We start from the raw sequence: 268,495 nt of genomic DNA on the forward strand, positions 1-268,495 counted from the left end.
TAGATTCAAGTTTGTTGTATCTAATCCAATGTTATGTTATCGTCTTGAATTATTAACTCAACTCTGTGCTTGTGCACACCTGATTTTGACAGGCCCATGTATTCTTTGATCTATCACTCCCTTTCAACACCTTACATATAAATAGTGCCTTTAACATAGTAAAATGTCCTAACATGCTTCAAAGGAGTGTAATTAAACAGAATTTGACAACAAGGCACATGAAAAGCTAGTAGGGCTGGAGTGTGGCAAAAGCGATAGGTTTTAAGGAGAGGCTTAAATGAGGAGAGATAGAGAGGCGAGGAGGTTTAAGGAGGGAATTCCGGAGCCTGGGGCCTAGGTGGTTGCAAGCCCAGCAGCCAATGGTGTCACATTGAATATCAGGGCTGCGCAAGAGGCCAGAATTGGAGGAGTGGAGATAGCTCGAAGGGTTGGAGGGCTGGAGGAGATTAAAGAGATAGGGAGAGGTGAGGCCATGAAGGGATTTAAAAACAAGGATGATCATTTTAAAATCAAGAAATTGCCATAAAGGTTTGCACATTTTCAATTGATTAAATTTGCTGGGAATTTCCTCTGGGATTCTCCTGATCACTCACCATAGCTTTAGCAGAATAGGTAGAAACCCAGTTTACACAGTTTATCCAGCATTTCTGAATAGTGGTGTAGTGGTTAGCACCACAGCCTCACAGCTCCAGCGACCCATGTTCAGTTCCACGTACTGCCTGTGCAGAGTTTGTAAGTTCTCCCTGTGACCGTGTGGGTTTCCGTCGGGTGCTCCGGTTTCCTCCCACAGCCAAAGACTTGCAGGTGGATAGGTAAATTGGCTATTGTAAATTTCCCCTAGTGTAGGCAGGTGGTAGGAGAATGGTGGGGATGTGGTAGGGAATATGGGGATTAATGTAGGATTAGTATAAATGGGTCGTTGGTGGTTGGCACAGACTCGGTGGGCCGAAGGGCCTGTTTCAGTGCTGTATCTCTCTATGACTCTATAATGTGGAAAAAGGTGTCAGATTTGATGAGAACTGTAAATGTAAGACAACCCACATTGCCCAATGCCAGGTATCTGGACCCAGTATGCATGCCACCTTCTGTTTCTTCTCTATCTGTCACACCTGTACTGTGACCCCATGCAAGGCACTCAGACAACAAAACAGCTTCTTCAATGCTTAACGTGCATAGCCACACCAGGATAGTTGTTCAAATTTTTATGTACCACTCCCACTGTTCACATTCACTTCTCCAAAGGCCCTCACACTAAACGCTCTTGCAACATTACAAAGCTACATGATGCTTTGTCATTGGTGCACACACACAGACACACACACTTGGATAACACTGTATATGATTTTCTTTCTTTCAATCTATCAGCACTGCTTTTTGTTTGCAGGCCAAAGTGACCCACAACAAGGTGGAATAAACCTGAGAAGGGCACCAGTGAAGCACCCACTAATCTTACACCACCAATACCTTTTCAACAGGTTATATTGGGTACAATTGTACACATTGATTTTCTGGCACACTCCCACTATAATTGTGGCAGAAGCGCAACAAAAGATCTGAGAAATAGGCTGGGACCTATTGGAGTGAATGCCCACAGATCCCTGAAGGTAGCAGGACAGGTCCATAAGGTGGTTAAAAAAGCTTATAGAATCCTTTCCTTTATTAGCCGAGGTATAGAATATAAGAGCAGGGAGGTTATGCTGGAACTGTATAACTCATTGGTTAGGCCCCAACTTGAGTACTGTGTGCAGTTCTGGTCACCTCATTACAGATGTAATTGCACTAGAGAGGGTACAGAGAAGATTTACGAGGATGTTGCCAGGACTGGAAAAATGCAGCTATGAGGAAAGGTTGGATAGGTTGGGGTTGTTCTTCTTGGAACAGAGAAGGCTGAGGGGAGATCTGATTGAAATGTACAAAATTTTGAGGGGCCTGGATAGAGTGGAGGTGGAGGGCCTATTCACCTTAGCAGAGAGGTCAGTGACTAGGGGGCATAGATTTAAAGTGATTGGTAGAACAATTAGAGGGGAGATGAGGCAAAACTTTTTCACCCAGAGGGTGGTGAGGGTCTGGAACCCACTACCTGAAAGGGTAGTAGAGGCAGAAACCCTCAACTCATTCAAAAGGAGTCTGGATATGCACCTCAAGTGCCGTAATCTGCACGACTATGGACCAAATGCTGGAAGGTGGGATTAGAATGGGTGGCTCATTTTCCGGCTGGCACAGACACGATGGGCCAACTTGTGGTCAGGCATGAGTTGGGAGTTCTATTTAAGCACTGCATTTAAATTTATATAATGAGACACAGCCAATTTTCCTTGTTTCTCCACCTCCACTCTATCCAGGCCAAGTGGCCTCTTGCTGTGCCTTAAACATTCTATGATTTCTATGATTCTATGACCTGGCATACCCAAGCCCACCTGGCATTATTAGTTTCCAGGCAGCCTTGCATGGATGGATCCTCCATCAGCTACAAGCATGGTTCCTCATGTCACAGGGGCCAGGGCAGGTGGAGTCCCCAGCAAAGTGTTTTCATTAGTATCCCTATCAAGGGGCAGGGTATTTATGTCAGGTACAACCCGTGAGAAAAGGAGTCATTTATTTCCCTAGTAGAAGTGGGGGTTCTTGGGAGTCTACACCAGGGATAGAGTCTGGACCGTTGAGGATATTAACAAGGTTAGTAGTTTCATAGGGAACCAGCTGGCCCAATGCTAATTAGCTGCCCATCCCTGAATCTTTCAGAGTCTAGTAAGATCAGCTCTGAATGACACCAATGGGTGCGATTGGACAAAGTGCCGGGATCACAAGTCCACATGTTTTCAGGGTCAATTGGCTACAAGTTCATAGAAGAAGCAGGGTGAGGTAAAGCTGGAGGCCTCCCCCAGGTAACACTTGTTTATGTCCTTCATTCCTTACTCTCTCACTTGCTGTCACACAGGCACACACTTGAGCACAAATCTAATAAAGTGGTGCCAAAAGAAACTGCAAGTTAAATCCCACCAACAATAAGCGTAAACTGCAGGCTCATAAATTATAAACCTAAAATGTTGCTACAGCTTTAAATTGTTGTCACTTTCAGGAGGGAGCCTAGCAACTCTGAACACCTCCTTTATGTGGGCATGGTGAAGCGACATCGCATTCCTGGGAAGAAACATGCAAAATTGGGTGTGTCTCATTATAATGTATGTAAATTTAAATGCAATGCTTAAATAGAACTCCCAACTCATACCTGACCACAAGTTGTCCAAGCCTACATTATAGATGGGGTTTGGCACAATCTCGATCTTAACCTCCCCCTTTCTGGGTGTAAGTCTCTGCCGTAAACTATCAGAAAAAATCATCCTAGTCTGCATTTGATGCTCCATCAAAAGCTCAAGTTGTACTTGTGGAATGGCCAATAGCCGAGTTACCTGTTTTTCCACTGGAAATGTCAATAAGTGTCCCTATGTTCTTTAACATTATATGATTACAGTGTTCTGGAGGAGTCTGTGCAGGTTACTATGACCTGCGCATGGCTGTCGCTGTTATTGAAAGTTGATTGCTAAATACTACTTTCCTGATGAATGCTTGATAATTTTCATACGCCAGATTGTCAGGTTAACGGTCAAATGTACCCTGTTAAATATTTCTGAGTAACGGAGCTACTACAGATTAGGGCCTTACACAGCTGCATCACATGACCCTGCATTCCATTGCCTAGTTAACATGTAATTTGTAATGCGGCAATCTACAGATGATGGCATCCGAATATATATGTTACTTCCAGTGCCACTCTAACACTGCATATCTCTAGTTTCTTTATTTCCACTGGGTTATTTTGACCACTTTGGGCATGATAAAGGGAAATTTTTCTGATTATTTTCAAGGAAAGTTAGTTGATTATTAATTTGGAAGAATACATGAACTGGTTCAACATGGATAGATTGTACCTTGTGCAAATAATGGAAAATGTCACTGTCTTTTTCAAAGGAAAAGATTGCACATAAAGTTCCATCCAAAATAAAAAAAAGTTTATTATAGCAGTTTTGGAAAATCACAAAATGACGGAATACTCATGATCGACCAGTAGATTGCCCATGGAAGGTGTTAGGGATCTGCAGTATGGCTTCTGATATTCCTAGAGCCCTATTACAGCCTAACGTTAACTTCCATACACCTTGTGACTGGCTTAAGGTAACATTGGCCTGGATTTTCCACTGGCTTCAGGACCCCGCCATTGGGAACAAACGGGGGCTGCAGCATACCCAACAGCACAATCTTCCCGGGAGCGGCCTCCTAATTAGCCGCCTCTGCTTTCGCCATTCTGTTAAGGACGGCAGGCAGGCTCTCAATGCTGCGGGGCCAGAGGGCTGGCAGCTCTGAAGCCTCGGCAGCCCCACCAGGGGAGGTGAATGTTGCTGAAGCAGGTCAGGGACTGGGAGGGCACCTGAACATGGAGGCACTCTGAGAGGCGTGGGTAAAAATGAAAAATTAAGAGGGCTGAAGCCATTAGGCCCCTCAGAGAGGAGGGAAAACCCCTTCGGCGGCAGCATTTGGGCTGTGGGTGCAGACTTTCCTGCTGGTGGCCCAGCCTTTGGGGCATGCAGCCTCTAGCTCTGATGGCCCCCGCAGCCTACCACATAGAGGCCACCTCCACTGAGCTGGCAGCCTCCGCATGCGGCAGTGGGGCCGCCCTGCTGGCAGCACAATGGCGGAGAAGCTGAAAATTAGGCCTAATTGGGGCTTTAAACATCTCAATTGCCTCTGGAGCGGGCAGCCAATCCTACTCCCAGCCCACCCCTGGGAAAGCTCCCCGGCAGCAGAAATGCATGAGGGAGCCATCCCGGCGTAGCCCTCCCCTATTTTCCTGGCCCTGCTACCTCCAAGTCTGTCATCACAGGGCCAGGAAAATTCAGCCCATTATTACTACTAAAAAAATACAGGCCTCATAGATAGAATAGTTGTAATAATATTTACTCAGCGCTTTTCAAATCTAGCTTAAGATGCAAGTATATTTGATTGTTCTTCTCTCTCCAAAGCCTATTATTCACAGTTAAAACCTCCATTGACTTTTAAGTTATTTGCAGGATTATAAAAGCTTTTTTTCTGCCACTTATCTCCTGCAGTGGCTCTGGCAGTTCTCATACCAGAACCAATTTAGAAGCAGTGCAGCATAAACAATCAGGACGTATGGCATTACACTTTTTATCTTCTCCCTAGTCCATTCTCATACATGTTTTGCTGGATGGCTACAGAATGATATTGACAGAGTCTTCCAGGAGGTGTGGTGAGAAGGAGTGGAAACTCATTCACTCATTGTTTATACTGCACTGGATCTGGTATAAAAACTGCCAAAGAGGTGGGTGTCCTCTAAGCTAGAACTGACTTGAAGCACACAATTCACATGGATTACATTATGCCCCAAACTTTGTCAGATATTGGGTCTAATCTACCCCCACTTCAACCTGGTCTGAAAAGTGATTCAGATTGGTCAGTAGAAAAGCACATTGTCACATCAGCCAATGGAGCAGCTGGGGCAGGAAAGGGACATCGCTTTTACAGACCAAAGTATTCTTTCAGAGATAGCGGGAGTGCTTTGGACAAAAATGTGCTCCCTCTAGACATTCCCTTTAAATAAGCATTGCATATGGAGTATTAGAAGTAGCCAATAGGTCAAAATTCATATTTTCTTTTCTTCTTATGATTTCCTCAGTAAGGAGATGTTCAACCAGTTCCCAATGTATCTTAATCCACCCTACCAAACTACTCATGTCTCAGATTTGATATGGTAAACTCGCTCTTTACATATTATAAAGATAAACAGACAAGGCTCAGTTGGCTGGATGACTCGAGTGTGGTACAGAATAATGCCAACAGCATGGGTTCAATCCCCACACTATCTGAGGTGGTTCTTTAGTCCTGCTTCCTCACCTTGCCCCATGGTGATATGATGGCATACGCCATGATTAGCAACCCTCGGGAAACAAGGACACTACAAAGACAGAAAGCTGCACAGAATTGCAGCATTATGCTGGCATAACAGATGATTCTATTTAAGGTTAGGTCTTAAGTGCATTTAACAGAGGCAGTAGTAATGTGCTTATAATTATAATGAGTTCTTCAGTAATTCCTTCCAGTAGGCATCAGCAGACTGTTCTAGCAGCAGGGACCATTAGAGTTAAGTTGAGTTGCATTCTCAGCTGGCAGTCACAAAAATAAACTTTTAGCACAGACCACTGGAGATTGGGGTTTAGTGGGGAGATTTCCTTTATTCGCTATTTGTAAGGAAACCGGAAATATGTGTATAAGGAATGTATTTAAGATTTCAGCACAAATAGCAAACAGAATGGTTATTTGCCCCAGAAGAGACAGCATTGACTGGTGTTTCCCCTGCACAGTCTGAGGATACTGAAGCTACAAGTGCCCTTTTCTCTTTGTTACTCTGAAGAACTTAGTGCAAACCAGAGATTCCCAGTCAGTATGGCTGAGGGTCATGCTATGTAATATATGTACTATTGGGAAGGCTCACACTTCTTAATTGCTGATCTGACATTGTCACATATCCAGGAGCAACCCTTTGAAGCAAAAAGAGGAAATAGCATAACTAGTACACCTTTCAAATTTATATCCAATGTTCCAAGAGGTACATCCAGGTCCACAGCAAAGATTGTAATCAATCTATGCTTTAAGAATGTATGCCTTAGAAATTGGATTGTGCCTGAGTCACGGCATGATCCCAGTGCAGCAATACTGGCTAGGCTCAAAAATACTGGAGGGGTACTATTGCCTGTGGAATGGTATCACAGTATGAATCAACACCTCCAGGACAGAAGGACCAAGAAGAGGAAATTATACTTCAATTAGTGATACTGGGAAAGATATTCCATGAAATAAAGGAAGGAATTACTGTTATTAGAGCATTACTACTGCCTCTGTTAAGTACACTTAAGACCTAACCTTAAATAGAATTCTCTTTATGCCAGCATAATGCTTCAATTCTTTGCATCTTTTTCCTTTGCCCAAGGATTGCTAATCACGGTTCATGCCATCATATCACTATGGGGCAAGGCAAGGAGGCACGACCAAAGAACTACTTCAGCTAGTATTGGGATTGAACCAGTGCTGCTGGCATTATTCTGTATCACACTCTTGCCAACTGAGCCCTGTCTGTTCATCTTTATAATATGTAAAGAGTGAGATTACCAAATCAAATCTGAGTCATGCATAGTTTGAGGACTTCGAACAACATTGGACTGTAAATTTGCAAGGACTCTAATATTTTCTATTTTAAATGTTGTTTATATCTTCATAGTGTTTAAGAATTTAGTTCTTATAATTAAAGAGTTAATTTGTTGATTTAAAGACACTTGGTTTGGTTAGCCTCATTCGGGGGTTAATTTACAGTCCAACGTTGCTCGAAGTCCTCACAGGATGTTGCTCGAAGTCCTCGCAACCGTCCGATGGGGAAAAAGTTCTTCCACATAGAGCAGTCCGTAGTTCAACTTCAGCAGTAGATGATGCTTCCTACTTCGGCAATGAATTTCAACAATTAACAACTTGCGAACACTTTCGATAGAATCAATCTGACTTTAATTTTTGAGGGATAAAAGATTGTCACAGTCTAACTTCCCTTTCTTCAATTTAAATTACCAGAGATCTCTGTTTTTGGCTTGATGTTTTAGAATTTTGAGAGATAATAAATAAAACAGACTAAAATCCTATTCCTTCAGTTTAAATGGTAGAGAGCTCTTTTCAGGTGTGCTCATCACAGCTGTGTCCTCTGTGTCTGTGTGTGTGTGTGTTCAAACTGTCTTAGTAACTACCAGTTCAAACTGAATTGTAACAAATGTATCGCATCAGGCTCACTCCCAGTGGCTGTTTCCATGGTATCGAGAATGCACCCTTTGAATCGTAGTCTCCAAATGGCTGTTTCTAAGGCAATGAAAATGCACCTTCCTATAACTCCTAAGGCTTGCCAGCTCTTAAAGCAATACTGATCCCTTGTAAGCCTTAAAGGCAAACCAAATATTCCGGAAAAAAAAGCTACAGGACCATGACTTTATTGTATCTAATATTTCACACTCCTCTTTTACTACAATGTCTTCATCATCCCTCTCCTTTGTGAAGACAGAGACAAAAAAAATCACTAAGAACCCTGCCCACATCTTATGCATCCACGCAAAAGTTTCCTTGTACATCCTTGATAGGCCCTACCCTTTCCTTAGTTATCCTCTTGCTCTTAATGTACTAATAAAACATCTTTGGGTTTTCCTTGATTTTACCTGCCAATAATTTTTCATGCCCTCTCTTTGCTTTCCTAATTTCCTTTTTTACTTCACCCCTGCACTTTCTATACTCCTCTAGGCTTTCTAAAGTAGTAAGCTTTTTGTGACCATCATAAGTTTTCTTTTATAATAAAAACAAGAAATGCTGGAACCACTCAGCAGGTCTGGCAGCATCTGTGGAAAGAGAAGCAGAGTTAACGTTTCGGGTCAGTGACCCTTTATCTTTCCCTGTATACTTCTAGATAACCCTGGGGCTCTAGATTTGGCCATAATACCCTTTTCCTTTGTGGGGACATGTCTACACGGTGCCCATAGAATCTCACTTTTGAATGCCTGCCATTGGTTTGCCACTGATTTCCCTTCAAGTAGCTGTATCCAGTCCACTTTCGCCAGATCACCTCTCAGATTTGTAAAATTTGTCTTCCCCAAATTTAGAACTTTTACTCCTGTTCTATCTTTGCCCTTTTCCATGATTATGCTAAAACTAACTGTATTATGGTCACTATCTCCAAAATGGTCACCCACTGTTACTTCATCCACTTGTCCAGCTTCATTACTGAAGACTAAATCTAGAATTGCGTCCCCCCCCCCCTCTCGTTGGGCTTGTTGTGTGCTGGCTAAAAAATGTCTCTTGAATGTTATTCAAGAATTTTGTGCCCTCTGTGCCCTTCACACTGTTTGTATCCCAGTTGCTATTGGGGTAGTTGAAATCCCCAACTATTATTGCCTTATTGTTTTTGGAACTCAGAAAATTGCATGACATATTTGTTCTTCTATCTCACTCTCACTATTTGGGGGTCTATAGTACACTCCTAGTGGCTGCCCCTTTTTTATCTCTGAGCTCAACCCATATGGCCTCATTTGATAATTCATTTAGCATATCATCCCTCCTCACAGCTGTTATTGATTATTTAACCAATAATGCTACGCTGCTTCACAAACCACTGACCACCTCCAAGCGCTTACCCATTGTCTCACGAGACAAGGAGGCCAAAGAAGAATGCTACACCCCCTCCTTTTTTATCCCCCTTTCTATCCTGCCTGAAAACTCTATATCTAGGGATGTTGAGCTGCCATTTTTGTCCCTCTTTAAGCCAAGTTTCCATTATAGCAATGATATCATGTTGCCATGTGTTTATCTGTGCCCTCAGCTCAAAGGCTTTATTTACTATGCTCCTTGTATTTAAATAATTACCTTTTTACACTGTCAAATTCCTGTGCTGCACACTTTTTAACCTTTGCTTCTTCTGTCTTTCAGAGTCACTCGCTAATTTTCTGCCTCCTGTTCCCCGCCCTGAATTTGTCCTATCTGAAACTGCCCTCATTTTCCTATTCCCCTGCCAATCTAGTTTAAACCATCCCCAACAGCACTAGCAAACCTTCGTGCAAGGATATTCATCCTGGTTCTGTTCAGGTGTAGACCGTCCAGCTTGTACATGTCCAACTTTCCCCAGAACCGATCCCAATGTCCCAGAAATCTGAAGCCCTCCCTCCTGCACCATCTCTCCAGCCATGCATTCATCTGGTGTATTCTCCTATTTCTATACTCACCAGCACGTGGCCTTGGGAGTAACCTGGAGATTACTACCTTTGAGGTCCTGCTTGCTAATTTATTTCCTAACTCCCTAAACTCAGCCTGCAGGACCTCATCTCTTTTTCTACCTATGTCATTGGTGCCAATGTGGACCACGACCTCTGGCTGTGCACCCTCGTCCTCCAGAATGCTCTGTAGCTGCTCAGTGACATCCATGACCCTTGCATAAGGGAGGCAACATACCATCCTGGATTCACGCCTGCGACCACAGAAATGCCTGTCTTTTCCCCTAACTATAGAATCCCCTACCACTATTGCTCTTCTGCCTTTTCTCCTCCCTCCCTGCACAGCTGAGCATGACTCTCGCTGTACTCTCCAGAGGAATCCTCTTTCCCATCGATACTCAGAACTGAATACCGGTTAGAAAGTGGGATGCCACTGGGGTCTCCTGCACTATCTGCCTTGTACTTCTTGTCTGTCTGGCAGCCACCCAGTCCCTCTCTGCCTGTGCTCTCTTAAGCTGTGGAGTGACTACCTCTTGAAATGTGCTATCCATGTATCTCTCATCCTCGCGAATGCACCTCAGTGACACCAGCTGCTCCTCGCGTTGCAAGATTCGGCACTCGAGTTTTTGCATTTTGTGGCACTTCATGCACATGTAGTTGTCCAGGACATGGATAGGATCCTGGAGTCCCCACATGGCATAGGATATGCATTCAACAGGTGTGAGCAGCCCTGCCATGCATCAAATTATTTCTTTCCTGAACTAAAAATTGGAAGTTAAATAAACACAATAAATGGTTATAAATAGAATGGGTAACCATCTACTGACTACTGTTATTTTAGCATCTACTTAGCAGATAGACCCAGTCTTTTACAGCATCATAGTCTTGTGCTCTGGCCTCCAAACTTCTTCTGATAACCTCCAGTGTAAACTGAGGGACAGGTGCCACAGAGTACACTGCATACCATACCATACTCTGGCATTGCTGGGCTGGATCTTTGACCCAAGTATCTACAATTCGCAAAGAAACTGAACTGGAACAGTCACATAAATGCTGTGGCTACAGGAGCAGGTCAGAGGCTGGGAATTCTGTGGTGAGTAACTTACCTCCTGTCTCACCAATGCCTGTAATCTAAAAGGCAGAAGTCAGGAGTGTGATGGAATATTCTCCACTTGCCTGGATGAGTGCCGCTGCAACAACACTCAAGAAGCACAACACCATCCAGGACAAAGCACCACGCTTGATTGGCACTCCATCCATCACCTTCAACATTCACTCCCTTCACCACTGATGCACAGTGGCAGCAGTGTGTACCATCTATAGGATTTATTGTAGCAACTCACCAGGGCACTTTCAACAGCACCTTCCAAACTCATGACACCTACCATCTAGAAGGACAAGGGCAGCAGATGCATGGGAACACCACCACCTGCAAGTTCCCCTCCAAGCCACACACTATTGTGACTTGGAACTGTATCGTCTTTCCTTCACTGTCACTGGGTCAAAATCCTGGAACTCCCTTCCTAACAGCGCTGTTGGTCTACCTACACCCCAAGGACTGCAACGGTTCAAGAAGTCAGCTCACCACCACCTTCTCAAGGGCAATTAGGGTTGGGAAAATAAATGCTGGCCTAGCCAGCAACGGCCACATCCCATGATCAAATAAAAAAAGTTCATCTTCATGCCAATCTCCCCGAGGATATGGGTAACTTATTTTGAAGCAATGCTTTTCATTTAATATGGCAGTAATTATTCACTTTATTGTCCACACGTTTGCATTTCAGAACAAAAAATTATGTTCATGAATTAATTTAGATTTTACCAGGTGCCATGTGCCCAATGAATAAACAGAATATTTCAGGTGTGCTTTAGTTCCAGTCCCTCTTTCATCTATTCAAAACTTTAGACACACATGGAAACTTTATGAATTATGGGGTTCTCATGCATTTAGAAGGACTTCTCTGAATTGTACAAATCGATATGATGAATACACCAGTGATACAATGTATTGATATGTTTTTGTTAGCGTAGATCAAAATTTACAGAATTTATCTATTTTACTGTGTGTCGACTGTCATTCATATCTAAGTGAAACGGAACCCTCTCGAGGCCGTCATTTTGTTTATGATGGGTAGCAGGACAGAAATCTTTTATAAACACTGTGTGGCATAGTAGAGGACTGTACACCTGTGTTTTTGTGGCAAAATAATTTGCTGTTCTTTGCAAATATTGCTTTGATATCCAGTCTAGATGAATTACTTTAAAGGAGAACATTGTGTGGGGGGGGGGGGGGGGCGGGGGGTAGTAATAAACAAAATATTGATGTCAAAGGAATTCGGTCAACTGCCGGTCATTCACTTCAGTGAACTATACTCACTGCAGTGAGGTACCATTGACATTCTGCCGAGGAGGTGAAGGTTTATGGTGTCTCATTCTAACCCAGCACTATCTTTTAGAATCACTTTTCATGTAGCACATTAAGAAATAGTGGAACTCTTCAAGAATAGTCTTATTGGAAAGACTGGTAAAGGATAGTATTGGGGTTTACCTCAGCAATTAATCCTTGCAATGCCAAAATTAATTTCCACTTAATGCTGGTTTCAGTAACCAAATGATGAACGTGTCCCATTCAGCAGCATATAATTAGCTACCAAAGATGTCAAATTCGTTTGCATTTGCCCTCGTTAAATGGGGCACAAAATATTTCCTAGAACCATGGTGAAGCAATCAATATTCCTTGTATAGAATATCAAATAGCGTCATAGAGTCGTACAGCATAGAAACAAATAGATCATCTAGAAATTAAAAGATTTTTGGAGCAGATGAAAATATAGTAGGGAAACCCACAGGGTAAAGGGCGTTTCCTTTTATTCGCGTGTGTGTGTGTGTTGTAAGATCTTTTTAAGCCCAGCAATGTTGCGTCTGGGAGCAGTGTCTCTTTAAGAAGTTTCTGCGGCTGAGCTGATAAGCGTGGGTCGCGTTGTGACAGATTCTGTCTGGCAGGCAAAGGACTGAGCGCTGGAATCACTGAGCCAAGCCATGTGGAGTGTGAGAAGCAGATTTCTAATAATTCTGCTTCTCTCGACTGCTTTTACAGTCGACCTGCTCTTCAACATCTTACCAAAGTTACACCAGCGATCCATCCGAAACCAGTGCCCGTGTGAGGAGCTCCCCAACCGAAGCGCCGCTCTGCGGATCTCCCCCTCACACGGCAGCGGAGCTCCGGCAGACACTGGGCACTGGTCACCGAACTCAACTCTCTCCAAACTCCGGCAACTCTTCTCGCATCCTTTCTACCAAGTGCAGTCCCGACCCCGGGGACTCGGGGACCACCTCTTCGAAAAGGACGATGCTGTGAAATATTACAATTACAAAGCTAAACGGGCGAATAGGTAAGTTGTCGGAAAACAACTTCTACTGGGATTATAACTGTGATCATTTGTTTTGCTTGAAGATCATGAGAAACTGTAGGTGGAAGGAAATGAAGTTCAGGGGCTCCATCTCACCGTCAGCTGTGTTTCAGATCTGGTGCTGTGTGTTTATGTTGAAAATGTAAACTGTCACGATAAAAAATGATCTCTGTTTAAATAGTGTTTCTGTAATAGGAAGTGTAATAGCACCCAGTATGTTCGTAATCTGCTGCAGTTCAAATCATAGAAATAGTTTTGCATTGTACAAAAATAGGTCCATCTGGTCCATTGATGCAGTTCCCACTGCTCCCATTCCCATGGAGGTTGAGGCTGACATCTCACCCACACCATGTAGTACACACACAGGTATAAATGTAGACTGAAAGCAATGGGCCTTTCAATGTTCCTTTGCACCCAGCTTGTGTATAAGAAGCTCACTGTCCATTGTACTACTAACTTTCAGATGGCCTAATTACCAAAATGCTGCTCTGCTCTTGCAGCAATACGCTGTTGAGTCAGTGGGGATCCTTTTGATTTCTGGATGCTGATCTGAAGCTGTCAATCATCCCCGAAAAGTATCCTGGTGGAGTACTTCTGTGCCCATGGACTGAGCTCATAGCTGATGTTAGCTGAGTGTCTCCCCAGCTGCTTTTGCAGCTTGAAATGTCCAGGGTGGGCCATTGAATAAAACCAGAATCATTGTATTAGGAGGTGAGAGATACTTTTAAAACAGTCCTGCCCTGGGTAACTCACATTGCCTACCAGCAAGGCCAGAGGAAAGCCTTGTTTCATGCAGTGATCAACCAGCTTCTTTAATAATCATAATCAATGCAGGGTCAATGTTAATTGGAAGCTTGGAAAAATACCTGTACACAGCATTTTTGGAACAATAAAACTTAACTAATTCTTCAATTTTCCACACATTTGGCTGAACTGAAAAGATACATAAATTCCATAGATAATCTGGAGCTTGTGGAGGTGGAAATGATTAATTCCATTTGGTGTTTTCCCAAATATGACTGATGGATTGGGTTTAACTCAGTGCCCATCCCATCATGTGGCAAGTTCAAATGCTTTTTGCACAATGTACTATTAGAACTTGGAAAACCAGTTTGAAGTGCCAAAAAAATTATACAACACAGTTGGAAGTGCTCCACAAGTGTATTCAACTCCTGGTTCACTTCACAGTTAACTGAAAAGCACAGTTTAAGAGTGCTTCCCGAATTTGTATTCAGACCCCTGCCAGAATCTGTATAGTGTTTTCTACAGCTCTCAGCAGTTTTTTTTTATTTCCAAAATATACTTTATTCATAAAAATCTGTAAAAAATTACATTCCCAAACAGTTTAAAACAGCATCAAGTCAAAAAATACGAACAGTGCAAAGGTGATCAGTTTCCTTCTATTGAATCATGAGTTGCCTCACAACTCTTCCATTTCATTGTCATGCCATATACATTTTTACATTATACAGGAGACAGAAATTTTCCCGATACAGTTCAAGGGGTTTCCCATGGATCCAGCCCCTCAGTTCAGCTTGGTGGGGGGACCTTACACTGTGGTCTTTCCCCATTGAGCCTTTGCTGCGGCTGCCCCAAGCTTTAGTGCGTCCCTCAGCGCGTAGTCCTGGACCTTGGAATGTGCCAGTCTGCAACATTCGGTGGTGGACAACTCTTTGCGCTGAAAGACCAGCAAGTTTCGGGCAGACCAAAGGGCGTCTTTCACCGAATTGATAGTCCTCCAGCAGCAGTTGATGTTTGTCTCGGTGTGCGTCCCTGGGAACTGCCCGTAGAGCACAGACTCCTGTGTTACAGAGCTGCTTGGGATGAACCTCGACAAAAACCACTGCATCTCTTTCCACACCTGCTTTGCGAAGACACATTCCAGGAGGAGGTGGGCAACCGTCTCTTTCCCACCACAGCCACCGCGGGGGCATTGTGCGGAGGGGGCGAGACTTCGGGTGTGCATGAAGGATCTGACGGGGAGGGCCCTGCTCACCACCAGCCAAGCTACGTCTTGGTGCTTGTTTGAAAGTTCTGGTGATGAGGCATTCCGCCAAATGACTTTGGCGGTCTGCTCAGGGAACCATCCGACAGGATCCACTGTCTCTTTTTCCCGTAGGGCCTTGAGGAAATTCCGTGCAGACCACTGCCTGATGGACCAGTGGTCAAAGGTGTTTTCCCGCAGAAACTGCTCCACGAAGGATAGGTGGTATGGCACGGCCCAAATGGATGGAGCGTTCCGCGGCAATGTGACCAGGCCCATCCTTCGCAACACCGGGGACAGATAGAACCTCAGCACGTAGTGACACTTGGAGTTTGCGTACTGGAGGTCTACACACAGCATGTTGCAGCCGCACACGAAGGTGGTCATCAGGATGAGGGCCATGTTGGGTACATTTTTCCCGCCCTTATCCAGAGGTTTGAACATCGTGTCTCTCCGGACCCGGTCCATTTTGGATCCCCAGATGAAGCGGAAAATGGCTCGGGTGACCGCCACAGCGCAGGAGTGGGGTCTGGGCCAGACCTGCACCACGTACAGCAACAACGTGAGCGCCTCGCACCTGATGACCAGGTTCTTACCCACAATGGAGAGAGATCGCTACCCCCACATGCTCAACTTTTGTTGTACCTTGGCTACTCGCTCCTCCCAGGTTTTGGTGCACGCCCCGGCCCTTCCGAACCATATCCCCAGCACCTTCAGGTAATCTGACCTGACGGTGAAGGGGACAAGGGATCGGTCAGCCCAGTTCCCAAAGAACATGGCCTCGCTCTTGTCGTGGTTAACTTTGGCTCCCGAGGCCAGTTCGAACTGGTCGCAGATGCTCATCAGTCTGTGCACAGACAGCGGATCCGAGCAGAAGACGGCGACGTCATCCATGTACAGGGAGGTTTTAACCTGAGTGCCCCCACTGCCTGGGATTCACCCCTCTTATGCTCGCATCCTTCCTAATAGACTCAGCAAAGGGTTTAATACAGCAAACAGAGCTCTCAGCAGTTAATACTGTGAAAATCAAATCCACCATGGGCTAGAATGGAAGGGGTAGATTTTCCATCTGTCAGGAATGTTCCTACTGCAGGTTTTAGTACATGTGGGCCGGAGAATTACATTGGGATTCATTTTAATGGCCCCACACACCACTTGCACCTGGCATAATTTCCTTGGAGCCTTTAACATTGTGGAACAGTTTAATTTACAAGTACAGTCTCATACAAATGAGGTCATGTGGAATTTCATGGTGCTAATGCTTCATTTGCATAGTGTATTCATCCTGTCCTTAGAACATTGAGACTAGCCATTATAATAAAAGCAAAATACTGCGGATGCTGGAAATCTGAAATAAAAACAAGAAATGCTGGAACCACTCAGCAGGTCTGGCAGCATCTGTGAAAAGAGAAGCATAGTTAACGTTTCGGGTCAGTGACCCTTCTTCGGAACTGACAAATATTAGAAAAGTCACAGGTTATAAGCAAGTGAGGTGAGGGTGGGGCAAGAGATAACAAAGGAGGTCTAGATTGGACCAGGCCACATAGCTGACCAAAAGGTCATGGAGCAAAGGCAAAGAATATGTTAATGGTGTGTTGAAAGACAAAGCATTAGTACAGATTAGGTGTTAATACACTGAATATTGAACAGCAGCAAGTGCAAACCTAAAGAAATAAATGCAAAAAAAAAGATTGTAAAAAATGTAAAAAAAAGAATGTGAAAAAAAGGAAGAAAAAATAACTAAAAATGAAAGTAAAATGGGGGGCTGTCATGCTCTGAAATTATTGAACTCAATGTTCAGTCCGGCAGGCTGTAGCGTGCCTAATCAATAAATGAGATGCTGTTCCTCGAGCTTGCGTTGATGTTCACTGGAACACTGCAGCAATCCCAGGACAGACATGTGAGCATGAGAGCAGGGGGGAGTGTTGAAATGGCAAGCAACCGGAAGCTCAGGGTCCTGCTTGCTGACTGAGCGGACTGAGACTAGCCATTATCTCTCCTTTCTGTAAATTCTTTTTTTTTTAAAAGGAGAACTGTTTGAATTTGGATTGCTACATTCAGAACTGTCCAAATGGTTATAGCATTCTGTGATCTGTGATGAAGATTACTGTATGAATGGATGCCAGGAATGCCCTTCTGCACAGGTTCTGCCTCACCCAACATTATCCACAAAGATTACAGACGCAGGCACATCTACCATTTCTGCCAGAGAGAGCTGGCTTCACAGGCTCTGATTTACCAGGGAGGTGGTGGCAGATTTGAATTGCAGTCAACATCATAGCAATCCTCAACTTCAATGCTTCCAGGTCTTTCCAGTTAATCAGCAGCGCACAGATGTATCAATTAAATCACTGATATTTGGTTCATCATACTTGGTGCAAAAATCAAGGCTGACACTCCAATGCAGTAACAAGGGAGGGCTGACACTCCAATGCAGTAACAAGGGAGTGCTGCACTGTCGGAGGTGTCATCTTTCGGATGAGACATTAAACCGAGGCCCCATCTGCCTGCTTGGGTGATTGTAAAAGACCCCATTGCACTATTTCAAAGAACAGTAGGAAAGTTATCCACGGTATCCTGGCCAACATTTACTCCTTAGTCAATATCACAGAACAGATTATCTGGTCATTATCACATTGCTATTTGTGGGAGTTTGTTGTGCACAAATGGCTGCCACGTTTCCTACATTACAACAGTGACTACACTTCCGAAGCACTTTATTGACTGTAAACTGCTTTGAGACATCCAGTAGCCTTGAAAGGCACTATATGCATGCAAGTCTTTCTTTGCATTTGTGTAAAGACCATTATAACTGTGCCCCGGGGGGTTGGGGGAGGTGGGGTGTGGTGGTGGACAGAAACAGCTCAAGGATAGAGCAGTTGAGTTCTTCAACATCGCCACATGAAGCCCAATGGCACTCATTGGCCATCCAGACCACCAATCACAATGCCATGGCACACATGATCTGTATGACTTACAAGAACTTCTGCTCTAACAATGTCCGGATGGGTCAGTCCCTAGCGGCACAGAATGATGCAGTTCATTGCCTCTCCCCAGGCAGTAGTCATCATTAGTTTACTTAAGGCAATCCTTTATGCCCTCATTATTTGAAGTAAAAGGTAGACTTGAAGGATGGCTCCTTGAAGACAAGGACTTTCCTCTACAGCCTGTCTAAAGACACCTTTTGGGGCTCATGGTCAGGAAGTAAACAGTGCCACGTATCCACTAGTGAGTGTCAGCCTTGCCTCTGAGTTAACAAGTCACAGGTTATGCCCCATTCCAGAGACTTGAACACATAATCCAGGTGGTACTTTGGTGAAATACTGAGAGAGTGCTGCGCTGTCAGAGATGCCACCCTGATCCAAAAAACTGAAATAAATCTTTTCTCCATTCATCGCCATTCTGTATCTTCCATATCATGACACTCATGAGGTTTTGAATGAGATATTACCTCGAGACACTGTCTGCTCTCTCAATTGTACCTTAAAAGGTACCATGGCACTACTTGAAGAACAAGGAAGTTCTGCTTGTGACCTGGCCAACATTGGTCTCATGACCAACATCACTAAGAACATTATTTGGTCATTTATTTTTGTGTGACTGTGGAGGATGCCAATTTTTTACTGCATTTCCCTAATTTGCAACAGTGATAACTCTTCAAATGTACTTAATTGGCTTTGAAATGCTTCAGGATGTCCTGAGAACAGGAAAGGTGCTATAACATTGCAAGTTATTTCTGCTTCTTTTCTTGTTCTTCCTAGGAATATCATAAAACAAACTTGCCATCTTGAAATAGCACTTCAGATACCTAGACAAGTTAGGAAGGTAATGCATTCCAGGCCTGCAGGTATTTCCAGTATCATTGTTGTCTGCAGTATATTTAATGATTTTGCCATTTTAAAGAGGCCTAACTGTGTAGGATTCCTATCGATAGATAACACCAGAGGAAAATAACCCTGAGGATGTTGACAGAAACAGATTTGTAGCCAGGAAGAGTAATATTCCAGGTCTCGTTGTGGAGTTATTCAGCTGCTTGACCAGCACATCCATTTCGCTAATTGGCAAGTCTATATGTACACTACACAGGGCCAAAAACACCATTCCCAATACTCTCTCTGGAACCTGGATGGGTAAACCTGTTGTTAGGGACCACAATCTTCCCACTTGGCTCCAGCTAACATTGGAAGCTTAAATGGATAGGATAGCCCAAACAGTGGAAGCATATTTACAAACTTTGCAGTTTTAGCTGGTTAAACTCCAGCAACAGCTTTGCACATATTGGATATTAGCCTTGGACCTTGAAACCTTCCCCTATGTGGTCTGGACTTAGTTAAGTGGGTGGAATCCCTACAGCGGAAAAGTGTTTATACTCCATATTGGGATAAACAGAAATCTACATATATAAATTTCCAATTAGTTGGTTTAGAGACTCTTAAACATGGGGTTGGTTTTGACATCTGCCAGGCACCCACCTGATCCAAAAAATTGAAATAAATCTATTCTCCATTTTTCTCCATTCCGTATCCTCCATAACTAACACTTATGAGGTTGTCCATAACTCACTACTAACTTTGTCGCTCTGGTCAGCTCTACTCCTGCAGATATATATCATATAAAAGATGAAAGAACTTGTGTTTAGACAGTGGCTTAAGACCACCCCCCTCCTCTCCTCCATATGTTCCAAAGCATTTCACATTGAATAATCACTTTTTGAAGTACAGTCACTGATGTTAAATGGGTAAATGTGACAACCAACTCATATCACAAACAGCAAAATAAATGACTGACCAATTAATCTATTTTTGGTTGTGTTGGTTGAGGGAGAAATGTTAGGCAGGACGCTGGAAGGATTCTTTACTCTGAATAATGCCATAAGATATTTTATGTTCACTTGAACTGGAACAAGCAGATGGGCCTCACTTTAACACTTCATCTGAAAGACAGTAGTCTGACAATGCAGCATTTCTCAGTACTGTACTAAAGTCTGCACTTAATTTTTGCTGGAGTAAATATCTCTCTCGTAGTCACAACACTGCAACTTACTCACTTGCTTCTGAATTCTGCAAATCATCCATTTCCCCAAGAAATAAATTATATTTATTGCATTTGCAAAGACTGTGTTTCATACTATTTCTATTTTATTAGCAGATTTCATGTGATATTGCTCACAGTAATTTAAAAATGTGCTGGTTTGTAACACTAGGGGTATTATTAACAAAGCGGATGGGGAAAATGTTATAGGAAGTAAATGTGATACTTACAGGAAGTGTGCATCATTTTTAATCTACTAAATATAGATATTGCAGCATGAGCTTAGTCGCTATAATTTTCAAGACTGAGATCAAGATTTTGTTACATTATCAAAGCATATGGATTAAATGCAGTTGAGTTACAGATCAGCCATAATCTAATTCAATGGCAGACCAGGGTTGAGGGGTTGAATAGCCTACTCCTGTTCTTGTCCTATGTACAAAGTACAATTTTCAGCAGGTAGCATCCAAGTTATACAAAAGCAAAGTACTGCAGATGCTGGAAATTTGAAATAAAAGCAAAAAATTCTGGAAATACTTAGCAGGTCTGGCAGCTTCTGTGGAGAGAGAAACAGAGTTAACATTTCAGGCCTGTGACCTTTCATCCGTTATGCTGAAGGCTTCTAAACGTACACTGGGAGACTGCTTACAACCTGTACATTTCTAATGTTTTAAGAACCTGCTGAGGAGCATTCTCTTAAAACATTAAAAAAAAGCTCTGCTTTAATGCACAAAATGCCATAGAGTCCCATTCACATCTTATATCCAATTGATGGTCCATTGGGATTATACTCCATGTAGTGTCAAACCAGAGTGATGTGAACTGGCTTCCCTGAGGGGTCTGTGCACTGCTGCATTGTAGGGGTTTGATTAGGACCAGAGACTGTCACTACACCTTTACTTTGGAGCAATACTAAAGTGGCAATTTTACAGCACCCTTGGTGAGCGAGACATAAATAATGTGTGTTATATTAAAGGAAATGGTGTCACATGTTATTTTGAGGATGCAAAGTGTTGCAATTTTATATCCTGGAGGTAGGGTCGAGAATAGGAACAACTTTAGTGTTTCCTATGAAGTTCTGCATGGTGAAGCTCTTGTATTCTTTGAACCATTGAACATGGACAAGTGCCAATTAGTCACCTGTATAAAAATATATATATATAAAATATGAGAGGGAGAGAGAGAGAGAGAGGGAGGATAAATTTAAACAGGAGTCTTATTTATGTATTGACTTTGACATGAGCAGCTTTCGCATCGAGAATATTCTGACCCCCTTCCCCAACTAAATCTTTGCGTATAATAGTTAAGCCTTAGTCAGTTGCCAGCGTTCGCCAGAGCTGGCGGGCAGCCATAAAGACGGGGCTAAAGTGTGGCGAGTCGAAGAGACTTAGTAGTTGGCAAGAAAAAAGACAGAGGCGCAAGGGGAGAGCCAACTGTGTAACAGCCCCAACAAACAAATTTCTCTGCAGCACCTGTGGAAGAGCCTGTCACTCTAGAATTGGCCTTTATAGCCACTCCAGGCGCTGCTTCACAAACCACTGACCACCTCCAGGCGCTTATCCATTGTCTCTCGAGATAAGGAGGCCAAAGAGACTCAGGAAAAGTAACCAAGCTATAATTCTCCTCAATCATTAGGAAAAGTCCGTTTGTTCTCCACAATATATCACTAACCTATGTACAATTCAAAAATCATAACTAATTTCTCTTCCTAAATTCTTAACATGAAAAGAAAGCTAATTTAGACTCACTTACCCTGTTCAACTCAACAGCTAGTTATTTTCCCTCCAAGTACTCCAATTAAAAGTCAATGTTTATGGCTGCAAATTTGGTTGACAGCAATAAGTATTGACCTGAGGTTTACCAAGATCACTGACAGTGTATTTTGAAGCTGAGGGCATTATTGTATATATATTTTGTAACCAATTATAGTTGGAAGCAAACTGCAGCCAAAATTTGTTTTATTATACCCTTAAGCTAGGTTATTTTTAAAACAGGAAACATTTTTACCTTTCCTGCACAAGCCTGTACTTTCTGATGGCAACCATAGTCTCTGTTCTAGTGTGTGAGTTCATTCACAGGAAGCTGTTGGCCACTAATGTCTATCACATATGGTGGTTCTTCAACCAACTGTATTTTAGCCTTTCAGACCATTGATATAAGTGGCAAAGTAATCATCAGAAGGAATTACAAGCCAATAGCACAGTTAAGAGTTAAGAAGTTCAAGTGACATCATAAATTGTCAGATTGAAGCTTATCTGCTTTATATATAAAGACTTGCACTTATAAAGCTCCTTTCACAACCTCAGGGCTTCCCAGAGTGTTTTACAACCAATGAAGTACTTTTCAATAGTAGTCACTGTTGTAATGTAGGAAGGGTAGCAGCCAATTTGAGCACAACAAGGTCCCACAAACATCAATGAGATAAATAACCAGATAATCTGTTTAAGGTTTTGGTTGGTTGGTTGGTTAAATATTGGCCAGGAGAACTTTGCTCGGTTACTTTGAATAGTGTCAGTGATCTGAACCCTGAAATACCTTTTCAATCCTTGTCCAGATATTTTATAATCAATTTTGCTTTGTTTCTTAAGCAAATCTGTGAGAGAGGATCGGTCATTATAAAAGTTACCTCTAAATGTTATTAAGCATCTTGGGCTCCTCATATTTCACATCTACATGCTGTCCTTCGGCGACATCATCCAAAAGCACAGCATTAGTTTTCACATGTACGCTGAGAACACCCAGCTCTACCTCACCACCACCTCTCTCAACTCCACTGTCAATAAATGATCAGACTGTTTATCTGACATTCAAACTGGATGAGTAGGAATTTCCTCAATTAAGTATTAGGAAGACCGAAGCCATTGTCTTCAGTCCCCGTTCCAAACTCTGTTCCCTAGCTACCAACTCCATCCCTCTCCCTGGCAACTGTCTGAGACTAAAACAGACTGTTCACAACCTCGGTTTCATATTTGACCCCAAGATGAACTTTCAACCATATATATGCGCCATCACTAAGAGGGCCTATTTCCAATTCCGTAACATCGCCGACTTCGCCCCTGGCCTCAGCTCATCGTGCCTTTGTTACCTCTAGATTTGACTATTGCAACACACTCCTGCCTGGTTTCCCACATTCTACTCTCCATAAACTGTCATTCAAAGATCTGTTGTCCAAGTCCTTACTCACACCATGACACATTCACTTATCACTCCTGTGCTCAATGACCTATATTGGCTCCTCTCAAGCAACGTCTTGATTTTAAAATTCTCCTCCTTGTTTTTAAATCCCTCCATGGCCTGGCCCCTCCCTACCCCTGTAATCTCCTCCAGCCCCACAACCCTTAGCCCCACTCCCCTAATTCTGGCCTCATGAGAATCCTCGATTTTAATCACTCCACCATTTATCGACGTGCCTTCAGCTGCCTAGACCCTAAACTCTGGAATTCCCTCCCTACACCTCTCCGCCTCTCTACCTCGCTTTTTTCTCCTTTGACACTTCTTAAAACCTATTTAACCAAGCTTTTGGTCATCTAGCTTTATGTCTCCTTTAGTGGCTCGGTGTCATTTTTTTTTTTTTATAATGCTTTTGTGAAGCATTTTGAGATGTTCTATTACGTTATATGTGCTGTATAAATACAAGTAGATTAGATTATTAGATTAGAGATACAGCACTGAAACAGGCCCTTCGTCCCACCGAGTCTGTGCCGAACATCAACCACCCATTTATACTAATCCTACACTAATCCCCTATTCCTACCAAACATCCCCACCTGTCCCTATATTTCCCTACCACCTACCTATACTAGTGACAATTTATAATGGCCAATTTACCTAACAACCTGCAAGTCTTTTGGCTTGTGGGAGGAAACCGGAGCACCCGGAGAAAACCCACGCAGACACAGGGAGAACTTGCAAACTCCCCACAGGCAGTACCCGGAATCGAACCCGGGTCCCTGGAGCTGTGAGGCTGCAGTGCCAACCACTGCGCCACTGTGCCGCCCTGTTGTTGTAGTTGTTGTTCCATGCACAAGCTTGCTCTGAATAACACAATGGTATAAAAACAACAATCAGAAGAATTAAATAGTCCTTGCTAGGACACAGATAGTCTTTGATGCTTAGTAATTGAGCTTTTCAGTTTGAGGTGCTTTAGTTATACATTTCCATCGATTCTCACCATATGAAAAATTCAAGCCATCACTAGAGTCTCTAAGCTGTCACTTCACAATGTGAAAATGGGGAAGACAGAGACAGAGAGAAGCTAGCTTTCAATACTAAATAAATCAGATGGATTGACAATTTATGCAACTAATTATAAATTGGCAGCCAAGGGTTTACTACTTGTTTTTAACAGATTGACTTACCAAGATTATTTTTTAAATCAGGCAGAGTGATGAGCTCTTTGTTTTGCTTTTCTCGAGTAATCAGCTATAGACATGTGTTTTTATCTGTTAACTGATTGCAACCTCATAGCAAAAACAGCAACATAAATATATAGATTGGTAGGGAAAACCTCAAAGAAGGAAAAAAATTGTCTTAAAATATAGATTTTTTATCATTTTATAAAACAGCATGGGGAGAAACACTATAATGCTATGAATTACATTCAGAATAGAATGGGATTGTCATATTCATCTCATCTTAAATTTATTTTGCAGCAATAACAAAACATTAAAAATTCTTTAGCTGGAAATCTACAGCTGCAGTGGACTTTGATCAAGGATCACTTGTTTTATTATACCTAACCCCTCAGGTGGGGAGACATTAAACCTGTTTGCTTGGTCAGGTAACTAGATCTCTACCTGCCCCAGATTGAAGAAGGAGCAAGATCCAGGATATAAAATTGTGACAAAGTGAAACCAAGAGGAAAGAAGCAAAAGACTGGGAGAAAAATATGTTAAAACACTTCTTCTTCTTCTTTGGCCTCCTAGTCTCGAGACACAATGGGTAAGCACCTAGAGGTGGTCAGTGGTTTGTGGAGCAGCGCCTGCAGTGGCTATAAAGGCCAATTCTAGAGTGGCAGACTCTTCCACAGGCACTGCAGATAAAATTGGTTGTCGGGGCTATTACACAGTTGACTCTTTCCTTGCACTTCTGTCTTTTTTCCTGCCAACTGCTAAGTCTCTTTGACTCGCCACTCTTTAGCCCCGCCTTTATGGCTGTCTGCCAGCTCTGGTGATCACTAGCAACTGGCTCCCACGACTTGTGGTCAATGTCACAGGACTTCATGTCGCGTTTGCAGACGTCTTTAAAGCGGAGACGTGGACGGCCGGTGGATCTGATACCAGTGACGAGCTCGCTGTACAATGTGTCCTTGGGGATCCTGCCATCTTCCATGCAGCTCACATGGCCAAGACATCTCAAGCGCCGTTGGCTCAGTAGGGTGTATATGCTGGGGATGTTGGCTGCCTCAAGGAGTGCAGTGGAGATACGGTCCTGCCACCTGATGCCAAGGATTCTCTGGAGGCAATGAAGATGGAATGAATTGAGACATCGCTCTTGGCTGACATACATTGTCCAGGCCTCGCTGCCGTAGAGCAAGGTACTGAGGACCCAGGCTTGAAACACAGGGAAAGAAGCAAAAGACTGGGAGAAAAATATGTTAAAACACTATACATCAGGAAACACAGTAATCCATCAATATCTCTCTTTCCTTTTCCAAATATCTCCTTATTACAACAACTTACATTTATATATAACACCTTTAACATAGTAAAATGTGCTGAGACAATTCATAAGAGCGTTACCAAACAAAATTTGACACTGAGCCACATAAGGAGTTATTAGGACAGGTGACCAAAAGCTTGGTCAAAGGGGTAAGTTTTAAGGAGAATTTTAGAAGAGGAATGCAAAGTAGAGAGCCAGAGAAGTTTAGGGAGGGAATTCCAGAGCTTAGGGCCTAGGCAGCTGAAGGTACAGCCATTAATGGTGGAGCAATTACAATTAGGGCGTGCGAAAAGGGGAGAATTGGAGTGTTGTTGGGCTGGAGGAGGTTACAGAGATAGGGAGGGCAAGGTCCATGTAGGTATTAGTTGTTTTAGATTAACTTTGATATATTTTGTACTGATTTATATGATTTGTTTGATCTTTGACTAGGCTGGATGTTTTATAGCCCTACAAATAGGAAGACATTGTACTTGTGTGAAATATACTGGTTTTCTGGCCAATGCTACAGATTAATTTACGTCACTTTATGCTTTTCTTTATTGCTGATGTGAATCTATGGATTGGTCATGGAAGTAAATTGTTTTCAAATGCATTTATAGATATGAATATCATTTATGAGGACAGGTTGGTGTGGAACTTGGATTGAACCTATTCTGGATAATGGGTGTAAATCAGCTTCCTTCTTGATGTCTATAAGGGTCCTAATGAAATGAATTCATGTAAACGCACCCCAGTTCCACAAGTCACAGTACAAAATCACTCACAATTCAAAAAATTGGTCATTTCAAGCAGGGACGCCATAAAGACGGAAAATGGAGCACAAGAGCAGGGGTAGGGCATTCAGCACCCCTGAGCCAGCACTGCCTTTCAATTAGTTCATGGCTGATCTGAACCTCAGCTACATTTACCTGTCTTAGCTCCATATCCTTTGATACCTTACCAACAGAAATCATGCATTGAATCGGCATATTTCCATCTGAAGTTGATCTCAACTGTTGCTTAGTGGTAGAACTCTCATCAGAGTCATTTGGTTGTGAGTTCAAGCTCTGGATCAAGTCCCACTGCAGATACTTGAGTTCATAGTCTAGGCTGACACGTCAGTGCAGTGCTGAGGGTGTGCAGCACTGTCAGAGGTGTTGTTTTTTTGGATGAGATACTAAACCAATGTCTACTCTCCCAGGTGGGTGTAAAGGATCCCATGGAACTATTCAAAGAGCAAGGGAATTCTATCCCATGTCCAGGCCAATATTTATCCTTCAACCAACACCACTAAATCTGATTATCTGATCATTATCTGATTGATGTTTGTGGGACTTCAATGCATATAAATTGGCTGCCACATTTCCTTTAAACAATGACTACACTTCAAAAAATACTTCAATTTGCTGCAAAGTGCTATGGTTTAAAAGGTGCTATATAAATGCAAATTCTTTCTTTATTTCTTCCTTTTTCTTTAAGACGAATAGAGGGAGCTTAATAACTCTGGCCAGTTTTACCTTTTTCCCCAGGAAACCAAAGCCAAAATTGGTGAAGTTTGTGCTGCTAGCTCTGTTGAGTTCATCCCTCTGCTAGGGAGCCAGCTGCAATCCATAAAATTCACGTGACTCCTATTTTGTTTAAAAATCAAAACATTCCCAACTAGTGTCAGTGGAAACTGATTTGATGACTAATTAATCACATGCACAAATTCCAGAGCTGCTTGTCACGCAAAGCTTTTAGCCATAGTTATCTGGAGAAAAGGAAAAGGCTGAAAATGGTAATATTAAATATGGAGAGCTACTTTTAACTGTGACAAGTCATTATGAAATCAATATAGCTGCCATATATGTTTATGCCACAAGTCGCCCAATGGTAAACCCTAGGAAGATTATTGCATTTTGACACACTGGTTATAGAGATTAATAGATTACTTGATCTTTATGGTAATTAAAAGGGAAAGCTATCAAGTTGGGAAGGGCAGCCTTCAGTATGTCCGTCATAAGTAGGTTTAGGATTTCAAAATCCATTTAATTTCTTTCACTTGTCCTTTTTAACAAAGGAAATTATTGTGGAATTCAGAAACAAACCTCTACTAGAGTAATAACACTGAAGATGAAGACCCTCTTGCTGTGCCCTTCCTGTTAACCGTTCCTCCATTTTTAGCTTCTGGATCTTCATGGGAAGTGAAGTTCATTTATTTGAATACCTGCTTATACCAAAACACTGGTCCTTGGCTCATCCTGTGTGGGGTAGTGTTATTTCACAATTACTGTTGATTACCACTGGCGAGAATGCAAACCCTCCACAATAATGATGGCTGCTCCTAATTTTCCAAGTACCATTCAATCAGTTTCAACAAGGAACACACATTGATTAAAACATCAATTTAAAATGAGTAAGAGTGGATTGCAATGATTTTGAATGAAACAGATTTAAATCTTTGCACTTTTTCAATGCTAACCATTTGGTATTAAAAACAAATCAGAAGCAAGGTCAATAGTTATAATAGTCTTACCCTAATACTTGCTCACAGATATGCTGTGTATTTTGCATATACATAAAGCTGCTATGAGTCATGAAACTATTGGGCTTCATTAGTTGCTCCTGTGAAGCAACAGTTGTTGAATTTTAAGTACTTTAATCAACTGGTTAATCTTACAGTATATAATTATATACAATATATAATTTAAAACAGCACAAGAAATATTCACATAATTTCACTTTCCATGCTATGCAGCACTTTATAAAAAGTCAAGCCAGCTTCTACAAATATCAGTTATGGAAATCAGGACCCAAAGGATATAATAGGATCTGATAGCACAACATGTTCCAGAACATTTCAGAAACTCAAAATACTGAACATGAGAGAGAGAGAGAGAGAGAGAGAGAGAGAGACAATAAAATAAAGCGATTTACCCTGTGAGAAACAACTACTGACAATGGGGGTAATTTTGATGTTGTGCACTAGTGTAAAACTGGTGATAACGAATGGGCTGCTGATTTGCTATCATCTGTTTAACATGAGCATACAAAGTCACAATTCCCCCAATGTCTTTTGATATGAAAATGGAACAAAATGCTTCCATCAAGGTAAAAAGGTTTTGGGGGGAAAAGGGTGTCAAACTACTGACCCTGAATTTCCTTGCTATCTTTAACATTTGCACTGTTATTGTGCTAAAAAAGATAGACGAAACTCATGTTTAGTGAATTATGATGCTTTGTGCGTGGTTAATACACTAAGCACGAGTTTCCCCAATCTTTTTGGAGTCTTTGAACCTGCCAGTCCAAGCTTCGCAGGGCTTATTTGCATAGGAGCAAGATGGTGTGATGGCTGGGAATTTCCTACTTTCGCTACACTTAGGGAAAGCTACACTCATGTAAAAAAAAAGGAACAGCTACTTCCCCAGTCCTCTGATTCAGCTGCAAGTGAAGATTTTGAGAGCTTTGAAGAGTCCCTAAACTTGAATTGGTGATTGCTGCTTTTTCAGCTGTATGTTTTTCACAGCTTTGCCCACTGAGATTTGTACTTGACTCCAAATGTGCTACAGTCCCATTCCATCCCAAACATTCCTTGCCACCCCACACATATAATCAGAACAACTCTGGGGAAGTATGGCATTCCCCATGAGAACATCTCGCTATACCATCCATATGGAGGAGCAGGGGGAATAGTAGCAGGTAGAGGTGAGGAGAATAAGGTAGTGTGGCAGAAGACATTAGTACTGAGTGCCAGAGCAGCCTTCCTCCAAGTAGTTGGCTAACACTCCTGCATGGCTTGCTGCCTGATGCATCTAGCAGATCTTCCATCATTTTCAGAAGGGTTAGCAGGTCTTCCTGTGAAAACTTCACAGCCCTTCAGTGAAATGCTGCCCTATCATAATAACCTGAGTGCACAGCTGGCCTGAGACTGATCATGGTTCTGGCAAAAGGCATTTTCCATGGGGGTAGGAGATGCACTGAGTGAATCCAATACAAAAAAGATTGAGGAAAGAATTACTGTAGCCTCATCTTGCAGTCTCTGAGTACTCTAATAAAAACTATAGTCTTTACAGAGGCTGCACTGAAGTTTCCAAAAACCTAAACTGCTCACTGTGTTTTTATTACACAATTATGCCAGAACTTACACCACTTCATATGCAAATTACTTACCCAAGTTACTTACATACAACTCCCTCTGCTGGTGAACAGTTTATTTTTCAGCACAACAGACATTGAGGAAATTATATTTGGTAAGCCTTCATTGAAAGGGAAGCAAATAAACTGCAGTTTATGCATAAACCTGACCAGATTCATTGCCACAAAATTAAAAGATGAACAGAATGTAATTAATATCAAAAAATCATTGGAAGGAAACTTACAAATTCAGTTTCAAAGTTAAGGGGTCCCCATCACACAATGGCTCTTGAAGCTGTTCCTCCAGTGGGACCAAACTGGCCACCAGGAACCTTGATTGGATCCTTCCCTGAGCTGTAGGCAACAGGACAACTGATTCCAGACCAGTGTAGTCAATAGATTGATTATTGAATGTACTTGCTTCACCAACTGCCTCCAACCTTGTTTCATTCAGAAATGCAAATTAATGATGTAATTAGGGATGGGCCATAAATGCTAGCCTAGCCAGCGATGCCCACATCCCATGAGTAAAAAATAAAATTCTGCAGTTGTTGCAAAGCACAGAAACATCTATTTCTAAATGTTCCAAGATCTTTGGACACTCCTGTCTCTGGTGTGGGTAGGTGAATTAAACTAAGTTTAGACTTTTGACAACCTAGCTGATGTTTGAATTCCTTTCTAGCAGTTCAATTTTCAAGTATCCTTCACTTTGATTTGTGAAGATACCTTCACTTGGAGGAATCTACAATACATTCATCTGGGCTCAGCTGTGTTCTGAAGATGTTGGTTTACTAAGTCTTTCAGGATTTACTCCTGCCTATTCCTTCATCGTCTAGGCCATTTTGCTCTGAGAAAAAAACAATACATGCTTCAGCAGCATAGTTATCTGCTGGGATGCAAATGGATGATAGTAGTGTGAAGGGTATGTAGGTAGTTTGATCCTAGAGTAGGTTAAAGGTTCGGCACAACATCGTGGGCCGAAGGGCCTGTACTGTGCTGTACTGTTCTATGTTCTAATGCAACAATAGAAATTACGAAATGTCTTCCTGGTCATTATCACATTACTGTTTGTGGGAGTTTGCTGTGTGCAAATTGGCTCCAATAGTAACTACACTTCAAAAGTACTTCATTGGCTGTAAAGCACTTTGGAAGGTCCTGTGATTGTGAAAGGTGCTATATAAATGCAAGTTTTTTGATGCTAGGTGCTGTCCAGTTTGACATTGCTGTTAATTTCACAATAACTTGCATGTTTTATGTCTATATATTGTGAGTTATATAATATTATGTATATAGTGTCATTGAAATAATCAGAGTAAGCATCAGTGGAATTTGTCTGCTCTTTCCTCAGAACTGGGAAATGGATGGCTACCCACAATTTTGGGGCATTGGGCTTTGTTTTGGGAAGGAGGCAGCATTTCACTCGTTGCCACTAATCCCCTCAGTTTATTTCAGCTACCCTGAGCTGTGGCATCTTTTACCTGGTCTTGGCTCTTTCAGCCTAAGTATTCTGATAGTCTGGAATTATAGGCAGCTCTGTTGGAGATCTTATATTGTCCTATCTTTTGATAAACATTTACCAAACCTTCTAATTCTGTCTTCTTGAAGCATGTCTTCCTGGTGTGCACTGCAGACAAGGTAATCCATCCTACAAGGTTGTGGGTTCACAGTCCCACTCCAGGGACTTAGAGTCAAAAAGTCACTTACAGCACAAAAGGAGGCTAGTTGGCCCATTAAATCCATGCTGGCTCTCCATGGAGCTATTCAGTCAGTTCTCCTCCCCCACTAGGAGGACATAATCTAGGCTGACAATTCAGTACAGCACTGAGGGAGCACTGCGTCTTCAGAGATGCCCTCCTTCAGATGAGAAGTTAAACCAACACCCAGTTTGCCCTCTTGGATGGATATAAAAGATCCCATGGCATTATTTTGAAGGAGAACAGGATAGTTCTTCCCAGTGTCCTGGCCCTACATTTATGACTCAACCAGCACCTAAAGAAAACAGATAATCTGGTCGTTATCACATTGCTGTTTATTGCTGAAAAAAAAAGACAAGTATTGAAGCTTTTCGTCTTGCACTCATCAGGACAGAGGCCAGAATGCCAAATTTCCAAGAGAGTAACAATTTATACTGCATGAGAAAACAGTGCTAATTGGTTGGCTCGTCAACTCTGGTTATTCCAGTTGAGCTGGAAACTCATCCATGCAGTCATACCCTGGAGAGGCCGTTCACCAGCTCCGAGTGTGGGAAAGTATACGATCCGCCCGCCAGTCATTGCGACATACAGCTTATGTACCTTATGTCCCAACAACTGGCAGATGATATCAAGCAGCACATCCCTTCGACTGTTTGCAATAGGTAGAGTCCTGACCGTACTCAACCAGTTGGTACTTGCAAAATTCAGAACACAATGTCTGACGTTGATGTGATTCCACAATTGGGCAGCACTTGCTGAACAATCCTGAGTGTGCTAAGAATTACACCAACAACTAATTTAAGATTATCAGTCAGGCTTGCAGTATGGCTAACTTATGCTTGCCACAAACTACATATATTCATACGCAGGGACCTGTCCTCTGTAGGCAAACGGAACATGTCCAGGCATTGCGCCTTTTATGAATGAAACAAAAGCATAGGGACAATAGTTCCCCTGGTGCATTCTGCATGACAATGCCCCGACCAGAATTGACTTGCCAACCAATCAGCGCCCTTTTCTCATGCAGTATAAATTGTTGCTCCCTTTGAAATTTGGCATTCTTGCATCTGTCCTGATGAGTGCAAGATGAAAAGCTTCAACAGCATGACTCTTTTTTCAGCAATACTCAAGTTCTGTATTACACTGCTGTTTGTGGGACGTTTGCATGTGCAAATTGGCCACTGCTTTTCCTACATTTCAATAGTGGCTACATTTCAAAAGTACTTCATTGGCTGTAAAGTGTTTTGGAATGTCTTGAGGTCATGAAAAGCGCTATATAAATGCAAGTTGTTTCTTTGTAATAATAGTTGTGTTTTCAGGATTATGATGTGTAAATTGAAAACTTAAAAAGGTATAGGCAGCCTACAGAGGTTGAAATTACCAGGACTTGCTGGCAACTAACGGATTGAATTATCACTGTTGATAAAGTACCATGTGAGATTGTGAAGGGCATCTTCCTTACAAATCAATATTCAACATATGCTGTTCCCAATTAGGTCTGATAACGGTCAGTGCAGTAAAACTTTTCCTTTATTAGTAATGAGAAATCTGATGATGAAAAAAATTTTTTGGCTGTCCAAACATGATGCATATTTTAGGTTATAGAAATATTATCCAAATGTACTGGAATATTTTATGTTGGAAGTGTTCATAATGAAACAGAAGCGCTTTCTATAAAAGTTGTTCATTTATGTGTGTGCAATAACCTGTTCTCACATGAATTTGAGTACCATGCTTATTGGGCCATAAAGGTAATTGAGCTTATCATAGCTTGACAATAATCCTCACATGTTCATTTATTAGTAATTGGGACCTTTGCCTAGAAATTACAATTGGCATCAAGACAACAATTTTTCTTTTAACAAAGCAGCAGTAAAATCCAAAATGTGCATTTCAAAATTGCTCTACACTTCCATCTATGGTCACACAATTGGAATTCTGTACACCTAAGTGCACAAACAGTAATGAGCAATATTAAAATCAGCATAATTGCTAATTAAGCGTGGGTGCAAACCATATTTGTGACTTCTGCATCGTACCTGCCATTTGTTTTTTGCATTCATGTAAATTTGACTGTTAAGGCTGAGGCAGCATCTCTTGTAGTGGAGTTTCCCCAGGAAACAGCTCATTTTCCAATTATGTCATTCTGAGTGCACAACACAATGGGGACCATTCAGTGCTCACCTGGTAGTCAACTTGACTGAGAATATGAGCAAGAGCAGGGCTGCCAGGATGTATAGTGGCATAAAGGTGTACTATTTGTACCTGCCAGTATGCAACCCAGCAATTCTTTCATATCTGGGGCTTCTAAAGTCAGATGTCATGCTAGGCCCCCACCTGCCAAGAATGAGGCACATTAATTTTGTCATGAACAATGATTTTAAACTGTTATTAAAGTGAGGGGAGGATTTGTTGAACAGATCAGCCGTGGCTGGAAAAGACATTTGCATATTAACAGACAGTGTTTGGAAGGACAAAGGACCATTCCCTGACATTCAACCCACAATGAACCTTTGATCACCAGACATTGAAGATGGGGGAGCTCGCATTCCAGGTTGATTGTTAAGATGGCCGAATGCACAAACGGACATGGTCAAACCAGCTAGTCACATTACTAACCTGCTGGGTAACCTGAGTTTTTTGAATTTGTACAACAGTTTGGGCAGAAATCTGGACTGAGAAGATCTCTCCTGTCAGCTCCCATCTCTTTCTCACAAGCCTCTGAATCCACTGAAGACACATGAACCCCAAGAGAGAAATGTCTCCAACAGCGAACAAGGTTTAAGAAGAATACTGGGCCCCAACGAAAAGCAAGATTTACCTACAATCAAGGACTCTACAGTGAGCTTGAAGAACCGTAACAAAAACTCTTCAGATATTGTCTCAAACCTGTCAACTGTATTTTTCTTCTGTTCTTTTCTGTCTCTAATTGTGTGTGTGTATCGCATGCTATGCATGCTAGCATGGGGTGCGGCATGTATCCATAGGCGTTAACTCATTTAGAGGTTAAGTTTAATAAATTTCAACTTTTATGCTTTAAACCTGAGAAAGCCTGTTTGTGCTTGTTTCTTTGCCTTATAATTGGAAAGCGGTGAACAAGGATTCACCAAGGGGGAGCTAAAAACACAGTGTATTTAAAATTTAACCCTGTTACAGTAAGACCAGGTGAAGGCTGAAAGAAACCCTAGAATTCTTTCTCACCTGGTCGTAACACAGAATATTCATGTCCCTGCAGACGCGTCTATGCCCGTCTTGAAGTACAAGGCTTCCATCCCATCAATTGACAGTCGGTCAATGACATCAGTCATGCTACCTTCATCTGAAGACAATTCTCTGTGCTTTAAACATCTGTGGGAAAGACAGACAGCAAGGACAACTTCTGGAGCTCCACTACCATTTTCAGCCCTATGTGTGTCCTTGGCAATAGTTTATGTTTTTGGTATGTAGTTAGTAATCTTGCACTCCTTGTTCCCATTAGCAGTGACATAGCTGTTTTCTGAATGTCAGTGGGAGGCTGTTGGAATGAAATGCTGCATATTCCTTGGCTGAGTCAAAAGTCAGCCATATATCTGATGCAACTGTTGAGGTGACTGGCTGATCCACCCACTTTTTGGCATATCTTTTATCATTTGCAGAGAGATGGGGGTGGGATGCACTTAATGTGGCAATGCCCAAAATGCAGCAACCTTATCTGTGCCTAGTCCATCTATACTTCTGCTCTTGGGCACACTCTCAGCATGTCCATTGATCTGTTGGGAGCAAACCTCCGATGCCCTGCATAGTGGCTTTCTCCATCCAATCACTAACCTGTTGGCAAAGAGGTTGTTGTCCATTTGGATCCAAGCATCTATAACTGCAGGCTGAGCATCCACGGCAGGTACTTTGTCTAGGTTTAGGTCTTCTGTCACTGACAGCTCTGCTGTGGAGTTAACATATGCTCCATTGTGAACTGCAGTTCTGTTAAGTGGTCATGCACGATTGCCGAGGTGCCAGTAGTGAACTCCTCACAGTTGCAGTCAAATCCTACAGGTTGCTTGTAGTACCTCTACTGACAAAAAAACTGGTGCCCAGGTAACATCCTTTTTTAAAAATTGAAGGCTGCTGAGGTCTAAGCCCCTTGTGCTCCACAGCTGAGAAAAGCCTTTATGAGCTGCAGCTGTGTATTATTCTCTTCCCCCAGACTGACAGTGAATTCCTGCTGACAGACTCAATTCAGGCCAGGAACATTTTGTACATACATAGTGAGGCCAACATTGAGTTATCCCGTGAGCTTGGCCCAGTGGAATGGCTGCAAGCTCTGACCTCAGTGTGTTCCAGAGCTTCAGTCCTTAGGACTGGAAGATTAAGTCTCATATTTTCTGCTATTTGATTTTAGCAAAACAAAAAGGCACACCTAAATGTTGGTTCAAAATCTGTAGAAAGCCCAAAGAGATTATTCCTCCTGGCTTAGCCCTAATCTGAGGATTTGTATTCCTTGATAAATGGATGACTGGCATAAATTTCGGTTACGTTCTTACTCAAGGTCATTACCGAGCAACTCGTTTAGTATTCCACGGCTGCAGAACCAAGATGAGAAGTGGCTATTTTACTCCACGTCAGACCGAGTATTAGAGAGTTTAAAGAATGGGAAGATTTGAATGTATCATAGCAATGATGAAAGTGAACAGTACAATATTGTACAAACCCCAGGAGGAAACAATGTTGTTGTTGCCCCTGCACCTGTGGGAAATCTAGGCCAAAGAATTTCTTGTTGTGATATTAAATTTTTTATTTACTCCTCTTTCAAAAACTCCTGTGAAGGCCTTAATTTTTACTTTATTTTCCCTGCTGCTTTTTAGTCATAGTTTTACCTTAAAGAAAATACCTTTCCACCAATATTAATATTTTTCAGCAAGAAATCTGTGAACATCTCTGTGATGCTGGTCTTTATTACATTTTGATCCTCCTATTGCTGATCTCTGATGTAAGTTTGTTTACGTGGCAAAGTGCAACCAGTGCTTAAAATAAAGAAAACAAAAAAAAATTTACGCAAGTGTTTAATTTTATTTTAGCTTTTAAGCCCTTGCCCTAAGAGTTGCGTCATCAAGTAGTTCACTAACTTATTGTGTTTTCTTTTATATGTTCCATACAAAGGAAAAGAGCACGAACAGGGAACCTAACAGGTGCACGTTACAGCTCCCGGGTTTACCTGGCTTCTAATTGGCTGAAGTTTCACTTAGCAATTGATCGCTATGCACTGTACCCTCGATCAGATCCCTTTATTGATCGTCTGCTTGAAGACTTGGCTGTTCTTGGCATCACTGAAGCCGGTAAGGAACCACAGTTCTGTTACAGATGGACAAAGGCATCTCTGGCTGCAGTTGTATTGCACTGGTGCAAACTCACATGATGGCTGTCAGTGCATTGGGTGTATAACATCCATTCAGCCTAGTTGGTTTGTGCCAGCGTTTATGCTCCACATGAGCCTCCTCCCACCCTACACTAGTCTCCTTAGTTACATTGCCAATATGAAAGTGGCGCTATAAACTTCAGCTTTGGGGGAAGAGGGAACAAATCTTTTTGTTGTACCAGTTTTGGCTTTAGCCCATTAGAGGTCGGAGTGGCTGCTCAGACCTTCCATCAAAGACTCAGGGTGGGCACCTCGTCTGCAGCACTGATCAGTGTAAAGAAAACTGCCAGCAGAACAGGAAAATCTGGCTGCGCTCAATCACTGCCCTCTCATGGGATTAACAGTCCTAATCCACAACTTTTAATAGGGATTGCTTCCACACATAATCACCGTCCAGGGGATATTAAATCATGTTATAAATAGCAATAAAAGTGCTGAAAGAAATCACAGGGTTTTTTAAAATGAATTAATCCCAGCTCATTCACACATCAGCAGCACTCGGTGCTAATCCATAATTGTGTGATAGTAGTCTGCAGGGAACAGTGGAAATGAACTGTGATTCGATGATTATGTATGTAACAGATGTGTTGTTGGAATGCTCATACCTCCGGTCAAAAGTAATTACTGTTGTTGGAGTAAGTAAAATGATCGATGCATGCAGACCTAAAAGAAAGGTACGAGCTGAGTTCAGCCAAAATAAACAAAAACAAACTGCTCATGAACTATAGATCACATAAATCCCAGTGTTTCTGTTGTATGCAATTTGATATAGAAAAGTTCTGAATAGCTTTCATCAAATTGTATCAATATTTTAACATTTGTGCAATGTCTTGCTTAATAACTAATGAGTTCATTAAGTACTGTTCATTCAAATTTGTAATTGATTATTCCACTAACTATAAAGTAACAGATCTTCAGAGGATGAATGAAATAGATATCCTGTGCAGAGTGGAGAAATTGGGCTGTACAAAGTTTTAACACACTGTCCTGTAACTTCTAGGGCCTGGCATAAATCAGGCCCAGACTGACAGGTTGGACCTTTCCTCTGTAGGGGTTCTACATGAAATATGGGTGAGTTGAAGGGTTAATGAATTGTACCGGGTTATTAAAGGTTATTGCCAGTAACATAGGGGTCAGTGATCAGATGTGAAGACTGGTAGTGGCAGCTGTGCAAACCCAGACGTTGATTTTCTATTTCAGGCTATTTATTTATTGGGAACAGAAGCTGCTTTCACTGAATATTTTACTACACTGCCACAGATTAGAATAGGTTTTATTCAAAAGTCTTATTGCATCTGTAAAATAAAACATTTTCAAAAATTATCCTTATTTCAGAGTGATTTTATACATTCTAGAGTTGGTCCATTTTAAACAAAAACTTTTGAAAACTTAAGATAGCAGTTATACTGTAGTTAGCAATCTTAGCCCTTCAGCTATGACATATATTCATATATTCATAGCTGGTAGCACTTTAATCGTATTGCTTGTTCGTGAATCTAACTGGCATGGCCAAGAGAGAGTTCTGCTTAAGTGCACTTACATGTGGATTGCAGATCGGAGCGCCTGCTTGCTTCAAACATTTAAATAAGCTCTGCTTAAGTTTACAAAGTGTCCAGGAGGTCAAACTGACCCACTGAGCACTTTTTAAGCCTGGTTTGGCACAGCTCTGGAGTTACACGCTGTCAGATCCAAGTGGTGCTATGGTAACAGTCTTGAGTTGTACTCTGAAGTTGCACTGTCATTTTTGTGATCACTCCAAAGTGTAAACTGCTTCAGAGGGACCCAAAAATGGCAGTCTAACTGCTTCTGAGATTATTAATCTTTCATCTTTGCTATTTTATAATTAAAATATTGTTTTACATATTTCATAGATTACACGTACGATGAAAAGGCTTTGAATGGGAGATGCAATTGTAAAGAAGGTATGAGAAATATTTAACCTTCTCTATCCTGAACAATTTTCGTTGGTTCCCAGTAAAAACACTAATCTCGGTGCAGCCTCACATTCTTGTTTGATATCAGGTATAGCAGAAGACCCAAAAGCATCAAATTTTAATCTACATTAATAATGTTTTTTTAACATTGTTACGACCTGGTGAGAGAGGTGTCTAGGGGTCCCTCTCAGCCTTTACCGTAACAGGGTGTAATTTTAAACACACTGTGTTTTTAGCTCCCCCTTGGTGAATCCTTGTTCACTGCTTTCCAATTATAAGGCAAAGAAACCAACACAAAAAAGGTTTTCTTAGGGTTAAATAAGAAAAGTTGATATTTATTAAACTTGAACTTAAACTCTAATTCAGTTGACCTTATGGATACACGACGTACCCATAGCATGCGATACACACAGGCAAATAGAGACAGAAAAGAACAGAAGAAAAATAAAGTGGAAAGGTTTGAGACAATATCTGAAGAGTTTTTCTTATGGTTCTTCGAGCTCACTGTAGAGTCCTTGATTGTAGGTAGATCTTGCTTTTTATTGGGGCTCAGTATTCTTCTTAAACCTTGTTCGCTGTAGGAGACTTTTCTCTCTTGGGGTTCATGTCTCTTCAATGGATTCAGAGGCTTGTGAGAAAGAGATGGGAACAGACAGGAGAGATCTTCTCAGTCTAGGAGCAAACAGACACTCTCAGTTCAAACTGTTTGTACAATTCAGAAAAACCCAGGTTGCCAAGCAGGTTAGTCATGTGACTAACTGGTCTGACCACATCTTGGATTATATCACTTTAGCAGTCTCTGGAATGCTCCTCTGACACACAATACCTGGTGATCAAGGTCCATTGTGGGTTGAATGTGCCAGGGAATGGCTTCTTTGTCCTTCCAATCACTGTCTGTTAATATGAAAATGTATTTTCCAGCTACGGATGATCTGTGAAACAAGTCCTTTCTTCACTCCAGTTTTTAAATCAATGTTCATGACAAAATTAATGTACCTCATTCTTGGCAGGTGGGGGCCTAGCGTGACAACATTGATGGACAAAATGAAACGTCTTTTCAATTAGTTTCAAACCTCAAAACTATGTGATGTAACTGAGAAAATAGTTAATGATGTTTTTAGAATTCGGATATTTTTGGCTATTTTAAGTCACTTTTTATTTGTGTAGTGCCTGCACTGTTTGAGCTGGTTTAAAGTAAACTTTGCGTCTGCTCACACTGCAGGAAGGGGATGTATGAGTCAACAGAAGTGGGGGAAAAAAAGCAACTTGATTTTTCTACTTTGTGTTACTTGTGGTTGCAGTTCACTGTTACTATTAGCACATCAGCAACCTTTCACACTCAGTTATGGTTAGGAACAAGGAAATCTGCTGACAATTTGTTCAACTAGCACCTTGTTATGAATGGGTATTTGTTTTTAAACATTTAACGTCACTCTTGATCACTGCTGGCATTGCTGTTTGCATTAAAATCTGTTTAACTTTAGTCTATAGTATAAATGATTAGTATAAATACGTACCTTTTTTTATGCCTACACAAGCATGATTTTTTTCCTTGGCAGCAGGACATAAACACAGTTTGGAGCTGATAAAGTGGTGTTTGTATCTGAGGTAAGTAGAGAAGTGGACCTTGTGTCCAAATGTGCCCATATCAGATACTTGATTCAACATTGGGCAGAAGGATAAAGACTGAAGCCAAAATCACCTGTGTGGATCCTGTGTATTACCTGGAATGGGGCGAATTAAATAAACTAAATGGGCCGTTGTCTTGCCCACTATCGGATGTTTAACCAGTAGGAAGCTAGCAGCGTGGCTCTATCTTACAGTGCAACAGCTTGCAGTAGTGCAGATTACTGCTCTAATGAGGCCTGGTATGCTATTTTCTTTTACTTTAACAAAGAATCTTACCAAACTGCACAACATTAATTTCCTACATGAGAAATAGTTTAAATTCAAACTAAAAATTCATCCTTTTGAAACACGAAGTTTTACAATATTGTTGAAGCCATCTAGAAAATGTATCCATTCGGAAAAAAGGGCATGACTGGCACTCTGTTGCCAGTCCTCCTGGATTTAAAGGTCAAAGTGGCAAAGGTCAAAGTAGCAGAGCAACTGTGCCGTATGCTAATTTAAAACTCATTGTACTAAATGTCATAAAGCAACTCAACTGCAATTTAGTAGGGTTACTTTTTATTTCAAGATTGCAGTTGTACCAGCACAAAATAAAATCACGGCAGTGTGTTTAATTTTCCGCTATGCTCAGTGCTGTGAACATAAAGGAACTGATAATGTGATCCAGGCTACACACACCAGAATTTCTGCTCCAGAGGTGCTTCACGCATCCATCCAAAAGCGAGCAGACCTCACCCCATTATGCAAGATCTGCTCATTACAATATTTATATTTGGCTCCCAGTGTGCTACTGGCTGAGAGTCTCAGTGCATTGAAGACCTTAGACCTCAGCACCTGATAATATGGTGTATTCACCATTACTGATTGCCCCCATTGTGCACAGTACTTCCAATAATGATGGAAAGTTAATTTTAGAACTGAAAACCCTGCCTTGGCATTCTTGCTACCTCAATCTGGTACTGGTGTGCAGATAGGGCAATTATTTTAGGGCAGTATGTAGCATGTGTATAAAAGTTCAATATATAGTGGATAAGAAGTATGAGCTAATCCAGCATTGATGTCGTACCCTGAAATGAAAGGTCATGACATAAATTTTACAGCTATCTGTAAATTGGTTTACATGGCGCCAGCAATGGTTTTTTCATTCTAAAATGCACAAGAAAAGCTACACTTAGCTTAATTGTTTGGGACTTTGTGCATCATTCTGCAGAAGGCAGCACTTTTCCCTAAACCATGAGAATTACAGTTTATAACTAAATGATGACAGATGTGGGCAGAGATGTAGATTTCCCACTTAAAAATATGAGTACGTGTTCAGTCTGCCCTCATTATAAAACCCAAAGTGGTCACTCTGTTATAAAGCCACTGAACCTTTGCTCTCAAGTTTTTCGCACTGTCACTTCGATAGCATGTAGTATCTGAAGGCAACATTCCAATGAAAGTAGCAGCATATATTATATGGAACACTATTTTATGTCTTATAACCTTCGATTTTCTTGTTTTTTTTTCTCTCCACAAGTTGTGAAGCCAAGTGGGGTCCATCTGAAACTACTTCTAAAATTTCAGAACTTTGGAAAAGCAATGTTCAAGCCTATGAAGTAAGTTAATTCACCAGCACCTACCACTAACTCACTGCATACCCTGGGAATTAAATATCTTCTTTGTACTGGAGTGAATAACCAAATTTTGTGATTGTTCATCATTGTAACAAACATATAAATGAGAAAGGACAAAAGAGAGTATTGAGCATGCCCCATAAGTTCTTGATGACTACATGCTTAAACAAAACTCCAGAAATACTGCTGAGAGACAAAGTATTCAATTCATATCTTGGGATTTTGTGCTCTGATTATTATACAGTTATTTTGAAAAGAACAATCAGAATTTGGGTTTTTTCTCACCAATTTTCTCTCCTCGCTACTATCCTTAAAAGCATTGTTTTTACTGTGAATGATTCTAAAAGTACTGGGTATCCTCTATACATCACTCATTTGGACGCCATTCCAGTGTGAGCCTTTGCATCAAGTCTTGCCACACTATTTGACCACTGGGATCATCATTACTGACCCTGGTCTTGTCCTCATCCAACGTCTGCAAACACGGGCACACTTCCAGCCACTGTCGCTAGATATCTATGAGAAGTCGGAAGCCTGGCTGACTTCCCTTGCCCAAACCAGTCCCATTGAGGCTGTTTGAACGGTCCCTATGGCTAGCTCAGCAGAGATCAGCTAATGGGGCACCAATTAGATACCGAATCTAGGACCATCCTAGCTTGCAAAGCTCAGCTATTCACTGGATAAACCCACCGAGCTATCAGGGAACACTATCACTATCTAATGTCCTTAAGGGAAGGAAATCTGCAGTCCTTACTCAGTCTGGCCTAGATGTGACTCCAGACCCACAGAAATGTGGTTGGCTCTTAATGGCCTAGAAAGACACAGTTGTATTCAAGAAGGTGGCTCACCACCACCTTCAAGGGAAAAATAGATGGGCAATAAATGTTGGTCTTCCATCTATACCCACATCCCATAAATGAATTTGATAAAAGAGTTACCTCATTTTGCTGTTTGTTGCAAAACTGGAAATGTGAATATAAGGAAAATTATTATAATTTTGCCACAAATGGCAAACAGGGGAAACCTAACCCATTCTTTCAAAGGCATTCAAATTAATTATATATTCCATCTTCAAACACATTGGAGACAGTTCAATTCAATTGAAAATACACTCATATGCCACTAACCAGTCAATCCTTTAATGGCAATATAGACTTCTGCAATACAGTCTGAACTAAGTAACAGTTTCTAAAAATTATAAACAGCCAGAAAAACAAAGTACAAACTTGAACAAAAGAAAATGGGATTCACTGGTAGAATTGAACTTTGCCTCTCTGTAGCAGAAATTGGAGGGTACTGGCTAGCTGAAAGGACGTGACTTACAACCTTGTCCTGTCAGTCTTCAGTTCTCAGATAATGTAAAGAAATCTATTATTCCACTGCATGCCACACTGAGAGCAGGCTGCTTCACCCACAAACCTGGCTGAAATAATCAGCAGAAAAATTAATGCCTTACTTTCCTTTTGAGAGAAACCTGTCACTTATTCTACAATAAGTGATCAAATTCCCAAGGGGAATAGCCCGAGATCCTGGTGTAGCATTGACAGAAACCCCGGAGAAATAGCATACATGATTGTTCATGCAGTTTCTTAGCAATTTCTGCTGAAATTAAAGCATAGAAATTCTACCCTTACAGACCCCCAACTCTCACTGTCAGTAACGTTCGGGTGTCGCTCGATTTCAATGGCACCTGATGCAATAAACTTTCAATCTTTCATCCTATTCTGAGATATGCTTTCAGCTGTCATGTGATTCCATGGCTGCAGCAGACTTTGCAACACTACCACCACTGTTGAGATTAAAAAAAAACCACAACCTCTATATAATGCGGAAGTTAGCAATTGTGATGGAGTGAGTTGCACGTACTGCAACACTGGCTCAAGGTTCAGAAGGTGATCACAAACCACAGGGTGATTCATATCAGTTGAGCATCTTGAGTATGTTGCAGCATGTAACTCAAGCCCAATTGCTATTCCAGATGTGGCTCTCAGCTATTAAACTCATAACTCTGGGCATTAAAAACTATTGTGTCAGCTCAGTTGGTAGCACTCTCACCACTGAGGCAAAACCTTGTGACTTCAAGTCCCACTCCAGAGACTTGAGCACAAAATTCTAGGCTGACACTCTAATGCAGTACTGAAGGAGTCCTACACTGTCAGAGGTGCCATATTTTGGATGAGATATGTTAAACCAAGGCCTCATCTGCCCTCTCAAGTAGACATAAAAGATCCTATGAAACTATTTTGAAGAAAATCAGGAAAGTTATCCCCAGTATCCTGGCCAATAGTTATTCCTCAATCAACATCACAAAAACAATTTATTTGGTTATTATCACATTGCTATTTGCAGGAGCTTGCTGTGCACAAACTGGCTGTCACATTTCCGACATTACAAACGTGACTGCACTTCAAAAGTATTTAATTGGCTGTAAAGCACTATGGGATGTCCTGAGGTCATGAAAGATGCTAAAGAAAAGCAAATCTTTATTTTTTATTTCATATTGTTACGTGATACCAGAAATGGACCCACAGGATAAATTGGCTAAATCCCAATTTTACTTGGATGCTGATCACAGTCCTTTCAAAATCTCAGCCCCATTTCAGTTTGGGATTTCGTAACAGGACAATCCAACTCATTAGCAGCTTCTTGTATCACCTAAACAAGCAGTGACGTCACTTTCATAGACCAGCCAGAGGTGAAATTCAAAATTCAGATTGATCCAGTTCAGATTCTGATAAAGACCCTGGTGAGCCTAGGGAAATGTACATTGTAAAACTTGTAAAGATAGTTCATTATAAAATGATTAAATGCCTGCACTGGGCTAAACATTGCACAGAAATGCACAGCTCTTATCATGTTGATGTATAAATTGGCCATGTTCTAGGGAGACCCAGGGGCATGCTGACTTTGAATAGGTTTGATTTTAAAACAGCCAAATATGCTTTTTACTTCCAATTTTGGAAATCCAATTTTAAAGTGAGTACAATTTCAGGTCTTCAGGGAATATGTTATTAATATAACCCAGTACCTCTTTTCTACTTTGACTCTTTCATATAGTTTTAATTCTCCATAGATTAGAAATATTAGAACAATTTCTGCTTAAAATGAAAAACAAAAAAAATGCTGTGGATTCTGAAAATCTGAAATAAAAACAAAAAAAAATGGAAATACTCTGTTGGTCAAGTAGCATCTGCCAAGAGAGAAACAAATTTACATGTTTCAGCTTGATAAACTTGCATCAGAACTGGAAAAAATTAGAGATCTGAACAGTTATAAGCAAGTACAGAGGTAGGGAAGGAGCAGAGGAGAAGAAAGAACAAAAGTGAAGATATGTAATTGGCTGGAAGGTAGAAGAGATAAAATTACAATAAAGGATGATAATGCAAGGCAAAAGTGGGTGGTAATGGGCGAGTCCTTAAAATGGGTGGGTGTTTTTGACAGTTCTGGGTGCTTCTCTCTTTTTCTCTCTTTCTTTCATAATCATATTCTCAATCCATTACCAAGAAACATTGTAAGGGGATTTAGTATCAGTAGCATTTTCTTCTGTTCTACAATATCAGTGCTGTGTATTGAGGCCACCCAGCCAGAAGGATAAAGAATTCCCGCAATTCTTCCATGGTCTTTCTTCCAGATTGTAACTATGACCATCTAATATCACTTCTTTGGTGGTGGGGGGGTGGGGGTTTATGAAAGTACATATCTCTTATGTTCAGAGCACCCTGGTTCCAGGACTGTCACTGTATTAGTCCAGCAGTTAAGAGAAGATATTCTCAACACCTAGGTAAGCACTGTCTGGCAGCTGGCTACGCAGCAGACTGCAGGAAGTGAGTGGGTAACTGAGAGGAATCATGTGGGAAGAACCAATAACAGGAGAATTAAAGAAATATTTCAAGACGGTAGCATTGTGTGTGTGTGTAACTGACTGTAGATGTCACCCTTTCCTTTGTTGCATGGCGAATGACCCACATGACTATCAAAAATGTTCCATTCATTTTCTCAGGCAGAAACGAGAAGAGGAGACTCCAGCAGACGTTTTTTACTTTGTTGACTTTCAAAGGCATAACGCTGAAATAGCTGCTTTTCACCTAGACAGGTATGGTTTTATCTAGTGTAAAGAATCCAATGTCGTATGAATATATGAAAAATTCTTAACATTATTAAGTTGGCAATTAGGTGAATTATGTGCTGAATTTCTATAATTCTACAAACTTCAGTAGTAAGAGCTTCCTGAGACTGGTTATCCCACATAATGAAGTTGTACAATAATTCACTTCATTGTGTAGATTAACATAATCATCTTTCATTCTTGTTAGCCTGTAATGCTCTGTATGTGAATTTTTGATGCAAGCTTTTTAAAAATATATATATTTGAACGATGTGAGTGCCACTGGCAAGGCCACCTTTATTGGCTATTCATAGTTGCTCTTATTTTATAATTGAATGTCTAACTAGGCCACTTCAGAGGACATTAAGAGTCAGCCTCATAGTGTTGTACTCAGGTCCTGTGTGGGCCAGACTAAGTAGGCATGGCAGGACTTTCGTGAACCACTGGGTTTTCACAACAATCCAGCTGCCATCTTGGTTATTTTTTCTGGTGGCGATCCACAAATGACCAGATTTATAGAAGAACCAAAAGCACATGCGGTGTGAGCTGTGAAATCTTGAGAGTAACATTTCTGCCAATCATAATCTTTGTGGAAAAAGCCAGTGAGAATATAAAACAGGATTTTATGTTTCCCCAGACAGTTGAAATTCAACCAATTGTGACTATCCCTTTAAAAAAAAAAATCACAGCCTTATGATTATTGGGAACAGAGAGAGATGTCCGGAACTTAACTTCTCCATCGGCTCAGCACCTGTTGAGAGGAAGCTATGTGAACACAAATAGATTCGTTGACACTTAATGGTTGAGCCATCATGTGTTTTGATTAAATTTTGTAATTTGTGTTCTCACCCCATACAATTGAGTAAAAAAAATTTTAAAGTTACCACCTGCATAAATGCACATCTGGACAGAATGATATTGCCTACACTACCCTCAACACAACTGTTTGTAAAATGAATAACATCATTGACACTGACAGGAGATCAAAGTCCATTTCTCATTAGAACAAAGGGAAATTCCTAGATTTTAAAATATAAATAAACTATCCAACTCAGATAAGGCATTGTGATAAGTCCATGCTGTTTCTGAGGAGCACAGAAAGTGCAGGCTTTGTAAGAAAGTTTCTTTGTCAAGGTTGTACTCCTTGGGATCCTTTGTAAATATTGTTATTGTAAAGATTACAGATGGTTCACATTCCACCTAAAGCTTAAGCCAAAATACTATAATTATGTCAACCACTTAAACCATTCCGAGCCAATATAATCATATACAGTTTCTCCGTAGGGTGACATATTTATGAAAACAATTGGGTGGAGAAGGGATTTTATGTTTAATTCACATTTATTCCTAAAACTTATCTGTGGAGTGGAAAATGTTGTAAGTGAACTAGTTCACTAAAACTCTCATTTCACTTTATTCCTCCTCCCATGTTATCTGTTCACAGGAGCAATATATTGCGATCCCTTTTACATTCCTCTATTCCCCTACTAAGCTGGAAAGCTGGTGTAATTGAGGCTGAGTTCTTCTCTGTTTGGGCATGTGCTTGGAGGAAGAAAGCTGGCCTTTCATTTTCTTCATCCAAGTTGGGGAATCCACTGTAAGAGCTGCTCCATCTAGCAGTCTGGTTGATATCTGATACATCACACATTCAGCTGAAACATATGACCATTTGCTCTTAGTTAACAACAGCACAGTCCTTCTACCCCAGGACCTGGAACTGAATTTATCCCAGAGACGTAGGGATAACATTCAACTTCAGTGGGAGAGCTGGAAAAATAAAATCAGGCAGTGTGTAAAACAGGTGGCTGATCTGCTACTTCCTGTTTTGTGTCCGTGCTGAAGTTACATTTTACCCATTGTAAAGTCGATGCAATTCCTAGAGAATCCACAGCATCAAAATGCCTTTAAATTTGACACAAGTTGTCACTGATTTAGAAGTCACCCTCAGATTGTCCACAAACATAGACTGTATGAGAAATGGTGCAGTGAAGGAACAGAGGTTGGGGCCTTTTTTTGAGGTTTGAGTTAAGACAATAATCTGGGTAATAATGGAGAGTCAGAAAGGGGATTTCCACATTCAGTCATTGCCATTAGCTGATCTAAAAGCAGACAGGGCAGGCAGAGAGTAGGGATAATAGGCTGATTGTCTGGATGTGAGTAGTGGTGTCCCACAGGATCTGTGTTGGGGCCGCAACTATTTGCCATATTCATTAACAACTCAGATGATGGGATAGAACGCCACATATCCAAGTTTTCCGATGACCGTAAAAAACATGCAGCATTGTAAGCAGTGTAGATGGAAGCATAAAATTACAAAGAGATACTAAGAGGATTACTAGGATTACTTAGGTGGCTAGTGTGTGGTTCAGAACAATGTCAACAGTGCGGGTTCAATTTCTGTTCTGGTCTGAGGAAGACAGTGGGAAACCACCGCCATGGCACGGCACTAATAGATTAAGCAAATAGGCAAAACTGTGGCAAATGGATTGCAATGTAAGCAAATGTAAAGTCATCCACTTTGGACCTAAAAAGGATAGAACAGGGTACTTGCTAAATGATGAAATGCTAGAAAAAAAATGGAGGCCCAAAGGGACTTGGGGATCCATGTAAATAGATTAACAGGTAACAAAATAATCAAAAAAGGATAATGGATTGCTGGACTTTATATCTTGAGGAGTTGGAAAAAAGGGAGTAGGAGTCGTGCTGCAGCTGTACAAAACCCTGGTTGGACCACATCTGGAGTACCGAAAGTGGTTGTGGACACCACACCTTAGGATGGATTTATTGGCCCTGGAGGGAGTGTAATGCAGATTTATTTACCAGAATGATACCTGGACTCCAAGGGTTAAATTATGAGGAGAGATTACAGAAACTAGAGTTGTATTCCCTGGAATTTAGAAGATTTTGCAGCGATTTGATTGAAGTTTTCAAGATATTAAGGGGAATTGATAGGGAGAAACTATTTCCCTGCTTGAGATGTCTAGGACTGGAGCCATAGACTTTTGAGGAATGAAATTAGGAAAGACTTCTACGCACAAGGGTGGTAGAAGTTAGGAACTCTCTGAGATGGATAGATTTTTGTTAACCAAAGATATTAACAAATATGGAGTTCGGTTACAGGACAGCCATGAGCTCATTGAATGGTGGAACAGGCCCGAGGGCTAAGTGGCCTCTTCTTGTTCCTATATATAAAGAAATTCAGTATTATACACAGTTAATAGTTCCTTTCAGTTATTTATAACAAATGACACTGGGACTGTTAGAAACTCTTGTTTTTTCAGAACAGAATTTTTTTTTTTATTTGTTCATGGGATGTGGGCATCGCCGGCTAGGACAGCATCTATTGCCCATCCCTAATTGCCCTTGAAAAGGTGGTGGTGAGCTGCCTTCTTGAACCACTGCGGTCCATGTGGGGTAGGTACACCCACAATGCTGTTAGGAAGAGAATTCCTGGATTTTGACCCAGCGGCAGTGAAGGAACGGCGATATAGTTCCAACTCAGGATGGTGTGTGGCTTGGAGGGGAACTTGCAGGTGGTGGTGTTCCCATGCATCTGCTGCCCTTGTCCTTCTAGGTGGTAGAGGTCGCGGGTTTGGACAGTGCTGTCTAAGGAGCCTTGGTGCGTTGCTGCAGTACATCTTGTAGATGGTACACACTGCTGCCACTGTGCATCAGTGGTGGAGAGAGTGAATGTTTGTGGATGGGGTGCCAGTCAAGTGGGTGGCTTTTTCCTGGATGGTGTCAAGTTTCTTGAGTGTTGTTGGAGCTGCATCCATCCAGGCAAGTGGAGAGTATTCCATCACACTCCTGACTTGTGCCTTATAGATGGTGGACAGGCTTTGGGGAGTCAGGAAGTGAGTTGCTTGCTGCAAGAATCCTAGCCTCTGACCTGCTCTTGTAGCATTGGTATTTATATGGTTATTCCAGTTCAGTTTCTGGTCAATGGTAACCCCCAGGATGTGGATAGTGGGGGATTCAGCGATTGTAATGCCATTGAATGTCAAGGGCAGATGGTTAGATTCTCTCTTGTTTGAGATGGTCATTGCCTGCACTTGTGTGGTGTGAATATTACTTGCCACTTATCAGCCCAAGTCTGAAGAGGTATAAAATCAGCAGTTGGTCAGGAATTTAAACCCCTGACCCAAAAACATTCACACAGACTTGTATCTGAAAATATGTCAAATATATTATTGTATTTGTTAATAAACATATACTTTCTATTAAAGAATGCTTGATTTCCGGCGTGTTCCACCAGTGGCTGGCCGAAAGCTTAACCTAAGTAAGGAAATCCGAGACCTGACTAGAAATGAAGATTTGAAAGGCACTTTTTTCATTTCACCAGGTAATGAGAAAAGGAGCTGAATTCTACGGAAGCCTGTGTCGTTCAAAGCGGAATATTTATGTACTGCATGGCAGCTCAAAAGCAGCTTAGTTTTCTTTCTACTAATAGAAGTTAAAAACATTTTAGTCATCTTAGCTTTGATTATAGGACTCCATTTTGAGGGCAGACCTTTATGAGAAATTTCAGCCTGGGTCGGAGTGCAATTATTCAACATTGTAAACTCAATGAGTAACTCCTTTGTAAAATGAATAGGAAGACTCAGTCTGAGATATTTGGAAAGATAGGCTTAGAAATAGGTTTGCACTGTCCTGCATTTAATGTAATGCACGATATTCAGTCCTCTGCTCTCACACTGTCCAAATTCAGTAACAATTTTTGCAGTATAAAAAAAGGTAGCCAATTTCCATCTGTTTTTTTTACCATAAATATGCTTTATTACTGTTTAATTTGCTGTTCACTTGATAAACCCATGACACATTTCATCATCTCTGTTCTGATGAGGCATTCATTCTCAGAGAGGATTTTCACTTGCCAAAAATTGGTAGCCGGGCAACATTCCATTTTAAATTTGGCAATTCAACTATTTAGGTAATATAAGCTACTGTAGTTTTTGATCCTTGATTCTATTGATATTGATAGCTTACAGAAGTGTGAAACAAGAATGTTATTTGGCCTGCCAAGCTGCTGCTTTCACATGCCATGTACAATCTTTCCTAATATAAACTGTGCCCCACCTTACTTAACCTCCTGAGGGAAACTTCTACATAAGTACTTCCTGATCCTCAAAGATAACCAAACAAAGCTCCAAACTGTCTATAGGGATAGCCCTGTGCTATTCAAAGCTGGCCAGTGCCAATGGAAAGATTCTGTCATAACCTATCTGGTGTCAGATTATTTTGTAAGTGTTTTATTCAGATCAAAACAAGACATGTTGTGAAAGAGATATGGTAAAGAAATACTCCAGAACTTTCCTGGGATGTGCCACACGTCTGTCCACAGAAGTGATGGAACATTTTTAAGTTCTTTTTCTCCCCTGATGCCAAAAGCAGTTTTATTAGTTTCAATGGAAGTTGCTGAAGTGACAAAATGCGCACCTCCCTTTGTAGGTCTGCCAACCCTCCAGGATTGTCCTGGAAACTCCAGGAATCTGAGATTAATCTCCTGAACACCACTGCCAGCAACCCAGGAGAAACATCATAGGGGCATTTAAAAAATGGTGTGTTTCTCTCATTTTCTTTAAACACTTTGTTAGTTATAAAAAATATTGGAAATGGGCAAAAAAAGACTGGGTGGGTGGGATGATTGGAGGAAAGGTCATGTGATGAAGCCTCCAGGAACATGTCCGACCAGAGCTGGCAACCCTAATTATGTCAATTTTAAATTATAAGGTCTGTATGTGGTCACAACAGAATTAATAAGATTTGGTATGTATCTATTCTTTTACAGAGAACAATGTATGTTTCTTTTCAAGATGCCTGTACTCATGTAAGACAGAGTATGCCGTCTGTGGGAGACCTCACGTGCTGGAAGGGTCAGTGTCTGCCTTCCTGCCGGACCTCCACATTGCGCAGCGAGAACTTATCAAGAACCCATGGAGCAGGTCCTACACATTTGCTGATAGAGAAGAGTAAGCGCTAAGGATTTATTGTTGTTCATGTTTCAGCTTCAGGCAGCTACAACATTTTTTCTTTGCTAATAATAGCAACTGAAGTGAAGCAGGTTTCTTTAGTGCCAGCAATTGGAGGACCAGGAGAAAAACAAACCAGCCAGGATTTGTATTCAACAATTTTCCATTCCTTCATTGAGTTTCTTTGTTCATTGGTCCTGGATTGCATGCTTTCGATTTAATTTTATTAATTAAAGGTTTAAGGTTAACAGTTGCTATGTGGGTCTCCCAGGGCTTGGGAAACGCAGCAGTGAAAGGGAGGTGGGAGCCGTAAGTGCCTTTTACAGAATTCCTTAAGGGACAGGAGGAGCAGGAGTGCTTCCTGTCGCCCCTCAAGGAAGCCTTTAGCACCCTCACCCCACCCTTCCTGCTACGATCTCTGGCTTTCCCCCACATCCAGCCTTGATCTCTAGTTCCCATTATGGCCTCTCTTCTCCCTCCAGCAAGCCCTGATCTATCTCTCTCTCCCCCAATCCCATCCCTCCCCAAAGCCATAATCTAATTCCTTGCTTCTGCAATGACAGCTTTCTGCCCCTCTCTCCCCCCAATCATTCATTCCCTTCCACGATGGCCTCTCTTTTTCTGCCCCTTACTCCAAGCCCTGATCTCTTGATGTCTCCTTCCCATTTATTTTTCGGAACTGCCAATGTTCCTGCCTGAAAGCAGGATAGACTGTTGATTTGGGCATGTTGCCAGGCAGGGAATGGAAAAAAAATTATATTTAAGTCCTGCTGTTAAATTCAGCTGGACCTTCCTGTACCCTGCCTAGCTGGGTTTTCCCTGTGCTACTGTGCTCCCCCCGCACCCTCCCAGTCAATGTGGGGGCCACAGTGCCTGAGTTCTGAGACAGTAGATCCATTTACCTGGGAGTGACAGGAGTACACCACTAGAATTGCCATGTGTAATTTCCTGATTTCAACTGGTAGTTGAGGAGGAGTTTATGGTGAAGATATGTGACACTTCCTTAATGAGATGCGAGGACAGTCACAGTACAGATAAATCCAGAACATTCACACACAATCTAATATCTGGATAGTCGCATTGGGAGCACCTTGGCAGGAGATTCTTGGTTGTGGTCTCAGTTGTGGAAAGGTATATAGCATGGGGAAGCTAAAACAACTGATAACGGGAGGAACAGAGAAGAGTAATGGGAATTCTGAAGTATTTGTCAAAACAGTCTTGGTCGGTCTACTAATATAATTGATGAGGAAGGAAACAAAATATATTAGCAATTAGAAAAGTCCGAACAATTTAGCCACTTGTCAAAGATCCTATTTAGTCAAAATGGTAAATATTAGACAAAATTGAACTGTCTTGAGGCAACATTTACTCGGGTAAGCAATGTTTAATGCACTAATAGGTATGTTGACATTATGATGCGCTGTTAATGTTATCATGATTCGGAGTTTCAACACTTTTTTAATCTTCTGCAGTTTTGTTTTCTTGTAGGTGGGAAACCAATCCAAACTACTGTGAAAAGATCAAGCGTACTCGTCCATACAACACAGGCAGCAGATTACTGAATGTTATCGATATGGCCATATTTGACTTTTTAACAGGTAAAAATTCAAAGGAAAATAACATTCTCATCACCTTCCAACTGTTTCAACCACAAAAACAACTTGTATTTATAGAACATCTATAACGTAGTAAAATATCTCAAGGTGCTTCATAGGAGCGTTATCAACCAAAATTTGATGCCAAGCCACATAAGGAGATATTAGGGCATATGGCCAAAAACCTGGTCGGAGAGGTAGATTTTATGCAACATCTTAAAGGGAAAAAGAAAAAGAGACAGAGAGATGAAGAGATTTCCACTAATATAGCACCATTTGGCTTTAATTCCTGTGGAGAATTGGCCAGCCAATCCTTGGTGCCTCAACTTGATAAAACTGATGTTGGGAACTGTCTGTGTATAGATTTGTAGGATTAGCCCACCCTCCACCAAATCTGCCACCCCATCACACCTCAGAAGTCACAGCATGAAACTGAGCCAGGAAGGTCCTTTTGTGCATTCCCCAGTCTGTGGTGAATTAGCTCAGGGATTGCTACAATTGACCATAGCGCCCTTGGATTGAGAAGGTGAAAGTTGGCCTGAAGTCTGATTCTTAATAGTATCCAGTCACTTCTGTTGATATTGCTTAAAGGCAGGATCATCTCAGCTGCAATGCCATTATGGTCGATTAACCTGATAATACGCAAACATTAAGATTGGCCAAGATTGACCAGAGGGCAGCTGGCATCGATAGGAATGTTTCCCAGCATGATTCAGGAGTGGATAAGAGAAAGGTAAAGGAAAAACAAAGTGCAAAGTCGTTATCTCCATATAGCAAATAGAAACCACATTTCAACACAAATGAAAGTTACTTTAAAATAAGCAATAAATCAATCATATACCATAGAACAGGCAGACATCACATTTTAATGCAGTAAATAATGACTGCAACACAAGAAGATTTCCAAAACCAGCCAGGAGAAACAGCAGACTCTACCAGAGGGAGCACAGTGCAGGGAAGTCTGTATGTCTGTGGTACGCTAGCCAGGTACAGGGATCAGCTCTGAAATGGAACCATGTTTCTTGTTAAGATGTAAAGATGTTTCCTTTGGGTCATCTCCATTTTTGTTGCAGTGATTGGAAATAAGTTGAATGATGTTTTGGTTCTGCACACATCACACAGCGTCTCAAATCCCAAACTCCTTGTTTAGTTTTGTCAGGAAGAGAAAAGTATTTGAGAGATCAGAGCAGGCCTTCTGAGCGGCTCCAGCTTCTAGTGATCATATTTTATCGATGGAGTCAATTCAGCAGCTTTCGTAAGCCAAGATAAATGTCACCTGGAACCAAAATTAATTCTGTCCCTTGAGGTTCGTCCTTTCAAGGTTAGTCCTTTCAGTCCCAGTTGGAATAAACTGTATGCTCAGCAGTAGTAACAGTTTGAAAGATTTTCCAATTGCAAGCAACAAGAATAATTGAAAGAATCAATATAAATAGAAAAATGTACATAATCAAGGAATGTTACTTCAATTTGAAATAATGTTAGAATAAAATAGAAAAGCATAAATTCATACAATATTCAGAGGATTGACTCATTGCTTAACTTTATAACTTCCTTCTGTATTCAAATTATATCAGAAAAAGAAATGCTTGCTGCAATTGCGTGTAGCCCTTACTTCAAACTTGCCTTCATCACCCTTACCCCACTCCACCATTCTTAGCCGTTATCTCTGGAACTCTCCTCAAATCGCTCTATCTTACTATTTCTGATCACACATTTAAAGCCCCCTCAAAACATATCTTTTCAATTATGCTTTATCTCTCTGTCTTTGGTATCTGTTTCTCTTGTGTGAAGTATTTTGAGACATTATCTTTGTTAAAAGCATTCTTTTTGGTGACTGTAAATGAGGCAACCTGCTGAAGGATTTAAAGGCATTTTACGATATCGCCAGACAAAACTCCATAGGGAGGATCCAGCAAAGATTCAGTCATTAATATTTATAATTAATTTTACCTTACTTGGATCATGAATAGTCAAGCCCATTAAGGACTATAACAGCCAACTGACTTGTAGTAAAAGTGAATTTTTAAAAAAAGAATCTCTCAATGTGAAGCCAGTTCTGGTGAAATTTTCTGCTGCTAATTTAGTTAATGTGTCTAAATTTGTTTACAGGAAATATGGATCGACATCACTTTGAGGTCTTCACCAAGTTTGGAAAGGATGGCTACATCATCCATTTTGACAATGCCAGAGGGTAACAGCTTTGTACAGTTTATATATACAGTGCTATTAACATAATGGGCTGAATTTACAGTTCTTGTTGCAGGACCCGGTGGCAGACCCAGAAGCGGGTGTCGTTGCCGCCTGTGACATGTGCTGTCGGCCAACTGCGATTATGGGTCAGGCAGCCAATTTACATAATGGAGGCGCGGGGCCTGTCATATTGCATGATGGGGGCAGGCTCCACTGTGCTGATTGCGGCGCACCCAAGATATAGCGCACCAAACATTGCAACCAATACAATATCCAGCCATGTAGAGTGGCCCCATACTATGTCCACTGGACCCTCTCACCCAAGACTAAGCCCACCTGTGCAGAGTTCACAGCACATTGCATGCCGACAATGACCTGCGTTCCCCCTCTTCCTCTATCCAGTGCTAGTCATGGCGGCCTTCCCGCTGCAGCACTGAGGCTTTGCCTCGTGCCACCACCTTTCAACAGTTGGGGATCCGAAGGCACTCAAGGGTCGCCCATTGTCCACATAATTTCAAGCCCCCCATTGAATTGCTAGCAATTGCAAGCAAATATATTATAACTATTTGTTCTACAATTTAAATTGCATTCCCGTCATGTTGGGGCAGCGACATGCCTTGGTGCTTTCCTGCTGCTGATTAAATCTGGACCCAACACCACGACATCGGATTTCCAGGCAGGCACATCCGACGCTGTTCTCCGGCTCCCCACGCCTCCATTCCCGTTCCCAATAGCCTCACTAAATTCAACCCATGAGTGCAGAACCCAAAGAGAGCAAGTAAAAAAAAAGTTATTTTTAAAAAAAAATCCATTTTAGAATTCGATTTCTTAGATGGTATAAACCGGCACAGAACAGGATGAGAGAGTAAGACGACTTCCTCTTTGGCCTCCTTGTCTCGAGAGACAATGGGTAAGCGCCTAGAGGTGGTCAGTGGTTTGTGGAGCAGCGCCTGGAGTGGCTATAAAGTGTGAGACTACAACAATACTTATTGTGTCACCTCGTCCTCTTGCATTGTGATTTGTTCCTTTGTTTAATGGATATTCCCGTTTACCTGCTGCTCACGGAAGAGAATTCTGAACCCATGGAATTATCCGCATTTGCACCCACTGAACTCAGTAAGCTTCCTGTAACTCTTGATCATAGGTCATATCAACAATCCAAATCCAAAATCAAAACAGAAAAGTGTGTGTTTAAGAAGACAAGTGCAAAATTCTGCTGATAGGAAATCAGAAATAAAAACAGAAAATGCTGGAAATACTTAGCATGTCAGGCAGCATCTGTGGAGCAAGAAACAGTTAACGTTTCAGGTCGATGACCCTTCATTAGAACTGGAAAAAGTTGGAGATGTAACAGGTTTTAAGCAAGTACAGAGGCAGGGAAAGGGGTAAGGGGGAGTGGGAGATGTGGTGATGCAAGAATTAAAGGGAATGTCTGTGATAGGGTGGAAGACAGGAGAGATTAAACAAAAGGATGATGGTGCAAAGCAAAAGGAGATGGTAATGGGACAAGTAAATAAACAACAGATGGGTGGAAAGGAGGTGTAAATGGGAAACAGCACAATCTTCACCAACAGCTGCCATCTGAAAACATTATGATATGAAATTGTTGAACTCAATTTTGAGTCTGAAGGCTGTAAAGTTCCTAATTGGAAGATGAGGTGCCATTCTTCGAGCTTACATAGAGCTACACTGGAACAGTGCAAGAGGCCGAGGACAGAGTTCAGAGCAGCGTTGTGGGGGGAGTGGGGGGTGAAGAAAGGTGTAAATGGATAAAAACGGCCACTTACATCGTTTCTCCAGAGATTCTGCCAGAGTTACAGTAGAAAACTGGGAGATCCCCAACAAAAATTCTCCCCCATTCTGTTTTACATTTGCTGTCACTATTTCCTTTTAATTCCCATTGCACTGTGTCCTACTCAAAAGTGAACTGTTTTTAGAATTGTTAAGGTACTGTGAGGAAACCACAACTGCCAAATGGAAACATATCAATTTTGTCATATGGACATTGAACATAACTTGTTTAAAAAGACAACAGAGCTGAATGGCTGAAAACATGGCTGCACATTTGCATTCTATGAGACAGTTGCATAGAGACATAATGGGAGTGCTCCCTGATTCAATTAGCCAGATGGGTTTTGTCAATAGTGATGATCAAAAGACATTGAGCGTCATTGTCTGTGTATGAGCCAGCACTCCATCTCCCCTCCCCTCCACCCCACCAAGTGTGAGCTTTGAAGAATCAACAATCCTTGCAGGCTGTATCAAACAAACAGCTGGTCACACGACTAACCTGCTGGCCAACCTGGGAATTGATTGAATTGTGCCTCACAAGGGTTTGGGGCAGAATGCAATTGAACTTCAAGAAGAAAGCACCGCTCTCTCCCGGTCTCTCTCTCTCATGCAAAGTTCCAGGGACCCACGGAAGCAACTTAAGCCTCAAGGCAGAGGACCCATGCAACCTTCTTGTACCAGCGAAGCAAGTTTGAAAGTGTGCACTGGGCCCCGAGAACTGCAAGACTTAACTTCAATCAAGATCTTTACATCCAATCAAAACAGTAACTGAATTCTATCTACCACTCCAAACCCTCCCCCTTTAATTCTTTCTCCTCCACTGTATCTATTTGTGTGTTTATCTTGTCATGCAGGCCCCCACCTGCAAAGAATGAGGCATATTAATTTCACCACATCGACATTAAATTTCAAACTGTTGTTGAAGTAAAAAAAAAGGATTTGCTTTAAAAAAAAATGCCAGCCCTTGGCTGGAAAGACATTTGCATATTAACAGACAGTGCTTGGAAAGGACAAAGGACCATTCCCTGACACATTCAACCCACAATGGACTTTTGATCACCAGACGTTGAAGGTCGGGGAGCTTGCATTCCAGGTTGACTGTTAAGATGGCCAAATACACAAACGGACGTGGTCAAACCAGCTAGTCACATGATTATCCTGCTGGGCAACCTGAGTTTTTTGAATTTGTACAAACAGTTTGGGCATAAAGCAGAATGCTCCTGGACTGAGAAGAACTCTCCTGGTTGGCTCATCACAGCCTCTCCTGCTGTCTGCTCCCATCTCTTTCTCACAAGCCTCTGAATCCACTGAAGACACATGAACCCCAAGAGAGAAAAGTCTCCTATAGCAAACAAGGTTTAAGAATAATACTGGGCCCCAACAAAAAGCAAGATCTACTGACAATTAAGGACACCACAGTGAGTTCGAAGAACCATAACAAAAACTCTTCAGATATTGCCTCAAACTTTTCCACTTTATTTTTCTTCTGTTCTTTTCTGCCTCTATTTGCATATGTGTATCGTTTTTGCATGCTAGTGTGGGCCCGTCGTGTATCTGTCAGCGTTAACTGAATTAGAGTTTAAATTTAATAAATTTCAACTTTTCTTCTTTAAACCTAAGAAAACCTGTTTGTGCTGGTTTCTTTGCCTTATAATCGGAAAGCGGTGAACAAGGATTCACCAAGGGGGGAGCTAAAAACATGATGTGTTTAAAATTAAACCCTGTTAGAGTAAGACCAGGTGAAGGCTGAGAGGGACCCCTTGACATCTTTCTCACCTGGTCGTAACAATCTCGTATGCGTGCTAGGCTGTTGCGTCGCATATTTTAGTAATTTTAAACTGAGTTAAAGTGTTAAGGTTAACAAACTTACCTACTTCTTGTTTAAACCTAAGAAAGCCTGTCTGATTGGTCATTTACAATTATAATTAGAGAGCTGTGAGCAAGGACTCACTGAGGTGAAGCTAAAAACACGGTTTTAAAAGTTAAACCCTGTTACGGCCAAACCAGGAGAAGGCTGAGAGGGGAACCGGAGACCCCTTCCACACTCGATTGTAACAGTACTTTCTTTAAATTCTGTGGGGACTCCATAATAATAGCGCATGTGGACCAAGAGAAGAAATGTTCCGATTCGTGTGTCATGGCAACTAACCATCAGTCGAGATGAGCCACGCTTTCCGCTCCTCTTATCTTTGGATTCAGATTCTGAAGGAATGATTTCAATTGTTTGATTTCCTACCAGATGCAGCAAAGTTCGGGAGATTATCTGGAACATCTGGCCCAGCTGTGAACTGCAGATTAGCAATGGAGAATTTTTTAAAAATCTTGAAGACCATCCAAGTGCTGAGCAAGCACAAAGCTGGAGTCCTGCCAATCAAGAATGCAACTCCAACTGTGCTGAAAGAAACATTTTAAAAATGTTATTGGCCAGTGCACTGTTAAAGACAGCTTCCTTGTTTTGGCCCTTATATGGCACCAGTTCTTTTCTCAAGTGGAAAATGGGCTTTCACTGCTGATTTCTGACAGTTTGCCTCTGGTGTAGAGGACCATTGGAATCTGACAGACTTGGCAAGGAGCTGGTAACAGTCATTTTGCTGCTGCACTTTGCAAGTGGCTTTCTCAAAAATATTAAAAGTTGTCAGCATGTAAAGACTATTAGTGATTGGGATTGCAAACTACAATCAGACAATGAATGCAGAGGCATCTCAGAATCTCAGTCCAGGTAACTGCAGTGCAGTCTGAACTGAAAACACCCCTGCAGCTTTAGTGGTTGAAAGCAAGTCTGCTTACTAATAGGGTGATGGAAAATCAGCAGTACATTGTCACTATTTCCAAAAGATGTGTATGAAATGAGAAGGCAGCCAGTCTGGACTTATTGTAACTAGTCCAGGCTAGCTTTTCGATTTACCTAGAAGTGAATTATCTGGTAAGATTCCAGTTCCTTTAAATATTTCTGATGCATGTAGGAGCACAGAGACAAAACTAATTTCAGACTCCTGTGAAAAACACATTACTTGGAGTAGCAAAGATGGCTGAGCTTTGCAGATTGCTGTCGTCTCGCTGAGCTGGTTCTTACCGGGTTATGGCTTATGTTTCTGATGACAGAACAGCCAATTTAACAACAACAAGCATTTTAAACAAGTTTAGAAAATGTCAGAATTTATTTCTGATCAGAAAATGTGACACGCTCAAATTTTTCTGGCCCTGCCCAGAACACAAAGCGATTGCTCAGCAAAGCTGAATATTGTTCTCGATACCAGAATTAGAATGTGGCACTATCCCAGCATTGAGTTTCAGTCATTGGTTTACCATTTTGGTAATTTCTTGGTTTTGCTCATATTAACAGATTATTTGTTAAATCACTGTAATCCCAATCCCAAACCGCCTTAGTCATTTATAGTGGAAATTAAAGATATTTTTCTGGAATTCTGCCCTGTTGCAGGCAGACATTACAGTTGTTGCTCCTATGCTGTCGCAATCCTATTCTTTCATTATCTGTATAACAACAACTTGCATTTATATAACACCTTTAATATAGTGAAATGTCCCAAGGCACTTCACAGGAGCATTATCAAACAAAATTTGACCCCAAGTCACATATGGCAGTATTCGGACAGATGAACAAAAGCTTGGGCAAAAAGTTTTTAGGCGAATCTTCAAGGAGGAGAGTGAGGTAGAGAGACAGAGAGGTTTATGGAGGGAATTCTAGAGCTCAGGGCCAGGCAGCTGAAGGTATGGCCGCCAATGTTGGAGTGATTAAAGTCGGGGATGCACAAGAGACCAGAATTGAAGGAACGCAACGTAGGTTGTGGAGCTGGAGGAGGTTATAGAGATAGGAAGGGGCAAGGCCATGGAGGAATTTGAAAACCAGGATGAGAATTTTAAAATAGAGGCATTGCCGGACCAGGAGCCAATGTAAGTTAGCGAGCACAGGGGTGATGGGCGAATGGGCCTTAGTGCGAGTTAGGACACAGGCACCAAAGTTTCAGATGAGCTCAAGTTTATGTAGGGTGGAAGATGGGCGGAGTGGGGGGTGGGGAGTGCGACCAGGAGAGCACTGGAATAGTAAAGTCTAGAGGTAACAAAAGCATGGATGATGGTTTCAGCAGCAGATGAGCTAAGCCAGAGACAGTCATATAATCAATTAACCATGATGTGATATTTCATATTTTTCATGATCAGAAAAATTAAAAAGTGTGATTATTGGGCAAAATAACAAATAGTTGAAAGATGCATTACAGACTTGTATGGGAGCCCAATACTGACAGCAAACCAACCTGAGATTACATTTCAGTTTGTACTTCATCCTGACCAGCACAGCTGAATGATAATGCTTTCTTGTTAACTTTGTCAAACCAGTTTTCAGCCCATTTCTTTCTTTTCCTTAGGTTTGGGAAACACTCACATGATGAGCTCTCCATCCTTGCCCCTCTGACTCAGTGCTGCAGGTAATCCCACACTGTTAGCATGACATCATGTAAATGAGGACAAATGGTTTCAAAACTGGCACCTGCTATGCCTGTGTTTTGGTTGTAAAACAGACGCGAAGCATACCAGTTTAGAACTGAGACCATCTGTATCCAATCTGTGCAGACATTATTCCCGCTGCTAATTTTTTTGCCGTTAGTATGCTGATGAAGCCCAAGGACTGATTTTTATTTTAAATCTCCAGCAATAATTAAAATCTGAAGGAGTGAGACTCCACTCTTTTAAAAGTTAATTTTCAGTATCAGAGAGGTTGTTTGGCAGTAATTAAGACTCGTCATGGTGTTAAAAATTCATTTACACTTGAATGGACAAGCTCTAACTTTTTCTGGCATGTTTAGTGGGTAAGTGCAGCAACTTCATGTTCTTTATGTGTTTATTGCTGAATCTCTTAGCAAGGTACCAGTATAAAAAAGCTTCTGCATCCAAGGGTCTTAAAGGAAGTGAATGCAGAGATTGTGGATGCATTGGTTGTAATCTTCCAAAATTCCCTAGGTTCTGGAAAGGTCCCAGCAGATTGGAAAACTGCAAATGTAGGGAGAGAGAAAGCAGGAAGCTAAAGGCCAATTAACTTCACGTCTGTCGTTGGGAAAATGCTAGAATCCATTATTAAAGAGGCAGTAGCAGGACATCTAGAAAATCACAATACAATCAGGCAGAGTCGACATGATTTTGTAAAAGGGATATAATGTTTGACAAACTTAGAGTTCTTTGAGGATGTAACAAGCAGGGTGGATAAAGGGGAAAAACAGCAGATGTAGTGTATTTGGGTTTTCAAAAGGCATTCGATAAGGTGCCACATAAAAAGGTTACTACAAAAGACGAGCTCATGGTGTTGGGGGTGATATATTAGCATGGATAGAGGACTGGCTAACAGGAAACGGAGAGTTGGGAATGTGAGCCATTTTCAGGATGGCAAACTGTAACTGGTGGAGTGCCACAGGGTTCAGTGCTGGGGCCTCAACTATTTACAATATATATTAATGACTTGGATGAAGGGACCAACTGTATTGCAGCCAGATTTGCTGACAATATGAAGATATGTTAGAAAGCAAGTTGTGAGGAGGATACAAAGAGTCTGTGAATGGATATAGATAGGTTAAGAGTGGGCAAAAATTTGGCAGATGGAGTATAATGTGGGAAAATGTGAGGTTGTCCACTTTGGCAGGAAGAATAGAAAAGCTGAATATTATTTAAACGGGGAGAGGCTGCAGTACAGAGGGACCTGGGTGTCCTTGTACATGAATCACAAAAGGTCGCCATGCAGGTACAAGAAGTAATTAGGAAGGCAAATGGAATGTTGGCCTTTATTGCAAGGGTGATGGAGTGTAAAAGTAGGGAAGTCTTGCTACAACTGTACAGGGCATTGGTGAGACCGCACCTAGAGTACTGGTCACGTATGAGTTTTGGTCACGTTATTTAAGGAGGGACATACGTGCATTGGAAGCAGTTCAAAGAAGGTTCACCAGGCTGATTCCTGGGATGACGGGTTTGTCTTTATGAGGAAAGATTGAGCAGGTTGGGCCTATGCTCATTGGAGTTTAGAAAATTGAGAGGTGATTGAAATGTATAAGATTCTGAGCTGGCTTGAGAGGATAGATGCTGAGAGGATGTTTCCCCTCATGGGGGAATCTAGAACAAGAGGGCACAGTTTCAAATTAAGGGGTCTCCCATTTAAGACAGATGAGGAGGAATTCCTTCTCTGAGGGTTGTTAGTGTTTGGAATTCTCTTTCCCAATGAGCAGTGGAGGCTGGGTCATTGAATATGTTCAAGGCTGAGTTAGAAGGATTCTTGACTGACAATGGAGTCAAGAGTTATGGGGGAAAGGCAGGAAGGTGGTGTTAAGGCCACAATCAGATTAGTCATGATCTTATTGAATGACGGCGCAGGCTCAAGGTGCGGAATGGCCTACTCCTGCTCCTATTTCTTATGTTCTCATGTGCAAGAGAAGGACAACTCGGACATCAACTTTCAGATTTCCACATCTAACATGCATGTACAGAAGCCGGAAGTTGCTGTCCGATTTAGCCTTTAACTGTGAGAGCAGATAACCTCACAGCTAATTTTTATTACAAAATCCAGTCCTATATGTATCCAACTGAAGACCCTAATTGTTGTACTGTCACTTTATAGAATAAAGAAGTCAACACTGTTACGTTTGGAGCTGTTGTCACAGCCGGATTATCGATTGAGTGACGTCATGCGGGAGTCCTTGCTTCATGATGCTCTCAGTCCAGTTTTGACAGAGCCTCACTTGCTTGCACTTGACAGGCGGCTGCAAGCAATACTGAAGGCCATTCAGAAATGTTTGCACGAACACGGAGATGCCAATGTAATCAAGGACGATGTGGGAGATGCATTTGACTTCAAGGGCCTTAACAGCAGCGTGCTGGCCAGGTAATTGGCCACTCGCTTCCTGTCACTAGGAAAGAGAACCACAAAAAGACAAGGACAGAAACTCCAATGAGAATAGAATTCTCCCCGTATTTAAAAAGGAAACTCTCTGTTGATGTGTTAGATTTTGGTTTGATTGTCAACTATTTCTGAAGATGTACTACTGTTGATTGACTCATAGTAATGTTTAAAATGGTGCAATTTTGTCCATCTCAGTAGTCTAGCTCCCTGCCTGATAGCTCAGAGTACGAGGTGTGGAGCTTTTAGAAATTACTCGATTTTGCTGCTCGAGTTTGATGGGTTCATTTCTTGTCTGAACCATTAGATGGAGCACCAGCTCATAAGTTGAATACTGCACTAAGATGAGCGAAGGAATCACACTGTGCATCTCGTTCTGCTACGAGAGCTTCCCATGTTCCAGGTGGGCACTGGCACTTCAACAAGGAAGTCCACACCTGGGTTGCAGTGCTGCCCCGTACTCCCAGTATAAATACTATCTATAAGGCTGCCACACTTTGCGAATTACAAACCTATAAATGGGGAAAATGGGATCATGGCTGGAGTTTTGTTGTTTGTTTGCTTTGCGCTGATGAAAATTTATTGGAACTTGGTATCCTTAGAAAGTAACAGGGTCAAATTTAACTATCAAGCCAGAGCGTGCGAGGCTTGACAGATGCTGTTCATGTGACAGGCAAACAATCCCTCTGGTGGGAGGCCCAGTGCATTTTGATGGCAGTCTTCAGTAAAGTGCTGCCAGTGAGCTGTTTGCTCTAAAAGGTGTCCCACCTAATGTCAGCGCAATAGTGAGCACTAGTGACCACCGGTTTACGGAATAGAGTGTCTGTGGTGCACGCTCCGCCTGGTAATCCCTCAGCATTTCACTGGGATCCTATGTACATCATGGGACCCTGATTTGCCCAATCAGTGAAGCACTCACCTGACAGTCAGGTGCTCTGGCCACCCTAGGAGGTACAAGTTAAAATGGCAGTGGAGCAGGAATGGGCGGTTAATTGGCACCCTCCACTCTGCTACCGTCCCTCTGCCATCACATGGAGGCGTTAAACACACCCCTAATGACTCCACATCAGAACACACAGAAGCGAGTGGGTAAGTCAGAGTTTCAAAATATAGTTTGCATTCTAGAAATTTCCAGACACGCAGAACAAAAATGGCCTGTCCCATAAATAACCAGCTGGGTGACATCACCTATTTTATTTTTTTTTATCTATATTTATTTCTATCTATAGAGAAGTTTTGTGTCACATGAGCAGCTGTCACAACTTAGACACCACACAAGTGACAAAAAGTAGTTGTCTCTGTTTAATGGAATGCTCGCTGACAATTCAAATTTTCTGTCACTAAATTCTCAGTTTGCTGTGTTATTTCTGTTACTTCATTCAAATTGTTGGATAATAAAATTTTGCTTAGCACATAAATGATATAGAATTGTAAAGGAGTGGATCATAGCCAGGAATTCCCTAAAAGCTGCTCCCGCTTGACAGTGGGCAAATTGACTGGAGGTGAGACTGAGAGGTTGGAACAGTTCTGAGGAAATTCCGAGCTAATATTTTATTAAAGGAGGGAAAGGAAGCCATTCCCTTATGTTTTTTGTGATTTTGATAACTTGCCCTACTCTCATGGGCGCAGAATTCACAAGCACATTCCAACCCACAGAAATGTTCTTCAGCAAATAACCTGTAACAGACCTCAATGTATACCTAATCTCACAAAGAACTTCTGAGCAGCAGCTTTCAATGGACAGGCCGTGTTCAAATAAAAGCAAAATACTGCGGATGCTGGAAATCTGAAATAAAAACAAGAAATGCTGGATCCACTCAGCAGGTCTGGCAGCATCTGTGGAAAGAGAAGCAGAGTTAACGTTTCGGGTCAGTGACCCTTCTTCGGAACAGGCCATGTTCAAATGCAGATCCAACTTCACAGCTCCACGTGTCAACCATGTCCCAAATGCACACTATGGCCAGGATTTTACAGGCCCTCCACCCCACGAGGCGGGATTGGAGGTGGTGGAGGGTTGGGGGGGTGGGGGGTAGAAGGCCTGTCGCCTCCCCATCACCCAGCGATCTTCCCAGGGGCCAGGATAAGCCAATGACAAGGTTCCCACCCAGAGGCCAATGAAGGCCCTTAAGTTGCCTATTAACAGCCAATTAACAGCCTCTGCAATACCAGCAGTGGACACTGCTCCTGGTGGCGCTGCCGATACTACTGACCTGCCAGCCCTCTGATTGGCTGGCAGCTCTTGGAGGCAGGATCACCATCCTAAAACTTCGAATCAAAAAAATTGGAGGATCACTGCCGGGGGGGTGGGGGGCACAAAAGGGCAGAGGCGGGTTTCTCCCTGCTTTTTTAGTCCGGCACCGGGACCCCCGCCTCCAGCATAAAATCCAACCTATGACTGATGACAATGGGAGCTCCACTGGTAATAATAAAAGTCTTGTGTAGTAGCCACACACACTTTAAATGTGCCCTTGGCACAATAAAAATCTGTCATGCTTTTCTGATTAGATCAAAAACAAACATTTTAATCTTTTCTTCACAGTCTCCAAGCAAACCTTTCTCAAATGTGTTTTGGAATCCTTCCAGCACCAATATTGTTTTCACACTCACCTTACTTACTTATTCCCACCATAAGTACAAATTACAGCATAGCAAATGTCTCAAAATCCTCTCAAAACAAACCACAAAATTTACTCATCCATCCAACTTTCCAACATGTATTTTATAATATAAATCAACTCACATTCACAAACCTTCACTCTGTCAGCGACCTTGCGCTCATTTTTCCTTCTCATCTCAAAATTTGCAAAGGACCCCCAAGTCCTGATATTTTGTGAGACTCCTTACATACACCAATCTGATTACCTCTCTCCTACCTGGCTGGCAGTCTCCTAATGTACGACATGCAGGCACAGGATTGCCAACTCTGATTGGAAGCATTCCTGGAGGTATGGTCATGTGATGTTCTGATCATATGACATCTACAACTGTTGTTGCATTTATGTTAGAATGATTGGGTCCCTGGAGAGGGAACATGTGGTTCCACCAGTATGCTTGAGGCCTGGGAATGTGATTTTACTTTGATTTAAGTTTGGTGCTTTCTTTGTTACAGTAGATTTGTGGTGCTCATTTGTGAAGGGGCAATTATTACCTCTTTTAAATATTTGATTTAAAACCTATCAAAAGTTAAAATAAAAGAGCTAGAACGATTGGGTCGCCTGTGCTTTGCTTGTGATTTTGCGGGAGCAGCTGTTGTATGAGAAGTTGCAAGAGCCAGGTGTGCATTCATAAATAGATGAAGAGGGGAAACCAAAAGTACAGCAATGATGAGCGGAACAGCCTCCTTCTGTGCTGTAAATGACTCTATGGCAATGATTCGTAGAGGGGAAACCAGAGCTATGAGGAACTGATTCCACCAGCAACTAATGGTCATTCACTAAAATTGTAAGATGACTAATAGTAATATTGGTGACATTCAGATTTCCCTCATATCCAATAGTAATACAATAACTCATTGATAGTCAATATGTAACTGGTAATAGTAGGTTTAATTCTCCTGTAAACTAACTGCAAATAATAGTAATCCTATAACCCACTGATATTCACCCTGTAACTATAGCCAGAAATCCCTGCAATGCATAAGGTATGGTCAGTTGATTTATTAGGCCCCATTTTTCTCTCTAGTTCTTTGGATTCCAGTTCCATGTGAAGGTGACAACTGGGAATTGGGAACCTCAGTCAGAGCTGCTCTGTATTTGGACTTTCAGACATCCAAACTGGCCAATACAGACCAACCTGAACCAAAGCGAGAGATCACACGAATGGCAGGCTCAGCATCAACACTTCTAAACTGCTGCCTGGGCATGGCCTCGATAAAAGGAAACTTTTCATAGAATGGCAGAAACAACAGAACAGGAGGTGGCCATTCAGCCCCGGTGCCTCTTATACTCTTGTGTAACCCCATTTCCCTCCTTTGCAAGTATTTATCCCATTCTGCTTTAAGTTTTATGCTCGATCTCAATAGCCATATGATGAAAGATCCCATGGTCTAACATCCCTCATTTCAAGAATCTTCTTCCTCCAATCCCTCTTCGTTCTTCCAATGGAAATCCTCAGTCCTCTTATTCCCCATTCACCCACCAATGGAAGTGGAAACAATCTTTTATGATTTGCCCACAGTAAATGTCCCAGATTTCACTTTACTGGTTGCTCCTGCCTCAGTGCCACCCTACCCACCACATTGCTGCTGCAGCTCCCAGTGCTGCAGGAAATGGTGGTTCCCCACCCTCCTGCTTGCACCCCTGACCCCCAGTCTCCTCCTCTCCCCAACTTCTCATCCCGATCCCTCATCATGCCTACCTACCATTCTCCCCAAGCTCCCATTCCCCAGTCTCCTCCTCTCCTGACCCCATGTTTCTCAGTCTCAACCTTCACGAGCCCCATTCCTCAGACTTTGGCTCTGTCCCCAAACACTCTCAAGCACCAACCGTGCCAATTGCCAAGCCAAGCTTCTAGAGGCAGAAGTCAGGAGAACCAGGCCCCAGCTCATGCTCCTCTGATCCACAGTAGCTCCACCACATGCTGGACCTGCCCCTGGCACACACACTCAGAAAGCAACTCCCTCCAACTCAAACTTCCAGAAGTGGGGCAAGCAGCAGTGAGCTGGGAGGACGAACAGTTGATTTGCTGTAGCACCAACATACAAGTGCGAATTAATATTACCACAAATTTTTCTCCCAATTGCAAACACCAGAGTACAGGAGACGAATCACTGATTTCAGTAGACTCATGCTGAAATCGGGAGAGTTGGTGAACACTTAGGCAGGTCGCTGCCTGAATAATGAACTGCTCTGCACGTCATTTTCACAACTACTCCATTTCTCTCTGGCTCAAGTTTAATGGCTCAAAACCCTATGCACCAAATTCACACACTGGCAGGACACACTCATTGAACTGGGGTAGACAGCGGGCAAAAAAGTAAGTTAAGGTCTTTCCTATTTCACCATCAATACCCTCCCTTTGTCTCCATCAAGCTAAGCATTCCCATCTCCTTTGACTCACCATGAGCAATTCCAGGGGAGCCAAACTCATATATAATTTGTAATAGTATATAATGTCAATATTTGTACTGAAGTTGTAATATTTATTTTTAGAGTGAATAAAGTGTTTTTGTTTATATGAAGGTAACAATCTCCTGAGAAGGAATTAAAATCTATCTTTTATCCAACGATTTTGATACTGATGTCTCTGGGATCTATTTTGCTAATTTGGACTCCATTCAACATTTAATCAGACATTTGAAAGCTCTCATGAATGAAGATATCAGGCTAATTATTCCTGCCTCCAATGAAATACAATTGTTAATGTTCTACACTTAACACTGTCCTTACTTGATGCATGAGGTATGGAGGGTTCAGGTTCGTGAAATATGTTCAATTTGCATCATAGAGAAATCTGATGGAAATCTCTATCACAACCCCAGTGAACATTCTTTCCCGAGTTGGAAGTTTCTGATCCAAACTTTGATGGTTCACAATAACTGTAACCTTGATTGAGCCCAATGCCACTGCAAATTTGTAACATATGCAGAAGTGCTGCTGCATTGTAAATACAGACCTTAGCTTCAAAATCGACAGTTACAGTCCTGGATATAAACCCTGACATTGGCTTATCTATTATAGAGGAAATTCATGTTTTTTGCAAAGCAGCTGAAGAACGTTTATCGAGATGAAAGACAAATTAAATTAACAAATGTGCACAGTCCCATACTGTTCTAATGACTGGAAGACTCTGGGGCTTGTTGTTATACATAGGAATGAGAAGATTGTTATCACCGAGCTGTCAGATTTAGGATTCTTGTATGCGTGCCGCACCAACGATATTGTTATGCAGCACTGTGTGTTTGTTGGTAACCTGATTTGTAACAGCACTTTCTCCGACACTCATCTACCTGGATTCGCAATAAAAAAAAGACCATTTCCATAAAGAGACCCACTTCTCCTATAGTCAGGAACTTCTGGCCTTGTGTGTGTCATATATGGCAGGGGTTCTCAAGCCTTAGTTTCTGAAGCCCCACCACCACCACCCCCCCCCCCCATGTTATAAAAATTCAACAGACCCTCTGTAACATAACGCAAGTTTTTTTTCCGTATAAAGATATTATACAATTAAACATACATATTTATTATTTTTGTTTTATTTATGTAATGTAAAACTTGTTACTGGTGCTAAGCAACAATTCTGTCAAGACATTTTCAACAAACACACATGCATGTCATGGTCAATGGTCATCCTGGCTCAGTACTTTGATTTCATTGATATCATTGCTGAAAATCCTGCTTTCAATAAGTAGGTTGCACTAAATGGGACCAACACTTGCAGTGCTGCAGAAGAAGCAGTGCTGTGTTCATCAAAGTATTCACACCTGGAGCCCTCACGGTCTCCAATAGAATAGAATCATAGTATAGGAACATAGGAACAGGAGTAGGCCATTTAGCCCCTCGAGCTTTTTCCACCATTCAATGAGATCATAGCTGATCTGTGACCAAACTCCATATATATGCCTTTGCTCCATATCGCTAAATAACTTTGGATAACAAAAATTTTTCAATCTTGGTTAAAACTTATAACTGATTCAGCATCAATTGCCATTTGCAATATACAACACAGAAAAGTTCCATTTGACCCATTGAATCTGCGTTGGCTGTTGCGAAGAGCAATCCAGTAAATTCTACTCCTGGTTCTTGCCCCATATCTGTGATTTCTCCTTTAATTATTTATCCAATTCTCTTTTGAAAGCTATTAAATTTGTTTCCATCACCCTATCAGTCATTGTGAAGCTATCTGTCACCAGGCACCCAGTTGGAAACCATAAGCTGCAAATCCTCATACCTGTACTTACAGCAGCACTATTCAAACAGCCTCACAATTCGAGGACACCACCAATATTCCTCAACTCTCTCCAGCACAACAACAGGTGTGGAACAACTAATCACCATTTTCCTCCTCTTGCTTCAGTTTCCCCTCTTTCCATGTAAATGATTTTTTTTGCAGACTTATTCTGTGGGCTTTTCCTGCCACCTCCCCCAAAATATTTCTGTCCATTTATAGCAACTCCAGTCGAAAGCATGTACTACACACAGAGTTAACAGGGCCCATTCCCCCAACCCACCAGTAGTATGATGGAATATAGGTATAATAGGCTTAATTAGGTAGCATTTAGATATAGTTAATATATTATACCTTTTAGAATTAAAGATTGAATAAATGGTCAGTTTTCAAGACTCACTGACATTCCTCTTTAAGAGGGTAGAGTTAAAAAAATTTCAAGGTCCCTGTTATGAACCAGAACCAAATTTTCAAGTTGGGAAATCCACTTCAGTGTCTTTGTTGACAGGGACTTGAAAGATAAACACACACTTGAAATATCCTGTGCAACATCAGTAAGAGATAGCAATAACTTAATTACTTTATGGGGTTGTTGATGCAGACAGATTGGCTCAAAAGGTTACTTTAAGGTACCATACAAAAGGCAATTATAGATAATAAAACAATAAATGAAAATGGACTTACAGGAACAAGAGGTCAAGTAAACACAATTATAAATATTTTGACCAGATAAATGCTCACAACCTCAATAACAGGGGAATTCCAGTAATACATTAAGTAGAGAGTTAGTTAATGATACTACCAAATATGGATCTTTAAAGCAAGAAAAACACACACAGAAAGGTAACACCTATATACTAAGAGGTCATATGACACCTTAGAAACAGTATAAACATGAGAGACTCTGAAGCAAAAAATTAGAAGTGTTGAATTCCTCAAACAATATTTCTCACCCTATGCCTTACTCAGGGAATTTATGGTAAAAGTTTACTTTAAATTTTGATGGATATTCTAAGATATATTGCTGTAATATTAGCAAGGTTAGCAATAAGAATATGTGTTACATCTCTTAGTAATATTTGATATTGTGATATACTTATTCACTTCGAAGTATATTGCATGTTAAATTCTTTAATAAATATATAAAAGTTAATAAATTGTCTCATGTAGCATTCTGTATACAACTACAAGAACCCCCTCTCTGTGTCTCTTTATGTTGAGAGATTTGTACTGAAGAGAGTTTCCCAGATCCTTATAATATCTGGGATATTTATGACTTAACCATAATTATTTTAAAATAGACTATCCAAAGATGTTAATATTCTCTGTTCATTTTCTTTCTTTGAGGGAAAGCAATTCTTTGGACCCAAATTAATATAAAAATGTGTCTGGTTTGAACGTAATTAAAGGAGATTCACAGGGATGTACTCCTGATTTGGTTTAGTCCCTATAAGGGGTTAAAGTCATAAATCACTTCAGTAGCTTCCAGCCACCTTTACTTTTCTGACTTTTTGGGTCCTATTACTACTGGGTTTTTCTCTGGAGATTCAGCAGACTCTTCTCACTGTTTGCTTTCCTCTCTCCAGGGCTTCCTGCTGCCTCTGACTGGGGCCGAAATAGTTCCCATTCAATTGTTTTACTCAGCTAGAAGCTCTGAGTTTGTTGCTTTGCGGTTTCAATACCCGGAGACCTCTCTCTATTGAAACTTCTATCCCTGTGCATGCCAATAATTCAAACAGGTAGGCCAGTTCGCACCATCCAGAGGCACAGTGGATCGTGGGAGGAGCATTGGGAGGGAATGGGAACAAATCAAACATCACACAATCATGACATTTTATTTTTGGATCTAAACAGTAAAAAGAGTATTCAGAATATAGTCCGCAGTTTAGTTTTAATGTATACCTTAAATGAATTGCTGGCTCACGAGGCAGGTGAGGCAAGTCACATGGCTGATAAAGCTGCTGACTATGATGGCTACTGATCAGCAGGTGGCAAGGGCTGAACCAATCCAGGGGCTAGATTTATGGTGGCGGGAGAAGCCATGGGGCAACGATCCCTTTGAAAACATCTCATGGGCATCTAGTAGGTGCAGACCCCCGGTTGAGAACCCTGATGTATGGGAAAGCACTCTGCAAATAACAATGATTCTTTTTCTACTAGGTTAAGCATCAAAGAGGCATTTGGGACTGTCCACCTGTCCACCCAAAAGACCACACTGCCTGACCATATATTTACACTGAACTAGCAGTTAAATTTATTTTAACTGCATATAAACAAAAGAATACAGCAAACAATTCAGAAAATAAGATGACTTACGAAATAATTTAGACTGTCCCAAAAATGATACAAAGTCCAAATTCTTAAGAGGGAATTGGAACTTTTCCCCGATTGGTGGGACAAGAATTGGTGGCAGTTGAAATAAAGCAATTCCACTTCTCTGCCTGTTCCTGCCAATTTGTGGTTTTACCACCATTGGTTTAGTCAGCCTCCATAATAAATGCAAATGAGGGTCCCATGAAATGTATGTGACTCTGATGGAATTTGAACTGGTTCCTGTGACTGGCATCGACTGGAGCTGTTCCTTAAACTGCTAGGAGGCCACTAAGATAAGCGCAAAAAAAAAACCTTCTTAGTGGGGCTCCAGAAAGAAAGACCATGTCTCTGCTGTGCTCTCCACCGTGCCCTCGCTACAACACGAGATTTTGCAAACACTCCCCCCCCGCCCCCCCCACTCCAGGACTTCACATTCTGCTGGCGACCTTCTTCCAATGCCTCCCAGCTACCATTTCTAATTGCAATCAACCAAGCCGCTGACTGTCCAGATTCAAATGAGGCTTCCGACTCGCACTTACAAATTCCCGCTGGGAGTTAAAATTAGCCATTTAGTATCTTTTTACAGACTCTTATAACTGGGTCTTTGATGAAGATAATGTTGTAATGGCAACAGGTAAGCAAAGAGGGAAGTGGAAAGTGAAGATGCAGGACACCAGTAGTACTTAAACCATTGACAAAAGAGTTTCAATACCCCAGATCACAGTCATCCTTTTCAATTAGGTTTGTAAATATTGTTAGTATGCAAGTTTACTATTGATAATCATACTCCATGAACAGAAACGTGTTATCATGCAGAGTACAGAGCAAAAATCGTGAAGATTTGCAGAGGATCATGTCATCGGTCTTTAAGGAACCAACAACAATTTGTATTAATATAGCATCTTTAATGTAATAAAATGTCCCAAGGTGTTTCCCTGGAGCCTTATAAAATTTGACAGAGAATACATAAGGAAATATTAGGGCAGATGACCAAAAGCTTAGTCAAAGAGGTAGGTTTGAAGGAGTGTCTTAAAAGAGGAAAGAGATAGAGAGACAGATAAGTTTAGGGAGGGAATTCCAGAGCTTAGAGCCTTGGCAGCTGAAGGCATGACCACTAATGATTAAAATCAGGGATATTAAAGAGGCCAGAATTGTGGAAGCAACTCACCAAGGCTCCTTCGACAGCACCTTCCAAACCCGCTACCTCTGCCACCTAGAAGGACAAGGGCAGCAAATGCATGGGAACACCACCACTTGCATGTTACCCTCCAAGCCACACACCATCCTGACTTGGAACTATATCGTCGTTCCTTCACTGTCACTGGGTCAAAATCCTAGAACTCCCTTCCCAAATGTACTGTGGGTGTACCTACACCATATAGACTGCAGTGGTTCAAGAAGACAGTTCACCACCACCTTCTCAAGGGCAATTAGGGATGGGCAATAAAATACTGGCCTACCCAGCAATGCCCATATTCTGTGAAGGAATATAAAAAAATATATTGGAGGGTTGCAGGACTGGAGGTGATTTCAGAGATAGGGAGAAAGTGAGGACATGGAGGGATTTGAAAAGAAGGATGAGAATTTTTAAATCAAGACATTGCTTAACCACAGGGTGATGGATGAATGGGATTTTATGCAAGTTAGGACACAGGCAGTAGAAATTTGAATGGCCTCAAATTTACAGATGGCAGAATGTGAGAAGTCAGCCAGGACAGCATTGGAATAGTCAAGTCTGGATATAACACAGGCATTGATGAGCGTTTCAGCAGCAGATGAGCCAGGGCAAGGCAGAGTTGGGCCACATTACAGAGGTGGAAATAAGCGGTCTTAGCGATGCTGCAAATATGTGGTTGGAAGACCATCTGGGGGTCAATTAAGATATCAAGGCTTCGAACTATCTGTTTCAATCTCAGATAGTTGCCAAGGAGAGGGATGGAATTGGTGGCTGGGGAACAGAGTTTGTCCTGGGGACTGAAGACAATGACTTTGGTCTTCCAAATACTTAATTGGAGAAAATTTCTGGGGACAGGAAGGAAAGTTGGTTGGGTTGGACGCCCACCAGAAGGCCAATTGAGCTATTTAAGTGGTCAATTAAGGACCACTTCCTGCCTCTGCAGGCATTTGCCTGTATCGGGAGGGCCCGCCGTCGTGTGGGGAGACCACCTGGTGAACTCTGGCAGCCTCCCAGTGGGCTCTGGGGATTGTGGTGGGGGGGCCTTCTTTATGGGCATTCCATGGCCCAGAGAGGGGGCCCCAGGCACCAATGGCCCCACCCACCCCTGATCACCAGGCCCTGTCTGCCTGGTCCTGATATTCCTCCTCGTGGGTGTCAATTGATCTTCAAAATATTTCCTGTTACCTCTGTGGTAGGTTAGGTTATTGTAGTTACTTGGGTGGTAAAAAGCTAACAGCTGTTGATACATCAAAACTATTTGGGGAATTAAACTTTTCAAATCATCTCAAATAATCCCATTCTTCCAGATTTAAAAAGGTGCGTTCAAGTTACCTGAATAATTCCAAATTTATATCTTGGGAGTTGCCGGATTCCTTTGTCAGTGGAGCTGATGAGATTCCTGTCATCACTTGCCTCCATGTATTTATTTCATAATAATGGAGCAAAATTGTATTTACACTTGGTTTGCAGAAATGAAGACCAAACTAAAAATATTTTTTTGTTTTATTATTTTACTGTTATAAAGTTTTGTTATAAATCTTCAGTGTGTATCCTAACCCTCTTATCAGCAAAATGAAAGTTTAGAAATTAAACAAAACATCTTCTTGATCCAAAGTTCCCAGTTTGAGGATCAATCACTTAATACTGCAGAACTGCTGCAAGTCACTGGTACCGTGGAGATGTATAGAAAAGATGAGGAAGCTCTTCTCAGTTATTGCACATCACAAGCGGACCGGGCAGAGTCCCCAGTGATGGTGAACCCATAGCACAAAACACCCCTATAGCCTCAGCTCCGAGTTGTCTTCATTAGGCCACCTAAGGGGAAGGATGTCTGTACAGTCCAATAGGAGAGAAAGAATACTGCCTCTTTAATGCATGCAATATATTAGTTGTTTTTCATTTATGTCCTTTTGGTGTTGTATGCTGGTTGTGAGATTACACCTCAATTGTCAGTTGATTGTCGGTAATATTTTGGGGGGAACCTGGAAAAGAAACAATATGCTAAGATACTTTGTAACACAATTGGCACTATGTCCAAACTGCTGATGGTTTCACTCTTTGGTTCAGATTTACAGCTTGGTCAGGGGGTTGAGTGGCAAAATGGCTTTGAATGCTGGCCTTTCACTTTTGGAAAGCAAGTTTGACTCCAGCTGAGGTTGATAACATCCAAGTCTTTTCTCTCAGTTGACCATAACAGCCATAAAGTGAAATGTGTTCGGGCAGTCCCAACCATATATTTTAAGCACAAAACTTTTTTTGTCAGTATTCTCATTTCGAAAGGCTATGGGTTTGGCTGGTGTGAGAGATGCCACAACTCACACAGACACAGTAGGTGGTGCTCTCCACAGGTTGAGGTTCTGGTGTCCTGTTGGGGCACTGCACAGGAACCTTGCTCTGCAACTAACTTTTTTATTTCAATCAAGAAGTGATAGATGCTGACAAAGGTGCCCAAAGTGAAAAAGTGTTCCCTCATCCTGATGAACACAGAAAGTATAAAATTGAAATGTTTTATTAGCTCTTTTCCAGTGACTGAAAACATGGGATTGATTAGAAAATAATGGAAAATAATGGGAAAAAAACAAATAAGGACCTGTTCTAGAATAATAGCAACTTAACAGGATCTCAAAATAATTACACAGCAATTTTTACCTATGCCAAGAGTTCAAACAATGCAACTTGGAACAAAATGCCTGGTTTCTCAATCAGGATGTATTCACATGTCAGCTTGAGCTATATGTCCCATGTGCTGCTGTAGGGCAACTAGCTTCTTATGTGTGGAATCTCCCATCACTGCTTTTTAAATAATCAAGTACAAGTCCTCAATGATATTTTTAAAAAACAGAAATTAAAACTTTGATCATTTCTCATCCAGAACCTCACTTCCCACAGTCTGCACTATAATCTCTGGCTGGCTGTTTTCTGCTTTAAACTGCTGGTCAGAGGAGAGGACAACTATTTTGTACTAACCGCCTCCCAATCCTGATTGGAGAATTAATTTCCAACATCCACTTTCGTGATTCAGTCAGGCTGCCATTTCCCCCGTTAGCTTTTATCTGTCTTGTATTCTTCCTTTTTTAAATTACATTTGAAATAGTAGTTACATGTAAACATTTAAGTAATGAGCCTACTCACGTTCACAAAAGCATATTTATTAGTAGATACTGTTTGAGTAGTTGTTCCTACTGTTGCCAATAGGTGGAGTGCTGCTACTTCCCAGGATGAGTGCTGCTATTAGTATTTGTTTAGATACCATGCATTCCTCTGCAATGTTAAGCAAGTTAAACATACTATGGTTCTTCCAAATTGTATGGGATTATAAAATACTTCAAATTCTCAAAGTATTTACATAAACAACTAAACTCCAAAATCCCATCATTTCATTACAAATGGCGGGAGATACTTTTTAAAAATTAAGACTTCCATTTATATAGTGCCTTTCATTACCACAGGATTCCCCAAAGCACTTTATAGCTAATGAAATACCTGTGAAGTGTAGCCACTGATGTAACATAGGAAAGCCAATTTGCACACAGCAAGCTCCCAAAAACAGCAATGTGATAATGACCAGATAAACAGCTTTTGTGATGTTTATTGAGGGATAAATATTGGCCAGGAAACCAGGGATAACTCCCCTACTCTTCTTCGAAATTGTGACATGGGATCTTTTACATTCACTCTAAAGGGTAGACAGGGCCTTGGTTTAATGTCTCATCCTAAAGACGGCACCTCTGACAGTGCAGCACTCCCTCTACTTCAATGGAAATATCAGCTTTGATTTTTGTCCTCAAGTCCTGGAGTGAGACTTGAACCCACAACCTTCTGACTCAGAGGTCAGAGTGCTACCAAGTGAGCCACAGCCAACACCAAAATGATATTAAAATGAAACACAGAATTATAGATAAACCTGGAAATAATGACACAGGAAATGGACTTGGAAAATTATTATTGGTGGGGTGGGTGATGGGTGAATGGAATGCAGGGGCATAAGAAGATAAAATCGGATACCAGAAATGACTGATCATAGAGGTAATCAACAGGAACCAGATACCAGGTTCAAGCAGACACATGGGACTAAAACAGAAGGCAAATCTACAATAAAATCTATAGGCATGAATTCTAAAAACCGTTAAGATGCTGGCAGATGGAGGCTGGTGTGTCATTATGGAAACACGATATAGTAAAAATATCAGTAACTTGACTGCCCTTAGAAAATGGCAACAAGTAAAATATGCAGGGGTGCTCAGCAAAATTACAGCAGGTGAGAGAGGAGGCGGTGTAACCTTATATGTCAAGGTCACCTGAGAGGTTACTGATGTCGAGCCTGTGGGAGTTGGATAGTAACAAACTGAATTACTCTTTCATGTGAAATAGATAAAGGTAACACCAGGAGTGTCCTACACCACCGGTCAGAACAAGGAGGATGGATACGTGCAAACAGAAAAATTATTTTAGTGATTGACTTCAATAAAGTATAAATTGGGAATAGCCAAGTGGTCAAGAGTCCGTGTGCATAAATGTAATGCATGACTGCTTCATGACCCAGTATTCAGGGAAGCCATAAAAGAAAGTGCCTGTCGTGACTAGGTGATGGTAAAGAACACAGACAGCATGCAGGAAACAGAATTTACAAGCACAGAACTGCCAAGTTTGACATGATCTCAGATTCAGAAACCTGGAGGACCAGGAGCTATTTAATTGATAAGGCTAGCTTCGGAGAAATGAGGAAACATCTAAAGCAAATTGGCAGTGTTCAACAACACTTCAGTGGTATGAAAGTGGAACATCTATAAAGGCATAATTTGGTGTGTGCAAGATAAACTCATGCTAGACACAATAAGTTTACTCTAAACAACATGGCCCTAAATTGAATAGAAAATTCAGAAGTAAAATAAGGGGAAAGAATAACCTGAACAAATCATTCAGGAAGACAGGTGATGTGGGTAACTGGGATAAATGTAGGAACTTGTAGAACCACATTAGAAAGGTGATCAGAAGGGCTAAGAGAGACTTAGAATAAAGCATAACAGCTGCCACAAATATAATTGTAAGAAATGTTACATTACTTTAGCAGTCAGAGGTTAGTCAGAGATGAGGTGAAGTTCAAAAATTCAAAGACAATTGGTCAAATTTACAGTTGAAACCAAACTATGAGAGCAGAGGAGTGTTGATTTTGAGGAGGCAGCTTGGGAAATGTAAAACAAGTTGAACAAATTATATGGATGAGCAGAACAATGGTAGTTGAAATTTAATACAGGCAAATGTAAGATCATGTTAAGGAACAAAAAAAGGGGTGACATGCCTACTCTATGAATGGTATTGAAATAAAGCTCACAAACTTTTAACACAGTTATGCCTTTGACTGCTGTCAATGTCCAATCTACAGCAGTAAGAGCATTCACTCTCCATTTTATAGGGGCAATAAAAAGTGAATTCCAATCTCAAATTGGAATTTGAGCTAAAATTTGTGCCAAAGATATGGCTGTAAATTCACGATGTGACATTTGCTGAGCCACAGACACCAGAATGATCATCTATTCGTTTGTTCTTGTCTATTATGAGCAAGCTGACTTCAGAGAAGTGGAGGGACATTACAACTGACCTCAATATTCCTGGGTTAAGGAAAGATTCCTGCTTCCGATTGCCAGCCAATCATTCCCACTGGGAAGTGTGCGTTGTGTGGACAAGGTGGGGCTCAGCTGTGATACCTTCTGCATTCAAATAGTATGTTGACACTCACTATCCAGGTTCCTATATTAAGACTGAACATTAGGGCGAGGTATACGATAGCTCTCAACACCCATGGGACTGTACTTCCACATTGACTCACTGGGTTCAGAAGAGGAGGAAAATGAGAGTGATTTCTGTTTAGAAAAGTGACAGCACTATCCTGGAGCTTGCAACAAAAAATTCCCCCTCAAGTTTTATAAACGGATCTGCTCTGCGGATATCCATATACTATTGGATTCTGAATTCAGTCAGGAATTCCTGCAGAATCAAAGCCAGAGAGATAATTTTATTTGCACGCCACCATCCTGAGTGGCGCACTTTCAACTCGGCGGCCTTTCAACATGGAAGCGTCGCCGAGGAGCCCCCCGTGATATAACGCGCGGGGGCTCATTTAAATAGTGGGGGCGGAGCGGCTGCCCCCGATGATATGTAGGGGGCGGCCGCCATGTCCCTGGCAACGGTGTTCTGTGCCACCGTGCCGGCGCCGGCACCATTTTTAAAGGGCTTTAAGCCCTTCGCAGAGATTTTAATTTTTAAAGGGACCAGAACTTTAACTTTTAATAAAAACAGTAAATTTTACATCAAAGCACCACTTCCACCCTCCCCCCCAAACAATCACACAATAAATTTATTTCCCTCTCCCCTCAAAAATCATTCTTGACAGTCCCAACCTTTAAACCCCAAACTTTGCTCTCTTTGCCCTTCAACCCCTTCCCACCATCCCCACAGCCAACGAAAAATGCTTTCCCCATTCCATCACCCCTCTCGCCCTGAAAATCTTATTCCTCTCCCCTCCTCCCTCCCCACCAGGTTCTCGCCTCGGAATTCCGTACAGAGTTCCAAAGGTGCGTGAGCTGCGTTCGGAGTCGGTAAAATCGGAGGGGGAGGCAGTGGCATACTGGTATTGTCACTGGACTAGTAACTCAGAGACCCAGGTATTGCTCTGGGGGCATGGGTTCAAATCCCACCACAGCAGAAGGTGGAATTTGAATTCAATTAATAAATCTGGAATTTAAAGCTAGTCTAATGATGGCCATGAAACCATTGCTGTAAAAACCCATCTGGTTCACTACTGTCCTTTAGGGAAGGAAATCTGCTGTCCTTACCTGGTCTGGCCTACATGTGACTCCAGATCCACAGCAATGTGGTTGACTCTTACATGCCTTCGAAATGGCCTAGCAAGCCATTCAGTTCAAGGGCAATTAGGGATGGGCAATAAATGCTGGCCTGGCCTGCGACGCCCACATCCCATGAAATAATTTTTTTTAAAGCGGCATGGGACGTCCGCCGCTAGCAGGTAAGTTTATTTGCATCTCATTTAGTGTAATTTTCATATGTATATGATGGGCCCTCCATCAGGTGGCGGGGGGGTCCACGCCGAGGTTTCCCCACCACCAGTAATATGCGGCGGGCTCTTCTCGACGTCGCGGGTCGAGGCAGGCCTCTCCCCACAAAATTTTACCAACCCCCGCACCGCGACCCGCAGCATCGACGGGCTGGGTAAAATTCAGCCCAGGATAATTAATTTATAATCAAGACACATAAACTCTAATTGTGAACTGTAAACTCGTCCTGACCATAAGGGAACTGATTGCATCTTTTAATGTTTTGATTTATGTATCAGAAACAGATGATTTTCATGCGCAGCTTGTTTTTTGTGTGCCAGCTTTTTTTGATCCCTGCTTCTGGAGCTTTCTCTGAAAGCTGCCAAAGATGATACAATCACACTACTGGTAAACAAGGCAGAATTAGCCACGACTGCCAGAAAAATAGCAAAAGAATTCTGGACAAAACAACATTTTTGTGCTCCTGATTAAACACGCTGTGATTTCCTAAAGTCAATCGGGCTAATGCGGGGAGAAACTGAAATTAGCTTCAGACAAAGCCTTTTATCCTCAGAAGCAGGAAGGGAAAATTAGATGGTGCATGAAACAAGCACTCACACACCTCCTAGTGTTTGAGAGATGGAAAAACTAATGGCAATTGTGGGGGTCTATACAAAGAGAGAAAACAATTACTAAGTTGAGAGGAGATAGATATCTATCTTAATCTATCCATATCTATATATGTAATTGCTCTTTTAAATGGGTTTCCACACGTTGTTTTGGGTGAAGTACACATTTACTTTAGAACTTTGAATTGACACATCCTTGTTTATGGTGGAAGTTGAAACCCTCATCCGTACCTTTGTTAGCGCCAGACTCAATTATTCCAATGCCAGCCTCACTAGCTCTACCCTTGGCAAACTTGAAGCCAATCAAAACTCTACTGCCTGTGTCCTAACTTGCACCAAATCCCACTCACCAATCTCCCCCTGTGTTCCCTGGCCAACAATGGCACCTGGTTAAGCCTCAATTTTAAAATTCTCACCCTTGTTTTCAAATCCCTCCATAGTCTCGCTCTCTCCCTATCTCTGTGATCTCCTCCGGCCCTAGAACCCTCTGAGATAGCTGCGTTCTGCCCATTCTGGCCTCTTGAGCATCCCCGATTTTAATCATTCCGCCATTGGCGGCTACGCCTTCAGCTGTCAAGGCCCTAAGCACTGAAATCCCCTCCCTAAATATTTCCGCCTCTCTATCCTCCTTTAAGATGCTTCTTAAAACCTATCTCTTTGACCAAGCTTTTGGTCATCTGGTCTAATATCTCCTTCTGTGGCTTGGTATCATACTTTGTTTGATAATGCTTGTAAAGAGCCTTTGGACATTTTATTACATTAAAAGTACTGTCTAAATGGAAGTTATTGTTGTTAACGAACTCCAACCTAATTTTTTTCCACAATCTGGGACAATAATAATTACAAATCTATCATTGCCCTCAACATAAGGCAGTACAGTCACTACCCATTGAACTGCACTTTGGCCATTTTTGCTGCCAAATTAGGCAACAAGATTGGCTCGAAGTTCAAATGTCACCTCATTAAAATATACTAATTGGATGTATCCCAGCTGTTCTCAGTTCATATAAACACCAATTTCATCCTTCACAGCCCAGATACATGGAAAACCAAATAAACTCCATCTTTTCAAAGATAAATTTTGTAAACAATAGAAATATCTGCACGTCTCCATATACTTAATTCATTGCGAACAAATAACTTTAGGGGTCAGCCTTGGTTCATTGGTAGCACTCTCACCTCAGTGTATTACCGAGGGACTGCTGCACTGTTGGAGGTGCCATCCTTTGGATGAGATGTTAAACCGAGGCCCCATTTACCCTCTCAGGTGGGCATAAAAGATCCCACAACAGTATTTAAAGAAGAGCAGGTGAGTTCTCTCAGTGTCCTGGCCATTGTGATGTACGTTGGGGCATTGGAAGGTTGCGAAAGGCATTATATAAAGTCTTTTTTTTTCTACTAATGCACTTAAGGTATCCAGTGTTATGAAACTGCACACACAAGCTGAAAAGCAATGATATGCCATGTGCACTTTACTTATTTCCTAACTTCTTTTTTGCCTAAAACATACAGGTTTGGCAAGATATTTGCTTAAAATTGCTGGTATTATAACCATTCTAGTATCATCCTATATGATGAAGAATATTATACATATGGTATCAGATTGGTAACAACATAGGAATATTAAATGGACCTTTTGATTTCTGCAATGGCTGTTTTTAGAACAGTGACACACAGTGCCCTGTGAAGACACAGGAGTATAGGGTGCATTGCCTTATCTCCTGAAGACACTTTCTAGTGACCTCTTACCTTGGTTGATGGAATCTTGCTAGCTCTGTACAGTTACAGCTTAGATGTTCTCTGATTGTTACAGTATGTTTGGTGAGCTCTTGCCTACCATATCGATAAGTCAGCTTCGCTATCTGTGCAAGTGAAAAAACAGATAACAATACCACTCAATCCAAGAGGCTTCCGTCAATATTCCATTTTAAGTGTTTATATAAAGAAACAAACAACATGCAATGAAATAAATATTGAGTATTGCTGAAAATAGAGACATTTTGTCAAAGCTTTTAGTCTTGCACGCCTCGGGACAACTCCACAGAATACCAATGTAAGGGTAACAACAAATTTCAAACAAAGCTTGGCAGTTAACTCTCAGTCACCATAAACTGGCGCATTCTCCATGACAATGCCTCGACCAGAGTTCACTTGCCAACCAATCAGCACCCTCTTCTCATACGGTATAAATTTGTTGTTTTCCCTTACATTGGTATTCTTGCGAGTTGTCCTGAAGAGTGCAAGACGAAAAGCTTCAACAAAATGTCTCTATTTTCAGCAATACTCAAGTTCTGTACAACCAAATGACTACTTGAAATAAATATTCTTATACTGAAACAAACCTTTGAAGAAATGCAGATATCAAATTCCCTTCTGAAGGTTATTATTGAATCTGCTCCCACCAACCTTTCAGGCAGTGTATTCCGGATCACTGCAACTCACTGCAGAAAAAAAAATTCTCTTCATCTCCCCTCTGGTTCTTCTGCCAATTATCTTACAATTGGTCAAGGAAGATAATATGATGAACAGCATGCATAATGTACGTGGGCTGGTTTGAGAAGTAAGTCTTGTCTCCTTTATTCAGCTACAGCATAGAACAAAACAGAGTGAGTGCTAAACAGAGTGAAGACGGGGATATGGTGAGAGTGGGGATTTGATGAGAGTGGGAATTAGGTGCTAAGTAACTTAACTAAGAGGCAGCAGTAAATAAGTAAATATATAAATAAATATTCAGAGTCATTAATTAGATCTAAGGGAATAAAATTATAATTAACAAGGCAGAGGATACCAACATTAAATGGATTTGTATTGCATTATATAAAATTCTGGTATACAAAAATAGGAGGTTATTTTTATTTGTTCAGGGAGATACTAAACTAAAACATATATATAGCATAATCTATATATATCTAACATAAGTAGATAGAATTTTAAATAAAATGATGGGACAGTGAAGACCCTGCAATTCTTGTGCCCTGTGTCCTATATAATCACATGTGCAGGGAATGGATCCAGCTGGGCAAATTCAAGCTCAGGGTTTCAAAGCTTGAGGAACAGCTGGAGTCATTACATGGCATACAGGAGGCTGAGAATTTCCCACAACACACATTCCAGGAAGTGGTTCCCCCCACAGCCACAGAGATTTCAGAGGATAGTAAGTGGGTAAAAGGCAGCCAGTACAAGAATCCTTCAGGAGTGTGGCACTCCCAAACCGATTTTCATTATTTAATATCAGTGAGGTTGATGGCTCCTTGGGTGAAGTGCAGTGAAGTGGGGTAAAGAATTGCACAGGGGGGCACAGCAAATTGTACAAATGCAGTTGTCATAGGGGATTCGATAGTCGGGGGATAGATAGGCATTTCTGCAACCAGTGACGCAAGTCTCACATGGTGTGTTACTCCCTCCCCGCTGCCAGGGTAAAGGACATCACTGAACGGATGCAGAACATTTTGTAAGGGGAAGAGGAAGTTGTGGTTAGTGCTGGAACCAATAGCATAGGTAGGAAAAGAGTCGAGATCCTACAGGCAGAGTTTCAGGAGCTAGGAAGGAAGTTAAAGAGCAGGACTTCAAAGGTAGTAATCTCTGGATCATTCACAGTGCCACGTGCTAGTGAGTATAGGAAGAGGAAGCTATGACAAGTTAACTCACGGTTGGGGAAGTGGTGCAGGAGTGAGGACTTCAGATTCCTTGGGCATTGGAACCTGTTCAAGATGGATGGGCTGAGACCAATGTCCTCGCAGGAAGGTTAACTAGTGCTGTTGGGGATGCTTTAATCTAATTTAAGGTTGTAGAGGGGCACCAGGATGAAACATTACAGTGGAGATACAAACAGCATTAGAATAAAAGTTGTTCAAAAATAAGAGGGATCAGACACAGGAAACGCCAGGCAAGCTAAGATGGGTTGGTGTGCATGTGCATAAATTCAGAGTGTGGTAAATAAGGTTGGTGAGCTGCAGCTTCAAAGTAGCCACATGTGATTATGATATAGTGGCAATAACGAAGACCTGGCTCAACAAGGGGAGGAAAGGGCACTCAATATTCCTTTCTATAATATATTCAGGAAAGGTGGGGAAGGGGAAAAAAGGAAAAGGGTGACAGTATTGATTGAAGGGACTGTTACTACATTAGAAAGGGATGATGCACTTAGTCATAGAGTCATAGAGTTATACAGCACAGAAACAGGCCCTTCGGCCCATTGTGTCTATGTCGGCCATCAAGCACCTATCTATTCTAATCCCATTTTCCAGCACGGCCCAATCCTTTGTATGCTATGGCATTTCAAGTACTCATCTAAATACTTCTTAAATGTTGTGAGGGTTACTGCCTCTACCACCCCTTCAGGCAGTGTGTTCCAGATTCCAACCACTCTCTGGGTGAAAAATTTTTCCTCAAATCCCGTCTAAACCTCCTGCCCCTTACTTTAAATCTATGCCCCCTCATTATTGACCCCTCCGCTAAGGAAAAAAGTTTCTTACTATCTATGCTATCATTACCCCTCAAAATTTTGTATACCTCAATCAGGTACCCCTCCGCCTTCTCTGCTCTAGGATAACAACCTTAGCCTATCCATTCTCTCTTCATAGCTGAAATGCTCCAGCCCAGGCAACATCCTGGTGAATCTCCTCTGCACCCTCTCCAATGCAATCACATCCTTCCTATAGTGTGGTGACCAGAACTGTACACAGTACTCCAGTTGTGGCCTAACTAGTGTTTTATACAGCTCCATCATAACCTCCCTGCTCTTCTATGCCTCAGCTAATAAAGGCAAGTATCCGATATGCCCTCCTAACTACCTTATCTACCTGTGCTGCTGCCTTCAGTGATCGATGGACAAGCATACCAAGGTCCCTCTGACCTTCTGTACTTCCTAGGGTCCTACCATCCATTGTATATTCCATTGCCTTGTTAGTCCTCCCAAAATGCATCACCTCACACTTCTCAGGATTAAATTCCATTTGCCACTGCTCTGCCCATCTTACCAGCCCATCTGTATTGTCCTGTAATTTAAGGCTTTCCTCTTCACTATTTATGACACCACCAATTTTCATGTCATCTGTAAACTTACTGATCATACCTCCTATATTCACCTCTAAATCATTAATGTACACTACAAACAGCAAGGGTCCCAGCACCGATCCCTGTGGTACACCACTGGTCACAGCCTTCCACTCACAAAAACAACCCTCGACCATCACCCTCTGCCTCCTGCTACTAAACCAATTTTGGATCCAATTTGCCAAATTGCCCTGGATCCCATGGGCTCTTACCGTCTTAACCAATCTCCCATGCGGGACCTTATCAAAAGCCTTACTGAAGTCCATGTAGACAACATCAACTGCTTTACCCTCATCTACACATCTAGTCTCCGCCTCAAAATTCAATCAAGTTTGTTTGCCACGATCACCCCCTGACAAAGCCATGCTGACGATCCCTGATTAATCCCTGCCTCTCTAAGTGGAGATTAATCCTGTCCCTCAGAACTTTTTCCAATAGTTTCTCTACCACTGATGTTAGACTCACTGGCCTGTAATTACCTGGTTTATCCCTGCTACCCTTCTTGAATAATGATACCACATTCGCTGTCCTCCAATCCTCTGGTACTTTGCTGTGGCCAGAGAGGATTTGAAAATTTGTGTCAGAGCCCCTGCTATCTCCTCCCTTGCCTCACATAACAGCCTGGGATACATCTCATCTGGGCCTGGGGATTTATCCACTTTTAAGCCCACTAAAATGGCTAATACTTGCTCCCTTTCAATGCTAATTTGTTCAAGTATATCACAATCCCCCTCCCTGATCTCTACACCTACATCATCCTTCTCTATAATGAACACAGATGTCAAGTAATCATTTAAAACCTCACCTATGTCCTCTGGCTCTTGCCACTTTGGTCCCTAATGGGCCCTACTCTTTCCCTGGTTATCCTCTTGCCCTTAATATACTTATAAAACGCCTTAGGATTTTCCTTTATCTTGCTTGCCAGTGTTTTTTCATGTCCCCTCTTCGCTCTCCTAATTACTTTTTTAAGTACCCCCCTACACTTTCGATACTCCTCTAGTGCCTCCACTGTTTTCAGCACTCTGAATCTGCCATCAGCCTCCTTTTGTCTCCTGATCCAATCCTCTATATCCCTTGACATCCAGGGTTCCGTGGATTTGTTGGTCCTACCCTTCACCTTTATGGGAACATGTTGGCCCTGAACTCTCACTATTTCCTTTTTGAATGACTCCCACTGGTCTGATGTAGACTTTCCTACAAGTAGCTGCTCCCAGTCCACTTCGGCCAGATCCTGTTTTATCATATTGAAATCACCTTCCCCCAAATTCAGTACCTTTATTTCTGGTCCCTCTTTGTCCTTTTCCTTAACTACCTTAAATCTTATAGAGTTATGGTCACTATCCCCGAAATGCTCACCCACAGACACTTCTACCACTTGTCCGGCTTCATTCCCCACGATTAGGTCCAGTACCGCCCCTTCTCTTGTAGAACTTTCGATGTGCTGGCTCAAAAAGCTCTCCTGTATGCACTTGAAGAATTCTGCCATCTTTAAGCCTTTTGCACTAAGGCTATCTCAGATGATATTGGGGAAGCTGAAATCCCCTAATATTATTACCCTATTATTTTTTACACCTCTCTGAGATTTGCCTACATATCCGCTCCTCTATCTCTCCCTGACTGTTTGGCGGCCTGTAGTACACTCCGAGCCAAGTGATTGCCCCCTTTTTGTTTTAAAGTTCTACCCATATGGCCTCATTTGTGGAACCTTCTAAGATATTATCCCTCCTTACTGCACTAATTGACTCCTTGATCATCAGTGCAATGCCACCTCCTATTACATTGTTGGGTATATAATGCAGGTCACCAAATAGTGGGAAGAAGATAGAGTATAAAATTTGCAGGCAAATTGCAGAATGATGCCAGAACTATAGAGTTGTGATAATGGGCGGACTTCAATTATTCTAATATAGACTGGAAAAATAACAGTTTAACAGGCAAAGAGGAGAAGTAATCCTGAAATGTGTACAAGAGAACAACTTTGATCAGTTATGTTTCCAGCTCAATGAGGAAGGAAGCAGTGTTGGACCTAGTTCCGGGGAATGAAGTAGGGCAAGTGGAGAATGTTTCAGTGGGGAAGCATTTGGGAAAGTGGTCATAATATCATTAGATTGAAAGTAGTTCTGGAAAAGGACAAGGAAAAATCAAATGTGAAAATACTTAAATGGAGGAGGGAAAATTTCAGTGAATTATAAAGGGATCAGGCCCAGGTGGATTGGAATCAGGTAAAACAGGAAATAAGCAATAGGAGGCCTTCAAAGAGGAGCTAGATCAGGTACAGACTAGACACATTCCCACAAGGGAAAGGAAAAGGAGCCAAAGCTAAAACTCACTGGATGACTAAAGATATAGAGATTGAAATCATAGAATGGTTACAGCAAAGAAGGAGGTGATTCAATCTATCATGTCTGTGTCAGCTCTCAGCAAGAGCAACTCAACCAGTCCCATTCCCCCGCCTTTTCCCCATAGCCCTGCAAACTTTTCCTCTTCAGATAATTATCCAAATTCCTTTTGAAAGCCAAGATTGAATCTGCCTCCACCACACTTTCAGGTAGTGCATTCCAGATCCTGGCTGTGTATAAAGGTTTTTCCTCATGTCGTATTTGGCTCTTCTAGCATTCACTTTAAATTGGTGTCCTCTGGTTCTCAGTTTCTCTCCATCTACTTTGTCTGCCCTCATGATTTTGAACACTTCTATCAAATCTCCTCTCAACTTACTTTTCGCTAAGGACAACAACCCCAGTTTTTCCAGTATATCCACATAAATTAAGTTCCTTATCCCTGGAACCATTCTTCTAAATCTTTTCTGCACCCTCTCTAATGCCTTCACTTCCTTCTAAAATGTGGTGCCCAGAATTGGACACAATATTCCAATTGAGGCCGTACCGGTGTTTTATAAAGGTTTACCTTAGCTTCCTTGCTTTTGTACTCTACGCCCCTATTTATAAAGCCCAGGATCCCAGATGCCTTTTTCAACCTGCCCTGCCACCTTCAATGATTTGTGCACATGAACCCCCAGTCCCTCTGCTCCTGAACCCCCTTTTAGATTGTAATACTATATTTTATATTACCTCCCCTCGATCTTTCAACCAAAATGTAGCACTTCACACTTCTCTACATTAAATTTCATCTGTCATGTGTCCGTCTATTCTATCAGCCTGTCCGTGTCCTCTTGAAGTTTATCTCTATCCTCCTTACAATTCACAATACTTCCAAGTTTTGTATCATCTGCAAATTTTGAAATTGTGCCCTGCACACCCAAGACCAAGTCATCGATATAGAGTAAGAAAAGTGGAAGTCCTCGTACCGACCCCTGGGAAACCCCACTGTGTACCTTCCTCCAGTCCGAGAAACAACCCTTCGCCACTCAGCCAACTTTGTATCCATGCTGGAACTGTCCCTTTGACTCCCTGTGCTTTAATTTTACTGACAAGCCTGTTATGTGACACTTTATCAAACGCTTTTTGGAAGTCCAAAATGAAATAGAAAAAGGAAGATTATCGTAAATCTCAAGTTCATAATTCATTAGAGAAACAATACAAAAAGTATAGAGGAGAACTGAAATAGGAAATGAGGCAAAGGGAGTGTATGAGAATAGGTTGGTGGCTAACATAAAGGGGAACCCAAAAGTTTTTTGATAAACATATAAATAGTAACAGGTTAGTCAAACAAAGGGCAGAAAGAAAGAAAAGACTTGCATTTAGATAGCACCTTTCTTTTCTTTCTTTTGGGCCTCCTTATCTCGAGAGACAATGGATACGCGCCTGGAGGTGGTCAGTGGTTTGTGAAGCAGCGCCTGGAGTGGCTATAAAGGCCAATTCTGGAGTGACAGGCTCTTCCACAGGTGCTGCAGAGAAATTTGTTTGTTGGGGCTGTTGCACAGTTGGCTCTCCCCTTGCGCCTCTGTCTTTTTTCCTGCCAACTACTAAGTCTCTTCGACTCGCCACAATTTAGCCCTGTCTTTATGGCTGCCCGCCAGCTCTGGCGAATGCTGGCAACTGACTCCCACGACTTGTGATCAATGTCACACGATTTCATGTCGCGTTTGCAGACGTCTTTATAACGGAGACATGGACGGCCGGTGGGTCTGATACCAGTGGCGAGCTCGCTGTACAATGTGTCTTTGGGGATCCTGCCATCTTCCATGCGGCTCACATGGCCAAGCCATCTCAAGCGCCGCTGACTCAGTAGTGTGTATAAGCTGGGGATGTTGGCCGCTTCAAGGACTTCTGTGTTGGAGATATAGTCCTGCCACCTGATGCCAAGTATTCTCCGAAGGCAGCGAAGATGGAATGAATTGAGACGTCGCTCTTGGCTGGCATACGTTGTCCAGGCCTCGCTGCCGTAGAGCAAGGTACTGAGGACACAGGCCTGATACACTCGGACTTTTGTGTTCCGTGTCAGTGCGCCATTTTCCCACACTCTCTTGGCCAGTCTGAACATAGCAGTGGAAGCCTTACCCATGCGCTTGTTGATTTCTGCATCTAGAGACAGGTTACTGGTGATAGTTGAGCCTAGGTAGGTGAACTCTTGAACCACTTCCAGAGCGTGGTCGCCAATATTGATGGATGGAGCATTTCTGACATCCTGCCCCATGATGTTCGTTTTCTTGAGGCTGATGGTTAGGCCAAATTCATTGCAGGCAGACGCAAACCTGTCGATGAGACTCTGCAGGCATTCTTCAGTGTGAGATGTTAAAGCAGCATCGTCAGCAAAGAGGAGTTCTCTGATGAGGACTTTCTGTACTTTGGACTTCGCTCTTAGACGGGCAAGGTTGAACAACCTGCCCCCTGATCTTGTGTGGAGGAATATTCCTTCTTCAGAGGATTTGAACGCATGTGAAAGCAGCAGGGAGAAGAAAATCCCAAAAAGTGTGGGTGCGAGAACACAGCCCTGTTTCACACCACTCAGGATAGGAAAGGGCTCTGATGAGGAGCCACCATGTTGAATTGTGCCTTTCATATTGTCATGGAATGAGGTGATGATACTTAGTAGCTTTGGTGGACATCCGATCTTTTCTAGTAGTCTGAAGAGACCACGTCTGCTGACGAGGTCAAAGGCTTTGGTGAGATCAATGAAAGCAATGTAGAGGGGCATCTGTTGTTCACGGCATTTCTCCTGTATCTGACGAAGGGAGAACAGCATGTCAATAGTCGATCTCTCTGCACGAAAGCCACACTGTGCCTCAGGGTAGACGCGCTCGGCCAGCTTCTGGAGCCTGTTCAGAGCGACTCGAGCAAAGACTTTCCCCACTATGCTGAGCAGGGAGATTCCACGGTAGTTGTTGCAGTCACCGCGGTCACCTTTGTTTTTATAGAGGGTGATGATGTTGGCATCGCGCATGTCCTGGGGTACTGCTCCCTCGTCCCAGCACAGGCATAGCAGTTCATGTAGTGCTGAGAGTATAGCAGGCTTGGCACTCTTGATTATTTCAGGGGTAATGCTGTCCTTCCCAGGGGCTTTTCCGCTGGCTAGGGAATCAATGGCATCACTGAGTTCCGATTTGGTTGGCTGTATGTCCAGCTCATCCATGACTGGTAGAGGCTGGGCTGCATTGAGGGCAGTCTCAGTGACAGCATTCTCCCTGGAGTACAGTTCTAGGTAGTGCTCAACCCAGCGGTCCATCTGTTTGCGTTGGTCAGTGATTATGTCCCCCGATTTAGATTTGAGGGGGGTGATCTTCTTGATGGTTGGCCCAAGAGCTCTCTTCATGCCATCATACATTCCTCTGATGTTTCCGGTGTCTGAGGCCAGCTGAATATGACTGCATAGGTGTTGCCAGTAGTCGTTTGCGCAACGCCTAGCTGTTCTTTGTGCAGTACTTCTGGCTGCTTTAAGTGCTGCGGATGTTAAATCGCTGGGGGCTTTCTTGTAGTTCAAAAGTGCAATGCGCTTAGCGGCTATGACAGGTTCCAGCTCTTCATTATGAGATTGAAACCAGTCTGCATTTCTCTTCGCACTTTTGCCGTAGGTGGTCAAAGCTGACTCATAGATGGCGTCTCTGATGTGGGCCCACTTGGTCTCAGCATCCCCTGTGGGAGTGTTTTGAAGGGCTGTTACAAGTGAATTTAGAAATTTTTGTAACAGCTGTGGGTGAGAAATTCTGCTCGTGTTGATGCGCGGGTGGCCCTTCTGCTTGGAATGATGCAACTTCTTTGGTCTGAGTCTAACCTTGCTGCACACCAGGGAGTGGTCGGTGTCGCAGTCCGCACTGTGGAAGCTGCGTGTGATTTGAACACTGTTTAAGGCGGCTCGCCTTGTGACAATGAGGTCTAGCTGGTGCCAACGACGTGATCTTGGGTGCCTCCATGAAACCTGGTGACAGGGTTTAGTGTGAAAGAACGAGTTGGTGATGCAGAGGTTATGATAGGTACACAACTCAAGCAGTCTCTGCCCGTTCTCATTCATCCTTCCAACGCCATAGCGCCCAAGGCAGGAGGGCCATGAGTCATGGTCGGCCCCAACCCTGGCATTAAAGTCCCCCAGCAGGAATAGGTGTTCGGTGTTGGGGATGCTGCTAATGATGTTATGGAGTTGTTCATAGAACTGGTCTTTAGCTTCAGGTGCGGAACAGAGTGTTGGAGCATAGATGCTGAGTAGGTGTACTGGACCAGAGGTGGTGAGCAGTCGGATGGACAGTATGCGTTCCGAGCCATTTGAGGGAGGCTCTATCATGCTGAGCAAGGAGTTTCTGATGGCGAAGCCCACTCCATGCTGTCTTGGTTCTTCAGGATCCCTGCCCTGCCAGAAGAAGGTGTAGTCTTGCTCTGCTAGAGAGCCACTCGCGGGGAGGCGAGTCTCCTGAAGTGCTGCAATGTCCACATTGAGTCTACTGAGCTCGTTGTTAATGATGGCGGTCTTCCGAGAATCGTTGATTTGTGTAAGGTCTTCCGACAGGCCAGGACACATAGTTCTGACGTTCCAGCTTGCAAAGCGAAGGGCTGGTACCTTCTTTCCTTTTTTCATGTTGTTTGGTGCGGTGTATCAGTCCACCTTTCGGGCAATGACCCTGAGCTCCAAGCACCCATTGAAGCAGGCAGACTGTGGCGGGACAGAACCTTATTGACCGGGGGCTGCCCGGTTTGAGGCGGGCGGTAGCTGTCCAGTGAGGTGCAATGACCTCTCCCACCGACAAAGGCAACCCGTGGCGCCCAGTTTCTACGCCAATTTATCTGGACTTATAACCCGTAACTGCTGCCTTCCGTGTTGTTTCAGTCGCTGTGAGGCAACTATGGAGTGACCTCTCCATGGCGCATGCCTGGGCAAATTTATGGAGGTTGAGAGTTGCCCAGTCGTCAAAACCCCCCTCTCGGCCTTTCTGGTGGGGTCCAAAGGAGTGCAGGACACGACGTTTGGCACCAGTATGGCTGCAGGAACTGCCGGAAACATGCCAAAGGTGACACATGACCGCCTACGGGGTTCCGCTCCGGATTTTCTGTTAGGGTTTACTCCCTTAGCCTTGGTCTCTCCCGAGACGCCCACAAGGCAGTGGGGTTGTTGGGGCCCCTACACAGGTGTAGGATGGTGCCGGTGGGAGGAGGGGATGCAAGGGGGAGGGGTAGAGGGAGGGGGTGGGGGGGGGTGCAGGGGAAGGGGGTGCGGGGTGAAGATGGTGCGAGGGGGGGGCGGGCTGGGACGGGGTTGTGAGGGGGTGAGCTGAGAGGGTGGAGCAGGGAAGGGGACGGGGGTGGGGGGGGGGGGGTGGAAGGGGGGTAAAGGGGGGGGGAGGGGGGGTGGAATCTGGTGCAGGTAATAAGCCATTTCCTCAGTGCCCACCATCGACGTCCGGAAAGCTCATCCACGTCCTTCGGGAGGTGAAGCATCATTTGGCAGACTTAGAGGTGATTACATTTGTTAAGGGTTTTTTTTTTGCAGTGGTTTAAATAAAGGCATGCAGCATTGCCGACAGTGCGCTGCAGATGCTCTCCGAGCCATCTCCCGCGGGCGCTTTGAAGTTGCGGCCGGGGGGGCCGTTCGTGGATGTTTTGGGTGTTCGGGGCACCTTTTCACAGGACTTCTCTCGGGTCCCGCAGCTCCTTCTTCACCTCAATGGACTTACCGCATGCCGTGGCTGCAGACACTCTGGACTGTGAAGACAGCAGGATCGGAGATTAAAGTATCGGCAGCTGTTCTCGTCAGTTTCATCCGGATCAATTTCATTGAGAAAACAAAGAGCAGGTGTGGCTGGGGGAGGGCAGTGGGCCCAGGTAACATACACTAAACTAACTGTTAACTTTTAGATAGGGCTAAAATGAACTGATTTAAAGAGCCAGGGGAATTTAAACAGTTTAAGAGGGCAGATTGGGGGAGAAAACGTTAGGGATGGGAGCAGATGGCCATGGATAGAGGTGAACAGCAAGGGAGCTTCCTAGGGAGCTTCCAGCCCAGGAGCCATCTTGAAAGCCTTAAAAAAGAAAAGACTTGCATTTAGATAGCACCTTTCACAACCACAGAATGTCCCAAAGCACCTTTCAGCCAATGAAGCACTTTAGAAGTGTAGTCACTATTGTAATGTAGGAAATATGGCAGCCAGTTTGTGCACAGCAAGGTCCCACAAACAGCAATGTGATAATTACCAAATAACTTGTTTTTGTGACATTGATTGAAGGACAAATATTGGCTGAGGTATCAGGGATAACTCCCCTGTTCTTCGTCGAAATAATACCATCAGATCCTTTAAGTCCACCCGAGAGACCAGATGGGGCCTCAGTTTGACATTGCATCTGAAAGACGGCATCCCCAACAGTGTATCATTCCCTCAGTACTAGCACTGGAGTGTCAGCCTAGATTTTTGCACTCAAGTTTCTAGAGTGGAACTTGACCCAACAACCTTCGGACTCATAAGCAAGAGCCACAGCTAACTCGGGCTGATTAAGGACCAAATGGGGTAGAAAAATTGGATGTCATAAAATTAGATAATGAGGAGGTGCTTAAAAAGTGGACAACACTCAAGGTAGAAAAGTCACCTGGTCTGGATATGATCAATCATATGTTGCTGAGGGAAGTAAATGTGGAAATTATGGAGACTGGTAACAATCTTCCAGTCCTCCTTAGATATGGAAGTGATGTCAAAGGTTTGGGGAAATGCAAATAACACACCCACGTTCACAAAAGGGGAAAGTGAGAAACCCAGCAACTACAGGCCAATCAGCTTAAAGTCGGTGGTGGGGAAAATTTAAGAGCCCAGTAATCAGGAAAAAAATATTTGGCATGTGGAAACGTATATGGTTAATAACTGAAAGCCAGCACTGATTTGTTAAAGGCAAATTGTGTTTGACTAACTTGATTGATGCAGTAACAGAGAGGGTTGCTGTGTATATGGAGTTTCAATAGGCGTTTGATAAAGTACCATATAATAGATTTGTTAGCAAATGTTAAACCCATGTTAAAGGGACAGGGCCAGTGTGAATACAAAATTGGCTAAGGGACAGAAGGCAAAGAGTAGTAGTGAATGATTGTTTTTCAGACTGAAGGGAAGTGTGCAGTGGTGACTCCCAGGGGTCGATGTTGGGACCACTGCTCTTTCTGATTATATGAATGACCTGGACTTGGGGGGGGTACAGAGTGTAATTTCAAAGTTCGCAGAATACACAAAGCTCAGCAATGTTGTAAACAGTGAATAAGGATAGTACAGACTTCAGGAGAACATAAGCATACTGGTGGAATGGGCAGATACATGGCAGATGAAATTTAATGCAAAGAATTGTGAAGTGATTCATTTAGGTAGGAAGTGTGAGGAAAAGTAATATAAACTAAATGGTACAATTTTCAAAGGAGTGCAGGAACAGAGATCTGGGGGTGTATGTACACAAGCCTTTGAAGGTAACAGGATAATTTGAAAAGACTGTTGAAAAGGCATATGGGATACTTGGCATTATAAACAAAGGCATAGACTACAAAAGCAAGGAAGCTATGATAAACCTTTATAAAACACTGGTTAGGTCCCAGATAGACATGTGGCCTATTCTGGGCACTACACTTTAGACAAGATGTCAAAGCCTTAAAGAGGGTGTAGGGGAGATTTACATGAATGGCACCAGAGATGAGAGACTTCAGTTATCGGGAGATACTAGAGAAACTGGGGTTGTTCTCCTTGGAACAGGGAAGCTTGAGAGGAAATTTGTTGGAGATGTTCACATTCATGAAGGGTTTTAATGGAACAAATAAAGAGAAACTGTTTCCAGTAGCAGCTTATAAGAGCTTTTACAAGTATATAAAAAGGAGGAAAGTAGCTAAAGTAAACATTGGTCCCTTAGAGGCAGAGACAGGAGAAATTATCATGAGGAATGAGGAAATGGTAGAGACGATGAACAAATATTTTGGTCCGGATTTTCAAAGCGGGGTCAGAACCCAACATCCTGATGCAGTCCGGGTCCCACGTTTCAGCTATGTCGCTCTCGCAACACGATCTTTGAACGTTAATACCTCAATTATGCAGGAGGTGAGCTCAGCGCCCAACTAGAGGCATTGAGCGCCTCCAGGTGGCGGGAGCTACCTACCTGGCACCAGCAGCAAAGGCAGGAGGCAGCCATGTTGGGGGCTGCTGCTGCCTTGCCAAGGAGAGCAGGCCGCTGCCTTGCCAAGGAGAGCAGCCAGCTCATGAAAAGGCCAGGACGAAAAAGACAGCGGAAAATAGCCATGGATATCAAGTGGAGGTACAGTGCTCAACCTGGTGCTACTTGGCCCCTCAAATTTCATTTCAATGAATATAGAAACAAACCTTCTTCTGCCCCATGGTGATCCCAACAGCTGTGCACTAACATGCACCAGGCTAGTCAGAATCACCGTAATCAGATTTTTAAATTGCCTTTCGGAACGCCCCAGCCCCTTAACAAGCTTCGAAAGGAACTTAATGGGCCGTTACTTGGCAGCGTGCATGTTCCCCATTCCCCATTCCCTCAACCCCATCGGCATTTGAAAATTTAATACTGTCCTGGAAGCTTTGGGATCCTGAGAGAACCTCCAGGACTGCAATTTTCAAATGGCGCTTGCACTGGGTCCCAGCCCCATGGTCCTTTGAAAACCCAAACCTTTGCGTCTGACTTCATTGTAGAAGACACAAATTACATACCAGAAACAGAGGGTAATAAGTGTGAGGAATTTAAGATAATTTATCAGCAGAGAAAAAATATCAGAGAAACTTAAAAGACTAAAAGCCAACAAGTCCCCAGGACCTTATGGTCTACATCCTAGGGTTCTAAAAGAGTTAGCTGCAGAAATAGTGGATGTATCTGTTCTGATTTTCCAAAATTCCCTGGATTCAACAACAGTCCCAGTGGATTGGAAGTTAGTAAATGTAACACCGCTATTCAAGAAAGGAGGGAGAGAGAAAACAGGGAACTACAGACTATCCGAATTAGGAGCAGAAGTAGGCCATTCGGCCCCCTAGCATGTTCTGCCATTCAATAAGATCATGGCTGATCTGTTTATGTCTCGAATTCCACACTCCCACCTACCCCCAATAACCCTCGATTGCCTTGTCTAACAAGAAACTATCTACCTCCACCTTAAAAATATTCAACGACCCCGCCTCCACCACCTTCTGAGTCAGAGAGTTCCAAAGTCACACAACCCTCAGAGAAAAAAATTCTCCTTATCTCTGTCCTAAAAGGGCGACCCGAATTTTAAAACAGTGTCCCCTAGTTCTGGACTCACAAGAGGAAACATCCTTTCCACATCCACCTTGTCAAGGCCGTTCAGGATCTTATATACTTCAATCAAGTCACCCCTCACTCTTCTAAACTCCAGGCTGTCAAACCTTTCCTCATAAGACAACCCGCTCATACCAGGTATCAATCTAGTAAACCTCCTCTGAACCGCCTCCAGCCTCGTCATCAGGAAAATGCTGGAATCTGTTACGAACATATGAATTAGGAGCAGGAGTAGGCCACTCGGCCTCTCGAGCCTGCTCCGCCATTCAACAAGATCATGGCTGATCTGATTGTAACCTCAACACCACATTCCCACCTACCCCCAATAAACTTTCACCCCCTTGCTTATCAAGAATCTATCCACCTCTGCCTTAAAAATATTCAAAGAATCTGCTTCCACTGCCTTTTGAGGAAGAGAGTTCCAAAGACTCTCAACCCTCTGAGAGAAACAAATTCTCCTCATCTCTGTCTAAAATGGGAGACCCCTTATTTTTAGATTCTCCTACAAGAGGAAACATCCTTTTCACATCCACCTTGTCAACACCTCTCAGAATCTTATATGTTTCAATCAAGTTGCCTCTTACTCTTCTAAACTCCAGCAGATACAAGCCTAGCCAGTCCAACCTTTCCTCATATGACAACCCACCCATTCCAGGTATTAGTCTAGTAAACCTTCTCTGAACTGCTTCCAACGCATTTATTATTAAGGAAGTCTCAACAATGCAAAATCATGGTAGATCAGACAAAGTCAACATGGTTTTATGAAAGGGAAATTATGTTTGACAAATTTATTAAAGTTTTTTGAGGATGTAACTAGTAGGTAGACAAAGGGGAACCAGTAGGTGTAGTATACTTGGATTTCCAAAAGGCATTCTATAAGGTGCCACATACAAGGCTACTACGCAAGATAAGGAGTCATGGAGTTGGGGGTAATAGCATGGAAAGAGGATTGGTCAACAGACAGGAAGCAAAGAGTAGGAATAAATGGTGCATTTTCAAGTTGACAGCCTGTAAATGGTGGAATGCTGCAAGCATCAGTGCTGGATCCTCAGCTATTTACAATCTATATTAATGACTTAGACAAAGAGACCAAGAGTAATGTATCTTAGTTTGCTGACAATGCTGGGAATATAAGCTATGAGGAGGACACAAAGAAGCTGCAAAGAGATATAGACAGGTTTAATGAATGGGCAACAAGGTGGCAGATGGGGTACAATGTGGGGAAGTTTGAGGTTATTCACTTTGGTAGTAAGAATAGAAAAACAATATTTTTTCAAATGCATGAGACTTTTAAATGTTGATGTTGAGAGAGACTTGGTTACATTCGTACAAGGAAAACAAAAATTTAGCACGCAGGTACAGCAAGCAATTGGGAAGGCAATGGCATGTTGGCCTCTATTGCAAGGTGTTTGGAGTACAAGAATAAGGAAGTCTTGCTTAGGTGAGACCACACCTGCAGTACTGTGCACAGTTTTGGTCTCCATATCTAAGGAAGGATATACTTGCCTTGGAAAAGTACAGAGAAGGTTCATTAGGTTGGTTCCTGGGATGAGAGGGTTAACATAGAAACATAGAAAATAGGAGCAGGAGTAGGCCATTTGGCCCTTCGAGCCTGCTCTGCCATTCATTATGATCATGGCTAATCATTCAACTCAGTAACCTGTTCCCGCTTTCCCCCCATATCCTTTGATCCCTTTTGCCCCAAGAGCGACATCTAATTCCTTCTTGAAAACATACAATGTTTTGGCCTCAACTGCTTTCTGTGGTAGCGAATTCCAGAGGCTTCACCACTCTCTGGGTGAAGAAATTTCTCCTCATCTCAGTCCTGAAAGGTTTACCCCGTATCCTTAGACTATGATGAGAGGCTGAGTAAATTGGGCTATACTCTCTGGAGTTTCGAAGAATGGAGGTGATCTCACTGAAAATTACAAGACTCTGAAGACGTTTTACAGGGTAGACACTGAGGTTATTTCCCCTGGCTGGGGAATCTTGAACATGGGGGCACAGCCTCGGGATAAGGGATCAATCATTTGGGACTGAGATGAGGAGAAATTTCTGCATTCAGAGAGTTGTGAATCTTTGAATTGTGTACCCCAGAGGGTTATGGATGTTCCATCGTTGATTATATTCAAGACTGAGATCAATAAATTGCTGATCTCTCAGGGAATCAAGGGATATGGGGAGTGGGCAGGAAAGTGGAGTTGAGATAGATCAGCCATGATCGTATTGAATTGTGGAACAGACTTGAGGGGTCAAATGGTCGACTCCTGCTCTATTTCTAATGTTCTTATGTTCTTAGCAGAAGGGTCAGTAACCAGAGGAATTGTACTGATCTGGAATACACTGCCTGAAAGGCTGGTGGAAGCAGATTCAATAGTAACTTTCAAATGGGAACTGGATAAATACTTGAAGTGGAAAAACTTGTAGGACTATGGTGAAAGAGGAGAGGAGTGTGACTAATTGCATAGCTCTTTCAGAGAGCTGGCATAGGCACATTGGGCCAAATGGCCTCCTTCTGCGCTGTATCATTCTCTGCTTCTGTGATTTGCTGCAGTGACAATCTGGGATTCAAGTTGTCGGAACAGGTGAGACTTTAGACTTCAGTAATAGGAAAGAACTAACAAACAAAATCAATTCAAAGTGGAAGTCAGTTGAAAAAAAGTCTGGAGTTCATTGGAACAGCAGATACTGTACATGTTAAAGAGAAGGAGAAATTCAAGCACATAGAACAAAATAGAATATTGAAAGAAACTGCAACTGCACTGCAGAAGAAACAATGAAGGAGAGCTCATACATGTTTAAACATTTTAAACAGTGCTTTGAATAAAAGCAAAGCTGAGACAGTCCAATTTCTCATGTTTATTTTATTGTGGGCAACATTCTGAAGAAAGGTTTCCATAAAGCACAGCCTGCAGCCTCTTAAATAACAGTGGCTCTTTATTATTTGCTAGTTCTATGTGCTGAAGGAAATGTAATTCCAGCAAATGTATAAAAATCTTTTTTTAAAGCTGGTCAGTTAATACCATCCAAATTATGAAAGTGAAATCTCCCTTTATGCACATCCAAAGTAAGAACATTCATTAAAAGGAAGTTTTTACTAAGCGCCAGATTACTTCAGCTTAGTCAATACTGAGTAGGTGTTGTGTACAAGTAAGGTTATGAACAGTTCCTTTCTTGTTTTTTGTTCCATATCCTGTAAAACTAATGGACTCAACTGCCCAAATACACATTTATGTTCTGGAAGAAACAAGCTTGATCAGTTGTTCCGTTGACTTCTTTACATTCTACCCTTCAGATTCTGTTTAATTTTTTGCCCCATTCTTCTATTTTAGGTTCTCCACCATTGATGTCCCAGCCACTAAGACCCTGTGGCAGTTGGCCACAACCTTGCAACGCAATCCCTATTGCACAAGGCTGAGATTTCAATTCACTATACTAATCACCTTTGTGGCTTCTCTGAGAGCAACTGCCAGTTCTTTATTACTTTTTTAACCTCTATCCATTAAATCCTGACTTGAGACTGTCCAAACTTGTTTTGCATATAACTTGGACAGTCATCAAAGCAACTTTCAACAGACCTGGTTGTGCTATATTCAATTCTAGGCTGGAGAGGTTGAAAGGACAAATGCTGTAACTTACTGTATTATTAGTCATCACCCATAGTGCATTTAATCAAAGTGGTGGCGTCAGTCAGCTCAGTTGGTGCTACTCTCACCTCAAAGACAGAAGACTATGGCTTCAGGCCCTACTCCAGGACTTAATGTTCTGACACTTCAATGGAGTGCCACATTCAGGTGCCATCATTCAAGTGAAATATTCAGGTAGATGTAAAACGTCTATTTGAAGAAAAGCAGAGAGTTGTCCTCTCTCAGCCAACACCATTAAAAACAGATTAACTGGTCATTGATCTAAATTACTGTTTGTGAGGTCTTGCAGTGTATAAAATGGCTGCCAAGTTTGCCTACTGAACAACAGTGGCTGCATTTTTAAAAATTGGTTGTGAATCACTTTGGGATACCATGAAGCTAAGGCAATGTACTATATAAATGTAAGTTCGCCCTCTCTCTAATCCGGTTTAATTTATAATAGAAGCAAGGTAATTTTTTTTTAATACATTCACAGAGTATGGGCATTGCTGGTAAGGCCAGCATTTATTATCTATCCCTAATTGACCTAGAGAAAGCGGTGGTGAGTCACCTTCTTGAAATGCTAGGCCATTTCAGAGGTCAGTTATGAGTCAACCACATGGCTATGAGTCTTGAGGCACATGTAGGCCAGACTGGATAAGGATGGCAGATTTCCTTCCCTAAAGGACAGTAGTGAACCACATGGGGTTTTTGCGACAATCCATAGTTTCGTGGTCACCATTACTGATACTAGGTTTTATTTAATTAATTGAATTTAAATTCTCCAGCTGCTGTGGTGGGATTTGAACCCATGTCTCCAAATCATTAGTTTATAATTTATATGTAATATAAATGAAGGGTTGACATATTTAACATGAATTTGGGATTTCAGGTTTTTGAGACTTTTTCTGTGCTGATATATAATTTAGATATAGTCAAGCAGAAGTTGGGCAGTTTTGATTTTATCTAATCATGCCCTATTTAAAAGCAAGATTTTAATAGCACAAAGCTACATTCAAAGTGATACTGATAACAAAATGGTCATGTGTGTCAAGGACAACAGCAGACAGCCATTGACTTTCCATAGACCTGCAGAGATGGTGCTGTCTTCGGAGATAAGATGCAGTGCATTAACCAGCCTGCAAAGTTTCAAAAAAAACACACAAGATGTCCCAGTTACAGAATATGTAAAACAACATTTCACTACATACCTGAAAGGGCTTGTATTTTGCAAGAGAAGGAATGCATTTATAGGTTTTGGTGTTACAACAGCCAGAGCAGCGCTGTATTTCAACACACGATGGCCACAGAAAGAAGCCCACTGAAGTGGGGTCCACTTTGTACCGAGGTACCTCTACCGAAACTACTCTTGGTTTGCATCCAGCTGGTTTTGGACTAGCATATCCTTTGGTTATGAGAAAAGAAAATGGTACAATTATTGTTTCCACATTGCAATTTCACCTATCTATGTTAAAATCCTAATTCCCACTCCCCAGTGCACCAGTCTATTGAAATCCCATGTGGCAATGGAAATGCTAACCGTTGCTGTTCTTATTTCCTCTAAAGGATGGCCCTGCTACCTCCAAACAAAAATTCCAAGACTGCCTGTTATTCCTGCCTGCTCCAGAGATGGTGCTGTAACATCTCTCAACCTGTTATAACAAACAATGCCATGGACGATTAATATTCCCAGCCTTATAAAACAACAAGTCCTTCAATGAAACCACAGGAGGTCTGCTGTAAAACAAGTTATGTCCTACTCTTATAAAACAAAATAAATGTGTTGAAAGAAATAAAATCACTGAATTTTTTTTGAAATTAAGTTGAATTTTGTACGTTACTTATAGGGGTAGCCAGTGCAAAGACTAAAACCCCAGCAGAAATTTGGGTGCACTCTGCACACAATTTTCCAACAATTAAGTACAATATTTTCCACTCATACAAATTTGAGAACATAAGAAAAGCTTGGTAATTTAACACATCCGTCAAGGAGACCATGCAGCTCACTGGTGACTACAACATACATTTACTTACAAAAGATAAACTTTGCCTCACAATTAGAAATTGTTTTTGAATCTGTTTCTATTAATGATGAACAGCACTTTAACATTTAAAAGAAAAGAATTCCTCAGGTGGTCTATAAGACCTCACACTGTAGCCTCCCTTATGATGCACACTGTATGACCAATTCTGTTGTTCCCTCCTACTCTTACCCTCTTGCCACTCTGGATTTTGAACATTGCATTCAGCTGTTTCTGCTGATGACATGGGCTGACTTTCACTAGATCATTTTGTCCAAACCTGAAATTACCCAATTTGAACAAAAATTGAATCGTCAGGAACACTCCTGATTCAAACAAATTTGGAGCTCTTGCAAGTTTTAGTTTGGGGTGCTCCTCATCCTAACTGTCATTCTCTTTCATGAAAATCATGGCAGTGCTACTTTTAACTGTTAGCATTCTTCTGAGAACAATCTGCACAGGTGCACTGTCAAAACACTGGACCTTATCAATTACATTGTTGAACTCGAAAAATGTAAGGAGCATAACAGCTGTTGAGGAGGGAGCTAGAGGCTCTTGATCTTGCTGACATTTCTAACTGTTTGAGCTGCATTTGTGTGCCTTAGCAGTCAAATGAATTACAGCCCTTTAAATCCATTTGTCCTATTCATTATTCTATCTATAATCAGTACACTGTTTTTAACTCAGTAGGTCATTTTAATAATGTAATATTTTTAACTGGTATCATATTGTAGCTTTGTATTTTAAGACATTAATTTGTCTTAAACTATTTCTCTTTGCAAGTTGAGCCTCAGTCATGTTAACCGGAATAATATTTGTTGATAGCTTGAGTGGATTTTTTTTCCAATCCAATAAACCATAATGCTTTATGGACAGAGTCTTTTGACTCTAACTTTGGTCTTGTTTGTGAAAATAGGAAGACCTTCCGCAGAGATGTATAGGAAATTGGTTATGGCCCATTTTCAGGCACATAATCAACTACCCATATGGATCCACTATAACCAGGAGGCCCAAGGCTTTCTGTAAACCAGACCGTATTTGATAATTTGGGTAAGCTGCTTGGACCTGTCATAACTCCACGTACAGCTTGCACATTTTGCCTGCATGAAAGTCAGGCCACCCAAGGGTAAGTCCAGAACAGAGCTGGGTAGTGCCAACTGGAGGGGAGGGGGTGGGGGGGGGGGGGGGGGGGTGCAGGAGAAGTGGTGGGACAGCAAACATGAATACTGTGGAAGAAAGGGAATACATCTGTTCCTCTAAACTTAAACAAACCTTAGCCTTTGTTGGCAGATGCCTAGAATGCAGTGGCTGCTGAAAAATCCTGAGTGGCACAGACCTGATGCCTGCATTACTCAATGCAGACCAACTTCTGTTAGGGGGGCATAACACCCTTCATTTGCATATGAATGGGACCTAATGCCTCTTTTAGGTGCCTTACAGGAATGCCTGAAAAATAGCTCAACACGAAATTGGGCACAATGACATCCAATGTCTATTCCAGGGAATCATGGTGCCAGCTATGAAAGCCCCTGCAAATTCAATAAATTATTGGAACTTGTTCCAATCAAACAAGTTCTTTATGTAGTTCTGTTCACATCAAGTTTATTCTTAATATTTGGAGCTTCAAAAATGGTGGATCATGCACATTACTGGGGAAATTCAGTTATCCTGCAAAGTGACTGTCACACAGGGTCTGTGAAACAGTTCACAAATCAGCTTGAACAATTGCTTGAAGTATATTTTGATGTTGAGCGCATGTCAACTCCTGATCACATTCGTAGTGGACTAGAGTCCCTAAAAGGTATATAATTTTCTGCATTTCAATTACAAAATAAGATGCTTCCAGCATAACCTAGACAGTGTCCAAGACCTGGGAAGTAGGAGTGATGAATCTGATACCATATAAAACCAGAAGTAGTCATGTAACACATTGTTCTTTTGTGAATGGTGCTACATTGATTTGCAACTTTGTCAACCTCTCTAATCCCACCCTATTCTCCCAAAGATAGAACATACACTGACATCCATATTGCTACACCCACTATCCCATATATGTGTTCTAATCAGAGTAACTTAAAAATTTACATCTCAAAGGATGTCCATTGATGAGGATACAAGGGCTCGTCCTTGCAAGGAGGCAATTCTAAGACAAGCATTTGCTACCATGGGCAACACTCCTGCTAGTAATGAAAAGAAAGCTATTAAATCATAGCCAAGGCCACCGATTTGTGGACAGAATGCAACTGTAAAAGTTCAGTTAGAATCCCCAAATTATATGTATTAAAGATGGGATTTGCTTTATCCTGTCAGTGGCTCTGATAATTGCCCATATTGCTTCTCAGAGGTCCTTTTATTTCCGCTCTCCAAAGTCTGCTCCTCATTCACCTCTTGAACTACGTTGTCTAGATTTGCACTCAGATATACTTTGAGTGGATTCAGGAATGAGATAAGTTCCTGGAAAGCAGTTGTAAACGGATGAGAATAACATTAATTTCCACTTCTGGAATCAGAAACATAAAAATTGCTTCAGAAATCAAACCATCATGTACCTTAAGATCTTCGCAAACGAGAAAGTCCAGCTTCTGAATAAAATGGTTAATTGCGTGGAAGCGTTTATGACAATGCTGTACGCCAGTGTGTTTGTAATTGCAAGCACATGTAAAAAGTTGAAAGGAAAACAGAATGAGGCCCAAGCAAGTTGAAGGAGTACCCAACAGTACTTGAGGAGACAGGTGCTCCAGATGATGAGTAGGATCTCGCTGTCAAACAGGAAATGGAAGCTGAGCATGAACTGGTAGTAATACTAGCAGACCTGCTATAAATGATCGGTGTTGGCTCTGTGGTTGTGGTTCTTGCGTTACTGTTAGGTGAAGCGGTGGGGATGAGCGTCCTTCATTGCTTGCCTTTTGTCCAGGGTGTTCATTAGTACCTTTGTGTCTCCCCAGCCAAAGTGGCACACCTTAAAAAACACAAAGCACAAAAACCCTGCTCAGTTCAACAAGCATGCAATGCCAAGTCCAAATTTGCCACGAGACATCATGTGGTTGTGAAAATTACTCAGCTGGCGACATGATAGGCCTGGGCCTGCAATCATAGTCAGTGATGAAGTCAGGAGATTCCAGAGATTGTTGAATTTGATGCAACTTGAATAGGCAATAACATCAAGGAACTACTTTCCATGAAGCAATATTCCACAAAACTACAAAAGCATCAAAACGAGGAGTTCTGGTTTCAACAGGATAGTGTTCTCTATTTTGTATATAAGACAGTTGATCAGTTCGTATAAAAAGCACTTCAGCTATTGCATGTTGGATCATTCTCCACACATTAGCTACCTTGGTGATTATTGAAGGACATTGAAATATAATTGTTAGAGTCGGTCATCTATGAACATCCAGCTAATGGTGCCAGTTACTGCTGGATTGAGTAAATCATTCCACATTACTTAATAGCAGAGATGATAGTCATCAACAAGGTAAGATGAACATTTATGAAGCTTAATGCACATTGTACCTCACATAATTTAACCCCTATTCAGCTGGACAACAATGAGATGACCAATAACATCAAAATGGTAACATTTGTGACCATTTCTATCGCTGCTTGAAAGTCTCAAGGAACTAGTAATGCAAACTGATATCAGAACTGCTAGTCAGCGTACAACAATCATTGGAATATTTAGTGGAGTAAAAACAAGGCCTTGAAATTATACAGTACAAGTATTAGTGTAAAAACACATAGGGCTGCATTTTAAGAGACCTCCGCCGAAGTAGGCGGCGGACATAAGAAAATGCACGGGCGCCACGTCACAGAGCCGCCGCGATTTCAAACGCAGCGGCTCACTTGCATGCCATTTGCAATGGTGGCGCCATTTTTAAAGGGTATAAACCCTCAATGGAGATTTTAAAATTAAAGGGCCAGGTCAGTTCAATGGCCAAAAAAAAGACTTAAATTACCATTAAATTCATTATCCCTCAACCCCCACACCCCCCATTGACATTTCAAAACATTCCTGCTCTTCTCCTCCCCCCCACCACCCCCCCAGAATTTGTTTATTAAGAAGATGACTTTTCCTCCCACAAAGTTTGACACCTTTTCCCGTTACCTCTTCCCATCACCACCACCCCCCGCCCGACCAATCGCAGCAATGTCACCCCACTCCCGCCAGGAGAAACAATCCTCCTCCCCACTCCCCACAGGTATCGCGCCACGTTTCCCTAAACGGGGATTCGAAGGCACGGCATTGATGGCTGCTCAAATGAAGATTGGTGCAGTGATCAAGGAGGCAGCGGGACCCTCATTAAATCGGGTATATAAATTACTTTACATATTAAAATGGGGGTCCCGTCATCAAGAGGCGGGCTGGCCGCCATGTGGCCTCGCCACTAAGAATAGCTCGGGGCCTGTCGTCGTCATAGTTGGTGGTGGCCCTCTGCCGCACTGATCTTCATTGCCCCCTCCCCCACGGCCAGCATTCCCAATGGCAGAGGGGCTCCAAAATCTAGCCCATACTGCGCTCTTATTGAATTGTTTTGTTGGCTATTTTAACTGAGATAGTAAACCATTTATTTTAAGTGGGTTAATGCCTCTGTTAAAATAAAGGAATTTCATATGAGCCCATTAAGTGCTTATCAACTATTATTTGCAGGCTCTAATGTTGACCAAATAGAATATCAGTGAAAACCTTTTATTACAGATCACGGTGGAAACAGGGAACCTCATTATAACCTTTTTTAAAAAAACAGTTCCCAAGTCTTAAAGAGAACTTTCAAATGGCTGAATTATGCTAATTCAGCTAATGCAAACGCCTTCTTCATGGAACATGTTTTTTTTTTCAATCATGGGATGTGGGTGTCGCTGGCCAGGCCAGCATTTATTGCCCATGCCTAATTGCCCTTGAGAAGGTGATGGTGAGCTGCCTTCTTGAACCGCTGCAGTCCATATGGGGTTGGTAGACCCACAGTGCTGTTAGGAAGGGAGTTCCAGGATTTTAACCCAGCGGCAGTGAAGGAAAGGCGATATAGTTCCAAGTCAGGATGGTGTGTGACTTGGAGGGGAACTTGCAGGTGGTGGTGTTCCCAGGTATTTGATGCCCTTGTCCTTCTAGTTGGTAGAGGTCGTGGGTTTGGAAGGTGCTGTCTAATGAGCCTTGGTGTGTTGCTGCAGTGCATCTTGTAGATGGTACACACTGCTGCCACTGTGCGTCGGTGGTGGAGAGAGTGAATGTTTGTGGATGGAGTGCCAATCAAGCGGGCTGCTTTGTCCTGGATGGTATCGAGCTTCTTGAGTGCTGTTGGAGCTGCATGCATCCAGGCAAGTGGAGAGTATTCCGACACACTCCTGACTTGTGCCTTGTAGATGGTGGACAGGCTTTGGGGAGTCAGGAGGTGAGTTACTCGCAGCAGGATTCCTAGCCTCTGACCTGCTCTTGTAGCCACGGTATTTATATGGCTACTTCAGTTCAGTTTCTGGTCAATGGTAGCCCTTAGGACGTTGATAGTGGGGGATTCAGAGATGGTAATGCCATTGAATATCAAGGGGAGATGGTTAGATTTCTCTTGTTGGTGATGTTCATTGCCTGGCACTTGTGTGGCGCGAATGTTAGTTGCCACTTATCAGCCCAAGCCTGGATACTGTCCAGGTCTTGCTGCATTTCTACATGGACTGCTTCAGTATTTGAGGAGTCACGAATGGTGAACACTGTGATATCATCAGCGAACATCCCCACTTCTGACTTTATGATTGAAGGAAGGTCATTGATGAAGCAGCTGAAGATGGTTGGGCCTAGGACACTACACTGAGGAACTCCTGCAGTGATGTCCTGGAGCTCAGGTGATTGACCTCCACCAACCACAACCATCTTCCTTTGCGCTAGGTATGACTCCAGCCAACGGAGGATTTTCCCCAGATTCCCATTGACCTCAGTATTGCTAGGGCTCCTTGATGCCATACTCAGTCAAATGCTGCCTTGATGTCAAGGGCGGTCACTCTCACCTCACCTCAAGTTCAGCTCTTTTGTCCATATTTGAACCATGGTTGTAATGAGGTCGGGAGCTGAGTGGCCCTGGCGGAACCCAAACTGAGCGTCACTGAGCAGGTTATTGCTAAGCAAGTGCTGCTTGATGGCACTGTTGATGACACTTTCCATCACTTTACTGATGATTGAGAGTAGGCTGATGGGGCGGTAATTGGCCGGGTTGGACTTGTCCTGCTTTTTGTGTACAGGATATACCTGGGCAATTTTCCACATTGCAGGGTAGATGCCAGTGTTGTAGCTGTACTGGAACAGCTTGGCTAGGGGTGCAGCAAGTTCTGGAGCACAGGTCTTCAGTACTATTGCTGGAATATTGTCAGGGCCCATAGCCTTTGCAGTATCCAGTGCCTTCAGTCATTTCTTGATATCACGCAGAGTGAATCGAATTGGCTGAAGTCTGGCATCTGTGATGCTGGGGACTTCAGGAGGAAGCCGAGATGGATCATCAACCCGGCACTTCTGGCTGAAGATTGTTGCAAATGCTTCAGCCTTATCTTTCGCACTGATGGTGAGGAGTACGGACAGGCGGTTCTGTGGGCGCAGGCGAGACGCACGGATGGCTTGTTGCCTCCCTGGTGCCAGGGTCCGTGATGTTTGTGATCGCGTCTTCAGGATCCTTAAAGGGGAGGGGGAGCAGCCAGAGGTCGTGGTGCACATTGGCACCAACGACGTAGGAAGGAAGGGTGGCACAGATGTTAGAAGTGAGTTTAGGGAGTTAGGCTGGAAGCTGAAAGCTCGGACGGACAGAGTTGTTATCTCTGGTTTGTTGCCGGCGCCACGTGATAGAGAGGCTAGGAATAGGGAGAGAGCACAGCTGAACACGTGGCTGCAGGAATGGTGTAGGAGGGAGGGCTTCCAGTTCTTGGATAATTGGACTGCATTCTGGGGAAGATGGGACCTGTTCAAACAGGACGGGCTGCATCTGAACCAGAGGGGCACCAATATCCTGGGAGGGAGGTTTGCTAGTACTGTTCGGGAGGGTTTAAACTAGTTTGGGAGGGGGATGGGAACCGGACTTGTAATCCAGGGACCAGTGGGTCCACTCAGAAAGACAAAGAGTGTAGTGAGGTATTGGGGAAGGTAGCACTGTCACAGAGGACAGATGGGCACGGAGAAGGGTTAAAGTGCGTATACTTCAACGCAAGAAGCATCAGGAATAAGGTGAGTGAATTGAAGGCGTGGATGGGCACTTGGGACTACGATGTTGTGGCCATCACTGAAACGTGGATAGGTGAGGGGGAGGAATGGTTTTTGGAGGTACCTGGTTATAGATGTTTTCATAAGATTAGGAATGGTGGTAAAAGAGGTGGGGGGGTGGCATTGTTAGTTAGAAATAGTGTAACAACTGCTGAAAGAATTTTCGAGGAGGATCTGCCGACTGAGGCACTGTGGGTTGAGGTCAGGAACAGGAAAGGAGCAGTCACCTTGATGGGAGTTTTCTATAGGCCCCCCAATAGCAGCAGGGAGGTGGAAGAGCAGATTGGGAAACAGATTTTGGAAAGGAGCAGAAGTCACAGGGTAGTAATTATGGGGGATTTCAACTTCCCAAATATTGATTGGCAACTCTTTAGATCGAATAGTTTGGATGGGGTAGTGTTTGTGCAGTATGTCCAGGAAGCTTTTCTGACTCAGTATGTAGACTGCCCGACCAGAGGGGAGGCAATATTGGATTTGGTACTAGGTAATGAACCAGGGCAAGTGATAGAGCTGTTGGTGGGCGAGCACTTTGGAGATAGTGATCACAATTCTGTAGCATTCACTGTGGTAATGGAGAGGGATAGGTATGTGCAACAGGGCAAGGTTTACAATTGGGGGAAGGGTAGATATGATGCTGTCAGGCAGGAACTGAGGAGCATAAGTTGGGAGCATATGCTGGCAGGGAAGGGCACGGTCGAAATGTGGAACTTTTTCAAGGAGCAGATAGTAGGGGCCATTGATAAGCATGTCCCTGTCAGACAGGGAAGGGATGGTCATGTGAGGGAACCGTGGTTGACAAGAGAGGTTGAGAGTCTTGTTAGGAAGAAGAAGGATGCGTATATAAAGTTGAGGAAAAAGGGCACAGGCATAGCTCTGGAGGGATACAAGATGGCCAGGAAGGATCTGAAGAAAGGGATTAGGAGAGCTAAGAGAGGGCATGAAAAATGCTTGGCGGGTAGGATAAAAGAAAACCCCAAGGCCTTTTACGCGTATGTCAGAAATATGAGGATGACCAGGGGGACCATAGGTCCGGTCAAGGACAATAGCGGGAGACTGTGTGTTGAGCCGGAAGAGATAAGTGAGGTTTTGAATGAGTACTTCTCTTCGGTATTTACGAATGAGAAGGGGTGTATTACTGAAGAGGACGGTGTGAAACAGACTGGTAAGCTCGAGGAAGTGCTCGTTAGGAGGGAAGATGTGTTGGGGTTTTTGAATAACTTGAAGATAGACAAGTCTCCCGGGCCTGACGGGGTATATCCAAGGATGTTATGGGAAGCAAGGGATGAAATTGCAGAGCCGCTGGCAATGATCTTTTCATCTTCTCTGCTGACGGGGGTGGTACCAGGTGATTGGAGGGTGGCAAATGTTGTGCCCCTGTTCAAGAAAGGGAATAGGAACAACCCTGGGAATTACAGGCCAGTTAGTCTTACTTCGGTGGTAGGCAAGTTGATGGAAAAGGTGCTGAGGGATAGGATTTCTGAGCATCTGGAAAGACACTGCTTGATTCGGGACAGTCAGCACGGTTTTGTGAGGGGTAGGTCTTGCCTCACAAGCCTGATTGAATTCTTTGAGCAGGTGACCAAGCAAGTGGATGAGGGTAAACCAGTGGATGTGGTGTACATGGATTTTAGTAAGGCATTTGATAAGGTCCCCCATGGTAGACTTATGGAGAAAGTCAGGAGGCATGGGATAGTGGGGAATGTGGCCAGTTGGATTAAGAATTGGCTAACTGATAGAAGGCAGAGAGTGGTCTTAGATGGTAAATACTCAGCCTGGAGCCCAGTTACCAGTGGCGTGCCGCAGGGATCAGTTCTGGGTCCTCTCCTGTTTGTGATTTTTATTAACGACTTGGATGAGGAAGTCGAAGGGTGGGTCAGTAAATTTGCAGATGATACAAAGGTTGGTGGAGTTGTGGATACCGAGGAGGGCTATTGTCGTCTGCAAAGGGACTTGGATAGGTTGCAGTGCTGGGCTGAAAAGTGGCAGATGGAGTTTAACCCTGAAAAGTGTGAGGTCGTCCATTTTGGAAGGACAAACATGAATGCAAAATACTGGGTTAACGGTAGGGTTCTTGGGCATGTGGAGGAGCAGAGAGACCTTGGGGTCTATGTGCATAGATCATTGAAAGTTGCAACTCAAGTGGATAGGGCTGTGAAGAAGGCATATGGGGTGTTAGCGTTCATTAGCAGAGGGATTGAATTTAAGAGCCGTGAGGTGATGATGCAGCTGTACAGGACCTTGGTAAGGCCTCATTTGGAGTACTGTGTGCAGTTCTGGTCGCCTCATTTTAGGAAGGATGTGGAAGCCTTGGAGAGGGTGCAGAGGAGATTTACCAGGATGTTGCCTGGAATGGAGAATAAGTCTTACGAGGAAAGGCTGAACATTCTAGGCCTCTTCTCATTAGAAAGGAGAAGGATGAGGGGTGACATGATAGAGGTTTATAAGATGATCAGGGGAATAGATAGGGTAGACAGTCAGAAACTTTTTCCCCGGGTGGAGCAAAGCGTTACAAGGGGTCATAAATTTAAGGTGAAGGGTGGGAGATATAAGGGGGATGTCAGGGGAAGGTTCTTTACCCAGAGAGTGGTCGAGGCATGGAATGCCTTGCCCGGGGAATTTGTTGAGTCAGAAACTTTAGGGACTTTCAAAAGGCTTTTGGATAGGTATATGGATAAAGGAGAATGATGGGGTATAGATTAAATTGTCCTTGACAGAGGACAAAGGATCGGCACAACATTGTGGGCCGAAGGGCCTGTTCTGTGCTGTATGTTCTATGTTCTATGTTCTATGATGTGCTGCACTCCCCCATCATTGAGGGTGGGGATATTTGTGGAGTTACCTCCTCCAGTTGTTGTTTAATTGTCCACCACCATTCACAGCTGGATGTGGCAGGACTGCACACCTTAGATCTGATCCGTTGGTTATGGGATTGCTTAGCTCTGTCGATCGCATGCTGCCTACGCAGTTTGGCATGCAGATAGTCCTGTGTTGTAGCTTCACCAGGTTGACACCTCATTTTGAGATATGCCTGGTGCTGCTCCTGGCATCCCCTCCTGCACTCTTCATTGAACCAGGGTTGGTCTCCTGGCTGGATGGTAATGGGAGTGGGGGATATGCTGGGCCATGAGGTTACAGATTGTGGCTGAGTACAATTCTGTTGTTGCTGATGGCCCACAGCGCCTCATGGATGCCCAGTTTTGCATTGCTCGATCTGTTTGAAATTTAGCACGGTGGTTGCCATGCAACACGAAGGAGGGTATCCTCAATGAGAAGGCGGGACTTCGTCTCCACAACGACTCTGTAGTGGTCACTCCTACCAATACTGTCATGGACAGATGCATCTGCGGCAAGCAGATTGGTGAGGACGAGGTCAGGTATGTTTTCCCCTCTTGATAGTTCCCTCAGCACCTGCCGCATACCCAGTCTAGCAGATATGTCCTTTAGGACTCGGCCAGCTCAGTCAGTTGTGGTGCTACCGAGACACTCTTGGTGTTGAACATTGAAGACCCCCACCCAGTGTACATTCTGCGCCCATGCCACCCTCAGTGCTTCCTCCAAGTGCTGTTCAACATGGAGGGGTACTGACTCATCAGCTGAGGGAGGGCGGTAGGTGGTAATCAGCAGGAGGTTTCCTTGTCCATGTTTGACCTGATACCATGAGACTTCCTGGGGTCCAGAGTCGATGTTGAGGACTCCCAGGGCAACTCACTCCCTACTGTATGCCACTGTGCCGCCACCTCTGCTGGGTCTGTCCTGCCGGTGGGACAGGACATACCCGGGGATGGTGATGGCAGTGTCTGGGACACTGTCTGTAAGGCATGATTCCGTGAGTATGACTATGTCAGGCTGTTGCTTGACTATTCTGTGGGATAGCTCTCCCAACTTTGGCACAAGCCAAAGGGTCGACAGGGCTGTGTTTGCCATTGTCGTTTCTGGTGCCTAGGTCGATGCTGGGTGGTCCATCCGGTTTCATTCCTTTTTATTGACCGTAGCGGTTAGATACAACTGAGTGGCTTGCTGGACCATTTCAGAGGGCACGTAAGAGTCAACCACATTTCTGTGGGTCCAGAGTCACATGTAAGCCCGACCAGGTAAGGACAGCACATTTCCTTCCCTGGACGGCGCAGTGGTTAGCACCGCAGCCTCACAGCTCCAGCGACCCAGGTTCAGTTCTGGGTACTGCCTGTGCGGAGTTTGCAAATTCTCCCCGTGACTGCGTGGGTTTCTGCCGGGTGCTCCAGTATCCTCCCACAGCCAAAGACCTGCAGGCTGATCGGTAAGGTGTCCATTGTAAATTGCCCCTAGTGTAGGTAGGTGGTAGGAGAATGGTGGGGATGTGGTAGGGAATATGGGATTAATGTAGTATTAGTGTAAATAGATGGTTGTTGGTCGGCACAGACTCGGTGGGCTGAAGGGCCAGTTTCAGTGCTGTATCTCTAAATTTCAAAAAAGGACATTAGTGAAGCAGATGTTTTTTTTTACAATAATCGACAGTTAAATGGGAATCAACTATACTTAACCTAATACTTAGCAGTGAAGTGAGATGGTGAAAAATTTAGAGACTGGGGAACATTTGTCGCCAGTGATCATATATGACAGGATTGTGATTAAGGGAAAATAAAATGAATAAAACAGATTTTAACAGTTGTTTTTGGCCTCGAAGGTCAAAATGAATAAAAATTAGAAGGGCAAAGCACCAAATAAATTGGAATGCTTTTAAGAATATAATCAAGGAAGAGCGAAATGCTATATAGTGTATTCAAATTAAACAAAAAGAAAAATACCAAAATCAGATTTCTTTGGTGTTGAGTTGGCTTCGGCAATCTTCTGAGGCAGTCTAGTCATCTGATACTGGAGCCAAGAATATTCACAGGCCATTAGTGCACTAGTGATAGTTGGCCTGCCATCCTAGCTCATTGGTTGGAGCTGCACAGACAGGCTTGTCAATGGGACTGAGATTCTTCTCGCTTGGTACCATATCATCCTGCAATTTAAAGCTTCAACTAGCAGGGTGATCCTAGTTAGTCAACCAGTGAAAAATTTACCAGTGCGCTGCACCAGTAAACTGCAGAGTTTTAACTGTGCTTTACACGTATTTCAGGATTTTTTAAATTATTCATTCATGGAATGTGGGCATCACTGGCAAGGCCAGCATATATTGCTCATCCCAAACTGCCATTGAGAAGGTGGTGGTGGTGAACCGCCTTCTTGAACTACTGTAGTCTGTGTGTGGTGAAGGTACTCCCATAGCACTGTTAGGTAGGGAGTTCCAGGATTTTGATTCAGAGGTGAAGGAACAGCGATATCTTTCCAAGTCAGGATGGTGTGTGACTTGGAGCGGAACATGCAGTGGTGTTCCCATGCACCTGTTGCCCTTGTTCTCCTAGGTGGTAGAGGTCCCAGGTTTTGGAGATGCTGTCAAAGCCATGGTTCCTGTCAAGCTGCACCTAAATTTTCTGGGCCGGCAACTGGACTGTGTCCCAACAGATAAAGAGTACACACTCCATATCAAGCAAATCTGAATTTCTCCTTTATGTGATTTTGACACCCTCAAGCATAGTGATGGGTTCTTGTGTATTTCAGACTCTCAGTTGACCATAGATAAAAAAATCAGGTGCTTAAATATTCAGTAGGCAACAAGACAAGTTAAGACTTCACTGAGCAGTGCTTAAAGCGAGGGCAGAATTATAGGATGCTATGCCAGAACTTTCTTTGCATTTCACTGGATGCCTAACATAGTGTCAGTAGGCAAATAGTTAATGTTATTGCAAAATATAGAAAGGTCAAGAGGACTTTGTAAACTCGTTTGCTTGGCATCAACAGTTGGAAAATATTTGCATCTGTAAAAAAAGAAGCAAGCCAAGTGCGTTTTATGTTTGGTATCATGTACCTTTGTCTGAACTCTTGATATTTGGTTGCTTTTCTCAAGCAAACTTTTAGAATATTACTTGGAGTTTTCTGTTAGTTTTTTTGCAGCTTTTATTTTCTGCTCTTTTTATATCCCTTTGCTACTTAAAATCTTTTGTCCTTTTTCTTTTCTTTTAATCTTGCTCATTCCATTCCCCATCATCTCTCCTGTCAGCCATTTTCTCTCTTTATCGAGTTTTTCATTTGCTTTCATTTGCTTCCCACTAGCAGTGTCACTGCTAGTGGGAAGATTGAGCAAGATCAGGCAGGGACAGCAGTCTGCATGGAAAGGCCTAAGCAAGTTTGGGCAAGAAGCACAGACCTAGCTTGAGAAAGGACAGAACCAGTCTGGGTAGAAAGGGGAATAAGCACAACAATTAATCAGCTAAAAAAAAGACTCCAAAAGCATTCTAATAACTTTGGAGGTGAATGTGAATTGTTGCAAAGCTAATGCTCAAACTAACCTTACTTTGACATAGATCTTTTTCACAACATGTTTTGGTTCTGCAAAGTGCAGACACAAAGAATAAAAGAAACTGGCACACTGTAGCTGTTGAAAGACTGAAGGAACAGCAGCTTCAGAAGGCTGTAAAGCTGTCTTTATAGCTGATAATGCCAGTAAATTAATTAGATTCCTTGGTGCAACAGCTTGTTAAAGTCTGAAATTGCCACCTGAGAGTTCAAGATCATTTTGGCCATTATCAGTCAAATGAACCAAACTACAAAGCCACCAACAATAAAATGATCCATTGAAACTTTTGCAGAGAAAATAGCTATGCCGAAAGTTATGAAGAATTAAAGAGGCACTTCAATCTAGTTTTTAGGAAGAGCAGATATGTTTTAGCACCTTTCTTGGACACTTGGTGCAGGGCCTCTGTCCTAGAACTGGTGGTTTTTGTATTTCACTGATGACTTTGTTAAGAATTTCAAGACTGTTCAGGATGTCTCAGACACAACCGGGAAGCTGGTGTGGAAGAAGGGATAATAATGAGGAAGGAAGGATGATAATGGAGCAGCAGTTTGCACAACATAGTCCACACAAGAAGACCCATAGAGTTTTAAAAATCATAGTAACACAAGCACTTTTGAACACTATTTTGATTTTTACACAGTTGGCCTGCTTTTGTAGTGGATTTTTAAGAAGCACTGTGGATGGCACTCACTGAAATGACAAGTAGCTGGGCTATCCTCATACTTCTGTACCTTCCAAGAGTTTTAGACTGTATTTCTTCACTGCATCCAAAGAACACTTAGTACTTCATATTCGTTAAGTCAACTTGCCTCTGCTCAGTTATGTCCATGAGACAATTGGCTGTTGATTGATAATCAATTGAGAAAAGCTTCAACGCTGTTGACAAGGAAATACATACAAGCATATGAAAATAACAGGCAGGAAAAAACCAAGCTGCTCCATTCTCATGATGGCTGGAGCATGATGACTAGACGTTTCCTACCCACACTCAGCCATGTAATCTCCTGGAACAGGCAAATAAACAGAAAAAAAACAGGGCCAAAAGGGGAATAAACGGAAGGCCTGTTGATAAAACTGGTGGCATACATCAACAACTGATATGGGAACAGGCGCAAATTCTTTAAAAATAGCTTCTTTTGGCAATCCACAGCGCACTTCGCCACTTCTGAACATCCTGAAAACAGCACTTAAACTGCAAGGGCCACAGTAAATCCTCCTCAGCAACACATTTACAAAATACTTATTATCTGATAGTTCTATCTGCACTATTTCGCTTATAACATTTGAAAGCTGACATCTTTCATTTCACTCCCGAATGGATCCCGTAATTTTTCCATTGCAGTGTATTATTAAAAAATCTGTATTTATTTTGGCACATTTCCAAACTGGTGCACAATTCAGGAGTATAGTGGGAAACCATATCATTTGTGTTATGATTTATTAACGATTTAACAAAACATTATGTTAATGGGTATATGAATGTGACATACTTGTTTAAAATGCAACATTGCCAGGAATATAAATCTTGTACTACTTGCAATTCTGCAGCAATCTGCCTGAAAATGGAGGCAGTGATCTGTCACGATGATTGTACCTGGCCTACTGTTTTACAGTCTGCCTTACAGGGCTATGTTTCTCACAGGCCAATATCAGCTCAACTATCTCTACTTGGTACAAGTCACACAGTTACTTGTAGAGATCTTTACTTTGAAACATACTTTTCGGCCAAATGTATGGTGGCCTGTGGTTATGGTATTGAATCAACAACTCAGGAGGTCAATGGGTTCACATTGGCTCGTTATGAAATTGGTTTCAATAAATCTGGGAACCGGAAGGTTAGCCACAGAAAGTGATTATAATAGCTGCCAGATAGTGGCTAAAACGCAACTGCTTCAGTAATGGCCTTCAGGGAAGGGATTCTACCAACCCAACCTGATCTGGCCTACATGTGACTTGCAGTGCCATGCCATGAAAAATAAAAGGGATGGATAATAAATACTGCACCTAGAGTTGCCAACATCTCAAAAAAATGGCGGGAGAAAGTCTTTTATTTAAGTAGACAAACAGTTATTGATTGTCATCAGTCTACTTGTTGGGCATTGCACAACAAAACGACCAAAATATCAACATAATTTCTGAGTAAATAATCTGGATAAATAAGCCTGATTTGCACTTGCAGCTACTCCAGGTCAGTTTTATTGATGCTAGGTGTAACGTCACGTTGTTAGAAATGTTGCACTAGCCCTTTGGTGCCACCAAGTAGCACTTCAGGGTTTTTGTTAAGCTAGAAACCATCGGAGATGGGTCAGAGATTTAGCTGCAGGATTGATGGATTTTTGCCCAGGTTGGTTCTGGCTGAGATGAGTCTCGCCTGCTTACAGCTCATAGCAAAAAAGCATGGGGGAGGGGAGAGTAACTGACTCCAGTTGGCCCTGTTTTGCATCTCCCTCCTCAGATTGTTCAGGTTGTTTTTACTTCTCTGTCTTGAGATTAGGGTCTTCAGATATCAGCATATCCTGATGCCAAGTCAGTCATTCCCCAAGAGATTATTTTGGCATTTTCTCCTTTACCTACCTTATACCTTGTTTACCTACCACCGTCTTCCCTGGAGCCTTAAGTGAGAAATTGGGGTCTTTTGTGCCCATTATTTGGGCATTATGAGCTCCAGAATGGAGGATTGGGGGGGGTTGGTGGGGAAGGATTATCAGCATGAGGCCATATTTACTCAGGGTGTTCAGGGAGCGATTGTCCTACCTGAACCTCAGTAAAGAATAATGTGTGAGATGTCTGCGCTTCAGTAAAGACATCCTCACTGCAATCATGGTGGCCTGCTGCATGCTGTACAATCTCGCCATCATGAGGGGACTGCCTTAGCTACCAGCTCTACAGCAAATTGCTGAGTAGGAGCATGAGGAGGAGGAGGATGAAGTGGAAAGGAGGAAGCAACCTGGACAGAACCTCTCTGTTCTGGCTACCCATGAAGAACGCATCCAAGTGTAATACCAGTAACTGCAAACCCAATTCCCCACTTACCAACAGTCCCACACATTACCTTCCCTCTGTCACTGACCATCACAGTGTCCATTTGACCACGGTGCAAAAATAAAAGCCATCACAAAATAAAAATTCCAAACTAAATTGCTAAATGAAATTATGCCATATCACATACAAAAGTCAACTAATCACCCTTGTGCTTTCCCTTCATGCCTGTCTTCCGAGAGCCTTTACCTGGCCTAGTGCTCCTACACAGTGCTATGCCACTAGCTGCCGTACGGCTCGTAGAAGGCTGCTGATTTACACTAGGGGAGAGGCTCTTGGTCTTGGAGGATGGCCTCGAGGAGCTCTTAGTCTAAAAGGCCTGATTGCGTACTGCATCACCTTGGTATGGGCAGCAGCAGTCCATGGCTGACAGGCAACAGCAGAGCACTAGTGGAGCAGTAGGGATGGGACAAAGAATGCTGTCTTCCTGAGAGAAGACAGCAGGTTCAAGCTCCATGGAGCCACGGCCTCATTCTTGAGGCACCACCTCAGTAATTCTAGTAATCTGCTGGAGGACAGATTGCTCGACTGCTGTGACACTGCAAGCCCCTTTGCACACTATAATCCACAGCCATGATGGCAGTAGTCTGAGCTTTCGCTGCAGCTCTCAGACATTGGATGACAACTGCTTGTGTTGCAATAGAAGGTGCATCATCGGCCACCAAACATTGCATCATGGTTGGGTCCACATGGAGCTTGAAACTGCTATCCTCTCTCAGGAAGACAGCATTCTTTTTCCCATCCCTACTGCTCCACTAGTGCCATGCTGTTGCCGGTCAGCCCTGGTCATCACTCCTATGCTGGAAGAGATGGGCTCCAAGCTCTGCACAAAGTCCTATGCAAAGTTTGTAATGGACTCCTGCAAGCTCCTTGACATTGACCACAGGCCTTCTGGCAGCCTTCCCAATGCACTAAGCATCTCTGTGCATACCATCAATGTTCTTCTGTAGGCTGCCCCATCGCTGTACTCATCTCAGTCCTTTGCAGCAGAACCCGTGTGTGACTTCGTCCGCCAGCGAGCTGGCACCTGTGCTTTTCATGTCCCCTGCTCTGGCTGCAGGCCACTCATGGCCTGTGTCTCACCAGGTGCAGATTCTTTCTCTAAATTATGCGCAGTGTCAGTATCTGAGCTGGTGGCTGCAAGTGTGAAATCGAATGACGGTGCATCTTCATTATAACTGTCTTTTTTCTGTTCCACCAGTGCCTAGTCAGGTTGCATTGCTTGGGTGTCTGAAAGGAGAAAGGCACAAGGGTCAGGTTGTAGTGTGGGTGGTGGTATTGTGGTGGGGAAGTAACATGTCCATGTTTATACCATCTGCAGCTTGTAAATTGGAAGAGAGCGTGGGATGAGGGGGAAGTGGGATGTGAGAAGGAGGATTAGGTCGGAAGATGTAAAAGCAAAATACTGCAGATTCTGGAAATCTGAAATAAAAAACAAAGTGCAAAGTGCAGAGTTCTGATGAAAGGCCATCGACCTGAAACGTTAACTCTGTTTTTCTCCCTCCACAGATGCTGCCAGGCCTGATGATTAGGTAGGAGGATACTGTCATTTTCAATGACTTCACCCCCACCACTGGCCACCGCATAAGCAGCGGCTATCCCAGTATTGGCCAGCACCAACTCCTCCATGGGGGTTAGGACATGCAGGAATGCCTGTTCCCATCTGGTTAGCTCCTGCTGTCTCTGCTTGTGTGCCACTTTAACCTGCAAGAGAGAAGGAAGTATGTCAATGAGTGTGGTGCAATGTGTTTGGGTGATATGGCTATCAAGGCTGAATAGTTGGCAGTGTGTGGAAGCTGTGAGATTTAGGTGTGAAGCTCACAGTAGTGCTAGGTGTGTGGAGCAAATGAACATCAGATATAAGTACTGTTTGATAGAGATGTTTGGTAGGTGAGTGATAGGGCTGTGGTGAATTGAGGAGTATGAGGCTGGTGATGCAGTTGGTAGGATATGGTATTTGAAGATGCATTCACTGACCTTGACCACTCATACTAGATCATTGAACTTCTTGCAGCACCGCATCCAGGCCCTTGGGGCTTCACTCCTGGCATTGACCTCCGCAGCTATCTGAATATTTGTCCGCAGGGCCTCCTATAGTTACAGGACACCACTCCTCCTTTCCTCCTCCTCCACCAAGGCCCTCAGTGCAGTGCCCAAAAACCTTGCAGCCAGCACTCTCCCATGTTGTGCCAGTCTTCAATGTTTCCCAGGTGAGATTCACTTCCTGTATGACTGCCAGCACCTGCTCCAATCACAATGCACCTCTAGCCGTAAGTGGTACTAGCCGTTCATGATATTGTCCCCTGCTGATGTGTCCAACCAGACGCTGAAGTCATTGAAATGAGCTGGAAGCATGAAGTTGGCATGATCCCCACGTTCATTTTTGGCTCTATCAAATGTCGCCTGCTTAGTTTTTTTCTGTTGCTATTTTGTCTCTGTATAAATATGCGTTTCCCTCCTCCATTTTACCCCATCCTCTTTTTCACAACTGGTGTGTAATCAGTAATGACTTTATTGTGTTGCCACCATGTCCAATGCATCAAAGATCAAATATCTTTGATTGACACTGTTGGCAAGAGTGCTTAATATGGCAGTTCTACCATCAATTTGCCAATTGTTAAGTTACAGCTTGAAACCATCTAGGCTGGATGCATAATGGAACTGTAAAAAAGCTCATGTTGTTTTAAAACGAAACTTCAGAGATAGAGGGCTGAATTTTACCGGCCCCTCGACGCCGCGGGTTGCGGCGCCGTGGCTGGTAAAATGCTGCGAGGAGAGGCCCGCCTCGACCCGCAACATCGAGAAGGGCCCGCCACATATTACCGGCGGCGACGGGACCTCGGTATGGTCCCCCCACCGCATGGCGGCGGCAACACAATCAGCATTTGGTAAACGATACTTACCTTTGCTGATTATGCAGCCTGCCGCCTCTCCACTGACACTTCCGGATTTTTTGATGAACAGGCTGCCGTCATGTGCCGTCCCGTTCACAATTGAAAAAGCCAGTGGGTCCACAGAGGCAGAAAGTTTCGCAGCAAAATGTAAGTTTCTTTTCAGGGGTCTCACTCTGCATTCCGAGAGGGAGGAGGGAGGGGGGCATTACAGAGGTCTCACTCTGCATTCTTAAAGGGAGAGGGTCTGGGATTACAGGTGGGAAAGGTCTGCTGGCATGAAGGGAGGTACTGTGTACCATCCCTCCGTTAACAGTGTACATTCTCTGTGTGTTTGTGAGAGAGCAATGGCACACTAGTCACCCTGTGTGTGGGGAGGGTGCCAGAAAGGGCAAGAGCATTAAAGTTGTATGGATGGTGGGGGCAATCGATTCAGCTGGTAGGATCTTGATGTGGTCATGCTGTGCCACTCTGAGTGTTGGCCAAGATGGGCAATGCCAAGGAACACCACATAGTTGATCCAGGAAAGCAGCTGATGTACCTATCAACACCAATCCCTGCCCTGTTAGGAACCTTTGAATACACGCAGAGTTCAACTTTATTTATCACATGGAAATAGGTTAGGCTCATCCTACACTGTGTGATTCTCTGCTTGTGAGGATCAATATGCGCCAGAGGCAATATCAACATGCAGATACGATCCAAGTAGAGGCCCCCGGTCATGAGCAACAATCCCCAAGGGGTGCTCGCCATTACGTTTGCCATGCATCTATAAGCCCCACATGACATGCCATCGGATGTCAGAGCACCAGTGTCAGAGGCGATTGCGCATGTGGAGAGGGCGGTGACACGGCTCTGTGCCCTGCTCAAGGATGACCTGCAGCCCATGGGCTCCAGCGGACATCCCATGCCTTTGTTCCTCATAGTGGCAGCGGTTCTCAACCCTTACAGCTCCGCACCTTTATAGGGGCCCACCAGAGAACTTTGTGGGGTCACACAGTCAGCAGTGCACCACTGCATCAGGGAGGTCACTGATGCCCTGCACTGGAGGGCCAGTGAGTATGTCTGCTTCAGGACAGACTCTCACAGCCAGGCCCAGAGGGCCACTGGTTCTGACACTATTGCCGGAGAACCATAGGTTGTAATGTTCATAGACTGCACTCATGTGGCCATCAGGCCACCCACCAGGCTACCACTTGCAGACATCACCATTAAAGGAGCCCTCTCAATCTAGGTGAAGCTGGTATGTGATCACCACAGATGCTTGCTTCGAACGTGTGACTGCTTCTCAGGCAGCTGCCATGACACCTGGGTCTTGCGCCAGTCCCGGCTGCCACCGCTGTTCACTGAACTGGCTCAGATGGAGGGGTGGCAGCTTGGAGATAAGGGCTATCCTTTGCAGACATAGCTCCCGACACCAGTGAGAGACCCCACCACTGCTGCAGAGGAGAGATACAATGCCATCCACTGAGCTACATGAGCCACCATTGAGCAGAAGATCAGCATGCTGAAAGAGCGCCTCCAATGCCTGTATAGATAGAGTGATGCCCTGTACTACGGGCTGAAAAGGCCAGCTCCTTTCTTTGTTGCTCTGCACAACGACGCACCCAATAGGGGCCAGGCCTGACATGATGAGGAGAAACGTCTACAGGATTCCTCCTCAGACACTGAGGACCTACAACATCAAAGACTTATGGGAGGGCAGATGGCACCCAGGCTCTGCACACAGAGCTAGCAGTGAGCTAGGAATGTACGGAAGTGGCTTATCAGACAAAGCCTGTCTGCTCCATAGGAACCGACATAAGCTCTGCGAGCCACACATCACCCTCGCTCACCTGCTGTGCACCAGTCCACATCTGCAGCATCCTTGTGTAAACCATTAGAGGCAGCAGCTGACTGAGCCAATGTCAATGTCACTGCATCCATGGAGACGCTCATGAGTAATGGTGGCATGACAAGGATGTTATTGCATACGTTGGCTCTCCTGAAGGGCCAATGGTGCAAAGAGATGTGAAATTGGTGTTACATGCTGACACACATCATTCCCACAGAGAAAAGGACACACATGTTGGTGAGGAACATTTAGTGAAAGATGTAATTACATTACTGTGAAACCTGTGCATTCCCATTTGTGTCAGTGTGTTCTCTGTAAACCTCTGTAATCCTTTTATGGTCTATTTAAGTCTCACGCCCTGGAATGTGCAAATTTATGATTATTCACCCAGGTGTGGCACGCCTACAAGAAGGAATGTTACACTTGAGTGAGAGAAGAGGATCTTAACTTCACAGGACACTGGGACACAGCAGGGTCAGCAAAGCGGAAAGTGCTGGGGTCACTCAGCAGGTCAGGCAGCATCTGTGGAGAGAGAAGCAGAGTTAACTTTCAGGTCTGTGAACTTGGACAAGTTAACTCTGCTTCTCTCTCCACAGATGCTGCCTGACCTGCTGGATTTCTGCAGCACTTTCTGCTTTGCTGCAGATTGACAGCAGCTCCACTCTTCAGCAGTCAGGTAAGTATTTCTTTGACAGCTGTCAGGAAACAGGCGCTGGGGCACTTAAAATAGGGCCCCAGCACCTGCTGCACAATTGTCAAAACTCACACCGCGCCTAATGTCCCACCTCTCCCCACGTAATATGGGGAGGGCTGTGCGCGGCTGGTGAACGCGGGCGCGCCACTGAGTTCAAAGGGCACCGCCGCAGAGCGCAGAGCCCCAATAAAATTCAGCCCAGAGAGTATTGTATTATTTTAAAGAAAATTTTAAAAAATCACTCCTTTAAAATTCACTGCTAAATGTTTTCTCGATCTGCTTGTCTGCACACAATGAAAGCTTAAATATTAATAGTGCAATTTAAACCTTCACCCCCACTACATTTAAACACAAATCCAAGAGTACATACATTTGGCCTACCTATTCTGTATTCGGGTCTGAAGACAGAAGAATCTGTTGAAAGAAAATAAATTATAAACAGTAGGATGTAAATAACTGGGACATATTTTTGAGTCATCGTTAAAACAAGTTCAATCTAGCTATATACATATATGAATAGCGAGTGTTAATTTGTTGCGATGTAACTTCAGTACAAAATTATACCATGAAGATCATTATTCATTGGCAGGACTTCCTCCACTTACCCCAACATAAGCAGAGGTATGACACTTTTATAAAAGTGCACATATGTGCATTTAGCAAAGCGCAGATTAATCCCAATACAAAGCAAATGTCAGCATTTTAAAAACCACACAGTATTAATCTTCTAGGTAAATAGAAATTCTACATTTAGCCTAACAAATAGTTTTCAACTTGCAGTTTGAGGAATAAAATATTAGTGGACTTGTTAGAAAGCAGAAATGAAACTAAAATGAGAATAAAAGATATCAAAGACATTTTCAAGTGACATATTGTATGGAGGTTTACAAAGTAGGTTTGAAGGGGTTGAATTAATATCTCAATAGAACGCCTGTTCCCATGTCAAAGGCTGATGTGACTGTGGAATTTTAATGATCGAACAAATTACATATTTAACCCCTCAGTAATGTCACAGCTTCGTAGTTGTGTATTATTTAGATTTATTGCCCAATCTGTTATTCCCTCACCAAGGCAGATGATTTCATAGTAGACATTAATTATTAATCACTGATGTCATTTTAATGCCAATGTCTACAATGTTTAAATGTGATATTTCAGGCAATACCAAAAATCAATCACCTCACTTACATGATGAGCATTTTCTAGAGGAACTATTCGAATTTGAAAAGGTTACAAGAATTTCAAAGAAAAAGGCTGAGTGCAATCTAGCTCCAGGCTCTGTCTCCTCATATATGGACTGTTTGATGGAACTGAGCCAAAACTAAGGTTTAATGGTTTAAGCCTGGGTGATTATTTCATTTTTTAGTTGCAAGTGGGGGTTGGAATTCAGCCAAGTTGTTTCTTTCACTGAAGCAGACAACAGAGATCTTGTGGTTTAGATCTGGCAGCAAGTTGTCTTCTCACCCCAATGGAAAAATGCTATTTAACCCAAAAAATGTCTGCAGACTGATTTTCAACAGGGTCGGGGAGACACGGCTTGCAATTCTTCAGTAATTCTTCCTTTGCTCAAGTTTCACAATTGTGACGTTCCTTCAGTTCAAAACTTGTGGGATCGTCCAAAACTAACAAGAAAGATGCTGCACATTTTCATGCACTTCTTTCTTGGGTCAATTTTTGTCATGCACATTCAGTTCAGGATTAGTCTTAAACAAATCGAGGATTTATGTGAAGACATGCTGGGTAATATTGACACGCGTGTAATATATTCGTATTCTATTTTAACAAAGACATTAACCTGTTTAAAAGTAAATGGGTTAATAACACCATTAGAAATGCAAACAGTTTCACTCCATTAGAGAAAGGAAAATGGTTTAGTAACAAATGGTCTGTCAGCAATAAGTGACTGACCTGTAAAATCTAGTTCCACAACAGCAAATTGTTTCATGTGACATGGATTTGAATCATTGTCGTCACTTTCTGTGCCACAGGAACTTTTAAAACAGCAGAACAACATTTCCTCTGCATTGATCTTGGAGCCATGCTTGTTTACATCAAGTGTTGCAGTGTTATATGCACAATAATTTCCCTTTTATTGCTAGTTTGTTTTCTTGCTCCAGCATGTTGTTCTCATGTTTCAGAACCTCCTCCGTCAAAAAGGCTTGCTTTCTCTGAGAAGCTTATTCTGGTACATGAAAATGCCCTCAGTCAGTACATTGCAAATGGCACACGTTCTTACGGACAACTCATATAATACTCACATGAATAATAAAACTTATTGCTAAATTAATTTATATTTCGGAGGTGAGGACAAACAAAGGTCCCTTTTCATATTCCACACTTGAACAACATTCACCCTATTTTGAAAGCTCCATTGCTCAAACGGGTTCATCATATTGCTCAGGTTGGACTGAATCATACTTTGAGCTCTCATTTTGTGCCTACATTGACTTTTTTTTGCTAAAATTATCAAAGAAGGAATTTCATCCCTTAGAATGTCCATAGCAGGTAACAATTCTACTTCTTAAAAGTCAATAATATGAACAACATACTCACCAATAAAAATAATCATTTGTCCTTAAATTTTGCCTGATAATTTCTCAAACAGGCACAATTAGTTCCCTTCAAAAATATAACTTATGCCCTTCTTCAAGGAACATGAGAGTTTAAGGCATATTTTAGAATATGATCAATGCACAAGTGTTCTTCTTTGTACATGTGACCTATATATTGGAGATGTGCAAACCAACCCCTAAATCAATTCTCCAAATCTCCTAACACTAAGCAAAACTGATAATTCATAAAACAGCCAATTCTGATGAACATTTGCCTTAAACTTATAATCACTTTTAAAAATACAAAATTTTTATCTAAAGACTATACAATAAGACTATGGTAACATAATCGTACCTGGAATATGTATTGGAAGGAGTAAGCAATGTCATGCTGATGAAGAAATAATTCAATAATACAAGATAATTTCTGCACAAAACATTCAGAAGTGATCGAGTACTCCCGCCAGAGGATTTTAAGCAAACATAAACTGAGATTTCCTTTTTTTTGTTAAGGTTCTATTTAAGGTTCCCGTGGGCCTTGTGGGATAAATCGTGTGAATTTATTAATTTAACAACATGGGATGTTTCCCATAATGATGATTATTTATTTATTGTGAAATACATCATTATTTGGTTCTACCACTTTCATATTCTTGCTTCTAAGAAATAAAACAAATTATTAGGTCTTTCAAACTAAAATGTACTTTGAGATATTGTGCACTCTATTTTTGGCATTATCTTGACACAAAAACTATTATTCAAACTGTATTTGCCATTCCAGTTACATCCAAATCGGATGTGCTACTTATTCTCTATCATCACATTTTAACATCTTGTCATTTGCCAAGCCACATGCCAACTTCTTTACCGAGCACTGAACAATCCCTCATTCTCAATGATTTCAACCTGCACCTCAAACAGTCTAACACTCACTCCACTGACTTGACCACATTCCTGTACTACCTCAACTCACCCTCCTGACTCATAACCTTGACCACCGCTTGTCCTCATCATCTCATGGACGCGCTAAGCCTGAGGTCTCCTGACTGTGTTCTCAAACACATCCTTTACATATCCATCATCTCTGATGATCACCGTGGGCTGAATTTTATCAGCGCGCCGCACATCGCGGCAGCCCGCTTTGAATTCGGCGGCGTGCCCGCGCACATCGGCCGCCGCTGAGCCCCCACGATATATGCGGGGCTCATTAACATAGCAGCAATGCGCGGGCCCCTCCCCATTTTACGTGGGGGGGTGGCAGAGCATCCGGCGCCATGATGGACCCCAACACAGCTGATGGTCATGTGCTGGGGTCCTATTTAAAGGGCAGCCAGCATATCAGCTATGCCTGCACCTACAGAGGAGACAGAACCAAGCAGCAGTTTGACTGCAGAGATTGCTCCATTAATGAAAAGAGAAATTTACCTGCATGGGGACAGAGAGGCATGGCAGGGTGGCACCACGGTTCAATGATGCCTCCCTGACCACTCTCCTGCAGGCTGTGCGGGCAAGGTGGGAGGTCCTCTTCCCCAGCAATGGCAGGAAGAGGCCCGCCCTCCTGACCAAGGCAGCCTGGCTGGAGCTGGCAGAGGAGGTCAGTAGTCGTGGGGCCATCCGCCGTGACTGGATGTAGTGCCGTAAAAGGATGAATGACCTGCTAAGAACCGCAAGATTAAGCGTCAATTCATATCAGGGCTCCAATCAAACTGGGTGTACCCACACACGTAACACTGCCATGCCGAAGAAAGGGAGGTTGGGCAGGGAGTAATGAAGTGACATGAATGGTGTAATGTATGACAGAACTTACCCTCATCTGGTGCTCAGAGAATGGCACCAGAGAGTGGCTCACTCAGTAATGCACACCGAGCATCCCCCTCTTTAACATATGTCGTGCTGTTAAAATGTCATTGTTATTATCTGCCTCCTTGCTCCTCCAGGTGAAGAGGGCCCACAATTCGAGGGAGCCTACCCACACCATTAGAGGCACACCAGACATACAAAGGCTCACAGATGCTGAGGAGGCAGCCCTGGAGATAGCAGCAAGCCAGTTGCCATGCTGATTTGGTCAATTGGACAAAGAGGTCCATCATGAACAAACTTCCAATTGATATGAACGATGATCAATGTGGAATTTCGGTTCTGTGATGCAATGCTCTTTTAATTGTGAAATGTTCTACATCAAGACTGACAATGTCCTCTTCACATTGTGTCTTCCAGGTCCAAGCTCAGAGCCAACCCTTGCTGCACGGGTGGCCTCCCACACCTCGGAGGAACAGCCACCCTCCGAGGAAGCAGCGTCCCATGACACTAACACACTTTCCACCACCTCGATGGGTATCCATTCGGCTTTGGAGTGTGGGTCACAATCTGGTGAGAGCACTGCAAACGCGCCCAAGTGGCTGACTGAGGCTGAGACAGCCGAGGCCCCTGACAATCAGAGGACTGTGAGTGGCCAGGCCCATGCTGAGACCCAGGCTAAAGATGACCCTCTGATGTCGGCAGCACATGGCATGCTGGAGCTGATGAATAAGCACTGGCAACAGCAGGCGGAGATGCCACAGGCCATGCATAGCTTTGAGCGGACGATGGGGGAGTCCATCCAGGCCATGACAGCTGCCATGTCCCAGGCATATGACCATCTGGCATCATCCATTGAGGCAGCAGCAGCCCTCTTGGTGACTCAAAATCAATTAATACACGCTGACCTGCAATTCCTCGCCGCTGCTGTGACATCCATTCAGCAATGGCTAGGCGAGAGAGGGACCAGGGCCATGGAGACTGTCCCTGCCCCTGGTCCTTCCCAGGAGAGCAGAGGTCTAGAGGTGTTCAAACGAGCCCTAAGATGGAGGAGGCGAGCCAGCACCCCATATCTGGGGTCCCCAAAGGTGATTCTAATGTGGTAGCCAGCCCCTCCGCCTGTGAGCCCAGCTCCAGCAGCCGCGACAGGAGAGGAGAGGTTTGTGATGACGCAGGACTCCCCCAGCCAGCCGGGGTCCTCCACGCCTCGTGCGCGCAGAGGACAACCACCGAAGTCATCCACAGCCAAAGGGCAATCATATCAGCAGCCTTCCTCCAGTCAGGCTGTTTGCGCTGAGGTTACGCCAAAAAGGGGCACTCGCAAGTGTTTAAAGAAAACACAGTAACACAAAAGGGAATGCACGGGTAACAAAGCATTGTAAATACGTTTGTCACTAAATGTTCTTTACCAACGTGTGTCCTTTTTTCTGTGTGAATGATGTGTGCCAGCATTTACCGCTAATGTCTCATCCCTTTTCACCGTTGGCCTTTCAGGAATGCCAATGTATGCAATACCATCATTGCCATGTCACCATTACTCATGAGCGTCTCCACAGATGCAGTGATAGGGACAATGGCTCAGTCTGCTGTTGCATCTAATGATTTAGACAAAGATGCTGCAGATGTGGACTGCTGCACAGCAGGTGAGCAAGGGTGATGTGTGGCTTGCAGGACCCATGTTGGTTCCAATGGAGCAGAGAGCCTTTGTTGATAAGCCACTGCGGTGCATCCCTAGCTTGCTGCCTGCCCTGCAATCGGAGCCTCTGCCCTCCCATGCGTCTTTTCTGTTGGAAGTCCTCAGCATCCTCATAGTCCGAGGAGGGATCCTACTGACATCTCTCCTCATCATGCCAGGCTGACCCCTATTGAGTGCGTAGTTGTGCAGAGCACAGCGAACAGCAAAGAAAGGAGCTGCCCTTTGTTCCTCATAGTACAGTGCACCACCCGATTTATCCAGGCATTGGAAGCGTATTTTCAGCATGCCAATCACCTGCTCAATGGTGGCTCTTGTAGCTCCGTGCCTGGCACTTAGTTTTAGTTTAGTTTAGAGATACAGCACTGAAACAGGCCCTTCGGCCCACCGAGTTTGTGCCAACCATCAACCACCCATTTATACTAATCCTACACTAATCCCATATTCCTACCACATCCCCACGTGTCCCTATATTTCCCTACCACCTACCTATTCTAGAGGCAATTTATAATGGCCAATTTACCTACCAACCTGCAAGTCATTTGGCTTGTGGGAGGAAACTGGAGCACCCGGAGAAAACCCACGCAGACACAGGGCGAACTTGCAAACTCCACACAGGCAATACCCAGAATTGAACTGGGTCGCTGGAGCTGTGAGGCTGCAGTGCTAACCACTGCGCCACTGTGCCTCTCCTCTGCAGCAGTGGTGGGGTCTCTCACTGGTGTCGGGAGCCATGTCTGTAAGGGATAGTCCTTGTCTCCAAGAAGCCACCCGTCCATCTGAGCCAGTTCAGTGAACAGCGGTGGCAGCTGGGACTGGTGTAGGACCCAGGCATCATGGATCTGCCTGAGCAACGGGCAAGGATTTGAATGAAGCATTTCCCATGGTCACATACCAGCTGCACCTAGATTCAGATGAATCCCGTAAAGGTAAAGTCTGCAGCTGATAGCCACATGGGTGCAGTCTATGACGCCTTGTACCTTTGGTTATCCGGCAATGGTGCCGGTACTGATGGCCCTCTGAGCCTGGCTGTTAGGGTCCTTCCTGAAGCGTACATACTCACTAGCCCTCTGGTACAGGGCATCGGTGACCTCCCTGATGCTGTGGTGCACTGCTGACTGTGTGAGCTCAGAGGTGTCCGATGGGCTCCTTAAATTCTGCATAGGCGTCAAGGTTATGAGCCGATGCCACTATGAGAACCACAGGCATAGGAAGTCCACTGAAGCCCATGGGCTGCATGTCATTGTTGAACAGGGCACAGAGATGTGTCAACACCTCTCTCTATGTGCAGTTGCCTCTGACGCTGACGCTCTGACATCCGTTGGTATGCTATATAGGACCTGTAGATGCGCGGTGTTCTATAGTGGTGAGCTCCCCTTAGGGGTTGCTGCTCACGACCAGGGTCCTCTACGTCATAGAGTCATACAGCACAGAAACAGTCCTTTCGGCCCATCTTGTCTGTGCCGGCCATCAAACACCTAACTATTCTAATCCCATTTTCCAGCACTTGGCCTGTAGCCTTGTATGTTATGGCGTTTCAAGTATTCATCTAAATACTTCTTAAATGTTGTGAAGGTTCCTGCCTCTACCACCCCTTCAGGCAGTGTGTTCCAGATTCCAACCACCCCCTGGGGCGCACCTGCTTGTTGGTTTTGCCTGCTGCGCATATGGATCCTCAGGAAAAGCAGATCAAGCAATCTAAGATGAGCCATACCCATTTCCATGTGATAAATAAAGTTGTATCCTTCATTTATTCAAAGGTTCTAACAGGGCAGGCATTGGAGTTGACGGGTACATCAGGTGTTTTCACGGATCAACTACGTGCTGTGGCATGGCATTGCCAATCTTGGCTAACACTGAGAGAGGCACAGCATGACCACATAAAGATTCTACCAGCTGTATCAATTGCCCCCACCAGCCGGATAACCTTAACGGTCCTACCCTTTCTGGCACCCTCCCCACACACAGGGTGACTAGAGTGCCATTGCTCCTTCATACACAAAAAAAACAATGGCACAGAGCGGACACTGTTAACGGAGAGAGGATATGCAGTACCTCCCTTTATGCCTGCAGAGCTTTCCCTCCAGTAATCCCATTCCTTCCTCCCACCTCCCTTTCAGTATGCAGAGTTGAGACCCCATTAATTCCAGACTTAAGCTTCACTGTGAGCGAGTACTCCTATTTCTGATGTCATATTCGTGAATGGGACAGCACGTGACAGCTGCCCGTTCAGCGAAAAATGTGGAAGTGTGGAGTGACAGGCGGGGGGATGCATAATCAGGAAAGGTAAGTGGGGTGCCGCTGCCGGTAAAATGTGGCAGGGCCTTCTCGGCCTTGGGGGTCAAGGCAGGCCTCTCCCAGCAGAATTTTACGGGCGCGCCCCCGCCCCCCTCGCCACAACCACGATGTCAAGGGGCTGGTAAAATTCAGCCCCCTATCTCTGACCTCTCCTTCCTCTTTGCGACCTTTGAACAGGTTATCACGTCACAGCTCCATGCTCATTGGTCTCAAAGCCACTGTTTGAACTCCTCCAAACCAGCTTCTACCCTTCTCCAAGCACTGATACAGCCCCAGGTAAAGTCATAAAGAAGATCCTATGTTACTATGATTAGGGCCCATTATTGCTCATTGCACTACTTAACCTAACTGCTGTATTTGACATAGTTGGTCACGCATCTCCTCTACTGTCTCTCCTACATCATCCAGCTACCTGGGGCTTCCTGCAATGGTTCCATTCCTATCTATTTGAACTCAGCAAGTGCAGCTCCAATAATAGCTCCTCTTTTCACTTAGTGGCGGCTCGTTTAAATGGTCAGGGCGAACTGCCCACCCCGATGATGTGGAGGGGGCGGGCTGTCTGTCCCCGGCAATGGTGTCAGGCGCCATTTAATTTAAATTTTTAAAGAGTTAGTGATGTGAATTTTTTTTTAATATTTCTAGCCTCTCTCTCCCCCCCCCCCCATTAATCTTATAATTCATTCCTTGCCCTCTCCCCCCGAAATACTTACCTGTGCATCTGAACTTCCCCACCACCCCCCCTCAAAGTTTATAAAATATGCACTTTACCCCTTCCCACCATCCCCTACGCCAATCGGATGAGTTTGACCCCGCTCTCCCCCATCCTGCACTGAAATACCTACCTACTTCCCCCTCCCCACCAGCGTCCCACATCGGATTCCCGGACGGGTATCCGAAGGAGTGGGAGAGCCGGCCACCGGCAACAATATCGCTCCAGAACGGACGTCGGGAGCGGGTAAGTAATTAATTAATTAATTTAAATATTACTCCCGCTGTCAAGCGGCGGGGGTGGAGGTGGCATGAGACCTTGCCGCCGCCGCCAACAATATCGGGCCCGGCCTTCCCAGCATCGAAGCCCATGGCAGGCCTCTCCTGGTGACATTTTCCAGTCCCCCCCGCACGACACCCAATGTCGGAGGGGTTTGTAAAATTCAGCCCCTAGACTCTCCCATCAGTGGAAAAAGTTTCTTTATGTATGAATTCCTTTCAAAATTCAAAAAAGCTCAGTCAGATCACCCCTTCTATATTGCAGGGAATACAAATCTAGTTTATGTAATCTCTCCTCAAAATCTAAACCCTAGAGCCCTCATAACATTCTGGTGAATTTGTGCTGCACTCCTTCCAAGGCCAATACATATTTTCTACATCTTTTCCACAGTAATTCAGCTGGTGGCCAACAAGATCTTTATATTCTAGCCCTCCAGTTATAAAGCTTTTTTGATTATTTTTAGCATCTGATTAGTGCATTTTAGATAGCTGTGTACATGAACCCTTAAATCGCTTTGAACCTCCACTGTTTCTCGCTTTTCACCATTTAAGTAATACTTGGATCAATTCTTTTTTGCTCCAAATTGGATGACCCCACACTTAACTGCGTTGAAATCTATCTGCCACAGTTTCACCCATTCACTCAATCTGTTAATGTCTCTTTATAATTTTATGCTATCATCTATACTACTTACTATCCCACCAATCTTTGTGGCAAAATTAGATAACTCAATAGAGAGTCTTATAGTCATTCATAAATACAGTGAATAGTTGAGGCTCCAGCAGAGATTCCAGTGGGATACATTAGTCACTTCCTTCCAATTTGAGGACATGCCCTTACCCAGAAACCCAGCTCTACGTCTTCTCTTGACCTTTCGGCTGTCTTGCACATGCCCAACATCCAAGTTTTGAATGAGTCACAATTTTTTTTTTTAGAGATACAGCACTGAAACAGGCCCTTCGGCCCACCAAGTCTGTGCCAACCAAGAACCACCCATTTATACTAACCCTACAGTAATCCCATATTCCCTACCACCTACCTACACTAGGGGCAATTTACAATGGCCAATTTACCTATCACCTGCAAGTCTTTGGTGGTGGGAGGAAACCGGAGCACCCGGCGAAAACCCATGCGGTCACAGGGAGAACTTGCAAACTCCACACAGGCAGTACCCAGAACTGAACCCGGGTCCCTAGAGCTGTGAGGCTGCAGTGCTAACCACTGCGCCACTGTGCCGCCCTAAATTAAAATTCCACCAGCTGCCATGATGGGATTTGAATCCCTGTTCTGTGCGTGGGATTCTGGACTAATAGTCCAGTGACATTACCTCTAGGCCACCATCTTCCCCATAATTTCTTTCAACTAAACATCAGGAAGAATAAAGCAACAGTCTTTCCCCTCCCCCACCCTTACCCCACAACACAAAGTTCATTCTCTTACTACTATTTTCATCTCTTTTCCCAGCCATGTCCTTGGGGGCTGCAGCATACCATTCTCAACAATGGCATCTTATCTCATTCTGACTGATTTTGAAATGAATAGGATCTGAATCCTCTATTTATCGATGTACGAGAATTTTTATTTCACCATTTGTCATCATTAGCTGGTTTGTCTTTTCTTTCTTTAAACAATGAACCCTAAATCTTTACAATATCTGAAAGTGAACTTTCAAATGGCAACAGTTTAGACATTAAAGTCACAACTTTGTTCATGCTTTTACATCCCCTGAGCATAGGGAAGTGATGTATGCACATGTGATATATTTACCTAATACAAATGCACCAGATCTTATGGTTCTTAAGATGAAGTTAATTGATGTGCTGACCTCCACTGTTCTTCATTTACTAAGCTAGTAAATGGTTCAAACTAGGAAAAGGTAATTTTGGGACTCATGGCAGGAGGTTGTTCTTCATATTGCGTGTGATCAACACTTGGATGGACTTCTGGGTCGAATGGTGCAGGGGAAAAACCTGGAATAATTTAAGAAACAATAGAGTAACATTTTTTCTGGACCTGTTACCCAAACCGAGAAGCCTGAGACTACTTTTCTGGCTTGTCTTGGGCCTCCCTGTTAACATGTTAGGAACGAGCCACAGTCCTATGGTGTGCTCTCCACAAACACAAGGCCTGTGAGGGGTGTTGGAACAGGCAATGGGGAGGGGCCATCATAATGGCTACGGAATAGGGGAGTATTCCTGCTTAGGTGGTGCAGGCTTAATGTCTGCCCTGTTCATTGTTGTCCAAATACTGTAAAGGGACATAAAGCAGACATCAAGCACTCATTTACATAGTTAAGGGACCGAACGGCTGATAAGCACCAAGGATGCCTGAAAAATTTCCGATCAGATGTATTTCAGGAATCTTCGAGGCACCAAAATTGGGGCAGATTGCATTTGTTTTATGCCTGCATAATTGGCACAAGGAGGTCCTATTTTATTCAATTATATGCATTCAAAGTTGTTCTAGGTTGTTGAATTACAATGGGTCAAATGGCCTTCCTCATCTGTACGTATCGTGTGATCTTGTACACATGTGGTGTTCTTTTCTAATTAATTGGATCAAATGTAATGCTGCTTTCTCTGGCCTGGAGCCGGAAATCTGGTTTTGATTTCAGTTGTTACATAAATTTAGTCGATGGTTGACCTAAGACAGCAGTGAAGGACTGTGAGAATAACAGCACAGAATTCCAAGAGGTTCAGTAGGTCACGGTTTCCATAAATACTTGTTGAGTGCAACAGGTTAGCCAAAGATGGTCTCAAATACAAGGAAAAGGAATGATAGCCAGCACTGCAGTGATTTTGGGCAGAATGATTCATTGAGCACTTTCATTGAGCACTTTCAAACCTCATTTTCATATCAATAACTTTGCAGCCCGAAATACACAATATCCCTCTGTGGTTTCTGTAGGCTCTATTGTAAGGTGGAAACAGAGAAAAAAAAAACAGATCTTTACAGTTTCAAGCCATAGCCAAATAAAACTCCCTATAAAATGCTCTCACTAGCTAAGTAAAAAAAACTAAGCCAGTATATTTTTTAAGAAAAAGAGATTATCATCATCGTAAGCCCCAATTTATGTTCTTTTAACTATTCCCAGCTAGGCCAAGAAAATTCTTGGTAATGAAAATAGCAGGAGCACAGAACAAGATCTGCCACGGGTTATGTTTATGTTCCCATAAAAACTATATGGTGGCAATTGCTTTTTGAAGCAAACATCAAGAGCTTTCTCAGACAACCGAAATATTTTAATGAAACAAATTGAGAATATTTGACTTGTGATGTTTTTAATTAAAAACTGAGCCAGAGAAACCAGACTAGTTATGGTTATCCTCAGCCAGAATCCACCTGTCACTTTCAAGATGAATTTTGTCTTTTCATTGTCTGGTCACTGTTTCTAGTCATGCTTGATTGAAGTGGCAAGTTTCAACCTGGGAGGGAAAACTAGCATTCCTAGCTCGACAGGTCCTGTTGGTATCATGGGAGATAATGGCTGCAGTGGTAACAATGGAAACATGTAGCCCTCCTAATCAAAGGAAGCAGGAGACCTAATGGATGATAATATTGGATAAGTAGGTGAAAGGAGGCAAACATCAGTCTTTTTACAGGTGTGAACTGCACACTAGTTTATCTGGTAGATGTCTCCTGTGGTGATCTTGAAATATCCTGCTGCTGAGCAGCTTAATGCTGTGGTGACATTGGTGGCAACAGGAAGAGCTGTACAAGGTCTATCGGATGTCTATTTAGGTCAGCCACTACTTTGTTATTGAAGCATAAGCACAGAAGACTGGTCTCCTCTGATATGGCCCAGATAGGAGTGGTGTGGTTTGGGGCACTGGCTGGTTCACATTTAGCGCATCAGGTCTCTCTGATCCTGCAGATCATTTCCCATTATGACTGATCCTCCTCATGCAAATCATGGAACAAGAAGGAAGTTGACATATTGAATCTCAGCTCCTCAATCTTTGTACTTGCCATTAAATTGCAGCAGGATTATGGTACAGAAAATTCAAATATAGCGCAGTGAAATTAGGAAGCACTAGGAAACAAAAAAATGTACGTTCTTTATTGCAGAGATACTGAAATGCTCCTAGAGCAAAAGTTGAACTTCTCGATGCTGCCTGCAAAACTACAACCTCTTTTTAAGAAGCATTACTAAGCAGGCCTCACCTGCTCGTTTGTCATCTGCAGAGTTTTATGGGTGAGACTAACACTGTGATTCACATGGGACCTGTGTTACATAATTTCCATATGGTAATGAGGCCCTTGAATGTAGCATAGCCTCACTTTCAAGTCCCAAAACACTGGACAAAATGTCTGGTGTGCTACAGATCAGGCATGCAAGGTCACATACCCAAATCCTGAACTACTAGCAGGATCTCATAAAATTTACCCCAGTGCATTTAATACTTTAGCTAATTAACCTTGTTTACTTGCTTTGCCCTATGAATGGTCAAATTGAATCAGGAGTCTGGAGTGCTCTTATATGTTAAGAAACTTTATTTGTGAAGAGTTCAACTCATACGATTTACTTTGCAAGACCTGTTACTTGACTGGAGATAGCCGAGAGTTCAGCTTTATATCTTTAAGCCCCACCGTGACTGACAGCAGCATTAGTTTGAGGAAACACCAATTTTGATTCCCTTTGTCTTGGGAATGGTTAAAAGAATTGAACTCATGTAATCTAGTTCTCCCAGACAGAGGAAATCCCATGGGAGTTTGTGAGGCAGGGGGTTGATCAACAGCTACTTGCCCAGGCTGAATGATAACTTGGAGTCATCTTTCCAAGTTTTATCCTGTATCACTGCACCATAACTCATGTAGAGGTACTCTTATAGAGCCCTAGATGTCATTACAAATCAGCACATGTAAGAGTTATAACACGGCGGTCAGTCCAAGTATAGTATTAGAGTCGTCTCAGTAAATGTTATGTCTTTTGGGATTTTGTTCGTACCCAAGGAGGGAACATAAGTTAAAAGTTCTGTAAAAATTGTGTAAATGGCTGTGTTGCCAATGCTGTAAAAACTGTTAAATCATGAGTATAAATTTGAATGCATCAAATCAAAGGGCAGCAGAAAAAATTAGGGGCCTCACATGATTCAGAAAATCTGTAAGACTTAGACTTAAAGCCGAACCAGTAGGGCGAAGGCCTATTCTCACTCTGACACCAGCAGTAGGCCATTATGCAGCAATTCTGACACCATCTTTGATATAAACTGCTCAACATTTGCAATAAAATCAAGTTTCGAAAGGCACATATTTAGATACATTAAAAAGCTTTGTTTAAACTTTAAAACTTCTTAAGTAGATTATTACTGCTAAAATAAATTTCAGATGATAAACATTGAGTGCAAAAAAACATAAAGAGTCTACAAAGGGATATAGACAGGTTAAGTGAGTGGGCAAAAAGTTGGCAGATGGAGTATAATGTGGGAAAATGTGAACTTGTCCATTTTGGCAGGAAGAATAGAAAAGCAGATAATTATTTAAATGGAGAGAGACTGCAGAACTCTGCTGTCCTGGTACATAAATCACAAAAAGCTAGTATGCAGGTACAGCTAGTGATTAGGAAGGCAAATGGAATGTTGTCATTTATTGCAAAGAGAATAGAATATAAAAGTAGGGAAGTTTTGCTGCAGCTGTACAGAGCCTTAGTGAAACCACATCTGGAGTACTGTATAAAATTTTGGTCTCCTTACTTAAGAAAGGATAAAATTGCATTAGAAGCAGTTCAGAGAAGGTTCCCTTGACTAATTCCTGGGATGAAGATTGAACAGGTTGGGCCTATACCTATTGGAGTTTCGAGGAATGAGAGGTGATCTTAATGATATATATAAGATCCTGAGGGGACTTGACAGGGTGGATGCTGGAAGGATGTATCCACTTATGGGCGAGACTAGAACTAGGGGACACAATTTAAAAATTACAGGTCTCCCATTTAAGATGGAAACGAGGAGAAATTTTTTTCTTTCAGAGGGTCATTAGTCTGTGGAATTTTCTTCCTCAGAGGGCAGTAATGGCTGGGTCATTGAATATATTCAAGGCTGAGTTAGATAGATTCTTGATAGACAAGGGAGGCAGTGGAGTAGTAGTAATGTCACTAGACTAGTAATCCAGAGCCCAGGCTAATGCTCTGGGGACATGGGTTTGAATCCCACGATAGCAGATGGTGAAGTTTGAATTCAATTAATAAACCTGGAATTAAAACTGGTCTAATGGTGACCATGAAACCATTATCGATTGTTGTAAAAACCCATCTGGTTCATTAATGTCCTTCAGGGAAGGAAATCTGCTGTCCATACCTGGTCTGGCCTACATGTGACTCCAGACCCACAGAAATGTGGTTGACTCTTAAATGCCCTCTGAAATGGCCTAGCAAGCCATTCAGTTCAAGAGCTATTAGGGATGAGAAATAAATGCTGACCTAGTCAGCAATGCCCGTATCCCACAAACAAATAAAAAAAAGTTGTGTTATGGGGGCAGACAGGAAAGTAGACTTGAGGCCACATTCAGATCAGCCACAATCTTATCAAATGGCAGAGCAAGCTCAAGGGGCTGACTGGCCTATTCCTGCTCCTAGTTTGTATGTTTACTGTACACAGAGCAGTCGCCATTAAAGGACAGCTATATTAATTTGAATTGTCACTTAACCCTCAACGTTCTCAATAGAAGACACAATCATAAAATTTATCCCATATGTGTGGGTAACTGAATAACCTCATAGGCATGAGTGATCAGCAAAAGTCGCCCTCACAAGATAGTAAAAATTACATATTCACCAGCTTATTATTGAGTTTTCTAATTATGTCGCAAGCTTTTTGATGGATTCTGGAGAGGTGAAATTAGAATTAATCTAGAGTATTTTTTGGATTAAATGGTGGTTTATTTTTGGGGATGTGTGCTATAGTCTGAAGATATCAGAAGGATCAGTAGCGGTTGGAAAGATGCTAAGTGATATCCATGTGAAGAATCCTGTATGTGTGTGTTCTGTCTGTGTGGGTAGTGGAATAACAGTCAGCTAACTGTGGTATCTGCGGTCTTCTGTAGGAATGTAGATGTGGAATAAGAAAGGAGTCTGTGCATGGCTGTAAAGGTGGGGGAGGGGTGAGCAGCCTATTGGGTTAGAGATTTGAGGCACCCTTTAGGACAAAGGCAATGGCAACAGCAGAACTGTTAGCTAACAGTGAATAAAACAGTGAGCTGAAAAAGTTAATCAACAGTAACCAATAGCTTCCATATAAAACTGTGGAACTATACTTTTACCTATTTTGAATACGTTCTAACAGAACTAGAGCCTGCTCAAATTAAACATTAAGGAAAAATATTTACAGTATTTACTAATTTTTTGTCCAGCGTGGAGAATTCCAGAACTATTTTCATGCCCATCAAACTTGCAGGAACCTTCACTGTGTTGATTATGAAAGGGTTTTCATGTTTATATCTTAAGTACCGCCTGTGTGGAGTTTGCAAGTTCTCCCTGTGTCTGCGTGGGTTTCCTCCGGGTGCTCCGGTTTCCTCCCACAAGCCAAAGACTTGCAGGTTGATAAGTTAATTGGCCATTATAAATTGCCCCTAGTATAGGTAGATGGTAGGGAAATATAGGGACAGGTGGGGATGTGGTAGGAATATGGGATTAGTGTAGGATTAGTATAAATGGGTGGTTGATGGTCGGCACAGACTCGGTGGGCCGAAGGGCCTGTTTCAGTGCTGTATCTCTAAACTAAACTATTCTTGCTTTATGTTTTATTGCTGGTTGATGGCAGAAAGTTTATTCAATATCCTGAATTGTCTTCAATGAAGAGCAGCTTTACTATGGAATACCATGTTCAGAAAGTTGGTATAATTTGATGATTAATGCTTTGGGCAGAACTAGTTGCTGATAATAGATGGTTATTGGAGTTATTGAGTCTTCTGTAGGAGTTTATGCTCTGCAAGTTTTTGATATCTGGCTACTTAAGTGATTTGGTTTATAGGTACTTCTACATCTTTCAGATTTGTACTAGAAAAATTAACATTCAAAAACAATGCAGAATTTTAACTCACTCTGTGTTATCTCATACACACGTGGAACGTCTCAGGTCTACTCCAGAAGAAGAAACGGAGCACAGAGTCTTACCTTGTCCCATGTTAACAGTAGGTTAATTATGTTGTTAAAGATAGGTGAAGACATTGTTTAAGGACTTAGGACAGGTATAAAGAGAGCATGCTGGGACACAGGTGGGAAAGCAGGAGGTACAGATGTGTAATGCTGCATCCGTGAATAAACTTCCTATCAAGAATAGGATCTGTGTCTAGCTTCATTCTTCACCATTTGTCTTGGATCTGTATAACATCCTGCACGATGCAAAATCACATTCCGCTAATGGATTCACAGAATTTACATTGACTATATTAAGGGCTTGCACATGGGCAAGATTTATCACCCCAATTACCTGACACCAGATTGTCCATTCTACTCCAACACCCCAGCCAACAATAATCAGAAAACTTACCTTATGGAATGCCAGTAACAACATTAGTTTAAATGTCTCAGTAGTCTAGAAAAGAAATATCATGGGTGGGGTTCATGATGAACTATATCTAATTTTAATTGTGAGGTTAAGCTTTGTGCAGATCTTTGCAGCAAGTAGACATTCCAAGGCAATGATGCCAACAGACTGCATAACTTTCCATTATACTAGCAGTTTCTCTGGTGTGTCGTGGAGTTTTTCACTATCAACCAAGAGATAAAAATCTATTCTATTTATGCAGAATCCTCCTTCAGTGGTAGTATGAATTTCAATTGCAGTGACACCATATTGTCACTGGAACAAATATTAATCATCTATTTATGAATAACATTTGCTCCCAAGCAATCTTTGACAATGAGTTTTAAACAAATAGATAGACAAGATGCAAGTGACAGCCACCATCAACTGAAATTACACCAATCTCTATTTTTTGTACAATATTGAGGACTATGTAGCAATTCAATATGTACATCTTCATATTAATAAGAGCAAAGGTAACAGCTTGGCAGATCTTGAATCTGTTGAGATGTTTCTAATCAATATTGTTTTGAACAATCTCAATACTAGAATTTAAGTATAAATGATTCACCTCTTTTTACAAATAGTTTGCATTGGTGAACACATTTAAAGTTACTGGAAGTATGAGAGGCTATAGTTACTTATATATCTATGTAATAAATTTTGAATCTAGCATGTGTCCATATGTCACACCACTACAAGGTGTTCCAAGTCTCAAAGCTGTCACATATCCATGTCACAATCAATCATGACTCTCATAAGTAATCTCCATCTGTTACGTTAACCATGATGATTGACCCAATATTCCATGCACTAAGTTCAAACCAATCAAAAACAGTTCTATTCCATGGATAAGTAGCATAGCTACAAACCTGTAACCAGCAACCACCACAAAACCAAATAATTATTTAGTTTCATTTTAGTTTCCAAAGCTTCCATTCATGAACCAGCACTTAAGAGCTGAGTTCTGCTATATTATCAGACTTGGTTCTTTATCTGGAACATGGGATTATAACCTCTGTTGGCAATTCCATTTGTGTGTGAAAGAAATGCATCAATTGTACTTTCCCTTCTCCTTTGGAACTACAATACCCAGAATACACTGTAATAACCCACATCACATAACAACTAGACAAAACATTACAAATAACTCAGATGGAAATAAACAAAAAAAATCCATCTAAAACTGAGTTTGTTTTCAGTGTTTTATACAAAGTTTCTGCTCCTGTTAAATTCTGTTTGTGTAACAGCAATGCTTCATTATCAATTATATTGAACATTCATTGTATGCATAGAAAGTATTTTAAGGCAATGTGATGTGGATGTAATACACGCACATGACACTGCATTAAAAGGGTTGAGCTGGTAAAATCATTGGGCTGGATTATGCAGTCAGCGGCATAGAAAACTACCCTCAAAAAAGCAAGAGTTGCACTTATGTAGTGCTTTTCATGACCAATGGACATCTCAAAGTGCTTTACAGCCAATGAAGTACTTTTTGAAGTGTAGTCAGTGTTGTAATGCAAGAAATGCAGCAGCCAGTATGCGCACAAAAATCAATGCGGTAATGACCAGATAATCTGTTTTTGTGATATTGGTTGAGGGATAAATATTGGTCAGGACACCAGGGATATCTCCCCTACTCGTCTTTGAAATAGTGCCATGGCATCTTTTATCACCACACAACTGAGCAGATGGGGACTCAGTTGAACGTCTCATCTGAAAGATGGCACTTCTGACAGTGCAGCACTTCCTCAGAACTGCACTAGAGTGTCAGCCTTGATTGTTATGCTCAAGCCTGAAGTGGGACTTGAACACAGAACCTTGTGACTTAGAGGTGAAAGTGCTACCAACTGAAATCTAGCAATCTCTGAGGCACAAACTTCCCCTTCCCCAATGTCAGTTTGTTTCAGGCATCAAGTTAAGGGGATCTACAAACGTTCAGCAGCAGTGACGTCATCAAACAGGGTAAGCATTGAAGTATTCTCACAGGCATCAAATCAGGAAGTAAAAACCATTGAATCACTTCACTTTTAATTTTAAATATTTACAGGTCGTGAAATAAATGATTGGGACATGCACATGGGATTAAGGTAGAAGAAAAAAATCTCAAACAAACTTTAAAACATTATTTTAAAAATGTGGAATTTCTTTTCACAATGGAGAAATCTAATATTCAACAAATATAAAATTATTCTTTCAGGGCCAGTGAGGTTGTATAGCAGTAATTATGACTTTAGTATGCCATTAAAAACCTAGTTACAACACATTAAACAAGGTGTAATTTTATCAAGGCTTTTTACAGTGAGACTAAGAGCGTAAGAGTGGAAGTTCTCATCAGTTCATAGGTTTCTAATTAAATGCAGCCTGGTGGGACCTGAACGTGCACCCTTTGGAGAAGCTCTGAATCACAGAAAGCAACTGCTGGATTTCTGAGTTTAATAGCGCACATACAAACTCCAAAAGTTGCTGCCAGTTTCAGAGGAGTAATGACAGCAGATGCTGACAGTTTGGTCATCATTACCACTGCAAAACCTGGGCCATTAAGCCTCTTCCAGAATTGTTCCCATATGCATTATATGGTGCCTATGGCATTCACTATAGTTGTCATCTAATGCCACTGTGCTTGAGCAATTCCCTTGGGGGTCCTGTAGTGCTCTCTTCTGAAGATGGCCAATTCACTGGCTAACTTTCTGCAGAAGAATATCAATAGCCTTACCCAAGATCCAAGATTTTTTCAGGCAACTACAATCTTCATAGACATTGCAAACCAAAGAACCTTGCTGCATTCAAAACAGGAAAATCACACTACCTCTTATCTGTTGGGAAACCTTTAAATCCTGCAGCAGTATCAGATTTCTCAACTACCAACAGACAAGCAACCAACCACAGACATTTCAAAGTCAGGAGCTCACCTACATTATATTAATTAAGTTCACCATCAAAATACATGTGGGGTCAGTGCACCAAATGTTCTGCGGCATCCTTTCCACACCAGCCAAACTTGAAAATCTAGTTTAGATGTCATAAAGTGGCAGTGACTTATCTGTGCTCAATTCTGAGCAACTCATCCATTGTAAAGTTGACTGAGAATATTGAGACTGATGAATCTCATTTGGCAACAGGTTCTCAGCTGCTCAAAGAACATCGAACTGATCCATTAACCCTGTTTCTCACTTTACATATGCTGCCTGACCTGCTGAGTATTTCCAGCATTTTCTGTTTTTATTTCAGATTTCCAGCATCCGCAGTATTCTGTTTCAGCTGATCGGTCTGGCTTGATTCAAACTTCACTCCCATTAGTAAAAGATGGTAGTCTCTGCCAGTGTACCACTAAAACACCTCTCTTGGAAATTTACTGTCACAACTATGTTCTCGGATGGATTGTATTACAACAAATTACATAGAATTTTACAACACAAACAGGTCATTCAGCCCAACTGGTTAATGCTGACATTTATCCTCCACACAAATCTCCTCCCACCTTAATCTCAACCTAACAGCATATCCTTCTATTCCTTTCTCCCTCATGTACTTATCTTGCTTCCTCTTAAATGCCTTTATGCCATTCGCCTCAACCGCTCCATGGGGTAGCAATTCCACATTCTGACTCCTCTCTCTGTAAAGAACTTACATCTGAATTTCTTTTTAGAATTATTAGTAACTATTTTATTTATATTGCCTCTAGTTTTGGACTCACCCACAAGTGGAAACATCTTCTCTAAGTCTACTCTTTCAGAACTTTAAAAACCTCTATCAGGTCACCTCTCAGTATTCTGTTTTCTACAGAAAAGAGCCCTAGCCTGTTCAGTCCTTCCTGATAGTTGTACTCTCTCAGTTCTGGTATCACTCTTGCAAATTCTTGGTAATATTTCTATAGGCCACTGACCTTTGGCCTCAATACCAAGGAGGTCTTCCAGATCATTGATACTTCTGATATCTGCTTGAGCGATCATCCTCAGCACATCCTCTGGAAGGCCTTCTTCTGCATTCATGCTTTTTGGCATTTGCTGTTAGAGTAACACAACACAGTTATAAATACAAAAGGAAATAAATGAATATGTAGTTAACAATACAGATTTTCCCTGAGTCTCAATGATGTCCAAATTTAATATTGAGAGAGCATAAGTCAGGGAGAGGGAGGAAGAGAAAGAGAGAGAAAGACGAAGAGAACATTCCGTATCATTTTCAAACAAATGGTATCCAACAAAATCAAGTAATGAGGAGGTAGTTTGACTACCTACAATTGAACATCAGTGAAACTGACTTACACTACGAGCATACAATAATGATGGACAGGAAGAAAAACAGCTGGTCCATTGAGCCTATGCATACAGCCATGTTGCAATGAAGCATTGTGAACTCCAATGCTCCCTGTCCATCAGCAGCCATGTAATACCTGGGAGAAGAGAAAAAAAGTCAGCCAGCGGGGTGGGGGGTGGTGGGGAGAGGGAATGGGTGGTGGAAAGAAGAAAAACATTCTGGGAAATTCCTCTCTCAGTCTCCAGGAGGTCACCATGACCACAAGACACATCACCCTGCATTACACATATCTTTTGTATGCAGCAATATCAGCCACAACCAGGAACTTGGCCAGTTCTCTACTGAATTCTTGCAGCAAATCTGCATTTCACTACATGAGATAGCAACTTGTTCCAAAGGTCATCAACCCTCTGTGAAAAAAGAAATCTCCTTACATATAACCTAGTTCAATGCTTATGTAACTTATATGCATTTTCCCTAACCTATCTAACTCAAATAGTCTATCCACTTCATTATTTCAAATACATCAATCAAATCCCCCTAAAAACTACACTTTTCTAGAGTAGAAAGACCCAGATCTCCTAGTTTATTTCGCTATTTAAGATCTTTGAACAAGCAGCCTTCCTCTAAACCTATCATGCACCCATGTCAGGGGACCAAATTTGGACTCTGTATTCTAGATGAGGCCCAGCCAAGGTCTTGTTGAAGGACATCACAAAATTTTTTGTTCAAAACAGAATTACCCTCTTAAAACATCTGAGAACTACCCTCATAAAGCCCCCAGCGATTTAACATCCGCAGCACTTAAAGCAGCAAGAAGCACGGCACAAAGAACAGCCAGGCGCTGCGCAAATGACTACTGGCAACACCTATGCAGTTATATTCAGCTGGCCTCAGACACCGGAAACATCAGAGGAATATATGATGGCATTAAGAGAGCTCTTGGGCCAACCCTCAAGAAGATCACCCACCTCAAATCTAAATCAGAGGACATAATCACTGACCAACGCAAAAAAATGGACCGCTGGGTTGAGCACTACCTAGAACTGTACTCCAGGGAGAATGTTGTCACTGAGACTGCCCTCAATGCAGCCCAGCCTCTACCAGTCATGGATGAGCTGGACATACAGCCAACCAAATCGGAACTCAGTGATGCCATTGATTTTCTAGCCAACGGAAAAGCCCCTTGGAAGGACAGCATTACCCCTGAAATAATCAAGAGTGCCAAGCCTGCTATACTTTAAGCACTTCATGAACTGCTATGCCTGTGCTGGGACGAGGGAGCAGTACCCCAGGACATGCACGATGCCAATATCATCACCTTCTATAAAAACAAAGGTGACCGCGGTGACTGCAACAACTACCGTGGAATCTCCCTGCTCAGCATAGTGGGGAAAGTCTTTACTCGAGTTGCTCTAAACAGGCTCCAGAAGCTGGCTGAGGGAGTCTACCCTGAGGCACAGTGTGGCTTTCGTGCAGAGAGATCGACCATCGACATGCTGTTCTCCCTTCGTCAGATACAGGAGAAATGCCGTGAACAACAGATGCCCCTCGACATTGCTTTCATTGATCTCACCAAAGCCTTTGACCTCATCAGCAGACGTGGTCTCTTCAGACTACTAGAAAAGATTGGATGCCCACCAAAGCTATTAAGTATCATCACCTCATTCCATGACAATATGAAAGGCACAATTCAAAATGGTGGCTCCTCATCAGACCCCTTTCCTATCCTGAGTGGCGTGAAACAGGGCTGTGCTCTCGCACCCACACTTTTTGGGATTTTCTTCTCCCTGCTGCTTTCACATGCGTTCAAATCCTCTGAAGAAGGAATTTTCCTCCACACAAGATCAGGGGGCAGGTTGTTCAACCTTGCCCGTCGAAGAGCGAAGTCCAAAGTACGGAAAGTCCTCATCAGGGAACTCCTCTTTGCTGACGATGCTGCTTTAACATCTCACACTGAAGAGTGTCTGCAGAGTCTCATCGACAGGTTTGCGGCTGCCTGCAATGAATTTGGCCTAACCATCAGCCTCAAGAAAACGAACATCATGGGGCAGGATGTCAGAAATGCTCCATCCATCAATATTGGCGACCACGCTCTGGAAGTGGTTCAAGAGTTCACCTACCTGGGCTCAACTATCACCAGTAACCTGTCTCTCGATGCAGAAATCAACAAGCGCATGGGAAAGGCTTCCACTGCTATGTCCAGACTGGCCAAGAGAGTGTGGGAAAATGGCGCACTGACACGGAACACAAAAGTCCAAGTGTATCAGGCCTGTGTCCTCAGTACCTTGCTCTATGGCAGCGAGGCCTGGACAACGTATGTCAGCCAAGAGCGATGTCTCAATTCATTCCATCTTCGCTGCCTCCGGAGAATACTTGGCATCAGGTGGCAGGACCGTATCTCCAACACAGAAGTCCTCAAGGCAGCCAACATCCCCAGCTTGTACACACTACTGAGTCAGCGACGCTTGAGATGGCTTGGCCATGTGAGCCGCATGGAAGATGGCAGGTTCTCCAAAGACACATTGTACAGTGAGCTCGCCACTGGTAGCAGACCCACCAGCCGTCCATGTCTCCGCTTTAAAGACGTCTGCAAACGCAACATGAAATCCTGTGACATTGATCACAAGTCATGGGAGTCAGTTGCCAGCGTTCACCAGAGCTGGCGGGCAGCCATAAAGACGGGGCTAAAGTGTGGCGAGTCGAAGAGACTTAGTAGTTGGCAGGAAAAAAGACAGAGGCACAAGGGGAGAGCCAACTGTGTAACAGCCCCGACAAACAACTTTCTCTGCAGCACCTGTGGAAGAGCCTGTCACTCTAGAATTGGCCTTTATAGCCACTCCAGGCGCTGCTCCACACACCACTGACCACCTCCAGGCGTTTACCCATTGTCTCTCGAGATAAGGAGGCCAAAGAAAAGAAGATACTCTATTTCTACTTGCTCTGCAGTGCTGCTTGTGAACCTTCACAGAGTTGTACATTAAAACACCCCAGGTCTCTCCCGTTTGACAGGTTTCCGTTCGGAACCCTGCATAGCATATACATGCTTGGCATTAGGCCGAGCCGTGTGCATAACACTATATTTATCTACATTAAATATAATTTGCAAGATGTGGGCCATTTCCCTCATCACATCCAGATCTAATTGAAATTGCTGTTTTCTCACTTAGGAACATAGGAGCAGGAGTAGGCCATTCAGCCCATCGAGCCTGCTCCACCATTCAATACGATTATGGCTGATCATCCACTTCAATGCCTTTTTCCCACACTATCTCCATATCCCCTTATGTCATTGGTATTTAGAAATCTGTCAATCTCTGCTTTAAACATACTCAATGACTGAACTTCCACAGCCATCTGGGGTAGAGAATTCCAAAGATTCACAACCCTCTAAGTGAAGAAATTTCTCCTCATCTCAGTCCTAAATGGCTTCCCTCTTATTTTGAAACTGTGTCCCCTGGTTCTAAACTCAGGGGAAACATCTTATCTGCGTCTACCCTGTCTATCCCTTTAAGTATTTTGTACGTTTCAATGAGATCACCTCTCATTCTTCGAAACTCTGGAGATTACAGGTCCAGTTTCTCCAATCTCTCTTCATAGGACAGTACCACCATCCTGGGAACAAGTCTGGCAAACCTTCGTCACACTCCCTCTATGGCAACAATATCCTTCCTAAGATAAGGGGACCAAAATGGCACACAGTACTCCAGGTGCGGTTTAACCAAAGTTCTGTAGAATTGAAGCAGGATTTCACTACTCCTGTACTCAAATCCTCTTGCGATAAAGGCTAACATACCATTAGCCTTCCTAATTGCTTCCTGCACCTGCATGTTAGCTTTCATTGACTTATTGACGAGAACACCCAGGTCCCTTTGTACATCTACACTTTCTAATCTCTTACCATTCAAGAAATACTCTGCACATCTATTCCTCCTACCAAAATGGATAACCTCACATTTTTCCACATTATATTCCATCTGCCATGTTCTTGCCCATTCACTTAGCCTGTCCAAATCCCCCAGAAGCCGTTTTGCATTTTCCTCACAACACGCGTTCCCACCTAGTTTTGTGTCATCCGCGAACTTGGAAATATTACATTTGCTCCCCACATCCAAATTATTGATATCGTCTGAACAACTGTTCTGATCCTTGTGGTACCTCACTAGTCACAGCCTGCCAATGCGAGAATGACCTGTTTATTCCTACACTCTGTTTTCTGCCCGTTAACCAATCCTTGATCCATGCCACTATATTGTCTCCTATCCCTTGTGCTTTAATTTTGCTAACCAACCTCCTGTGGGGGAGTTTATCAAAAGCCTTCTGAAATCCAAGTATACTATGTCCGCCGACTCCCCTTTATCAATTCTGTTAGTAACATCCTAAAAAAACTCCAACAGGTTCATCAAACATGATTTCTCATTCATAAATCCATGTTGACTATGCCCAATCAGATCATTATTATCCAAGTGTCCATTTATCACATCCTTTACAATAGATTCTAGCAGTTTCCCTCCTACTGATGTAAGGCTGACAGGTCTGTAGTTTCATGTTTTCTCTCTCCCTCCCTTCTTAAATAGTGGGGTGACATTTGCTACCTTCCAATCTGCAGGAACCATTCCAGAATCTATAGAATTTTGGAAGATGATCACCAATGCATCCATTACCTCCATAGCTACCTCTTTCAACAGACTGGGATGTAGAATATCAAGCCCTGGGGACTTATCAACCTTCAACCCCATTAATTTCTCCAATACAACATTTGTACGAATACTAATTTTCTTCAATTCCTCATTCTCCCTAGTTGCTTGGATCTCTAATTCTGGAAGATTTCTTGTATCTCCCTCAGTGAAGACAGGCACAAAGTAATCATTTAGCTTCTGTGCCATTTCTCTATTCCCCATTATAAATTCTCCTGACTCTGCCTGTAATGGACCCACATTTGTCTTAGCCAAATGTTTCCTTTTTACGTATCTATAGAAGCTAAGGTTTTTAAAACTAGCACAAATCTTTGTGTCATCTATGAAACTCCAGAGGTGCACCCAACACCTTCAACCAGACCATTAATGTAGATCATAAAAAGCAACGGTCCTAACACCAATTTGTGCGGGTCTCCACCGGTCACAGGCTCCATGGAGAATCATTACCATTTGTATCAAACCTTGGCCTAGGAGAGTGCAACTTGTTGCTTATCCAACTGAGGATCGGCCCTCCAATCCCATAGGACTCTGGCCTATTATGGAGCACTTTGTCAAAAACTTTTAAAAATACAAGTCTTTGATGTTTATTTCTTGATTTATCTGCTGTTTGGTTCCTTATGGCCAAAACTAGAAAATGTATGGGCTGAAATTTACGGTGCCACCGGCGTAATCAGCAGCAGATGTAAACAATGGTGGTCTGTCTGTCGCAGAGCTGCCGCGATATTCAGCGCGGCGGACCATTTAAATGGCCAGGGCAGACTGCCCACCCCGATGACATGGAGGGGCGGGCTGTCTGTCCATAGCAATGGTGTCAGCAGCCTCTGCACAGGTGCTGCGCCATTTTTAAAGGGCTTCAAGCCCTTCCATTTAATTTAAATATTTAAAGAAAGAGGTTATAAAAATTTTTTTAAACATTTAATTTGCCCCTCTGCTACCCCCCCCCCCCATAACCATCCAATTGATTACTTGCCCTCTCCCTGCAAAAACACTTCTCCTGGCCACCTGACTTCCCCCCCCACCCCTACCAAAATTCATAAACTGTGCACTGTAACCCTTTCCACCATCTCCTGAACCAATCAGATGTGTTTGACTCCGCTCCCTTCACTCCCGCACTGGAAAACCTACCTGCTGCCCCCTCCCCATGTGTGTTCTGCCTCAGATCTTCGGGATCTAAAGGCACGGGAGTGCCGGCCACCGGCTCCAATATCGCACTGGGACGGATAGCGGTTATTAATTCAGGTATTTACATTAGTTTACATATTGAAATTGGGCTCCCGTTGCCAAGCGGGGGCGCCGCCACAAGGCCTCGCTGACACTGGCAATATGGGGCCGGGCCTTCCTGGCATCGAGGTCCATAGCGGGCCTTTCCCAGAGGCATTTTCCAGCGCCCCCCCACCGCCACAACCCCTGACATCGGGGGTCTGTAAAATTCAGCCCAATGTCTCTTACCACCATCAGTCTAATTCTTTCCATGCATCGCAGTTTGGCTTCCCCTCTTTCCGCCTCTCTACAATACCCCCATTTTCATTCACTGTCACCTGCATATTCACAACTATTTTCCTCCCTTGTCTCTCTGAAAAACAGGTAACTGGTCATGCGACAAAAATAGAATTTCTGTCCTGTGAGATGGTATATATCATTTTAAATTTAAATTAACTCTAGGATTGACTCCAAGATCTTAATTGAAAACCGTAATGGCTGCTGTCATGATTGTAGGTATGGGCTTGAGTACTAGAGACTATATGGTACTTGGAAGGGAAACTGAACGTAGCTTTGTGCTTTGGGGAAAACACCTGATCTGGGAGTTGTTGTAAGGTCAGATAGGCTTTGTAGCCACAGTGAGCAGCAGTAAGCAAGAACGCTACAGAAGTCTTTTTATTAAAGTTTGTTAAGTCTTTGTTAATGTTAAATCTGTGACTTCAAGTGTGATTCTTTAGCCTGAGATGTGACAGCTGCTTGGAGATGTTTTGACTGTTTTAGAACCACAGAAAACTTTGATTGAGAAGTAATCAACATAAAGATGGTATTTGTGTTACATTTGAAGGAGAGGTATTTTAAATGCTAATTCTGTGATCAGCACCAGTTATGTTACTGGCAATTAGGGTGCCAATAATATTAGTAGGTGTGAGCATTGCGCTGTCTGTAAATTAACTGCTGAATGCCTATAATTCTTTGCTCTTATAGTTACTAAGCAAATGGAGATTGATTGCAAATTGTGGTTTAGAATTGGTGTCAGTGTCACAGGAACCATAGTTGCTAAAGGTAATATAGATAACACCATCTTCAAGGAATTTGTTTGAACTTCACAGAAAAAGCATTCTTATAACTCAGTAACCTTGTGCTCTTTTTCTGCAAGTCACCACATGTGGCAGGGATAGACAGAATTCCATTAGCACAGTTTATGCATGTAGCACTAAAAAATGTGGTCGCAATAATCCACAATTGTTCTTGCAATCTCCCATTGTAAGGTTGGTAAGTTTCCTAATGACCACTAACTCTATTAGACCATGGATGCATTTTGTCCTGGCCTTAACCTACAATTTTTGGGGTGGCCTTGCGAGGGTAGAGTCTCCGCCCATCCATTGTAAGGCCACTGATGTGAAAGTGGGGCAGAGGTGAGGGCTCCCTAAATCAGGAGACCTCGTTCTATGACTCTCAGTTGGGACCCAGGACAGCATCACCAAAACCAAGAAGAAGGGGACCCCACCCAGGATTGGGGAAGGGAAGAAGTCTCTTAAAAATGTTTTAAATTTGCACCCAAACAGCAATTTGTAGGGAACATGGTCTGCACCTTTTGGGACAAGTGGAAGTTGCCCAGGAGTCTCATCCACACCCCCCATCCTGGGAACCAGCCGGTTTCCACTAACGCATCCAGCACCTTCAACAGAGAGGCACTCCATACACCTACCCAAAGCCCCCACCACTCCCACCAGCTCCACACACCACTGAAGGCACAATCCTGGCATTACGAGCCCCCTACCCTGTCAACTTTCTGTAGCAGGTGAAATCCTAGCATAGCAGCTGGGACTGTGCCTTGATGATTTTATGGACTCAAGTCCTTCTGTTGTGCTCATGTGGAAAAACCACAGACTATTTTTAAAGAAGTCTACTTGGTTTGTATATCGAACAATCCTACAAATGCACCTACCATCAATTAATGAAAAATTGATGATAGTACTGTACAGTGGCTTAATGCTTCAAGGTATCATTTTACTTGTAATTAAATCCAGAAAAGTCATTTAGCCTGTATAAAATGGTTTGACAATGTAGTATTTTTCTGCTACCCAAGGTAATGTGAGATACTGTGGTCATCTTACATATTCTCGAGTAATCAATTTACTGTGATCAGATTTAAAAGTTACACCTGGACCTACAGTATAGGTTACACCTATAGTATAGCGATACTAACCTAAAATACTGCAGAGAATAAACGCCCTGCTTTCAGTCCATTTCTGGCAATGCCTGTTTAACCATTTACACAAGTAGTTGTATGCAGGAAAGGTCCAATCTGTAAAAGTTCCCTTTCAAATAAGTGCTTCTGTTCAGAGAACCTCCCACCGTCAACCGTCAGTTCCCTCCGAAGGTCGTCTTTCTCCCCATCCACCGCCCCATCAATAAATTTATCAAGAGGCTATGACTAATGATGAGCTGGTTGTGCTTACAATTGTTTACAATGGAAAGTTGCCATTTCCATTGATCTGGTCAGGTCCAACAGTTACAATGCCCTTCTGTACAAAATAATAAGAAACTGAACAGAACGTGGTTACCCCTTTAACTAGCACAACCCTACACTTAGGCTTGGGCCAAATGCTTACTGAATGTCTTAAACCTCCATCTGGGTTACACAGCTGTCTTTTCACATTTATACTGTCAAAAGAGTACTTTTTATTTGCATTGATGAAAAGAATTTTCAAAATGAGAACTTAGCTGCATAAGAGTTTCAGCACAAGAAAACACTACTTTAAAGATAAGTTGTACGTTATTGACCTTGAGATGCCCCAACTATAGCATGCATTTGAAAGTATTTTCCGAGGCTTCAGCCCTGTCAAAAGAGGTACAGCACTCATCCCTGAAAGCTATTAAGTCACATCTTGTGGTACGAAGCAAGGCTCTACGACAGCAAAATGAGATCACTTTCACTGGTGCTGCAGTAAACTAGTTGAACAACTGAATGCTCAGAGTGCACAAACAGAAATTTACCAGTGGTATTTCATTGCTGTGAGAACATACGAACATATGAATTAGGAGCAGGAGTAGGCCACTTGGCCCCTCGAGCCTGCTCCACCATTCAACAAGATCATGGCTGATCTGATTGTAACCTCAACTCCACATTCTCGCCTACCCCCGATAACCTTTCAACCCCTTGCTGATCAAGAAACCATCAACCTTAAAAATATTCAAAGACTCTGCTTCCACAGCCTTTTGAGGAAGAGAGTTCCAAAGACTCACGACCCTCAGAGAAAAAATTTCTCCTCATCTGTCTTAAATGGGCGACCCCTTATTTTTAAAGAGTGATCCCTAGTTCTAGATTCTCCCACAAGGGGAAACATCCTTTCCACATCCAACCTGTCAAGACCCCTCAGGATCGTATATGTTTCAATCAAGTCGCCTCTTACTCTTCTAAACTCCAGTGAATACAAGCCTAGCCTGTCCAACCTTTCCCCATAAGACAACCCACCCATTTCAGATGGTAGTCTAGTAAACCTTCTCTGAACTGCTTCCAACGCATTTATGTCCTTCCTTAAATAAGGAGACCAATACTGTACATAGTACTCCAGATGTGGTCTCACCAATGCCCTGCATAACCGTAGCATAACCTCCTTATTTTTGTATTCAATTCCCCTCACAATAAATGATAACATTCTGTTAGTTTTCTTAATTACTTGCTGTACCTGCATACTGACCTTTTGCAATTCATGTTCTAGGGACACCCAGATCCCTCTGCATCTCAGAGCTCTGCGATTTCTCACCATTTGGATGATATGCTTCTTTTTTATTCTTCCTGCTAAAATGGACAATTTCACATTTTCCCACATCATACTCCATTTGTCAGATCTTTGCCCACTCACTTAACCTATCTATATCCCTTTGTAGCCTCTTCACAACTTACTTTCCTTCCTATCTTTGTGTCAACAGCAGATTTAGCAACTGTACTTTCGGTCCCTTCATCCAAGTCATTTATATAAACTGTAAAAAGTTGAGGCCCCAGCACTGATCCCTGCAGCACACCACTCATTACATCTTTCCAACTAGAAAATGACCCATTTATGCCCACTCTCTTTTTCCTGTTAGCTAGCCAATCTTCTATCCATGCCAATATGTTGCCCCCTACACCATGAGCTTTTATTTCCCGCAATAACCTTTGATGTGGCACCTTATCAAATGCCTTCTGGAAATCTAAGTACAGTACATCCACCAGTCCCCCATTTATCCACAGCACATGTTACTTCTTCAAAGAACTCCAATAAATTGGTTAGACATGATTTCCCTTTCACAAAACCACGTTAACTTTGCCTGACTACCTTCAATTTTTCTAAGTGCCCTGCTATAACGTCATTAATAATCACTTCTTATGATTTCCTTGTGACAGATGTTAAGCTAACTGGCCTGTAGTTTCCTGCTTTCTGTCTCCCTCACTTTTTGAATGAAGGAGTTACATTGGCTATCTTCCAGTCTAATGGAACCTTCCCTGAATCTAGGGAATTTTGGAAAATTAAAACCAAAGCATCAACTATCTCATTAGCCACTTCTTTTAAGACACTAGGATGAAGTCCATCAGCACCCGGGGACTTGTCAGCCTGCAGCTCCCACAATTTGCTCAGTACCACTTCCCTGGTGATTGTAATTTTCTTGATTTCCTCTCTCCCTTCCATTTCCTGATTTACAGCTATTTCTGGAATGTTACTTGTATCCTCTATAGTGAGGAATGATGGAAAATACCCTGTTCAATTCATCTGCCATCTCCTTATTTTCCATTATTAATTCCCCAGACTCACTTTCTATGGGACCAACGCTCACTTTTCTTTAAACATCTATAGAGACTCTTACTATCTATTTTTATATTCCTAGCTAGTTTTCTCTTGTACTCTAATTTTTCCCTCCTTATTAATCTTTTAGTCATTCTTTGCTGTTTGTTTATATTCTATCCAATCTTCTGACATATTCAAATCTCTAAAACAGACAAAACAGCACAGGTAAAGGGTACAGAAAGGATGCTTTGTGCACATTTTGTTTCTCCAAATTACCACTCAAGGTTCTACTGGACAGGCTTCACATAAATGTTTGGTTAAAAATCTTAACTCCAAGTGATCTTCGACAAAGACAAGAAAATTGCGATGCTGGAGGCATGGGTGTAGAGAAGAAATATTACAGAAGCTAAAGTACGAGTGCAACGTGATCATCATCAAAGGAAGTCATGGAAACGAACACAACAACCGCAGTTTAGTGCCATACTGAGGGTTTGTGTAATATAACAGTTGGCTGGAGTGGATTAAGGGATCCAGGTGCAAGATACTAAGGCAACTATAGGCAGGACAGCCCCTTCCCAATGTTGAATGTGAATGTTTCTAGTTCTCAGTTCGGCTACAAATCCTGTATTCAGAAAGATGAAGAAACACTGGCAATTATAAACTGATGAAATAATTAATTCCAACAAATATTATACCATTGACTGCAATTTTTGGAATAAGAATTCACAGAACAAGGAGTTCATCACGCCCACTCCTTTCACAGACCACCTACAATCTGCCCTAACATGTCCTGCCCAACTTTTAATAGGAGGGAAAGTTTTGCAACTTTCTGCCAGGAAGACCGATTGCATTGCCCCTTTTGACAGATACGATCATATTTGTTTGTTAAAGTATACGTGTGCACAAAAAGTAGGCAAAATGTGTCAAAGCTGGGAATTGACCATAGGAGGTAACATTCATCAGATAAAGAACATTTATTGAGCTTAGCCAGGACGGCAGTAACAATGTTACAAATAAAAACAAGAAATGCTGGAACCACTCAGCAGGTCTGGCAGTATCTGTGGAAAGAGAAGCAGAGTTAACGTTTCGGGTCAGTGACCCTTCTTCAGAGTTGCAATGTTACTCTTTTTTTTTTCCAAGTCTCACAGCCACAGACAATCTCTTCTTGTAACTTCTGCCCCTAGCTCACAGTGGGACTCTATTCTAACCCCATTCCCCAATATAGTCGAAATCTCCCCCCCCCCCCCCCATCCATTTCATGGAGACATTCTCTCCCCATCTAAGCTGCCCTCTCAATTTATAAATACACAGGGCTGAATTTTACGCCACCCCAAAGAGCGGGATAGTGGCGGGGGATGGGGGGGGGCTGCTGTGGGTGGTGCAAAATGGAGCGGGAGGCTCCAGGAGCCCTTCCTGACCCACTCCTGCCTCCACCGCTACTTTATGCAGGGCGGCGGCAGCAAAAAATGGCCCGCCCACCCCAGGCCAATCAAGGCCTTAAGTGGCCACTTAAGGGCCTTCGCCCGCCTCCACGCGGCAGGCGGCTCTTGAACATCCCGGGGGGGCGGGGGCCCTCATGATCGGGTCCAGTGCCCGATGGAGGGCTGTCCCCGCTACCCCAACCACCCCAACACCCCACAAACCCTCCCACCCTTGCCTCGCCAGGGCCCGACCGATTACCCCTGGCGAGGAAATCAAAATTTACAGGCTCCCCGTCATCTTTACTTCTAGCTGGGCTGTAGTCCCAGCAGTGGCCACCTCTCGCGCTGATTGGCTGGCAGCTCCATTATGCGGGACTTCCTACCTCAAGCAGGAAGTCCCGCCTCAGAACAACAGAAGCGAGGGCACCCCCAAAATACAGGTCAGATCCCTAGGTGAGGTGGAAACAGGTTCGCCACCGACTTTTCAGTTGGTGGCCAGCTCCCGTCTGCCTATAGTTAAATCCCGGTCACAGTCTCCCTGCCATTTCCAGGTTTACAAAGGCACCCACTCCCACTTTTCCCTCTTGGCCCTATTTACAAAGATGAGCTATCTCTCAACCCCTGCCCATTAGTTCTAGTAGTAACATCTTTCCCTTTAGCACCACATCCAGCTATCCATCCCTCCTTCCAGAGTCACTCCTAGCTCCTACCTTCAGTTGCTGCTGCTTCAAGGGATTGGGCATTTCTTGCCAATCACCTGCAGGAGCAGCAGGAGGAGGTAGGTGATGAGATTTGTCCTGAAAGGAGGTACCAGGAATTGAATTTTGTCAAAGAACACAGACAGGTAAAGACTCCCTGAAAATGATTATCCCAGCAGATGCCTGGCTTCTCAAGGGATGTATTTCACTACAAAGTCAGGTACTGCTAGTTTCCTAGGGTCCATGTATGTGGAACCTTAAAATGGTTAACCCTAAAGTAATTTTCCTCTCTTTTTGTAATTCCCCCTTCCAAACAGTGTGCATTGTTCTCTGACAAAGACAGCAGGTGGACAGCAGGACAAGCTGCTCCCAAGTTTCTGACAAACCAGCCCTTGAGGCAAACTGTTAAGAAGTGTGAGAATTGGTTCCGATCTCTCTTGTTCTGCCTGAGGAAGCGGCATGCCTCCCTGGAAGCCCAGCCAAAATAAGGAACTCTGAGTGCATGATTATGGGGATGACCTTCAAGCTTACCATGCTATGATACAGGACTTGTTGCCAGGCTGCCAACTTAACATTTTATGTGGAATGGACTGCTTTGGCTTGGCAAAATTCTAGAATGTAGATTAGGATATTAAATAATAGCCAAATTAATGCACTAAGCTGCAATTTCAGTGACCTACCAGTTGTCTGGGCAATTAAAATACTCTTAATGTTTAAATTGCCCTAAATAACTCATTTTAATGCATTACATAATCCCACCAATCATTACATCAACTTTAAAATTAGTTAAAGTACAGAGGAACCAACACATTACGCCATCAGGTAGTGAGAATAAGGTTTTATCTCCATGTTACTGAGTTCCCACTCTCAGCCACGACCATGTGGGAGGCACCAAGTCGACATCATGGAAGTGGGAGGGGGGATAACTAGTGGAAGAGTCATCCCTGGATCACTCATACATTCCTCCTATCAGCTGGTTCAGACAGGAAACAAGAACACTCATTCAATCTCTAGGCTGCAGCTAATGTGAAGCAGAGAGCATCTCGCCGCACCTCCCCTCAACAGAAAAAACAGAGATTTGTGCATTTATTAAAAAGAGAAATAGCTTGTATACTTGTCTGATGATGCTCTTCACCCATTTGTTGCACCAAGTCATTTTCTTTACTTATGTATTGACACTTTGACTACTTTTGGATTTTAAAGGCAAAAACTGTATTGCTGAGGCAGCAAACCAAACGACACATTCTAAGTGCAGAGATCAACAAGGTGTGTCTTGTCTTAGCCATGACACTGAAGAGGTGAGGGAGAAGTGTGCAGCATAACTAGAATCTCTTCTGCAGTTCCCTGACTCAGCAAGTGTTACTACGGAGCACACAAACTGCAGTGACATCAAGTCTCATAAGGGTACAAATCCAAAACAAAGGGGACAAAGTATACAGAGACATAGGTTAAACAAACATAAAATATAATAGGTTTAAAAGCGGCGCAGTGGTTAGCACCGGAGCCTCACAGCTCCATCGACCACGGTTCAGTTCTGGGTATGGCCTGTGTGGAGTTTGCAAGTTCTCCCTGTGACTGCGTGGGTTTCCGCCGGCTGCTCCAGTTTCCTCCCACAGCCAAAGACTTGCAGGTTAATAGATAAATTGGCCATTGTAAATTGCCCCTAGCGTAGGTAGGTGGTAGGAGAATGGTGGGGGTGTGGTAGGGAATATGGGATTAATGTAGGATTAGTATAAATGGGGGGTTGTTGGTCAGCACAGACTCGGTGGGCCGAAGGGCCTGTTTCAGTGCTGTATCTCTAAATAAATAAATAAAATAAAATAAGTAAATGATGGTGCTCCTCCAATTATCATTTGCTACATTGTTGCTCATATTGAGTATTATTAAAGGAGGCTATCAGTGAGCTGTAGGTGATTTTTAACAACCCAGACACTTTCAAAAAGATGACAAAACAAAGCAATTTATATAAAAGCAAAATACTGCGGATGCTGGAAATCTGAAATAAAAACAGAAAGTGCTGGAAATACTCAGCAGGTCTGGCAGCATCGGTGCATCTCTCTCCACAGATGCTGCCAGGCCCGCTGAGTATTTCCAGCACTTTCTGCTTTTATTAAAGCCATTTAAATCTTACTGCAATTTGTTTTCTTTTCTTTGCCATAGTACATTGCTGTTTGGAAACTACTGTACAGAAATGCGTGAACCCTGGGAGATGGGGAGAGCGGAAGAGAGATAGAAAATTGGAAGATTGCATTGTCCTGGGTTCTGGAATTGAGATCAGGAAATGTTGTACTTTTGTAACACTGCAGAACTTGTCTACTTGTCTACTGAACACAGTTTTTTCCTTTTACTTTTTATAACTATTAGGAGCTTGTTGCTCTGGAAAATAGAAGGTGACCAAAAAGAGGTCTTTAGAATTATGTAGGGGTTTGATAGGGTAGACATAGAGAATATGTTTCCACTTGTGGGGAAAACCAAATCGAAGAGTCATAAATATAAGATAGTCACTAATAAATCCAATAAAGAATTCAGGAGATACATCTTTACCCAGAGAGTGGTTAGAATGTGGAACTTGCACCACATGAAGTAGTTGAGTTAAATAACATAGATGTATTTAAGAGGAGGCGAGATAAGTAAATGAGGGAGAAAGAAATATGCTAAAGGGTGAGATGAAGTAGGATGGTAGGAGGCTGGTGTGGAGCCTAAACACCAGCATAGACCAGTTGGGCCAAATGGCCTGTTTCTGTGTTCTAAATTCTATGTAATTCTCACAAAGCACAGCTGTGATGCCAACAATTGAGGGTTATAGAGAAAATACATTAAAAAAAGAAAATATGCATATTGGTAACTGAGCAAAATTAGTAGGCAAGATAATAGAGTTACAGAGGAACAGACAGCAAGTAAGAGAGATGAAGTAAAAGTTTGAGAGAAACAGAGGCAAAGTTCCACATAAAAGAACAGTTTGAAACAACACAGTAGGACACAAGAATAGTATGAAGTTAGAAGAACAGAAAGTGTTGCGAAGAAATAGGAAAGCTACAGTCAGTATTTCTGCAACTCTTTCTTTCTCTGCCCAAACAATTCAGCCAAACCACAGTCCCACAAAACTGAAATTAACTTTGGTCCAAAACTATTTTTAAAGGCCACATTCCAGCAAATGTGATTTTCCTGTATAAGTTATAATGAAATCAAAACAATAAATTCTTCAAGAAACTTTAAATGTTTCGAAGTTGAAGTAATTTCTCATGAAATCATGTATCTTTTACCATGATAACAGTTCAGCTATCACCAACATACTTGCAAGATAAGCTAATCAATTCACTTTCTGGTATCAGACAAAATATATAAAAATTCTAGAAAGTGCCTGAACTCTCCTGATTCCTTGATTCCACAGGTTCTGCAATAAAAAATCTTATGATTGCACATACTTCCATTATAAATTCCCATGTATACATTATAGTGCATACTATAGGCCACCAAATAATAGGAAGGAGCTACAAGAGCAAATTTGCAGGCAAATTACAGAATAAAGCAAGAATTAAAGAGTAGTGATATTGGGGACCTCAATTATTCTAATATAGATTGTGATAGTAAGAGTGCAAAGGGCTAAGTGGGGCAGTGAGGGGATTCCTGAAATGTGTATAAAAGAACTTTCTTCTTCAGTGCATTTCCAGTCCCATGAAGGAGGAAGCACTACTGGATCTAGTTCTGGGGAATGAATGAGGCAAGTGGAGCATGATTCAGTGGGAAAGCACTTGGGGAACCACAATCATGACCTCAGGTTTAGAATAGTTATGGGAAAGGACAAGGAAAAATCAAGCATAAAAATATTTAATCAGAGGAAGGCTAATTCCACGAGTTGAAAAGAGATCTAGCCGAGGCAGATTGGAATTAAAAATTGGTAGGCAAAACCGTAATTGAGCAATGGGAGGCCTTCAAAGGGGAGATGGTTTGGGTACAGAATAGAAACATTTACATGAGGGGGAAAGGAAGGGCATCCAAAGCTAGAGTTCCCTGGATGATTAAAGATATGAAGGTTAAAAAGATAAATGTAAGGTTGTAAGGTTCATCGTACAGTTTAGAACCAAGATGAATATAGAAAGTATAGAGGAGAGCTATAAAAAGGAATAAGGGCAAAGGAGATATTCTTGTGGAAGGCATGGTTGAAGTACTAAATGAGTACTTTGCATCTGTGTTCACTAGAGAAGAGGATGTTGCCAATGTAGCAGTGCAGGAGGAGGCAGTAGCAATATTAGACAGGATAAAAATAGACAACATAACATTAGAACTAGGAACAGGAGTAGGCAATTCAGCCCCGCAAGCCTGCTCCACCACTCAATACGATCATGGCTGATCTCATCTCGGCCTGAACTTCACTTTCCTGCCCGTTCTCCATAACCATTCAACCCATTACTAATTAAAAATCTGTCTATCTCCTCCTTAAATTTACTCAATGTCCCGGCATCCACCTCACTCTGGAGTAGTGAATTCCACAGACCCATGACCCTTTGAGAGAAGTAATTTCTCCTCATCTCTGTTTTAAATCTGCTACCCCTTGTCCTAAAACTATGACCTCTTGTTCGAGATTGCCCACCAGAGGAAACATCCTCTCTACGTCTACTTTGTCAATCCCTTAATCATCTTATATACCTCAATTAGATCTCCTCTCCTTCTTCTAAACTCCAGAGAGTAAAGGCCTAAATTGCTCAATCTCTCTTCATAAGACAAACCCCTCATCTCTAGAATCAATCTATTGAACCTCCTCTGAACTGCCCCCAATGCAACTACATCCCTCAAGTAAGGGGACCAAAACTGTACGCAATACTCCAGGTGTGGTCTCACTAATGCCTTGTACAATTGCAGCAACACTTCCCTACTTTTATACTCTATTCCTTTAGCAATAAATGCCAAAATTCCATTTCCTTCCTTATCACCGGCTGCACCTGCAGGTACTTAAAAGGTTGGCAGTCTCAAAGTAGAAAAGTCACCTGGTCTGGATAGGATGCATCCAAGGTTACTGAGGACAGCAAGGGTAAAGGTTGCACAGGCTCTGCCATGCAATGTTACAGGAAAATGACGAATATTGTATTTAAAGTATTGTTACGACCAGGCGAGAAAGGTGTCTCGGGGTCTCTTTCAGCCTTCACCTGGTCTTATTGTAACAGGATGTAATTTTTAAACACACTGTGTTTTGAGCTCCCCCTTGGTGAATCCTTGTTCACCATTTTCCAATTATAAGGCAAATAAATGAGCACCAACAGGCCTTCTTAGGTTTAAAGAAGAAAAGTGAAATTTATTAAAATTTAAACTCTAATTTGATTAACGCCTCCGGATACACACTGCGCCCCATGCTAGCAAGCATACGCGATTGCACATGCAAATAGAGACAGAAAAGAGAAGAAAAATAGTGGAGAGGTTTGAGGTAATCTCTGAAGAGAGGTTTTTGTTACTGTCCTTCGAGCTCACTGTAGTCCTAGTTTGTAGGCAAATCTTGCTTTTCGTTGGGGTCCAGTATTATTCTTAAACCTTGTTCACTGTTGGAGAATTTTCTCTCTCGGGGTTCATATGTCTTCAATGGATTCTGAAGCTGGTGAGAACAAGATGAGAGCAGACAGGAGAGAGGCGGCGGAAGCCAGCCACGAGAGGTCTTTTCCAGTCCAACAGCAAACAGCCTTCTGTGTTCAAATTCTTGTGGTAAGTTCAATTTCAAAAATGTCCACCAGCCAGTTAGTCACGTGCCTAAATTGGTCTGACCACGTCTGTTTGTGTATTCGGTCATTTTAGCAGTTAACCTGGAATGCTAGCTTCTCCACCTTCAACGTCTGGTAATCAAAAGTCCATTGTGGATTAAATTGGAGCAGGGAGTGGCCCCTTTGTCCATTCTAAGCAGTGTCTGTTACTGTGCAAATGCCTTTTCAGTCAAGGGTCTGGTGTTTTTTTTTAAAAGCAAGTTCTTTCTTTACTCCAGTAACAGTTTAAAAATCAATATTCATGTGGCGAAATATATGTGCCTCATTCTTGGCAGGTGGGGGCCTGCATGACAGTATACATAAAACAGAAATGGAGAAAATATGCATATTGAATTGATAGAGGGAAAAAGAGAACAAAATAGATACATGTACACAAAATGAACATAGGCAATCCAAGAACATTGTTCTGTCTATTAATAAAGGAAAGCTTAGAGATAATCCACATGGAATCTAGTATTCTTCAGCATATTAAGTTTGTTACCTGCTTAGCAGCCAGAGAGATACTTAGGTGAATTCCATCATCTGTTGGCGCACATTCACATGTCCTGTGTGGGAGTATGTTTAGGTGCATGCAACATGTGTTGTGATGCTCCTAAGCAACAAGAACATTAGCTGCGGGAATTAGCACTACAAATTATCAGAAGTGAATGTACTTGTTTCTGAAATACAAAAACTAAATACCAGAAGCCCTGCCCTCAGTGTTAGTGTCATCAAGGACTGCGCTAGAATTAAAGGCATTACTGTCCTTCGGAAGTCTATAACAGTACTTTTTAAACCGTCTTTGCCTCAAATTTTTAACAATATTACACCTAGGCCGGCACTGGAAGAACCAATCAGCATTAAGTTGATATTTCCTTCATCGATTCATCTTTCTTATGGAAAATTAAGAAGAAACAGTTTTTTTTTAAAACAAGGCCTGGAGAACTGTACAGGAAAGAAAGTAAGCAATTGGAATTATGGTAACTAGCATAACATTTCAATAGAAAATAGAATACAGATATGGTTCATGTTTTCCTATAAAATCATAGGTCGGAGGACTCCAAGTGTTACAATCTCCGGAAACTAAGCTCGTGTACATTGCACAGTAACATAGAATCTGGACATGGTTTCCATTTCACAATTGAACTGTGATTTGGCAGCTCAGGCACTGGACCATGTGCAATAATATTTTCGATTTTCAAAAACATTTATTTGGTTTGTGGTATAATCAAAATTTCAACATCTGCTTGATGGGTTAGGGAAGAAGCTCTGAGATGGTAATTACTCTAATTGAGAGCAATTTAGCTATTATATATGGAAAAATTCCATCTGTTTAACAATGTTCCTCTGTAACATCGGCCGGAATTTTACCGTTGTCGGCGGCTCAGAGACCGATGAGGCGGAAGCGGGTGAAGAATGGCTCCCGCTCCCTGCCTGGCTGCCACCAGTATCACGCGCGGGGCACCCAATTATTGGCCCCGCAGTCTATTTCCGAATGAAAAGGGCGCACGCGGGCGGGAGGGAGGCTGAGCGCCGGCGGGGGTGAGGCGAGAACCAGAAAGGTTTGCTGAAAGCCCTTTAAAAAAGCTTTCAGCAATCTCTGTGGCCCTGAGAGGCTTACCTTGAGCAAGGAGGACGCTGAGAGGAGACACAGCACATCTGTGAGGGAAAAACAAGGGTTTGAGGTTGAAAGGCCTCTAGGAGGACTGAAAGTGCCCACCAAGTCAACACTTTGAGAAAAATCAGAGATCCACCAGAAACTCATTGCAGAAATGGAAGGGAGAAGTTGCAGCATGATCCCCCGCTTCTCAGAGGACTCCTTACATGTCCTCCTCCAGGCGGCTGAGGCAAGGCGGGAGGTACTAATCCCGTCCGACGGAAGGAGGCCTTCCGAAGTCACAAAGGCGGCGTAACTGGAGACAGCGGAGGACGTCAGCAGCCACGGAGTAGTTCGGAGGACATGGCTCCAGTGCCACAAGCTGGTCAATGACCTTCTGCCCTCTGCCCGGGTAAGGGGAATTCCACAGTCATCTCACCTTTTATGTAACACAGGAGGGTCAACAGGTGCTGATGCTGCAAGGTCGAAGCCATCGACAGTCAGTGATTGGCTGCAGCTATGCCTTAGGCCATATAATGGGCATATCTGTGACACACAGTGGTCCAGATGTGTCCCATCCGTGCACTTCACTGGCATTGGTTTGAGATGCAGCACTCAGCCCAAGGGGTGAGTGCGTGATCTTCCTAGTGTTATGTCTTAACTAATCCTTTGTATATACACAGGAGAAGAGGGCACATAATGCCAAAGAGAGGTCCTGGACCAGTGGCAACATGGCCAACCTGGCATATTTGAGCAGACTGGAGGAGGATGCATTGACGCTAGCAGGCGAGGACGGAGGACGGGCTATAACTGATGGCAAGGCGGGTGCACCTGGCCAGGAAAGTGAGTTCCCCAGAGAGAGGAGAGTTGGCGAGGGGGTGGGGGAGGGGGGTGCGTGTGGTACAGCGATTGTCTCAGGCACTGAAGGGTGCTCTCAAATGTGAAATCACACAGATGTGTACACAATGCAGTCAATAACATGTCCTCCAGTCAGGAGTACTGATCATTCTGATTTTTCCTGCAGGTGAAACACAGCAGCAGCCAAGAAGTGTCTCCAGGGCTCATCCATCCACCTCTGAGGGTGAGGAGTGGATCTCAGAGGGTGCAGCGTCACATCCTCGCCCCGCACCAAGCGCCAGCTCAGAGACAGTCACCTCAGTTGGGATGCGTGTCTCCTCGGATTCATGGTCACAACCTGGTGTCAGCACCACACAATTGCTGGACCAGCTGCCAGAGGCAGTACCAGCCGAGGCCTCTGACAATCAGAGGACTGTGGGAGGCCAGGCCAGTGCAGAGCCACAAACTAATGACGAGCCTCTGCTGACATCGATTTGGTGGGGAGATGCTTCAGGTGCAGTGTGCGGTACGTGGAGATCTGGCAGAGTTACCAGAGACTTTGCACGCTATGACTCAGACTTTGGAGATGTCCATCCAGGGCCTGAGTGTCACACATTCTCTGTCATTTGTCCATCTGGCCTCCTCCATTGACAGATTTGCGGCTGCAGTGGAGGGCCCAATCCTGGATGCAATGCACAACCTCACAGAGAGAGAGCAGCCTCCTTGGATCAGAGCATTAGAGCTCGGATTCTAATGCTCTGGCGACAGTTTGAAGCTGCTCATCTCTCTGAGGTTAGCACTGAGGACCAATTGAGCCTCGAGAGGGCATGGGGACAGCAGTAGATATCATATGGGAGCTCTTCTCAGGGCTCTCCTGATGCATCCTGCAGCTCCTTGTCCCCTCTGCCAGTGACATCAGCACCGCATACCCCCAGGGTGTCAGAGGGTGTTCCTGAGACTTCTCAGGGTCACCTTGAGATGTCGTGGCCCGCACAGCCTCGGGCAGGAAGAGGACGCTCACCAAAGTGATCCAGAGCAAAGCGGCAACCTGATCAGCCACCTGTCTCTGGTGTGGCTGGCGGCGAGGGATCGTCCACACGCACGAGCACTCGCAAACATTTCAAAAAATCACACTAACAGCACTCCTGAGTCACTGGTGCCCGTATAAACGCATTAGAAGTTATTACATTTTTCTTGGCATTTTTACATGTCACAGGTCATTGTTGATGTTATAGGCGATATGGTTGCTCTGCATGAGAAGGAATATTTGAGAGGTGACACATTTGGGCTGGGTGGTGTTTGACGGAAAGGTGGCCCGGTTCACATCAGATTTCCCCCTGAAGGTGAGTGCCTCTGCACTTCTAGCTCCTGTTAATGCCTCCTCTCAGACTGCCATGTCAGTTTATGGTTGATGAGACTCTGTTCAGGAGAAACATCTGAGTATTAGAGCCTCCCGGGTCTCCCTTGCACTCAACTCCACCTGACCTCCAGCTCCTTCTCCCCGCTGTTCAGGTGGCTGCGGCCCCTCTTGCTCATCCATATCACCATCCTCATCTGAGGAAGCCTCGTGCTGACCTTGATCATCCTTCAGGGCCTCTCCCCTCTCCATCGCCAGGTTATGTAAGGCATAGAAGATGATAATTCTAGAAACCCTTCCTGGAGAGTACTGCAGGACTCCACCTGAGCGATCGAGACACCTAAATCTCATTTTGAGAAGACCAATAGTCTGTTCTATGGTCACTCTGGTGGCCACCTGGCTCTCATTGCAATGTTCCTCCGCCTCATTCCTTGGGTTCCTCAACAGTGTCATCGGCCACGTCTTCAGCGATAACCCCTGACGCCAATTATCCATCCTCGCAGGCGTTCAGGAGGGCTGAATAATGCTGGCACCTGGAAGTTCTGGAGAATGAAAGCACCATGATGCTTCCAAGGTAGCATGCACGTACCTACATGTTTCCCTTATGACAGTCATAGACAAACTGAGCATTCATTGAGCGGAACCCCTTGCGATTAATGAAGCCCCCCGACTGACCTGCAAGTGCTCTAATGGCCACGAGTGCTGTCCATTATGCCCTGGACCATGGGGATTCCAGCAATGATGCAGAAGCCTCTGGCTCTCTTGGCCTGACTGGCGGTGTCCATCTTGATGAAACGGTTGGCATGCCTGAACATGGCATCAGTTACAACCTTTATGCAGTGATGCGCTGATGCTTGTGAGACTCCGCACGTCTGCCGATGAAGCCTGGAACAAGCCTGATGCATAGAAATTCAGCGCTACTGTTACCTTCAGTGTGACCAGCATTGGATGGCCACCCACGCAGTTTGAAGCAACCTCCGCTGCCAGCATCTCTCACAGTGATATGACAGTCTCCCTTGACAGCCACAGTCCTCTTCGACACTGGCGCTCTGACAGTTGTAGATAGCTCAAACATGGGCGGTAGATCCTGCCTGCTGGGTAGGCTCATCTCCTGACAGGTGGTTGCACACGGGCCACTCTGCCACCTTCTCCCACTCCCCCATTACGAGGCTGCACTGGGCCAGCAGATTGCAGGTTCCCCTGTCCAGTTGTCCTCCTGTCCCTCCTTGGGGCGTAGTCTTCCTCATTAGATGAGCCGCCTCCAGAGTGCACAATTCCCATTGCTGCTGTGTTTCACAGGTGCAATTACTCCAGGTACTACCAGACTGCTGTAAGGACAGGCACACACAACCCCCTCACTTTCACCCAAGCAATCAATACTGCTGGGGCCCGATCAGGAGTGAATAACACTCAGATGAACCCTGCTGAACAAGCTGAAACTACCACAAACTTTAAAGTCACACAAAGAAATAACAATTAACACAGAACCAACAAAACAGTACCTCCAACTCCCTCCAAGATACATTGCCTGCCAATCTTTTAAACCTGCCGGGTTCCTGAGACGCCCCTCGACTCGTTTTACAGCCGTGAAATCTGACAGCCGATGTAAAATGACCTCAATAGCCCTTTAATTGATTGTAAGCGAATGGCAAGCGGCACCTAGATCTCGCCCGCCATGCGACCACCGTAAAATGGCGTTTGTGTGTCATGACATCGACCCGATGTCATCAACTGCCATTTTACGTCTCCGACGCCTCGGGGAGTCCCATTTTTCAAAGGTAAAATTCCGGCCATCATTTTAGTCAGTATACCTAAAGACCTTGCTCTATGGAGATGTGGTGGTTACTGCAAGAATAACTTAAAATAGACTAAGCCTATGAAATAATTTCATATGGAACATCAGCCAGAGAGACTTACTTGGCCCACTTTGGGTGGAAATTAAAAGTCATTAACATTATTGCAACAATGATCTTTCAACAGTTTAAAATTGCTCAAAACATGTCCATAGTAAAGAAAGCATGCAACATGATTGGATAACTGTCAACATCTTTAATACTTCAAAGCTTGATTTACTTTAAATACAGAAATAAACTAAAGATTCCTGATATCATTTTAATGCTGTTAAGGGTGCCGATATTGAAAAAAACTGGAGTAGATCCATATTTTCCTCACAATATTTTCTACTCCATCAAATAGATTTTCTAAAGCTATGTAAGCTTGTGGTTTAGAATGGTTCATTAGGATTGAGACGGAAATAAGAGAAGTGGGCAACTAATGGAGCAGAGTGTCGGTTAGCTCATTTGGCTGGATGGCTAGCATGAAATGTAGAAAGATGCCAACAGTGTGGTTTAAATCCCTGTACCGGCTGTGATAGTTCATGGAGGCCTGTCTCCTTGCCTTGCCCACGCTTGTGGAGTGGTGACCCTCAAGCTATACATCACCAACTGTCTCTTTCTAATGGGGAGAGATGCCTATGGCCCTTTGGGACTCTGGCTAGAGCACGCTTTTGAAGTGTAGTCACTGTTGTAGTCTAGGAAACACAGCAGCTAATATGTGCACAGCAAGCTCCCACAAACAGTAATGTAATAATGACTAGCTAATCTGTTTTTGGTGATGCTGATTGAGAGATAAATATTGGCTAGGACCAGCAATAACACCCCTCCTCTTCAAATGGTGCCATGGGATCTTTTACTCCCTCAGTGCTGCACTAAAGTGTCAACTTGGATTTCTGTACTCAGGTCCTAGAGTGGGACTTGAACCCAAAACCTTGTAATTCAGAAGAGAGAGTGCAACCCACTGAGCCACAGATGACACTATTCTAACTGATAATTCCTGGTTCAGATTCTGTATTGCTCATTCGCGATTCTTCAATCTGATTGGTTAAGGAAATACATTGTTGTGTTCCCTATTTTTCACAGGTCCCAGATGCTCTCTAGCAGGCACTGTGCTTTACGGCTCCATAATTTACAGCAATTCCCAGTGCAAACCTCAATAAAAAAAAAGTCTGTGGGTAAGTGCATTGAATGGCTGGGATCGCTTGTCCACTGCTGAGAGCAAATTCTGGCCCATTATCTTTGGCATCCTAGCCAGACAACAATGTGGAGATGCGATCAGAAGTAGATCTGTCAATTTCCTTTTTATGCTTTCGGTGCCACATCTCACCTCCATTCCATGCTGCACCGGAAGGCTCAGCCAATATTAGTCATTCACTATCTAAATGAAACATGAATGTTAACGGAGGATGAAATTTGAATGTAGTTCCCCCACACCGTAACATTATGTTATTTCTCCAGTGAGTCATAATCAATCCAGCTTCCCTATCCAGTATTGTTTTTGTCTACGTTATAAAATCATTCTTTTATCCTAGTACTGTGTTATTACTCCACCATACATTATTCATTGTACAGGACCACAATTCTTTTCTGGCATCTGTGATCAGCATCAGTATTAACAACATTCTTTAGACATGGGTTATATTTTCTTAATATGAATTACTGCACACAGCATAATACCAGCATATAAGCAAGCAACTCACATTCTCCATCTCTTTACCCTAAAGGTGAAACATCAAGGCTCAAAGCACAATATACTTTGCATTTCTATATTTTTTGGAAGTTATATTCTCATATATTTCAATTTCTTTTGTAAACCATGAACACTATTTTCCAAATCCATGCACTTACATTACCAAAATGACTACACTTCAAAAATATCTCATTGGCTGTAAAGTGCTTTGGGAAGTCCTGTGGTGGTGAAAGATGCTATATATAACTGCAAGTCTTTATTTCTTTTGCTTTGTGCACAGTTGTTCTCGACTAAGGGCCTATGCACCCGTGTAGTGAAATACGCCTTAATGTTAGATTGCCTTTTACAAATGAAAAGAGACAAAGGTAGATACCCATCGTCACTTGTTGATCTTGGGATCACACACATACTCTCAGCTTCACGATTTGCCCACATGCTGACCATAAACAAACCCAACACCACATACAAGCATGCAATTCAAACCTGGCCGTCTATTATTTGATTAAAAACAAATCAGACATCAAGCAGTCTGCATCACAAGCAACAAAGCATATCGACAGTGTTCTATCGTGCAGATGGATTAGAAAATTGCACATAACTGTATTTGCATGCAACATGACTGACTATAATTTGAATAGAGCAGGACATTGCAAGTAATTTGCTTCTATCAGAATTGAATATACTGTAGATCCAACTATACTTAAGAGTTGTGCAACAATTAGCAGTCCTGTATGTAAACCCAAATAAGGGTAGGTGCTGAGACATGCAAGCAAAGATTCTAAGACATTACACGGTTAGGTCTCAAAATATTATCTATTACCTCAGAGATGACTGTCCAGAAACAGAAGAGAGATAAGAAAACAAGGAGCTGAGATTTCATGTTGCTTTCAGTTGTTTTCTGCAAAAGATCCATTTACTGTAAGTATGTGGGGAAGAACTGAATTATAGTCTAGATAATTACAGGTATTTAGTCCCTTTTTTCTGGGCAGCCCAGCAATGTTTGTAAATGAGATCCTTACATACTGCTCCCACACTAAACCCACGCCCACAAAAACCCAGTGGAATTCATTAGTGAACACTTCCCCTTTTAACTCTTAAACTGCCAACTTGCATTGCTCAACGTATTCAGTTTTAAAAACAAATGCATTTTTACTCATTTGCTTATAACAGATAGTACTTAGTGAAAAATCAGAGAATTGTTCTGATCAAAACTTACATTGCTAAATTGATTCTTAGATCAATTTTTAAAAAATGTTTTTTGAAGCTACATTTTTAAAATTTAAGAGGAGGATTTATGTAGCTCTCTTGATGGCGCAGTGGATAAAGGCACCACCCGACGTAGCACTAAGCAATACAGGCCAGCATCTTGCAGCTACTGGGATGCCACAATTGGTCTTGGCATCTCTGGGCTAGAGAGAGAGAGGGGGGAGGAGTTCCCATTCCTAATTGTTTACCCGTTATAATTAACAGACCTCCACAACTCAGGCAGGGTCAGTGGGGAAGATCACAGGCGAGCATATTTGGATACTTGCGACATAACGCACACACCCCTCCTCCCTCCCCACCATGCATATTTTGCCACATGGAATCTATGTTGTGACATGAAAATGAGCGCCAAAGGGCTGGTGCCATTTGGGGAACTGTACCCAATGTCAGTCAACATCTTCAGAAAAAGCATGGAAGGAAAAAAAGAGCTAAAAAGGCAGGGTTTGGCAGCAAAACTGCTTCAGTGAAGCCTGACAGGACTCAATATTGTGCTGTCTATGCAATATTTTCTAATAAAATTCATATAAATAAAAGATTTGGTTTAATTACAAATGTTACTCTCGCAAAATAAAACCTGTTATTTAACCATTCTTGTCCACTTTTAGCACTCAGCATAGTTCAGCTGTGATGTATAATCAGGGCCAGCAACTGTTAAGTTATGCCACAACAGCAAAAGTGCTTAAGTAAATGCGTGTGTTGAACCAATTACGTGCAAGATACATGAAAACAGAATTATAGTGAGGGGGCATGAGTAAAGTCAGATGAAGTGCACACAAAACTGTTTCCATTAGCAGGAGGGTTGGTGATCAAAGGACATGAATTTAAGATAATTGGCAAAAGAACCAGAGGGGACATGAAGAGAACTTTGTATTCCCCAGCAAGTTATAATCACTTCTGTCAGTAAGGGTCGTGGAAGCAAATTCAATAGTAACTTTCAAAAGGAAATTTGATATATACTTCAAATGGAAACATTTGCAGGGGTATGGAGAAAGAGCGGAGGAGTGGTACTAACTGGATAGCTCTTTCAAATGGGCACTCAGGAGCAAATGGGCTTCTTCTGTGGTGTAAGACTCTAAGACATCAATCACATCCCGTTCAAAAAGAAATGAAAAGATAGAAAAGTAAGAACATCGACATCTGAATATAAAGAGTCATACATAGGGAAGAGTGTATAGTAACCTAGGCATTATGATACTAGACTAGTAACCTAGAAGGTCATGAGTTCACAATTTTACTCAGAGCCAGTAAAACTGAATAAATCTGGTAATGAGCTAAATGTGACTCCAGTCCCACACTACTCCCACATTTCAAGAATAAAATTAAAAAAGATAATGACAGTTATGCACATAGCAACACATTTTCTTAGTGTGATAAACAGAAGCAACAACTTAGATAGGACTAGGAAAGAGGTGCTGCATAGGAAGTATGAGCAGCTAGGGCCTAAACTAAAAAGCAGAACCTCTGGATTATTACCTGATCCACAAGCAAATTGGCATAGGGTAAATAAGATTAGAGGGGTAAATGCGTGATTCAAAGATTGGTGTGGAAGAAATGGGTTTCGATTCATGGGGCACTGGCACCAGCACTGGGGAATGTGGAACAGTCTTCACCTGAACCGTTCTGGGACCTGATTTCTGGTGAATCATATAATTAGGGTGGTAGAGTGGGCTTTAAACTAAATAGTGGGGGTGAGAGAAGATGTGATAATTTAAAGAGGGAGGAGAAGGCAAGAGAGCAAGGTAACAATAAGGGTAATGATAATCGGAGTACGGCAGGAAGGGACAGGGTGTACAAACTTAAGAGTGCACCAGTAGATAAGGTTAGAGATTGCGAAAATAATAAAAAGACACAATTAAAGGCACTCTATCTGAATGCACACAGCATTCACAACAAGGTAGATGAATTGACAGCACAAATAGAAGTAAACAGGTATGATCTAATTGCTATTATGGAGACATGGTTGCAGATGACCAAGGCTGGGAACTGAATGTTCAAGGTTACTCCACATTTAGAAAGGATAGGCAAAAAGGAAAAGGTGGTGGGGTAGTGCTGTTAATAAAGGATGAGTTCAGTACATCAGTGAGAGAGGATCTTAGATCAAAAGATCAAGATGTAGAATCAGTTTGGGTAGAGCTAAGAAACAGCAAGGGGCAGCAAACATTGGTAAGAGTCATTTATAGGTCACCTAACAGTAGTGGTAATGTTGGGCATGGTATAAATCAGGAAATTAGAGGTGCATGTAACAAGGGTAATGCAGTATAATGTGGATAAATGTGAGGTTATCCACTTTGGTAGCAAAAACAGGAAGGCAGATTATCTGAACGACTATAAACTGAGAGAGGGGAATATGCAACGAAACCTGGGTGTTCTCGTACACAAGGTAAGCATGCAGGTGCAACAGGCGGTAAAAAAGACAAATAGTATGTTGGCCTTCATAGCGAGGATTTGAGTACACGTGCAGGGATGTCTTGCTGCAATTATAGAGGGCTTGGTGAGGCCACACCTGGAATATTGTGTGCAGTTTTGGTCTCCTCATCTGAGGAAGGATGTTCTTGCTACAGAGGGAGTGCAGCGAATATTTACCAGACTGATTCCTGGGATGGCGGGACTGACGTACGAGGAGAGATTGAGTCGGTTAGGATTATGTTTGCTGGAGTTCAGAGGAGTGAGGGGGGATCTCATAGAAACCTATAAAATTCTAACAGGGTTGATGCAGGAAGGATGTTCCCGATGGTGGGGGAGTCCAGAACCAGGGGTCATAGTCTAAGGATACGGGGTAAACCATTCAGGACTGAGATGAGGAGAAATTACTTCACCCAGAGAATGGTGAACCTCTGGAATTCGCTACCACAGAAAGCAGTGGAGGCCAAAACTTTATGTTTTCAGGAAGGAGTTAGATATAGCTCTTAGGGCAAAAGGGATCAAAGGATATGGGGGGAAAACGGGAACAGGTTACTGAGTTGGATGATCAGCCATGATCATAATGAATGGCGGAGCAGGCTCGAAGGGCCGAATGGCCTATTCCTGCCCCTATTTTCTATGTTTCTATTTTTTATTTGTTTATTTTATTTTAGTTTGTTTCATCATTCATTTTTTTTTTACCATGTGCCTACCCATTGTTTTTCTACATGTTTGTGCTTTGGGCCAGAGCTGTTCATTTTTCTGTCAATTAACACCCTCTCTACACTAATGCTTTGTCTTTTAGTACACCATTAACATACCATTTGCCTTTGCTCCATGATCTTCTGGTCAGTTATTCTCTGTGACACTCTGTCCTATCAACACCTTGCCTTTTATTATCTCTTGCCCCACCCTGCTTTATTTGCTTAAAACCTATTACATTTCTAACATTTGCCAGTTCTGATGAAGGCTCACTGACCTGAAACATTAACTCTGCTTCTCTCTCCACAGATGCTGCCAGACCTGCTGAGTATTTCCAGCATTTCTTGTTTTAATTTCAGATTTCCAGCATCTGCAGTACTTTGCTTTTATTTTAGTGTTTAATTCACTGCCACTTCTCTTCCAGGAATGCTTACCTCGAAGAAGTTCGGTTCTTCTCTCCAATGGGATTTTCGTTTGTCTCTTTTACCTTGTTCACCTTCATTGCTTTCTAATTCCCTCCTCGTGTTTGATAAAGTGTCGACCAAAACTCATTTGCACAGCCACATTCCCTTCCTCAATGACTGTCTCCTGCCCCTACTTATTCCACGTGGATTCCAACTGAAGTTTCATACTTCATGTTTTGAATCCACGCAAGATTACAGGTATCTCTGAGAAATACAACGTTCCTCAGACTGCTGTTCTCACCGCATCCTGAGATCCACTCTCAGTGCCATGCACTGCCACATGTGCACACTGGACCTCTCTCTCCAGAAGCACCGCCTCACCTTATCTCAAAGCTGTTCTACTCCGCAGTTTCATTTCATCCTTCGTCTTATCTGACGTATTAACAAAAAACTATTTTTCCTTCCTTTCAGGTATTAAGGAACGCAAGCTCCAGCATCTGATGGGGATAATGCCCCTTCAGATCCTTCTGCCCCTTCACTTCCCTCTGACCCCACCCCTTCTGATCTGACCCCTTGCCGTGTATTCACTATACCCTCTGACCTTCCCCTCTCTGACGCTGAACATTCTGTACTCAACAAAGGTCTCAGTTTTATCCCGTTACCCCCGCAGAACTTCAATGAATTTCACGCTCAGCATGAAGTTGATCTCTTCTTCCATCGCCTTTGGGCTCACTACTTTGATCAGGAGTCCTCCCCCCGACCAGCAGACCCATTCACCCACCTCCAGCATTCTCCCTCCACCTGGACCCCTCCCTCTGACCTCATTCCTGCTCTTGATCTTTTCATTGAAAATTGTCGGCGAGACATCAGCCCTCTCAATTTCTCTGGCCCCCTCGCTCACTCTAACCTGTCCCCCTCTGAACTTGCTGCACTCCGTTCTCTCAGGTCAAACCCTGACATTGTCATCAAACCTGCAAACAAGAGTGGTGTTGTTGCTGTCTGATGCACTGACCTCTACCTTGCAGAGGTTCAGCGCCAATTCTCAGCCACTTCTTCCTACTTCCCTCTGGACCATGACCCCACCACCAAACATCAAGCTACTGTCCTCAGGACTGTCACTGACCTCATCTCCTCTAGAGATCTTCCCTCTACAGCTTCCAGCCTCATAGTCCCGCAACCCGGACAGCCCGTTTCTACCTCCTTCCTAAAATCCACAAACAGGACTGTCCTGGCGGAGCCATTGCTTCAGCCTGTTCCTGCCCCACTGAATTTATTTCTTCCTATCTTGACTATCTTTTCTCCCCTAGTTCAGTCTCTTCCCACCTAGATCTGTGACTCTTCTGATGCCCTACGTCATTTTGACAATTTCCAGTTTCCTGGTCCCAACCGCCTCCTCTTCACCATGGACATCCACTCTCTCTACACCTCCATCCCCCACCAGGGTGGTTTGAGGGCTCTCCGCTTCTTCCTTGAACAGAGGCCCAACCAGTCCCCATCCACCACCACCCTCCTCCGCCTGGCTGAACTTGTTCTCACATTGAACAACTTCTCCTTCAACTCCACTCACTTCCTTTAAGTAAACGGTGCTGCTGTGGGTACCCGCATAGGTCCTAGTTATGTCTATCTTTTTGTGGGATATGTCGAACATTCCTTGTTCCAGTCCTACTCAGGCTCCCTCTCCCAACTCTATTTCTGGTACATTGATGACTGTCAGTGGCATTTCCTGCTCCTGCCCCGAACTGGAAAACTTTATCAACTTTGCTTCCAATTTCCACCCTCCCCTCACCTTTACATGGTCTATCTCCGACACTTCCCCTTCCCTTCCTTGACTTCTCTATCTCCATCTCCATCTCTGGGGATAGGCTGTCCACTAATATTCATTATAAGCCCACCGACTCGCTACCTCGACTGCACTTCACATCCTGCCTCCTGTAAGGACTCCATTCCATTCTCCCAGTTTCTCCATCTCATGCATCTGATATGTCTTCCTTTTTCCTCAACCCACTGTGGTTGACAGGGCCTTTGACCGTGTCTGGCCCATTTCCCGCACCTCCACCCTCACCCCTTCCCCTCCCTCCCAGAACTGTGACAGGGTTCCCCTTGTGCTCACTTTCCACCCCACCAGCCTCCATATCCAAATGATCATCCTGCGCCATTTCCGCCACGTCCAGCATGATACCACTACCAAACGCATCTTCCCTTCCTCTGTCAGCATTCCAAAGGGACCAATCCCTCCGCGAAACCCTGGTCCACTCCTCCATTACCCCCAACACCTCATCCCCTTCCCACAGCACCGTCCCATGCACTCGCAGGAGGTGTAACACCTGCCCTTTTACCTCCTCCCTCCTCACTATCTAAGGCCCCAAACATTCCTTTCAGGTGAAGGAGTGATTTACTTGTATTTCTTTCAATTTAGTATTCTGTATTCACTGCTCATAATGTGGTCTCCTCTACATAGTGGAGAGCAAATGCAGATTGGGTGATCACTTTGTGGAACACCTCCGTTCTGTCCGAAAGCAAGACCCTGAGCTTCCGGTTGCTTGGCATTTCAACACACCCCCTGCTCTCATGCCCACATATCTGTCCTGGGCTTGGTGCAATGTTCCAGTGAACATCAACGCAAGCTTGAGGAACAGCATGTCATTTACCGATTAGGCACGCTACAGCCTGCTGGACTGAACATTGAATTCAATAATTTCAGAGCATGATGGGCCCCCCTTTTTATTTTTAGTTATTTTTTCTTTATTATTTTTTATTTGTTTATTTTATTTTAGTTTGTTTCATCATTCATTTTTTTTACCATGTGCCTACCTACTTTTTTTTCATGTTTGTGCTTTGGGCCAGAGCTGTTCATTTTTCTGTCAATTAACACCCTCTCTGCACTGATGCTTTGTCTTTCAGCACACCATTAACATACTGTTTGCCTTTTCTCCATGATCTTCTGGTCAGTTATTCTCTGTGACCCACTGTCCTATCAACACCTTCCCTTTTCTTATCTCTTGCCTCACTCCCGCTTTATTTGCTTAAAACCTATTACATTTCTAACATTTGCCAGTTCTGATGAAGGGTCACTGTCCTGAAACGTTAACTCTGCTTCTCTCTCCACAGCTGCTGCCAGACCTGAGTATTTCCAGCATTTCTTGTTTTTATTTCAGATTTCCAGCATCTGCAGTATTTTGCTTTTATAGCTAGAGAACGGGCTATTTTAGATCTGGCATTGTGCAATGAGAAAGGGCTAATTAATAATCTCATTGTAAAGGAACCTTGAGGGAAGAGTGGCCATAATATTTCATAATATTAATGATTTTTACTTTAAATTTGAAAGTGATGCAGTTCAATCTGAAACTAGGGTCTTAAATCTAAACAAAGGAAACTACGAAGGTATGAGGGGCAAGTTGACTGTGGTAGATTGGGAAACATTAGAATGTATGATGGTAGACAGACAATGGCTAGCATTTAAAGAATTAAATCATGGTTTACAAGAAATTTACATTCCTTTGAGGCACAAAAACCCAGCAGGAAAAGTGATAAGACCATGGCTAACAAGAGAAGTTTAGTATTAGTAAAAAAGTAGTACTGGAGAAATTAATGTGACAAAGTTGATAAATCTCCTGGACCTGATGATCGATATCACAGAGTGTTGAAGCAGGCGGTTGTAGAGATAAAGGATGCATTGTTGATCATCTTCCAAAATTCTATAGATTCTGGCGTGGCTCCTGAAGATTGGAAGGTAGCAAATGTGACCTCACTATTTAGGAAAGGAGGGAGAGAGATAACAGGGAAATACAGACTTGTTAGCTAGACATCAGTAGTAGGAAAAATGCTAGAATCTATTATAAAGGTTGTGTTAACTGGACACTGAGAAAATAGATGGCATTTTCTGACAACACAACCTCTAGGTGGTGCAGTACTAGCACATGAGCAAATGCAGCCTCTTCCACTGAAACATCACTATCTGCCATGTTCAGGCAGCTGCCAGGATTAAAGATGGCGCTGTTCAATTTATCACAAAAAACAAATTCAACCCAAAAATCCCCTCAATGGCTGCCATCACCGCCTACATCCCACCCCCAACAGTCCCCCGCTCTCTCCAGCCATTGTGCTTCTCTTTGCCTGTCCCTCCTGTGCCGTCTTCTTGCTCCTGGCTCCTCCCTGCCTTCCTTTAAGACTCACTCCAGACTTCGCCACTGCTCCCCGCCCCTCCCCTTGGCCGATCGTACCCCAGTCCTCACTTCCCCCCCACCCTACTCTCCGGCCGCTCGCTCTCTGCTTCCACCCCCCCCCTCCCTCCAGCCGCTTCCCTCCTCTCAGCCACTTGCTCCTATGTTCGATCGTTCTCTGCAGTGCCACCCGAAGAAGCAAGACGGGCCACAAGGGGGTGACGGGGTGATAGATGAACGAGTGGTTGAGAGGAAGGAAGTGGCACGGCCTGGAGCTAGCGGCAGGAGGGGGGGGGGGGAAAGCAGGGAGCCAACAGCTGGAGAGCAGGGTGGCGGGGTGGGGTGCGGGAAACAGGAAGTGAGGAGCGGGGAACAATCGGCCGAGGGACGGGGTTGGGGGAGCAATGGTGAGGTCTGGAGTGAGCGGCTGAGGGGGGGAAATGGCTGGTGGGGAGGAGGGGGGAGGGGGAGAAAGCGTAAAGGCCTGAAGCAAGGAGCCAAGGGGGGAGAGCGGCCAGTAGGGCGGGAGCGAGTAGCTGAATGGGGGAAAGTGGGCAGGGGGAGCGAGTGGCTGAGGGAAGGCAGCGGCATGGCGGGGAGCGAGCAGTCGAGCAGGGTGAAGCAGTGATTGAAGCAGGGATGGTGGGAGGGAGCGGGGCACTGTTCGAGTGAATGGAGACGGCTATTGAGGGGTGAGGACGTCATTGCGTGGTGACGTCATGCACGCACTTGTGCGCATTCATACTGGCAAGCTGGCAAATGTTCGCACACACTGATGATGTCCGTGATCACTCCGTGCATACTCTGCATTGCCAGGAGTCACTTTGTAGAAAATAATGTAGAGGAGGGAAGCAGCTGGAGGGAGGGGGGTGGGGGGGTGGAAGCAGGGAGCGAGCAGCCGGAGAGTAGGGTGGGGGGGAAGTGAGGACTGGGGTACGATCGGCCATGGGTAGAGTCAACATGGATTTATGAAAAGGAAACCATCTTTGACAAACCTGTTGGAGTTTTTTGAGGATATAACTAACAGAATAGATAAGGGGGAACCAGTGGATGTGATATATTGGATTTTCAGAAGATTTTTGATAAGATCCCACACAAGAGGTTAGTAAGCAAAATTAGAGCACATGGGATTGAGAGAAATATTATGGCATGGATTGAAAATTGGTTAATGGACAGAAAAGAGAGAGGAATAAACGGATAATTTGCAGATTGGCAGGCTGTGGAGAGTGGGGTACTGCAAGGATCAGTGCTTGGGCCGCAGCTATTCAAAATCTATATCAATGATTTGGATGTGAGGACCAAATGTAATATTTCCAAGTTTACTGACGACACAAAACTAGGTGGGAGTGTGACTTGTGAGGAGGATGCAAAGAGGCTTCAAGGGGTTTCAGACAGGCTAAATGAGTGGGTAAGAACATGGCAAGTGGAATATAATGTGGAAAAATATGACATTATCCACTCTGGTAGGAAAAACAGAAATGCAGAGTATTTCTTAAATGGTGAGAGATTGGGAAGTGTTGATGTCCAAGGGGACCTGGGTGTCCTTGTTCATAAGTCACAGAAAGCTAACATGCAGGTGCAGCAAACAATGAGGAAGGCAAATTGTATGTTGGTCTTTATTGATAGAGGATTAGAGTACAAGAGTAAAGAAGTCTTGCTGCAATCGTATAAAGTCTTGGTGAGACCACACTTGGAATATTGTGTACAGTTTTCATCTCCTTACCTAAGAAAGGATATACTTGCCATAGAGTGAATGCAACGAAGGTTCACCAGACTGATTCCTAGGATGGCAGGATTGACCTATGAGGAGAGACTGAGGAGACTGGGCCTGTATTCTGTAGCGTTCAGAAGAATGAGAGGTGATCTTATTGAAGCATACTAAATTCTTACAGGGCTTGACAGGGTTGATGCAGGAAGGATGTTTCCCTTGGCTGGGGGGGGGTCTAGAACCAACGGACGTATTCTCAGAATAAGGGGTAGGCCATTTTGGACTGAGGCGAGGAGGAATTTCTTCACTCAGAGGGTGGTGAATCTTGGAATTCTCTACTCCAGAGGGCTGTGGAGGCTCAGTCATTGAGTATGCTCAAGGCAGAGTTCAATAGATTTCTAGACATTAAAGATATCAAGGGATATGGAATAGTGCAGGGAAATGGCGTTGAGGTAGATCAGCCATGATCTAGGCCAAATGGCCTACTCCTGCTCCCATTTCCTAAGCCTAGTCATCGAGAAAAACACATTACAAGAAACAGTGGAGCTGGCTTCTGCATGGGTTTCAGTCTTAGTTCAGAGGCAGCATGTTTGTCTTTGAGTCAGAAAGCTGTGGGTTCTAGATCTGCTCCAGGATTTGAGCATATAATCTCGGTTGATGCTTCAATATAGTACTGAAGGAAAGCTAGGTGTCAGAGGTACTGTCTTTCAGATGAGATGTTAAACTGAGACCTGTCTGCACTCTTAGTTGGATAGAAATCAACTTTTTGAAGAAAGCAGGGTAGTTCCCCTGTTGTCTAGGTCATTATATATCCCTTAAGCAACACCTAAAGCAGATTATCTGGTCATTTTATTGCTGTTTGTGGGACCTTGCTGTGTGAAAGTTGGCTGCTGTAATTCCCTACAGGCAATAGTAACTACATGTCAAAAGTACTTCCGTGGTTGTGAAGCCCTAAGATCATGAAAGGGACTACAAAAATGAAAGTTTTTTTTAATAAACAATATGAATTTTGAGAATTCAGAGCAAACACTATTAGCAAAGTGAGAACAGAAAGTGCCGGAAATACTCAGCAGGTCTGGCAGCATCTGTGTAGAGAGAAACACAGTTAACGTTTCAGGTCTGTGACCCTTCATTGGAACTGGCAAAAGTTAGAAATGTAACAGTCTTTGAGCAAGAGAAAGGTGGGTGGGGGGGTTGGGGTGGGCGGGAAGAAGAACAAAAGGGAAAGTCTGTGATAGGACGGAGGGCAGGAGAGATTAAATGACAGAGATGTCATGCAACAGAATGCAAATGAAGTGCTAAATGGTTGTAGTAAAAGACAAAGCATGAGAGAGTGCTAAGGGCAGAATAATGAACAGCTCTGTACAAAAGCAAAAACATGAAAAATAAGTTTAAGACTAGCACATGGTTAAAAAATGAATAATAAAAAATATAAAAGTAAAAATAAAAATAGCAAATAATAATTACTATTAATGAAGTTTTGCTTTCACCATAATCTACGTTATGATCTGTCCTGAGTGCCTATCTAGCTGTTTCAATAGGCTTCACTTTGTGGGATTAAATTTTTTTTTTAACACTATTGGGTAAGATTGCTTTGAGCATTATTTTTTACACAATTGTTAATCTATAATTTTAAACAGGTTAATGATTCTTAAGATAGTACACAAAGAAATCTTACATTCATTAATTATCTTGGATACTATTTTGCTCCTGATGCTCCAAAATGGACACACAGGGCTGCATTTTAAGACTCCGCCACTGAAATAGGTGGTGGGTGTAAACAAGTGCAGCTGGCATGCTGGGGGCGGCAACGGTATCCGGCGCCAATGCGCAGGTGCCGGCGCCATTTTTAAAGGGCTTGCAGCCCGAAAACAGCTTTTAAATTTTTAAAGGTCCCGTAACTTTAAAGTTTAAAAATGAATGGACAAATCTTCCCATGCATTCTCCCACACACACCCACCCCCAGTGGCATATCACAACATTCCTACCCCTTTTGCCCTCCCGGAATATCTATTTGAAAAATTTGACCTTCCGCGCCCCCCCCCCCCCCGCAAAGTTCAGCACCTTTGTCCTTTACCCTTTCCTCCCCTCCCCCAACCAATCCAAGTCATTCTAACCTCGCCCCCACCCACACCCCATAGGTGTCGCGCCATGTTTCCCCGAATGGGGATTTGAAGGCGTGACATTGTCAGCCGCTGGAATGAAAATTGCAACGTGCTGACAGAATTGCTGCGGCTTGCATGGTAAGTAGCAATTAACATTTTGTAATGCGGGTCCAGTCGCCGAGCGGCGGGGCATCCGCAACGAGGCCTCGCCGACAAGATCGGTACGGGGCCTGCCGGCGTCGGGGTTGGTGGCGGGCCTCCACCATACCAATCTTCATTGCCTTCCCGCCATCAGTCCCGATGGCGGAGGGCCTTTAAAATCCAGCCCACAATCTCCATCGGAGTACCACTGTGATATGCTAACAGCAGATATGGCTTTGCATAACAAAACTTTGTGGCCCCCACACTGTGATCAATAATATTTCATGATTCCAACTCAAAAAAACAGTTTGCAACACATCTTCATTCCTACACCATCTATACCAACAGTACCTCTGAATTAGGTGACTGATTTAAATATTTGTGTTCAACACACCTGTCTATGAACATGGTAGGCAGCCCAAACTAAATTCGTCACTCTTGCCAGATAGTAGGAGTTTCTGCTTTGCATGGACTTTTCCCCTAGATCCGAGAGGGGAAGGCTCTGCATTTTCTCACTGACTTCAGTGAAACAAGCATCGTAAACAGCACAACAGGCATCAGAATAAATGTTCTAACCACCACTTTGAAAGTGAAATAGGCAATTTAATAATCAGAAAGTTAAAAGAAAACATCCTAACAAAATCCAGAACATCTCATTTGTCACACTGCTGGTTATGAGTTAATGATTCCATAGAGTTTGAGTAAAACTTTAATCACAGCTGGGAGTGCTGGAAACTGCAATGAATTAGTGCCTTTGATTTTCATAAAAGTAATAGTGCATTCTCAACTTAATCAGGAGTCTTCACACTGATTACATGGTCTAAAGCTTCTTGAAAAGATTTAGAAGAATTGTCAAAAGTGCTGTTGTTCCACACAGCTTCAAAAATGGAAATCTTTTCGAATTAGCTTTATTCTGGAAATCTATCAAGGTAATGTGTATTTAAAAAATATCAGATTAAAACACCTAAAGAATTTCATCTTGTACATTATTGTTCACCACATATGATTTGGCTTTTGCCAAAAAAAAGTGTTGTGGATTTAAAACACACAATTATAATGTCGCGTTTGCAGACGTCTTTAAAGCGGAGACATGGACGGCCGGTAGGTCTGATACCAGTGGTGAGCTCTCTGTACATTGTGTCCTTGGGGATCCTGCCATCTTCCATGCGGCTCACATGGCCAAGCCATCTTAAGCGCCGCTGACTCAGTAGTGTGTATAAGCTGGGGATGTTGGCCGCCTCGAGGACTTCTGTGTTGGAGATGCGGTCCTGCCACCTGATGCCAAGGATTCTCCGGAGGCAGCGAAGATGGAATGAATTGAGACGTCGCTCTTGGCTGACATAAGTTGTCCAGACCTCGCTGCCATAGAGCAAGGTACTGAGGGACACAGGCCTGATACACTCAGACTTTTGTGTTCCGTGTCAGTGCGCCATTTTCCCACACTCTCTTGGCCAGTCTGGACACAGCAGTGGACGCCTTTCCCATGCGCTTGTTGATTTCTGCATCGAGAGACAGGTTACTGGTGATAGTTGAGCCTAGGTTGGTGAACTCTTGAACCACTTCCAGAGTGTGGTCGCCGATATTGATGGATGGAGCATTTCTGACGTCCTGTCCCATGACGTTTGTTTTCTTGAAGCTGATGGTTAGGCCAAATTCGTTGCAGGCAGCCGCAAACCTGTCGATGAGACTCTGCAGACACTCTTCAGTGTGAGATGTTAATGCAGCATCGTCAGCAAAGAGGAGTTCCCTGATGAGGACTTTCTGTACTTTGGTCTTCGCTCTTAGATGGGCAAGGTTGGACAACCTGTTGCCTGATCTTGTGTGGAGGAAAATGCTTTCTTCTGAAGACTTGAACGCGTGTGAGAGCAGCAGGGAGAAGAAAATCCCAAACAGTGTAGGTGCGAGAACACAGCCCTGTTTCACGCCACTCAGGATAGGAAAGGGGTCTGATGAGACGCCGCAATGCTGAATTGTGCCTTTCATATTGTCATGGAATGAGGCGATGATACTTAGTAGCTTTGGTGGACATCCGATCTTTTCTAGTAGGCTGAAAAGACCACGTCTGCTGACGAGGTCAAAGGCTTTGGTGAGATCAATGAAAGCAACTTAGAGGGGCATCTGTTGTTCGCGGCATTTCTCCTGTAGCTGACGATGGGAGAACAGCATGTCAATGGTGGATCTCTCTGCTCGAAAGCCATACTGTGCCTCAGGGTAGACACGCTCGGCCAGCTTCTGCAGCCTGTTTAAAGCCACTCGAGCGAAGACTTTCCCCATTATGCTGAGCAGGGAGATTCCACGGTAGTTGTTGCAGTCACCGCGGTCACCTTTGTTTTTATAGAGGGTGATGATATTGGAATCGCTCATGTCCTGTGGTACTGCTCCCTCGTCCCAACACAGGCAAAGCAGTTCGTAGAGTGCTGAGAGTATGGCAGGCTTAGCACTCTTGATTATTTCAGGGATAATGCCGTCCTTCCCAGGGGCTTTTCCGCTGGCTAGAGAATCAATGGCATCACTGAGTTCCGATTTTGTTGGCTGTACGTCCAGCTCATCCATGACTGGCAGAGACTGGGCTGCATTGGGGGCGGTCTCAGTGACAACATTCTCCCTGGAGTACAGTTCTAGGTAGTGCTCAACCCTGCGGTCCATTTGCTTGCGTTGGTCAGTGATTGTGTCCCCTGATTTAGATTTGAGGGGCGCGATCTTCTTGATGGTTGGCCCAAAAGCTCTCTTAATGGCATCATACATTCCTCTGATGTTTCTGGTTTCGGAGGCCAGCTGAATATGACTGCATAGGTGTTGCCAGTAGTCATTTGCGCAGCGCTTGGCTGTTTTTTGTGCAGCGCTTCCGGCTGCTTTAAGTGCTACGGATGTTAACTCGCTGGGGGCTTTCTTGTAGTTCAGCAGTGCAATGCGCTTAGCGGCTATGACAGGTTCCAGCTCTTCAAAGTGAGATTGAAACCAGTCTGCATTCCGCTTCACACGTTTGCCATAGGTGGTCATGGCTGACTCATAGATGGCGTCTCTGATGTGGGCCCACTTGGTCTCTGCATCCCCTGTGGGAGTGTTTTGAAGGGTTTTTTCAAGTGAATTTAGAAATTTTTGTAACAGCTGTGGATAAGAAATTCTGCTCGTGTTGATGCGCGGGCGGCCCTTCTGCTTGGAGTGATGCAGCTTCTTTAGTTTGAGTCTAACCTTGCTGCACACCAGGGAGTGGTCGGTGTCGCAGTCCGCACTGTGGAAGCTGCGTGTGATTTAAACACAGTTTAAGGCGGCTCGCCTTGTGACAATGAGGTCCAGCTGGTGCCAATGACGTGATCTTGGGTGCCTCCAAGAAACCTGGTGACAGGGTTTAGTGTGAAAGAACGAGTTGGTGATGCAGAGGTTATGATAGATACACAACTCAAACAGTCTCTGTCAATTTTCATTCATCCTTTCAATGCCATAGCAGCCAAGGCAGGAGGGCCATGAGTCATGGTCGGCCCCGACACTGGCATTAAAGTCCCCCAGCAGGAACAGATGTTCGGTGTTGGGGATGTTATTAATGATATTATGGACGTCTGCAAACGCGACATGAAGTCCTGTAACATTGATCACAAGTCGTGGGAGTCAGTTGCCAGCGATCGCCAGAGCTGGCAGGCAGCCATAAAGGCGGGGCTAAAGTGTGGCGCGTCGAAGAGACTTCGCAGTTGGCAGGAAAAAAGACAGAAGCGCAAGGGGAGAGCCAACTGTGTAACAGCCCCGACAACCAATTTTTTCTGCAGCATCTGTGGAAGAGTCTGTCACTCTAGTATTGGCCTTTATAGCCACTCCAGGCGCTGCTCCACAAACCACTGACCACCTCCAGGCACTTACCCATTGTCTCTCGAGACAAGGAGGCCAAAGAAGAAGAATTATAATGGTCTAAAAACAAATTTCTTTCAGATTTGCCAAAACATTTCAATTAAAGTGAAAAAGCTTTTTCATCTCCGTGTGATTTACAAGAACATTTTTAGATTAGAGATACAGCACTGAAACAGGCCCTTCGGCCCACCGAGTCTGTGCCGAACATCAACCACCCATTTATACTAATCCTACGCTAATCCCATATTCCTACCAAACATCCCCACCTGTCCCTATATTTCCCTACCACCTACCTATACTAGTGACAATTTATAATGGCCAATTTACCTATCAACCTGCAAGTCTTTTGGCTTGTGGGAGGAAACCGGAGCACCCGGAGAAAACCCACGCAGACACAGGGAGAACTTGCAAACTCCACACAGGCAGTACCCGGAATCGAACCCGGGTCCCTGGAGCTGTGAGGCTGCGGTGCTAACCACTGCGCCACTGTGCCGCATATTCACATACAGTGAACAAATCTTCCAAAAAATCTACTTAAAATTCATAGCGATGGTCTGAAATAAATCAATTTTAGAATGGGTGGGTTTGAGGTTAAATAAAATTGTGCCTGCTTTGCTGCAAAATCTTTTTAAATACCTTCAGGGAAATCTCTACAGAACACGCTCTGAAGGTTTTTATAAAAGGCGGCTGAAATACTGATGGAAGCATCGTAGCAAATAAGTTGCGTGCAAGGACAACCAAATTTAGCAAAGGAAAAGTCTCAGGGAATTGATTTTCTCAGTCACAATTATGAGAGCTCCACTGTAATTTGTTTAAAGACTCATCTTATTTCATTGTGCAGACATTGAGTCTTCAATTCACACATACTATAAAATTACAGTAATAAAGCACATTTCAAGATTATATTACCTTAACAATAACCCTATGCAAATAAAAAGCCCAGCAATTTAAACATTAGACATTTTATTTCTGTTCACTCCATCTCCCCGTTGTGCACTCTACCCTCATTTCTTGCTCATTGTCTCTCACTTCTATGAATTTACTTTTATATTTTACCCAAATATGCTCTATTTAGTACAACTTCCGAATAGCATGTTCAAACTTCTGCTTACCCATTTTCCTCTGCTTCCTCAAACTCATCATCTATGTTTTGGAGGCGATAATTGCATTGAGAAAATTGACAGAGTACAAACTTATAGGATTATTTTCTCTGTAGATCAAGAAGCCAAAAGATCACAGACACCAATAGGTTGATGTTTGACAAGTTTCAGAGCATCCAACCAGGAAGCAATGCCGCACGAGTTACCTCCTCCTTGAGGGTAATAGCATGATTGTACCCTGACAAGATCTCAGCCACAACCCTCTTGATAGTGAAAGCAAAATCCCAATAATTTCATGAATATATTTTAGACTGTAATTAGTATTTTAATCAACATTAATCCCTCCCCATTACAGTGGGTCTAGAGGAAAAAATTGTAAGAGATATGGAACTTTTTTTTTTAAAGCATCCACAACATGTTCGGCATTTGATGGTTTGTAAGAGACAATCTATTTCCATGGAACCTGTTCATTAGAAAGTGTGACTTTATGAATCTATGTAGTGCCCAAGGACATCATCTGCAGACCCCATTGAAAACCCAATGGCAGCTGTAATGGCAAATGGGAGAGGAAACATTAAGTGAGGGTGAAAGCAAGAAATTTCTGTTTAACCTAACTGACTATTGGCATGACTGTCACTGTTGTATGTTAAATACTTCCCCAAAAAAATGATCATTTCAATTACATGAATTCCAAGGATGGATGAGTGGATAGGCTTGACATTCAAAATATTGTTGAACTTTTATTTTGTGTAAGATAGCAGAGGAGGACTAAAGGTAAACTTCAGTAAATGGGTTTTTTGGGGTACTTTCCTGGAAATTTCCCTTCACCACAATTGTAAATGTTTGTCAGCAGCAACATCATCATCTACTGTATCCCCAAAACTAGGCTAGCAGAATTATATACAGAACATATTTGATCAGTTTGCTATTGCTGTCATTCTTGAGTCTGCACAAATTGGAAATAGATCCTTTCTATAAAGATAAATTATTCATTATTTTAGTAAATTATGCACGTAGCTGCTTCCATTAGCAAATTTTAAACCAATTCATGCTAAATCGGTATATTAACACTTGTCAGATTGGTAAGGTTTATTTACAATAAGCAAATATCAATACTTAGATACAAAGATACTTACTTCCCCAACATACTTCAGCACAGGTACAAAACAGGAATGTACATGTTCACCAAAATAACTCCTTCAACAGATCCAATTATCAGGATTTCTTTTTTATCCTCTTGCATGTAAGACAAGCCAGCAGATTCCCACTTAAAAAGGTGAATGGAGTAGTTTTATATCCTCCTGCTCCTCTCCGGGAAAAAGCCTCTCCAATTGTGAAAGGGATCACCATAAGCCTCTCCTACTACCAATCTGATTCATTGGCCTGAATCTTGGAGCTAGCTACACCTAGAAACCATTTACTAATAATGCCTCCCCTTCCTAGAGAGGTGGCAGGGGCTGGTGGGCAATAGGGAGAGAAGGAATATTGGCGCAGCATACAAAATTGTTCCACAAAACTCTCAATCATTATAGAATGTGGTGCTAAACTGTAAACAAGAGTATTCAAAACACAATGTGACATAGGAAATGCATATTAACAAACCATGAGCATTAATCCTGTGTCACAGAAGCACATGAACACAAAATGAAACAAGTCTTCTCCTTCCAATCAATAACGTTCAATTTGCTTAATTATAGAGTCTGATTGTATCCCTTGAAAAAGGTTAACAACCAAAAAAGTAAAACTTTCAATATCAATTTCTAAAATTTTTTTTATGTGGCAAAGATAAATAAGCCACAATTCTAGGTCATCTAATATTACAATTTGCCTCATTAAACATTTGCCTTTTTTGGTAATTTATGATGATATTTGACTAATTATATCCATGACTGCTAAATATACTTACTGTGAAAACATTTTTAAACATATTCTGAAATTTTTGGAAACTTGCTTTAGAAGCTTTCCATACAGTATAACAAACTATCTCCCCTTGTTTCCCCACTAATTATTTACTAAAACAGGGATTGTGATTTTGTTCTGGTTCATAACTCAGCCATCATGTACACAAGCATCAATAGCATCAGAGTCTTCTCTGATGGCTCAGGAGTAGTGTTTACCTTCAAATCATACAGCACAACAAAGTCCCAGGTTCTACCTCTGATCTCAGCCACGGCAACAGTAGGATTTCTACTATTGGCCAAAGTGCCCTTAATTAGGAAAGGAATCAGTTTAAGTTTCCACCTTGGGAATCTATGCACTGCGCCTACTGGAACTGTATATATGCCTGGCAAGGACATGATCAAGCTCAACTGGAATGATCTCCAGAGTAAATCAATCAAAGAGCAAAAGGAGTGGGAGATACATAAGGGGTGGAGAAATGCAGAGTTCTTGGAGGGTTGTAGGATGGGAGGATATTACAATGATAGGAAGGGGAGAGGCCATGAAAGGATTTGAACATGAGGCCAAGAATGTTAAATTTGAGCTATTGATGGACCGGGAGCCAATATAAATCAGCAAACACAAATAGGATATTAGCAGCTGAGTTTTGGATGAGCTGAATTTTACAGAGGGTGCAAAATGGAACACCAGCCAAAGAGCATTGATATAGTAGAGTCTGGATGTTCCAAACATGTATAAGAGAGTTTCAAGAGTAGATGGGCTGAGGCAGGGTGGAAACAGGTGATATTGCAAAGTGGAGGTAGCGCAGAGGATATGGAGTTGAATGCTCAACTTAGGGTCAAATAGGACACTGAGGTTACAAATAGTCTGGTCAATTTGAGACTTTGGCCATGGACAGGAATGGAATTGGTGGTGAGGGTACTAATTTTAAGGTGGATCCCAAAGTTAATAGCTTCTAACTAATGTGTGTGCGTTCCTAATCTTTAAGTGGAGGAAATTGCAGCTCACCCAGGACTGGAGTCTGACAGTATAGACAGTGAAGGGGTTGAGAGAGGTAGATATGGGTGTCGTCAGCATACTTAACGCAATGTCTTGTGATAATTTTGCCAAGGGGCAGCATGTAGGTGAGGATGAGGAGGGGACCACAAATGTGGGAATCTCAGAAATAATGGCACGGAGACAGGAAGATAAAGCATTGCTGCAGATTTGCCGATTATGGTTGGATATACAAGTTGAACAAAACAAGGGCAGTCCCACTCAGCTGGACAATAGAGATGAGGTGTTGGATGAGAGTGCTGTGGTTGACCATGTCAAAAGCTGCAGAGAGTTCAAGAATGATGAGAAGGGATAGTGCACTATGGTCACAGTCAGAACATGTCAATTGTGATTTTGATTAGAAGCATGTTAGCACTGCAGTGGGATGGAAACTTAATTGGACAGGTTCAAATATGGAGTTGGGAAAAGATGGTTATGGAACTGGGAGGCAATAACATGTTCAAGGAATTAGGGGAGGAAATGGAAATTGGAAATGGAGAGATAATTTGCAAGGATGAGGGGTTGAAGTGTGGATTCTTTTGAAAAGGGGATAATGATGATGGTTTTGAAAGGGAGGGAAATAGTACCTGAGGAGAGGGAGCAAGTTAGAATGTCAACTAGCATTGGAGCCAGGAAGGAAGCTTAATGGTCAGTGTTTTAGTGGGAATGTGATCAACAGCACAGGAGATGGGTCTTATGGACAAAAGGAGTTCAAAGAGAGTATGAGGGGTGATGAGAGAAACTGAAAAAGATGTGGATTCAGGGCTAGGACAGGGGAAAACATTGGGGAATGTTTGGTTTAGTGGGCAAAAGGACAAAAATGCAGCAGAGACAGCTGAACCGATGTGTCAATATTAGGGACAAAGTAGTACATGAAAACCTCTCACTTGCTGTTGGAAGGAGCAGCGGAGAGGAGCGTTATGGAGACAATTGGTAGAAGAGCAAAGAAGCCAGGTTATTACTCCTCTCCAGGATGATCCTGGATTAGGGAGTGGAGAGAAAACCCTTATAGTGCTTGATGTGGTCTGGACCAGATATAGCTCAACCAGTTGTGAACCCAATACAGTCAAGTCAGGACACTTGGGCTTGAGGGAACAAAAATTGAGGCAAACCAGGGTAGGAAAGAATAAGACTTTTGCTGAGGATAAGGGCATCAAAGATGGGGTGAGGGAATGGTTGAGTAGATAGACAGCTATCTTGTATCAGCTGTGGCTCAGTTGGTAGCACTCTTGCCTCTAAGTCACACAGTTCTGGGTTCAAGTCCCACTCCAGGGCTTAAGCACAAAAATCAAGGCTGACACTCCAGTGCTGCACTGTTGGAGAGGCTGTCTTTTGGACGTGACGTTAAACCAAGGCCCCATGGGCTTGCTCGGGTGGATGTAAAAGATGTCATGGCGCTATTTCAAAGAAGAGCAGGCGAGTTATCCCTGGTGTCCTGGCCAATGTTTATCCCTCAATCAATATCACAAAAACAGATTATCTGGTCATTAGCACATTTCTATTTGTGGGAGCTTGCTGTGCACATATTGGCAGTTGTGTTTCCTACATTACAACAATGACTAAACTTCAAAAAGTACTTCTTTGGCTGTAAAGCGCTTTGAGACATCTGGTGGTCACGAAAGGCTGCTTTTTACTTGCAAGACTTTTTTCCCCCAGAGGTATTGTGGCAAATGAAGGCCAAAGGGTGGACAGTTGAGAATTTGAAAGTGCTGTTGCATCTTGGGGAAAAGTTTATTCCAGGGACAGGTACAGAAGGAAGCAGGATTATCCACTGAAGAGGTACAAAAAAGATTCGTCTGGTGGAAGTAAACTTCTGATTCATACCCTTGTCTTCCTTTCTTTCTGCCTAAATCAAAAAGAATAAAAGTAATTAAATCATATACATGTTTTAATGAACAACTGGGTAGTACAACTGAACATGTTAGAGATCTGTATTAAGTTGATGATTTTTTTTTATATAACTAGCAATGCCATCTTAAATAGTAAAGAACAGAGTCAGAATCTTTATGGATTAACTGCAACAGCTGACAAAGTGTAAGCTGTGAAACTGGCTTTAAGACAGAACACAAAAGTCAGAGTGTTTCAAGCCTGTGTCCTCAGTACCTTGCTCTACGGCAGTGAGGCCTGGGCAATGTATGTCAGCCAAGAGTGACGTCTCAACTCATTCCATCTTCGCTGCCTCCGGAGAATCCTTGGCATCAGGTGGCAGGACGGTATCTCCAACGCAGAAGTCCTCGAGGCGGCCAACATCCCCAGCATATACACCCTACTGAGCCAGCAGCGCTTGAGATGGCTTGGCCATGTGAGCCACATGGAAGATGGTGGGATCCCCAAGGACGCATTGTACAGCGAGCTCGTCACTGGTATCAGACCCACTGGCCATCCATGTCTCCGCTTTAAAGACGTCTGCAAACGCGACATGAAGTCCTGTGACATTGACCACAAGTCGTGGGAATCAGTTGCCAGTGATCGCCAGAGCTGGCGGACAGCCATAAAGGCAGGTCTAAAGAGTGGCGAGTTGAACAGACTTAGCAGTTGGCAGGAAAAAAGACAGAAGCGCAAGGAGAGAGCCAACTGTGTAACAGCCCCGACAACAGTTTTATCTGCAATGCCTTTGGAAGAGTCCGTCACTCTAGAATTGACCTTTATAGCCACTCCAGGCACTGCTGCACAAACCACTGACCACCTCTCGGCACTTACCCATTGTCTCTCGAGACAAGGAGGCCAAAGAAGAAATATTCTTAATGCTCAGCAACAAACACAGGAGTAAATGATTTCTGTCACCATTGCCATTGATTCATTCTTATCTTAGTTATTATATCAAAATAATCTATTGGACAGGAATATGAACAAGTTATGAGGCACACGTTCTCGACCACTAGTCCTTATGTCCGGTGTTTGCAAATTTCTACAGCTTGGGTTTCAAACAAAAAGCAAGGTGTGACAGAAGACAACCATTGACGTCTAGTTAAGGTAATGGGACTGGTGTTTAATTTACATTATTTGATTCTATGAGATGGGACAAAGAATAAAGAACTTGGTAAATGCCTCTTTAAATTGAAGAAAATATTCAAGATCCTCCCGATCTAGATTCAATGGCGGTACATGATCCAATCAATTCATTTGATAAATCCATAATGGTCTAGATACGTAAATCACAAGAAGGCCTGTGGACTAATTAGACTTCATCCACCCAGAATGCCGACCTTACCGTCGCCCCATTATAGCATCTATTTGTTTATTAAATAAGCCCAGTGCCTGGACTTTACTCACTCTTGCTGGCAGCACTTACTAGTTGTAGATCAATTTCAGCATAAAGTACTTCTTAGATTTGTCCGAAATTTATCCTTCACAACGTTGAGTTTGTACACTTAGTCTTCACTGACCTAGCATATCTGTAAATACGTTACAAGTTTACCTTCCTTATTCCATTGCATACCTTTCTTACATCCATCTACCAAGTTCCCTCTGAGAAATTGCTCCTTGAGGCTTTAAAAGCTCCAGCCTAACCAATAATTTATCAGAGCTATTCCTTTTGACATTAGGGGATCAGCCTCGTACTCTGCACTGCCTCTAGGCCTAGAACACTTTTAAGCCACAACAACCAAAACTGAACACGATATCCAAATGCAACCTGATCAGAGCATTGTACAGTTTTAACAACAACATCTGAGGATTTAGACACTACAGATTTGACAATTTACTTCAGTACTTGTTAGGTTTATCAGGCCTCCCACAGTTGAGTGCTGTGGCAAGCAATATAGCCTTTTTCAACATTTCCCCTTGGCTTGTTCTACCCCACACATTGAATTCTTGTGCCTATTTTTACTTTTCAATATGACATAACTTGAATTTATCCATACTGAAACTAATTTGCAATCTTTATACAAGTTAGACACAAAAATAAACTGGGAAGATAGGATGCATAATTCAACAAATCTTTCACATGTTTATAAGTAAGAGTTCCCAGCTGTTTGGAGCATTGCAGTTCTTCAAATGTGATTGTGCAAGAACACTCTTTAGAAAACTCACATGAACGTCCATCTTGTACTGGCAACTTAATAGATTTATGAAAGGTATATTTCTTTAAAATTTATTTTTCAAACAATGATACACTCTGTTGTACACTTACCTGAGGTAATTTATATGCCTTTAAATAATCCTTCATTTTCTTCCCTTGAAAGGAAGTCTGAGCAGTAATGCAGCTTTTGTTAAAATATACATGAAAGCACTGTAAATTTCTGGCAGACTTTTTCCACTTCTCTATTACAAATTCAGTAACATACTCGTCTTTTAGTGGTCCAAATGCATTACTATGTATAAGCCTACATGGCTGTCTTAAAACGAGTATTAGTAAAAGTCTCATTCATTTTTTCCATACCTTGGCACAATGCAATGATGACCGCTCGAGCATCCTTGATTTTCATCGCTCCACCATTGGTGGCTGTGCCTTCAGCTGTCTTGGCCCTAGGCTCTGGAATTCTCTCCCTAAGCCTCGCTGCCTTTTTCCCCTCCTTTAAGATGCTCCTTAAAACCTTTGATCAAACTTTGCATACCTGTGCTAAATTCTCATGTGGCTCAGTGTCAAATTTTGATAGATAACACTTGTAAAGCAGCTTGGGATGTTTTACTACACTGACACATATGGGATACTTGCCTTTATTAGCCAAGGCATTGAATATAAGAGCAGAGGGGTTATGATGGAGCTGTACAAAATGTTAGGCCACAGCTGGAGTACTGTGTACAGTTCTGGTCGCCACACAATTGGAAGGATGTGATTGCAGATTGCACTGGAGAGGGTGCAGAGAAGATTCACCAGGATGTTGCCTGAGCTGGAACATTTCAGCTATGAACAGAGACTGAATAGGCTATGGTTGTTTTCCTTAGAGCAGAGAAGGCTGAGGGGAGACCTGATTGAGCTATACAAAATTATGAGGGGCATAGATAGGAAGAAACTTTTTCCCTTAGCGGAGGGGTCAATAACCAGGGGGCATAGATTTAAGGTAAGGGGCAGGGGGTTTAGAGGGGATTTCAGGAAAACATTTTTCACCCAGAGGGTGGTAGGAATCTGGAACACACTGCCTGCAGGGGTGGTAGAAGCAGGAAACTTAACATTTAAGTAGTATTTAGATGAGCACTTGAAATGCCATAGCATACAAGGCTACGGGCCAAGTGCTGGAAAATGGGATTAGGATAGATAGGCTTGATGGCCAACATGGACGCGATGGGCCGAAGGGCCTGTTTCTGTGCTGTATAACTCTACGACACCAACTAGTGTGTCTCAACCAACACAGTAGACCCCTTTCCAATCCTGAATGGCGTGAAACAGGGCTGTGTTCTCACACCTACACTGTTTGGGATCTTCTCCCTGCTGCTCTCACATGCATTCAAGTCCTCAGAAGAAGGAATTTTCCTCCACTCAAGATCAGGTGGCAGGTTGTTCAACCTTGCCCGTCTAAGAGCGAAGACCAAAGTACGCAAAGTCCTGATCAGGGAACTCCTCTTTGCTGACGATGCTGCGTTAACATCTCACACTGAAGAGTGCCTGCAGAGACTCAGACAGGTTTGTGGCTGCCTGCAATGAATTTGGCCTAGCCATCAGCCTCAAGAAAACGATCATGGGGCAGGATGTCAGAAATGTCCCATCTATCAATATCGGCGATCACACTCTGGAAGTGGTTCAAGAGTTCACCTACCTAGGCTCAACTATCACCAGTAACCCGTCTCTCGATGCAGAATTAAACAAGCGCATGGGAAAGGCTTCCTCTGCTATGTCCAGACTGGTCAAGAGAGTTTGGGAAAATGGAGCACTGACACAGAACACAAAAGTCCAAGTGTATCAAGCCTGTGTCCTCAGTATCTTGCTCTACGGCAGTGAGGCCTGGACAACGTATGTCAGCCAAGAGCGACGTCTCAATTCATTCCATCTTTGCTGCCTCCGGAGAATCCTTGGCATCAGGTGGCAGGACCGTATCTCCAACACAGAAGTCCTTGAGGAGACCAACATCCCCAGCATATACACCCTACTAAGCCAGCGGCGCCTGAGATGGCTTGGCCATGTGAGCCGCATAGAAGATGGCAGGATCCCCAAGGACACATTGTACAGCGAGCTCGTCACTGGTACCAGACCCACCGGTCGTCCATGGCTCCACTTTAAAGACGTCTGCAAATGCGACATGAAGTCTTGTGACATAGATCACAAGTCGTGGGAGTCAGTTGCCAGTGATCGCCAGAGCTGGCGGACAACCATAAAGGTGGGGCTAAAGCGTGGCGAGTCAAAGAGACTTAGCAGTTGGCAGGAAAAAAGACAGAAGCGCAAGGAGAGAGCCAACTGTGTAACAGCCCTGACAACCAATTTTATCTGCAGCACCTGTGGAAGAGTCTGACACTCCAGGCGCTGCTCCACAAACCACTGACCACCTCCAGGCGCTTACCCATTGTCTCTCGAGACAAGGAGGCCAAAGAGATTGATGCAGGAGACCTGTACTGGGAAGCAAGAGATAATATTACAGCTAGCTGAAGGTGACTGCGTAATGCTGAAACACTTACTCTAATGGCCTGTGCGGGTATCCTGCAGCTGGAATCCAAGTATTTGTCTTCTAGGTGTAGTTGCAATTGTGTGTTTCTCTCCACCCCCATTGTCTAAGAAGCAATCCATTTAGAAGAATGGGTGGTTGGTTGGCATCCTTCCATCTAAAAAAGATGATGGACAGGCAGCAAACAATCCATTTAGGTGGGACGTTTTCTCTTGGTGCACCTTTGCTGATGGCTGTGAAGGCCAGTCCTTGAGAGGCAGGTTCTGCCACAAGTGCTGCACACGAAGGTGTCAAATTACACTGCGAGTTGTTTTTTTTAACATTGGCACCTGTTGCCAAGCTGCTGTAGCAACTGGTCATCATGGTAGGCACACGAGTTCACAGGATGTGTCGCCATTTCCCTTTTTTGCCAGCTAGTCATTCACAGGTGTGATAGTTGACATTTAGGGCCTTCATATCCCACTTGCAAGCGTCCTTGACGCGGAGCTTTGGGCACCCCACCTGGCCTCGGCTACCTCACCATACAGAAGGTCCTTAGTAATGCAACCATCTTCCATCCTGTGGACGTGCCCGATTCGCCGAAGCAACCTCTGTTTGATTAATGCCAACACACTTGGGAGCTCTGCCTTTGAGAGGACTTCCACATTTGCAATTTTGTCCATAATGCACCACAGACAGCAAAGATGGAAATTAGTGAGCTTTTTCTGGTAGCTGTAAGTCACCCATGTGATGGTAACACCAACACAAATTACAGAATGGGGTCAAATATACCTGCAATCCTTTAAGAGATTATCTGATCTTGAAACAGATATATGTGGTATATCTAGGTCATTCATCATATCCGGAAACACGAGGAAAAAAATATGGGTGAAAAGATTCATCTCAACAGCCTGGAGCCAATCTTGGGCTTGAACTTGATTTATACTGTTCCTCAACTAGGCAGTATTCTTCTACGCCATCTTGCTAGAAAAAAAAACATTTTTTGAACTACTTGGCTTGCAAGGGATTTTTGTTGTTGTAGCAATGCAGCATAAATCATGGTCCATTCACATTTATAGCTGCTACCAGCCAAATTTATTTTTCGCTCAAGTGAGAAATGAAGCCAATGGAATGCATATATATCTACAGGTCCAAGTACAAATCAAGCCCATGACACAATTCAAAACATGCCCACACAAAATTCTACTTTATATATGTTCCAGTATGTCCCATTACAGTTCAGACTCTTAACACAGCTTTTTCCCCCATAGGACATAACCCCTACCTCCTTCCTATGAACCAAAGCATGACATTATGCACAATGATGTACTTATAAATATAGCATGCCAGTGGTGAACAATAAACCCTTTATTCAGCTGATAAGCTTACTGAAAATAGTATAATGAGCCTCATGTCCTCCTGCTCTCTGACTCATGGAGAGCTAACTGACAGACCAAATATATTACTTTATAACTTAAGAAAATTATCTGAAGCAAAAGTCAAACAATAAAGATGAATGGCAAGAGCAGGAATCTCACTTCCAAGTTGCACACCATCCTGATTTCAACATAGTTTGCCATTCCATCATCACTCAGCAATGTTCTGAAATTTCCTACCTACCACCACTGTGGAAGCAGCATCATCACAAAAACTGCAAAGATTCACATCAATGCTCAACTATCAGCTTCTCAGTGTAGCAAGGGTTGGGCAATAAATGCAGCCTTGCAAATGTTGCTCCCACCCAAAAACAAATAACTTTTTTCCTTACCTTACAAATTCTACTTCAAAATAAAATAGTCAAACTTAGATAATTCTCATTTGAGACATATCAATGAGAAAGTGTTTGGAAACACTATCTGATTTCATGTACAATCAGCTCAGTTAAACTTTCAGATAATTACTAAAAGAGCCTGGACATGGGACTTGCAATTAGACCTTTTTTACGGTGCTGAAAACCAAATTGTGAAGCAATGATCAGAAATACTTTTACACTAGACAAAGCTGATGATCAAAATAAGGCTTGAAGGTAACAATCAGCCTCACCAGGGTTCCTGGTACAACGTTTATATCTGTAAAACAAAACAACACTGAAGAGCGAGGTTGAATTTTTGGGCTGGTGATCCAAATAATGAGCAGTCTCTTCACAGTTATATCACTAATATTATGCTTCTCCCATCCATGTGGACATAACAATTAACACTCATTCAGCAGGCCACCCAGAGAGCAACTACTCACCATTATGGTTCAGGATTCTTTGGCCATTTCTTCACAGAAAGGACTTGGAAATGAGCTACATGTGATTGCTTTTTCAGCAAAGCCAATTTAAAAGGACCAAGTTACCAAGTTTCCCCAAGGTATCTTACATTGAGTTATAAATCTGTAGGCAGATGAAAGGTAATTATGAGATGGGAAGTTGTTTGAGACCCAGTGAAGGATTTATTCATCGTGTCTGGTTACTCAGAAAAAACACTTTGCAACTTGGTGTTGAAAACCTTTTTGTTAAATCTCTGTGGGGTGAGATAAAGGGCTGAATGTAGTGAAGACGGCAGGGATCCGCCTCCAGGGCAGAAAGTAGAGGTGGAGGGTGAGGAGGAGACCCAGCTTTGGCAGGCAGCAGGACCAGGGGGCCGCATTTTGCCGCAGCAGCCAATTAAGGGGCTGCCGTCCGTATTAAGGACAGTGGCCCACCTGCAAGAGATGCTGACTCAATCAGAGGGCGGTCAGCTCATCAGTGCCACCGCTAGTGGCCACCACTGGGACTGCACCTAGAAGATGAGGGCGCATGATAGAATTGTTACAGCACAGAAAGAGACCATGCAGCCCATTGTGTCTGCACCAGCTCTCCAAATGAGCAATTCACTTAGTGCTACTTCCCTACCTTCTCCACGTAACCCTGCACATTCTTCCTTTTCATACAACAGTCTAACTCTTTTGAATGCTTCAGTTGAACCCGCCTCCACCACACTCAGGCAGTGCATTCCACATCTTAACCACTTGCTGCATGAAAAAGTTTTTCCTCATGTTGCTTTTGCTTCTTTTACCAATTACTTTAAATTTGTACCCTCTCGTTCTCGATCCTTTCACAAGTGGGAACAGTTTCTCCCTATCTGCTCTGTCCAGAACCCTCATGATTCTGAATATCGCTATCAAATTTCCTCTCAGCCTTCTCTTCTCCAAGGAAAACAATTCCAACTTCTCCAATCTATCTTCATAACTGAAGTCCCTAATCCCTGGAACCATTCTCGTGAACCTTTTCTGTAGCCTCTCTAATGCCTTCACATACTTTCTAAACTGCGACACCCATAACTGGATGTAATACTCCAGCTAGGCTGAACTAGTGTCTCATACAAGTTCAACATAACCTCCTTGCTTTTGTATTCTCTGCCCCTATTAATAAAGCCTAAGATACTGTATGCTTTATTGACTGCTCTCAACCGGTCCTGCCAACTTCAATGACTTATGCATATACACACACACCTAGGTCCCTCTGCTCCTGCATCCCTTTTAGAATTGTACCCTCTATTTTATATTGTCTCTCCATGTTCTTTCGACCAATATGTATCACTTCACATTTCTCCACATTGAACTTGATCTGCCACCTGTCCGCCCATTCCACCCACTTGTCTATGTCCTTTTGAAGTTCTACACCATCTTCCTCACAATTCATAATGCTTTCAAGTTTTGCAAGATCCGCAAACTTTGAAATTGTGCCCTGTATACTAGGTCTAAGTCATTAAAATACATCAGGAAAAGCAAGAGTCCCAACACTGACCTCTGGGGAACTCCACTATAAACTTACCCCCAGCCCAAGCACTACCCTGTTTCCTGTCACTCAGCCAAATCCGTATCCATGTTGCTACTGTCCCTTTTATTCCATAAGCTATAAAAAAATTTCTCACAATTCTGTTGTGTGGCACTGTACCAAACGCCTTTTGGAAGTCCATGTAGACCACATCAACTGTATTGCCCTCATCAACCCACTCAAAAAACTCCAGCAAGTTAGTTAAACATGATTTTCCTTGAGAAATCTGTGCTGGCTTTCCTTAATTAACCTGCATTTGTCCATGTGACAATTAATTTTGTCCTAAATTAAATTTTCTAGAAGTTTCCCCATCACCGAAATTAAACTGAATGGCATGTAGTTGCTGGGCTTATCTTCACACCCTTTTTTGAACAAAGGGGTAACATTTGCAATCCTCCAGTCCTCTGGCACTACCCCAGAGTCTAAGGAAGACTGAAAAACTATGGCCAGTGCCTCCACAATTTCCACTCTCACTTCCCTCAGTATCCTTTAATGCATCTCATTCGGTCCTGGTGCCTTATCCACCTTAAATACAGCCAGCTTATCCAACACCTTACCAATTTTAAACCCTTCTAGTTTCTGAATTACCTCATCTTCCACCATTGCCTGGATTGTATCTTCTTCCTTGGTAAAGACAGATGCAAAATATTCATTTAATGCTTCAGCTATGCCCTCTGCCTCCATTTGCAAATCCCCTTGTTGGTCCCGAATCAGGCCCACTCCTCCTTTTACCACCCTTTTACTATTAATAAAGTCTATAGAAGACTTGCATCAATGGCCAAAGTCAGGTAAGTGGGGTCTGGGGCCAGTCAGGCAGGCCCCAGTGAGTTTGGGGGGACAGGTGGGGTGATGGTGAGGGCTGGCAGCACAGTTGCCTTGGGGCAGCCATTGCCACCAAGATCCACTCCATACGCCAAAGAATGTTTAATAAGAACTTTTAAAGTGACTTTAGACGGCCCACCTGAGTGGGGTTGCATTCTCACATTCATTTTGTAGCAAAGTGGCAAGAAACTACCAAATCTATGAAGCAACTCTTACTTGCTTTGCTGTTTTATCTACTGTAGAATGAAGCAGCTTATGATTGTGGTACATATTTGATGGGGGTGCAGGAAAAGAATTACTTGGTGGCTCATATACACAAATCTTAGAAGAGGTAGAACAAGTTGATAAGCTAAAAAAAAGGTGAACAGGATCCTTCGCTTTATAAATAGAGGCATATAATACAAAAGCATGGAAGTTGTGGTAAACTTATAAATGCTTTTATTTCAGATTTCCAGCAAAATGTACTTTTAAACTCAGCTTGCGTCACCAAGCAGTAAACAATGCCCAACTTACACTGCATAAAGTATTTTAAAAAAATTATTCGAGATTATTGTCTGCTGTCACAGACATCTGTCAATATTATGAGCTATTGTCAATGTTCCATGGCTTCACACAAAGGAAGTCAAAGCCATTTATAATCTCCAGGTGAAGTGGCATTAGAGGACAGGAGATAATTTGGCCCAGAAATAATTCAGCACCTATTTTAACACAATGCATTGAGAAACACTTTGAATTTATATTGCAGTTAAAAAGCAAAATATGACAATAAAGTTGGTTGGAGCATAAGAACTTTGCAGAACAGAATAAGTTGGAGATGTACAGCACCAGCACTGATGTGAGGGCTGCAGTTATAATTATAGTACGAAAATTTTACAAGTTTTCATTACAAATGTGGACAAAAGGAAACTATAATGGAAATAAATGGAGACAAAAGTGGGACAAAAACAGGAAGTACTGTTTTAGATACAGACAGTGGATGTAGACAGAGCATTTTTAATACATTGTAGGTGGTTTTTGACTGTAGAGAAGCAGAGTTAACGTTTCAGGTCAGTGACCTTTCATCAGAACTTCTTTCATCAGTTCTTTTATTGAGGTATCCATGGCTGTGAAAATGCCAGCCATGACTTCCTTCAGAGCACAAGTGCAGTTCACTTGCCAACTCTGATAGCAAACACAAGAATGGAGCGATGAGGGGCAGTCTGCAAGTCAGAGGGCAAAAACTGTCTAAGGTAACAAATCCCACCTGACTTTATTCTCACTATTCCAGTGAGCTTCCTGTAGAGCTACAAAACCTTGATAGAATGCTCTTTTAGCACAGCCACTGTGATAGTGATACAAAAAACTTCTAGCAAAATAGGGCAATGCCAGGAATGGGTAGCATAGACTGATCCTAAAAGTTTAATGCCAACACCAATGTGCAGATAAGAAATACTGGATATCAAGTATCAAAGTCCAGAAATTTGGAGACATGGATTGGCCCTGTGCAGGCAGAAATGATCTTTCTGCCAAACACCATCGAATCAGCAGCCGAAAAGTTAGCAATTAACTCCTCCCATTAGTTTCAACATCAAATCCAAAGAAATCCTGTTATGGCCTGGTGAGGCAGAACTAAGGATTACTCCAAACTTCCTGATTTTCTGGCATTAGTCTATCTAGTACTGTGGCCATGTCAGATCATCTCTCAGTGGATGCAGCACCCAAGAAAAAGATTACCATAGATGGGACATGGCTCCATGTGAGGTTTTGACAAAATATATAAGAAATGCCAGGAACGTACATTAAGAACCAAGTTAAAACAATGGTTGAAACGAAGTGGCAATATAGTCACAAACAAAAAAAGGCACAAGTTGACACAAAGTCATGCTAACTAAATGGAAAAAAGCAGCAATACCATCTGGGAGGCAAAGCTTGATAGGTTGAATGACACACTTTTTGTTCCATTATATTAAGTTCTTACAATATCTCAACATTTACCTTGGCAGGGGCTTGTTTTTACGATGACTTATTACATCAGCTTATCCTAGTAAAACAGAGACCTTACTGTAATATATTTATACTCAGCAAGATCAGTGCTTTAGTTATGTACCTGCTTCATCAGTTCAAAATGAATAAAAAAGGAAACAGTTTTCTTTTTAAGAATTAATTTTTATTGCTTGACCTGTCATTAGGACACTATAACAAAAGGATTATTTTAGCACATACAGTAAATCTGATCTTATACAGTCATTGGGAACAATACAAAAAATGGTCCTTGGATAATCTACATATTATCACGCTGTATTCTCACTTTGCAAATTTTTTTGTAGGTAAGCTAGCTGAGGATGTCTCTAATCCCCATATAAGATAGCTAAGGCAAACTACATCAAACCGTGGTCGTTTGTACGTACAGTTCTGATTGCACACAATAGTTAAAGCTTCAACTGCATCAGATTATTCAATAAACTCATCAGCTGCTTTATAATAAAATCATTTAGGTAAATAAAAACCTCAAGAATGTGCAGCAAGCCAAAGCCAATCTGCTAGGTGCCAGGGTTGTCACAATTGGATTTTTTTTTTTTAAAAATGAGAATGGTTTCAAAATTACTGGAATACTACTTTAATCTCACACTTACTGATAATCTAAGGTATTGGTAAACTCAATCCTGGAATGACCTTGATCTATTTTCTGTCAATTTGTCCAATTATCAAGATAACAGAAAAATTAAATACAAAGCACCAGATTTCACCTGTGCACACTGGTATATCTGGAGAGGACACCTCCTGTAAGAAATTGACTTAATTTTGTCCTTGCCAGGAATATCAAAACAAATTAGACCAATACATCTCAACCTTACTCTAGACTTAGTTTCCCAGGGAGTTCAAATTGTTGAAACAGGAATTAGCTCTCATGAGGAAGTAAATTCCAATTCAACATTGGGCATTTAAAGCTACTCATTATAAAACTTACTCACTGTAAAGTAGACTTTTAAGGAAAAGCTCAATAGATGCAATTCATTGCCACGACCAGGAGAATTGGACATGGCGTTCTATGATTGCCATACCATAATTACTCAAGAGGCATTACCAGATTCCAAACAAAAAATGTCTAAAGAAAAATCTTTAGTAACACTCAACTGTCCAATAAAATGGAATATAGGCCAATGCCAGCTCCTACTAAAATGAAAGTCATCATGCTCTCAACATATAACTAGTCTTTCTTCATAGATTTTTATGAATTTTCTTCACCCTACACAGCATCTTAAGGGAAGTGCACTGACAAACTGATAAAAACATTCAAGTTACATCCAATCATTCGTACTGTGCACATCATACAGAAATGGCTGGTGATTTTGCGAGCATTCATCAATTATCTTACAGCAATATTAGTGCATAATCTGGTTTAATTTTCTATGGAAATGCAATACTGGCAGAGCAAAATTCACAGGCAGCCTATTGTCCAATCCAACTCTCCAAGCAATTTAGTTTTAGCTTGCTGAACAATCCAAACAATTATTCTAGTCTAAGTCATTCTATATAGAATGGATATAATTTCATCTAATTACAGCGGTGTGGAATTTGTAAAAGGTGTGTGAAATGAATGCACATGTAACACAAAGCTGTGAAATACTGAAATGCCATTAAGACTCAGCAATGAGTTTCTTGCTTTCTTGAAAGCCTCAAAATAAAATTGCATGTCATGCCTTACTAAAAAGCTGTTGTAGTACATTTCAGAATGCCGACGCATCGGCTCCATTAGGGATCAAAAATCCAGTTTTTGGTTTCTGCCTTTTACTAGCGTGTCTGGGTGCACATTTGTATAATACCAGCTGAGCTCTGGTGTATGCCAATAATGGAACAACAGCGCCAGCTACTGTGAGCTGCAAGGAAGTGCAACTATGATTAAACAAAATAATATGGGTACTAAAACACTGCACCAACTTAAATGTCAGCCATTAATCTTCATTTAAATAGATATCACATTGCACCACCCTAGTCTAGAGCAGGACAGTTACTTAATACTTATACATGTCCAGTGCTATTAAAAAAGAACTAGGAAGCAGTGGATAGTTTATAAACTGGGTCAGGACTGCAGAGGAGTTAGTGATGCCATCGCCCAACTTTGTGCTGCCAGTGCTGGTCAAGTACAAGTGCACACAGTACCTGCACCAGTACCAGTGATAAATGGTACTGGTTTTTCACTTAAAAGGAATGTTTACTTTTTTTGCCCTTGGAATGAAATTACATCTGGTTAATACATAAGGTTTCATTTTGCAACCCTTTCACTGGCTCTGTCTCAGCAACAAATTGAAAGCCAATGTAAAATTAGGAGTAAATCTAGAGATTATCTAGCCTGTACTACCTAGTTCTCATATTCAGTAACAGGGTTACATTGCCACAATGGTTGTAGAAAAGTCATTTGTTAAAATTAGGTTGTGCTGTTAATATATTATCCACATCTACAAAAGAATCATTACATTGCTAACTTTTATTTGGAGATTGTTACTGGCTGGAGTTGATAATTCAAATTATTTTTGTCTGGCGAATAGCAACAACTTACATGTATAAAGAAAGGATAACTTTTATAATATCACAAACAAGGAACAATAATCTGTAAAATCTACACTTAAATTTGCTGACACGAAGTAGAAGTTAAAATTTGTAACTGGAGTAAAGATAAGCTGTTCAAATAAATTTATTACATTTCTTGCCTGACGCAGAGCAGACCAATATATCTGGGTCTGTTTACCCCTCCCGACAGCATTCAACACTGTATATCCTTCTCAATTTCGGTTGAAGAAGTTTCTACAGCTTAACAGCTTATGCCAATATAACTCCAACACTGTACACCAGGAAGCACAGTTCAAGTACAGCAAGACTATTTTTATTTTTCTGTTGCTGGAGATGGAATGGCACACTATGCCTCCATGCAGTGCTCCATCACAACTGACAAAACTCACCCAAGGAAAGCAAATTCAAGCAACACACAGCTCAGAGAGCTGGTAACCTTCTGGCCATAAGTTAAATACACCCAAGGCTATTGGTATTCAGTTACTGTTGTTAGGGAGGCTCATGAGAAAGGATTCCACGAATTCTCACTTCACAAAACCATGCTTTGATACAGGCTCAGTACCAGATATTGCAGAAATCTTGCAATAACAGGCATTACAAAATATCTACCATTACCAAAGCCTGTGCCCACAAGAATAAGATCTGATCACCAAAGGTATTTCTGGTTGCCAAAACAAGCTGGCCCTTTCACTAAACCCCATCATCTGAAGTCATAATAATGCTGCAATATTGTTGTTTTGTTTGAATCCAAACAATCCAATTTGTATTGTATATTCTGTACAAAAATCAATTACATGGAAAGTTGCTTTTCTCAAGCAATGATTTGGCTGCCACAATCACTGCACAGAGATGAGTGGGTACCCTTTGACATTTGTGAAACTACTAAATACAAATCAGAAATTGCTGACAAAATTAAAATGGGCTTTTATTGTATGGATTTTTTTAAAAAAAAGATCCGAACATAACTTCATGTGCAAATGGAGTGAGTATATATTAATTTGGCAAAACCACACAGGCCAATAAGATCCTCACTAAGCAAGACCTAAAACTATATAAAAGAAAACTTGATTTTAAATAGTTTTCAAACTGCTTCCAAAAAAAGCTAAAAGGTAACATTTATCTTAAAACTAAAATGTATGCGCCCCATGAAAAGTCTAACATCTCAGATTGGGTGTTTTCCTCCCTCAAATTGTGTTGCCAGGTGCAAAGTCTACATAGAAATGATATTTTCAGAGTGTGTTTACATTTATCGTTCAGTTCTAGCCACATCAAAATAAACATTCTGTGGTAATCCACACGTGGGTTTGAGAAGTTGTCAAAATAATTTTGAAGCTGTTCAGCATAAAACCCAAGATTTTCCATTAGTACACATTCCTGGGATTCAAGACTCATGAATGCACTACAACATACCTTGAAACAGAGCAAGCTAAAGGGTTCAAAAAATCCTCTGCTCATAACCAAACTAAAGCTTAATTATCTGGGTATTAATCACACTGTTTAGTTAAAACAGCAGCATTTTAATCTTTATAAACAAGAACCAATGGGAAGAGTTCTACACACAAGCAACAAAAGCAAAAAAAAAAAACTTTAGCCGAAGCTGGATTGACTGTGTAGAAAGCTGGTGCAGTGAGAAAGACGCAAAGCAAATGTGGCATTGAATGCTACAAAGGGAATGCTTTCTCTGATGGACAGGAAGCTGTGGAACTGGTGGTGGTCTTGCCACAGGAAGCGGCATTTTAGACATAAATGAGGCAGTTCGCTCTGGCGGATGCTGCAGCAGAGGAAAGAAGGATTTCAGACAGACAGCGATACAAAGCTGTTGTACTGCTGGATGTTTCGTTTGAGTATGTCTGAACAGGGACCCAGGACACGTTCAAATCGAGGTCTGTCCAGTTTCACACACTTCAACGGGCCACGTGCTACCACGGTGGCAGCTCGAGGACGGTTCATCAGAAGAGCAATTTCACCTGAGAGAAAAAGGAAAAAAAAATTCAGATTTCAAATTCATCTAGGTGTTGAAAAACAAACTCATGGAAGCACAGAAATCAGGCCCTTGTGCACTTGATGACTTAGCAGATGAATTTACCATGATATAATCTAACACTAAGCTTTATAACACTAGATTCCAGTTGCTGGTCATTAGCCAATCTAAGCTGCAGTGAAACTACAATCATTTCCGTACCCTAATAGGGTAATCATTTTAGCAGCGGATATTGTCTCTTCCAACTCCTATACAATTGAAGAGCTTTATGGTTGAAGAAAATCAAATCACTTCCCAGTTACCTTTACTTTTAACAACTTCCAACATTAAAAACATTTACAGTATTAAGCCTCAAGATTTCTAAGCTATGACAAACTCACCAAAGTAATCTGATGGCCCCAGTCTTCCAACTTCTACGAACTCTTCATTTTCTGACCTGCGCTGTAACACAGCTGCTGTACCCTATAAGATAAATTATAATATAAAGTACAATTAAAGCAATGATGTTACCATATATTCCTAAATATTCTATGGTTTGATTTTGTGAACTGGTAGGTCAGCAACCACAAGAAACAGTTCAAAATATCTCTAGCAACATACTGTTTGGTAATGCAAGTTACTCATGACAAGTGAAAATATTTAGATTCATGGATACATTTAATGCTGTTAATTATACCAACAGTAAAGACACCTGTGCAGTGGAATCTACTTCTGGTCATGGAAAACACTAAGTAATTTGGTCAATACAGCCTCTAAAATTGAGACATGAGTATTTTAGATTAAAAGTGCAGATGAATGTATGGCTGTATTGTAGCCAAATTTGCTGACAATACAAAGATAGGTAGGAAAGCAAGCTGTGAGGAAGCTACTAAGAGTTTGAAAAGGGATATAGATTTGTTAAGTGAGTAGGCAAAAATTTGGCAGATGGAGTATAACGTGGGAAAATGTGAGGTTGTTCACTTTAGCAGGAAGAATAGAAAAACAGATTAATAATTTAAAAAGGAGACACGACAGAATGCTGCAGTACAAAGGGACCTGGGGTGTCCTTGTACACAAATCACAAAGTTAGCATGCAAATGGAATGGTGACCTTTATTGCAACGGGATGGAGTATAAAAGTAGGTAAGTCTTGGTGAGACTGCACCTAGAGAACTGTGTACAGTTTTGGTCACCTTACTTGAGGGAAATACATACTTGCATTGGAAGCAGTTTAGAGAAGGTTTACTAGGCTGACTGCTGGGATGAGGGGTTTGTCTTATGAGGAAATGTTGAGCAGTTTGGGCCTATACTCAGTGTTTAGAAGATGGGAGGTGATTTATTGAAACGTTCTAGATTCGGAGGGGACTTGATAGGGTAGATGCTGAGAGGATATTTCCCTTCATAGGGGAATCTAGAACTAGGGGGCACAGCTTCAAATTAAGGGGTCTTCCATTTAAGACAGATGAGGAATTTCTTCTGAGACAGCAGTTAATCTTTGGAATTCTCCTCCCCAGAGGCTGGGTCATTGAATATATTCAAAGCTGAGTTAGACAGATTTTTGATTGACAAGGGAGTCAAGGGTTATGGGGGACAAGCATGAAAGTGGAGTTAAGGCCACAATCAGATCAGCCATGATCTTATTGAATGGCAGAGCAGGCTCGAGGGGCCAAACTACTACCCCTGCTCTGCTCTTCTTTCTTAGCTTCTTATGATGTCTAAGGTATGACCCCTCTCCTTCAACTCTGCAATCACCATCACTCTACTCAAAAAAAAAACCCTTGAACCCTCCATCCTTGCAAACTACCACCCTATCTCCAACCTCTCTTTCCTCTGCAAAGTCCTTGGACGTGTTGTCACCTCCCAAATCTGCGCCCATTTTGTTTCTGGAAAAACATGTTTAAATACCTTCAATCAGGTTTCCACCATGCCTCAGTACCAAAACGGTTCTCCAAGTAATTAAACTCATCCTATGTGACTGTGACAAAGGTACCTATCCCTCCATGTCATTTTTAACCTAAGTCTTTGGCACGGTTGACCACACCATTCTCCTCCAACATCTCTCCATCTACCAGCTGGGTGGGACTGCATCTGTTGAGTTCCATTTTTATCTATCCAGTCATAGCATGAGAATCACATGCAATGGCTTCTCTTCTTGCTCCTGTACTGTTAACTTTGGTGTCCTCTAAGGATCCATCCTTGGCCCCCTCCTTTTCCTCACGTGCATGCTGCTCGTCAGCAACAACATCCGAAAACACAGTTAGTTTTCCTATGCTTGCTTACAACATCCCGTTCTACCTCACTCCATCTTTAAATTGCCAGATTTCATGTCCAACCTCTAGTGGATGGGCAGAAATTTCCCCCACAGAAATATTAGGAAGACTGAAACCATTGTCTTCGGTCCCCACCATAAACTCTGTTCCATACCCACTGAGGTGATGCATTTTGGGAGGACTAACATGGCAAGGGTACATATAATGGATGGTCGGACCCTAGGAAGTACAGAGGGTCCTTGGTGTACTTGTCCATAGATCAATGAAGGCAGCAGCACAGGTAAATAAGGTGGTTAGGAAGGCATATGGGATATTTGCCTTTATTAGCTGTGCATAGAATATAAGAGCAGGGAGGTTATGATGAAGCTATATAAAATGCTAGTTAGGCCACAGCTGGAGCACTGTGTACAGTTCTGGGCACCACACTATAGGAAGGATGTGATTGCACTGTAGAGGGTGCAGAGGAGATTCACCAGGATGTTGCCGGAGCTGGAGCATTTCAGCTATGAAGAGAGATTGAAAAGGCTAGGGTTGTTTTCCTTGGAGCAGAGAAGGCTGAGGGGAGATACGATTGCGTTATACAAAATTATGAGGGGAATTGATAGGATAGATAGGAAGAAACTTTTTCCCTTAGCTGAGGGGTCAATAACCAAGGGGCATCGATTTAAGGTTAAGCGGCAGGAGGTTTAAAGGGGATTTGAGGAAAACAATTTTCACCCAGAGGGCGGCTGGAATCTGGAACGCACTGCCTGAAGAGGCGGTAGAGGCAGGAACCCCAACAACATTCAAGAAGTATTTAGATGAGCACTTGAAATGCCATAGCATGCCTTACATTGGTTATTCTTGCAGTTGTCCTGATGAGTGCAAGACAAAAAGCTTGGACAACATCTCTCTATTTTAGCAATACTCAAGTTCTGTACGATTAAACAACGATACATAACTTTACCTGACCCACCCCTACCTCAGCTCATCTGCTGCTGAAATAGTCATTCATGACTTTGGTACCTCTAGACTTGATTATTTCAAAGCACTCAGGGCCTTCCTCCCACTTTGTACCCTCTGTAAACTGAAAGTCATCCAAAATTCTGCTGCCCACATCCTAACTTGCACAAGTTCCATTCACCCATCACTCAGTACTCGCTACCTACATTACTCCCAGTTAAGCAACACTTCCATTTTAAAATTCTCATCCTTGTTTGCTAATCCTTTCATGGCCACGACCCTTCACATCTCTAACCCCCTCCAGCCCTAAGATGTCTGTGCTCCTCCAATTCTTGGCCTCTTGAGCATCCCCCGTTTTAATCACTCCACCATTAACAGCCATCCTTCAGCTGCCACAGTCCTAAGCACCGGAATTCGCTCCCTAAACCACTCTGGCTCTTCCTCCTCCTTTAGGGCACTTCTTAAAACCAACCTTTTTGACCAGGCATTTGTCCCAACATCTTATGTGGCGCAGCATCAAATTTTGTTTGAAAACACATCTATTAAACACCTTGGGACGTTGCACTATGTTAAAGGTGCTATATAAATACAAGTTATTGCAGTTGAATACCTTGATCCAAGTAAAACATGGCAAATCACCTTGAAACTTGAAAAACAGTAAGGTTAGGAGTGTGCTTGTGTTAAGTATTAAAAAAAAAATGGATGCTACAAAATGACATGGTTGAAAAGGAGCATGTACATAATTGAGAAGATTCTACAATGGTTTCAAGAACTTAAAGAAGGGGCGTGAATGTAGGCCCCTTTCCTGAATCTGATCACCAGATAAGGAAGAGAACGTTGAACAAGTGCAATGATCACGAAGTAAATTTAAATTAAGTTATATTTAAAACTTCAAACAAAATAAAGTGCAAAGAAATATTGCTGAGGAATTTCACAAACTAATCTCCAATTAGCTTCGGAGTGAAAGATTTTCTTAACTGCCAGCAAAATTGGGCAATGGTAGAAGGTAAAAGAACTGGTTCCTCTCAGAAGTCAAAATTTCAATGGAAATTCACAAAAGGAAACCTGAATTTAAGTATGCTGTGACATCTGAACAGTCAAATGCCAAAGACGTGTAACAGAGGATCAAGTCTTCATTAGATGCAATATATATTCTTTGATTCCAAGAGATTAAGAATTTTTTAGCTTCAAGAGCAAAGCAAAAATATCTAAAGAACCACTTGCTCGATGAATGACTACTATTCAATGTTTCATCCTGCAAAATAGTGAATCTTTAATAATGCATGGTTTTTGTCTGTTCGAGCTGTTTTGATTGGTTAGATGTTGATCTAGTGAAATTTTGCACTTGCGGGATGAGTTCGTTAAATAGATATTGTAACATTTTACTGCAACACTAAGGTATCGTGTGTAATGAATATAACCTTATGGAGCTGGTATTGGGGGCTGTGGGGGCGGGAGGAACAAAAGGCATGGGTAAGTGGGTGATGGAGGGGACAAACAGGACAGCATGGAGTGGGGATGGGGATGTGCATAGGAGTTATGGAATGGGGGGGGACAGGATCCAATGTGATGGGGATGGTATGGGGCAATGGGATGGCATAGGAAGAAGGGGGGGGGATGGTGGATGAGTTGAGGATAATGAGGAGTGAAAGGAATGTAATGAGTATGGCACGAGCAGAATGGCATGGATAGGATGGAATGTCATGGGCTGGGAATTTTAGAAAGTACAGATGCAATAAAGATATTAATTTCACCGCAAATGGTTTGTGGGGATCTGCTAGTAGCTTTATAAAAGCAAAACATTTTTCCAATGTAAAAAAAAACCCATAGGAACCTGCTTGGCTTCTGGAAGTATTTATTTGAAATAATTAACCTTCTTGAAAAAAAAATTATTTTAAATGTGCAAGACTTGGAGGAAGCTGGATTCCAAGTGCAAAAAAATCTCATTCAAACCACATGTACAGTGCTTTTTGTCTGAAGTTGTAGGAGACAACCTATAATGTGTTGTCTGACTGATCTCTATGCTCTAACAAACCATGATTTCTATAAACTGGCACCAGTCACCACAATCTGGATCATTGAAATTTTAATTATTTCAACTTTCTCTCGATTTACTGAGAATTTAAATAATCTGCACCAAAAACAAAATCAGAGGCAGAAAGGAAGATGATTTTAAAAAGTCTTATCCGTTTTTGATAATGGCAGCAGAACGTAGCACAAGTAAAACTTAAAAATATAACATTGAATAATATTAAAGCTAAGAAACTGCTCATTCATTATAGAAATTAAAAGGTCATAGATGATCAAGAAAAACAAGTTTTCCAGAGTGTTTTTTTATGTTTTCTGAACTCTTAAAAGGGATAGGCTTCCTCCAGATTTTCAATTTAATCAACTACTTTACCCAAGAATTACTTCCTGCCTTGAAGTGGCGATTAGCAAAATAGCTTTAATAAACTACACCCTGTAGTTGTTATGTAACTTGGATATCATATCACCTTGACTTGGAAGCATACTGCTGGGTCAAAATTCTGGAACTTCCTACCTAATGGTACTGTAGGTGTACCTACACCACACTGACTGCAGCAATTCAAGGCAGCAGCTAACCACCTGCTTCTTTCTTCAAGAGCAATTAGGGATGGGCAATAAATCCTGGCCTTGCCAGCGACGCCCACATTCCATTCATGAATAAAAACGTATAATTTTGTCGACATGTATGACATACAGATGCATCCTAGCACAACAAGCAGCTTGTTTATTCAACATTTAATCCACCCTCAAATGGGTTATTTTCTATATTTTAACTATTCGTACCTCTAAGATAATGAAAAATTCATCGCCTGGTTCTCCTTGCACCACAATCTTCTGCCCATCTTCAAACTGCACTGGCTCCAATGCATCAGCCACAGTCAAACGCTCCCATTTATCCAGAGATTCTACAATCAAGAACTTTCCTTTACATTTTGAACAGCATGAATTTAAAAGCTAATCTTCAACATCATATACACACACATACACACACAAATAAAACCCTTGGACAAAATGCTGATGTTATGATCCCTGTAATACAGCATTAATCCCAATCTTGCTCGAGTTATAGCTCTGTCTGACATTACAATGTGGCTATACAACCTGGCAAATTTTGCTAAGTTTTTTTTTGTCACGAGTTCCAGATAATGTGGCAGAATGCTCCAATTCAGGAACAGAATGTTTTACATCATTGTGGGCCAGAGTGTTCAGCTCCATGACACCATGACAGAAGTAGGCAGGACAAGTGATCTAATTAGACGAGACCTTAAACGGAGTCCCTGGCTGTCTGCTAAGGTGGATGGAAAATATCTTGTGGCATCTTTTCTTATGGGGCTGGTTTTAATGGTGCCCCTGGAGACAGGCTAAGAGGTGGAGAAGCCCACAGAATTGTGAAGAGGGGGGCAGGAAAGAGGGGTGATCAGAGTCACCTTCCCATCGCTCCGCAATTAAGGCAAGGATGGGAAAGACCAACAACAGCTTTCCTGCCTAGAGGCCTCAAGAGCCTATTACCAGCCACTGAAGGACCTCTTCCCAGTGAAACGAGGCGACCTCCCTGCGGGCTTTTGTGGGGGGGGGGGGCCTCCATTGTGCATAATCTGTGGCCAAGAGGGTCCCGAGCATTAAAAAAACCACCTCCCTGAACCCCACGCACCTTCCCCCCACAGACACCCCCCCCCCCCTCAATCACTGGGGCCTGCCAAACTGGCCCCAGCGACTTCACCCCACCTACCTTGGGTCCTGGTCTCCAGTGCTGGGCCTGGTTCCAAGGCCTTCTGCAGTACCAGCATGGCATGCTCCCAGTGGCACTGCCAATACTACTGAGCTACCAGTTTTCTGATTGGCCAGCAGCTTTTGGAGGTGGGATCCCAGTACTTAATTGCCAGGGCTCCAAATGGCCGAGAAGCGTTTCCCATCACCTTTCTGGCCCAGCACAGGGAACCCAGCTGGCTCCACTAAATCTAGCCCACAATGTGCAAGCCAAGAATTCAATCAAAAAACAGATTAAATCATACATCTCAGTGCTATCTGTAAAACATTGTTGTGTACAAATTGGTTGCCACATTTGACCAGAATGCAAAAGTGGCTACACTTCAAAAACTAATTTATTGGTTGTGAAGCACTTTGGGACTTCCTGACTATTTCAAAGGCACTGTGTAAATGCAACTTCTTCAATTTGTTTTAAAACTCTCTCTGCGCTGGTCAAGTCTTTGCATATCAAAAGAGTACAAGTACAAAGAGTATGTTTTCTGCTTACCCAAAATGGAGACCTTACTAAGAAACTCTTCATACATCTTTCTCTTTCTCAGTGTACTTCCCTATAAAAGTAAACATTTTAATAATGCAACAGAATAGTTCACAGCCAAAATTTTAAACAAACTTTTCACTAATCTTAGTAAAATATTTAAAGTTGCAGTTCTTTAACTGAATAACTGGTATATAGAAAAGATTCTTAAAAGAATATTTTCATTTTAAAAGGCAAACACTGCATGTTCTCTTTTACAGAGACTAAGCAATCTCTTATGATGTTGTACACATGCAGTCAAGACCAAAAACTGCCTTCAGGTGAAGCAGAGTTGAGGTGAGGTGATAATGTAATCACATTTGTATATTATATCCAGTGAGATAGCAATTTAGAAAACAGAGAATCAGAGTTGATTGGCACAATGAACTTTGCTGTAGTTCAGGCTCAGCAGCTGAGGGTTGCAAAACGCAGGCAGTACAACACCAACGATGGAAGGGTAGAATTACAGTACAAGTTTACATAGGCAGTTCTCAATTATAAATGGGGGCACAGGAGTTTAATGGAAAAGTTGACAAATGCGAAATATGACAAAGGTTTGTAAGTGCAAATGCAAGTGTATGATTTGGACTTCAGCATTAAGAACAGAGGGAAGTAGGAAAGAGACTAGAGGTAAAAGGAGCACTCCCTGAAAAGCAGGATGTAACAAATGGAAACCACAGTTATGAACAAAGTGCTCTCTCCACTACAGCGGAGAATGCTAACAGACAATTAGCACTGAGTTACACCGAGTGTATAGAACAAAAACAGGCCATTTGGCCCAACTGATCAATGCTGCCATTTATGCTCCACACATGCCTCATCCCCCAACCCATCAGCATATCCTTCTATTCCTTTGCTCCTCGTCCTTATCCAGCTCCCCCTAAAATGCATCTATGCTATTTTCCTCAATTACTCCATGTGGTAGCACATTTCACAATCTTAACATTCTGGGTAATGAAACTTTTCCTGAATACCCTACTGGATTGATTAGTGACTATCTTATATTTATGACCTCCAGTTTTGGACTGTCCTACAAGTGGAAACATTATCTCTACATCTACCCCAACAAACCGTTTCATTATCTTAAAGATCTCTATCACTTCACCCCTCAGCCTTCTCTTTTCAAGTAAAAAGAGCCCCAGCCTATTTATTCTTTCCTGCTAAATATATCCTCTCAGTTCTGGTATCATCCTTGTAAATCACTTTGCACTGTCTCCAATGCCTCCATTTCCTTTTTATAATATGGGGACCAGAACTGTGCACACTATTCCAAGTGTGGCATTGCCAAGGTTCTACACAAGTTTAACAGAAATTTTCTGCTTTTCAATTCTATCCCTCTAGAAATAAACCTGAGTATTTTTTTTTTTTTAAATGGCCATATCAACTCACTTCGCTACTTTTATTAATTTGGGTAACTGAAACCCTAAATCGCTTTGCTCCTCTACCCCATGCACTTAATATCCAAGCAGTATGTGGTCCCTATTCTTCCTACCAATTTGTACTACCTCACACGTATCTATATTGAAATTCACTTGCCAGTTCCAATTATTTGATTTGCACTTCACAAATCCTTAATGACCCTGAAATAAAAGGAACAATTTTTAGAACAGAGCTTAATTCATAGTTTGTTAGGGCAGCTAAATAAATGGAACTCCCCAAAACTGGTGTGAACTTAAATTTTTGAAAAGAGAAGGTACGCACAAGAAATATTCATGAGGAAACAGCAGGCGGGGGAAGGAAAGATAGCAGATAGTACAAGTTTGAAAGAAGCAATCAATTGAGACCTGAAAATGAAGAGTAATTTAAAATATTAAGGGTTTAGAATAATGAAGGTTTTTGATAATTTAAAAGGAAAATACGATTTCCTCTAATTACAGAGTCAAATAGGCAGTCGCCCATTTAAGACAGAGATGAGGAGAAATGTTTTCTCAGAGGGTCGTGAGTCTTTGGAACACTCTTCCTCAAAAAGGCAGTGGAAGCACAGTCTTTAAATATTTTTAAGGTAGAGGTAGATAGATTCTGGATAACCAAGGGGGTGAAAAGTTATTGGGGGTAGACGGGAATGTGGAGTCGAGGTTCCGATCAGATCAACCATGGTCTTATTGAGTGGTGGAGCAAGCTTGAGGGGCCGAGTGACCTACTCCTAATTCGTATGCTTGTCCATAAGGTGTTAAAGTCAAGAGTGTGAAGGATTAGAAGACCTTTATTTACACTGTTTGCTACAAGGAGTAGCTTAATCAAAGACATACTGCATCTTTTAAGGGGAATATAGGAAAGCATTTGAAGCAAAGGAAAAGAGGGACAGCAAAATTATATGATTAATTTTGGATTGCTCTAACCAAAAGCCAACACAGACACAATGCTAGATCAAATGGCCTTTTACTGTGCTGTAAACTTGAATAATTCTTCATTTTGGGATGGATACATGCATATATACAGACTGCAGAAATATCTACAAATGCAGTATTTGTTTTGCAGTTTTGTCAAAATCCAATGAAACATGTAGACTGGAAAAGACAATCGAAAGTAAAGATAATTAAATTCAAAAATGTTAAATTTATACTACCTAGCTTACCATAAATTATGAACTAATCACTCTCTTACCATTAAGATTCTTCTATAGCTGTCTCGGTCAATACCCCACAATTTAACGTTGGTCTTTGCTCTGACAGTCGCCGCTCTAGGGGTTCCATAAATTAGTGCAAGTTCTCCAAAACTGCCACCCTCCCCAATGCTGGTCACCCATTCATTGTTAACGTAAACCTAAAACAGAAGGATTCAGCAAAAATTAGAATTAAAACTAGTTTCAACGGTCACCATTGAAGCTCAACTTCAGAAATTCACAGATATCAGGTATGGCGTACACAGCAAAACGGATGAAAATTAACCTTTTAAATTTTATTGGGCATATGGAAACATTTAAGCACTACTAGCCTGGCAACACGACCATGGTTAGTAATTCAGCTCACTTCAAAAATTCTACCGCTAGTGTGGAAAATGACTATTTTATTTCTTTAAATCTTTACAACTAGCTTGCTGAGAACTTCAGTAGCTCTGCATTTATATCTAGAAGGCTGGGAAGGCAGGAAATTGTTTAAAGCTGGTTTTAATATCTAAGGAAATCCTGTTCCAAAGAGTATCAGCATAGCACCAAGACTGTGAAGAGCATTGATATTCCAAAAGCATAATAGTTACCAAAGCAATGGAGATGCTACCCAGTAAAAAATCCCCATTTTCTCCATTATGGCAATATACACAGCCTTACCCCTTATATTACACTTACAATCAACTGGCATGAGTGACATTGTATTAATAGCATACTCCTCAAAGAATGAAGTACTGACTTCTTCTGTAACTTGGGGGTGTCACTGGGCACATGATGTTTCATGGATCTCGCACATTTCACTCAGCCAGAAACACAACTTATTTACCAACAGTTTACTCACCTGTTTTTAGGGACGGGAACAATGCAGTCAATCTTCCATGTTTAAATGACAGGATAACAGTTGATTCTTTTTGAGCAGTATGTTAGTGCCAACTCTTTTACCGGTGTTAAACACTCCTACTGCGTAAGGTCACAAACCCAGCAGTGTTCTGACAGCGTAAGCAAGCAGCTTTCAGATTTCTACACTTATACACAACCAGTTTGATACCAGATATATTAGCATAAGGTGTTAACTTCAGAACATAAGATATAGAAGGAATGGACCATTCAGCACAATCATAGCTGATCTTCGGCCTCAACTCCACTTTCCGACCCGCTCCCGATATCCCTTAATTCTGAGACACCAAAATTCGGTGTCTCAGCCTCAAATATATTCAACAATGGAGAACCACAACCCTCTATGGTAGAGAATTCCAAAGATTCACAACTCTGAGTGAAGGACTTTCGCCTCATCTCAGTCCAAAATGATTGGCTCCTTATCCTGGCACTATGCTCCCATGTTCTAAATTCTCCAGCCAGGGAAACAACTTCTGTCTATCCTGTCAAGTCCCTTCAGAATCTTGTATGTTTCAAATGAGATCACCTCTCATTCTTCTAAACTCCAGACAGTAAACGCCCAATTTAAGTCAGCCTATCATAGGACAACCCTCTCATCCCAGGAACCAATCCAGTGAATCTTCGCTGTACCACCTCCAAAGCAAGTACATCCTTTCTTAAATATGGAAACCAAATCTGTGTACAGTACTCCAGGTGTGGTCTCAAAGCACTATGCAATTGTGCAGGACTTCCTTACTCCCTTGCAATAAAGGCCAACATGCCATTTGCCTTCCTAATTGCTTGCTGCAGCTGCATGCTAACTTTCTCTGTCCCTTGTACGAGTACACCCAAGTCCCTCTGAACATGAACATTTACAAGTTTGATGCTTTTTAAAAAATATTCTGCTTTTTCTTATCCTTACCACCAAAGTGAATAACCTCACACTTCCCCACATTATATTCCAACTGCTGCCTTGTTGCCCATTCATGTAACCTGTCTATATCTCTTTGCAGCCTCTTAGTGTCCTCACAACTTAAGATTCCCAGCTAGCTTTGTATTGTCAGCAAATTTAGATACATTACTCTCAGTCTCATCTATGTCATTAATATAGATTGTAAACAGCAGAGGTCCTAGCAATGATCATTGCAGCACTTCACTAGTTACAACATGCCAACTTGAAAATGCCCCATTTATCCCTACTCTCTGCTTCCTGTCCATTAACCAATCCACTCTCCATACTAGTATATTACCCCCAACACAGTGAGCCCTTATCTTGCGTATTAACCTTTTGTGTGGCACCTTATAGAATGCCTTTTGGAAATCCAAGTATATTGCATCTACCCGATTAGTTACATTCTCAAACTCTTAATATATTTTCCAAACATGATTTCATAGAACAGAATCATAGAACGTTGACGGCACAGAAAGAGGCCACTTGGCCCATCATGTCTGCGCCAGCCAAAAAAGGGTCCACCCAGTCTAATTCCACCTTCCAGCATTTGGTCCATAGCTCTGCAGATTAGGAGGTGCATATCCAGATACCTTTTAAACAAGTTGAGGGTTTCTGCCTCTACTACCCTTTCAGGCAGTGTTCCAGACCCCCAACACCCTCTGGGCGAAAATTCCTTTTCTCATCTCCCCTCTAATCTTTATACCGATCACTTTAAATCTATGCCTCCTAGGCACTGACCTCTCTGCTAAGGTAAACAGGACTTTCACCTCCACTCTATTTAGGCCCCTCAAAATTTTGTACATTTCAATCAGATCTCCCCTCAGCCTTCTCTGTTCCAAGGAGAACAACCCCAGCCTATCCAATCTTTCCTCATAGTTGCATTTTTCCAGTCCCGGCAACATCCTCATAAATCTCTATACCCTCTCTAGTGAAATTACATCCTTTCTGTAATGAGGGAACCAGAACTGCACACAAGTTGTGCCCTAACCCATGATTTTTACAGTTACAGCATAACATCCCTGCTCTCATATTCTATACCTCGGCTAATAATGGAAAGGATTCCATATGCCTTAACCACCTTATCGACCTGTCCTGCTACCTTCAGGGATCTGTGGACACTTACTCCAAAGTCCCTCACTACTCTACACCTCTCCGTATTCTCCCATTAATCGTGTATTCCTTTGCCTTGTTTGACCTCCCCAAATGCATCACCTCACACTTCTCCAGATTGAATTCCATTTGCCACTTTTCTGCCCACCTGACCAGCCCATCGATATCTTTCTGCAGCCTACAGCTATCCTCTTCGCTATCTACCACATGCCAATCTGCGTCATCTGCAAACTTCTTGATCATGCCCCCTGCATTTGTGTCCAAATCGTTTATACCACAAAAAGCAGGGGACCCAGTACTGAGCCCTGTGGAATGCCACTGAAAACAGTCCTCCACTCGCAAAAACACCAGTCAACAATTACCCCTTGTTTCCTACCACTGAGCCAATTTTCTATCCACCTTGCTACATTTCCATGGATTCCTTGGGCTTTTTTTTTTTATAAAGCCAGTCTGCCATGTGGGACCTTGTCAAAAGCCTTGCTAAAAATCCATGTAGACCACATCAACTGCACTTCCCTCAATCTTCCTTGTTACTACTTCAAAAAATTTAAATCACGTTGGTCAGACAAGATCTTCCCTTAACAAATCCATGCTGACCATCCTGGATTAATCTGTGCCCTTCTAAGTAACAGTTTATCCTGTCTCAGAATTGATTCCAATACTCTGCCCACTACTGAGGTTAGACTGACTGACCTGTAATTATTTGGTCTATCCCTCACTCCCTTTTTAAAACAGAGGTACAACATTAGCAGTCCTCCATTCCTCCAGCCCCACCTGTATCCAGTGGGGACTGGAAAACGATGGTCAGACCTTCCGCTATTTCGTCTCTGGCTTCTTTTAACAGCCTAGGGTACATTTCACTGGCCCTGGTGATTTATCAACTTTCAAGGATGCTAATCCCATTAATACTTCCTCTCTCCCTTTGTTTATCACATGTAATACTTCACACCCTTCTTCCTTAACTACAATATCTGCATTGTCCCCTCTTTTGTGAAGACAGACGCAAAGTATGCATTAAGAACAATACCAACATCTTCCGCCCCTACAAATAGGGTGCCTTTTTGGTCTTTTATGGGCCCTAATCTTTTCTTAGTTATCCTCTTTCTCTCAATTTATTGATAAAACATCTTTGGGTTCACCTTGATTTTGCTTGCCAATATTCTTTCATGCCCCCTCAACTTCCCCAATTTCCTTTTTGAGTTCACCCCTCCACTTTCTATACTCCTCTCTGCTTTCTGTAGTATTGAGTTCTCAGTGTCGGATATAAGCTTTCCCTTTCTGCGTTATCTTACCCTATAAGCTCCTTGGCATCCATGGGGCTTTGAACTTGGTCGTCCCGCCCTTTTTCTTTGTGGGAACATGTTTATTCTGAACCTCTTGAATCTCCCCTTTGAATGCCTCCCACTGCTCTGACAATGATTTACCTTCAGGTGGCTGTTTCCAGTCCACTTTTGCTAAATCACCCCTCAGCTTAGTAAAATTGGCCTTGCCTCAATTGAGAACTCGAATTCCTGTTCTATCCTTGTCCTTTTCCATAATTATGTTAAAACTGTCTGAATTATGATCACTACCACCAAAATGCTTTCCCGCCTCCACTCCTTCCACCTGCCCATCTTTATTTCCTAAAACTAAGTCTAAAACCACACCCTCTCTTGTTGGACTTGCTACATATTGGCCAAAAAAGTGCTCCTGAATGCACCTCAAGAATTCTGCTCCCTCAATTCCTTTCACACTAAAACTATCCCAGTTAATGTTGGGGTAGTTAAAATCCCCAGCTATTACTGCCCTATTGTTTTGGCACTTCTGAGATTTGCCTACATATCTGCTCTTCTATCTCCCTCTGACTGGGGGTCTACAGTACACTCCCAGCAGTATGATTGCCCCTTTTTTGTTCCTTAGCTCGATCCTTATTACCTCATTTGACAAACCTTCCAACATATCCCTCCTCACAGTTGTAATTGTTTCTTTGACCAAAATTGCCACCCCACCTCCTTTCTTACCCCCCTCCCTATTGCGTCTGAAAATCCTGTAAACAGGAACATTGAGCTGCCATTTCTGTTCCCCCTTAAGCCATGTTTCTGTAATAGCTATGATATACTGCCACAACTTTGTGCTCTCAGCTCATGTGCTTTATTTGCTATGCTCCTTGCACTGAAGTAGATACCACTGAGAATTGCCAAACTCTTATTTTTTAGTCTTTGTTTCCTCTGCCTGCCAGACTCCATTAATTTTCTGCCTTCCATTTGCATTTCTGATTTTGTCTCAACTGAGTCTACCATCAGGTTCCCCATCCCCCTGCTAAACTAGTTTAAACCCTCACCAATAGCACTAGCAAAACGTCCCGCAAGGAACTCTGTCTCGGCTCTGTTCAGGTGCAACCCATCCAGCCTGTACAGGTCCCATCTCCCCCAGAGCTGGTCCCAATGTCCCAAGAATCTAAAGTCCTCCCTCCTACACCAACATTCCAGCCACACATTAATCTGTATTATCCTTCTATTCCTGTACTCACTTGCACGTGGCACTGGGTGTAATCCGGAGATTACTACTTTTGAGGTCCTGCATGCTAATTTCTTACCTAGCTCAGTAAACTCTTTCTGCAGCACCACATCTCTTTCTACCTATGACGTTGGTACCAATGTGGACCGCGACTGCTGGCTGTTCACCCTCCCCACTCAGAATGCTCTGCAGCCATTCGGTAACATCCTTGACCGAGCACCAGGGAGCCAATACACCATCCTGAATTCACATCTGCAGCCACAGAAACGCCTGGCTGTTCCCCTGACTATTGAATCTCCTATTGATCGCTCTTACAGTCTTCCTCGTGCCCCCCTGGTGCCATGGCCTTGGCTCTAGCTGCACTCCCCAGATGAACCATCACCTTCCTCAGTATTCAGAATTGAATACCTGTTAGAGAGTGAGACACAGTCAGGGGTCTCCTGTACTACCTGCCTGTTTCTTCTTGACTGTCTGGTGGTCACCATTCCCTCTCTCCCTGCATACTCTTAAGCTGCAGGGTGACCACATCTATAAATGTGCTATCCCACAAAGCTCTCATCCTCGTGGATGCACCAGTGTCACCAGCTGCTGCTTAAGTTCTGAAACCCGGAGCTCAAGCTGCTGCAACTGACAACACTTCCTGCATATATGGTTATCCAGGATATGAGAAGCATCCTGGAGTTGCCATGTAGAACAGGATGTATACTCTGGAGGTCGGAGCAGCCCTGCCATTCCTTTATTTAATAGTTAATAACTTTGCTACTGCTAATAAACCTTTGCCAATACTAATAAACCTTACTAATGTGAATAAATCTTAATACTTAATAAATCTTATTGGTAGTAATAAACATTACCATAAAAAAAGCTAAGACACCAGTTTATTTCTTAGTTTAGCTAACCAGGAAATACTCACCAGCCAATCACATACCTACTTCCTTGTGATGTCACAACTCAATTTTTCTTTTTGACCACCAGCAGACTGGTGGCAGCAGCAGCAGGCCCCGCTCTGCTCCCGCTGTTACCCGCTGGGTGAACTCTCACTCTCCTTTCGTAAAACCATACTAACATTGTCTGATCTACTATGCTTTTCTAACTGCATTAAGATTTCCTTAACAGACTCCTGCATTTTCCAGAAGACTGATGTCAGGCTAACTGGTCTGTAGTTCCATTTTCTCTCTCTTTTTTCTTGAACAGCGCTGTTACATTTGCTAACTTCCAATCCACTGGAACCATTCTAGAAGCGAGGGAATTTTGGAAAATTATAACCAGCACATCCACTATCTCTGCAGCTACCTCTTTTAGAACCCTAGCATGTAGGCCATCAGGTCCTGGGATTTGTCAGATTTCGGTCCTTTAAATTTCCCCAATACCCTTTCTCTGCCAATATTAATTCCCAAAGTTCCTCACTCTTATCAGCCCCTTGGTTACTCTCTATTTCTGATATGTAATTTGTGTCATTTAAGAAGAGACACACAAAATATCTGTTCAATATCGTTGCCATTTCCTCATTTCCTATGATAACTTCTCCTGTCTCTGCCTCTAAAGGACATTTACTTTAACTACTCTCCTTTTTATATACTTGTAAAAGCTCTTACAATCTTTTATATTCCTGACTAATTTACTGTCATATTCTAACTTTCCCCCTTTTTATCAACTTTCTGGTGGCCCTTTGCTGGTTTCTAAAAAAAAACTCCCAAGCCTCAGGCTTACCACTATTCTCTGCAACATTATAAGCTTTTTCTTGTAGGTCAGTATAAAGCCCATCTCTGAAATAAAGAAATCCATCTTGTACCAAGTATCATAAATAATCAGAAAGTAAGATGTCCCAATAAAGAGATGCAACGGAAGTACCTCTGTACACCCATTTTGAAACAGTACAGTTCCAGATAAATATAATCCTACTGTATTTTTATACTGATTCATTAAGCAGCCTGCAAACTTACATCCATCTCTCCTTGATCAATGACATAGAAGTTGTCCCCTTCATCACCTACAGGAACAAAAATACAATGTCATAACCACTGCACAGTACGATAATCCAAATGGAAATTCACAGCTATTCAAGTATTTCTTCTTTTTTTTTTTAAAAGAAGCTCACCCCCACCCCCCCAAAAACAAGTTGTCTACCCACAACACCAAACCACGCCCACCACGAACTAATCAAGTTTACAGTACTCTACCACTGCCCTCACCAAATAAAAGTTTGGGTTGCAGACTCAAAATCTCCTCAACCCATCCAATTAGATTTCTGACTAAAATCTCCACTCAATAAATTAGGTCTCTCCTTTCTCTCCCCCACACATGCAGTTCCCTTTCAAGTCACCTACTGGTTGCAAATAGAATCACACTATGATACAGCACAGGAGGCCATTCAGCCCATCATGCCTGTGCCAGCTCTTTAAAAGAGCTATCCAAATAGTCCCAAATCCCCTGCTCTTGCCTCATAGGCCAGAAAACTTTTCCTCCAAGTACATATCCATTTCACTTTCAAAAGTTATTACTGAATCTGCTTCCACCACCCTTTCAGGCAATGCATTCCAGAGCTTAACAACTCGTGGTATACATTTTTTCTGTCAGCTACTTTAAAATCTGCTTCCTGCCAGTGGAAAGAGTTTATTTACTCTACCAAGATCCTTCAAAATGTTGAACACTTTCATCAAACGTCCCCTTACCTTCCCTGCTCTCAGGAGAGCAAGCCCAGTTTCTCTAGTCTCTCTACTTAATTGGAGTCTATCATTCTAATAAATCACCTCTGCATCCTCTCTAAAGCTTCGACATCCTTCTTAAGTGCAGCATCTACTCACCAAAACCCTCCCCTGACTATAGTTGCCCTTCACAAGCTACCCTAGCTCAACTTATTTACAGTAACCGACCTTCACCCCAAATGGCTGTATTTCTCCTCCCCGATGACTGGCTGTTCAATCCCCTATGCACAGTGATTGGAATTCCCTTAGTTCCTTCCTCTCTCCCTCCCATTTCTCCCACGCTCACCCATATTTGGTTCCATCACTCACCCCCCCACCTTCCCTCCACCCCAGAAAATCTCTAACCCTGCTTGTCCAGAGAAATATTGATCTCGGCTATCATTGTGCAATGTCGCAGATCAACTAATGAGTGCACTATAAGTAATGAATGGCATGTAGGAGACTTCTGTAACACTGCATTGCTGAATATGCATTATATCTGAGTGTTTCTTAATATTCTTGTACCGTTAATGCAAGAAATTCAAATGTTAAGAGAAAGCAGAGGAGGAAAAAAAAGATTTTGCTTTGACTATCTCGTCCACCCTTCCTATTTATGGCTATCAAGTGTACCAATGTTATTTCCCTTCAAATGAATCTCTGTATCTTGCTTCCTTCCTGATTTTATACCATATTCATGCCACTTTCCTAAATATATCTGAATGTTATTTTGAGTAAACATTTTCCGAGATAAACAGTGCTACACATAAATATGATGGCACCCAAATATGGACAGAACTGGGAGCAATGCTGAGCTATTTTATCACTCTGTACAACTTGGTAATGAGACAAAAGCTTGGAGTCAAGGCCAATGAGAGGAATCCCCTTTAACACAATAGATGGCTAGGACAGAAATCTGGAAACCATAATTTTCTTCATCTTGATTCCATCCTTCCTTACGTTTAGAACTTCATGAAGTAAAACCACAAGCATAAAAGGAGGAAGTATACTGTTACAACCAGTTAAATTCAGACATGGTCTACTTCCAAGCGTTGCAAAGAGATAAGGTTTTTACCTTGCTGTATGACTGTTTCGCCAGCGATGTACGTGACTGGGAACATAGCATCAAAAATATCACTAAGAAATAAAAAGTAATGTCAAAACTTGCCTCTCAACAGAATTATTTTAACATAGTTTACGCAGTGGCAGATAGCAGGCAAAGGTTCCTATATGAATTGAAGGTTAAGTTCTGCCAAAAAAGCCCACCATGCTTTCATCCCATTGGTATCCATTCCTACGAGAAACAATACAGCATATTAAGCTTAGGAGCAACGTTTCCTCAAGGTACGCAGGCGCCCGGCTGGCAGCAACTCTTAAGTTACCATGCAGGTCGCTCACAAGCTGTCCCCTTTAAGATACCCAGTGTTCATGGCCGCACAAAAATATTTAAAGGTACCTTGCACAAATCAAAATGGAGAGGCAACATTACTTAGGAGTATCCACAGAAACCATATCCCAGTATTACCACACAACCTCAAAGCAGCATTTCTGTCCCAAAGACTAATTAATGGGATGGGAGAGGAAGGGAAGAATTTGTGAAGATCAAATCTGAAATTCAAATCCCCAGATGTCAACAAAAACATGTAGAAAAATGACAAACCTCACCCAAATAAGCTACTCCATGTGCAAAATGATGTATTATTGGTGGCTCTTCAAAGGTCAAGATCAACATGCATTGTTGGGGTGGTCTCTAGTCAGTGATCTACTTGCCCTGAAATGTATGGTAGGCTCAGGGTACCAAAAGACTGAAAAAAATATTCTTTGCCTCAAACGGTTTATCATTATTAAATCCAAGCTTGCATTTATATAGAACCATGCGACACCCCCCAGCTTCCTGGACATCTCAAACCACTTTACAACCAAAGAATTACTTCTAAAGCATCATGTAAATTGACTTTCATGTCTGCCTACATGTAGAAAGGTCCTACACAAAGGTAAATTAAATGATTGGCCAATTAATGTGCATTTAGATTTGTTTGAAAGATGACTGTTGGCCAGATTTCCTATCCTTCTTCAAACAGGATTGCAGGATCCTGTACATCCACCAGAGCAGAGAGAAGGGGCTTCAGTTTAACATCTCAGACAATACAACACTCTGTACTATACTGAAGGGCTAATTATATGCTATCTAAATATGGAACTTAAGCCCACAAATTTCAGATTCAGAAGGGAGTTCTACCAACCAAGTGAAGCCGACACGGACGCAAATTAGTTGCATAGCAAAGAAAACAGGGTAAATACTCTTTGCAATCAGTTTGAGCCTCACATCAGAAACGCCTCACCTTCTTTCATTGTCATCCAAATGCGAGAACAGCACATTCTTTTCAATGGCCTTAGCCAGGGCAGCCATAGTCTTGTAATCCTTGGGAATTACCTATGCAGTTATAAGATAAGGTAATTCATTTTGGTAGGAGGAACGTGGAGAGAAAATATTAAATCAAAGGTACAATTCTAAAGGGGATGCAGGAGCAGAGGGACCTGGGTGTACATATGCATAAAATATTGAACGTGGAAGGATGGGTTGAGAGCGCGATTAATAAAGCATACAGTATACTAGGCTTTATTAATAGGGGCATAGAGCACCAAAAAAGGAAGTTATGCTAACCTTATAGAAAACACTCGTTTGGCCTCAACTGGAGTATTGTGTCCAGTTCTGGGCACCACACTTTAGGAAAGATGCATTGGAGAGAATACAGAAAAGATTCACAGAAATGGTTCCAGGCATAAGGAAATTCAGTTACGTAGCTAGATTGGAGAAGTTGGGACCATTTTCTTTGAAGAGAAGTTTGAGAGGAGACTTGATAGGAGGTATTCAAAATCATGAGGGGTCTGGACAGAGTGAACAAGGAAAAACTGTTCCCATTGAAAGGATCGAGAACAAGATGGCACAGATTTAAGGTAACTGGCAGAAGCAATGGGGAAATGAGGAACAACTTTTTCAAGCAGCAAGTGGTTGGGTTCTGGAATGCACTGCGCGAGTATGTGATGGAGGCAGGTTCAATAGAGGTATTCAAAAGGGAATTAGACTGTTACCTGAAAAAGGAAGAATGTGCAGGGCAACAGTGAGAAGGCAGGGGAGTGGCATTAAGTAAACTGCTCCTTCAGAGAGCCAGCACAGACACAGCAGGCTGAATGGCCTCCTACTGTGCTGTAACAATTCTGTGATACATTGCTTTTAATAGGTAGCTGATAAAAGATTGAAATACTATGGGGGTAGAGTTTCCACTTTGGATGCAATTAGGAAATTGTACTCAAAATTGCACTAGTTAGGTGCAGTTCAAATTTCTAATAAAATGCATTGGCATAATTAAAAATGTAAAATCCTCAATGAACCCCTGCAAACAGAAGCAGAAGAAAACGGTTTTCTTTTTTACCCCTTCCATTAAAAAGTATTCCTTGATGTATTTAAGAGTGGCAAGCATTTTAATAAGCATCCAGAGTTCACTGAGTAACCAGATTTAAAAATCACTGAAAATGACTTTAAAAAACCATACTGAACAATTTAACAGAGTCATTGGTGTACACTAGTCAGCTTAGTAAACTTGTTGACATGAAAAAAAACATTTAAAAATGTGTGTACTAGTGCCTGTGCGCCTGAGAAAATGATTACAACTTCAATAGCTTCCCAAGCCAGTGCCATCTCAACTTTGGCAGGAAGTGCAGCCAGTTTTGTCAGTGTGTCCTGATCCAGCGAATTAAATCTTAAACCAATGTAAAAGTTCATGGAAAACACAGACGCAAGTGGTTTTGGGTGCAACTCATTTATATTTAACTTCCTCTGATCTTTTGCACTGGGTTGGCAGAGTCTGTCTGTATTACTTAGATATTACTAGCTAAAACACTATGCTTTGCCTCATAATCGCATGTCAGAATTAAGAAATGGCTTCACAAATGACCAATCCGCACTGGTGTTGAACTGATAAATTAGCTAGTATACAAACTGAAGTAGCTATGCACTGGAGAGGTGTCCACAACACTAGTGAATTATTAGTCACAGAATTATACTAAACATCCTATAGTTTGGATAGGATACGTATTTACCTTTCTCACATATGATGCGGCATCCTCCTCAGTGTAAACCTCAGCACTGATTGCTCCACGCCGTCGTCGGCCTTTCACTACCGGGTTCATGGGTGGAGGGGGAGAGATTTCATCCTCACGAGAGTCAGATCGAGAACCTGATTTCTGCTGATTGTGCATCTGTTTGGCCTCCTCCTTTTTAAAAAAATAGTTACTTTCATTTTTGGCACAGGCATAATGGGTCAAATAGCCTCCTCCTGTGCTGTATGATTCAACAGACAAATGCATTATGTATAAAAGCAATCAACTATCATGGTTTGTACGAAATCCTTGCCCAATTCTTCTTTCCAGTATAGCACAACAACTGTAAAGTCACTTGCAAGATATGAAGCCAGATAAGAAAAAAAAACACATCCACATCCTAGCATCTGCCCGATAAAGGTGGAAAATTGCCCAGGTATGCCCTCTTCACAAAAAAGTAGGACAAACCAAATCCAGTCAATTACCACTCCATCAGTCTCCTCTCAATCATCAGCGAAGTGATGGAAGGTATTGTTGACAGTCCTATCAAGCAATACCCTACACACCGATGCTCAGCCTGGGTACCGCCACAGCCACTAGGCTCCTCACCTCATTAGAACTAAATTCAAGAGGGGAGGTGAGAGTGACTGCCCTTGACATCAAGGAAGCATTTAACCCTGTGAGATATCAAGGAGCCCTAGCCAAATTGAAGTCAATGGGAATCAGGGGGAAAATGCTCCACTGGTTGGAGTCATACCTAGCACAATAGGAAGATGGTTGTAGTTGTTACAGGCCAATCATCTCAGCCCCAGGATATTGCTGCAGGAGTTCCTCAGGGTATGTCCTAGGCCCAACCATCTTCAGCTGCTTCATCAATGACGTTCCCTCTATCATAAAGGTCAGAAGTGGGAATGTTTGCTGATGATTGCAGTGTTCAGTACCATTCGCAACTCCTCAGGTACTGAAGCAGTCAAGTGTCCATATGCATCAAGACCTGGACAATATTCAGGCTCGGGTTAATGTGGCAAGTATCATTCAGGCCACGCAAGTGCCAGGCAATGACCATCTTGACATTCAATGGCATTATCATCACTGAATCCCCCACCAGCATCCTGAGGGTTACCACTGACCGGAAACTTAACTGGACCAGCCATATTAATTCTGTGGCTACAAGAGCAGGTCTGAGGCTGGGAATTCTGCAGCAAGTAACTCACCTCCTGACTCACTAAAGCCTGCCCACTTCCTACAAGGCACGTCAGGAGTGTGATGGAATACTCTCCACATGCTTGGGTGAGTGCAGCAACACTCGAAGCTTAATACCATCCAGGACAAAGCAGCCCACTTGATGGGCACCCATCCACCACCTTAAACATTCACTCCCTCCCCCATTGGCACACAGTAGCAGCACTGTGCATCATATACAAGATGCACTGCAGCAACTCGACAAGCTTCAATAGCACCTTCCAAACCCACAATCTCTCCCACTTAGATGGAAAAAGACAGCAGACACATGAGAACACCACCACCTGCAAGTTCCCCTCAGTTACACACCATCCTGACTTGGAACAATATAGCTGCTCCTTCACTGTCACTGGGTCAAAAACCTGGAACTCCCTTCCTGATAGCACTGTGGGCGTACCTATATCAGATGGACTGCAGCAGTTCAAGGTGGCTCACCAGCACCTTCTCAAGGGCAGTCAGGGATGGGCAATAAATGCTGGCTTTGCCAGTGACGCTCACATCCCATGAACAAATAAAAAAAGTGCTTGGTTATTTGAAGAAACTGCAAACTGTAGCAATTCTGCACATGAAAACACTGCAATCTTTTCAGGATGTGCAATTCAAGATTCTTCCTAATATTTTTGACTTATGCACAGTGCAAAAGGTTCACTTCCATAGGCAGACCAATGCTTCCTGCAAACCAAGGCTGGACAACAAATGCAAAGATACTTGGGTAGTACATCACCCTTTTACCAATAAAATGATACAAACTGCAACTCTTGAGCTCTAAACTGGTGGTAAAAAAACACACTAAAATTATACAACTTGAGCTAAAGACTATAAATTAGGTTCAGTTAGTAATATGGAATTCTAGCTCACACTTGTGTTGGGGAGCTATACAGTTGAACCGCGTGAATTAAAGTATTCACAAGTTCAGGCAATTTCTGACGACTGAGCTGTCAATTAAAATCAGAACAAAGACACAATGTCACCCTACCAATTAATCAATAGTGACACCGAGTGCCTGTTTCATCAACATGAAATATTAACGTTGATATAACATGTGCCTGACACACCATACAAAGATGGAACCTCCTTACCCGATTTAATTACAAGTGTACTTTTTTTTTAAATTATTCTTCATTCTTGGGATGTGGGATGTCACTTTCAATCTGGTACCATCAATGGGGATCTGTGGCTTCCAGCAACAGTGACATCATTAAGCAGGCTGCTCAGCCCATCAGCTTGAAGCATTCTTACAAACAAACCAAGAAGTAAAAAACAATTTATATTCACTTAATCATTTTACAGAAAACAAAGTAAAGATTGGGACATACACATGGAATTAAGGTAGAAGCTGAAATATCAAAAATAATAAAAATTTTAAAACTATGGAAATTTTAATCATGGACTGGAGGGAATCACACACTACCCTTCTAAAATTATTTTTAAGGACTAGAGAGGTCGTGCAGCAGTAATTATAACTTAATACACTTAAAAAACTTAGTTAGACCTCATTCAACAAGACATCAATTTTTTTTATAGCTAGTGTGTTAAACGTTGAAGTTCATGTTAAATAACTGTTGATTCTGTTGGTGAATACTGCAACAGTGTTCCCCATAGAGCAGCAGGATTTCCACATTTAACTGGGCATGTGCTAACACCAGAAATTGCTGTCAGTTTTACACAGTTATTAGGGGAAGGGCTGACAGATTCACTGCAAATTCTGGGCCATTATATTTTGAATAGAAAGGTGAAACCTATCAAATCATTCAAAGCGCACTGAAACAAATTTGTTCGCTTCCCCCTCACCTCAGTAACTGAAGAATTGATATCCAAAACAAGATTTTCAATTAAAAAAAAATTTAAAATTCACCCACTGAATGATCTTTTTTGTATTAAATACCTACACAAAGTTTTCACCTGAAGGCATCAATTTCTTCAAAAACCATGGGCTTGGAAGTGATGACTCCATTAGCTGATGGTTAGAATCACTGAATTTTACAGCATAGAAGTAGGCCAGCCAGTCATGCCTGTGCCAGCTCTTTGAAAGAGTTGTCTAATTTACTTCCACACCACAGCTTTTTCCCCCATAAACCCTGCAAATTAATGTTCAAGTACTTGCCCAATTGCCTTTTGAAACATGCTATGCAATCTGCTTCCACCACCGTTTTAGGAAGTGCAAAGCAGATCTTCACAACCCTCTGGAAATAAAAATTCTCATTTCTCCTCTAGTTCTTTTACCAACTATTTTAATTCTGTGACCTCTGGTTACAGACCCACTGCCAGAGGAAACCGCTTCTCCCTGCTTTCTGTATCAAAACTCAATTTTGAATATCTCTATTAGGTTTCCTATTAACCTCTGCTTGAAGGAGAACAATCCCAACTTCTCCAATCTCTCCACATAACTGAAGTCTCTCATCTCCAGCATCAGCCCAGTAAACTTGCTCCATACCCTCTTCAAGACCTTGAATTTGATTCCGAACTCAATGCCCCTATTTACAAAGCCAAGTATCATCAAACTGCCCTGCTACCTTCAAAGATTTGAGAATATGAACCCTCAGGTCTCTCTGTTCTTATACCCCTTTAAAAGAGTGCCATTTAGATTATACTGCCTCTTCATGCAGTTCCTCTCAAAATGCATCAAGTCACTTACCACATTAAATTGCACCCGCCATGTGTCTTCCCATTTCCCCAGTCTAAGTCTGTGTGAAGTCTGCTACTATCCTGTTAACCATTTACTACGTTGCCTAATTTTGTACCATTCGTGAACTTTGAAAATGTACTCCCAAGTCATTTATATATTTTTTTTAAAACTATGGTCCAAATACCAACCTCTGGGGGACGCCACTGCATTCTTCTCTCCAGTCAGAAGAACATCTGTTCACCACAACTTTCTGCCTCCTAGCCCTTACCCAAGTTAACACCATCCCTTTAATACAAAAGGATTCTATTTTCCAAACAAGTCTGTTATGTAGCACTTTATCAATTACCTTTTGAAAGTTATATATACACATCTACTGTACAGCCTTCATCAACATTCTCACTTTATCAAAGACCTCAATCAGGTTAGTCAGATTCAAATTTGCCTTGAACAAATTCACACTGGCTGTCCCTTATTAGCCCATCCTTCCCCAAATGAGAATTAACGTCACCCTTGACAATGGTCTAGTAGCTTTCCCACCGCTGGCATTAGATTGGCTGGCCTAGTTACCAGGTTTATTCCTTACTTTAACAAAAAATAGGGATGTAACATTTGAAATCCTCCTGTCCTCTATTAACTCTCCCATATCCAAAGAGGCTGGTCTAGCTAGTTAAGGAAAAACTAGAGACAAATTTCAAATACTTGATTTAGGTAAATTTTATACTGAATATTTATCAAAACAGGAGAGGGTGGGCATCGTGAGAGAAACAAGTGCAAGTGAGAAAGGAATACAAGAATGAGGAAAAACACACTACTAATCTCATTCATAGTCTGAAATATTATCCGGCTATCAGCTTCAGAAACCACAGTTGGAAAATGAAAACATTCTAGTTAATGATGGCTTATAATATTATACAAGATTCAAGGATATGGAAAATACTTGGAGAAAAATAAAAATCATGGAAACCCAAGAGCATAGGAGGGGGCCAAGTGTATGCGTCTTTGAGAGGACAATTAGTCCCACAAGCAATTTTTTTTTAAAACCACAAAATTATGACTTTGGATCCTGCTGCACCTAAAATTCTAGGCACAAATTCACAGCCTGCTCAGAACTGCTGTGTATATTCAGGAAATGAGAGTCTGGACTTCTGAGTGGGGCTGGGGGCTATGCTAATGAGTGACAGATGGTTTCAGCAGACATTTTGCAGAATCAGGGTAAAAGATCAAGGGAATTCAGGTGTTAACCTTTTAATCTGAAAGTTGGCATTATATTATTTCTGTGCAACTTTTCTGGAAATTCCAGGCCAACATTCCCTTCAATTGTAGAGACCAAACAAACATTGTAATGGTTTCGAATTCCCTGTGTCACTTGATGGAGCAAATTTGACTTCCTTGAAAATAAGCATGAATCATTTTAAATATTTGGTGAACAAAAAAAAAGTTTTTTCCAGATTGTTACTTACACATATAGGAAGGAGCAAAAAAAAAAAGCACACAAACTTTGAAGCAGTCTTCTCTATAGTTGAGACAGTTCTATCATTGTCATTCTATCTTTGTACAAGCCAAGCACACACAGATACAACCTCTGGGTTACATGGTATTCAGTGACTTGTTTCTCCATTGTAGAAAATATACCGTATTAGTCGACTTTTTCTGGAAAAAGGGTAGTCTAAAATTGCAGTGCGCTTATGGCCTGAACATCACCCTGTCACACAGATCATTGGCACGTGTTACAAAGCTACACATGGACTGGTATTGATGCGAACCCACTGGGTACAAGTCAAAAAAGGTTTTCTCATACTGTAGTACTCAAACTGAAAGTGGCAAGGTATATAAATGAACATGAAAATAGAGCAGCTGAAAGACATTCTGGGCCTCCTCCAACTGAGAAAATGATAGAGGAATGGAAGCAGCAAGTGAAGAACGAGTGAAAATAGAAAAAACGCAAACACACTTTGTTGGCATGCTACCAAATGGCCACAGCTGGAAGAGGTGAAAAATTGGATAAGAGACCACGGGAAAAATGCAATTTCTGTGCCCACCAAAATGATTCCGTGTGAAGCAAGAAGAGTAGCGGCAGTAAGTGGCATTACTGATTTTGGCAGGACACCTTGGTGCTACAGATTTACGAAAAGGTGTGGGCTAAGCATGTGTACTAGAACCAGGATAGCACTGAAGATGCTGGCAAAATATGAAACAAAAATATTTGAATTTCACAGGTTTGTGATTCCTCTTTAGGCAATATGGACAAAAGTTCCCCTAACTTTTGCTGTTCATTTGAACAAGCCCGAGGGAATTAAAGGTGCTAAAACTATACCAATAAAGATTATTTAGCCACAAGACCACCCATTATACTGTCGTTTTGGCCTGTTGCTCCGACAGCAAAACACTGTCGCCATTACTGATCTTAAAGAGAAAAACAGCATCAAAGGCTGAATTTCCACGTGGAATTCTTGCCCATCCAAAGAGATGGATGAATGAAGGGATGCAACTGTGGTTGCAGAAAGTGTGGTTGAAGTGCCCAGGTGGCCTCCTTAAAAAAAAAAACCCAGCCCTGTTAGCGCGAGACCAGTTCCTGGTACATATAACAGAGGCCATAAAAAGGAGGGTTGCGGAAATTAAGATGCAGCTAGCTGTGATTCCAGGCAATCTTACATGCCAATTACAGCTCCTAGACATTTTGATAAGCAAGCTATGTAAAGCATTCTTGCATGAGGAGTGGACTGAATGGATGCAGACTCCCAAGTCACATGACACCAACAGGGCGAATGAAATGGCCCACCAGTCTGCGAGAGAGAGAGTGGGTGAGAAAACTGTGGTAATTAGTGAAACGCGAGACAATTGTGGAGTCATTCAAGAAATGTGGCAAATAATCAAAGAAAGTTGACAGTTCACAACACCAGTGATGAGGAATTTATGGACTTCTACGATTAGAAAGACTTCTTGCTGCATTGCTGTTTTTGCTGCGTAATGGTCAATGTTAATAGTTAAACTTCGTACTGCATTCTCCATCACGAAACAAAAACAATGCAACACAGTTTAATTAACACTGACCACCACAGAACAAAAGCAATGTTAATATTAAATAACTATCTATATACACAAATATTTTTTCCTGGATTTTTCTTTAAAATCCTGGTGTCCTATGGTCCTGCAAATACGGTGGACAAAAAGGCATATTTCTAAAGGTAGGCTCAACTCAAGTTAGAACTTTTCAAATGTCCATAGTGCTTTGAGGATTCAATACTACTACAATTCTGCTTGTAATTAGCAAACCTATTTCCTGATGAGAAGTACCAAAAACACTTCATGAAATAACTACATTAGTTTCTTTAAAATGTCTCAAGTTTTGCAAACCCCAAAATAAAGGTCTTCCAGGAAGTGTGGGAGTTCATCAGTTCCTGTAGCAAAGTTAAAAGCCACCACCATTTTCCACCTCCCGCTGCTCTTTTATGATCCTCTTAAAACCCAACTCTTCGACCAAGCTTTTGATTACTCCATCTAGTCTCTTTTGGGTTCTTCTCCCACACCATCATCATCATTTGAGGCCCTGAAGAGGGATATGTCCAAACATTCATATTGTGAATCTTGTGAAATAGGTTCATATCCTAGGCAAGCAAAATGTATAGTTCGTCAGTTTAAGCAGTAGGAACATAAAGACAAGAGCAGTCCGCTTAGCCCTTGAGCTTGTTCCATCATTTAATGAGATCATGGCTGATCTGTGACCTGCCTTTGCTCCATGTCCCTTAATATTTTTAATAGATTTCTGTTAACCAATCTCAGATTTAAAATTAGTTGATCTAGTATCAATTGCCATTTGCAGAAGAATGTGTTCCACCCTTTGTGTGTGCGCGTTTCCTAACTTCACTCCTAAAAAGGTCTGGCTCTAATTTTTTAGACAATGTCCTAGTCCTAGACACCCCAACTAGAAATACTTTCACTCTATCTACCCACTGCTCCGCTTAATATCGTGAAAACTTCAATCAAATCACCCCACAAACTTCTAAATTCCAAGGAATACAATCCTAGTTTGTGCAATCTCTTCTCGTAATTTACTCAGTACTCAGATTTATCTTCTAAAAGCTAGACATTTAGCGTCAAAAATGCAATAATAATTCGGGAGAATCTTATGTTGATTCAACGGTGTCATACAAAACAAATTAGCTCACAAATCCCTTTCAAAAATCAGAATGGGAAAGTAGTACATGCATGATATAGAAGTGACTGATTTTTGGGAAGCAATTTACAGCTAAACTACACGTCATTAATAAAGGGACAGTTAGCTTTAAAACATGCAAAGTTCTTTCAAATGTAAAATATTTCACCAATCCATAAAAAGCAATACTTTAAAAAAAAAAAACCCTTGCACTCGAGCAGAAATTTTAAATCGTTGTAATAAGAAAGGAGCCAGCTGGGGGATTGCCATACAATCTTTATTAATATAAAAGCAAAATACTGCAGATGCTAGAAATCTGAAATAAAAACAAGAAATGCTGGAAATACTCAGCAGGTATGGCAGCATCTGTGGAGAGAGAAGCAGAGCAAGAAGCCATACCATCTTTCCCTGTCTACCATCACTTGGTGACGTGTGCAACAGATATAACTTTGGCCACCTCTAATTGAACCGATAAAGTATTGGCATTCTTCCTGACCATAGTGCTGTAGTTGAATTCATACGCAATAAATGCATTTATATAGCATCTTCAAAATCAAAGCACAGAAAAGTAATTTCTTTGAAAAAGGAAGGAGTGTTACAAGAAGCTCGTGTGTCTGTACTGGCTCACAGTCATGAGATGAACCAACACTCAATTTGGTGAACTCTTCGAATAGCGTCATGGGATCTTTTAAGTATATCTGAACAGACAGAGGTCCTCTATTTAATCTCATCCAATTCAACATCAGGCTAGCATGATGGGTAATCACTTCAATAACCCAATATGTCTATGTTATAAGGAGACCTTCTGCAATCTACACCAGACAGTATGAAATACAGGTATGACAGCATAATGGTTATGTTACTGGACAAGTAATCCAGAAACGGGACTAATGATCTGGAGACAAGTTCAACTTCCACCACAGCAACTATGATTTAACTAACTGAATTTAAATTCCAATCTGGAATAAAAAGCAGTAATGGCAACCATTTAACTAGCAGACTGTCCTAAAAACCCATTCGATTCACTAATGTCCTTTACGGAAGGAAATCTGCCATCCTTATCCAATCTGGCCTGTGACTCCAGGCTGACAGCAATGTGATTGACTGTTAACTGCCCTCTAATGGACTGGCAAGCTACTCAGTTGCACCAAATAACTACAACAATCTATGTCAGTCTATGATAGTATTCATACGAGTGACCACCACACAACCCTGTGGAGACTAAGTCATTTCTTCACACTGAGGACTATGCTCCAATGTGTTTGGGTGGTGGTGGTGGTGGGGGGGGGGGGGGGGGGGGGAAACACTACCACTGTGCTAAATGGGATAGACGCAGGACGAATGTAGCAACTCAAAACTGAGCATCCATCAGCAGCAGTAGAATTGTATTCCTCCACAATCGGTCATATCCCTTACACTACCATTAGCCAGGGGACCTACCCTGGTTCAATGAAGAATGTAGAAGAGTATGCCAGGAGCAACACAAGGCATATCTAAAATGAGGTGTCAATCTGTTGAAGCTACAACACAACATGCATGTGAAACAGTGGAAGCAGCATGCTATAGACAGAACCAAACAATCCCACAACCAATAGATCAGATCAACGGTCTGCATCCAGTCGTGAACAGTGGTGGACAATTAAATAGGATGAAGATCCACAAATATCCCCATCTTTAAGGATGGCAGAGCTCTGCGTGTCAGTGCAAAAGACAAGGCTGAAGGGTTCACAAACATCTTCAGTCAGAAGTGTTGTGAAAAATCCATCTCAACCTCCTCTTGAAGTCCCCACCTTCACAGAAGTCAGTCTTCAGCCAAATGTGATTCACTCCATGTGATATCAAGAAATGGCTGATCACACTGGATATGGCTAAGACTACAGACCCCTGACAACATCCCAGCTGCAGTGCTGACGACTTGTGCTCCGGAATTAATCATACCTCCAACCAAACTGTTTCAGTACTACAACCACATTAGCATCTACTCAGCAGAAGTGGAAAATTGCCTAGGTATGCCCTGCTCACAAAAAGCAAGTCAAATCCAGTCTGGCCAATTACCAGCCCATCAGCCCACTATCAATCAGCAAAGTGATGGAAGTAATTTTTGGCAGTACTATCAAACAGCAGTTACTCACCAGTAACCTGCTCACTGACACTCAGTTTCAGTGCTACCAGAACCACTCAGCTCCAGACCTCATTACAGCCTTGATGCAAACACACAGACATAACAGCTGAATTCCAAGATGAGAGAAGAGTGACTGCCTTTACGAGTACTGCGGGTACTCTCCACTGGCTGGAGTCATACCTCCTACAAAGGAAGGTGGTTATTGCAGGCCTATCATCTCAGCCCCAGGACGCAGCTGCAAGAACTCCTCAGGGGCACTGTCCTATGCCAAACCATCTTCAGCTGCTTCATCAATGACCACCCCGCCATCATAAAATCAGAAGTGGGGATATTCGCTGATAAATTGCAATGTTCAGTTCCATTCGCAACTCATCAGATAATAAACCAGTCTGCATCCACATGCAGCAAGACATGTACAACATTCAGGCTTGGGCTGTGGAGTGAGAACTCACATTCCCTCCACAAGTGCCAGGCAATGACCATCTCCAACAAGAGTGGGGGGGGGGGAAAAAAAAAAAAGAGTCTAACCACTTCTGCTTGACATTCAATGGCTTTACCATAATCAAATCCCCCACCATAAACACCCTGGGGGTCACCAATGACCAGCGACATAAATATTGTGCCTATAAGCAGGTCAGAGACTGGATATTCTGTGGCAAGTGACTCAATTCCTGACTCCCTAAAAGCCTTTCCAACATCTACAAGGCACAAATCAGGAGTATAATGGAATAATCGCCATTTACTTGAATGAGTGCGTTCCATCAACACATGAAGCTGGACACCATGCAGGACAATGCAGCCTGCTTGATTGGCACCCTGTCCACCACCTTAAACATTCACTCCGTCCTCCACCACCGACGCAACGTGGCTGCAACAACTCGCCAAGGCTTCTTTCGCATCACCTCCCATAAGCGTGACCTATACCACCCAGAAGCACAAGGACAGCAGGCGCATGGGAACACCACCACCTCCAAGTGCCCCCCAAGTTGCATATCATCTTGATATATCGCGGTCGTTCATTGTCATTGTGTCAAAATCCTGGAACTCTTTCTGTAACAGCACAATGGGAGTATCTTCACCACACAGACTAGAGTGGAGGTGAAGGGTCTATTTACCTTAGCAGAGAGGTCAGTGACAAGGGGGCATAGATTTAGAGCGATTGGTAGAAAAATTAGAGGGAAGGTGAGGAAAAACTTTTTCACCCAGAGGGTGGTGATGATCGGGAACTCACTGCCTGAAAGGATAGTTGAGGTAGAGACCCTCAACTCATTCAAAAGGAGTCTGGATATGCACCTCCAGTGCCGTAAGCTGCAGGGCTACAGACCAAATGCGGGAAGGTGTGATTAGCATAGGTGGATCGCTTTTTGGCCAGCACAGACACGATGGGCCAAGTGGCCTCTTTCTGTGCCTTAGACTTTCTATGATTCTATGACTACAGCAATTCAAGGTGGTGGTTTCTCTAGGACAAATAGGGATGGGCAATAAATGCTGGCCTTGCCAGCAAGACCCACATCCTAAGAATGATTTTTTAAAAAGAGACAAAACCTCACCCCATCGATTAAGAAGCTGGAATTTCTCTCTTCATAAGAAAAACTTCAGAAAAAAGCCTACACAGTTTAGGAAGGACTAAAGCACACAAGGTTGAAATTAATGGTTTACCACCTTCGTCCCACCAAGGATATTGCTACTCAATTATGGTCCTATCAAAGAAGTCAGACGAGAGAAATTTACAACACAGAAGGCCATTCGGCCCATCGTGGGCATCAGCCAAGATTCTTGTATCCTTCTAGGTTAAGGCACTTCAAATACCTTTTAAAAGCGATGAGGCTTTCTGCCTCTATCACTCTTTCAAGCAGTGAGTTCCAGATCCCCACCACCCTCTGGGTGAAAATATTTTTCAACTCTCCTCTAATCCTATTATTTTAAATCGATACCACTTGGTTACTGAATTCACTGTTGAGGGAAGTAGGTGCTTCCTATTCAGTCTATCTACATCCCTCATACTTTGTACACCTCAATTAAATATTCCCTCAGTCTCCTCGGTTCCAAAGAAACGACGTCAACCTATCCAATCTTTCCTCATTGCTGAATCAAAAAATCATAGAAAGTTTATGGCACAGCTTGTCGTAGTGGTCTGCTGTGCTCTGCACAATCTAGCACTACAAAAGGTGGGGAGGGGAGAAGGTCTTACAGGAGAAAGATAAGCTGAGCAACAATCATCGAATGAAAAGGAGAATGCAGAAGACAGACAGGCGCAACCAGCAATAACATGGCGATGGAGGCCAGACATGTTGAGCGACATGCAAAGGACAACCTCAATGACCCACTTTCAGCCACCATGTTGACAAGTCAATGAGAGTCCAATAAAGACTCACCTTCATGCATGTAGTCTACCTCTTCCTTTCCATTTGTGTTCCCTGAATGCCAACCGGCTACAATGGACGCTGGTGCCCATGGGAGAAGATATGTTAATGAGATCTGCACACATTGCCATGATAATGAGGGCCATGGCCACAATGGCACTGAACGAAGGGGTAGGGTAGAAGTCAGAAGTTCTCTATGATCTGACTTCTTTTGAGGGGACCATAATTGAGTAACAATACCCTTGGTGGGACCAAGATGGTAAACCATTAATTTCAACTTTGTGCGCTTTTTTTTTTCATTCATTCATGGGATGTGGCCGTCACTGGCCAGGCCAGCATTTATTGCCCATCCCTAATTGCCCTTGAGAAGGTGGTGGCGAGCTGCCTTCTTGAACCGCTGCAGTCCATTTGGGGTAGGTATACCCACAGTGCTGTAAGGAAGGGAGTTCCAGAATTTTGACCCAGCGAGAGTGAAGGAACGGCGTAATAGTTCCAAGTCAGGATGGTGTGGGACTTGGAGGGGAACTTGCAGGTGGTGGTGTTCCCATGTATTTGCTGCCCTTGTCCTTCTTGTTGGTAGAGGTCGCGGGTTTGGAAGGTGCTGTCTTAAGGAGCCTTGGTGCATTGCATCTTGTAGATGGTACACACTACTGCCACTGTGCGTCGGTGGTGGAGGGAGTGAATGTTTGTAGATGGGGCGCCAATCAAGCAGGCTGCTTTGTCCTGGATGGTGTCGAGCTTCTTGAGTGTTGTTGGAGCTGCACCCATCCAGGCAAGTGGAGAGTATCCCATCACACTCCTGACTTGTGCCTTGTAGATGGACAGGCTTTGGGGAGTCAGGAGGTGAGTTACTCGCCACAGGATTCCTAGCCTCTGACCTGCTCTTGTAGCCATGGTATTTATATGGCTACTCCAGTTCAGTTTCTGGTCAATGGTAGCACCTAGGATGTTGACGGTGGGGATTCAGCGATGGTAATGCCGTTGAATGTCAAGGGGAGATGGTTAGATTCTCTTTTGTTGGAGATGGTCATTGCCTGACACTTGTATGGTGCGAATGTTACTTACCACTTATCAGCCCAAGCCTGGATATTGTCCAGGTCTTGCTGCATTTCTACACTGACTGCTTCAGTATCTGAGGAGTCATGAATGGTGCTGAACATTGTGCAATCATTAGTGAACATCCCCACTTCTGACCTTATGATTGAAGGAAGGTCATTGATGAAGCAGCTGAAGATGGTTGGGCCTAGGACACTACCCTGAGGAACTCCTGCAGTGATGTCCTGGAGCTCAGATGATTGACCTCCAACAACCACAACCATCTTCCTTTGCGCTAGGCATGACTCCAGCCAGCGGAGGGTTTTCCCCGATTCCCATTGACCTCAGTTTTGCTAGGGCTTCTTGATGCCATACTCACTATTACATGGCTAAATTTTATATCAGCAAATTTAATCATGCCCCCTACATTTAAGTCTAAATCATTGATATCTACCATGAAAAGCAAGGGACCCAATAGTGAGCTCTGTGTAATCCCAATGTAAACAGCCTTCCAGGCACAAAAGCACCCGACCACTACCCTTTGCTTTCTGCCACTGCAACAATTTTGAATCCAGCTTGCCACTTCCTCTTGGATCCCATGGGCTTTTACTTTCATGACCAGTCTACCATGTGGGATCTTACCCAAAAGCCTTGCTAAAATCATATCTTCTTCTTGGCATTTCTTCACAGACGAAGATTTTGGGAAGGTTGTAGTCAGCAGTTGCAGGCCCGCTGGTGGCTAGTCAGGCCTATCCGTGATCGGCAGATTCTCCCACAGCGGGTACAAGTGAAGGTATAGTTGCTGCTGGGGGCAATTGGATCTATCCATCTCCTCCTTTTCTCTTTCATGCTGGTTCTTCGCTCAGTCTCAAAGGTGTCTGTCGCCCTCCTGATGTTGCATCTCCAGGCATCACAATCTATGGCCTGCGCTTCCCACTGGCGATGGTCAATGTGGCATACAGAGAGGGACTTCTTCAGGGAGTCCATAAAAACATTTGCATGGGGCCGCTCTGTTCCCTCTCCATACAACACAATCTTGGGCAGGCGACCGTCCATCCGCAGTTGGCCTTGCAAGAGGATGGCCTCACTGCTGGTGATATTGGCTATTTCCAGGACTTCAATGTTTGAGATGCAGTCCTGCCAGCGGATCTGGATGATGCTGCGGAGGCAGCACTGATGGAAGCGCTCTAGAAGGCGTACATGACAGCGGTATAGGACCCATGACTCGGCACCATGCAGAAGGGTGGTGAGGACTATGGCTTTGTACACTTTGAGTTTGGTCTGTGCTCTCAGGCTGTCTTTCTCCACACACTTTTGTACAGTCTGCCAGATGTACTGTTTGCTTTTGACTACATCAAATGCACTACGCTTATTGAATTTTCTGAGGAGGTACCGAGGAGGATCAATCAAGTTAGTCAGATGAGCTCCCCTCAACAAATCCATGCTGACCGGCCCTGATTAATCTGTGCCTGTTTGTGTGATGATTCATACTGCCTCTCAGAATTTTTCCCCAATAATTTTCCCACCACTGAGATTAGGCTGACTGGCCTGTAGTTACTCAGTCTACCCTTTGAAAACAATTGTACAACATTAGCAGTCCTGCAGCACCATGTCAGTAGCAAGAGGAGATTGGAAAATGGTGGTTCAGAGCCTCTGCTATTTCCTTCCTTGCTTCTCAACAGCCTGGGATACATTTCATCTGGGCCTGATGTTCACGCTCCTTAAGAGTTAGGGAAAAGTGTCACAAGTAGCATTTTGGTTATATTTAAGGCCATTTTGTTTTAAGTAATAGTAAACAATTGGGACAAAGTTTCTAGTCTGACACTCTACAGGAGATGCCTGTGCCTTCAGATATTTAGAGAGCATGAATAACTAGGGAACAAGGAAAGGTAGTTCAGTCCAAATGAGTACCGACAGTCAGGACTGGTTTTCCAAACTAGAGTCAACATCTCTGCCTCACCTTGATACAAATCAACACTGTTCACTCATTTTAATCTCTCATCTGTGAATTGTTATGCAACATTTTTTACACCAATTGACTTGGTCAACAATTTGAATTTGGTATGAAGTCCTTTTACAGTGCAGCCAAATCATATTTTGACTTAGTGTATATTGTTACTACACAGGCTCTCTCATTATACTTTGCATTCATGCACAAGGCAACGGTCAGCTCTCACAGACAAGCATGTTCTTCCTATGAGTGAGAACTTGGACATGTGCTTAAAGCATCCAGGACAATGGAACCACTGGATGAACAATAAATCCTTTGCTGTCAAGATAGACAGCAGGAAATAGTACAGGAAATCCTCAGCCTTTGATCTCTCTGACTGACAGCAAACACATGCCATACCTTTAGCTAAGACCAAAAACTACAACTTTCTAATTAAGATTCAACAAAAACACAAAAGAACAATTTAAATAAATTCTACAGTGCTTGCTTACAATCTGTTCCAAAATAATAGTTTCAAGATTTGGCAGCTCTAATAGAAAATAATCTGCAATGTGAAGTTATGTACCTGCGCAAATAAGTGAGAACACACGTATAATCAGTACATCCTGTTGGCCTAGGGTTCAACAGTCATTGCTCTCTGACAGTTTATTCAGAAGTTTCCAATTCAGTTGTAAAGAAATGCTGCAGTAACTCAGAATATAATTAAGAAACTATGACACCTTTTCCCAGTCCCTCAAAAAACTTCAGGTATTGTCAAAAATGTTGCTTAAAAAAATATTCCAATCAATATTCCTTTCTTGGTAAAAGTAAGCAGTCTGTAAAGCTTCCTTTTATAGTTCAAACCTTGAGAAAGCAACTTTGTTGCTCCCTTTTCCTACAGTTACATGCCTTTTGGAGCTAAATGACCAAAGTTGGTCAAGATATTCTAATGCAATCTCAATAATACGCTAGTCTGTGCCCACACCACTTCACTGGACTTATTTATGGTGCTGCTAGCTGCATACTCAGTTTGCCTTGGAATTTCTGGATATTTTCAATGATTTTGATCAATAATTGAACAAAGTGTTTATTCCTTGAGAATATCAAAATTATACTCAACTTGAAATAATTTCAGAATTATTTTGTAACACTAACTTTGTGTAAATCCATTCCAGTGATATCCAATTCTTTGGCAAACTTGACTTGCTCTGTGTAAACAGTCAACTTGTTTGCAGTTATTGAGACAAAATGTTCTGACATAACAAATATACAATGACCAGTCAAACTTGACACTAATTCTGTTAAGCATATCAATAATCATATCATTGCCATCAATATAGTCAGCCCCCATCCATCTATCAATTAGCACCTGCTATAACAAAATTAAAATGGGTAATGATCAAGCAGGGGTAAATGTAGTGTAATTGTAACATGTTCAGAAAAACAGCTCATCACAGCTCAGCCAATATCTGGAACTACACAATTATCACATGATCATACACATTATTACTAATAGTACCAATTACAAGTCACATATCAACCTGGTCATCAAATGTGATCTTTTCCTGATATTAACTGTCTAGATTAGAATCAAAAAGAGAGGGCAAGTTTTAAAAAAAAGTGTTGCTGCAACACTAAACATGTCCCTACAAACTGAAATAACAAATGAAATATCAAACGCTGACCAGTCAAATTTTATTGGCAAGAAACATTTTACTGCCATTTTTCTAAATATACTTGAAATTATACTGGGTCTCTGTATAAGTAAAGTCTTACAGGCTTCAGTGTTTGTCACTTCGCTCCCAAAGGTTTAATTCTTACAGAAACGTAATTAGTAACGTTCTGCAGAAGCAAATTCTGAAGAAAAGGAGGCTATTTACTTTGATCGCCCTTTCTTATTTTAAGTAAAAATGTCTTCCCTGTACACAAAGCTTTTGCCAACTACAGACAAACATTCAACTAACTGCAATACTGAGCAACTTGTGTATGCCATCTTTAAGAAAAAGTATACCACTAGAGTCAGGTAGCAAGTTCCAGGATTTTGACCAGATGATGATGAAGAAATGGATATATTTCCAAGTCAGGATGGTGTGAGACTTTGAGGGGAACTTAGGGTGGTGTTCCCATGCAACTTCTACCCTTGTGCTTCCAGGCGGTAGAGGGCACAGGTTTGGGAGAAGCTGTCAAAGAAGCCATAGCGTCTTGAAGATAGTGCACACTGCAACTGCGCTGGTGGCAGAAGAGGGGGTAAATGTTTAAGGTGGTGATGGGTTGCTTTGTCCTGGAGAGAGTGTTGAGCTCCGATAAGCGTTGGAGGTGCACTCATCCAGTCAAGTGGAGAGTACTTGATAACATTCCTGATATGTGCTTTGTAGATGGTGGAAAGGCTTCAGCAAGTCAATGGAACATTGCACTCAAGGGCCATTGGTGAATGAATGTTGAATGTTCAGACTGTTTATGTATCTATGAATTAAGAGCTGGAGTAGGCCACTTGGCCCCTCAACCTTGCTCCGCAATTCAATAAGATCATGGCTGATTTGTTTGTAACCTCAGAGTTGTAGAAGCAGTATAAACTACTGTCATGATATTCTTGAAAATAGTAATATATTGCAGTTATTCAGGTAATCTTAACTTTTCTTCCCACCCCCACAATCTACCTCTGGAGTCCCCAAGAATCTATTCATGTCCACTCACTGCATAATACCCCACCTATGACCTGCACTTGTAGCCACAGTAGCTGGTGCAGTTAAGTTTCTGGTCATGAGATCAGAAGCTCAACAAAGGGTCAAGCAGGACGCCAAGGTTACAAACAACCCAGTTCAGTCTGAGACAGTGGCCGGGGGGTAGGGTGGAATCAGTGACTAGGGATTGTGGCATGGCTGATAAAAATGGCTTTGGTCTTCCCAATGTTTAATTGGAGGAAATTGCAGCTCATCCAGGAGTGGATGTTGGACAAGCCATCTGACAAAATAGAGGCAGTGGAGGGGGCTGTGTGTCCTAAGTATACATGAAAAACCTAATGTTATGACTTTGGATGATACCAACATCTACATGGCAGTATGTAGATTTGAAATAAGATGGGGCTATGAATAGTTCCTTTGGGGATTCCCGAGATACATTGTGGGGACAGAAAGGAAAGTCACAGGAGGAGATTCTCTGACTACGACTGGATAAACAAGATTACATGAATAACTGCAATATATTACTTCATTTAAATCCTGTTAAACCACAAGACAGTGGTTTAATTCTACTTCTACACTCACGAGTTGCATAAACAGTCCTGACATTCAATGTCTCATTCACCAATGGCCCTCGAGTGCAATGTTCCATTGATCTTTGAAGTAAAGCTGTGGCCACTATGACATATCAACTGGTTTTCCAGACATGGGTAATAGAATACACTGAATGCATTGTACTTTTTCACTTAACTAGATAGCAGGCAATTTTCGTTCCCCCAAAAAACAGAAGGGGCAGACTTTTAAGTATAAACCTCTTTGAATGTGCGGATACTCACCTTCTCGAATTTTTTCAGGATGCAGGCCTACAATTTTGAGACAATCGCTGGGCTTACTGATGATTTAACGAGTGCTTACATTGTTTTGCTTTGCCTTTGTTTCTGCTCTATAAACTGGTTCAGCAGTGTATGCACCAACGTAAACAAGACACGTTTTAATGTCTGCATTAAAACTGCACGTCACCTTCTCCATCCACCACCCGAGTTGCTACAAACCCGAAGCAACAGATTAAATTGCCCGATGTTTTAACCCCAAACCCAACGTAAACAAGGACAGTTTTCTTTTGAGAAAATGAAGCCCACTGCCCTCCTAACTCACTTTCTCGAGTTTCTCGAAGTATTCCCTGAGGTAGGTGATGGGTTTCTCTGGCCTGGCGATGCAGAGTTGAACGATGCAGTCCTTGAGAACCTGCTGGATGTTGTGTTTGTGGACATACTGCTCACACTCTCGCAGGCTGCGCTCTTCTTCCCCGCTCCCCGCGGCCGCCATCTTAACCACCCAGTTAACGCTCAGCCGCACACTGAGGAATTACAGCGAGTTAACTCGGCGCCAAGCGACAACTCGCCACCTCCTCCTTCCTCCCCCAACAAACAAAAAACACGACTCGACCGGAGCGGCAACTCCGCCGTCCGGCGACCACAGCGACGGCAGGTTGAGCTGACAAAACAAACAGCTGAAAAGGGGGCCTCTTGAAGCGGCTGCACAGGGCGAGTGCTCGCAGTCACCGTCACTGTCACCCTCTCAGCGGAAGTCAGCGGCGCCGATGACGTCAATCCGCCTCGCTCTCGGCAGGAGAGGGGGAGGGGAGGAAGCACGGGCTCGACAAGCACTAAAAAATGTTACACGCTGTACTGCACATGGTCACCACACTTATAACTGTGCACCACACGAAGCGTGCATGTACTGCATAGTTACATTCCACGCATATACCATCTCTCCACATCTGCGCACAATATACACACTCAACATATCTGCATAAACATACACGCCTCCACCATTAAGGCATATACATCGCATTCATACAAACGCACAGAGGTAACATGTGTTTCAACTATTACATGCACATACTGTACTATATATGGATGCAAACATTGGAACAAGAGTAGCCCCTTGAGCCTGTTCCACACCATTCAATGAGATCATGGCCAATATGTGACCACACTCCACATACCCACCTTTGCACCATGGGTATTAATACCTTTGGTTAACAAAAATCTATCAGATTTAAAATTTTAACAATTGACCGAGCATCAATTGCCATCTGCAGGAGAGAGTTCCAAACTTCTACCATACTTTGCGGGTAGAAGTGTTTCCTAAATTCACTCCTGAAAGATCTGGCTCTAATTTTTAAACTATGCCCTCTAGTCCTGACTCGCTAACCGGTGCACATATCTATCTCTATCTACCCGCTGTTCCCTTAATGTCTTGAAAAATTCAATCAAATCACATCATAACCTTCTAAATTTCAGGGAATACAACCATAGTTTGTGTAATCTCTCCTCGTAATTTAACCCTAGGAGTCCAGGTATTATTCTGGTAAACTATGCTCCACTTCCTCCAAGGCCGATATATGCTTCTCAAGATTTGGTGCCAGAACTGCTCACAGTACTCCAGGCGTGGTCTACCCAGGCTTTGTATAGTTGTAGCATGACTTTAACTCCCTCATATTCTAATCATTTAGATATAAGTGCCAGCATTCCATTAGCCTTTACAGGAACAGACGTAGGCCATTCAGCCCATTGAGCCTTCCCCACCATTCAATATGATCATGGCTGATCATCTACTTCAATGCCTTTTTCCCACACTATCCTCATATCCCCTTATGTCATTTGTATTTAGAAGTCACTCTCTGCTTTAAACATACCCATTGACTGAGCTTCCACAGCCCTATGGTGTAGAGAATTCCAAAAATTCACAACCCTCTGAGGAAAGAAATTTCTCCTCATCTCTATCCTAAATGGCTTCTCCCTTATTTTGAAATTGTGTCCCCTGCTTCTAGACTCCCCAACCAGGGGAAACATCTTAGCTGCATCTACCCTGTCTATCCCTTTACGTATTTTGTAGGTTTCAATGAGATCATAAGATCATAAGAACTAGGAGCAGGAGTAGGCCATCCGGCCCCTCGAGCCTGCTCCGCCATTCAATAAGATCATGGCTGATCTTTTCGTGGACTCAGATCCACTTACCCGCGCTCCCACCGTATCCCTTAATTCCTTTATTGTTCAAAAAGATATCTACCTTAGCTTTAAAGACGTTTACTGAAGAAGCGTCAACTACTTCACTGGGCAAGGAATTCCATAGATTAACAACCCTCTGGGTGAAGAAGTTCCTTCTTAATTCAGTCCTAAACTGCTCCCTCTAATCTTGAAGCTATGCCCTCTTGTCCTAGCTTCATCTGCCAGTGGAAACATCCTCTCTACTTGTATCTTATCTATTCCCTTCATGATTTTATATGTTTCTATAAGATCCCCCCTCATTCTTCTGAACTCCAATGAATATAATCCCAATCTACTCAGTCTCTCCTCATAAGCCAACCCCCTCAACTCCGGAATCAACCTAGTGAACCTCCTCTGCACCCTCTCCAGTGCCAGTATATCCTTTCTCAAGTAAGGAGACCAAAACTGCACACAGTACTCCAGGTGCGGCCTCACCAGTACCTTATACAGCTGCAACATAATCTCTCTGCTTTTAAACTCAATCCCTTTAGCAATGAAGAACAAAATTCCATTTGCCTTCCTAATTACTTGCTGTACCTGCAGACCAACCTTCTGCGATTCATGCACAAGGACACCTAGGTCCCTCTGCATAGCAGCATGCTGCAACTTTTTACCATTCAAGTAATAATCCTTTTTCCTGTTACTCCTACCGAAATGAATGACTTCACACTTATTAACATTGTATTCCATCTGCCAGACCTTTGCCCACTCACTCAATGTATCTATGTTCCTCTGCAAGGTTTCACAGTCATCTGCACACTTTGCTCTGCCACTCATCTTAGTGTCATCTGCAAACTTTGACACCCTACACGTGGTCCCCAACTCCAAATCATCTATATAAATTGTAAATAATTGCGGTCCCAACACCGATCCCTGAGGCACACCACTAGTGACTGATTGCCAACCAGAATAGCACTCATTTATCCCCACTCTCTGCTTCCTGTTAGTCAACCAATCCTCTATCCATGCTAATACTTTACCCCTGATGCCATGCATCCTTATCTTATGCAGCAGCCTCTTGTGCGGCACCTTGTCGAAGGCCTTTTGGAAATCTAGGTACACCACATCCACTGGGTCCCCATTGTCCACCTTGCTCGTAATGTCATCATAGAATTCCAAAAGATTTGTCAAGCATGACCTTCCCTTCATGAACCCATGCTGCGTCTGCCCAACGGGACAATTTCTATCGAGATGCCCTGCTATTTCTTCCTTGATAATAGACTCAAGCATCTTCCCCGCTACAGAGGTTAAGCTAATCGGTCTATAATTCCCCATCTTTTGTCTACCTCCCTTTTTAAACAGTGGCGTCACATCTGCTGTTTTCCAATCAACTGGGACTACCCCAGAGTCCAGCGAATTTTGGAAAATTACCGTCAGTGCACCTGCTATTTCTCCCGCCATCTCTTTTAGTACCCTGGGATGCATTCCATCAGGGCCAGGAGACTTATCAATCCTTAGCTCCATTAGCTTGCCCAACACTGCCTCTTCCGTAATAATGATTGTTCCCAGGTCCTCACCTACGTTCGTTTCTTTGAATGAGATCACCTCTCATTCTTCGAAACTCTAGAGAATACAGGCTCAGTTTCCCCAATCTCTCTTCATAGGACTGTCTCGCCATCCCGAGAACAAGTCTGGTGAACCTTCGTTGCACTCCCTCTATGGCAATAATATCCTTCCTAAAGTAAGGGGACCAAAACTGCATACAGTACTCCAGGTGCGGTCTCACCAAGGTTCTATACAACTGAAGCAAGACTTCACTACTCCTGTACTCAAATCCTCTTGCAATAAAGGCTAACATACCAAACATAATATAAAATTCTATCGTATTGTGATCATTCGTCCCTAAAGGTTCTTTTACAACAAGATTATTAATTAGCCCTTTCTCATCACATAATACTAGATCTAAAATAGCCTGTTCTCTAGTCAGTTCCTCAACATACTGCTCTAGAAAACCATCCCTAACACACTCCAGAAACTCGTCCTCCACAGCATTATTGCTCATTAGGTTTACCCAGTCTATATGCAAATTGAACTCACCCATGATTACTGGAATATCCATGCTGCATGCTTCTCTAATCTCCTGATTAATGCTATGCCCCACACTACCACTACTGTCTGGTAGCCTATAAACAACCTCTACCAATGTTTGCTGTCCCTTGCTGTTTCTTAGCTCAACCCAAAGATTCCACATTTTGTTCTTCCAATCTGCGATTCTCCCTTACTAATGTACTGATCCCATCCCTTATTATCAGCACAACACTACCTCCTTTTCCTTTTTGCCTGTCCTTCCTAAATGTCGAATATCCTTGAATATTCAGTTCCCAGTCTTGGTCACCCTGTAGCCACGTTTCTGTTATGGCAATTAGATCATACCCATTTACCTCTATTTGTGCCTTTAAATCATCTACCTTGTTGCGAATGCTGTGTGCATTCAGGTAGTGTGCCCTTAACCTTGTCTTCTTGACATTATTCTGCATTCTAAGCCTAGTCGATGCTCGCCTTTGTTTTGCCTGCCTTCTAATGTCTTATGATTATTTTCTGTACCTGCTCATGACATTTTAATGATCTATGTACCTGAACTCATAAATCTCTTTGGAGCTCCACTTTATTCTGTTCTATCCTTTCCACCTCCAAAGTGGGTGACCTTATGCTTGTCTACTTGAAATCCTTTTGCCTATTCATTTAATCTACTATCCCTTTATAACATTATGCTTCCATCTACATGGCTTGCAATTTCGCCTATCTTTGTGTCATCAGCAAACTTGGATATGTGGCTTTCTATCCCAACATCTAAGTTGTTAATAACTATGGTGAATAGTTGAGGACCCAACACAGATTTTTGCGGGATACCACTAGTTACATCCTGCCAATCAGAGTACCTGCCCATTATCCCTACTCTCTGCCTTCTGCTGCTCATCCAATTTTCCTTCAATTCCATGAGCTTCAGCTTGAGCTAACAGTCTCTCATGAAATCCCTTCTGGAAGTCCATATAAATAACATCCATAGGCATTCCCCCGTCCACTACTGTAGTCACTTCTTCATATAATTCAGATTTGTCTAGCATTATCTACCTTTTACAAATCCATGTTGGCTCTCTCTGATCAGCTGAAAATCTTCAAGGTGTTCAGTCACTCTGTCCTTAATAATAGACTCTAGTAATTTCCAGACAACATATGTTAGGTTAACTGGTCTATAATGCAAAATTTTCCAATCTAAAGGAACAGTTCTTACCTACTTCCTTTAAAACTCTGGAATGAAAACCATCTGGTCTTGGGGATTTGTCACTTTTCTTTATTACTATTATTTTGCTTAAACAATTTTGATGATTCCCTCTCCCAGATTCAATATTAGTTTCCTTGGGATGTCCAGAATGTTGCTCTACTATAAATACTGACACAAAGTAATTATTCAGCATAATAATATAAAAGCAAAATACTGCGGATGCTGGAAATCTGAAACAAAAACAAGAAATGCTGGAATCACTCAGCAGGTCTGGCAGCATCTGTGGAAAGAGAAGCAGAGTTAACGTTTCGGGTCAGTTCCGAAGAAGGGTCACTGACCCGAAACGTTAACTCTGCTTCTCTTTCCACAGATGCTGCCAGACCTGCTGAGTGATTCCAGCATTTCTTGTAATTATTCAGCATGTCCACCATTTCCTTACTTTCATTGACAATATCACCATGATCAGTTTTCAAGGGGCCCATATTGCTCCTGACCACCCTCTTTTTCCAAAGATTTTTGTGTTGATTTTGATATCCCTTGCAAATTTCTTTTCATACTCACTATTTGTTGGTCTTACAATCTATTCTGTCATCCTTTGCTGTTTTTTGTAGCTCTTCCATTCACCAAGATCTACACATTTTTTTGCATTTTGTATGCATTTTCTTCTATTTTTATGTTGTCTCTTACCCCCAAAAAATCTTCAAGGGTGTAAAGATAAGCCCAGCAACTACAAGCCAGTCAGTTTAACTCGGTGGTGGGAAAACTTCTAGAAAACATAATTCGAGACAAAATCAATAGTCACATGGACAAATGCAAGTTAATTAAGGAAAGCCAGCATGGATTTCTTAAGGGAAGATCATGTTTAACTAACTTCCTGGAGTTTTTTAAGGAAGTAACAGAGAGGGTTGATGAGGGCAATGCTGTTGATGTGGTGCACATGGACTGTCAAAAGGTGTTTGATACAGTGCCGCACAACAGATTTGTGAGCAAACTTGTAGCTCATGGAATAAAAGGGACAGTAGCAACATGGATACGAAATTGGCTGAGTGACAGGAAACAAAAAGTAGTGGTTAATGGATATTTTTTGGGCTGGAGGAAGGTTTGTAGTGGAGTTGGTGTACAGGGCACAGTTTCAAAGATTGCAGATGATACGAAACTTGGAAGCATTATGAACTGTGAGGAGGATAGCGTAGAACTTCCAAAGGATATAGACAAGTTAGTGGAATGGGCAGACAGGTGGCAGATGAAGTTCAATGCAGAGAAATGTGAAGTAATTCATTTTGGTAGGAAGAGCATGGAGGGACAATATAGAATAAAGGGTACAATTCTAAAGGGAATGCTGGAGCAGAGGGACGTAGGTGTATATGTGCATAAGTCATAGAAGGTTGCAGGATAGGTTGAGAGAGTGGTGAATAAAGCATACAGTATCCTGGGCTTTATTAATAGGGGCATAGTCTACCCTGAGGCACAGTGTGGCTTTCGAGCAGAGAGATCCACCATTGACATGCTGTTCTCCCTTTGCCAGCTACAGGAGAAATGCCGTGAACAACAGATGCCCCTCTGCGTTGCTTTCATTGATCTCACCAAAGCCATCGACCTCGTCAGCAGACGTGGTCTCTTCAGACTACTAGAAAAGATCGGATGTCCACCAAAGCTACTAAGTATCATCACCTCATTCCATGACAATATAAAAGGCACAATTCAACACAGCAGTGCCTCATCAGACCCCTTTCCTATCCTGAGTGGCGTGAAACAGGGCTGTGTTCTCGCACCTGCACTGTTTGGGATCTTCTTCTCCCTGCTGCTTTCACATGCGTTCAAGTCTTCAGAAGAAGGAATTTTCCTCCACACAAGATCAGGTGGAAGGTTGTTCAACCTTGCCTGTCTAAGAGCGAAGACCAAAGTACGGAAAGTCCTCATCAGGGAACTCCTCTTTGCTGACGATGCTGCACTAACAACTCACACTGAAGAGTGCCTGCAGAGACTCATCGACAGGATTGCGGCTGCCTGCAACGAATTTGGCCTAACCATCAGCCTCAAGGAAACGAACATCATGGGACAGGACATCAGAAATGCTCCATCCATCAACATCAGTGACCACGCTCTGGAAGTGGTTCAAGAGTTCACCTACCTGGGCTCAACTATCACCAGTAACCTGTCTCTCGATGCAGAAATCAACAAGCGCATGGGAAAGGCTTCCACTGCTATGTCCAGACTGGCCAAGAGAGTGTGGGAAAATGGCGCACTGACACGGAACACAAAAGTCCGAGTGTATCAAACCTGTGTCCTCAGTACCTTGTTCTACGGCAGTGAGGCCTGGGCAACGTATGTCAGCCAAGAGCGACATCTCAATTCATTCCATCTTCGCAGCCTCCAGAGAATGCTTGGCATCAGGTGGCAGGATCATATCTCCAACACAGAAGTCCTTGAGGTGGCCAACATCCCCAGCATATACACCCTACTAAGCCAGCGGCGCTTGAGATGGCTTGGCCATGTGAGCCGCATGGAAGATGGCAGGATCCCCAAGGACACATTATACAGCAAGCTCGTCACTGGTATCAGACCCACCGGCCGTCCATGTCTCCGCTTTAAAGACGTCTGCAAACGCAACATAAAGTCCTGTGACATTGATCACAAGTCGTGGGAGTCAGTTGCCAGCGATCGCCAGAGCTGGCGGGCAGCCATTGTCTCTCAAGACAAGGAGGCCAAAGAGAGAAGGGAAGAGGGAGTACAAGAGCAAGGAAGTTATGTTGAACTTGTTCAGCCTCAGCTGGAGTATTGCGTCCAATTCTGGGCTGCGTACTTGAGGCAAGACATGAGGGCATTGGAGAGAGTACAGAAAAAATTCACGAGAATGGTTCCAGGGACGAGGAATTTCAGTTATGAAGATAGATTGGAGAAGTTAGGACTGTTTTCCTTGCAGGGGAGAAGGCTGAGAGGTGATTTGATAGAGGTATTCAAAATCATGAGGGGTCTGGACAGAGTAGATCGAGAGAAACTGTTCCCACTCGTGAAAGGATCAAGAATGAGAGGGCACAGATTTAAAGTATTTGGTAAAAGAAGCAAAAGTGGCATGAGGAAAAACCTTTTCATGCAGCGAGTGGTTAAGGTCTGGAATGCATTGCCTGAGAACTGGTAGAGGAAGGTTCAATTGAAACATTCAAAAGAGAATTAGACAGTTATATGAAAAGGAGGAATGTGCAGGGTTACGGGGAGATGGCAGGGGAATGGAACTGAGGGAGTTGCTCTTTCAGAGAGCCGGTGTGGAAATGATGGGTTAAATGGCCCCCTTCTGCACTATATCGATTCTGTGTGATTCTGTGAGTTGGGAGAGACTTCAGAAACTTATTTCACAGATCCACATACCAGCAAGAACCTGCAACTATATTCTTACAGGCAAATGTTTACAACCAGGATTTAATTCGAAATGTTTTACATCGGCAGTTTTAATGTTAAATGTTGACAAAAAGTATGACCAAGAATCATAGGAACATAGGAGCAGGAGTAGACCATTCAGCCCATCGAGCCTGGTTCACCATTCAGTTAGATAATGGCTGATCATCTACCTCAACGCCACTTTCCCGCACATTTTTTTAATTCATTCATGGGATGTGGGCGTCACTGGCTATGCCAGCATTTATTGCCCATCCCTAATTGCCCTTCAGTAGGTGGTGGTGAGCTGCCTTCTTGAACTGTTGCAGTCCATGTGAGGTAGGTACACCCACAGTGCTGTAAGGAAGAGAGTTCCAGGATTTTGACCCAGCGACAGTGAAGGAACGGTGATATAGTTCCAAGTCAGGATGGTGTGTGACCTGGAGGGGAACTTGCAGGTGGTGATGTTCCCATGCATCTGCTACTCTTGTCCTTCGAGGTGGTAGAGGTTGTGGGTTTGGAAGCTGCTGTCTAAGGAGCCTTGGTGCGTTGCTGCAGTGCATCTTGTAGATGGTACACACTGCTGCCACTGTGCGTCGGTTGTGGAGGGAGTGAATGTTTGTAGATGGTGTGCCAATCAAGAGGGCTGCTTTGATCTGGATGGTGTTGAGCTTCTTGAGTGTTGTTGGAGCTGCACCCATTCAGGCAAGTGGAGAGTATTCCATCACACTCCTGACTTGTGCCTTGTGGATAGGCTTTGGGGAGTCAGGAGGTGAGTTACTCGCCGTAGGATTCCTAGCCTCTGACCTGCTCTTGTAGCCACAATATTTATATGGCTACTCCAGTTCAGTTTCTGGTCAATGGTAACCCCGAGGATGTTGATAGTGGGGGATTCAGCGATGGTAATGCCATTGAATGTCAAGGGGAGATGGTTAGATTCTCTTCTGTTGGAGATGGTCATAGCCTGGCACTTGTGTGGCGCAAATGTAACTTTCCACTTATCAGCCCAAGCCTGGATATTGTCCAAGTCTTGCTGCATTTCCACACGGACTGCTTCAGTATTTGAGAAGTTGCGAATGGTGCTGAACATTGTGCAATTATCAGCGAACATCCCCACTTCTGACCTTATGATAGAAGGAAGGTCATTGATGAAGCAGCTGAAGATGGTTGGGCCTAGGACACGACCCTGAGGAACTCCTGCAGTGATGTCCTGGAGCTCAGATGTTTGACCTCCAACAACCACAGCCATCTTCCTTTGTGCTAGGTATGACTCCAACCAGCAGAGAGTTTTCCCCAGATTCCCATTGACTCCAGTTTTGCTAGGGCTCCTTGATGCCATACTCGGTGAAATGCTGCCTTGATGTCAAGGGCAGTCACTCTCACCTCACCTTTTGAGTTCAGCTCTTTTGTCCATGTTTGAACCAAGGCTGTAATGAGGTCAGGAGCTGAGTGGCCCTGGCGGAACCCAAACTGAGCATCACTGAGCAGGTTATTGCTAAGCAAGTGCTGCTTGATGGCACTGTTGATGACACCTTCCATCACTTTACTGATGATTGAGAGTAGACTGATGGGGCGGTAATTGGCCGGGTTGGACTTGTCCTTCTTTTTGTGTACAGGACATACCTGGGAAATTTTCCACATTGCCGGGTAGATGCCAGTGCTGTAGCTATACTGGAACAGCTTGGCTAGGGGTGCGGCAAGTTCTGGAGCACAGGTCTTCAGTACTATTGCTGGAATATTGTCAGGACCCATAGCCTTTGCAGTATCCAGTGCCTTCAGTCGTTTCTTGATATCACGCGGAGTGGATCAAATTGGCTGAAGTCTGGCATCTGTAATGCTGGAGACTTCAGGAGGGGGCCGAGATGGATCATCAACTCGGCACTTCTGGCTGAAGATTGTTGCAAATGCTTCAGCCTTATCTTTCGCACTGATGTGCTGGGCTCCCCCATCATTGAGGATGGGGATATTTGTGCAGTATCCTCCTCCTGTTAGTTGTTTAATTGTCCACCACCATTCACGACTGGATGTGACAGGACTGCAGAGCCTAGATCTGATCCGTTGGTTATGGGATCGCTCAGCTCTGTCTATTTCATGCTGCTTATGCAGTTTGGCATGCAAGTAGTCCTGGGTTGAAGCTTCACCAGGTTGACACCTCATTTTGAGGTATGCCTGGTGCTGCTCCAGGCATGCCTTCCTGCACTCTTCATCGAACCAGGGTTGGTCTCCTGGCTTGATGGTAATGGTAGAGTGGGGAATATGCCGGGCCATGAGGTTACAGATTGTGGTTGAGTACAATTCTGCTGCTGCTGATGGCCCACAGCACCTCATGGATGCCCAGTTTTGCATTGCTAGATCTGTTCGAAATCTATCCCATTTAGCATGGTGATAGTGCCACACAACACGATGGAAGGTATCCTCAATGTGAAGGCGGGACTTCGTCTCCACAAGGACTGTGCGGTGGTCACTCCTACCAATACAGTCATGGACAGAAGCATCTGCGGCAGGCAGATTGGTGAGGACGAGGTCAAATATGTTTTCCCCTCGTGTTGGTTCCCCCACCACCTGCCACAGACCCAGTCTAGCAGCTATGTCCTTTAGTACTCGGCCAGCTCGGTCAGTAGTGGTGCTACCAAGCCACTCTTGGTGCTGGACATTGAAGTCCCCCACCCAGAGTACATTTTGTGCCTTTGCCACCCTCAGTGCTTCCGTCAAGTGGTATGTAATATGGAGGAGTACTGATTCATCAGCTGAGGGAGGGTGGTAATCAGTAGGAGGTTACCTTGCCCATGTTTGACCTGATGCCATGAGACTTCATGGGGTCCGGAGTGTCAATGTAGAGGACTCCCAGGGCAACTCCCTCCCTACTGTAGACCACTGTCCTGCCACCTCTGCTGGGTCTATCCTGCCGCTGGGACAGGACATACCCGGGGATGGTGATGGCAGTGTCTGGGACATTGTCTGTAAGGTATGATTCCGTGAGTATGACTATGTCAGGCTGTTGCTTGACTAGTCTGTGGGACAGCTCTCCCAACTTTGGCACAAGCCCCCAGATGTTAGTAAGGAGGACTTTGCAGGGTCGACAGGGCTGGGTTTGACGTTGTCGTTTCTGGTGCCTAGGTCAATGCTGGGTGGTCCATCTGGTTTCATTCCTTTCCATTGACTTCATAGCGGTTAGGTACAACTGAGTGGCTTGCTAGGCCATTATAGAGGGCGTGTAAGAGTTAATTACATTGTTGTGGGCCTGGAGTCATATGTAGGCCAGACCAGGTAAGGACAGCAGATTTCCTTCCCTCAAGGACATTAGTGAACCAGATGGGTTTTTACAACAATCGACAATAGTTTCATGGCCATCATTAGACTAGCTTTTATAATTCCAGATTTATTAATTAAATTCTAATTCCACCTACTGCTGTGTTGGGATTCGAACCAATGTCTCCAGATCAATATCCTGGGTCTCTGGGTTACTAGTCCAGTGATAATACCACTAGACCACCACCTCCCCTTTCCCATATCCCTTGATGTCAATAGTATCCAGAAATCTAGCGATTTCTGTCTTGAACATGCTAAATGATTGAGCTTCCACAGCCCTCTGGGGTAGAGAATTCTACAGATTCACCATCCTCTGATTGAAGAAATTCCTCCTTATTTCAGTCTTAAATGGCCTACCCCTTACTCTGAGACTGTGTCTCCTGGTTCTAGACTCATCAGCTGGGGAAACATCCTATCTACATCCACCCTGTCACGCCTTGTAAGAATTTTGTAAGTTTCAATGAGATCACCTCTCATTCTTCAAAACTCTAGAGAATACATGCCCAATTTCCTTAATCTCTCTTCATAAGGCAATCCCGCCATCCCAGGGACTTGTCATAGAGTCATAGAGTTATACTGCACTCCCTCTATGGCAAGTATATTCTTCCTTAGATAAGGAGACAAAAACTGTACACAATACTCGAGGTGTGGTCTCACCAATGCTTTATACAATTGCAAAAAGACATCACTACTCCAGTACTCAAATCCCCCTGCGATGTAGGCCAACATACCATTTGCCATCCTAATCGCTTGCTGCACCTGCATGTTAGCTTTCAGTGACTCAGGAACAAGAACAGCCAGATCCCTTTGGATAGCAACACTTCTCAACCTCCCACCTTTTAAGAAATACTCCATCTTTCTGCTTTTTTCTACCAAAGTGGATCACTTCACACTTATTCACATTATATTCCAAACATGATTTCCCTTTCATAACTCCATGTTGACTCTGCCCAATCATGTCATTACTTTCTAATGGCAGCTCATTTAAATAGCCAGGGTGGCCCTCACCTCTCCCCCAATCACGTGGAGGGGGCGGGCTGTCCGTCGCCAGCAATGACGACAGCTGCCTGTGCGCTGGTGCAATTTTTAAAAGGCAGCCAGAATTTTTAAAGTGAACCCCCTCCAAAAAATTTACAAAATAAAATTCTAACTCCCCTTTCCAACCCCCCAATAAAAATGAAAGTATTTGCCCTTCTCCCCCCCCCCCCAAACACTTAACCTCCCCCCACAGACTGCACAAAGTTGAAAGTTCACTCCTTCCCACCATCCCCTCCACTGATGATGCTTATTTGAACCCGTCCTCCCCCCCCCCCGCAGTAAAAATCTTAGCTCTTCCCCGCTCCCCACCAGTGTCCCGCTTGCTTTCCTCAGACGGGGAATTGAAGGCACGGGAGTGCCGGCCACTGCACCAAAGATCGCGGCAGGCCAGCAGGATTTAAGGT

At 42.8% G+C, this 268,495-nt stretch overlaps 3 protein-coding genes across 5 annotated transcripts; 1 reads left to right on the plus strand and 2 right to left on the minus strand.

Annotated features, from left to right (window-relative positions):
- The first annotated feature begins 12,716 nt into the window (after positions 1–12,716).
- LOC137384336 (pseudokinase FAM20A-like) lies at positions 12,717–69,877 on the plus strand. The gene is made up of 11 exons (XM_068058217.1): positions 12,717–13,192; positions 36,806–36,981; positions 38,933–38,983; positions 42,144–42,222; positions 46,241–46,333; positions 50,572–50,687; positions 52,134–52,314; positions 53,803–53,912; positions 56,019–56,100; positions 62,276–62,335; positions 64,507–69,877. Exons 1-11 carry the CDS (start codon positions 12,840–12,842, stop codon positions 64,772–64,774), a joined length of 1,569 nt encoding a protein of 522 aa, XP_067914318.1. The 5' UTR covers positions 12,717–12,839; the 3' UTR covers positions 64,775–69,877.
- Positions 39,477–176,214, minus strand: LOC137384337 (platelet-derived growth factor subunit A-like). 3 transcript variants are annotated; one of them, XM_068058218.1, is made up of 7 exons: positions 176,020–176,214; positions 148,999–149,119; positions 127,641–127,673; positions 108,004–108,150; positions 104,382–104,575; positions 84,591–84,703; positions 39,477–39,667 (listed from the first exon to the last, which is right to left on the minus strand). In XM_068058218.1, the coding sequence occupies exons 1-7, from the start codon at positions 176,110–176,112 to the stop codon at positions 39,598–39,600; spliced, it is 771 nt and encodes a 256-aa protein (XP_067914319.1). In that variant the 5' UTR covers positions 176,113–176,214; the 3' UTR covers positions 39,477–39,597. The 3 variants fall into 3 exon arrangements, with proteins under 3 accessions (XP_067914319.1, XP_067914321.1, XP_067914320.1); XM_068058219.1 differs by lacking the exon at positions 39,477–39,667 and adding an exon at positions 76,655–77,142; XM_068058220.1 differs by lacking the exon at positions 108,004–108,150.
- A 33,008-nt stretch (positions 176,215–209,222) lies between these two features.
- LOC137384338 (cAMP-dependent protein kinase type I-alpha regulatory subunit) lies at positions 209,223–255,692 on the minus strand. The gene is made up of 10 exons (XM_068058221.1): positions 255,252–255,692; positions 235,948–236,121; positions 234,189–234,280; positions 232,922–232,983; positions 231,109–231,155; positions 223,731–223,889; positions 221,100–221,160; positions 219,629–219,750; positions 214,008–214,089; positions 209,223–213,613 (listed from the first exon to the last, which is right to left on the minus strand). The coding sequence occupies exons 1-10, from the start codon at positions 255,420–255,422 to the stop codon at positions 213,441–213,443; spliced, it is 1,143 nt and encodes a 380-aa protein (XP_067914322.1). The 5' UTR covers positions 255,423–255,692; the 3' UTR covers positions 209,223–213,440.
- Positions 255,693–268,495: the final 12,803 nt, after the last annotated feature.

This window comes from Heterodontus francisci, chromosome 26 (genome assembly GCF_036365525.1).
Source record: "Heterodontus francisci isolate sHetFra1 chromosome 26, sHetFra1.hap1, whole genome shotgun sequence".
Classification (NCBI taxonomy): Eukaryota; Metazoa; Chordata; class Chondrichthyes; order Heterodontiformes; family Heterodontidae; genus Heterodontus; species Heterodontus francisci.

Excerpts from the sequence above, each read along its gene's own strand:
- LOC137384338 (XM_068058221.1), bottom strand. The coding sequence starts at position 255,422 with ATGGCGGCCGCGGGGAGCGGGGAAGAAGAGCGCAGCCTGCGAGAGTGT. Across the intron at positions 236,122-255,251 it reads ACTTCGAGAAACTCGAGAAA|GAGGAGGCCAAACAGATGCA; the intron begins GTGAGTTAGGAG and ends TTTTTTAAAAAG. Across the intron at positions 231,156-232,921 it reads CGAAACAGTCATACAGCAAG|GTGATGAAGGGGACAACTTC; the intron begins GTAAAAACCTTA and ends TTGTTCCTGTAG.
- LOC137384336 (XM_068058217.1), top strand. The coding sequence starts at position 12,840 with ATGTGGAGTGTGAGAAGCAGATTTCTAATAATTCTGCTTCTCTCGACT. Across the intron at positions 36,982-38,932 it reads TCTTGGCATCACTGAAGCCG|ATTACACGTACGATGAAAAG; the intron begins GTAAGGAACCAC and ends CATATTTCATAG. Across the intron at positions 52,315-53,802 it reads ACATTTGCTGATAGAGAAGA|GTGGGAAACCAATCCAAACT; the intron begins GTAAGCGCTAAG and ends GTTTTCTTGTAG.
- LOC137384337 (XM_068058218.1), bottom strand. The coding sequence starts at position 176,112 with ATGGATCTTTTGCAGAAAACAACTGAAAGCAACATGAAATCTCAGCTC. Across the intron at positions 108,151-127,640 it reads CAGACCCGAATACAGAATAG|GTGTGCCACTTTGGCTGGGG; the intron begins GTAGGCCAAATG and ends GTGTTTTTTAAG. Across the intron at positions 84,704-104,381 it reads CAAAATACAAGCCCTTTCAG|ATAGCGAAGCTGACTTATCG; the intron begins GTATGTAGTGAA and ends TCACTTGCACAG.